Source organism: Triplophysa dalaica, chromosome 4 (genome assembly GCF_015846415.1).
Source record: "Triplophysa dalaica isolate WHDGS20190420 chromosome 4, ASM1584641v1, whole genome shotgun sequence".
Lineage (NCBI taxonomy): Eukaryota > Metazoa > Chordata > Actinopteri > Cypriniformes > Nemacheilidae > Triplophysa > Triplophysa dalaica.
The window spans coordinates 27,715,714-28,001,507 of record NC_079545.1 but is presented as its reverse complement, the minus strand read 5'-3'; the positions used below and the strand labels follow the sequence as shown (position 1 = coordinate 28,001,507).

At 39.2% G+C, this 285,794-nt stretch overlaps 23 protein-coding genes across 55 annotated transcripts in view; 11 read left to right on the top strand and 12 right to left on the bottom strand.

Annotated features, from left to right (window-relative positions):
* Positions 1-30,834, bottom strand: part of unc5ca (unc-5 netrin receptor Ca) — a 128,879-nt gene extending 98,045 nt beyond the window's left edge. Inside the window, exons 1-3 of one of the 2 annotated variants that reach the window (XM_056746507.1) lie at positions 30,736-30,834; positions 26,511-26,599; positions 19,928-20,592 (exon numbers count right to left, since the gene is read on the bottom strand). In XM_056746507.1, the coding sequence (XP_056602485.1) occupies positions 19,928-20,021 (94 nt within the window). In that variant the 5' untranslated portion in view covers positions 20,022-20,592; positions 26,511-26,599; positions 30,736-30,834. Of the gene's footprint in view, positions 1-19,927; positions 20,593-26,510; positions 26,635-30,735 lie in introns of those variants that run through there. The other variant, XM_056746508.1, reaches the window with a different exon arrangement.
* Positions 30,835-49,891: 19,057 nt separating this feature from the next.
* On the bottom strand, positions 49,892-68,457 carry stpg2 (sperm-tail PG-rich repeat containing 2). Of its 3 annotated transcripts, none has more exons than XM_056744913.1 (14): positions 68,294-68,457; positions 67,611-67,720; positions 67,387-67,524; positions 66,921-67,088; positions 65,714-65,829; positions 65,314-65,425; positions 63,554-63,652; positions 62,380-62,539; positions 61,618-61,781; positions 59,280-59,369; positions 58,121-58,289; positions 57,914-58,029; positions 57,629-57,777; positions 49,892-50,040 (listed from the first exon to the last, which is right to left on the bottom strand). In XM_056744913.1, exons 1-13 carry the CDS (start codon positions 68,388-68,390, stop codon positions 57,637-57,639), a joined length of 1,680 nt encoding a protein of 559 aa, XP_056600891.1. In that variant the 5' UTR covers positions 68,391-68,457; the 3' UTR covers positions 49,892-50,040; positions 57,629-57,636. The 3 variants fall into 3 exon arrangements, with proteins under 3 accessions (XP_056600891.1, XP_056600890.1, XP_056600892.1); XM_056744912.1 differs by lacking the exon at positions 49,892-50,040 and adding an exon at positions 54,797-55,458; XM_056744914.1 differs by lacking the exon at positions 49,892-50,040 and adding an exon at positions 54,797-55,458 and having other exon boundaries at positions 66,921-67,085.
* A 717-nt stretch (positions 68,458-69,174) lies between these two features.
* LOC130420215 (RNA-binding E3 ubiquitin-protein ligase MEX3C) lies at positions 69,175-72,992 on the top strand. Its single transcript, XM_056747391.1, has 3 exons — positions 69,175-69,262; positions 69,378-69,865; positions 70,699-72,992. The coding sequence occupies exons 2-3, from the start codon at positions 69,406-69,408 to the stop codon at positions 71,796-71,798; spliced, it is 1,560 nt and encodes a 519-aa protein (XP_056603369.1). The 5' UTR covers positions 69,175-69,262; positions 69,378-69,405; the 3' UTR covers positions 71,799-72,992.
* Positions 72,993-74,970: 1,978 nt separating this feature from the next.
* Positions 74,971-80,530, bottom strand: smad4b (SMAD family member 4b). 2 transcript variants are annotated; one of them, XM_056746685.1, is made up of 11 exons: positions 80,418-80,511; positions 79,464-79,704; positions 78,586-78,760; positions 78,436-78,465; positions 78,072-78,284; positions 77,837-77,941; positions 77,714-77,764; positions 77,354-77,537; positions 77,076-77,244; positions 76,616-76,754; positions 74,971-76,155 (listed from the first exon to the last, which is right to left on the bottom strand). In XM_056746685.1, the coding sequence occupies exons 2-11, from the start codon at positions 79,701-79,703 to the stop codon at positions 75,944-75,946; spliced, it is 1,518 nt and encodes a 505-aa protein (XP_056602663.1). In that variant the 5' UTR covers position 79,704; positions 80,418-80,511; the 3' UTR covers positions 74,971-75,943. The 2 variants fall into 2 exon arrangements, with proteins under 2 accessions (XP_056602663.1, XP_056602662.1); XM_056746684.1 differs by having other exon boundaries at positions 74,973-76,155; positions 79,464-79,814; positions 80,418-80,530.
* Positions 80,531-81,476: 946 nt separating this feature from the next.
* elac1 (elaC ribonuclease Z 1) lies at positions 81,477-83,813 on the bottom strand. Its single transcript, XM_056745339.1, has 3 exons — positions 83,585-83,813; positions 82,076-82,552; positions 81,477-82,006 (listed from the first exon to the last, which is right to left on the bottom strand). The coding sequence occupies exons 1-3, from the start codon at positions 83,739-83,741 to the stop codon at positions 81,531-81,533; spliced, it is 1,110 nt and encodes a 369-aa protein (XP_056601317.1). The 5' UTR covers positions 83,742-83,813; the 3' UTR covers positions 81,477-81,530.
* A 458-nt stretch (positions 83,814-84,271) lies between these two features.
* Positions 84,272-85,455, top strand: LOC130419009 (uncharacterized). Its single transcript, XM_056745343.1, has 2 exons — positions 84,272-84,545; positions 84,855-85,455. The coding sequence occupies exons 1-2, from the start codon at positions 84,287-84,289 to the stop codon at positions 85,259-85,261; spliced, it is 666 nt and encodes a 221-aa protein (XP_056601321.1). The 5' UTR covers positions 84,272-84,286; the 3' UTR covers positions 85,262-85,455.
* Positions 85,456-85,611: 156 nt separating this feature from the next.
* Positions 85,612-88,973, top strand: LOC130419008 (uncharacterized). Its single transcript, XM_056745342.1, has 2 exons — positions 85,612-86,435; positions 87,339-88,973. Exons 1-2 carry the CDS (start codon positions 86,291-86,293, stop codon positions 88,145-88,147), a joined length of 954 nt encoding a protein of 317 aa, XP_056601320.1. The 5' UTR covers positions 85,612-86,290; the 3' UTR covers positions 88,148-88,973.
* Positions 88,974-92,236: 3,263 nt separating this feature from the next.
* LOC130418770 (homeobox protein goosecoid-2) lies at positions 92,237-94,432 on the top strand. Its single transcript, XM_056744853.1, has 3 exons — positions 92,237-92,483; positions 93,697-93,908; positions 94,331-94,432. The coding sequence occupies exons 1-3, from the start codon at positions 92,237-92,239 to the stop codon at positions 94,430-94,432; spliced, it is 561 nt and encodes a 186-aa protein (XP_056600831.1).
* A 1,310-nt stretch (positions 94,433-95,742) lies between these two features.
* On the top strand, positions 95,743-110,078 carry ythdc2 (YTH domain containing 2). Its single transcript, XM_056745338.1, has 30 exons — positions 95,743-95,904; positions 97,080-97,242; positions 97,326-97,416; positions 97,568-97,767; positions 97,877-98,070; positions 98,208-98,374; positions 98,616-98,718; positions 98,803-98,959; positions 101,032-101,139; positions 101,216-101,361; positions 101,440-101,575; positions 101,654-101,780; positions 101,869-101,934; positions 102,020-102,195; positions 102,412-102,508; positions 102,957-103,044; positions 103,149-103,229; positions 103,780-103,862; positions 103,949-104,054; positions 105,237-105,356; positions 105,808-106,080; positions 106,155-106,281; positions 106,363-106,568; positions 106,640-106,838; positions 106,962-107,071; positions 108,174-108,466; positions 108,538-108,673; positions 108,745-108,942; positions 109,036-109,218; positions 109,580-110,078. The coding sequence occupies exons 1-30, from the start codon at positions 95,758-95,760 to the stop codon at positions 109,649-109,651; spliced, it is 4,353 nt and encodes a 1,450-aa protein (XP_056601316.1). The 5' UTR covers positions 95,743-95,757; the 3' UTR covers positions 109,652-110,078.
* A 147-nt stretch (positions 110,079-110,225) lies between these two features.
* Positions 110,226-114,072, bottom strand: LOC130419010 (vasotocin-neurophysin VT 2-like). The gene is made up of 4 exons (XM_056745344.1): positions 113,988-114,072; positions 111,360-111,501; positions 110,458-110,662; positions 110,226-110,371 (listed from the first exon to the last, which is right to left on the bottom strand). The coding sequence occupies exons 1-4, from the start codon at positions 113,993-113,995 to the stop codon at positions 110,226-110,228; spliced, it is 501 nt and encodes a 166-aa protein (XP_056601322.1). The 5' UTR covers positions 113,996-114,072.
* Positions 114,073-114,160: 88 nt separating this feature from the next.
* On the bottom strand, positions 114,161-119,793 carry LOC130419750 (PR domain zinc finger protein 12-like). The gene is made up of 5 exons (XM_056746693.1): positions 119,551-119,793; positions 117,293-117,483; positions 117,045-117,200; positions 116,601-116,712; positions 114,161-115,338 (listed from the first exon to the last, which is right to left on the bottom strand). Exons 1-5 carry the CDS (start codon positions 119,750-119,752, stop codon positions 114,914-114,916), a joined length of 1,086 nt encoding a protein of 361 aa, XP_056602671.1. The 5' UTR covers positions 119,753-119,793; the 3' UTR covers positions 114,161-114,913.
* A 4,353-nt stretch (positions 119,794-124,146) lies between these two features.
* Positions 124,147-141,575, bottom strand: fubp3 (far upstream element (FUSE) binding protein 3). Its single transcript, XM_056745965.1, has 18 exons — positions 141,417-141,575; positions 136,476-136,584; positions 133,319-133,352; positions 133,181-133,230; positions 133,021-133,092; positions 132,574-132,631; positions 132,310-132,472; positions 132,012-132,110; positions 131,709-131,810; positions 131,353-131,455; positions 129,732-129,832; positions 129,474-129,615; positions 127,571-127,731; positions 127,383-127,456; positions 127,222-127,298; positions 125,937-126,008; positions 125,731-125,855; positions 124,147-125,640 (listed from the first exon to the last, which is right to left on the bottom strand). Exons 1-18 carry the CDS (start codon positions 141,513-141,515, stop codon positions 125,632-125,634), a joined length of 1,650 nt encoding a protein of 549 aa, XP_056601943.1. The 5' UTR covers positions 141,516-141,575; the 3' UTR covers positions 124,147-125,631.
* A 12,147-nt stretch (positions 141,576-153,722) lies between these two features.
* On the bottom strand, positions 153,723-174,822 carry ass1 (argininosuccinate synthase 1). Its single transcript, XM_056745638.1, has 15 exons — positions 174,716-174,822; positions 174,058-174,182; positions 172,804-172,872; positions 172,540-172,728; positions 171,039-171,095; positions 170,890-170,964; positions 169,628-169,698; positions 169,490-169,520; positions 164,360-164,450; positions 161,073-161,157; positions 160,912-160,976; positions 157,596-157,727; positions 155,632-155,788; positions 153,975-154,040; positions 153,723-153,864 (listed from the first exon to the last, which is right to left on the bottom strand). The coding sequence occupies exons 2-15, from the start codon at positions 174,157-174,159 to the stop codon at positions 153,816-153,818; spliced, it is 1,239 nt and encodes a 412-aa protein (XP_056601616.1). The 5' UTR covers positions 174,160-174,182; positions 174,716-174,822; the 3' UTR covers positions 153,723-153,815.
* A 473-nt stretch (positions 174,823-175,295) lies between these two features.
* On the bottom strand, positions 175,296-180,996 carry surf4 (surfeit 4). Its single transcript, XM_056745639.1, has 6 exons — positions 180,830-180,996; positions 178,108-178,294; positions 177,630-177,706; positions 177,506-177,549; positions 177,132-177,318; positions 175,296-176,414 (listed from the first exon to the last, which is right to left on the bottom strand). The coding sequence occupies exons 1-6, from the start codon at positions 180,875-180,877 to the stop codon at positions 176,148-176,150; spliced, it is 810 nt and encodes a 269-aa protein (XP_056601617.1). The 5' UTR covers positions 180,878-180,996; the 3' UTR covers positions 175,296-176,147.
* A 2,239-nt stretch (positions 180,997-183,235) lies between these two features.
* Positions 183,236-186,150, bottom strand: surf2 (surfeit 2). Its single transcript, XM_056746206.1, has 6 exons — positions 185,931-186,150; positions 185,675-185,826; positions 184,649-184,752; positions 184,354-184,548; positions 184,106-184,236; positions 183,236-183,352 (listed from the first exon to the last, which is right to left on the bottom strand). The coding sequence occupies exons 1-6, from the start codon at positions 186,006-186,008 to the stop codon at positions 183,266-183,268; spliced, it is 747 nt and encodes a 248-aa protein (XP_056602184.1). The 5' UTR covers positions 186,009-186,150; the 3' UTR covers positions 183,236-183,265.
* Positions 186,151-186,339: 189 nt separating this feature from the next.
* bbln (bublin coiled coil protein) lies at positions 186,340-187,644 on the top strand. Its single transcript, XM_056746207.1, has 2 exons — positions 186,340-186,739; positions 186,897-187,644. Exons 1-2 carry the CDS (start codon positions 186,661-186,663, stop codon positions 187,130-187,132), a joined length of 315 nt encoding a protein of 104 aa, XP_056602185.1. The 5' UTR covers positions 186,340-186,660; the 3' UTR covers positions 187,133-187,644.
* Positions 187,645-188,960: 1,316 nt separating this feature from the next.
* Positions 188,961-196,802, bottom strand: ciz1a (cdkn1a interacting zinc finger protein 1a). 6 transcript variants are annotated; one of them, XM_056746199.1, is made up of 16 exons: positions 196,709-196,802; positions 194,699-194,902; positions 194,375-194,499; positions 193,997-194,163; positions 193,677-193,773; positions 193,503-193,593; positions 193,221-193,288; positions 193,041-193,117; positions 192,745-192,945; positions 192,393-192,523; positions 191,383-191,476; positions 191,092-191,205; positions 190,875-190,997; positions 190,716-190,794; positions 190,340-190,461; positions 188,961-190,255 (listed from the first exon to the last, which is right to left on the bottom strand). In XM_056746199.1, the coding sequence occupies exons 2-16, from the start codon at positions 194,854-194,856 to the stop codon at positions 189,836-189,838; spliced, it is 2,067 nt and encodes a 688-aa protein (XP_056602177.1). In that variant the 5' UTR covers positions 194,857-194,902; positions 196,709-196,802; the 3' UTR covers positions 188,961-189,835. The 6 variants fall into 6 exon arrangements, with proteins under 6 accessions (XP_056602177.1, XP_056602181.1, XP_056602178.1 ...); XM_056746203.1 differs by having other exon boundaries at positions 190,884-190,997; XM_056746200.1 differs by having other exon boundaries at positions 191,092-191,202.
* A 1,499-nt stretch (positions 196,803-198,301) lies between these two features.
* dnm1a (dynamin 1a) lies at positions 198,302-240,931 on the top strand. 8 transcript variants are annotated; one of them, XR_008906482.1, is made up of 24 exons: positions 198,302-198,632; positions 207,498-207,571; positions 207,702-207,851; positions 207,937-208,140; positions 208,785-208,883; positions 210,232-210,392; positions 210,484-210,626; positions 210,745-210,880; positions 211,962-212,029; positions 213,895-214,033; positions 218,357-218,443; positions 218,524-218,594; positions 218,682-218,733; positions 219,364-219,375; positions 219,800-219,913; positions 230,406-230,515; positions 230,626-230,737; positions 230,849-230,860; positions 231,022-231,192; positions 234,035-234,276; positions 234,426-234,623; positions 236,575-236,611; positions 239,769-239,817; positions 240,035-240,931. XR_008906482.1 is itself a non-coding variant. In XM_056745848.1 (23 exons), exons 1-22 carry the CDS (start codon positions 198,472-198,474, stop codon positions 239,776-239,778), a joined length of 2,526 nt encoding a protein of 841 aa, XP_056601826.1. In that variant the 5' UTR covers positions 198,302-198,471; the 3' UTR covers positions 239,779-239,817; positions 240,035-240,931. The 8 variants fall into 8 exon arrangements, 3 of the variants coding, with proteins under 3 accessions (XP_056601826.1, XP_056601824.1, XP_056601823.1); XR_008906484.1 differs by lacking the exon at positions 236,575-236,611 and adding an exon at positions 234,835-234,872; XR_008906483.1 differs by lacking the exon at positions 213,895-214,033 and adding an exon at positions 212,484-212,622.
* A 1,325-nt stretch (positions 240,932-242,256) lies between these two features.
* golga2 (golgin A2) lies at positions 242,257-260,514 on the bottom strand. Of its 12 annotated transcripts, none has more exons than XM_056745832.1 (28): positions 260,419-260,514; positions 257,847-257,975; positions 256,269-256,352; positions 255,641-255,775; positions 255,290-255,339; positions 255,099-255,162; positions 253,804-253,863; positions 253,030-253,110; positions 251,800-251,838; positions 251,647-251,709; positions 250,061-250,154; positions 249,879-249,985; positions 249,744-249,802; positions 249,517-249,658; positions 249,335-249,424; positions 249,078-249,185; positions 248,916-249,003; positions 248,308-248,444; positions 248,016-248,234; positions 247,824-247,937; positions 247,512-247,736; positions 247,327-247,426; positions 247,156-247,244; positions 246,910-247,072; positions 246,655-246,825; positions 245,369-245,475; positions 245,130-245,286; positions 242,257-244,495 (listed from the first exon to the last, which is right to left on the bottom strand). In XM_056745832.1, the coding sequence occupies exons 1-28, from the start codon at positions 260,464-260,466 to the stop codon at positions 244,209-244,211; spliced, it is 3,210 nt and encodes a 1,069-aa protein (XP_056601810.1). In that variant the 5' UTR covers positions 260,467-260,514; the 3' UTR covers positions 242,257-244,208. The 12 variants fall into 12 exon arrangements, with proteins under 12 accessions (XP_056601810.1, XP_056601812.1, XP_056601813.1 ...); XM_056745834.1 differs by having other exon boundaries at positions 246,655-246,822; XM_056745835.1 differs by having other exon boundaries at positions 257,856-257,975; positions 260,419-260,466.
* An 839-nt stretch (positions 260,515-261,353) lies between these two features.
* Positions 261,354-266,943, top strand: haus4 (HAUS augmin-like complex, subunit 4). Of its 2 annotated transcripts, none has more exons than XM_056745850.1 (9): positions 261,354-261,593; positions 261,690-261,829; positions 262,394-262,522; positions 262,916-263,056; positions 265,744-265,840; positions 265,918-266,063; positions 266,154-266,259; positions 266,349-266,417; positions 266,584-266,943. In XM_056745850.1, exons 1-9 carry the CDS (start codon positions 261,527-261,529, stop codon positions 266,739-266,741), a joined length of 1,053 nt encoding a protein of 350 aa, XP_056601828.1. In that variant the 5' UTR covers positions 261,354-261,526; the 3' UTR covers positions 266,742-266,943. The 2 variants fall into 2 exon arrangements, with proteins under 2 accessions (XP_056601828.1, XP_056601827.1); XM_056745849.1 differs by having other exon boundaries at positions 266,154-266,284.
* A 1,117-nt stretch (positions 266,944-268,060) lies between these two features.
* LOC130420057 (DDRGK domain-containing protein 1-like) lies at positions 268,061-275,826 on the top strand. 3 transcript variants are annotated; one of them, XM_056747131.1, is made up of 13 exons: positions 268,061-268,233; positions 269,403-269,555; positions 269,728-269,864; positions 269,947-270,048; positions 270,130-270,252; positions 270,332-270,370; positions 270,831-270,887; positions 271,077-271,125; positions 271,241-272,554; positions 273,342-273,396; positions 273,474-273,657; positions 273,742-273,903; positions 275,106-275,826. In XM_056747131.1, the coding sequence occupies exons 1-9, from the start codon at positions 268,146-268,148 to the stop codon at positions 271,396-271,398; spliced, it is 906 nt and encodes a 301-aa protein (XP_056603109.1). In that variant the 5' UTR covers positions 268,061-268,145; the 3' UTR covers positions 271,399-272,554; positions 273,342-273,396; positions 273,474-273,657; positions 273,742-273,903; positions 275,106-275,826. The 3 variants fall into 3 exon arrangements, with proteins under 3 accessions (XP_056603109.1, XP_056603107.1, XP_056603108.1); XM_056747129.1 differs by having other exon boundaries at positions 269,400-269,555; XM_056747130.1 differs by lacking the exon at positions 273,342-273,396 and having other exon boundaries at positions 269,400-269,555.
* Positions 273,480-275,395, top strand: LOC130418769 (transmembrane protein 127). Its single transcript, XM_056744852.1, has 3 exons — positions 273,480-273,657; positions 273,742-273,903; positions 275,106-275,395. The coding sequence occupies exons 1-3, from the start codon at positions 273,480-273,482 to the stop codon at positions 275,393-275,395; spliced, it is 630 nt and encodes a 209-aa protein (XP_056600830.1).
* Positions 275,827-277,653: 1,827 nt separating the features above from the next.
* LOC130419159 (leucine zipper putative tumor suppressor 3) overlaps positions 277,654-285,794 on the top strand; it is a 12,138-nt gene continuing 3,997 nt past the window's right edge. Inside the window, exons 1-6 of one of the 3 annotated variants that reach the window (XM_056745643.1) lie at positions 277,654-277,749; positions 279,897-280,517; positions 280,746-281,318; positions 282,705-283,025; positions 284,671-284,901; positions 285,349-285,794. The exon at positions 285,349-285,794 is cut by the window's right edge and continues 3,997 nt beyond it. In XM_056745643.1, coding sequence (XP_056601621.1) covers positions 279,987-280,517; positions 280,746-281,318; positions 282,705-283,025; positions 284,671-284,901; positions 285,349-285,794 — 2,102 coding nt within the window. In that variant the 5' untranslated portion in view covers positions 277,654-277,749; positions 279,897-279,986. Of the gene's footprint in view, positions 277,750-277,785; positions 278,029-278,056; positions 278,155-279,896; positions 280,518-280,745; positions 281,319-282,704; positions 283,026-284,670; positions 284,902-285,348 lie in introns of those variants that run through there. The other 2 variants (XM_056745645.1, XM_056745644.1) reach the window with 2 other exon arrangements.

Here is a 285,794-nt window from a genome sequence, read left to right as displayed (position 1 = left end):
TCAACAAAAACAACTTTTCTTTATCAAACATACTGCTCTGCTATTTTAATTTGCATAATTACTCATTATTTATTTTAAGGTTACACAGCAAAAATGTTTAAATACGTTATTGTTTCAACCTTGTGTTCCACCACAATTACCTAACAATCCTTGAAACAAGATCAACTTGAAATCCAAAGAATTTATGTCTTGATTTTACATAAATCTGAAATCGTTTTAAGAAGTTTGGGGTTTAAATGTAAAGAAAGGTGTATTTAAAGAGGTTTCCTCACCACATTGGTAAACAGCACAACATTTTGTTCGATTTCTTGAACAACGGATGGAATTACTGTAAAATACATTTTGCATTTAGGATGTTTAGATAAAGAAAATGAGGCACAAAAACACAGTAAACGACAACATGGGTTGTTCTTGTTTTTTTTTACAAATGATGTACGTATACGTTTTTTATTTATTTTTAAGTAATAATATTTTTTACTAATAATCGTACATATTTTTCACATCAAATCCGCACCTCATGAAATAGTTACAAGTTCCTGTCACACTGGGCTGAATAGTCTATCCAGCTGTTTTATTGCATTCGATTTCAACAGCACACTCAAAAGTTTGGTTCAACATCATTTCTTGTGTTGCTTTCTCATCCTTCTCAATAAACCGAGGGATACGACAACCCTTTAAAAACCCAGTCAAGAGTTTCCATTTCATCCAAGCTCACGTACAAACACCTACAGAGGTCATCGTCACAAACTAATGGCGTATCTCTATAAAATACCTCACCGGTACAGTAACGTCTCCCACCGCCGGTTCATTCATCATCTCAGCCGGCTACTTCCCCATCCTGTCAGAGGAGAACCGGGTTCAACGGTCGGGTTACCACACTCATCATGAGCCCGCTATACACCAGACACGGGTCAGACATGAGTGAAAAGCAAAATAAGCCCAGAAAGTTTTGACGGAGAGAATGTGGAGGATTCTGCACGGGCTGAGACGGGTCTGGCCTTGTTGATCTGGAGAAGGTTTTCCGGGCCGTTCTGCAGGAGAGAATGAAGGTTACACATCACAGGCCACGCAGTCTCGCCTGAGGGATTTAAGGACAAGCTGGATAACCTCTGATAACTTGTAGGAATCTGAGATCCGAGTTACCTTGAGAGGTTACAAGTCCTCGCTGCAGTGATGCTTCAGATCATTGGCACAGAAACTCTGAAAACAACTCCAAAACGTTCCTCATGAAAGCTTCGGGCCTCCTTTCATTTCCTTCGTGAGTCGGGAAGCGAACAACATCGCAGAAGGTCCCGCGGCGGACCGAAGTGGACTCGACTTTCTTAACAACACAACACAAAGTGTCAGACTCGCCGGGATGCACGATCAGCATTACAAATATCTATCAATGATTCATGGCCAACCAAAACATCTATAAATTATGGAAAGCTTATTTAATTTTTGATGAATGATTTATCGGCGCTGTAGACGGTTGGCATCTGACTCGGGCTAATCTCTGCCTTGACTTCTTACCTATTTAGTCATTCTCTGAATTATTCACGGATGTCAATTTTTGCATAATTAATCTGATTTCGTTCTAACCGATGTTACACGTGCATATAGATACAAATGAGCATGTGGAAGGCCGGAAGATGTCTCTGAAAACTTAAAAAAAATTACATTTTCTGGTTCGATTTTTGTAGCCTTGAGGAACGAGGAACACACAAACTGAATTATGTTCCATTGAAACACTTTGAATAGAAAACATTGCACCGGGATACAACAGTCTGATCTCTTTCCGTCGGAAGTTGGGATCGTTTTGACTTCCGTATTTTGACGCATTTCGAATGAGAAAAAAAACTGGGCGAGACTGTCGTTTCTCTCTGCAATTTTATTGGATGTATGAAAACAGCCGTCGCATTTTGTGCGTATCTAGTTTTATTTAGTTTGCTTTTGTAGTATTTGTTTAGTATATTTTTTGTCTTTTTTATTCTTGTTTGTTTATATCTTGTTGTTATTTTCCTTGAATTTTATTATAATTGTGAATTTCGATTACTTTTATTTTATTTTCTAATACTTGCGTAAAGCGCGGTATCTGAGGTATTTGTAAACATACATAAGAAGATCATCTACATAAAAAGTAGTTTCAGTACAAGCTGAACGATTTAGACACCGTCACAGCTAAAAAAATAAAAAATAAGCACAAATATACAAAGTAAGAGAAACTCTGCACACAAACTGAGAGACAAATGGCAATGATTTTCTGTGGTGATCCACACAGACGCTGATGTTACAGCTTAACTCGTACTAAACCCAGAACATTCGACAAAGTGAGATGTGAAGAGAATAAGGAACACAAGTAAACCTTTGAATGTGAATCTCTGAACTGCCGGCTGTCAACAAACACATCGACTCAGAGATCTGTGTCGACTCTTTTCTCTTTTGTGTAGTGTGAGCACAGGAGACGTCCTCTTTTAGTACGAGGGCCACAGGGGACTTCACATCAAAAGCACAATGTTGTGTGTTTTGTGTGTGTGGATCACAGTATAAAGAATGTGATATCCAATCGGTGCACAGCGACAAACTTAAACACAGACGCACACACTGAGATGAAAATAAATGCTTCCACACATGTGCATATGCCACGGTCAACATGCGACGTTCGTTCGGTCGGTGGTACGAAAATAGGCGTTTGCGATTAGTCCACATTTCTGTAGAAAGTGGTCACGCTACAACGTCTTGATCTTCTGTTGGTCTCACATACTCACGTGACGTGAATTCGATGGTCAGAGTTCACCAAACTTTTGGTTTTCACTTTGCTACACAGTGAAATGAGAAATACCGTCGCCCCTGCATTTCCAGGCCTACACAGTATTGTACATCACAAACTCATTCATTTGATGTCACAGGATAAATATTTACAGTAACACACAGAGATGCGAGCGCACTCTCCGAGCAGGGGTGGCCAAGAGGTGGGCTAAAGGGGATGAAGCCCCGAAAGTTTTCAGTAAAGCCCCGAAAGTTTTCTTGCCATGCCATACGAATAACTAAGGGACCGTTTACATTTTGCATCTTTTTACACGTCTACCCATGGGCAAGTTAATTCTCCGTTAAAAAATTAGAGTTTCAAAACAACGCCACTTCCCAAGTGATTTTTGGCGTAGTGAGTAAGACGTGTTACAAGTTGTACTGATGCTTCATACGAGTGCAAGATCGAATCCACCTTGTGCCAAACTCCTATTTGGTTATCTATTGTTTATAAGTTTTCTCCTACGTCAATCCGCCCAAGGATTCCCCAGGGTCCTAGTGCACGTACGTCTGTGTGCATGCCTACTTTCCAAACAACAGCACTTGGATTTTCTTAATACAAGTATTTCAAATATTAATAGTATTTGTATTTCAAATTATTGATATAGAATGTACCGCATGTTGCTTGCTCAGTTTGTTCAAAGGTATGATGCATGTAAGTCTACATGTCATAATAAACAGGAACTATGCTTCTAACCACAGCTGTAGACCTGTAGTAACAAACACGCAACTTTGCGATGCTGTTTGCGAATGATCGTTGGAACGATGGTTTCGGGAAAAACTTAAATCGTAGAACTATGCCGGAACGACAGGACTTGCGATCATAGTTGGCTAATGATGCTTTTGGGAAACGCACCCCGTCGTCCCCCATGCCTAAATCTGACACTGCACACACACACAGATGAAATGACTTCAGAACACCAGAAATACATCGCATGAATCATAGGGCCAAAGTTATGTGCTGGTACAAGGCTTGTTTCTGACGATCAGGGACAATCTGCTCACATACAGAATTCAAAATCTTTGGATTGACATAATGTCGCACATTAGAGGGTTTTTTTACAGAACAAAGTCTGATTTCACCCGTGCGGTGCAACGAATTCATCGCAGAAAATAAAGGCAAAGAAATGAAAAGATGAATTTAGCCCTAGTGCTGCAGTGTGAAGAGAGAGCTGCAGGGTGATGTCACACATGACTTTACCCAGAATGCTCAGCGACACAGAAACAACCTCTCACACACACACAATCTCACAGAGACTCTCACAGACTAAAGAGGTCTTGAGAGGGCCAGAAGCGTGAGAACCAGAGAACATTTAACCAGAGAGGAATCAAAAAAGTCAAAAGAAGGAAGAAAGAACCTCAAGAAAACTGACATCTTTATAGCTAACATAACAACACTCCTCCACACACACACACACAGGCCTGTTTCTGAGGGATGATGTCATATCTGGAATCAGTAGATGGAACAAAAACGGTTGTTGAAGAAAAGAGCATTCATACAGAAAATACAACCCCAACCCTTTCTCTTTTTCTCGTCCCTCTCTCTCTCTCTCTCTCTCTCTGTCTCTCTCTCTCTCTCCGTCTCTCTCTCAATCTCTCTCTATATCCCTCTGTCTGTCTCTCTCTCTCCGTTTTTTTACCTTTCGTCAATTTACCTTAATTCTGGTTATTACAGACAAATATCTGACTATTACAGCATTCTAAATCCATATATTGAGAAAAGCGCTAACATCATTTGAGCATCTATTTATATATTAATAACAGAATGCAGTTTAAAATATAATAATTGCTAAAGCAACTCAAAACAGAACAAGGTTAGAAGTTTTTGATACGCTTTTTAAACAAACAATATATTTATATATAATCTAAATCTGTCTTAGCACAGGAACATTTTTAGAAAAAGACAAAAATACACTGTATGGGTCAAAATGATTGATTTCTTTTATGCCAAAAATCATTAGGATATTAAGTAAAGATCATGTTCCATGAAGATATTTTGTAAAATTCCTACCTTTAATATATAAAAACTATTTTTGTGAGTGAATGGCCTCCAGTGCCCCTGAACAACTTCAAGGCCTTTTTCTCTCAGAAGATGAGTTTTAAACGGTTGTATCTCATCCAGATATTGTCCTATTCTAACAACTCATGCATCAATAGTAATCTTATGTTATTTTGAAAATTTACCCATAAGACTGGTTTTGTTGTCCAGGGTCACAAAATCGTCTTTTCTTCATTTTTCAAACATCTCTTTAATAAATATAACGACAGTCCAGGAAAACACACGGAGGGATAAATCAATAAATGAATGGAAAAGTGACATATTTGTCATGGGAAAGTGAATTTAGAAATTTGTGTTTGTCTTTTGTCATACTGGGTCTGTATTGAGATTGATCTGTCGATCTGCTGTATCAGTTTTTGGCCCTTGAAAGTGTGTGTGTGTGTGTGTGTCTATTTGTCAGCTTTCATTATTGCATTACAGCGCAAACTCATTTGTTGTGATGCCAATCGTTTAGCAAAGGTCAGAATGCTGACTGACAGTCACTCTGAACAATGTAATTTAACTAATGCTTCTGACCGTGTGTGTGTGTGTCTCTTAGTGAATTTAAAGCCAATCTATAGGTCTGATCTATCGCTCTCTCTCTCTCTTTGTATATTTCACACTGTTCAGATACTGAAGCAATTAAGACCTGACACTGCTTTTTATGTGCGCATGTCTGGCAGCGCAATAGTAAAAGTCTGAAACGGAAGTAATGCATACAAGTCTGCCGTGGAGTCATGCAGTTAATCTAGAAAAGGCACAATTAAAAACTATTCTTGCATATGCAGGTACTGCGGACACGAGAAGAGATATAAAAATAAATCTTCTGACCGGTGTCCCGCAGCAGTTTTGATTAAAAATGGAGTATCGATAGTGACGTCACTGCACGCGAGAAACCTGACAGGTCTCTGTAAACGCGGGTTTGCGTAGCCGGTATATTGAGATACATATCCGTTTATTTTGTGTGTATGTTAACGTACTAGCGGTTACATGCACAAAATAAAAAATCGGCTTAATACGAAACCTGTTTTCATGTGTTTACATGCATGGTAATAAACCTGCTACGCAGAAAATCACATTTACATTTACATGGAAGTTTGAGATTTGCCGGGTTTCTCGCGTGCAGTGGTGTCATCGTCGATAGTCTATTTAGTCATTAAAAGTGCAGAGGGAAAACAGTCAGAAGCTGTATTTTTATAGCTCTTCTAACCTTACACAGTATCATCTTATGAAGCATGATCGGAGGAAGACTGTGCATGTAAACGCACTCAATGTTTACCTCTACAATCTACATGTATCTTTCACCTCCATACTCCTCATGTGTTTCAACAATGACTTTATGTTGATCAGACACGACTGAGAACTTCATCAAATTTCCTATAAGAGCAACATCTGATGTTCACATCTCCTGCAATCCCTTTAATAATAATAATAAACATTTATTTATATTGGGGGCACGGTGGCTTAGTGGTTAGCACGTTCGCCTCACACCTCCAGGGTTGGGGGTTCGATTCCCGCTTCCGACTTGTGTGTGTGGAGTTTGCATGTTCTCCCCGTGCCTCGGGGGTTTCCTCCGGGTACTCCGGTTTCCTCCCATGGTCCAAAGACATGTATGGTAGGTTGATTGGCATCTCTGGAAAAATTGTCCGTAGGGTGTGAGTGTGTGAGTGAATGAGTGAGTGTGTGTGCCCTGCGATGGGTTGGCACTCCATCCAGGGTGTATCCTGCCTTGATGCCCGATGACTCCTGAGATAGGCGCAGGCTCCCCGTGACCCGAGGTAGTTCGGATAAGCGGTAGAAAATGGATGGATGGATGGATTTATTTATATTGCACTTTTCATACATAAAAAGATAAATATTAAAAACTGTAAAAACTGTAAAATATACAAATGACATAATATAATAATAATAATACCAAAAAAAGAAAAACATGATCTACTCTGAGAAGTTTTGATCTTCAAATCAGGAGTTGTTTCACTATTCATTTACATTCACAATGTTGCATACAATCTAGCAGACCCTGACTGTTACCTTTGTGTGCTTCTCCATTCAATATTTATTTCTATTGACTTCTGCTGTACATGCCTATTACAACTACTGATCAATTTGGATATTGTTTAATTCTTCTGCGGGCTGAACCGCTCGATGTTTATTGAGCGTCGTTCTGAACGTCTTAAAGCTGAGGCGCACCATTTCTGCAAAAGTGAAAAAAATATTTTTTCCTTTGTCCATTTTCAGTACAAATATTTAAACATTCTTAAATCAAAGAACATTAACTTGAGAAGAGAAATGACTTGTCACATTTTCTAAAAAGAAGAGTTTATGGCCTAATTTTTTTAAACATATTTGCCAATGGGAGAAAGATAGATTATACGAAAATGAATTCAAGGTTTTCATATCCTACTGGGAAATAAGGGCTGTGCAATTAATACAAAAATAACTGTAATTGTAAATATTGGCCTTCAATAATTACGAAAACAAAATCCACATAAAATATAATTTTTCCTGCAAGGATCCTCTATTTTCTTGTGGTATAAATCCACAGCCTTTACAGATGTTCAGCTGTGCTATTTCTTAACATTTTCATCAATTGAATTTACAGTTTAAAAGACATTTTTTTTCTATGTTGTTTTAAAAGTTAATGGCCTAATCGTGCTAAATAATGTGGATCTCAATATTTGCCAAAATAATTGTGATTATGATTCTGTCATAATCGAGCTGCCCAATGGCAAATCCTTTTCTTGGATTTTATTTGGTTAACAGTTTTGCATTTCTCAATCTCAAACACATTGTGATTCAAGAATCTTTTAAAAACAAGACATTTTCGCCTTAATCTTACATCATTGGTGCTAAAAAAGATCAATAGATGTTTTTCAACAATTCAGATAAAAGGCTAGTTATCTCTGTTTATAAAGAAAATCGTTTCAAATAAAATAATGTCATCACCTTTCGATGTGTTTATAAACTTCTAAGCGTCAGAAAGATGCTTTAACAAACTCCTGCTGAGCGTGACGGAGTTTGTCTGAGATTCTGACAGCACGGCAGTATTTTAAATATGGGAGCATATGATATAAGCCTCTCATGAATAAATCATGTGACAGCGAGAAGTTCATCGTCTCTCAGCTGTTCTTAGGGCTCTCTCTCTCTCTATCTCTATCTCTCTGTGTGTCACTCGCTCGTCTCTGTTGAAGAAAACATTTCTTTCACAGGCACATCTGTCTACAAACCGCTCAATAAAGTCCTTTCATTGAGTCAAACATCTCTTTAACAGAGGTTCCACGTGTCCCACGTCGACTGTTTATTGATTCTAGTATTTGTGACCCTGGTCTTAATGGTCAATTTTCCCAAAATTGAGATTTTTACATTATCTAAATGCAGAAGAAATAAGCTTTTTATTAATATATGGTTTGTTAGGATAGGACACTATCTGGCGGAACAACAACTGTTTACAAAGCTGAATTCTGAAGGTGCAAATAAAGCAAAATATTGAGAAAACTGCCTTTGAAGTTGTTCATCTGAGGCACTTAAGCAGCCCATCCACTCACAAAAATAAAGTTTTTATACATCTATGGTAGGAAATTTATCAAATATCTTCAGGGAATATGATCTTTACTTAATGTCCTAATGTTTGTGATTACTAAAAATGTTCCCTTGGTACTTAAGGTTTTGTTGTCCAGGGTCACATTTGGTCTGCCGATATAACATTTACGTTTTCATTTGAATGTGATTTCTCAAAAGTTTCCAAAAAGTCTGAGGCTGTCCTGATGTGCACCTTGTTTAAATGGAAATCAAATTGGGCTGAAAATTCACCCGTCTACATTTGGTTTATATTTACTCTTATTTATCAAAGGCTTTTCTCCAAAGTAACTTAAAACTAATGTCTAATTCTTTGTGTTTTTTGGACGCTTTGTCCTCTAAACGAAAATGTTCTGTTACTGTTTTGTGCCTTTAATGGCTGAGATCTGCAAGACTTATTTGCTCTTTGACTGTTTTTTAGTGGTGATCTAACTACTGTTTGCAGTGTAAGTCTATCACACACACACACACACACACACACAGAGTAATGGTTTTCAGCTGTTATCAGTAGCTTGTTGTGGTGTAAAGTGTCAAACTCAGATGAGGATCAGTAATGTGTTCCAGATGTCTTTTTACAGTGTGTGTGTGTGTGTGTGTGTGTGTGTGTGTGTGTCTTCATTATTCCTGCTGTGCTGACAGCACGAGGGAAACTTTATTTGAGACACGCTAAACATGCTACACATGTTAACCCCCCCATGACCGAGTAAAAGCCACATGATCTGTCCGTCCCGTCCCGACCCGTCTCTGCTCCCGTCTCCAATAAAACCTCACACACACACACAACTGTTTACCCTTCTCTTGTAGTGAGTTTCTCATATTGTGCTTTACTTTTATACAATTCCAAATCACTTCACATCTCAGCTTTCAAATCTCCGTCTCGTCTCTACACAATCCTGTGAACATTCTGCTTTATTCTATTATAATCTTTTCTTCTCTTAACTCGCTGCCTTTTATCTCTGTTCTCTTGTTGTCGTTTAATTTGATTTTAAATTGTGCTTTATCTTTTTACTCGGCTAATATGAATTAGGTTCGATTTCATCTGTGTTTTGTGTGTAGAGAGTAATAGTTTCTGTCTCTAAAGATAGACTGTGCTGCATAACTATCTCTCTTTCTCTCTCGCCCTCTCCCTCTCTCTCTCTCTCTCTCTCTCTCTCTCTCTCTCTCTCTCTCTCTCTCTTTTTTTTACTTGTCAATTTATCTTAATTCAAATTCCATAAAAAAATAACAGTATCTCAATATAATATAGCACTCCTTATACATATATATATCTGTTCATCAGTCCCTCTCTCTCTCTCTCTCTCTCCCCCCTTCTCTCTCTCTCTCTCTCACTCTGCATGTGTTTGAATCCAGTAAACATTCCTCCTGTCTTCCACCGTCAGGCAAAGAGATGACTTCATTAACACACACACACACACACACACTTTCTAAATGGCAGTGAATTTATTGCTAAACAATAATTTGTATTCCCTTGAAAGCTGCGAGTAATCTGAGAATGCACGAGTGTTTTCAGTAATATAAATTAATTTAGTTTAGATTACAAATAATCCACATTTATCCTACTCAGTGTGTGTGTGTGCGTGCATAGGTGTTTGTGCAGAGATAATAAACCAGACATGTGTGTGTGTGTGTGAATGCATGGGGAGGGTAAACCCTTTTTTGGTCCCCATGAGGAAACAAGCTTATAATCATACAGAATAAACTTTTTTGAAAATGTAAAAGAGCAGAAAGTTTTGTCTGATTGTGAGGTTTATGGGTGTGGAATATGATGTACAGATTGTACAGTATTATAACCATTATGTCTATGGAGTCTCCCCAGAAAACATGGAAACTCAACGTGTGTGTGTGTGTGTGTGTGTGTGTGTAGTGTGTATGTGTGTGTGTGTGTGTGTAGTGTGTGTAGGTGTGTAGGTGTGTGTGTGTGTGTGTGTGTGTGTAGTGTGTGTGTGTGTGTGTGTGCGTGTGTGTGTGTGTGTGTGTGTGTGTGTGTGTGCGCGTGTGTGTGTGAATGTTTGTGTAGGTGTGTGTGTTTGAGAGAGAGATAGTCTTTCATGATCGTGTGCTCTTACACACACTGAACTAAACTACACTAACAGAAACACACTTCACACTTTTATCTTTACGATTTAAGTAAACATATTCATTCTACTGAAATTCTGACTAAAATGCAATCTTTCATTTCAAATAACTTCTAATACGATTGAACAACTTTGACAAGAATTGTGAAACGCCAAATTTAAAATAGTGTATACATGTTTAGGTTTCCCTAACTTCACTTTTTTACAACAGTAAGAAATCAACAATACAAATGTAACATTTGTAAAAACTTTGCATCTTATTTTTCAGCAAGATTTCAATAAGAACGTCTTCATCCGTCTCGCTGTCTCTCATGTTAAGTGAGGGGACATAAATTCACTTGTCTTCACTCAGGAGAGGCTATTTATCAATCAATGAAACTACAGGGAAGCGATTAGTCAATATTAAGATGTGTAACGGTGAGTTCTACTTCACGGTGACATGATGCAGCGATACACATTCTTGCATGAAACACCACATTTATAAAATCTAACATTACATCATCTACACTTTTAGGAAATGAAGAATACAAATGAGATTGCTTTATAGGTATTTCTCCTAAATCGTATCATATTTCTCATTACATTGACCTTATCAGTGTTGCCACAGTTACTTTGAAAAAGTAATCTGATAACTGATTACTGATTATACCTCTAAAAAGTAATTTAGTTACTGTACAGATTACTGGATTTTAAAAGTAACTAAATTTATAACATGTTACTTTATAAATTACATTCAGCAGCTGCCGCCAACACCCCCGCTGCCTAACCCTACGTGACTTCACTCCCTGAGACGCAAGAAGAAAGCAAAATATATATATTTTTACTAAATAATAATCTACCAAAAATAGTAACGCACAGTGGCATAAATAACTTTAATCTGATTAATGGTTTGGAAAAAGTAACGCATTAGATTACTCGTTACTGAAAAATGTGGTCGGATTAGAGTAACGCGTTACCGGCATCACTGGACCTGATGATCTGATCTCTATTCTCAATGTCAACAGTTTGATCAATTTCTGCTCAACATCTGAGAAGTTCAATCAAACATTCAGATGCTGTACTGTTGGTGATAAAACAAAACCTCGAGAAACCTCAAGACAAAGACACATTGCATTTTTTCTATTCAGAGCGTTTAAAGTGATGTATCCTCTACAGCGAGTGAGGGAACACAGGTGACGTGCCAAATATTCCATTAGTCCTTTCAAAAGCAGTCGATGACAATCTCTCATCTCTCCATTAGCATACAGAACATCTCACTCGCCCCATGTGACGTCACCCCCGACACCATAAAAGTGCCAATTTAAATCTTTCACCGAAAAATGTAAAAATCTCTCATCAATTACTCACCCTAATGCCGTACAGATGTACAGTTCACAAAATATTTTTTATGCAAATGCCATCACGTTATCTTCATATGAGATCCCAAAAGTGAAATTGTGAGAGAAAAGCATTCCAAAACAAACATAACATGTCTTTAACTTCAAATCTCATTTTTTATGTATTTTGTAACGATCGCTCATGTGATCATCTGACACACACATGTGACCTTAATCGCTGAACTATTTTTAAATGGGTTCGATCTTTAAAGGAGAATATTAAACATTAAATGATTCATTATGTCATTTTTTTACGTTTTTATTGACTGTACCAATTATATATGTATAAATACGACCAACAAGAGAGAACATGGAAAGGGACAACAACAACATAAAAAGACCACAAGTAGAAAAGTATATGAATAAAGATTTGTTGTGATGACGAAAGCCTTCACAGTAATATTAGTCAAATTTACTTAACGTTTCAAAGATTTTCCAGAATATTTCAAAAGTTCGAGGTCAAGGTCAGAAGCTATTGAGGACCAGATTTCCATCCATCGCCAATAAATTCAGTGTTTCTCAAAAGTCAGTGGATTTCTCTCATAGTAATTTTCACCATCAGTGTTTCGGACAACAGCTGTGTGTGTTTGCTCCGCATGAATATAACACAACACCAGACAGCTACATTATCATCAACACAATTCTCCTGTTTAATAGGATGAATGTGACCTGTATCACAACAACTTATCAACCATATCAAGCATGCATTTGTGTCCGTTTAAATTGTCATTTTTATTGTAATTTTAGCAAAACATTGTTTGCCTCAACAACCTGTAAACCACAGAGGCTTCATTTAATTTGTGCTTATTTAATTACAACAATTACAAGTTTACATCTAAACATCTGAATCAACAAAACAGACATCAGATAATAAAACGCTTTCAGGCTGTCTATCATATCTGCTCTTCTATTAATAGTCAAAAACAGATTTTCATGTAAAAACAGTGAGCTATAGATTTCTTTGGTTCCCAACTCTTCATAAATTGTGTGTGTAGTTGACATTCTAAGATGACACATGTACGAAAGATTTAGGATGCTTTTAAGAAGTTCAAAGTTCAAGCAACTTCCTCTCACTATCTCGTTCGACTCGACAGCAAACCCTCCAGAGAAATCGACAGAGAACAGACTGTGAGAAGAGACAATCTGTGTGGAAGTCTTTCTACCTGCGCACCTGCTGTTGTTAATGAATAAACTACAGCTCCACATTTCTCTTTTAAATGCAACGATATTTTCATGATCTCCATCGAGCTCGGCCAATAAGAACATGCCTAGAGACATGCCTAGTTTACAAACCACCCGACACGTCTCTGTACACATCTTTCATTTATTCGCTCCTGTGATAAGCCCGGTTCATTCTGAAGCTGAACAGGAAGCAAACAGAAAAAAAAGTGAACTGGGAACAAACGCAAGTAATCATCACAGCCGGAAGCGAAACAGTCGTGCGGCAGATAAACCCGGACCAGAGACAGACGACATAACCGTTACATCTACATGTTTTCTTCACACAAACCCTGCGTCTGGACCCTTTCAAAGACCTCATGAAATCAAAGTCTGGGTTTGTGGCTTTTTGTCCACATCTGTTAGCTTTGATGCCATCAACACGCCAGTGAAACTTGACACAATTCAGCAGATTTATGCGTGAAACATTTACACTCGCTCCCTTTGGGGAGAATGTTTGGAATGTAAAAGCAGCTCATATAATTAATACAGCCCATCATATCGTATCAGAAACATGGAATACTGAACACTGCCTATTACATCCCTTCAGAAACATGGAATACTGCGCATTACATCCCATCGTAATACTGCCCATTACATCCCATCAGAAACACGGAATACTGCCCTATACATCACATCAGAAACACGGAATACTGCCCTTTACATCACATCAGAAACACGGAATACTGCCCATTACATCCCATCAGAAACATGGAATACTGCCCTTTACATCACATCAGAAACACGGAATACTGCCCATTACATCCCATCAGAGACACGGAATACTGCCCATTACATCCCATCAGAAACATGGAATACTGCCCTTTACATCACATCAGAAACACGGAATACTGCCCTTTACATCACATCAGAAACACGGAATACTGCCCATTACATCCCATCGGAATACTGCCCATCACATCCCATCGGAATACTGCCCATTACATCCCTTTAGAAACTAGGAATACTGCCCATTACATCCCATCATAATACTGCCCATTACATCCCATCAGAAACACGGAATACTGCCCTTTATATCCCATCGGAATACTGCCCATTACATCCCATCGGAATACTGCCCATTACATCCCATCGGAATACTGCCCATTACTGCCCATTACATCACATCGGAATACTGCCCATTACATCCCATCGGAATACTGCCCATTACATCCCTTTAGAAACTTGGAATACTGCCCATTACATCCCATCAAAAACACGGAATACTGCCCATTACATCCCATCAGAAACAAGGAATACTGCCCATTACATCCCATCAGAATACTGCCCATTACATCCAATCAGAAACAAGGAATACTGCCCATTACATCCCATCAGAAACAAGGAATACTGCCCATTACATCCCATCAGAAACAAGGAATACTGCCCATTACATCCCTTTAGAAACACGGAATACTGCCCATTACATCCCATCAGAATACTGCCCATTACATCCAATCAGAAACAAGGAATACTGCCCATTACATCCAATCAGAAACAAGGAATACTGCCCATTACATCCCATCAGAATACTGCCCATTACATCCAATCAGAAACAAGGAATACTGCCCATTACATCCCATCAGAAACAAGGAATACTGCCCATTACATCCCATCAGAAACAAGGAATACTGCCCATTACATCCCTTTAGAAACACGGAATACTGCCCATTACATCCCATCAGAATACTGCCCATTACATCCAATCAGAAACAAGGAATACTGCCCATTACATCCCATCAGAAACAAGGAATACTGCCCATTACATCCAATCAGAAACAAGGAATACTGCCCATTACATCCCATCAGAAACAAGGAATGCTGCTTAATTTGAAACTGTAACTGTATTTTAAGAGAAACATCTGCACAATTGAGAACTCTCCGGAGCACTAACATCTTTCTCTGTGTTATAAATGATCCTTCTGGGAATATGGGTTGTGTTTGGAATATACGGAATGCTATACAGTACCTAATGTATACTTTTAAATGTATCATATCAGTTTAATTTCCCTTAAAGTGTCTCTGAAGGACTAGTTTAGTAAAGTCTAGTTTTGTTACGTGAACACCACCATTCCTCTACAATACTGTAATGTGTATATGTAACCTCTCCCGAGTTTTCTAAACCCGACGCTCACATGTGAATGTAGTTCGTGATCCATCTTCTGAAATCTGTACCGAGTCCCTCTGCGCAATTACGTGAGTTTGTTCCCGCCCTCTCATGGCAGAGAGTGCTGTGATTGGCTACTGCAGCGCTCGCTCTTTAAAAGTGTTCAGGTAATATAAAGCACATCTGCAGATGTTAGCCCTTTAACTGAAGGACGTAAGTTTTTTATCGGCTATAATTATCCGCAACTTTGAATAAATGTGAGGGAACGAAGCGCGCTCTCAGCCGGAGAGAACATGTTTACATTTATCATCCGCACTAAGAATAGATTCCCGTACGCAGCACTAATGCTGACGACTGCGAATGTCCGTGATTAAAGGCCCGAGAAACATGCGTATCATGTAAAGATGCGTCTCCGTCTGCACGCTCTTCTGTTTCTGTGCTGAGCCTGTGTTTGGTTGGGCTCTCTCCACACACACTACATCTTACTGTGACACACAATACTCTCATTGTGCGAGCGGCCCACCGCGGGGATGAAGAAGCTGTTGAGTGTGACGGACCGTCTGTGTCGAGATATTTGTGTGTGTGTGTGAGAGCTCAGAGGTGATATATAACCTTCATAATCCCGGTAATTACAGCCTCACATCAACACACACTCACAGAGAGTGAGAGAGATATTTTTAAACTGTACTTCTCTATTTTTCTTTAAATCTTACAAAATTTTAAGAGATGTAATCGAAATAAATGTAATTGCATCAATTACCATTTTCATTTTATACTATTATTATTCTTATTATTTTCTTTCTGTTTGTTTACATATTTGCATAGTTTGTAAGCGTCCCAGCTCCAAATGCTTTGGAAATACAATGTAGAATGTTTGTCATGCCAATAAAGCACATAAGCCACGTATACACCATGAAAAATGGAAACGTGTTTCCTTGGCGTTTTTGAAAAGTTTCATGTACACATGACAGTGTTACGGATCCAGGAAAAGGATAAAAACGCTGTAGTATGCACTCCTGGCCAGCGGATTGCGATGTTGTTGTGTAAAGAAACAGGACGTGCTTAGGCACATACACATGCACAGTTATAAGCCAAAAAATCATTTTTTATACTGTAGGTCGTCGTATATGTGTTTAAAGTCTGCCGAATGTAAATAGTGAGACTCCGCTGGTCTTATTGGTGCAGAAAATCCACATTTTGCTGGGGAAACGTTAATACATAGTCGAGCAGAGAGAGCTCACAGTAACGCAAGCCGCCATATTGTTTTGGCTATACTTGCGCGACAGAGCACGTAATACCCATGCGCGACGTAATCGTTTTCAGAAGAACTTGCAGTTTACATGGAAAAAAGTTGCACTTTGAGACCCAGTTTCAAAAGTTTGCGTTTTCAGCCCCCTAGAACGCCTTAATTTATTTACATTTTCAGTTGAAAACGGCCTCTTAAATTCAAATAAAAAAATTGAGATAGAGAGAATACAGACATTCTCATAAGGTCAACATGGAATAATATTAACTCTATTTCCTTTCTTAATTTTCATTCCAGGTCTTATTGTGCACAATTCACATCATTAAGTAATGTAATAATATTTTGACCTCTTAAACTCCCTTTTCAGGAACATCAGACTTCAAAATATATCATTTGTAACATTCTGAGAGAAAAAATCTTTCGGAAATGTTTTAACACAACCCACTTTACTTTTATTTAAACGTTTATTTATTTATGTTTTACATTTTCTACCCTTCAACCTCTGTGATGATATTTGTGACACTTTTGGTTTGTGTTGTTGAGTATGTGTTGTGTTGTGATGTCTATCATGTGAAAGAGCCATCAAATATAACACAACGCGTTTTCTTTGACCATCTTGTTGTTCGTGACGCATGTCAGGTTTGAAACACTTTTATCAGTATAAAAGACAGGAAGAACAAAACTCAAAGTCCTCTGTATTCACAATCGCTCCTTAAAAGCCAAACGGCTCATACGGGCATTAAAAAACATGGGCTTTTTCACGAGACACTGCAGTGACACGCTGTTGCCCTGAGGTCAGGAGGTTAATGTCGCTCACGATGGACTCTGATTGGCTGTGGCTTCAGTATTATATTCTGGGCTATTACAGATAAAGAGAGGATCATGGGCCATATCCTGAGGCGAGGTCTCTATCTCCCTCTCGCTTTCTTTCGCTATTTTCTTCTGCTATAAATAAATTGAGGATGAGAAACAGAGACTCGGCGGACATTAGTTACTCTCAACATAAAAACAACAAAATTGTTTGACCAAAAACTGCCCCTTAAAATAAACTCACAAATGCAACTAGATCTATACATTTTCTGAAGAACATGTGAGTATTACTGACCTGAGCAGCACTGCACCGTAAAAAAAATATATATATATATGTTTTTTTTTTGGTTCAAATAAAAAATACTTGCATTAAAATTGTAAGTTAATTTAACTTAAAAATATTAGTTAACTCAATGAATTTCTTTCACTTTTTTTACTTTAACCAACTTTTTTTACATTGTAGGTGGGCGGCAAGTGTAACGGTTGCTAGGATGTTATAGTTGGTTACTATGGTGGAGAGAAATTGGAAACTTTTAAGAAATATTTGTTTCTCCCAGATATTTCTCCTGAGGAGAAACAATGTGTCTGTCATTAGAGTTTGAGAAGACATGTCAACGTGAGCTCAGATCTGTCTCGTCTGCAATCAAAAGTCAATATGAATTAAGATCTCAATATCCACTCAACTATTTCTCATCACATTTACCCAAATCCACATTATTTCACCTCATTGTTTGAATCTACATTCATTTTACACTTCCATACTCTCAAACTCCATCAAACAGTGAAACCTCTGAGCAATAACCATTTCCTTCAGGCAAGCGTGTCCCTCCATTAATTAAAGTGTATTTCATCTCTTCTCAATGAACGGCGATGCTTTTTTACATTCGTTCATACCGGAGTGCAAACCAATGTTCAAATTGAAAGAGTAAAAACATTTCAGTGTGCATCTCAACAGAACTCACTTTTGACCGCAGACGTTGGGTTCAGAAGAACACCTTCACACTTTTTATCACTCCAAACATACAAGACGATGTGTGAAGAGCAAGAGCGCTGTGTGAAAAACACAACCAACCTGAGAGATGTGTTTGGACAACCGAAGCGCCACATATCATCACCGAATGGAGTTGTCTTTATGTTGTGTGTGTTTTTCTGCACGTCAACCCATTTTCAGTTCACTGTTCTACAAAATGGAGTCAGGGGATTGGGTGTCAAAAAAGAGCTGACAAAACTTCCTAAAAGTCATAATATTTGACAAAAATGACTATGAAACAATATTGTTGTACGCTGGTGAATCATCAACAATTAAAACACCAAGAAAGCAAACATGGTCCATTTTCATCTTGTGTTGACACCAGATTTTCTTTTAAATCTTCTTTCTCTCGGCGTGTGTGTTTGTTTGACACACAACACAAACTCAGTGGCAGGAGAGACGGCTTTAGCTAATGGCTTTTTAATGGCCCGCTGGGTTTCTTATGTCTCTGAGCTGATGGCCACCACTTACCCTAAACACACTCGCACTCACACCGCACACAAAGCCAGTCTCTCACACTTCGTCTTGTCTTCTGAAAGTGACTCACTTCACTAACAACAATCCCGCCTCTCCACAACATGACAACTAATTCTATTACTGACTTACACAACACAACACCGACGGCTGTGGCGTTTCATAATTCAACATTAGGGCACACTTTACACACCGAATGGGGAACACACTTCTTATTGTTCTGATAGAGCCATGAGTGTGAGATCTGTGGGTGAACCTCCTGTAAACAACCCGAACGAGTGCCGTAATGAATTATGAGCGTACCAAAAACTGTACAAAGAAATGTCAAACACCGAGAAAACAGAGATTTAAAAAGGACAATTCACTCGGAAATTAAATTCTGTTTTGATGAACTCACCCTTTTTTATTTTACGTGGCCTATCGGGGATGACATTTGGGGAATGATGAATTATATTTCAGTCCGTTTGCCATATAAAGAAATCTCGCTACAGAAGACTACAGTAGAAATACAGCACATGGCTTATTTTGCATTGTGGACATTTATCAAAATATCTCCTTTTATAATGCTTGAAATGAAGACAAACGGGGTTGAAATAACCATAAACCCTTAGATGCACAGAAAGCTCCTTTGGATGAAAGCGAAATGCATTTGGCATGCAAACACATTTAGATTCATATTTAAATTGTGTTATGAAACCAAGTATGATCTCGAATTATCATCATTCCTCTTAATAAAATAAATAACTTGTGAACTTTGGCACACAGATATAGGACAGTCAGGCACACACACACGGATGCACTAATGGGAATCTCTGAGACTGTGGATTCTTTCAGTAAATCTCCGCTGGGATCAGACTCTCGGAATGCAGCGCTGCGCGTAACGCAAACTTACGCTTACACACTAAATGTCTTCTTTAACAAAACAATAACACAATACCCCGCGTGCTTTATAAATGATTTATCCAGCGTGCAAAACAATCAAAGAGTGCAGGTTGCGCACCATTTTATTATATTATTTTATCACCCCAGCACCATAAACCTTAATAAAAATAAATCATCATCAAAAAACGTATCATATTCTGCGTAAGTGATTTAAATAGCTCTTAAGGCATAGCTGCGGCTTTGCGGTCGTAAATTCTCAGGAACAGATCAGATCTCTAATTCGGGTCAGCGGTCTGTGGTGGTCTTACCTTGCGCGTAAACCATCTGCAGCCGAACCCACAGAAAGAGCACGTGCAGCACTAATCCGAATCCAAATCTCCGAGCGAGTCCGTTTTCACCCATGACTTGGTTTGGAGTTTGGAAACTCCGCGGCGCGGAATATTCGTTCAGCGGAGACGGAGGAGCTGCTGTGTCGGAGAACGGCGGACAGGCGTCGTTACGCGTCCCGTTGCTTCGCCTCCGAGCCGAGTTCTGTGTGTGTGTGTTTCCTTTGGGGGAAAGCAGAGCGAGGTCCCGGGACCGGAGGAGTCGAGCGGTAACGGAGGTGAGGAGCGATGCGTCGCCGCCCTCTAGCTCTCATCTATGCGCTCTCTCCAAGACGCACACGAGCATTGCGCGCTCGCCTCCTCTCGACTGTAGAAGTTGCTCATCGGATCAGGCACTGGTTGATGATGATCTGCTCGGGCTTGGTTTTCTCTATAGATGTGTTCAGATTCGATGGTGGTTGTGTTTTGGCATCCAGTTGTCTGCGTGTGCGCCACGAGCTCGCCGAGTATGAAGCGCGTAAGGCTCGTTTCTCGGTTTAAGCCGCATCCACCTGCCCGCCTCTGCCCTCCACCGGCTGCTTCAAACACTAGGAGCGGATTCACAGACGGATCTTCTGAAAGCATCTCTTAGCTGATTACAAGCCACTCTGCAAAAGAGAGAAAATCAAGCTATTGCAGCCTGGTTTCAAACTTTAACAGTTTAATGCAGACAGTGACTTCAGAAATAAACATTTAACATTACTTGAAGATTAAAAAGTAACACTAATTCATGTGTAATAAAGCCATGAAATTTGTGAAAAGATATTGCTCGCTTTTATGGACTGATGGCATGATCCCAGGTGATGATTTAGTTATATTTTATTACTTAATAAAAGTGTTGTTTCATCTAAAAATGATGCATTAAGTGCATCTAGGACATCTTATCCAAACTAATTCGTTTTTTTCACATCCAGGGATGAAATTAACAACGCTTTGGTTCCGGGCCTTAAGTGGGCCTCTAATGAAATGTGAATCAAATCCTATTTTGTTGTTCCTATATTTAGTTTGTCACCTTCATATTAACACAATTATACCACATCGATATAATACTTGGTCACCAATCTCAATAACTGATCACATCAGTACAGTATTCAAGGTCAAATTTATGTGACGCGATTTAGAAAAGAATCACCCAAAAAGTGTATTTTTGATACACAACGCAGTGATGTTACTGCCATCCATTTGAGTGATACACCGAAAGAGGCGCATTGGATTCCAGGTAAAAAAAACATTCTGCCAGCCAGTGGAATAAACTGATATGGCCTGTGACATCACTCCTCAAAAATTCAATACACACACACACACACACACACACACACACACTTGAACAAATACAATCTTCTGATAGCTCACTGTGTCAGTGCTATCTGTTCATTCTATTCAACATGGCCGTTACCGAGTCAGAGTCGCTGTTGTGGAGATAATTCAGTTACGGCTGTGCTTCCCTGGGTGAGATTACCATCCCGGCACCCGTAACCCCAAAAAACATCCTCCATACCCCATCACAGGTCACGCTAAAGCCAGTATGCATCACAGGATGAGTTTAGATGAGAAACGCTGTCGCTCCTGCAGTTTGTAAGATTCACTTTGGAGCAAAACTCAACGCTTGACAGGCTCGCTGTGTTCGATGATTGACATCCAGTTTTCTGTGTCTGTGTGCTGTACTGATGTGTGTGTGTGTGTGTTCTAAGACTTCGTCGTACAGTTGCATCAGTACATTTAGCTTCAATATATAAGGCTGAATTGAGTCACCTTGAAGAAAATTACCTCCATAAAATGAGTTTGTGATTGGATTCAACCCGTCACACACACACACACACACATCTATCTTCTTTGAGAAACAGACATTGAGTTAGCGATCTAGAAAGCGAGGTGGTTCTGACTCTCTCTCACCCGCCGGTCACCTCAGCACTCTTTAGGTGGTTCTGTTCATCAGTTTGACAGAACTGTCATTTTAATGAAGCGGCGAGTGGAGTCGACACCGGGGTCACCCGCACACGCTCGGATGATAATCAGACGTGTGCGACTTCACATTTTCACATGGCAGTTAAAGTGCCAATATGTTTTGCGGATGACCCGGTCTCAGACGGCTTCAGTTCGGTCTGCGGACCGGAGTAAACTTGCGTTCAGACCCCAAACTGAACTTCTGAAAGTCTTCCCAAAGAAATGATAATCTGACGGTGGATACGAGTGAAATAAAGAGTGACATCAACTGGAGAAGATACAGCTCAAGTTATCTAAGAACCCAAATATCACAGAATCATCACATGACGACGATTCCTTTCACTAAAACACCCTAGCAACCACCAAACCATCCCATAGCAACCACCGAATACTGTACAGAACAGCCCCAGCATCAGGACGTTTCACACGATCACACATATTATCCTTAGAAAATATACAATTGTCTTTAGGGATCTTCATGTAAAAAAGAGGGATAAAAGAAAGCATTTTACATTCCAAGAAATGACACACGTGATCTTTAAAATGTGAAAATGACAGAAAATATCTTCAATAAAGTTAAGAGTATAAGACAATTCAAAAACCATTCTTCTGAATTTACTATTTATATGCATGTGTTTTGGCAAAAAGATCATTTTTGTTTCATTACTAAAATATTATTTCTAATTGCATTTATTTATTTGAAAACTGGAGAAAAAGATGAAAATAACAGAATTCCGACCTAGAATACTGCAAAGAAAACAAGTTCAGATTCACTTTTAAGCAACACAACAGTAATATTTCTACATGTATTTAGAAACAGTTAGAAATCATTTTGTTTATGTGATAACCTTGATTTTGATCACAGATTTCATGTGTCTAGTCAAGCTGTCAGTCTGTTGGATGACTTTATGTCACTCCTGAGGTTTGATTCTGTTGTCAACAGACACAACACAGGAACGAGCCCAATACATCTAGAGATGATGGATACATGAACATGTGGAATGATCTCTTGATTGTTTTCGCTGTTGAATACAAGGCTCCATGTCTGAATGACGATCACAACAGACTCTCTTAAAAATGAAGATTCTTAAAGGGTTGTATATGCAGCGATGCCATAGAGCCATTTTTAGTTCTTGAATGAACATTTTCGCTTTTGCTTTTTATAGATTAAAGAAACTTTTTCCACTATAAAGATTTTTCGTGCAACGGAATGGTTCTGGGGATGATACGGATTCTTTATGGAACCATTCAACCAAAACTGGTTCTTCTAATGCATTGTTCAACACTTTTTAAAGTTTTTAAGAGTACTTTAAAAGAAAACAGTCTGCTTACTTCTTAGGGTGGATTTATGGTTGTTGTACAAGAAAAGTTCACTAAGTGCACTTTTGAGGACAAAACAATGTAAACGAAGTATAAAGTAAAAGGCTTTAAAGTGAAGTACAGCAGTAATTGTGAAGTATGTTGAAGATGCTGTTCGCTTCAGAATCTTTGGATTTAATCATCTCTCACAAACACACACACATGCACACACACGGATGCACACACACACAAACTGACACGCACACACAAATGCACACACGCATATACACACGGACGATCAAACACATGCATGGACGCACACACACGCACGCACGCACACACATGCACGCACACACACTCACATGCATACATACACACGCACATGCACACGGACGCACACACACACACACACACACACAGATGTTCACGCACACATACACATGCATATACACACACGGACGCACACATACACACAGCCCATTCACAGGGACGCACAAACAAGCACCACACACAAACACACACACTGACGCGCACATACACACACACAAAAGCACACACATGTAGAGACACACGCACTGATGCGCACACACACACGGATGCACACACACACACATACACACACATGTTTGCACAGCTATCTTTATGAGGATATACATTGACGCAATGCAATCTCTAGCCCCTTACCCTAACCATCAGAAGTGAGTACCTGACCCTAAACCTGATTATAACCTAAACCCTAAAACCAGGTCTTGACCCTCAAACAGCCCTTTAAAGGGGTCTCAGAAAGACTCTGCTGGTCTTAAACTCAAACTGATCCTCATAAAGATAGTTGTACAAGTGCACACACACGGACGCACACATGCCCACACACAGGGACGCACACACACAAACGCACATGCAAATAGAGACGCACGCACACACGCATAAGAAGGTGATAAACAGAAAACCTTGTTCTTCATCCTCATTTCTCTTCTCTTCTGCCTTTATCTTTCTCTCCATGTGCAGGAGTATTCCATTCTGAGCTCACTCATGTCGTCTTGTCAATAATGAGACGCTTCTGTTATCAACAATAACAAGCGATCACAACACCTGCTTTAAGAGCTTAATACTTTGATGCAGTTATATTGATCAATCACAGACTGATTGAAATTCAATAGGGATTTAGAGAAAAATAAGAACACAGAAGAAGAAATCATCTGGATATCACAACAGTTTCAGGAACAGAGCTGATACCTCAAACACACTCTCCTGTCATTACCATCACTTCATTTATAAACCTCATCTGAAAACACACATTCATATTCCTCCACATTCATCTTTTAAAATGTGCTCTGAGGGCAGGTTATTCCAAAATTATTATATGTGTGTGTGTGTGTTTTGTAAATGATAAATAAATTTGCCCCCGCGGTCACGGTAAGGGTCACAAAGTCAAGAACAGAATAAGTAATAAAAATCTCCATGGAAACAAGAATCCGTAACCTTGCGTTAACTTTAACACTTTTAAATTGCTCTGTTCTTCTCTCACTGTTCTCAAGCTATTTATATTTGCAACAAAGAAGCAAATGTTTGCAGCACACAAAGTTTTTTTGTTCTAAAACTTTTTGCTGTTAAGCATCTGAAGGATTTCTCATGTGAGCGTATAAACAGCATCTTCATTAGTCCTGTGTACAGAAAACACAAGGTTACGTAACAAATGAACCTGTGTATTACTGCTATCAACATCCATCCATCATCTCTCACACTTCTCTCTCTTGAGGTCAGACTGAGACACAGAAACACCGGGACACTCCTCTTACATTATTGACGTTACAGTAACTTACATTTACATTTATGTATTTGGCACCTCCATTCAGAGTGACCCACAGAGCAATCAATCAGGTTTATCAGTTTGTGTGTTCCCTGGAGATGGAGTTCATGACCTTTGTGTTACAAACGCAATGAAGCATCAGCAACTTAATGTTCCTTCTCTGAGCTCACAAGGAAAAGAGTTTATCAACAATTCTTTCAGTTACTCATTTTCATCTTGAGGATGTCCCCGACCGAAAGTTTTGTGAGATTTAGGTTCCTTTTTTGTGACTTTTTGTCCTGAAACTTTCTCTCTCTCTCTAACTCTATCAACCTCTCTCTGTCTCTCTCTCTCTCTCTCTACCTATCTCTCACTGTCTCTCTGTCTCTCTCTCTCTCTAACTCTTTCCACCTCTCATTATCCCCCACTCTACCCCTCTCTTTACCCCTCTGTAACTCTCTCTCTCTCTCCCTCTTTCCCTCTATACCTCTCTTTACCTCTTTCTCTATCCCACTCTCTCTCTCTCTCTCTCTCTCTCTCTCTTTCTCTCACATCAGGTTGTTGATTGGAAGCACATTTGGCTTTGACCTTTCTGACTTTCCTTGTGTCAAGAGAGAGAAAACTCACGGGGACCTCAAGCCTCTATCTGTCACATTCAATCGCTTCAGACACACACACACACACACGCACGCACACGCCGATATAAAGGGCAAAAGAGGAATCACAAATAAGATGTCTTTTATATCTCAATTGTTGTGTAAACGTCAAGTCAGTTGTGAATCACAGTTTTGGGGGATTCCAGAAGTAGAGTAATACTCCACACGTCCAACTATTAAATCGTCATGAAACCAGGTTTCATCAGCCATCTTTATACTGTATATTCAGGAAACTGATCACATGCTGTTCTCTCGTCCAATCAATGTCTTAATCCTCTAAATATGTAAATAAGAACATTAACACATGTTCAGTGTGAAACCATAACACCTGAACACGCAGTCTGAAACGTGAAACAAGACCATCCTGGGTCACATTAACACAAACAGGAAGGTCTCTGAAAACCTATTACACAAAAAAAAGGCACAACAGACTCTCTTCACTTGAATTTCAGAACAGATCTCTGTGATCAGACCAGCTAAGATCCTCAGAAAACTCAGACATTTCAATATGAACTCCACTCACATTCATCAAATCATCTGCCACATTCTGTATTCACTTTATATCTTTATATCTTCTAGCCCTCAAAGTTAACCAGAAACAAACTTATCAAAAGTGCTTCTTTTGTAAAAAGTGCAGATTTAAATGAGAAACGAGGATATTCTTCTGTGAATTGTCTATGGGGTATATTTTGCCATTTTGTTGTGTATTTTTTTGAGTATTAAATGAGAAACATTAGTAAAAAGCTGTGATATTAAAACTATGAATAATTGTTAACATCAGCGAGAGGTAAGATCAGTATTTCACTCCGTCTGGAGCTCTGCAACATCGCTTTATACTCACGCATTATTTTTAGTTTCATCTCGTTTCCAAGCTGAAGAGTTTCCGTGTCTGGTTTCCATGGTGACAGAATTTTGTTCCTTTGTCAGAAACTGTGCAAAAAAGGAGTTTAACTTTTCCTTTTTTCTTTTAGACATCAACAAAGAGCATGTATGAGAAGCACAGAACAAACAACAACAAACACGATTACTGTGAACATCACGACTTCATACTGTCGTCATCACGTGCACACAAACATCAAAACTGACTACAGACCTGTGAAAGAGCATTTAAAGAACACAGGCATGCACACACACACACACACACACACACATACATGGAAGAGATGCATTCATGCCAATATGTCAATGTGGTTAAATTGGATTACAGCATTTCACATCTCTGCTGTCTTCTTGTTGTGAAAGGTAAACAGAAAAAGTGCTTCAATAAATAAATAATTAAATCATTGAGTGAATATGTGCACAAAAAAACAAAACATTTCTCAATTCCCCAAACTAAAGCAGATCGTGGAGATGCTTTATGGAAGATTCATAAACATCTCATCAAAGGCCACTGCGTGTTCAGAATGGAAATCTCACATGCAGTGTCTAGAACGTCTCTCTAACATCTCAATGATTTCTCCTAGACGTCAATGAGGTTAAATGGAGAGCAAACTTTTGCATAAATCTCAGATATTTCTCCTGAGAAAATGAGTCATAAATGACACAAATGTGTCTGTGATGAGAGTTTGAGAACAGATGTCAACAATGTGTCAAACTGAGCTCAGATTTGCCTCGTCTGCAATCAAGAGACAATTTTATTGTCAATATCAACTCAAACATTTCTCATCACATTTACTCAAATCAGATGATTTCACCTCTACAATCTACATTCATATACACCTCCAGACTCTTCGATCACACTCTCATTTGATTCTCTTTTAACTTCACAATTGTGGCAGAAACATTTGAGACTGAGTTGATACTTTACTCAAAAGCAATAAACTTTTAGCAACTGGCTGAACAAACTGTTCTTTGGCATCTCAAAACAGATTTAGTGTACAAATACGTCTTCAAAATAGCGTTCTTCATCTTTAGATCATCTACTGCTTGTTTACACAAACACACACACACACACACACACAGTGAGACACACACACAGTGAGACACACACACAGTGAGACACACACACACAGTGAGACATACAGACACACACACACACACACACACAAACAAACAAACAAACAGGGAAAGACACACACACACACACACACTGTGAGACACACACACACACACACAGTGAGAGAAACACACATAGTGAGAGAGAGAGACACATAGTGAGAGAGAGACACATACACACAAACAGTGAGAGACACACACATAGTGAGAGAGAGACACACACATAGTGAGAGAAATACACACATAGTGAGAAAGAGACACATACACACACACAAACAGTGAGAGACACATACACACGCACACAAACAGTAAGAGACACAGACATAGTGAGAGACACACACATAGTGAGAGACACACACATAGTGAGAGAGAGACACATACACACAAACAGTAAGAGACACACACATAGTGAGAGAAAAACACACATAGTGAGAGAGAGACACACTCACACACAAACAGTAAGAGACACACACATAGTGAGAGACACCCACTCAGAGAGAGACACACAAATAGCGAGAGACACACAAATAGTGAGAGACACACACATAGCGAGAGACACACACATAGTGAGAGAGAGACATATACACACGCACACATAGTGAGAGACACACACTCAGAGAGAAACACACACATTGTGAGAGAGAGACACACTCACACACACAAACAGTGAGAGACACATACACACGCACAAAAACAGTAAGAGACACAGACATAGTGAGAGACACACACATAGTGAGAGACACACACATAGTGAGAGAGAGACACATACACACAAACAGTAAGAGACACACACACACGCACACATAGTGAGAGACACATACACACAAACAGTAAGAGACACACACACACGCACACATAGTGAGAGACACATACACACAAACAGTAAGAGACACACACACACGCACACATAGTGAGAGACACATACACACAAACAGTAAGAGACACACACACACACGCACACATAGTGAGAGACACATACACACAAACAGTAAGAGACACACACACACGCACACATAGTGAGAGACACATACACACAAACAGTAAGAGACACACACACACGCACACATAGTGAGAGACACATACACACAAACAGTAAGAGACACACACACACGCACACATAGTGAGAGACACATACACACGCACACATAGTGAGAGACACATACTCAGAGAGAAACACACACATAGTGAGAGAGAGACACATACACACAAACAGTAAGAGACACACACACACGCACACATAGTGAGAGACACATACACACGCACACATAGTGAGAGACACATACTCAGAGAGAAACACACACATAGTGAGAGAGAGAGACACATACACACGCACACATAGTGAGAGACACACACATAGTGAGAGAGAGAGACACATACACACGCACACATAGTGAGAGACACACACTCAGAGAGAAACACACACATAGTGAGAGAAAGACACACTCACACACAAACAGTAAGAGACACACACATAGTGAGAGAGACACACATAGTGAGAGAGAGACATATACACACGCACACATAGTGAGAGACACACACTCAGAGAGAAACACACACATTGTGAGAGAGAGACACACTCACACACACAAACAGTGAGAGACACATACACACGCACAAAAACAGTAAGAGACACAGACATAGTGAGAGAGACACATACACACAAACCGTGAGAGACACATACACACGCACACATAGTGAGAGACACACACATAGTGAGAGACACACACATAGTGAGAGAGAGAGACACATACACACGCACACATAGTGAGAGACACACACATAGTGAGAGAGAGAGACACATACACACGCACACATAGTGAGAGACACACACTCAGAGAGAAACACACACATAGTGAGAGAAAGACACACTCACACACAAACAGTAAGAGACACACACATAGTGAGAGAGACACACATAGTGAGAGAGAGACATATACACACGCACACATAGTGAGAGACACACACTCAGAGAGAAACACACACATTGTGAGAGAGAGACACACTCACACACACAAACAGTGAGAGACACATACACACGCACAAAAACAGTAAGAGACACAGAAATAGTGAGAGAGACACATACACACAAACAGTGAGAGACACATACACACGCACACATAGTGAGAGACACACACATAGTGAGAGAGAGAGACACATACACACGCACACATAGTGAGAGACACACACTCAGAGAGAGAGAGAGACACATACACACGCACACATAGTGAGAGACACACACTCAGAGAGAAACACACACATAGTGAGAGAGAGACACACACGCACACAAACAGTGTTTAGTAAAAGCACTTTACAGCACTCACACAGCGACCTTCCCCTTATCTTCACTCCTTCTGTTACTCTATTACTGTGTGTGATGGATCGAGTGACCTGCTTTCCTAAAAAGAAAAGACGTTCAGGTGAATTCTCTCACAGTCTCATCTCGCTCCCTTTCAGGGGTTTTGTGAGTTTGTTTTGAATAAATCTTCCAGCGTTTGATGCTCTCATCTGTCAGGTAACAAACACTCTTTCAGTCAAATACTGTAAACAATAAACATGATGAGAAATATGTTCTTGACATCTGAGATCAGCACTGAAGTCTAATCCAGTTGTTGAGTATTCTTCTCGCTCTCTTTCTCTCTTTCTCTGACCAGCCTATTTTTGCTTCTATTACTTTATGACTTTATGCAAATAAGTTTCTTATGAATGCCTAACCCCAGCTTCAAATGACTAACAACATTTACTCAAGGACTTCACACCAACACAAGCGTGAGGATTTCCCAATGACCCGGTTTTGCACTTTTGTTTTGATAAATGGCCCTAGAAATAAATGTAAATGTTTGAGTTATATATGTACTCTGTGTTCCTACACTGTGCCTTTCTCAAAGCAATGTTCCGTATTCATTTCACCAGCTGTTTTGTACTGCAGGAGATCATTTAAACACATGATCAGTGTCTAAAAACTAAAGAAACACTGTTGGACATTAAACTAATTTAACTGTAACTACAAGCATTACTGTAGGTTATTTATGAGCTAATTAGACACTTGGGTGATAAAATTACCTCTTAATTACCTTTACTTCCATTTAAAGTTGATTCAGTTTCACTTATGTGCATAAGACACGCAGTTTACCAGAACAGCAGGTGATGAAACACTTTACATGAAGGAGAAAATCATCCCACAGAAATCAAACCTGTAACACAAAACCAGACGTTAATCCAGCAGGAACAGTAACCAAATAACAAGCACAAATTAAAAAATGATTTAAAATTGAAAATGATTTGATTTAAAAATAACAAACAACAACAACGTGTGTATGCACGAACTAATATCACTGTAAAAAATCCAGTTACAAAAAAACTAATATTCTGCCAGTTGGGTTGACAGACAAATTCTGCAAAATATTTTTTAAATGTGAAATTACATGGTTTTTTTTATCATATTTCACTGTAAAAAATAACAGTTAAGAAATTAACTGTAATATAATTAATCTGCCATATTTTACTGTAAAAAAACAGATAAAATTAACAGAAACTTTCTGGCAAAATTTGCTTTCTTTTTCTATAATTTAAAGTTTTTTAACAGTTTTTCATTCTGTTTTTCTAGTAAATGTGATTTTTTAAACCATATTTTACTGTAAAAACTGACAAAATTAACGAAAATAAAGCAAAGAAACTTTTTTCATGTAAAAAAAATTGGGTACATTTGTTGTCTTTTTCTTTAAATTTCTTAAAATTTATTTGATCATATAAAATTTTCACTGCTGGGCCACCAGAAAAATACAGCAAAGTAACTTTTTTCACGTGAAGGTTTTTCTTCACGTAAATTTTATTCTATTATGAAAAAAAAAGAGTAAAATTCTGATAAATTGTAGTGTAGAGCAAAATGCATAGCCTTGCATTTCATCTGAATATCCATCCATCCATCCATTTTCTACCGCTTTTATCCGAACTACCTCGGGTCACAGGGAGCCTGCGCCTATCTCAGGAGTCATCGGGCATCAAGGCAGGATACACCCTGGATGGAGTGCCAACCCATCGCAGGGCACACACACTCACTCATTCACTCACGCTCATCTGAATATAATGCATATAAAAATATATATACAGTATTATCTACATTATACTGTAAACAATATATAGAAGAAATGTCATAACCTTTGAAGCCAAAAGTGTGTGTGTGCGTGTGTCAAACACATCTGAAACTCTTCGCACAACATTTAACTACATGACATGATTGATATAACAGCACACGGAGCTCGGGCAGTATGTAAATGTGCCATTCAGTAATAGGACTCAACTGCATTACGAGAGTTTACGAATGTTAAACATAAACAGACTAAATCAAAAAAGCCTTCAGCAAATGGCTGAACACATTAAGAATCCTCTTTCAAACGCCTGTGTTGATGAAGGCACATCCCCACAGAACACACTAATGAAGATTTGAAGAGGTTTCTTTATCATGTCGAGGAGTTTTATATAACAGGCTAACAAACATCATCTCTCTCTCGAGCTCAAACAGTAATGATGTCCCCTCACAGGTAAATTCCCACAGAGACACACGCGAGGACACAAAATCCTGCAGATCTTTAAACAGATGGAGAAACACTGGGACATCAGACACGCTTCCCCGTGGACCGCTGAAGAACACTGAAAGTGTGTGGCATTCATCACATCTCATGCATTATAGAGGGAGAAGAAAAACAGATGTGAGATGGTCCTACAGACCGCATGAGAACACATCGAGCTCACAGGAGACAAAGAAGAGAAGCTGATTACTTATGATAGGTGTTCTGTGACTCTTTGAGAAGTGACACCACTGAGCCAACTTATTTAAGAAAACAAAAATGTTATTTCTGTTTATTGAAATCAAATCAAATATTGGCCTAAAAATGAATGGAAAAACAAACAAAAAACAAAAATATAAATATTACCTCAGAAATAAACTGGAAGAATTTTACCACATTAAAATTTTAATAATAAATAAATTTAAGTAAAACAAATTAAAAATAAATGTATCTTAGATAGCATCATAAAAAACAATTAGTAAATAAATGAGCAAATATAATAACGTATTTGCCAAAAAGTACCTCAAATTGACATTAAACAAAACTATAATAACTCTGGACCTGGCTTGACCCGACAGTTATGACACAGAACGATCACCCCGGGTCTGTTCCACAAAAAAAGAGAAACATTTTGATTGGTTTGATTATATTTTGTAATATTTTAATTTAAAGCAACATGCCAAACAGGTCCCTGTTTGAGTTAATAATGACAGACGTTTTATTGTTGGGTTGACATCCTTCAAGTAAAATCATTTTAAAGTTGAAAAACTAAGTAACTAACTATTTGTTTAGAGCTTAAAGAAATCAGTATATTGGCCAAATATGTTATGCAGAAATTCCTTTTTTTCATCTAACTTTGGTCATCAGTTACTCACCATCGTGTCGCTTCAAACTCAAACGTGTGCTTAATCTGTGAAACACAAACATAAAGAAAGAAACTAGCACGAGATTTATGAAATTTTTCAGATGTAAAACTAGCACAAATACTGTTTGTAGGAAAGCGGTTACCCGGGACAACAGCCAATTATAACAGGTTATCTGCCATCATTCAAAAGATATTTTTACCATCAGAAGCAAGCATTCCAGAGAAAGGTGAAATAAACACATTGTTTTTTCCTATGTGACATGAAAACAACGAAATAAACTCTACAGTGAAGTCTTCAGGGCAGAAGCTCTCTGAACTGAGAGACTGGCCGATGCTCTTGACAAATCTGAGGATCAAATGCTACACTGGGTTCACACCAAACGCAAGTAAATTACAGGCAAAGTCAATGCAAAGACGCGAATAGATGCGAACTCCCGGCAAGCGGTGTAAATGATGCAAATTGGCCCGCGATATTGCCGTTATCCCACGTCATTCTCATCTTCTGCGAAAATATTTGTCAGATCCCGTCACTCACGCCAAAAATAAATAACGTTTGTATAAACGCAATTGTTTGCGTTCGGTGTGAACCCAGCATTAGATCAGCACACACACCATGTGTATTGGCCGAATACCCCGGTAAACATGGTAAATTGCAACACTATAATAACGCATACATTTAACCATTATAATTAGATTCAAACATTTTTACATCCTTGGTTAAAAACAAATAAAACCTGAAAGATCTGTCAGGATTTACTCACCCTCACCAAAATTGGCTGCGTATACTTTTACTTGACTTTATGTATACTCATTTTGTTGTTTGACTTCAGAAGTAATGTTTATGACTTTAGAAGAGTAGGAATGTAGTGCACCAGTCAGGCGGATACATTTACGAATTGTTTTTGTCATTCCTGCAGCTCAGCATCCATCATCCACCCAGTTCATGAAAAGCAGCATCTGCTGAAAGAAAAACAAAACTTTTATTTTCTAAGGCAGTGTTGATATTTGACTTCTTTTTTTAAAAGAATTGACAACGGCGCTTTATTTACAAATAGCAGCCGGCAATGTTCAAAGATAGCATTTGTGCACGAGGGCATCTTAGAGAGACAGGCTTCATTTGCAGCATAACGGAAGTCTATTTGAAATATAAACAGAGAGCATCATTGCAATAACCAATCACATATTTAAAAACCAAATAGTAATTTCTAGCTAAAAATGCATAAGAAGTTGTTGAAAATAAAAAAATTGTTACATTTATACAAAACTATGCTACAACGGGCGTTTGGGCTGCCATTAAATTTTTCCGAGCCTGATCCTTCTCGACCAATCACGTTCCTCGCATGTTGTAATGGAAACATCTCGGTCTTCGGTTAACTGTGAAAAAGGAGCATGACGTAGGGCGTGTTTTTTTCTTAAAAGTTTAACTCAGTTCAACCTCAAAAGACGCTCTGAGCTGCCGAAAAAGACGGGTCAAAGTCAAGTGTGACCACGGCCTTAGAGAACATTTCTATGAAGCCGTAATGCTCAAAAACAACCACATGTGTAAAAAACGGTAAACAACCTTAAACAATCTTGGGTCCAGCTCTCTTATGGTTTCATATCTGGGATGTTTTTGTCTCGGCTGTGAAGTTTCAGGTGAATGTTCAGGTGAGCGTTTCTGCTTCTTCAGCTCATCTGTCATGCACCGGGAAGCTTCGATGAGCGGGTTACAGGGACAGGACGGTAATAGGCTTCTGATCTTCCGGCCATGGACAACAGAAACATTTAACAGCTTCAGTGTTTCTCTCTGGGCTGGTGAGTAATTGGAAATGAGAATTACTGTCCGATTGCCTCTCGTGTGATGAGAGCGGGTCCATCTCCTGCTTTCTAATGAGAGAGCAGCTTCAGTCCTCGCACTCAGCATCACTCCTGCTGTCTTCTCGTTTCCCTCTCGATGCCATAGAAATAATTCACATGCGCATACACACAAGTCTGTTTGATCAGATGTTTTTCAAGAGATCCGTCTTTTAGAATCGAGACGGAGGCGTACCTCAAGGCTACCCACAAGTTCTGTTATATATTTATGGATATATTTATTTTATTATTGATGTGTTTCTTGTAAGAAGATGGATGTGAAAAGCCGTATCCACGGGGCCATTTCAATCACAGATACTAAGAAAGGTAAAGTCATTTCAAAGCACGCTAGATCAACAGTATTACCTGGATGTTGTCCCAAAAGAGCTGTCAGGACAAACAACTTTATGTTGAGTGATGTCAGAGCTCCCAGCATGCACTGCAGCATAAATCGTGCACTTATGGTTGTTCGGTTATTGTTTTGCCGTCTTCATGATGTTACTGTTCATTTTCTCATCATTGTTAAAGAAAGTAATGTCTGTTGGTGTTCAAAACGAAGATCACAGAGTTCACTTCGTGCAAGACTGTCGGTAAAATATGAATCACGAGTTAGCAAATATAAGAAATCCTTGACAGTCGTGTGAAATGATTGATGTTTTTTTGCATTAAATAAATAAACACATTTAAAACGGCAAAACAAGCAGTGTTCCTGAGGATGAAGACAGATGTTGAGGAAATCAGGTCACTACATCAGGTCGTCTTGATTTTCTTTAACAGCCATTCACAACAATCAACAATTTCAGCTGGAACTGTGTTAACGTCTCGGCTTACAAAAGCAAAAGTATGTGAAGTGTTATTTCACCGACATTCTGGATTTAATTGTCTCGCTGAAGAGTGAAAACGTGAACAAACATCTAAATCAAACACTTTAAAGGAATAAATAGAAGAATATAGAAGTTTCTAGCGCACAGACAACTGGAGAGGATTACAGATCTTACCCAACGCACTCACCAGAAAATGTTATCTCTGGCTCGCTTCGCTTTGACCTCCAGAGCGAGCTTGTGTTTTTATAGAAGCGGAGGAGTTTGTGTTGTTTTTCTTTATGACCCTCGCTTTCATGCAGTAAAAAGCTTCGGCAATAAAAGGTTTTCTCGCCAACAACCTTCCAGCTAACCTTGTGGACTGAAATTCTGATCGTCTTGCTATCGCCCATCACATCTGAATTATAAACAGAGATGCTGCATTGAGAGCTTTGGTCAACGTCAACGGCGCCGCCATATTGGAAAGGGCACAAGTGATATCAACAGATTTCAATGGTTTACGATCTATGTAGAGTACACAAACATTCTGTCTCCACTTGAAGAGTTCATTCACAAAAACAGATTTCTAAGTAATATCAATCAAACTGTAGTTGGGTTGTTTGGATTAAAGTCACAGTGAAATAAAAAATTACTATGAAAAAAAAAATCGTGTGCCCTCATAATCTTTAGTATAAATCTGAAATTGCACTTCAGTCCTGTAATGACTATGCATTTCATATTACGTATGTTAGACGGCTTGGGCGGAGCATCCGTTAACTCCTCCCCTTCAACTGTCATTCTGCTGCCAGTTCCATTTCAAAATGCAACGGCTGTTTTAACACATCCAATCAAATCGCAGAGCGAGACGAAAGTCATGCCCACTATTTATCTCATATGAAATTCCATCAATCGAATACAGAACTAAAAACGACTGCAACTTCTGGTTCACAGGGTCTTTAAGACCGTGTCAACGTCAGACACGACCAGCGCGCTGCTGTGTTCTAATGTGTTCTATTGTCTCTTGTCGTGACGCATCGCGCCACGTCCGGTGTAGACACAGTGTAAGTTACAATAGCTAAAAAAATACAGCTGACTGACTTAACAAAACGTTTTTACCATCAAACAATTATTTTTATTATGTCTGATTAAAAATGTTAATTTCTGAACTTCTGCTGATTTTGAAAATAAACTCTTCACTTACTTTCTCAATGTCTAAATATTATTTATTGTAACTTGCTTGATTTTATGTGTACAAGTATTTTGCTTGCACTTAACGGCAGTGACGTCTACGCAGGGTTTATGTATCAGTCAATGAGGCGTCTATGTATACCTATTCTTGGATTGGTCAAATGGCCAGCTATGGTGCGAAACCTGAGCTGTGATTGGCCAAACCTCTTAATGGTCATTTATTTTGTGTTATGTGAGGTCAGAATGGTAAAAACACAACTCATTTAATGAATCTGAGCTCTGTTTCGCCATATCTCAACCCATCATCCATTATAATCTGAGCTGTGATTGGTGGAAGCAGATTAAGTCCATTAGTGACCACTGTAATGATGTCTTTATGAGACAGATGGGAACACACATTATGTGCACATGTGTGTGTGTACTGTTGGGAACATAAACTTAATAGACACGACTTCAGTTTAATGCACAAAACGAAAGCCAAAAACAAAAAGAAACTTGTAATCGTGCTGCCCTCCCTCATGACACGTTCTGTTTGGCGCTTTGTCTATCACATCGCACAAGTGTGTGTGTTTCTGAGAGAGAGACGCTGTGGGATCTGTAATCAGACAGCAGGATGCAACCTGTTTGCATCTTCCAGATGTTTCATTAATTCTCTTATTAGCGTTAAGTCATCACAGCTGTTCAATCGCTCTCGCAAACACAGAGAACATCAACACATTCAGTAAATAAAGACATTGAAGTGATGTGACAGCACCATTACCTTTCCTGGTTTTCTCTCAGGTTTGTTTATGTGCGCGTGTCCGGCAGCGCAATACTAAAAGTCTCAAAACGGAAGTAAATAAAGCAGAAACGTCCCCTGTGTAGTAATGTAAATAATATAGAAAGGTCAATGATGTGTACTGCGGACATGAGAAGAGATATAAAAATACAGCTTCTGACCGTTTTCCCGCTGCATTTTTAATGACTAAACGGATTATCGACGGTGACGTCACTGCACGCGAGAAACCCGGCAAATCTCAAGGTCATTGCACATTAAATCGGAAATTAGCCCACGTTAAAAAAATAAATACGACCTCACGTTGTGTGTCAATCACATTTACACATTGGACATTTTCGTCTGTCATAAAAAAATTCAGACTGGGTTCGATTTTCTGCAGTTTTCTCATCCGTAGCATTATAAGAGGCGTTTTGACAATTCAGAGACAACATACAACGGAGGGCCAAATATGAAAAAACGCATAGGAAAATTTCGGACTGTATGTGTTAAGACCTTCAAACTTCCATGTAAACGCGGTTTACTGGAAGCCGTTTATTATGTTAACACGTGAAAACAGGTTTAATTTCAAACAGATTTTTGTTAGATACCCATTTATTTTTGCATGTAAACGCACTCAGTAACATTTCTTCTATAATACAGTTCACTGAGTCGGTGTTGCTCTTTCATCAGATTTGATTGAGTTCTCAGTTGTGTTTCATTTACGTCTCAGATGTTTCTTCTAAAACTGCTCGGGAGAAATAAAAAGAGAATGAAATGAGAGTGTACAGTAATAGTTGAAACACATGAAAAGTCTGGAGGTGTAAATGAATGTAGATTATAGAGGTGAAATAATGTGGATTTGAGTAAATGTGATAAGAAATGTTTGAGTTGATATTGAGATCTTAAAAAATATTGACTTAATTGCAGACGAGACAGATCTGAGCTCATGTCATTGTTGACATCTCTTTTTAATATCCGAGACACGATGAAATTTAAGCAAATGTTTCCATCCGCTGTCCATTTAATCTCACGGATGTCTTTGAGAAACAACTGAGATATTAAAGAGACAACATCTGTGTCTTTTAACATACACATATAGAACGTAAAATGTGTGTGTTTGATCACGGCTCATCCAATCAGAATTGAGAGTGTTTTCTTCTTCTGCGTGTGTTTATAGATGAGCGAGAGAGCGTGCGATTAATTTCCCTAAAACTTCCGACGCAGAAAACTTCTCGGAGGAGTCACCTTTGCCAAATACCATAAATCAAATGTGGCACTTAAATAGGAAAATTAATTATTTACTCTACAGATTGAAACACCTTGAGGAGTAATCACACAAACAGCACTTTCTTGTGAACGTCGTCATTTACGCTGGCAGCGAGCTCCACGTCTGCGGTCAGATATTTCATTCGCCTCTCAGCGTTTGGGGACCGGAGATAGCCGACGCTAATGAAGAATTCTTCTATGATACATCAGTATATACGACTATATCCCAGAGGAGAAACGCATGGCTCAGAGGTAACTCTTTTGAGACTTCTCGGTTTCAGATTTTTTTTTAAAGATCCACAGAATTTGAAAATGAATAAAGGCATAAAATCAGCTAAAGATTGTTGAAGGTTCCAGAACGTTCAGATGCTGAGAGACAGAAGACTCCATTTGTGCTCCATTTATTCTCACTGCTGACTTCATTTCTCAGTCTTTTTAGTAAAAATATCTCAAATCAAAATACAATCACAAGATAGTTAATCTTGTTTTATGAAAAAGAATGTAAGAATTAAGTTAGTTAATGGTAAAAAGCAAAATAATGATTTTTTTCTCAAGTACCTACCCAATGGACAGGTGTTTAACTTACTTAATTCTTGTATTATTTTCATAAAACAAGATCAAATATCTTCTGTCACTTTTCTTGTCAAGTACTTGTATTTTGATTTAAGGATGTTTGGATATTTGTACTACAAAACAAAGACACTTCGTAAGAACTGGAAGTGCCGGAGTGTAAAATGAACATGTTTCCATTTGTCTGAGAAGAGATGGAGAGAGTGAGAGACGTCTTGTTTTTGAAACATCAAAATGAAACATCTTATGTTTCTGAAAACATTCAAAACACAAACAGCCATGAACCTCACAGGCAGTGTTTAGTTTTATATATTCATCTTTTCCATTAAAACAATTTAACATTTCAACTCTCAACACATGCGGCGGCAGTGCGAGACGCTCCCCACTATCATGAGTTAAACAAAGACAAATCCACCGCATTAGGAAAGTCTTAGTGCCATTAAATAAAGACGAGAGCTAATCTAGTATTCATTCATAACAGAAAGAGAGAGAGAGAGAGAGAGAGAGAGAGAATTTTTGAGATGTTGATATACAGCAGATTCATGTAAAGTGTGTGCTCTGTTAGTCAGTGTAAAAGCTTTATTAATAAAGGACTCAACGTCTCTCTCTCTCGTTCTTCCTCTAAAGATCCTTTAATAATTAAAATAATATCCTTCACTCTTCAGTCGCATCGCTGATGCTAAAACGCATGAGATGACAGATATTCATGAAGAGAAACTGCACATTTCATTAATCTCTCTCACGAACACACACGACTCTACACTATAATAGTTTTGAAAAGCTTTACTTTATCAAAATAACTTTTTCAGGGTTCAACGTTCTTCAGTTCTCGCCGTAGAGGAACCAGTTTTGTTAGAAAACTTTTAGTCCAAGGTTGTTAAAAGAATCACTTGCTTTTACCTTTTCAAAGTCTGAACAACCTTCTTCCACTTCGGAGAACTTTTTGAGAAACAGAAAAGTTATGTGATGGTTGTATGCTGTAAAAAAACAAGATGGATGATGTCATAGAGGAAGAAGATTTTAGTGTTCTTTGGTTCCATGAAAAAACAAAAAACAAAATGGTGCTATATATCATTCAGTGGTTCTTCAGAGGTTCTTTGGGTTGACCCAGAGCCATTGATAAGGGAGTTCTGCCAACGGAAGTCCAGATAGTTCCAGGAAGTTATGTTTACTACTTAAATGCTTTATTTCTTTCATTTTCATATTCATTAAATGGCTTTCGTCTTTAAATTGGTTAGAAGTTTACCTCAGTTGGTCTGTTTGTTCGCAACTCCATGTTTAACTAGTAACTTCCGGTAACCATTGAGAGCCTCTATGAACCGCCATTGCTGTGAAAAAACTGTTCCATGGAGTCAACAGAGTTGACACAACTCACTCTCTCAATGGCTCTGGGTTGAAGCTCCTGGTGCTCAAAAGCGAGGTGTCTTCTGATTGCCCACTTCAGTAGTGCGTAGTGATTGGTGGAATACTGCAAGTGTGTGAGGGAAATGGAACGCCCCTTACCATATTAGGAACATAAGATTGTGTGTCGGAATCATACCTACACACAATAAAACTTTTAGAAGTTTCCATTTTTAAGAGTGTATGGAAGAGACTCAGGACAGTAGCAATGACTTCATCCACAACAGCCTAGCAACCAACAACAACTAGGATATTACACTATACTGTATATATGGAACAATACATGAGCACAACTTCTTCTGAAGCTGTCAAAATCTAGTTGTGTAAAATATGAGAAAATGTTTTCGACCCAGCAGTGCTCTTGAGAACATAATTGGCGAAAAATTGAAATGCCCCAGAAATTAACTCCATGTGAAAATAAGTCATTTCTTAGCGCTCATCTCTTATTGAACTCAGCTTTGATCACAGTAAACGTATTTTAGATATCCAGCGGGACACTCTTAAATACTTACACAGAATGATCAAATATAAGACTTGAGCTGTGGCGAGGGAACACAGAGACAGCTTCATCATTCATGATGTGTGCATTTCATATCTCTCTCTCATCTGCTGCCAGCAATGGCTGGAATCCAGCTTCCATATGTTAGATAGAGACATCAAAACATCCACTGAAGCTCAAGTGATGTTTGCTGGGAAATATGAACAGGGTTATGATTTACATTCATAAAAAATAAACTGAACTGAAGTTTGATTTCTGGCTCAAGAAACCTTTACTGGCTCTTTTTTGGGAAAAGTGTAGAATATCGTGGGTATTTCTTACAAACTACAATGGCCTACAGACAGGGGCGGATTTACCCATTAGGCAAAGGCAGGCAATCGCCTTGGGCCCCGAGCTACCAGGGGCCCCCAAAAGGCAGGGGTGGACTGAACCACAAAGCCATGTAGATCCCCATGGACTCATTAAAATAGTCGAGTTATCCCTGTTAACGTTTTACGTTATTACATCTCTACGAATGCACATGAAATGCATGACAGGTCGTAAACCACAAAATTAAAAACACGGAGCACACTTTGTAAATAGTAATCGCAGATGTGATTTTTCCCAATGTTTTTCATAAGGCAATTTATTATTTCATTATTGTCTAATAAGTGAGTATCTGAGCATCTTAAGCTTAGTTTTCCCCTGTCACTGTGCTTTGAGCAGTAAGAAAAATAAGGGTTTCAGTAAAGTAAAATGGCACATCGTTGTGGCCCCCATACATGGATTTGCCTAGGGCCCCCATATCACTACAGATAAATGGCATATGCGTAACTAAACAGAACGGATCATAGATCATTTGACACATTTGTGTTTTAATAGCGTAACAAAATAAAGCAGATGTCAAACATTAAACTCCATTAAACGCGCAACCAATTTTATGATGGACGGAAACATTTGAGAGTGGCCAAGCACATTATCCAGAACAGCGTGGCAAAATTTAGCAAAACGTTAAATGTCAAAACAACACAGCAGCACGTGTACAGAGAAACTACAAAAACTTCACAACAAAACGTATGAACTTCTGCAGATGAAGCCCTGGAGCCGAACCCCAGGACAACCACACAATCACATTACCTACACCTCGATACATAAAAATATGTGAAAATGACACACCAACATACCCTATTAAAGAAATATTAGAAGATTCTTCAGTGCCACAGAAGAACCATTCATGACTGAATGTTTTCAAACACAAAAGATTCTCTGCGGTGGAAAAACATTACTTAGATTATTAAAAAAGTGAAAAAATTGTTTTTGTTAGAATGTTGGCTGTATGGCTCTTTGGGGAACTATATTGCCGTGAAGAATCTTTATTTCTTAACATTGTACATTACTGTTATAAATGTTGGGTTCAATTCGCTAGTTGCACAAGGTGAGCTTTTGGGGTCGACAGAAAACTGTGTGGGAAGATCAGGACCCTTATTCTTAAAGCTTCTAAAAATCCTCTAAGAAAGCTCTTAATTTAGCTTAAAACTGTCTACGTAGGAGTCTAAGCTTAAAAGTGATTCAGGATCAATATGAGAGCAACTCTGAGTAAGGAAAATACAAAAACTTTGATCTTAGTGAGGAGGCGGGGCTGACCCCGTTGCTTATCTTTTGAAGACTGTGATTGGTTGGTTGGCCAAGAAGGATAAAAGAGTGCTTTTAAGTATAGGATCATTAGTTTGAAATTGCACACGTCATTTTTCCTGTTTTACCATACACACGCACACACACTACTGTATACGTGTATATATATATATATATATATATATCCTTTCTTTATTTACCATGCTGTTAATGTCAACATATTTGATATAAAATGACAAGTGACACAATAAGTGTCTGTAAGTGCTGTAATTGTTTATGTGATCACTATAGAAGGTTGTGACAGAACTCAAATGTACAGCTGCAGTTCTCCAGTTGCTAAATATGTTAATTATTTCTGACGTTATGGCATTTCTGCGCTGTCTTGGAGATGTTAGCGTGCCTCTAATAAGATCGGTCACAAACATGAACCCTCCACGATCTAATGTGTTGTGTCTTATTAACTCACTGTCATTCAATTCAATTTAATGTTATAGCGCGTTTGCATTGCATCAAAGCTGCTATACAAGAAAACCAAAATAAACCAAAGTTGAACACACAAAAACTATTTTAAAAAATCGGATAAACCTTTAAAGTATTAAGGAAATTGTCATGCATTGCAACACATTTTTTCTCACTTTTCGTGTTTCGTCCATTATCTCTTAAAAATCCTCCCCGCTACTTTGAAAATTTTGGTCCTTGAGAGCTCTTTTAAGGTTGCTTTTAAAGATGCTTTATGAATTACTTTACTTTACTCGGACTGAATAATGAACTATTCCTTTAATTCAGCTTGAATTCTACTACAAGTACATACATGTGAACGTGCAGACTTAAACCACTGAAAATACAACCTATGCAGTTCTGACACTGAGCTTGAGGTAACACATGACAAGAACACATTAAAAAGAAAGGATAAAGATAACACAGAACCCGTGAACAGAAACAACAGAAACATGTCAAGCTCCTTCTATTCAGCCTATGAAAAGAGTGAAAAATACATGAGACCTTATAATATAAAACTGTAATTCTCACCATAAACCATCTGAGTACATCTGCAACAACTTCACAATCTCTGCAGATGTTGATGTGCTGAAATAAATATTTGTATTGATGTGCTGGTGCTCGATGAGTTCAGGTCCGAACGAAGGAAATCTTTATTCTGAAACCTGCAGTAAAAGGTTATAGAGCCACATGAAGCAGACAGACGAAAACAAATGATCAGCGAAAAAACTGAGAAGAAAACCAGACAGTGAAGGCTGACGCTGGAGATCAAGTCTGACAAAATAAACAAGACAAGACAGGATCTCTCTCTGTACACTTTATATTCTCAAATACTAACATCATTCAGTATTCAGGGTCTGATTCACGTTCTTAAGAAAAATGTTAGATTATTAAAGTCACCATGAAACGGAAGTCTGGATTGATTTCTTTTCAATGTCGTGACGTGTATCCGAGTGAAACGGCTTCTGAAATAAGAATAAAGTATAGGCTTTATTTTGTCCTTTCCTTTCTGATTGGTTTGTTGTGCCTGGAGGGGAGGACTAGATGGCTTGCCATTGGACAGTCCGCTTAGTCCTTTTTTTTTTTTGCAAACGTCATGTGACGAAGAGTTGTTGTTGGGTGAGGGGAGGAGCTTAACGTTTTTGTTTAAAGAAAACAAGCGCAAATAAATGAATGATGATGTCCACGGATAAATGATTTATAATCAACACTGTGACACTGTGTAAAACACTTAGAATGTTCCTGTTTGATTGCATGGTGACTTTAAGATACATTATAGGAAGTGCGTAAGAATTTTCGTGAGTGCAATTCTCAAAAGTTTCTTAAAACGTTCGCGAATATTTTCTTAAGAGCGTCTTAATTTTGTGGTAAGAATAAAACGATATGCTTGGTTGCACTCTCTTTATCATGTGGTCATATGTTTATCTATACAATAAACTTTATGTGTGTAACAAGCACCTCATATTCTTATATAACCTTTTGTATTAGCATGTGATGTGTTAAAAGACATTTACCATCGCATTTATCTAAAATGTTAGCAAGCGATAAAAATATATATATTTTCCTTTTGTATGTAACTAGGCCTTAATATTTGTGCCCCTCTCCGTTTTCGAGGCATTTTGTCCCAGAATAATGTAAAAAGCACTCCAATTTTATTTATGAAAGCTAAGAGAGACCTTTTCATTGTTATATCCATATAAATATTCCTTAATGGCAAGTAAACGTCAAAATTATGATTCTGGCTCAATACAATACATGTCACATGTGAAAAAAACAAATACATGAATTTAACATCTGAACTTTTGAGATTTTAGACAACTGTGAGGCTTTCTTTGTTTTAAGATGATACTTCGAGAATTTGAATTCTTCTTCATATTCATCATCTTTAGAAACATTTTTAGAACATATTGCAGCGTTTATTGTAAATACTTGATAAATGTGGGTCGTTCTCTTTTTGAAAATCGTGTGCCTTTTTAGTTAAATTCTCACACTTCTGAACTGCACTTCCTTCTTGTAATGACAATCCATCTTAAATGATGTATGTTAGACGGCTTGGGCGGAGCATCTGGCAACTCCTCCCCTTCAACTGTCAGTCTGTGCCAGTTCCATTTCAAAATGCAACGGCTGTTTTTACACATCCAATCAAATCACAGAGAAAGACGAAAGCCACGGCCACTATTTTTCTCATTCGAAATACCATTTCACTCGGAAATACGTCAATATAGAGAAAGTAAAAAAGATCGCAACTTCCGGTTCACAGGGACTTTAAGACTTGTTTTTATTTTTTAATCATTTAAGAAAATTTGGCATGTGGAAGAACTTTCTTTACACTGTTTCGTGAATCCGGCTCAATGTGGTGTTGAGTGTTATTATTCTCATGCAAAGACGTCAGCCAATCACAACAGAGCATATGAAAAGCTGTAAAGCTGCCTTCACGTGCTCTCAGAAACTTGATAATTCTCACTTCAACCTGGATATAGTAACATGAATTGTATTTAGTACCATTTGACATTTAACAATCTTTTAACACTAAAAGTTTTATAATTTATAATAATAAATTATTTCCAGGTTGAAGTGGGAATTATAGATTTTCAGAGATCACGTTACACAGCCTGTTTACATGTGAGGTACACTTAACACTACTGGCTTATAAAAACGGGGAGGGGCTTCTTGATAAGCCCCTCCCTAACTTCCTGCTTTAGTTACTGTTAACACATCAGACAAATCTGTCCATTTCAATTGATTCTTTGTGTCTTAAACACTGCATATGAAAATCAATCTTACACCTTGAATGACGACGGATAAACAACATAAACTACAAACACAAACATATGCATAAACACACACAGGCGTCATGAATCACATGGTTAATAATATCTGCTCAAGATGTGTATCACAGATTGTTCAAATGCATCTCGTAAATCCTCTGATTTCTCTCTCTTTATCTCTCTCGTGTTTGCTCGGCTCAATATCTGTTTGTGTGTGTAATTTTCCAGCGTCTAATTGTGAATAATCTCTAATTGTTCCGCAGGTCTCGGTTCAGATGGAGTGAATGGAGTACCTGTATTTCATATCCACTATCCCCAAGTGTCATTTACAAGTAATTTAGCCGGCATTATTTATGCAGCGGTCATTTCACAAAGCAATCATGCGAACAGTGAAGCGATTACAGCGAGAGAGAGAGAGAGAGAGAGAGAGAAGGAGAGAAGGAGGGTTTGTGTTTGCTGTTATTATTGCTGATATTAAAACTCACTTATGTTCATTATTCAGTTCAGCAGGTTTAAAGATTGTAAAATTAATCTAATGTGCAATTACACAACAAATGCAAGTTGACGGAAACATACACACACAAACTTCACATTCAAGATTTAGTGCATTGACTTTTTGTCTATAATCCCAATGTAGGTAACTGTTATACATCATTGCAAGTCATCAGAGTTTAGTGTTAAAATATGACAAGATTTACTTAAACACAGGCAAAATACGGCACACAAACAGTGCGAGTCCATTATCAATTAGTCTGAAATATTTCAGTGATCTGTATTGATTTCATGAGCTTGTTGCAATGCATTATGGGATTTCGCTGTGTATTAAAATCTAGACCAAAATAAATCAACCTTGAATAAAAGCTGAAGTATTTTATTATTGTTATAAATACGCCACCTAATGCTTAGTTTCACCACAACTTTCTTTCTTCAGAACACAAAAGAAGGTATTTCGAAGAATGTTGATAACCAAACTTCCATTGACCATTGTGTGAGACATTTCTCAAAATATCTTCTTATGTGTTCCAGGGAAGAAGGACTTGCATACAGATTTACAAACACATGAGAGAGACGGTGACGGAATTGTTATTTAGGTGAAATACCTCTTTAAGAATCGTTACAGCGAGTCTCCGGCGCAAAGAACGTGGAAAGCCAATCCAGACACCCACAAACACAGGATGAGATATTTGCAGTGTATAATGGACTCTTGTAATTTAGCCGTGTGTCATTAACAATTCCTGCAGCCCGTATGCAGAGAGAGAGAGAGAGAGAGCGAGAGAGATAGAGATCCATCTGTAATTAAGTCAAGACATCCCACAATGCACTGGGTGAGAGCCAGACTCCAGGTTTATAGAACACCTACACAACAATAGAACGCTGACACTCAGAAAGTGAATTATACTGTGTTTACAAGGCAACATATCAGAGTACACTGAAACAGATGAGATGGGTTATAATGCGATCATGTGTTCAACATTCAACATCTAACCGCATATTTAATTGTTGTGGGACAGTATATAGTATCGAAATAATGATAATGCATACCTGAACCTTTTTATGTGACAAAAATGTCAATCTACACTGAAAAAAGGATGATGTGCCTCAGTAGATTTTACGAAAAGAAAGTATTAAAATATACTTAATATAGTTATGTTCCTGTTTTAAGAAAAACATTGAGATACAATAACGTAAAAATCTTGGGAATAAAATCTAATTTTAATTGAACAAATTGTTAAGTAAATCCAACTAAATTTCATTATATAAAACCGATTTATATTTACTTATTTACTTTGTGCTGAGACTACATAAATATTTTTTGTAGATATAACAACCTTGGCAGTGTATCTGTAGTTCTCAGCATGCTTTAGCATTAGGAGATTAACTGTCATTTATAGGGTTTTTCAGTAAAAAGAAAGACTTAGTCCTGTTTTTGTTGATTTGATCTTTGAGATTTAGGAGAGTTTTGGTATTATTTTTAAGTGTCTGAGGGAGGCACAATATTAGTCATGTACTAGTATATTATATATTATAGTAATATAAGTAGTGTGTAATTTCACTTACTAAGCAATAATGCCAGTGCAGAAACCACCAGTCTCTCTTAGAAAATAGTATATTTCAATATGAAAGTATAAGTGATTTATGAAGTACACACGCATGTGAGCAGAGTTCTTATAGTTTTGATTTTAAACATTTTAAATTTGCTTTTATTTTTAGATTTTTTTAGTTTGTATGTTCATTTTCGATAAAGTTTTAGCAATTTTTGTACTTTTGTCATTTTATAATTTATTGGCTTATTTTTAATGTTGCTGTAAAAGATTAATTGATTTTGGAATAATTGATTTTAGTTTTATTTGTATTTTAAATTAGCTTTTATTTTTAGAGTTCTGTGTTAATTGTAGTTAAAGTTTTAGCAATTTTGGTACATGCTTTTGTCATTTTATGATTTATTGGTGTATTATTAATGTTGCATAATATTTATATATATATAATGTTTTTTTTTGTTTGTTTTATCAATGTTTAAAATTAGGTTTCATATTTAGCTTTTTAGATTTTGTGTTTATTTTAATTAAAGTTTTAATTATTTTGGAATATGCGCGTGTCATTTTATAATTTATTGGTTTATTTTTAATATTGTTAAATAAGATTAATTCATTTTTATTTTAGTCTTTGTTTATTATAATAATTTTACAGCTTTAAACTTGATTTAGTTTATTGTTGAGGAAACACTTACATTTTTCCTTGAGTTAAGTTTTTCCAATCATTTTTAGGTCAATATTTTATTTGGAACGTTTTCAAGTTTTAATTTTGATTGGTGGAATACTGCAAGCATGTGAGGGAAATGTAACGCCTCTGACCATATTTGGAACATCAGGTTTCTCTTCAATTGAACTGACAGGTACACCACCTTACGTGTACATTTGGGCAGTCTTAGTCACATCAGACCACCAACTGATGTAGATTTGTGGGGGTGTGGTTACACAAGGTGTTTCAGGCAGGTCTGGGTGAGCATTCTCTTTTACATAGAATGACTCTTTTGTTCACTCATTTCAATTTTATGTGTGTAATACATGCATGGGCAACTTATAACACACCAAAGACACAGAACAACACGTGTTCGCACCATATGACCCCTTTAATCCTTTAGTTGTTTGTTATTTGCTTCAGCAAACGTCAATGTAGTGGAGCGGGTGAATAACATTTCTGCTCTTGAGCGCAGGTAAATCATGATTCACACTGAGCATGATCACTGTGCGCCGCTGGGATTGACAGATTGTGTCACTTCCTCTCTCAGCAGGAAGTGGAAGTGAGCGAGTGAACATTAATGAGGAGATACGACAGCAGATCAGGAGGTCTAGATTCAGACTGATCATCCATCTGTTCACTAAACAAACTTTTCACCTTCTCACACACACACAAGGATGTTTATACTGTACACACTGTATATTCTATCCCCTCACACAAATAAACTTAATTTGGTTTGAATCAATGAATCATCAATTTGAATCGTATCCACAACATAGTTGGTGTAGACTTTTGCCATCGTTGTGGGACATTTGGTGGAGTTTCTAAATGAAAGCGAATGTTGTAACCTTCTCTGGAGAGACGATAATGAATGTAATACGGGTGTAGACACAAACTATGTAGAGTTGTTTCCATGGCAACCAAATCCCTCGATGAAAATTCTTGCAAACGTGAGAAATGTGTAGTCATTTTCTTACCCTCGAGTTGTTCCAGACCTGCATGACTTTGACATTCTCCTGTGAAGAACAAAATATACATATTAAACTCAGATCTGTTATTTTCATTCGACAAACGTGTAAATCTCTTAAAGGAACAGTTCACCCAAAAATCTTTATTTTGTCATTGTTTACTCGCCTTCGTTCCTAATCTGTATATAAATGTATTTGTTCAGATGAACACGGAGAAAGATATTTGGAAGAATGTGAGCAACCAAATAGTTTGTGGACACCATTGACTACCATAGTAGGAACATTTACTTGTTGAACACAAAAAGAAGATATTTTGAAGAATGTAAAAAAGAAAAACAGTTCTGGGGCACTTTTGACTACAATTTATATTTTTTCTACCTTGGTAGTCAATGGTGACCAAGAACTGTTTGGTTACAAGCATTCTTCCAAATATCTACTCTGTGTTCAATCAAACAAAGAAATGTATGCAGGTTTGGAATAACTAGAGAGTGAGTCATTGCAATTGAATTGCAATGAATTAATTCTTAACTTGCTAAACATCCTTTATCCTTCAGGTGTCTTTTGTCAATCTGTGTACAGATTCACCGTCTTTTAACTTTCCAAAATATGTGGGCTCTTACATCGTTTGTCAGTCAGTCAAAGAATCCTACAGCATCAGAATCGTCACATTTAGGATTAAATCTGTATTTTAAAAATGATGCCCAAGAAGTTGAAAAAGCTACAGTCTGCATTCACATATTTTCAAGAAAAAGAAATGTATTAAAAACTTTCCTCGCACAAACTTCACTCTGTAAGAGAGAAAGGCTGAAAATACAAGAATAACAGAAAGCAGATGTTTAGCATATTTTGTCAATGCAGACGGTCTGTAAGGTTTTGATTTGATGACGGTGGACAGGTTCACAGTTTGTGTCTGGTCTCTGATAATCTGTTCTCCTGTGGTTTAAGTGCTGTTCTCCAGAGAGATCGGACCTCAGGCCAGCTGGCTGACACACGACAACCTTGATCTGTGCTGTGATAGAAAGTGAAATCTGGAGCTCATGTCAGGGTCATCATCACATCAACGCTCATAACACACACACATGTGAGCAGAGTTATTATAGTTTTGATTTTAGTTTTATTCGCATTTTAAATTAGCTTTTATTTTAGATTTTTAGTTTGTGTGTTAATTGTATTTAAAGTTTAAGCAATTTTGGAACATGCTTTTGTCATTTTATAATTTATTGGTGTATTGCTAAAGTTGCTATATAAGATTTTGTTTGCTTGTTTTATCAATGTTTAAAATTAGCTTTCATATTTAGCTTTTGTGTTTGATTATGGATGGATGGATTGATGGATGGATTGATGGTTAGATTAGTCGAGTCTGCAATCAAAAGTCAATATTATTGAGGTCACTCTTCTGTGCCATTTTCAATCATTTTCTTTTGGATAATGTAATTTTAGCTAAGGAACTTTACTCTAACATTAAAATATAAAAACATCTGTAAACACATATCACACACCGTGACCTTCAAGTATCTTGTTGTTTGAAATGTTTTCATTGTCTACTACACTATATTTCATTGCCATCACACTGTGTCTTCTGAATCTTTTCCTCACAACTTTCACACACGGCAAACAGAAGAGCCAACATTAAGCGCATTATTTGGAAAGAGCAGAAACATTGGGAGTATTTGAAGCTACTTTTCTGTATTAAGTGCAGCAACATTCAGCCTATTTCCATATCATCTCTCTCTCTCTCTCTCTCTCTCTCTCTCTCTCTCGACTCCCAGAACAACATTCAACTAAATTAAACTTCCCATCGGGGCCGTTCTCTCAAAGAGACGATGAGTTGTGATAAAACACTAATCAGACCCCTCAATAGAAGCGCTGACCCATGCCAGGTCACCGGCACATGAGAGCAGATGTGTATATGTTTTGAAAGGGTTATGAGCGTGTGAGGATCAGTGAACCTCCCGCTGGAGTCTGAGCGAGTGTGAGAGAGTGATAACACCAGACCTGCGGACGCTCTAAATGATGTTGAGCTTTAAAACTGAACATCATGGATGTGCTGCTTCATAACACATCACAGTCAAATGGTTGTTTCCAGGATTCAGTTTTGAGTCAAATTCTAAAAAGTCTGGCTACACAATGTATGATGTTATGTTATTCTAATCTCATTGAAAGCTGACACTAGACTAGGCTTTTGAAAATACAATATTGCCACAAGATAGAATATAGTCAGTTTTACTGATCAAACATCACTTTTTCTTATTTATCCACATGTTCATGTGAGGTTCAATACCATATCTGTTATCCATTAAACTAATGGACTAAACGTCTGACAGTCTCAAAAAGCATGCATACCAGTTTTATATGTTACAGTCTAAGAGGACAATCAAATCTTCAATCATACCATCTAAGTCATGCTATCATATGATACATGTAGGTTATATTTATTGTTCTAATAAAGCTGCTTTAAATCAACGAAACGTTGTAAAAAGCGTAATGTAAATACATTTGAATTAGATTAAAAGGGAATTCCAATGGATTCTGATTGTGTGTCAATGTTTCTTGTTTAGTCAGATAAACATGTTTCCATCATCCTGTTCTTCTGCATCTGTTTTATTGCATGTGTGATAGTCACAGCTACATTCTTTTACATTTAGAAAGATTTTAAAAACTTGTCACTGTCATTGGTGTCAACACTTAGACAATCCCAGAAGCCAAGATGGCCGGCGAGGCTATACTGTAAAAAAAACTGTAAGCTGAAGAAACAGAAACATACCATAAAATATTATCATTAAAATTCAGTTATTATGAAGAAAAAAAAGTTACGCTTGAATAGATTTGATTTATATTCAGAGTATTTAAAGACGTCAAGATGTCAGTGACACTGTAATGGTCTCTGGCCATATTTAAAGATTTTTTTTTATTACAGTCATTTGCCACCACTTGGAGCTTCATTAGACACCATAAAATACTTTGTTTATAGATGTTGTATATTTTTATAATATTATTGTACATTTGGTTAGATCCCAGCTGTATTTCAATGGCCCCGAACTTGTTCTCTGCACATTGAATCTGATCAGATTTGGTGTAAATATGTGTGTATAGTGTAGGCCTTATGATGCCAATGTTCACCACACGCTCAACAATCATCTTCAAACAACCAGATCTTCCTCATATTAACCCAACAAACGTGTTCCCGTTTCACATTCTGATGCTCTGGACACGGACGTTAACTCCACACGACAAACTAGTGTCTCATTAATGTCCATTTCTTATTTCTCTTTCATTCTGATACTAGCACTTGGGAGAAAGTTAGTACATAAAAGAAACATAAAGGCGAGTTTGATGAAGCCAGTAATATCCCTGTGGGCAGACGTTTGTTGACGGAGCGGCAGAAGTTCTCCGTCCTCTGTTGAAGCCTCGAGGGCCGTGGGCACGGGGCCATCCAGACCTCAGCAGAATGAACAGCTTGCCTTAATGTCTAATTAAAACATCTTAAGCACAATTAACACGTCTCACAATATGGTGTTTACCTTCTGAAGTCTTCAGCTGGCTTTCTGAAAGCCCATCGAGAAACTCTCACACATTCTCCAACTGAGAAACTCAAACGCCAACGTCCACATGAACATATGCCGAGTTACTTAAAATAATAAAAAAGCTATCAGACATATACCATTGAAATATCTAATGCTCTAAAACACGCACGCTGATTCAGAGCTTTATCACATACATTGTTACGGTATTATTGTATTGGTATTAACGCAACATTTTTATTAAATCATGGACACTTTAATGTTTTGGTCGAAACTGTTATTTTAATTAATACTAATTTTGATAAATTATATACATATATATATATATATATATATATATATATATATATGGATTAGTTGGTATATATATTTTTGGCTGTCAATTTAGAAAGATTTAAGATTAAACATTTAAAATTTGAATTGCGATAAATCGCACCCTTTTCATGTGATAAACTTCAATTAATCACACATGTATAGTGATATTAAACATGCACAATTTATTTTGATTAACATGTGTATTTTAGTGCTGTCAATCGAAAGAAAAATACTAATCCACTACATTCTAATAATTTCATCATTAACAGCATCATCTCTCTTCAATTGACAATTTCAGCCTCGACCCGCCCAGAAAAATGTGACACTGCGTTGACCCCTATTTGCTCATCTGCGTGCAGGAAAGATGCAAAATGTGAATCTGGCCTTAGCAGGTCTTGCGCTTCCTATTTTCACTACTCTTTACATTCATTTAAGACTTTAACTTGTTGAAGACTGTGCTTGCAAAAATACTAGAAAAAATGTGCTTTCTGACATAATCTTGTGTGTTTTGTTCATTCACGCACGAAAGAGAAGTAAATACCGGTGCGTCTGACAGATTCTGATGCAGACTTTTCCACCAGACGGACCGCTGTCGTGTTCAACAGTATTCCACAGCCAGAAGCCGTCAATCTATACTAGATGTGTCAATACAACCATTTCAATAGTTTAAAGCCTTTATATGAATAAGAGATTATTATGTAACGTTCGACAATGATGACAAAAACTGCATATTGCATTAATGCCATAAAAAAAAAATTACACATAACTCTTGAATTAATTGCAAGCTTTAACGGGTTAATGTTGACAGCCCTTATATTACATTATTATATATATATATATATATATATTATATATAAATAATTGTTTATTGTGTACAGATGTCTTTTACATAATGGCTATGACAGAAGTTCTGTTTTCATTTATAACAATTTAGAAACAACATTACAGAGAAAACTTTCAATTCAGACTCAGTGCCAGTAATTTTATTTTAAACATCATATTTGAAAATATTATTCTATATAAAATACATATATTTTATACATTTCATAATGTCTCTTTCCTTTGAAGATTTTCAGTTTTTCGCCACTTTCACCTCAAGGATTTAGAAACTTTAAAATAGTAGATTTAAAGTCCTGACGCTCCACAACACAAACACACAGAAAGAAAGAAAGAGAGAGAAAGAGAGAGAGCGTCCGACACAGTGATTTATCTGATTCAATTAGCTTGCAAATGTAAAACAAGTCCGTTCAATAAAGAGCTAAAACCTTCCTTTCTCTCTCTTTCTCTCAATTCCTCCCCCAGCCCGCTGCTGTCTGCTGAATAATGACACTGTGTAAATGCTTAATTAGATTAAAAGGCTGTGTAGAACCACAACGAGACCTGTGTGTGTGTGTGTGTGTGTGTGTGTGTTCAGATCTGGCTACATTAGCGTTGTGTTATTGTGGGCAGGGCTGAGAATTTATGACGCACAAAAACCCTGAAACATCAAAGGCATTAAAGAATCCTGATTTATGTGCCGTGAGCGCAGGGGGATATATCACCCATAAAGAGGTGCGTGTGTGTCGGGACCTCCCGGGAAGCGTGTGTTTAATGGGTGAAGCTTAGACCAGGCCTGTTTAGAGTCTGTGACCTGAAACACAAATCAGAACATGGAAATAAACAGTAGAGAAGAAAATATCACACGCAAGGAGGTAGTGCTGCACGACTAATCCATGTAGTCTCCCACAATTGACTGAGCATAATCGTTTTGATATTACGGTTTTTAAAGAAAGCGCTCCGATAAGGTCAAAAATCTTTGCAAAGCTTGTTTCTTATAAACTTCCACTTTACAAAAAACATTAATTAATTATTTTGCAAAACCCACAGACGAACTTGAAGGGTGACCAGTAGTAATGGTTTTATAAATAAACAAGAAATCAAAAATGTAGTTGCAAGGTTTCATTCTGAGGTCACAAAATGTTAATTTGTCTGTTGGAGTGTTTAAAGATGATTTAATGGTTTGATTAATTGATGGATGGTTGGATGAATGGATGTATGGATTGATGGATTGTTTGATGAATTGATTGATGGTTGGATGGATGGATTGATTGATGGATTGATTGATGGATTGATTGATGGATTGATTGATGGATTGATTGATGGATGGATTGATGGATTGTTTGATTAATTGATTGATGGATGGATGGATTTGAAGGATGGATAGATTTGATAGATGGATGGATGGATTGATTGATGGATGGATTGTTTGATGAATTGATTAATTGATGAATTGATTGATGGATGTATTGATTGATTGATTGATTGATTGATTGATTGATTGATTGATTGATTTCTCTTTTCCAGAGAAACAGAAACTCTCTAAATACAGTATTGTTTGGCATGGTAGGCACATTCTGTGAGGTCATGTGAAATGTACACAGGAATATTATCAAATGCATGTGGGATAGTTCAGCCAAAGAAGAAAATTGTGTCACCTGTATAAATTTCAATTAGTAACAATTGATAGTACATTATTGACGATAACAGGAAGAAATCTACTATAGTGATCAATGGTGTCCCAGAACTGTGATTTAAATAGCTTCTTTTGTGCTCAAAAGAACAAAGAAATTTATATAGATTTTGAACTTGAGTAAAAGATGACAAGCTATAATTTTGGGTCTATTTCTTCACCATTATTTTTATTTCTCTTCATTTTTGTACTGATTTTATCTTGTGTTTCGACAGCAAAAACACATTGTCTGTATAGCTGCTTTAAAAAGGAGAAAAGCGCTATACAAATAAATACAAATTAAACAGAATTATACAAACTATAAAATCCATAAATGTTTGATTTAAAATGTAATTTATGTAATATAATACATTACATTTACTAAGTGCTGAAAAACTACTTCACCACTTCAAATATTCACAATAATACTGTGTTTCATCACAACAGTCTATTGTATCTCTGATAGCCCCTCCCCTTAAAGTGATAGTTCACCAAAAATAAAAGGTCTGTTATGAATCTCACCCTCAAGTTATTTTACACCTGTATACATTTCTTCGTTCAGCTGAAAACAAAGAAAGATATTTGGAAGAATGTTAGCAACTGCACATTTCTGGGGCACCATTGAATAACATTTTAGGAAAACAAAAAAAATTGTTCGGTAGAACACGAAAGAAGATATTTTGAAGAATTTAGGGAAAAAAAACGTTCTGGGACATATCTGACAACCATTTGAATTTTCTACTATGGTAGTCAATGGTGCCCCAGAAATGTCAGTTGTTGAATTTTTCTAAATATCTTTCTTTGTGTCTAACAGAACATAGACATGTATACAGCTTTGGAACAACTTGAGTGCGAGTAATTCATTCATTTGTGGGTGAACTTTCCTTTAAATGGCCTGTAACAACGGAGCAAACTATAACTGGTGGCTTTACCTGTCAATCAGATGAACCTAATAGAGCGGTTCACAGTCAGAAGTCTTGCAACACGAAACCACAACCAATATCAGAATGACCTCTAGTTGGTTCTGAAGAAAGACCCATCTGAATATAACGTCTTTCTATCAGTCACTTCACACAACACGCCCTCATTTCTTTTCCAGGCTAAACAATGTCAACATGAGCACAAGGGTCGGCTCAGGACTGAGCAGTTTTGCGTGTCAATGAAAACCTCGGAGCACAACACGATCGATCGATCGACGCTGTCAATCGAGACAAAAGTCTCAGCTGTATCTCAGTTTATCTTTCAATCTGACACAAAGGACCGTTGATGTGTGGCACAGGAACACTCAAGACAAGACACGATCCGCACTGACCTTTGACCTCAGAGTTGTGCACCACTGTGAGCGGAAGGTTTTCTCAGAGATCTCAGTGAATGTAAAGATCTAGCGCTGGAGGTTAAAGGGTTGTGAAGTGTCACGTTGAAAGTGCCTTTCAGAACCGTGTCCTTCAAGACCGGACTCAACTGAAACACACACACACAGACACATCGAATCATTGGACGTTTTGTAACAATGTCAAAGTATTATTTTGGAAAACCATTGGTTTACTCGTGTTATGGACCTGTAGGTTTGAAGTACATTAAGATGAGTTGTATTCACCTCATACGCTCCCGGTCCAGGGCTGATGTCTTTCGAGCATTTAAAGCGATCTTCTTTTGAGCCGATCAGGGCTAACGTCGAGCTTGATTTCACGTCTGGACTGTAATGACCTGGACCTGAAAACACACATAAACATGTTATTCACAGACGACTGCAGCTCTACATGAGTCATAAACAAATGTGTGTGTTCTCCAGAACTTCGGTCACCGGGGATGTGAGGGTCGCTGTGGACGAAGGTGAGGTCTCTGGGGGCAGCAGACAGGAAGCTACTGTGTCGGTTTCTGGCGTTCTCGCTGCGCGGCTCGCTGTAGTGACGGGGGCCGTGAATCTTCTCGAATGATTCGCAGACGTTATATGAGCCCGGCGGAGGCGTATCCTGCCAACAGAGAATCCAATACATAACCACAGCATCATACACATCATTTACACAATGTGTTTATGGCAGGGATAGTGTGTGTGTTTGTGTGTGTCTGTCTGTCTGTGTGTGTCTGTCTGTGTGCGTCTGTCTGTGTGCGTCTGTCTGTGTGCGTCTGTCTGTGTGCGTCTGTCTGTGTGCGTCTGTCTGTGTGCGTCTGTCTGTCTGTCTTTGTGTGTGTGCTTCTGTTTGTGTGCGTCCATGCGTGCCTCCATCCTTCCATCAGTCTGTTTGTCTGCGGGTTTCTGTGTGTGAGTGAGTGAGTTAGTTTGTCTGTGCGTGTATCTGTCTGTGCGTGTGTGTCTGTGTGTGTGTGTGTGCGCGTCTATGTGTGTGTCTGTCTGTCTGTGTGCGTGCACACGTGTGTGTGTTCCTAAACTGTCCAGTTGTAGATGAGAGACGAGGCGCTCGAGCTCATATCATGAAATATTTGCAGCATATGCATTAGACTCGGAGTCAAACGCTCTCTTGGATATAAAATCCCACGTAAGGCCAGCGCTGTGTGCTCATATCTGAGTTGTGTAATTACTGATTTTAGATATGGACCGAATTTAATCTCAACTCTCCGTGGAGTGAAACAACACACACTTCTCAGAAAGCTGGAGCGCAGGCGGTGTTTGACTTTCAATACTGAGCTGACATCTCATTCCAGCTCATAATTTATCACAGAGTCTCATTTCAGGCCAACACGCTGATTTCCCAGAAGAAGAAAAAACATCTTTATTTCTCAAAGACTGCTCTCTGAATTTGAAACTTTTGAAACTCTAGAAAGATGTGAGACTATGTGTATTTGACAATAAATATAACTCTGAGAAGGAAGACACCTCCAATAAAAACTCTTTGTTTATTCTCATTGTTTTGGGAGAGTGAATGAAATATTGCTGATGTCATTATAGTGATTTGTGTTTCCTGTGGGATTGGAGTTAAATGTGACATCATTACGAGTCTTACTTGAGCACACAGGGACCCCGCGAGTCTTTCTGTGGCTGATTTAAAAGCAGCGCTGCTCCGTTTCTTATATAACTCCTCATATGTCTTCACCTGCAACAAATGAACCACATTACACAAGTTAAAATATTTATGTACTACAGTCCATCAAAAATCCTCGAATAAACAGTAACATTATAGTCGAGATCTTTGTGTGAAATACAAAATAAAAGCACACTCTGCATGTACTGCATACTACTATAAAAGCGGTGCGTTAAACTTTCAGACAATCAAATGTTACATAGGAACGTCTTCACAAATATTTACTGGATACGTAACATTTGTGGTCCACAGACTACATAAACTATCAAAATCAGATAAGAAATTTAAACATTATTGTGATTTTATCAGCAAAAACTTGAAAAAAGAAAAAGGTTTTCAATATATTTTTGTGATGTAAGTCAGGTGTCACAATATACCGGCATTTACAATAACCGTGATATTAAAAACCCTGATTATCAATACCTTCTTTACATAAGATAATATCATCATAATTCAAAACCCGGTTAAAATTTTGACTTAAGAGCCACAATAGTTACAAATCTTTTTAATCCCTACACTTGAATTTTAAATGTGGTTTGTTGAACAAAGAGAGAAGGGAAATGAATATGTTAAATAAATAAAATACAATAATTAATCTGTAAATTTTATTAAATTAACAAATAAAATGAATCATAGTAGAATTTGAATTATAGCATTATATGTTCATAAATAAACAGTATTTAAATAAAGATTGCGCTAATGTCATCATTACAGTGGATTTATTTAGCCAGGACTACCCTGAAGTGAAAAATCGGATATCAATAACTGCTGAATAGTTTAAATTGAGGTAAATACAATAATTAATATAAATTAAAATGAATATAGATATTATTAGATAACCAAACACAGACGGGGCCGGATGCGTGTCCAATGAAAGCATCTATATGTGTTCAGAACTTCATTTCTCCAGTCTCCTGATGATTGTCTGACATCAGATTCATTATAATCCATCACTGTGCTCATCTCTATACATTCAGAATCCACAAACTTCACTGCTTACAAGCCGATAAGTTACACGGATACACAAAGACAGCGAGTGGCGTCTCTTTCATCGGTGATATGTGTGAATCCTCGGTTACAGATGATACAATTGGTCCGAGAGGCGTTTTGGACAAATAGTGTGAAAGTTCCAAACAGCCACATCTATGAGAAACTACACCACCACGACATTCGTTGTGTGCTCATCCATCTCACTGATTCGTGAGTGGGGCGGGTAAGAAAGAAATACAACAGGAGGAACGTTCTCAAATCACATCAGCTGAGGTCAGATTGGTTCACAAAGAGGGCAAACAAGACACCCACACCTTAACAGATGAACATTTTCAAAGAGTTTACTGCAGAGATTCGCCTAAAATACCTGAAGGGAGGATGAGTTTACACTTTTCTGCAGTATCACACCAAAAATGTACCATGGTATCTGTCTAAACCAGTGGTTCTCAAATGTCTTGGTCATAAGGCTCCCTTTGTGCAGGGCAGTGGTTCTCAACAGGGGGGCCATGGCCCACAAGGGGTCTCCAGGATGACTAATAATTTAAAATGAGACAGAACGAGTATTGAAATACATTTTAAAATATAACTAAGAACAAATATATCTCTTATTATTTGTCCATTTTTTGTTAAATAAAATATTTCAGAGCTTGAAATGAAGTATAAAATTGAATACAGTTGAATACAGTGTGGGGCCTTGGAGTCAAAAAGTTCGAGAACCCCTTGTGTAGGGTTGCATCGCTTTGCGGCCCCTCAAATAAAGATTTATAATCTTGAATTTAGAATTTCAATTACACTAAAAAACATATTCAATTATACAATTCTGTAACAACAATAATTTTTCTTGGTGGTCTCAATGCTTGATTGGATGACATTTTGTACAAAATTCTATATTTCATAAATGCCACAAAATCTGTGCCCCCTGGATCTATCTTGGGGCCCCTCCAGTTTCAGAACCACTGCCCTAATCACTGTTATATCAGTTATTGGGTTACTTCTCAAAAAACTCAACAACACACTGGAAGGGGGATGCTAGGATGGTCGTTGAAAAATATTTTCACTATGGTTTCAGTGTGGTTCCCATGGTAACCGTTTGCAAGTGCAGGTTTAAGATTGCATGTTTCTGAAAATATGAATGTTAAATAACGGATTCGTGCGATTCATCGGTAAAGATGTTTGTGAACGTCTCTGTAAAGTCTCAACGAGGTCTCAAGGACAGCGTCAGATTACTGTAATTGCAGACAGTGAGGAGCCGGGTCGAGGAGCCGCTCACCTTGTAACATGCCGGTCCCGGGCTCTGCGTCTCTTCTTTACTGAGGTGGAAAAGCTGTCGTGGTGCGACACAGCCGAAGGCTCCGTTTCTTTTGCCCTTTAGATTTGCTTTCTTTAAACTCTCCTGAGCCAAACTATAGTCATACACGTTATAAGAACCGGGACCTGTCGGAGAAATACACACTCTATTTGCTCTTTCATATCTCATCTCTGTCACGTTTGTCTCGACAGATAATTAAAAAAGGACACAACTGCTTAAAGTTGACAGAGTACAAAAAACTCTTTTTTTAAATCCTTACGTTTTTATTCTATAATCTGAAAAAAGGCTTTTGCTTTGGATAAAAGCGTCTGCTAAATGAATAAACGTTAATTTTAATGAGAAAAATCTGATGTAATATGTGACTTTTGTTCTACTGAATAAGCGACGAACAGTCACATGTTAAACTTGAAAATGAAAATCATTGTGTGCTACAAACATACATGACAAAAGTCTTGTATTTATGGTGCGACTGTGTGTAATGTTGTCTGTCTTTACTCATAAATCACAAAGTGCTGTTCTTAAACCCCATGAAAATGTTTCTGTAATTTTCTTCAACACAACAAACCAAACAACTTTTTCACAACCAGCGTATTATATATCAGGCTTGCACCGCAGGCAAACCCAGGCATATTCCGACCTTCATTTAATCTATAAAACTGCATTTCAGATTCATGGAGAAGAGATGTTTTTGACACAGAATGTGACAGAAACACAAACACAAACCTGGTGTTGCGTTTACTCTGTTTTCTGGAAGGAATCGCACAGCGCTCAGGCCAAAAGGGCTTTTATTGACTGCTCTGGGTTTCTTCAGAGCGTCCAGAGCACCGCGCGGGTCATCATACGCACCTACAGGGGGCGCTTCATCTTTCACTGGACTGAACCTCTGAAAGAAAACAACAGAGGTCACTGTAAAGTCAACATAAAACAAACCTGTGAAAGCCAAATAGTTGGAGACAGTCAGAGGACCGGGACCACTGGATCCGTCTCTAATCCATCCAAATTTGAAGTCTTCTCTAGCAGAACCTTTCATTTGCTAAGATTAAAGGCATACTTCACCCAAAAATGAAAATTCTGTCATCATTTATTCACCTTTCAGGTGTTCAAAATCTGTATAAATGTCTTTGTTCTGATGAACCGAAGAGAGATATTTGGAAGAATGCTTATAACCACACAGATCTCCCCCCCGCCATTGACTCCCAAATTAGGAAAAATACAATGTTAGTCAAAAGTGCCCCAGAACTGTTTGCTGTCCTACATTCTTCAAAATATCTTCTTTTGTGTTCAACAGACCAAAAAAAACGATAAAGTATTTTCTCCTACAAATGGAGTTAATGGGGGGCAAAAGCGGTTTGGTACAAGAATTATACCAAGTTACTTTAAAAAGTACTTTATAAAGATCATTATTTTAGTTTCATTTTACACAGAGAGTAGATTTAGGAGATGATGAGAAAAGCCATTTTTGTGTTCTTCACAATTTTCCATGCACGCAATTTAAGAATTATTAAAGATATTTCAATGTGCTTTAATAATCCCGCTCTTAATAAACTTGTCTTTTGGTATTTACATTTATACGGCCCTATCTGGTACAATCTGAAAGATATGAGAATCCCAAAGTGACACGAAATGATGCTTTAAAATGACAATTTTAGGACACTTTAGTTTCAATCTTTCTTTCATTTTTAGCGTCATGCCAGGTTCAATGGCGAAGATCATGGTTTTGTTGTTAAAAAACTAAGATGTTTAAGATTTAAATATAGTAAGGTAAAAAACCTTTTACAAAATGATCAAACAAGCATATTTTTCTTTAATAATAATGTGCATTGATGAATTATGCACAATTAATCCGTATAAAGAAATTAGATTTCAGATTGATTCAGATGTAAGAATGTGTTCGTGCCTGAGCTTGAGAGAGGAATGGTGGATTTGACACTCCATGTGGATAACTGGCTCTCTCAAACTGACTCTGTATGTGGTACTGTCCTGGACCCGGGACACCCTACAGACACAAACACACAAACACACACAATAAATGCTTACAAACACAAAAAAACAAAGCTTATTCTGGTTTATTATTCTTATTCTGGTAATTCTCACAAAACCTAGCTTTTAAGATGTTAAACATGACAGTATGACATGTCATTTCAAAACCTTTACTGATGGATTAACACAATTAAAGAAAAAAATACGAAATAGGTTTTAAAAAAATGTCATTACCGTAAACATTTAAAACTGTCAATCTCACAGGATGTTTTAATAAAAAAAAGCGAAGCCATAATGCCTAAACAAGTTTTATTAATCATTCTCAATATGACATTAATGAAGTATATTTAAATAGAATATTATACATGTAAAATGTTGAAAACGACATGTATCGGTAATGAGAAGTGAAAAATTTGTGTACACAGTGTGACAAGAGAATGTTACGTTTTTAACATAAAAATATAATTTGTTAACTTGTTAGTCATTTAAGAGGTACTAAAGAATTGTGTTTCTTAACATAAAATCAAACTTAATTTAAAAATGAAGAGCTTGGTTCCAAAACGCGATAAACGCCATTTAAAAAAAATGAGTCAGCCAATCAAAGCACACCATTCCACGCATTGTAAACAGTAATGGCGTCGCTCTGAATACAGTTGGCATCCTAGTTTCCCTGTAGCCTACTTTGAGTTAAAAAAAAAAAAAAAACATTTTGACGGCATTGATGAACCTGTTCTGGTTTCTGCGATGGAGAAGAAACGTAAGCCATCAAGTCATATGTGGATTAACTCACATTGTTGTGTTTTTTCAACAGTTTCAATATGAAAAATAACTTTATATTGATTTGATGAATTTATTGCATTTTTAAAAACATTGTCATGGATTTATGGCATTTTGGGGGAATCTTTCAAAATCTAAATATGGATTTGAATTTTTTAATTAACTCCAACCTAAAGATGCTATGTGAAACTGTAAAACAGAAAATATTAGTTTACATCTTGCCACTTTCTTTGTAAAGAAAACACATTTTTACTCAAATTAATCAAAATTTTGGAACCAAACTCTTCATGAAAATGAAAATATCAGTCCTGGACACTTCTTTCTTCCACTATTTCTTCATTTTTATTATATATGAATATTATGTCAGTCCTTTCATCTAGTAGAACATCCGATTGTTTTTTAGAAAATATTTAAAATTTAATCTGTTTTAATTACACCATATCATGCACTCTGACAAATCTGGATGTGTTACGGTTATGAGAACTTCACCAGAAAAAGCAATAAAAACAAAGATAATTCATTCCTATGTCAAAATGATGTTTTGTTCAAGGTAGAGAACACGATTATCTTTATTGCGAACATTTTTTGTGTTACCGAATTGTATGTTTTATCATTCAAATATTTACTGCCATTATGTATCGGTAATCCTGCTGCAATAGCGCCCTCTACAGGATGAAGAGAGCAGACACATCCAAGCTTCATCAGCCGCCAGTCGCTTTAGTTTTATAAAGAGAGATTATTCTCTGTGTTTGTCAAGGTTTGGGGTCTGAACACTTTTCAACAAAAGATAGAAGTTTCACCCAGAGGACCACTGGTGAAATATAAAAATATATATAACGGCTATAAATTAAGTTACTATTAAAAAAAACATCTGCTGAAGATAATAAGAAAAGTGTTCACCTTCTTCTCCTCCTGTTGAGCGATCAGCTCATGATATCGAGGGAGAATCAGCTCTGGTCGACCTCTCTGTTCTCGCCTCAGATTTACATTCTCATAAAGAGCTGTGTGATCCCTGAAACACACACAAATATCCCGTAAAACACAGCTTCACATGCAGCAAATCATCAGAAAAAGTGTGGATATTTCATTTGTTTTCCCTTTAATCTGTCGTGATAAAAACTCTATCAACACCTATACAGAAAACATAAAAAATGTATAAAGATTAGATAGAACGAGGTCATCTATCTGTATATGTTTGCTGAATCTTTCTAACGACGTTTGAAACTGAAAAGTTTTTAGAAGTTTTTTAGATTTTATAATTATTAAATGGAAATATACAGTATGTGTCAATCAAACTCACTCCTGTGGTTCATATTGTCCTGGTCCAGGCACGTCTCCATCCTTCACCTGATCTCTCCGGCCCATCATTCGGCTGAAGTTCACACCTTTATACTTCTGAGATGAGAAGAGCTCCTCCTGTCATAAACGTCAGATTCACTTACAGCGGAACTAATAACGCATAATGTTCAGGTTTGATGAAAACTCTCTCTCGCCTCGATGAACAGCAGTATGAACTACATCGATACATGGAGTCCAGCCAATTTACATTACATTTAATCAATCAACAGAAGCAACGATATTACAACATCAGCAACACTGCAGAGAAGTTTAACCTGGACCAGTTTAACTGCAAGCGAGTGAGAGGGAGAAAGTGGAGAGAGAGAGATTGAGTTGAGTGAGGATGAGTGAGCATGCAAGAGAGTGAATGGGAGAGAAAATGAGAGAGAGCAAGTGAGCGAGTGAGAGGGCAGGCTAGCGAGCATAGAGAGTTAGTGAGTGAGTGAGTGAGTGAGCGAGATAGAGAGAGTGAGGGGCGGGCGAGCAAGAGACAGAGAGAGAGAGAAAATGAGAGTGAGTGAGCGGGCGGGCGAGCAGGAGAGAGAGAGAGGCCAGCACATTTATAAAGGACGTGGGAGCAGATTAAATCGGAGTCCAGCATCTGCTGCATTATTGTAAGTGAATGTTGAGATATAAAGTAAAGTCTAATTACCGAGGGTTTGGGTTTTTGACAGTCAAATGGACGAGCACCGGGCTGTGTGACTTTTTAAAATAATACAGCAATCATTACTCATGAAAATAACCCTGGGGCCGGCACTAATGATCCACAGCAACAGGATTCTGGTAATGGACACATCTGACCACTCCACACACACACACACACACACACTCAAACGTGTCTGATACACATCCATCCTGTTCTCTTCACAGTCTCAGTGAGCTGCCTCCATAGGTGGCATATAATGATGCTGTCTTCTTCAGGCCAAATTTCGTGAATCAATCGATTCATTTATTTATCTAGCACATTTAAAAACCACAGAGGCAGACCAAAGTGCTGTACAAACAATGAACAACTGACAGAAATGTACAAAACACAATCAACAAACATTAAAACAATTCTCAAAGGGTAATAAAACACTAGTGTTAGGATGTTGGCTGAGATGACAGCCGTACACACAGCCACAAGGTCTGAAATAAAGTCCCAGACATCCGTTCACACACACACTGACCGGTGCGGGACTGTAGAAGGCCGGGCCGAGGGTCTGGTCTTTGATGGGGGGATTGAATCTGTGTAGGACACCCTGAGGGTCTTCTTCGTATCCAAACGCCTGACCTGGAGAAGGTATGGATGGTGCATCAGGACTCAAAAGAAACTTCACTCCTTTAGAGAGACCCTGCTGATAAGAGTTTGCTCAGTTTAAAATAAACAAAACATGAAATAAATTGTTTGAAATGTTCAGTAATGCATATAATAGTCAAATAAGACCAAAAATGAATTAGAAATTATGATTTCATTTCAAAATTATACTTTGCCTACAGAAAATGAATTAACATTTGCTTTGTGACATTTACTTCCTGAAAATCAAAGATTTCTTCAAAGGCCAATGACGTGTTTATCAAACGTTTAACTCAATTACATTTTTATGATTCGTTTATTATAAATAAAACAAAAGCTTGATGTTAATATAGCCTCACCCTCTGGCTTTTCTCTGCATGATTAGTTCTCTTTCCTGCGGGTGAAACATCATACGCTCCTGGTCCTGGAACATCTGACACCACATCCTCAAACCGTTTGGATCGGTTATGAAGACTGTTTCCTCCCACAATACGACTCTGTATTTCAGTTTAAAGTTTACATTTACGACAGACATCACGACAAAACAGCGCGTCACACGAGTGTAGACAGAGTGATGTCATACCCTGATGATGTCACTGTTGTACTGTCCCGGGCCTGGACAGATCAGATCACTGCTGGACCTCAGGAACCCTTGATCTCTTCTGCACAGCGAGAGGAACGGGGCGTAAGAGTCTGAAGAAACACAAACACACAACCGCATGACACATTTGTCCATTTCTTTTGATTTCGAAGATTTGTAAAAAGATGTCCTTGCACATTTGGACACCATGATCATGGTTTAAACCAATAACATTCAAGTTTAGATTATAGAGCTTTTCACAGCTTCGCAGCTAACACAATAATACAGACCGTAGTTTAAAAAAAGTAGATTATATGTGTGTATGTGTTTGGGTCTGCTGCTGCCCTAACGTGCACGTGGGAAATCCAATAATTCCCACTTCAACCCTGAAGTAACATCTGGATTTATTAACATTAAAAGTTTTAAGTAACAATAAAACATTAATGTTGCTCAATAGTTAGTACCATTAAATCATTACAAGTATCTGCTAACATTAAAAGAGCACCGTTCCGTAAATTATTTCCGGGTCGAAGTGGGAATTATCGAATTTCCGAGAGCACGTGAAGGCAGCTGTAATAGTGTTTGTAATGGTAAACGTTTGCCCATTATGTCAAATGAGGGTTTCGCAAGAACTTTCGAAGAACTGTAACTTTTTAAGATGTTTTTCGTTATAAAATAAAACTTACCGACTTTACTGACGAGAGATCTGCTGATATTATAAGATCCTTGTCCAACATGGGACGTGCTGCTGTTTAATGTCAGTCTGGGAGCTCGATCATACATGTTTATTTGTTTTATTTCAGCGCAAGTAGTGTGGTTATATAACACTGTCTCATTCGGTCGATGAACAGACGCGTCTCTACGTTGCCTGGACGCCAATTACGTGCGCTAACGTGCTAACAGGTGTTCGATTTCACGAAGCGTTGCGCAGACCGATTGGCGTATGAAGTAAAAGCATCGCGAGAACACACAGATCTGTATGCTTTCGAATTGATCTCGCGGTATTTTACTGTCACACGGTGATTATTCTGCGCAGCGCTGCAGCCACGGAGACGTTTCCACGGTTACGTCGGGTCACTAAGCCCAGTTGAGTCTTCAACATAGTAGGAAAAACAAAAGTTTAGTTGACTAAACAATGCACGCGCTGAAAATGAACGGAAATACATATTACTAAAATATTTACAGAAAAAATAATCTGTAATATCGAACCATTTTGTTTTTCTGTGATGCAAAACATAAAAAGTAAAAAAAATCAGTTCGGGTTCAGGCTCTCGTATGTCATATTTATTTCTTAACCAACTTTGAATTTTGTTTAAATGGGAGATATCTTTTAATACATAACTTTTCACGTAAATTGTAAATGGACTAACTAATAGTGTAATCAAATATGTATATATGTGGTAGAAAATATAATGCATGATGGATTTGTACACCCAACAAAACAAAACTCACTTTTAGGGCTCTTTGAGGGAACTAGGCCACAGGGATGTTTACTTTAGATTTGGCCACGCCCCGCGAATGTGTTCATCCACACCGACAGGCGGCGCTGCGCAATCACATCAGCTGACACTAACCCGCGCCGAAGAACCGTAAACAAAGAGATCCAGTAGAACAGGGTCACGGAACCGCAGCGCCTGCTGCCCTAAACATCAACTGTGAGTTCAAATCAAATTAACACACACTAGCCACCACACAAACCGTTCGAGTCCACTTTAATCGTGTATCTAACAGTTCATCGGGTTGATAGTTTTGTTTGTTTTTCGCCCGCAGTGAAAGCAGGACACGTTGTTGGTCGAGCATGCCCAGTAACACGGCTCAACTCTTGGAGTCAGACGACACCGAACCGGATCTCCCGGTACCGGTACGGAATCTGAGCGGGTTGAGTCTGATGGAGGATGACAGTCTGTCAGAACCACGCGATGTTTCCCACCTGGGTGTTTTGGGTGCGGTTTTGGACCTTCAGCCATTATGTCACCCAGGATCAGACGAGGAGAACATCAACAACAACCTCATCAGACACGATTGTGATCTGGAGCAGCTGAGGATCCGGGCCGTGCCTCCAGAACTCACCGGTATGGAGGTCTCCGGGCCGGGCAGGCTCTTTCAGGACGGGCCGGCTGAGGTGGATTGGAGGATGATGATGATGCTGGACGATGGTGAGAGGTGTGCGCTCAACACCAGGAGGAAGAGTGTCAACACTACAGAGTGTGTCGTGGTTCCCACATCTGAACATGTGGCAGAGATTGTTGGACGACAGGGTGAGTTGGTTTTTCTCGTGAATGTGGCTCGTTTCATCTTTTATGCCTTCTTAAGATGTATTTTATAAGTTATTTGATTTTTTTTCCTTCCCTTTTTTCTGTAATGTGACTTGTTATTGCTTTAATGTTTACTGCAATTAAAACTGTACAGTATATATATTGTCACTCATCTTGTCTGATCTTAGAGATTCAGGTTCACACAGAAGATCTTTGTTGACATTTAACTGGTGCCTATATGTGAAAGTGTTTAGTGGTCAGACTGGGTTTAGACGGTCAGTTTGTATCTGTGTTTTCATGTGATTCCAGACTGATCCCATGATTCTTGTAGTTCCGTGTGTAGAGTAGTTCATTCCAAAGTTTTCAACGTTAAAATCTGAATTTATATTTTCTATTAAATATGGAAAGTTTTACAATAATACAACTGGATTAAATGAATTATGTTATAATATATATATACAATATTACAATCCCCGTCAGCCACACGATTATTGATTATTTTGTGTATTTTTAAATATCCAAACATATGTAGGTGATGATACATTTTGACCTCATTGAACTGCACGTGACTTGTACATCATGTATTATAATTGCTGTGCTTATCTCTAATGACAATTCTTAACTGTATGACAACATGTTGAGTAATACCAGAGCTCTTGCTGGGTGATCTCTGATGTCATGAAAACAGATTTCCAGAGAGATCCGTTACAGCAAGCGGTGGAGGAAGATGTTTTGTTATTAACCCAAGTTGACGATTTGACCCAAGAGAGCGATTGATTCGTGGCTTGGACTTTGACAACATGTTGGCTCATGTTTTGTATCTCCGCTCACTGCAGGTTGTAAGATCAAAGCTCTGAGAGCAAAGACCAACACCTACATTAAAACCCCCGTGAGAGGAGAAGAGCCGGTGTTTGTTGTGACGGGACGGAAAGAGGACGTGGCCATGGCCAAGCGTGAGATTCTGTCGGCGGCCGAGCATTTCTCGCTGATCCGGGCGTCGCGGAACAAGGTGGCGTCAGGCGTTGGGCTCAACAGCGTCCCTTGTCACCCAGGACAGACCAGCATCCAGGTGCGGGTGCCGTATCGAATGGTGGGGCTCGTGGTCGGGCCGAAAGGAGCCACCATCAAGAGGATCCAGCAGCAAACTCACACCTACATCGTCACTCCAAGCCGTGAGAAAGAGCCGGTGTTTGAGGTGACCGGCATGCCTGAGAACGTGGACCGAGCGAGGGAGGAGATCGAGGCGCACATCGCTCTGCGTACCGCCGGAAGCGTGGATTTCACAGTAGACGATGACGACTTCCACTACAATGGCACAGATGTCGGCTTTGAGTTGGGCAGCAATGGAACGTGGCTCTTCTCCAGCACCGCTTCACGCATCACTAATGCCAACTTCCAAGTCAACGGCGCCGGCTACCGCAACGACAGCTCCAGCTCACTCGGAAGCAACTCCAGCGAGTCTTTCTACAGCAGCGGCGGGATGGCGGATCTCAGCCCCGGCAGCGGTGGATGTACGTTCTGGTTCGGTGATACCCAGCTGCCCCTAGGGTCAGACGATTCTGCAGGATCCACCAATCAGCATCAGGCAGCTTGGAACGCGTTGGAACGAGGAGGTGCCAGTTTGCCATCCACGCCGCGGCTTTCTCCGTCCCTCCTCACCCGCCTGTCTCCATCCCTCCCGGAGGCGCTGGATCATCCGCTGGTTCGGTTGGTGCAGGAGAATTCCCAGAGCCTTCCCGCCTTCGGTCCGGTATTCTCCCCTTCAAGCGACAGTGTGGGCTCTGGCTCCCCGCCCAGGGCTCGCAGCTACACCAAACACAGCCAAGTCCCAGCGTGCAACCGCTGCGGCGGAGGAGACGGTGTGGCCACGCTCGTCCTGGGTGGGCAAAATCTTCTCCGTCCAGAGTGTTCCAACTCCATCCTGCATAGCACATAAAGCTCTCCGGCTACACCAAACGTCCATTGACGTTCATCGGGATAACGAGAAGTAAACTTTTTTTTTTTATATTGATAACTTCTTCTTTACGATGGGAGATGCAGGTTTAGAGAAAAAAATCAAAGTTGAGTTCATCTCAAATGTTTCTCCTTTATGTTAAGCTGCTAAAACGGCATCAACTACATGTTTTTGTTTTTTTCATTACCACAGTAAATAAATACTGTGTTTACATTTTATGTCCCTGATACCACGACAGCGTCAAAACATTTGTGCACACAAAGTTTGTTTTTCCCTCACGTGGCCGGAGGAGGGCATTCCCGATGATCTCTTCAAACATCTCCATCGTCATTACCAAACTTAAAGGATCTCTACATCAAAATCAATGGGCCACAGATCTGTCAATCGCCAAGCGCTCATCTTGTGAACACGGCCCATTACTGGAGTATGTTTGTGTGATGACCCTCATTGCCTTAACGTGAACGGGTCACTCTCAAAGTCCAACTGCTGACACGGTGTCATTGAACTCCGAGAAACCCTGAAGGCATCAGCCATCTGGAACCTGTCAAAATTAACTTTCTATTTCTTTTTGTACTGTTTTTTAGTGTTCCTGTAGTTTCTATTTCATTTCCAAATTGACACCCGTCAAGATGAAAGATTATTTGGCAAGCGGTGCACCGCTGTTTGCTTGAAGTATTAGCTTGTAGAGTATTGAAGTTAGGTACTGTAGAGCAGGAATCTGCACACCTGCATGTTTTTATTATCTCAAAGATTCCTTCAATGCCAAGGATTCAATATATATAGAGAAATATATACAGGCTGCATTTGATCTGCAATGCATATTAACATATTCTTATATTATGAACAAAACAAAAGTCCTGCATTAAACATGACCTGGAATTTTATGTTTATCGGAGGGATTTTTACCGTCACACTGCTACAATGTTTATGTTTTTGATCATTCTTTTATTACGTGTGTATCATAGACATATATAAATACACACAAACATGTGTTCATGTATGTAGGGACGTGAAGGCGTATAAGTTGTATTCTTAAAGTTTAAAATATATTTTATGATAAAGGCCTTACTGTCCTTTGGCCAAAGCACTGATATTATATATTTGCTGTAAAAAAGAATTAAGATTTTTATTTTTCTGATATTAAGAGTTCCTTAATAAATTGTTTCATTTAAAACACTCCCGAGTGATGGACTCATTTCATTCTGCGTGACTTCTGAGTTAGTTTGATTGCAACAAAACTCTATGAACCTATTCAAGAGAGAGAATCTCACGCCTCGATGCTATTTTAAAGGAATAGTTCAACCAAAAATGTGAAATGATTCTGCAAGTGTTTTCAGTTTTATGAAGTGTTAGTTTACCCCAAAATTTAAATATTCTTCCCACTGAACATGTCTCTTTCTTCAGAGGAACACAAAATGAGATATTTTGAGAAACGTCTCGGTGGTTTTGTGTTCATACAATGTTCAGTGTTGTTTGATCATCAACGTCCTTCAAAATATCTTTTGTGTTCTGCAGCAGAAAGAAACACACAGGTTTGACATGAACACATTTTCATTTTGAGTGAGCTGTCCCTTTAAGGAAAGCGTTTTAATTTGAAGAAATTATTTTGGAGAAAATTTGTACACAAATTTCTTTTTAGGGTTAAACTCCGCTTTAATTTTTAACCCAATCCTAATTAAAGAAATTTACATGAAACAAGTTTACACCTCAACGGCATTCAAAGCTAGAAAGTATCCAGTATTGTGGTAACAGTAACTAGAGTACTGTTGTGGAAAATCATAGAGTTTAAAATCTGGCAATTACACAAGCACTGATACAACTTTATACTGTAACCAAACTTTAATTACAAACCTGAAATGTTAATCGGGTTACACTGTTTTGTTTCGTAAATGACTCTCGTGTATTGTCAGTACTGGGTGCGCGGTCATGTGGAGATTCAGACTTTATTACATGATGACATGCATGTAAAGAGTTTTAACAGATACATGAAAAAATGACGGTCTGGAAAACAAGCATCACCAGAACAACCGGTTGAACAGGTCTGTCACTCACGCACAATAGCCCAATAGAAACTGTAAACAGTCTGTGTGTGCCACAACAAACACTTTAAATGGTACTATAGCACACCGTTGTTAAATGACCTCATTATGGTGCATTTAGCAAATGGAATCTGGGTAGCTTGGTTATTAGAAACAGGTTTTTGTGTCAACATATCAGCAGTCTGAGCAAATTGATAATCAGGTTAATTCAACGCATTGGAGAAGAAATGTCAATTGGGAGCATTGCATTGTGGGATAGAGTGATCATTTCCACGTGTTCTGATTCACGCTGCACACTTTGGGTATTCCATGCAGAAAATCGCAAACACACTGCAATAAGTACAGTGTGCTATTCCATGCGATTAGATTTAATACTGTTTTTAGTGTATAGATTTAATAATGTTTTTAGTGTTGTACGATCTGATGATATTACAATTCGCTCCATCTCCATGACAACACGAACAAACATCACTAATGTATAAGAAATGCAAACAAGAGTCACACAAAGATAACAGTAACAGAAAAACATGTTGGGTTAGTCAAACAACCAGTTGAGACACGTTTGTGATAACATGTATTGGGTTTTAAAGGGGTAATATGGCAGAACACGTGTTGATCTGTGTCTTTGATGTGTTATAAGTTGCTCATGTATGTATTAGACATGTAAAATTGCAGAAATTCAAGTGTGTGAACAAAAGAGTCATTCTATCTAAAAGCGAATGCTCACCCAGACCTGCCTGAAGCGCCTCGTGTAACCACACCCCCACAAATCTACATCAGTTGGTGGTCTGATTTGACTTAGCCCATCCAAATCTATACGCAAGTAAGGTGGTGTACCTGTCAGTACAATTGAAGAGGAACCTGATGTTCCAAATATGGTAAGAGTCGTTTTTGCTTTCCGTCACACGCTTGCAGTATTCCACCAATCACTACACACTGGTGAACTGGCCAATCAGAGCACACCTTGCTTTATAGAGCGTTGAGCTTTGTTAAAAATCCACACGTTTCAGAGAGGCGGAGCAAAGAGGAGATAGAAACATGTACGGTATGTGGAAAATACAGCGTTTTTCAACATTAAATCGTGTATACACATCTTAAACAAACCATAATATTCGTTTCAGTCAATCATATGACCCCTTTAAAAATCATTTTTCGTTGAAATGAATAGCAGAGTTCAACCCACAACTATAACAAAGATGCAGAAGAACATTATGGTTGAGATCACATCAGAGCGAATCCTTTCCAGCTCATGAACGATAGAACATTGACAGCCAATCAACTTCCATTTTGATTAAACATCATGTTATTGTCATTGGGATGGATGCTAGAATAATTGTTGTTTTTGAATGTGAACGGGTGTTTATTCAGTAATACAGATGGTTACAGAGACCCCACTGTGTTGGGATTCTACATCAAAGACGTTATACTTTCGGGAGCTTCTTAAGAATTCATATTTCCTTTTGTGCTAACAGCGCTCGCCATTAATATTGTATGAAGGTCCATCTGTCTGATCTCTGAGAGAATCAGCACAAGAAACAAAGAATAGATTGATGATATTGAGTCAAAGCCCTTATGCAGTCATAAAGTACAAGCATACAATACATCTTGATACAAACAAGTGAACATTAGCTTTACAAAAATAAAGTAAAAGAGAAAAACACAAAGAACAACATTCTGATCAAGTACACAATGCAAAGAATTTCTGTGTATAAATTGCCCCATTACTTCCATAATACATCTCACAAAATGATTTACAGTTTGCCAAAATTCACTGACCTTGTGTTACATGATTGAAAGCCGATTAAGAGAAGTGACATCACTATTACAACATGTGTGCAGCCACTGTATGTTAAGACAAAACTTGATGAAATGCAATATAAAAGTCTTTAAAGATTTATCAAACACAAAAGTCTTAAGTGTTTAAAGTCTCATTTCGCAGTGGTTTGAGGAACAGTCCTGTCTGATGAAACAGGATTAGTGTTTTTGTATTGCTGGTTTTAACAGTGTGACGCTTATAAAGAGGCGTGACAAATCTGTCGTGGGTGGGGTCAGAGGTCATAACTAATGAAAGTTATAAAGGTTTCAGCATCAGTCCAGAGGTTGAGGGTCAGCTATGGGCATGGTGTGCAGAACCTCATCCAGGAGCTGGAGAGCCCGATGCAGATGAATCTCGATCCAGCACGGCGTCTCTTTGATGCCCTGGCGGGGGTAATCCGGACCCCAGCCCTTCACGAAACTCATGCGTAGGATGCAGAGACGCCGCAGGTCGTCCACACCGATGCCCGCCGCAGCAGACAGACCTGAGGGACAGACGAACGGGATTGTGTGAACATCACAGAAAGACCCTTTTTATCATACAATGACCGGTGTTGGGCAAGTTACTCTGATAAGTAATTAAAAACTAGTTACTAATTACATATATAAGATTACTGTTAAAGTTACTCTCTCCAAAAAGTTTCAGCATATATCAACCTTGATGCGTTAGTGATTTAAGGATAGACATGAAACGGCTCTTTTAATTCATTCAAATAAATCATATGAAACTACGTAAAGTAGTTTTATTAACTGACCAAATTATACAAATATGAGACTTTGAATTTTGATGTCAATTCCACTATTCCACTAAACACGCAAAGTATTTAGTTTAATTACATGAGAAGTAACTTAAAAAAATTGAGTAATCCCTTACTTCCTTTTTCAGAGAAAAGTCATTAAATAAAAGTGACTAATTATTGGGTGTTACTAGTTACTGAGACTCACTGATAGCAGGAGCGATGCCACCCACTGATCCTGGACCCAGAATATTCCCTGCCACCGCAGCCGCCTGCGCAGCCACCGCAGCCTGAGCCGTGTTTGCCTGCTGCTGCATCTGCCGATGACACTGACGCAAATCAAACACCTGCAGACAAAGAACACACATGTCAGGTTTGATTTCTGACAAGCAATTGTGCTGCTTCCATATTCAAGGAACGATATTTATGGAACGATAAGACAATTTTTGGTTTAAAATGCAACATATATTTATAGAAGTGATGTTATTTTAACCTTTTTCTTTAGTAGGATATTTTATCTAATGCTCACGTATTCATACATTTGAAATTTGAATGAATTGGAACTATATTTTCTAGCAAATTTATAGAATTTACACAAAGTGTGTCCAAAAAACCTGTTTCACAGTATTTTCTAAATAAAAATATGATTAAAACAGTGTTTGCGTTACCTTTATGTAGGCACTGGGGTAAATTTTATGTACAGCGTCACCCGGAGCTCGTCCGGCCTCACGGTCCAAATAATAACTCTGAACAAACACAGCATGACCACTGAGACAGCGAACCCACACGTCCCCCTCGCCCTTACACTCCAGCTCAACCCCTTTACCGATATGAAGCCTTCCAGAGAAAGAGAGAGAGAGAGAGAGGTGAAGATTTTAGTTCTAATCGAAAGGGACATTTTATTTGAGTCAACAGAATGACATGTTCCTCTTAAATATATTCCTGCCTGGCTCTCTCAATGGCCTCCGTGCGGTGAACATTGCTCAGTTGGCCGAGACAGAAACGATCTCCACCCGATGGGTCCACGTAACCGTCCACCGTCACAACGGGACAGTTGGAGGGCACTTTAAACATCTCGCCCACCTGGATGTCCATCTCGAAATACGCAATAGAGCACCAGTAATCCGGAGCTGAGAGACACATGCCGAGCATAAGCATGACAGAACTGTAACGTACCGCAATATTAACTGTGTGAACGCATGCGTGCCAACCCCAAAAAACACTGCGCAGACACGCTGCGCTTTAACATCCATCATCTCACAGCGTGCAGTTCAGTTTAGTGTGTGAATCGTGACCCAACCCTCACCTGGGTGGCTGGATACGGGTGGTTGGAACGCCAGCTCATTATGAACCGACCCTGAAAAAGAGAGACGTCCAGTTGAAATGACAGCGGGCAGTGATGTCGGAGTGACAGATAACGGCGACTCACAGTACTGGCCCGTGTGAGGCAGAGGTGGGTGATGTTGTAGGTGGCCGTTCTGATGCGGGATGCTGGGAGGGAAACTGCTCCCTCTGGGCCATGAGCTGGGAGCATCTAACACAAACACACGTTCAAATATGAAACATTCACACAAAATTCATCTAACAAACTGAAACTATATCACAGAAGAAATAAATAGAATGTAACCACATACTTTGTACAAAGATGGAAAATCATGACTTACTAGGTGGGCCGGCAGCCATACTGGTGAAAGCCAAGGTGGAGGCGGAGCTTGCCGAGTCAGGTGGAGGCAGGAGGGCGGGGCTGTTGAAAGCGTCAGTCAGGGCATTTGGGGCAGCCGCGTGCTGGATGGTTTGAATGCCGTGTCCTCCACTAGCAGCAGAAAGCGAGGACTGACCCTCAAATTCATCCTTTACGATGAGCTCTCCACTCGGCCCTACGTGAACACACGCAGCGTGACGTATTCATCTACCAATCGACTGAAATCACGTGATTTATGCAAAAGAAAGACACTGGGGAGCGATACGAGGGACATAAAGTACTAAAATATCAATTAAGTTACTAAAGAACACGTGGGATGTACTCACCCGGTCCTCCCAGAGATAGCACGGATAGATCTGAAGATGTGAAAGAAGTTGGACTGTTCAGTTAAGTGAAACAGCCATGATATATCCCATCATCTAAATTCATCTTAGTTTTGTGCAGGATGATGCAGATAAAGACATGAAAGGGTTTACCGATGCTGGGAGACACGACCCTCTCGTAGTGGTACGGGTTCACACACACGTTGTCACACTTCAGGTCGAAGGCAAACTGACAGTATTTCACATGCTTGAGTTCATTCTTGTGCAGGTCCGGCCATCGCCACAGTCGCGCGTATATGACGTGAGGAAATCCTTTACGACCAGCAACCTAAAAAAACATATTTACACATAAACACGATAACAATAAAGTAGAGTGTCTGTTTGTGAGTTTGCAGTGGATTGTGGGTAATCATATCTCCTGATACATCACAGCACACAGGCTGAAAGTCAAGTTCACACTCCATGTACTCAATAACATCAACACTTCTATTTCAATTAACGTTTGTTTTCTATTAATTACTGTAATCTTAATTACATGAATCTCTGGTGATTACATAAAGGTGTTAACATGATGTCATTTTGTTATGTTATGTAACTCAACGTCATCATCAAACAATAATAACCCACAAAAATAGTTTTTAGTTTTATTCATATTTTAAATTGGCTTTTATTTTTCGCTTTTAAGTTTAAATGTTAATTTTAGTTAAAGTCTTGGCAATTTTGGTATATGCTCACGTCATTAAATAATTTATTTGTTGATTTTTTATGTTGCTATGTAAGAAATATTTATTTTCGTTTTTGTTTTTTTAAATTATTTTAGGAAACATTTTAAATATTCATTTAGTTTAGATTTTCCCAATAATATTTAGCCAAATTGTTTTAATATTTGATTTTCAATGAACCGTTTTGACTAAAAAAATACTTAAACACACACTTTTTTGTCCTCGTTCCTCGTTCGTGAGACGTTTTACAAGAATCAGGTTCGGTTTAACTTCAATACACGAGTGAAGTCATGTTCTTTTGACACATACCTGCAGTCTACCGTCCAGCGTGCGCTGTATGGTCACACATTTACTAGGGTGAGCTCCATTTGTAGTGATGGCAGAGATCAGCGAGTCTAACTCGTCTTTCTTCTCTTTCAGCTTCTTCACTAAACTCTCGATGGCTCTTTTGGCAAAGGACTCGCTCTCTACTCCCTGCCGGTGACACATGAGGCTGTGAACGATGCTCAAACACGCATCATTACTGGTAGGTGTGCTGGAGACGGACATTCTGCCGGAACACAGACAACCACAGGTGAGAAGAAACAAATCGATGTCCTTTAAACCTCTTTCTCAGCTTCAGCCTTTACTCCTGTATAACCAGACGTGCACCACACCGGCCTAAAACAAACAGAGGGGAAGAGATCATTTACATTTTTCTTACTTTAATTTGATCTAACATTTATTTTTTGCAGCTCAGGAGAGAATTGCAAGGTCATGGGTTTGAGTCCCAACGAACATGTAGGATAAAAGCATCTGCCAAACGCACAAATGTTAACAAATGTAGATGTGTACTGCACAGATGCAAATAAAGTTAAATTTGACAGACAGATCAATTTAAGTATTTTTTACAAAGACAAATTTCACGTGATTCATATGTTGAATTAGCATTTTGTTTTTTTGGCAAAGACAAAGTAATGATGGACGCACATACCAACCCAATGAACTCATCCTGAGCTATAAATACATTAGATACACACTGAGAGGACATTATATGAGTCATAATCGTTATAAAACGCAGTGAAATATCATAAGTTACCGAACAATAATAAATCACATTTCACTCTGTGACGATACACTGACTTCACCGTGAGGCTAACGGGCTAGCGGCTAACTCACACACACGTTCACATAACGTACGAATAAAGCGTTTATATTAGTACTATAGTAAGGAAATGAATGATAAAAAAGAGTAAAAACAAAGATAAGAAAGGAAACACTCACGGTTCATGGTCCAAAGGCAACGGGCCGCTTCTTTGCGTAAACGTAACGTTAGTGACGAACTTGTCGCCAGAGAGACGCCAGTCTGGATGCGCGATTAGGCCCCGCCCACACATGCTGCTCGTGAGCTGAAAGGCTGATTTACAGAGATACATGCTAACAAAAAAACATTTTGGACATTCTTACGCATTTTTATGTCAGTTTTTCCTAGCTGAAAGAAACAATAGAAGCCAGCAGATAAATTCAAATGAATGTCATGGTTATATAGTGTGAATTGGTTTTAATGGAAACTGTATTGGTGGTGTGGGTTGTTCTTGTAATGTGTCGAGTTCTGTTATCTAGTGGGAACCAATACAACTTAAATCCTCCTAAAAAAAACTCAAAACGCACTACATAAAGAAGTTTTTGATGTTAAAGTCCCAGTGAAATAAAAAAATTACAATACCAAATATTTTTCATGAAATATTGCAGCGTTTCTGTAAATAGTTTATTAATGTGGTCATTCTCTTTTCAAAATTCTAGTGCCGTCATAATCTTGAGTTAAAATCTGAAAATGCACTTCCTTCCTGTAAAGACGATCCATCTTACGTTAGACGGCTTGGGCGGGGCATCCGTTAACTCCTCCCCTTCAACTGTCAATCTGCTGCCAGTTCTATTTCAAAATGCACCTGCTATTTTATACATCCAATCAAATCGCAGAGAAAGACGCAGGTCGCGCCCACATTTTTTCTCTTTAGAAATTCCATTTCACGTGGAAATGCGTCAAAATACGATAGTAAACCCGATCGCAACATCCGGATCAAGTGGACTTTTAAACGGCTGATAGTTTATAATTGTAGTTGTAATAGAAACCGCTAGAATTCGTATTTTTAATACAAGTACACTTTTGTGGTAAGTTACAATCTCCCAACCCCTACTAAGCACATGAAAGTTATTTTGCTGAATGTTGTTTCTTTTGTCAGTCAGACCGTTGTTGGTTCTTAACATAAACGAGCTGCATTGGTCAACCGCTGTTCAAAAGTCATTCATTTCCATTCAACTCTGAATCAATACTCCATAACGTGCTGAAATTGAATTTATTACAAAACACCATATTAAAACATGACTATAAACGTCCTACAAATTCTTTTTCAGTGCTATAGGCAGCGTGAGAAAGTCTTCGGCCAGAACGACCTGTGTCCCCGACCCCTGCAGCACGCGCTCCGCCTGGCACCTGAGCTCCGTTACGTCATCCTCTCCGTCCCGACGCAGCGCTTCAGGTTTGTAGCGTTGACTGAAGTGATGAAGCACCAGGGTTCGAGCCCCGCAGGCCAGCGCCACCCCAGCAGCCATGCCAGGCGTACTGTGCCCATGTTCAACGGCCTTATCGCGCTGCCCGTCCTCCAGCGTGGCCTCGTGCACCAACACGTCGGCTCCCTGACACGCCCTTTTAAACCCCTCCCCCAACGGCGCGCTGCAGTCCCCAAACACGCAAACTTTGCGGCCCTTGAGAGGCGGCTCCAGCACCTCACCGGCGGTCAAAATGCGCCCATTCTCGAGCGTGACGGATTCTCCGTTCTTCAGACGTCCATAGAGAGGTCCCGGCTTTAAACCTGCAAGAGGTAAAGTTTAGCTCAAATCTTCTTATTAAGGAAAAACATTTGGACCTCTGAATGAGTTACCTAGTTCTTTCAGAAGGTCAGTGTTGAGGCGTCCTGGACGTTCTTTCTCGTCCACCGAGAACCCGAACGACGAAACTCTGTGACATAACCTGAAGGCCTTCACCACAAACTGTTTGTCGTCGATGAGGTTATAACAGTCAGTGTCGGGGTCCAGCTGTATGGTTCTGCCAGGCTGCTCCTGCGGGTGAAGCGCGTCACCGCTCGTGGTCAGCGCGGCACTGAGACGTCCCTCCTCGGGACACTGGTCATCTGATGTCTCAAGCTCATGAACAGCGTATGGGAACAGCAGCTGAGAGCTCGACAGCGTCAACGCCACACGCAAGAAGAGCCTTAACCCTCGCGGGCCGTAAATGTCCACGCAGGACGCAGGTGGATCCGGTTGAGGGTTCGAGTTCAGACTGATGGTGCACAGCAATCCAGGAAGACCAAAGACATGATCGCCATGGAGATGAGATATGAAGACTTTGTTGATTTTGCCTAGTGAGAGAAGAACGTTTGAAAGAGTGAAAAGCCATAAAACCATAAAACACGACAAAAAACTAAATGATTAGACATTGTGACTCATTTTTTATTTTCACAATTTTAACAAATTAATGTCAGTCCGTGTACCTTCGGATAATTCATTTATTTGTATTTGTTTTCAAAACGGAAAAACAAATATACCGTTATATTCCACCTTTTTCATGAGCATAAAAAAATCATTCCAAAGCACATCATTCCAAAAAGCGGCTCCTGGTGACATGTTGACGTTTCGCGAAGTGACACGCTCAATATTTTCATATTTCATTTTTTTATAATATTAGCCATACTGTACAGCCAGACGCTGGTGTGTAACCCGCCACTAAATACTACAAAAAGAAGATGGCTGCACAATATGGCTTATATTATTAAGAATGACACTCAGTTTTATGAAAATATCAAACGATTCGCTTCACGATACGTCAACATGTCACCAGGAGCTGCTTTTTGGAATGATGTGCTTTAGGAACTCTTTGACAGGTGGACCCCATATGCTGCCATTATAAGAGCAGTGAGGGCTCCGGATTTACCAAACAATCTTCTTTATGGTTCAACTCAAGAAAAAATGTCACATACATCTCGGATGGCCTGAGGATGAGTAAATAAATGGCAAATTGTAGTTTTTGGCTGAACTATTCCTTAAAAGTATTTTTATGAAAAGCGCGTTTTTGTCTAAGTTCAGCCGCTGCCTCTGGCGACCAGTGGTGGTATTGCACATAAGGGTATCTTTAGCACTAGAACCCCTTTAGGATTTTGTCATCTTCATCTTTGTCTTTTATTCACACATATTGAAAGATGAATTCAAGACTTTCAATGCATGTTGTGTAGTTGTGGTTTAGCAGCTTTGAGAAGAATTTAAGTTTTGGCATACATGAACAAGCTTATTGAGTCCAGACTACTCGATGTTAGTTGTATTTACTCTACCTGATAATGAATCATGAATGAAATGTTAATCTATCTAAACAAACTCTGTAAGACAGAACAACTAACTTGCTTTGAGTTGACTTCTCATGAACTGAGTCTGTGTTCCCTCTCCGCAGTCAAACAGCCAGTTTTCACCTTCAGTTCTTAAAACTAGCGCGGACGCGCCGCGATGAGGAGACGGGTACGCGCTCCCGCTCCCGAGGAAGGTGATATCCATAGACATGATGCTCTTTACGAGTGTGTTGAGAAATAAACCGCTATTCAGCTCTGTCTACACTCACACTTCCGTGTTTGACGTGACATTGCGTCACATTACTGCCTACCGTGTCTCATTAGCTGGATGCGCACTGCATAGTATTTACTATATAGTACATGCTGCGTCTAGTTATCATCGCAAAAGGCAAAGGAGAGGGACGGCGACCTCTTCTCGCGCTGATGTTTATTATTTAACATTTACTATATTATAATAACTATAATATACTAATACTAAATAAGCCGTAGGAAACTGATAAACAGTAGTAAACGCGTCTCATTTAATACTATAAGGTTCAAAACGACATCTTAAAAGGTTTTATATTAATTAGTGGGCTGTAAAAATCATTACCGTCACAACTACCGTCACATAAATACTAATCCGCTAAAAACATGGTGCAAAAATCACAGCAATGTTTTATTGTGTTTACATTCATACTTGTTTGTAACAAATCAGAGTTCACATTCAGGACATTTTGTCAAAAAGTTGAAATTTACAGTTGAAGACCATCATAAATGAGTTCCTCTGTATGCGTCCAAGAACGCAGGAGACGCCCCCGCAGGTCGCTCATTTCTGACGCGTCTGTGCCGTTCCGGAAGCGCGACCCGATGGACGCGTCTTGCGGCACCTCTACAAATTCAATGGCAGACACGGAGGATTTTTTTCAAGCCGTGTGCTCGTACCCGTTCCTTTATAACGTGTCTCTGCATCACTACCGCAGATCCGAGCGGAGGAAAGCGTGGCGCGAGGTCGCCGCGTCCATCGGTCTCTCTGGTAAGTGCGTCAAAATAACGCGCGCCTTTGCGCTCGAGATGCGATGCTTGTTGATTTGTTTTCCAACCTGTAAACATCTTGCTCTTGACTTGGTCCCTGGTGAGAAGAGTTGAATCACCATAGAGATCCTAACGGGTTTAATGGTTATGATGGGATTTGTGTGAATGGAATCTATAATGGTCTCTGTGGTTCTGATATGTGTTAGGTTCTGGACTGGAAGGAACCAATAGAAAGGGTAAACATACGATTCAAAATGGTGTTTGGAATGGAAACCAGTATAATTTCAGATTTCTCCCTTTTCATCAACAGTGGTAGAATGCAATCTAAGGAATGAAGAGGGGGGGCGTTGCCTGCATTACTGGGCGCACAGAGAAATCTCGTTCCTGGACTCTCGCATGAGAAAGAGAAAGCGTCACAGTGAAGCAGAAGCTCTAGAGGATCTGTGTGATAGGAGCAGAACCTGTCAGAACTCGACTGAGGGGCAAGACCCCGGAACTCTGCTCGCAGCATCAGCATCACACGCCAATGGGACGATGGAGGAAAAAGAGATTGTGAGGAGCTGCGATAAAGCAGTGCTTGACAGAGCTCTAGATGAAGACGAGTTGTTTCTCTTGAGTTATGTACCTGCCCTGAAACGACTGAAGCCACAGAAGAGAGCCGCCGTTAAAATGAAGATCCAGCAGCTCATGTTTGATGCTGAATTCAAAGATGAGTGAACTGTTGCGTGAGACTGTTTCATTTGACCTTTTCAGATAAAACCGGGGAGTACATTTAAAGTTGAGATATTTTACTGAACTATCTCGGTTGAGATATTTTACTGAACATTGCCCCATTCTCACCCCCGTCCCCTACAATATTTTTTTGCATGTTTTTGAACAAAATTATTTAAAAGATGCTTTATGTATGTATATAATAAAACCATTAATGTATCAGAAGTAGTGTAAAGACATTTCAAAGCCACAACTTTGAGTTCTGTTTGTGTTGTTCTCAGAATGGCTAAGTTTTGGTTAGTTCTTTATGGTTGCATAAATGTGTTTCACAACATTAATTGTTTTAGTGCAACTTTATGTCACAACTTTATATGCATTTACCGGTTATGTTTATTTGCTAGTTTTGTTACAGGTAACATTTTGTGCATATGAACAGAAAAGAGACGAGCAGACCGATTTACAGTTGTTTTTAAAGAAGTTGAAACAAGAAAAACTGAGAAATGGTTTGTTTGTGTGCTCCAGAATTGACATGCACTCACATTATTCCTGTGTTACTAATATATTTTAGAAAGTGTTTTTATGTTGTTTTTGAAATATATGACTTTGACTGAGAGCTCAAAATAGATGTGAAGTTCTTCAGAAGTGTTTGAAAAGCATCTCAGGGTGAGACGTCAAGACGGATAAAATAACAAGAGACCAAGTGTAAAACACTGACTATAAAGAATTGTAAAATACTTTTGATTCATTTGGAATTGATGAAAATATATATTTAAAATCCTCAAGTATAATCATTTAATTTCCGTTTATTTGTCAGTTCGTCGACGGATATACCAGCGTCAAGACATTTTGACTGACGCTTGTGCTTTCTATTCAAGACGCGACGCTACCTCCAGTCCCGCCTTTCGCGACATTCTATTGGTTAAAATTGCCGCCATGACGTTGCGCTCGTGCTGAAGAGACGCGAGTCGCGCGCTTTTGACGCGCCCGTGTGATTCCGGCAGTGCGTTCCGCTCGACGCGTCTCAGCAGCGACTCGATGAACTCAATGGCCATGGTGGAGAAATTAATCCAAAGCGTGCACGCGTTCCCGGTGCTGTATAACGTGTCGTTTCACGATTACCGGAGCTCAGAGAGGAGGGCGAAAGCGTGGCGGGAGGTCGCCGCCTCCGTCGGGCTCTCCGGTCAGTGCGTCAACATTACGCGCGTTCGGATGCGAAGCGTTTGTCTTGAAAACAGTTACTTAAATACACTTTGATCCACTTGATGCTTTGAATTCGAGATTATGAAGCTTTTGTTGTGCTAAAGGGGAACTAAAACGCACCAGGTTGCAGAATGAACTGTCTGTAGTGTATTATAATGGAGACAAATGTGTGATTAATGGCAGCGTTTAGTCTGACGCGTTGCTCGCAGTGTGGATGTGACGCGTTTTTGTTTGCTGTTAGACATTGAGTATCGTGCACAATAACTGTTAAACACGAATTAAGATTTACATTAGCGTTTCTGATGTTAAAGGTTCAGTCATTTTATTTTAAACGGTATGTGTTTGGTTATACGACAGACCGACTGACTAATCCTAAAGTGTGAGATTATTTTGGAATCGCAAGAATGACTATCATTGGATATCACGGAAAGGGGATTTTCCCCGATTTTATTCTTTGAGTCATGTATAACTTTAATTGTATATTGCTGGAATAACACTTGATTTAAGTTTTAAGATACTGAAATATTGAGAAATTAATAATAATCGACCAATTCGGAACAATGTGGATTTTGTTTTGTGATTGAAAAAAGATGCTACAACATGTTATTTCTTATACTGCTAGATGTTTTTGTAATCGCAGTGTAAGGAAAAGCACTCAAACTGAATAACCATCCAAATTAGAAAAGCAAGCTTTTGCATTAAAAATTTATCGACTTTGTGTATCCACCAAAGTTGGTGCAACACTTATATATTCCATACTTTATTAAGAAATTAAATATCAACGCAATTTGCAGGCAAAAGTAAATTTCCTGAATGAAGAAATGAATCTTTATGGATTTTTTTGTCACTATTTAGAATTGATTTGAAATCTTTTTCCATGCAGTGGTGGAATGCAAAAGAAGATGGAAGACCATAAGGGACAGGTACATCAGAGAGAGGCGACTGTGCAAACTCGGAAAGGAACAAGGTGGCCGTCGCCTGCACTTTTGGCCTCACAGAGAAGCCCTCTCCTTTCTGGATGCTCACATCAGAAAGAGAAAGCGTCACAATGACGTGGAAGGTCCAGAGGAGCTGGACGAGGGCGCCGGAAGCGGTCAGGACTCACACGATGAGTCGCTCGACGAGTCCAGCGGTGGCGATTCAAAGCCTCTCGAGTCGAGTCTGAAAAAATTAAAGGCTGCCGATTCAAAGTCCGAAGGGCAAAGGCGAAGCAAACTGAAGTCAGAGGACACGAAGGATTTTATGTTAAATATCCCGGAGACAAAGCCTTTGATGTCTCCTCAGCTCAAACCCAATATTACAGCTCAGTTAAATCCACTGTCACAGTTGCCCCTGTCTATTGTGACCCAGCTCGCCCCCATCAAACAGGTCCCGCAGATGACCCAACTCGTCCCTTTGGTCACCGGTCTGCCTCCCGGGCTGAATGTCTCGCAAGCTTCGGCTTCACCTTCACAGCAAATCCCCATCAAAACGAACACTGCTCCCACTCTGCTCGCACCAAACATCAACGGAAAGATGGCAGAAAAAGAGCCCGCCTCCCAAAAACCAGTGCTTGACAGAGCTCTAGACGAAGACGAGCTGTTTCTCTTGAGTTACGTACCTGCCCTGAAACGACTGACGCCACAGAAGAGAGCTGCCGTTAAAATGAAAATCCAGCAGCTCATGTTTGATGCTGAATTCAAAGATGAGTGAACACTTGTTTCAGAAAGTCGGGCAGTTTTTCACTTTCCCATCAAATAGGAAAAGGTTTATCTTCTTAAAATGCTTCTCCTCGTCTTTTATAATGAAATTGTTCATGAAATGCTTTATTTCTGTATATATTTGAATGCAGCAACTACAGTATTTGGTGCGTTTAAGTGCTTGTCGTGGTTTTGTTTAATTCTTTATTGGTTAACAAACCCCATTTTGTAAAAAAATGCGAAATGTCTTTACGCAAACAGCCGCTTCATGCATTTATATCAGTTTTTGACAAAGCGTGGATGTACAATACTGCTGAAAAGTAAAAGGCAAAAACAAAACTGAACAAAGTAGTACTGTTATCTTTTATTAAGAAACATTGTTGATTCTTAAAAACAGTTTCACAATGTTTCATTAAAGAGATTTCACCCCCAAAATTACTTTTAATTAATGTATACATTATACATTATTTATATTAATGTACAAATTACTTTGTTCTGATGAACACAGAGAAAGATATTCGCAAAAATGTTTTAAATTTTCTGTATGAGCCGATAGCCTTATGGTTAGTGGTCTGACATACGGTGCTGTAGGGCACCGGGTGACCCGAGTTCGAGTCCTGACTCCTGTACTCTCCTTATCCCACCCACCTCGTTTCCTGTCCTCTCACTGTTACTGTCCAAATAAAGGCAAAAACGGCCAAAATAAATCTTTAAAAATGTTTGAAAATTTCAGCTTGGAACATCATTGACTGCCATGATAAGAAAAATTAAAGGTGCCCCAGAACTGTTCTCCTAAGATCTTCAAAATATATCATTTTGTGTTCAACAAAAGATACAATATTTTTGATGATGTCCCAGAACGAAAAATTGCTCGCATTCTTACAAATATCTTTCTTAGTGTTTAAAAGAACAAAGAAATGTATACAGATTTGAAACAACCTGAGGGTGATTAAACAAAGACAGAATTTTCATTTTTGGGAGAACTGTCCCTTTAATGAACCCATACTCTATAAAATACTGCGTTGTTTCAATGGTTATGTGAAAAATGCATAAATCCATTACATATTCATTTAGCATATTGATTAATTTGATTCAAAGTGACTTAGAAATGAGAGAGCTAAATATTATGTCCACATTTGGATCCAATATAGGTTTATTTTAACCCAACTGTTGGGTTCGTATCATTCCTTTAAAGTGAATTATTCACCTTCTCGTTTGGTTATTAGAATAAAAATCAACAAAGCAGGAACTATTTGTCTAGACCTCAAACCCAGTCATTAAAAACACATTTAAAATTTAGCTCTTTTGAAGTTTATTTGTTATTATTAGATTTTCCGTCCATGTTGTTTAACACAGAAAAATAAAATCATACAATGGTTTTGTCATCTGCATCAGAGCACAAACTTGAAGAAGAAGATATGTGTAAAAAACTGTTTAAATGCTTTTCTGTTCGTTCAGAAAGATTTCAATAAAGCGTTACAGTTGTATGGTATCAGTGGTCGACGATAGAAATACAGTCATGACATTGAAATTGAGTTTAAATCTATTTCATCTGTAAAGCTCTTATCGGTTTAAAAGCAGCTTTCAGTGTATAAAACATGAAACAATGTTATTTTGATATTTTAAAGTGATAGTTCACCAAAAGGTTAGCCATTTTTAGTTCTGTGACATCATCCACTACCATAGTAGTAAGAAAAATATTGTATATTTTGTGGTTCTGTTGAATACAAAGTGAAATATTTTGAAGAATTTAGGAACACAAAGAGTTCTGGGCAGTGTTGGGTAAGTCACTCTGAAAATGTAATTAATTACTAGTTACAAGTTACATGATTAATTAGATTAATCTACAAATTACTCTCTCCAAAAAGTATTTAATTTCTTATTACTAATTACTATATCCTATATCAACCTTGATTATAGTTGATTCAAGATAGACATGAGACACTTTTTACTTGTTAATTGTGTTTCTGGCAATTTAATTAAATCCACTGTATTTTCTTATAACATAATCACAGGTTGCCAGAAACAAAATTATCAGGTAAAAAGTGTACAATTTGTAAAATAAAAATAGAAACACAAAAATGAACAAAAGCGATGACATTCTTAGGCCACAATTGTTACAGTACAACATCAAAGGCCAAACTGTCCTCCAAAGAGTGGTCAGGGCCAAAATTAATTAATTCACATAAATAATAATTACATAAATTATTCTTATTAACTGACCAAAATATACAAATATGAGAAGGATACCTAAATATAGCTGCAAGCAGCAATCATCGGGTTCGAGCAGTTTAAGGCATCTAATGCACATTTGCCATCTCCGACTAGGCTCGGGAATCGCACCATGACATATCCACAATGGATAAAAACTCTCCCAAACCAAGAAAAATGACAGATATGGTCAGTAACGGTTAATACAGACTACGCATGCTTACACTCATTTTTCAAAAACAGGTGTAAACTGATAATACATAAGGGACGAGTGAAATTAACCAATTCTCATGTCTCTACAATGTTCTGTTGCAGAGATATAGATCTTGCTAAATGGTTGCTAAGCTAACCTGTTTGGTTGCTATGGGCGTGGAATAGCACCTGCCAATTGACAACACACTAAGCCACAAGTGAAACGAACCGAGCCTTTGTGTCTCTACGATGTTCTTCTGCAGAGATATAGGCCTTGCTAAACCATCAGAATTAACTCATTAAATTACAGAAAAAATAAGAGTAATTCCTAACTTTACTTTTTTAAGGGAAAAGTAATTAAATTACAGTAACTAATTACTTAGTAACTAGTGACACCCAACACCGGTTCTGGGGCACCTTTGACTACCATTAAATTTGTCCTACTATGGCATCAAATAATGCCACAGAATTGAAAATTGCCAACATTCTTCCGAATATATTTTTATATATAATATTTTTATATAAAAATAATAATTCAAAATATATATATATTTTTATTTAAACAGGTATAAAATGACATGAGGGTGACAGAAATGATGACAGAATTTAAATTTTTGGGTGAAATATCACTTATTAAAAATAATTGTGTGAAAGAATGAAAGTGATCAAAGAGAAGTTAAGAATGCACAGTGTATTGTGTAAAAGAGCCATTTTTTTGACGAAAAGAAATATCAGATGATTTAAATGCATTTTCATGATCTATCAGCGATCACGCCACTTAAAACCATAATCTTAATAAAACCCAAGCGATACCGGCAAACCCGACGGACGCTGTTTATTTCTATCTGCTTTTATCCTCCGTATCTGTGTGGCTTTAGACAGATTTTGAAAATCCATTAATTCCTTGATGAAAAACATTTATATAGACTAGTATGATTACAGGGGATTTGTCGAGAGTGAATAGAGCGTGTACAATAGCTTCGCCTCTTGGTGACTTTTTGTCAAAAATGAGACGTGAATGTGTGCCCGGATGATAAGACAGTGTCAGGACATCGCTTAACACGGGCTTGAAATAACGATATAAGGATCATAAATTACATCTGGAACTCTCGATGCATTGCAAATCAGATTCAGTCAACGGTCACCGACACAATTTCTCAGCATTCTGGAGGGACTTGGTCTTAAAATTCATGAAGCATTTGCATTATAATTTTGTATTCCTGCAACCTCCAACATGGATTTTATTTTGCTCATGGTAAAATGTCATGGAGGTACACTCAATAAATAAAAGCAGTGATTTAGATTAATCTCATGTAAATGCTCAAGGCAATGATAATGCTCCTAGACGACCCAGTCCAATCCCATAATGCCGCCAATTGATCTTTTAGTACAACAATGAGGATTTCAGGGTCTCTGTACATCTCATTTGATACAGTGAAATCTGATTTTCTGTCAGCCAAAGCCAGATTACCCGAATCTCCTGTTCTCACTAACACCTTCACAAAACTGCCCAGATTAGCTGGGATTTTTTCTGCCACTTTTTTTCTCCGCTTGGCCTCTATATGGGGATTATGTTCTGTCTCCTTCCGTTTAATCTATTTGGTAAATGGGGGTTTGACACGCACACGCAGAGAAATCTTTCTCTATATGAAGGTGTTCACCTCGCATTCGGCTCAAATGCAACAACAAAACTGGCAGCATGGACTCCGGCGTGTACACGGACAAGAAAGGCTTTACTTTCACCATCGACAGCATTCTAAGCGGTGCCTTTGAGAACACAGAGAGAAGCAAGATTCCCAGTCTGGAGAACGCTTACGTCTCAACTCTTGAAGCACATGGAGAGAAATCTGCAATGAATCATGAATCAGTGAATCAAATGGACGGCCGAACGTGCATGAACTGCTGCTGTTGTTCACACTGTGGAGAGATTCTGCACACCGCTGCCAGTAAGTCTCCTATATTCAATCTGTACTTTTTAATGTGTCTTCCTTGAGGATCAAACCCACAACCTTCTAACACAATACTCTACCACTGAGCTACAATTACTCGAAATTGTGTCTAGAAGAGATTTTAATATTATCTTTAAGTCTTCACATTTGCTCAAAGTAAGACCTTGAACATTTCTCATCAAATCCTTCTGACATGAAATGATCAGAAATGTTGAATGGCAACTCATTTTAAAACGGTGTCTATTTCTGGAAATCAGCGAAACCTACTTAATGGAAAAATTGCTCTCCGTGTGTGTGCACTTACTTTTAGTTTTGTCTATTTTCATGTTTTTAAAAGGATGGTTCAACCAAAAATTATCATTCTGTTCTCGTTTACTCGCCCTCTAATTGTTCCAAATCTGTATAAATATCTTTGTTCTGCTGAACACTGAGAGAGATATTTGGAAGAATGTGAGCAACTTCAGATCTGGGACACCATTGAGTCAAAGGTGGCCAAGGACTTTTGTCTTTCTGTGACAAAAAAATACATTATTTTTTTCCACTATGGTATGGATGACGACCCAGAACTGAAAGTTGCTCACATTCTTCCAAATATCTCTCTCTGTGTTCAGCAGAGCAAGACATTTACACAGATTTGGAATAACTTGAGGGTGAGTAAATGATGACAGAATTTTAATTTTAAGGTTGAACTGTCCCTTTAAAGAATACGATTTTGTACACGTTCATTTTTTTATTTTTGTTAAATAAAAACATTTTATATGGCATGTAATTAAACAAAATATAGCACATATATAAAGGCAGCTCTTTATTATCCTTACAAAACGTGTGTGTGTTTGTGCATGCGTGTCTGTGCGTGTTCGCGTGTGTGTATGTCTGTATCAGTGTGTGTGCGTGCGTGTGTGTTTGTGTGTGAGGGAAGGAAGGGTAAACCCTACGGTATGGGGACAAAATCCCCACATAGATGGCCATTTCCAAAATCCTTGTCCGTGTGGGAATTTTTTTGGTCCCCATGAGGAAACAAGCATATAAATCATACAGAATTAACTTCTTTGACAATCTAAAAGAGCAGAAAGTGTTGAGTGATTGTTAGGGGTAGGGAATATGATAAAAAGTTTGTACACTATAAAAACCATTCTGTCTATGTGTTGTCCCCATAAAACATGGAAACCCAACATTTGTGTGTGTCTGTGTATGTGTGTCTATCCTTCAGGTTGTCATGTTGTTTGGAGTAAGAGGATTCTGACAGAAACAGGCTCACCTGGAGACAGTCATATTCAGAGGAGAGTTCGTCGCCATCGAACCATCTTCACAGAAGACCAGCTGGACGCTCTGGAGGAACTCTTCAGACAGAACCAGTACCCAGACATCAACACCCGAGAGCAGCTGGCTGAACAGACACACCTGCGAGAGGAGAGAGTGGAGGTGACTTCCAACAATCATCATCAAGACCGTCAATCCACTCGAATCCAGATGTTCTCTTTGACATTTCCAGAATTCATCAGATATAATCAGTAGTTAAGTGCCCTCGAAAGCAAGTAATCCATGTGACGTTTATGTAATATTCCAAGTAATATGATGTCATTGTGTGGCAAACATGCCCAAATGTAAAGTTGTTGTTTACGAATAATCATCAACTTGTCTCAAAACACTTATGCGTTCAAGATCTGGGTCATTTTTGGCTGAACTCTTCCTTAACTCAGTTTTATTGCTCATATTTTAAGCATCATATTTTTCTTTTTCATTTTAATATGTTGGTTTTTAGATGAGTTGATTCAAACAGTACTGACACAGTGTTTGTGTTGTTTACTGTACTGCATTTACTATGATTGTTTTGTTTACTTCAGGTGTGGTTTAAGAACCGAAGGGCCAAATGGAGACGACAGAAGCGGCTTCCGTTCAGCATACGCACACAAGGCGACTGGAAAAATGTCCTTCATAGTGACTGAGATGAACATCTTGATGTCTGATGGGACACCTACACTGTAATACCTGTACATAGCAGAACCCTCTTTATTGAAATTACAATACTTTATTGACACTTGTAATTCTAGTAAATCTGAGACTATTTAAATGTCTATAATAAAGGAAGTTTTGTCTGTTAGTGCATTTAATAAAGAAATTGATGTTGAACAATAGAGACTTCTACTTTTTGAGATTTCTTGTTAGTGCCTGTGATCTTGACTATATTTGTGAGTTTTAGTGCAATTCTAAGCTATTTTAACAATAAAATCCAACATCTTTCTGAATGTTTTAATGTTTTATTAAATAAACAATTGTTATATCTATAAAGCGTGTAGGCCAACATAAAATCATTGAATCTCATGAAAGTTTGATTCATTCTGAGAGTTGAAAGTACGATTGTGTTTACAATATTTCATTCTGCTATCAGCATGATTTTGACATATGCAATGAGTGAAATTGATCCAAAATTAAATATTTATTTAGATGAACAGTTTATAAAATGTACAAATATGTAAATGTTTCAGGAAAGAGAAAACAGAAAATAAAACATGGTTCTTGAAACAAGTTATTCAATAGTGTATAAGAGATCCCTGGGTTTCAAACGTGTGACCCTCGTTAAAGCAATCGATCTATCAAGTGAAATGCAATTCAAGCGTTGTGGACGTGACATTTTGCGTTAAGGATTTAAGATTATATATGTATACATTGTATACCGAACATTTGTTTATATTTTACTAAATCATTGTTGATAAAGTTTAAACATCAGAAAATTATCAGTCTATGCTCAAATTTATAATTAAAAAAAGGGAAATGCGTTATGGATGTGACAAAAAAGAACACGTTTCTTGGGAGACGAAAAACTTTGTAGGATTTCTGTGAATTAAAATGAACAAACCTAAGCAATACCCAACAAATGGAGAAGAGATGCATCTTTGTAAAAAATCAAATAGTAACTTTATTTTACTTTTCATGTGCCCACTTATGAGGAGTGTACCGTTATGGAGGTGACAATCCTGAAAACGTCATTACATGACTATGAAAAATCCTTCACGAAAAGTAAAACAAATGCGTTACTGTAAGTGTGGTGATGGGAATGTAAGTGTGACCTCGCATGTGTGTTTGAACGAGCAAATGTAAATGTGCTGTTATTATAGTAAAAACTTTGGTGAGAAGTTTACTCTGTCATGGTAAATTGACATTATGATTTGCGTTAAATACCGTCAAACACAGCGCTGATCTTGATGTCAGACAGTGGGACGCTCCTCACGACGCTAAAACAGTTTGTTAGATCTATGCCGCGCAGTCGCGCATGCGCATTGCGCAGAAAGAGCCGCTGAGTGAGCGCACCGCGGTTTCGTTTCAGGACAGACAGGCAAACATCCGTCATAGAAGAACATACTTTAATTCCTCATTATCATCTCCTTCATCGTCTGGTATCCTTACAGACCTCAAACAAGTAAGATTTTACCTGAGGGAACGAATAAAACTGATGCTGTAAATAAACGGTGTCCGATGCTAACAATGCTCGTTCGACTCAACGAGTCGCACCTCAGATTTCTGTCACAAAACACAACTTTAATGATCGTTTATATTAAAACACTGAATATTTCTGACCATGTGATTGTCTAAGCGGGTGTCAGTCGTGTGTGTGTTTGAGGTTTGAGTCAATTTTGTTTAGCTGCAGGGCTAACATCACTCGTTATATTTCGGTGATTACAAATTGTGCCCCAACTTGTGTATGGATTGACTTGCTTATAGAACAGACTTGACCGGTTCTCGCCATGAATAAAGCGTTAAGAATGGATAAAACAAACAAACTTTATATCTCAGTTATTCATCTAATGTGTTTGAAGCCAGTTCCTGACCCCTTTTGAAAAAAAACTCCATCTGCTTGGTTAGGTATGTATTGATGCTGGTTCAACCAGCTGTGGACAAGTACAAACCAGCATCCAAACATACCAAACCAACACGTGCTGGGTAAGGTATGATTTGATGCTGTTTTGACTAGCTGTGTGGACCAGCACATGACCAGCTTAAACCAGCATGTGCTGGGTAAGGTATGTTTTGATGCTGGTTTGTGCTGGTTTAAGGTGGTCATGTGCTGGTCCTTAGTTGGTCACAGCAGCATCAAAACATACCAAACCAGCACATGCTGGTTTAAGGTGGTCATGTGCTGGTCCACAGCTAGTCAAAACAGCATCAAATCATACCTTACCCAGCACGTGTTGGTTTGGTATGTTTGGATGCTGGTTTGTGCTGGTCCTTAGCTGGTCGAACCAGCATCAATACATACCTTACCCAGTACATACTGGTTTTGATGCTGGTTTAAGGTGGTCATACCAGCAGATGCTGATAGGTATGTTTTGATGCTGTTTTGACTAGCTGTGGACCAGCACATGACCACCGCAAACCAGCATCAAAACCAGCATGTGCTGGGTAAGGTATGTTTTGATGCTGGTTTGAGCATCAGCTAACTTGCCAAGTATCCGCACATGACCAGCATATGCTGTTTATTTCAACAGGGCCTGTCACCATAATTTTACAACAAAGATGTAATTAATAGACGTATATAGATACATTACTTTGAGATTTTTTTGTTCAAAATAATTGACTGTATATTCTTCCATACAGAGTGAAATGTCCCGGGCCAGTGCAACCCCGAAATCAAAGGCAACTGCATCCAAACACACAAGTTCTCTGAAAGCCAAAGGGTTTAAGGACATCAGGATTGATGAAGAGGTTAAAATCGCTGTCAATATCTCGCTGGAGAGGTTCCAGAACAGCGAGGAGAAAGGTTCGGAAATACGCCACCGAAGTGTTGAACACTTTCTCTCTCATCCTCCTTTGATTTGACTCCAATTTGTTTTTGTCATTCAGAGATGGATTTTCCTTCTTCGCTCACGAACACTGAGAGAGCTTTCATACATCGGCTCGCTCAATCCCTGGGTTACATTTCCAAAAGCAGAGGGTACGCTGAAGACGTCGCACTTGAAATATTGCAAACGCACTCAAACCCAAAGTTGAACATCCTTAGATCTAGAACGTTTGTGGGCTGTTCTTTGGCTCTGGTCAGGTTGCAGAACCCTGCACTAGTCTAAAAAAAGTTATGTCTTTTGCAGAAAAGGCTCCGGTCGATATCTCACAGTGAGGAAGAAAGACGGCACGGAGATGGCTCGCTCTGTCATGACGTGTGACCTCACTCACAACTCCAAACACGTGGTGCGGAACCTTCTGCAGAGGTTTCCCATCACCGGTAAAGAGCGCACGGAACTGCTGCCACGGACAGAGAGAGCCGTCTTCACGTCTCGAGACAGCGCCGGTGAGTCTCTATCGTGTGCAGCCAATCCCGTGATGAGTCGCACGTGTCTCGATTTTGTCATCGTGTGTCCTGCTTGGTGTCAGTTGTACGGTTGATCTCTTTCCTCCAGACAGTAAGAACAGAACCAGCGGTCGACTGAGCCACGGGATTTCTCAGGTTCCTCAGAAGCGCAGTCCGTCTGAGCTTGACGGTTTTCGGAGAGTGCTGCCTGTGTATGAACGGCAGGAGGAGATCGTGCAGACCATCAAAGGGAACCAGGTTGTGCTGGTCTTGGGTGAGACGGGGTCAGGTAAAACCACACAGGTGAGAACTGCTTCTTCAGTCTTCAGTTGTTGTCTCTTGAATAAAACTATATATAGTTCACTATAAAGTATGTCACGTGACAGAAGTGGGTCTGTGTTGACCTAACATGACCTCGGTTGTGTGTGTTTGTGTGTCAGATCCCACAGTTTCTCCTGGACGACAGCAGCTGGAACGGGATTCCTTGTCGGATCTTTTGCACTCAGCCAAGGAGACTGGCGACCATCGCAGTAGCGGAGCGCGTGGCGGCTGAGCGCGGAGAGAAGATCGGACAGACCGTCGGCTATCAGATCCGTCTGGAGAGCAGGTGCTGCATTAAAGCTAATGCTGAATCACCCGCTGATATTTGAGATGATTAGCATCACCCTGTTAGACCGTTGGACTTGTCATATTAGGAACACTTGTTTGTGAAAGTGTTTTCAGTTTTCTGCCGCATTGTGTCAGCAGCGTCAATGGGTTTGATTCCCAGGAAAGAATACACTGTGGTTTTTGAGAGAAGTTTGGGATCTTATAATTATGCTTGTGTTTTTTGTTTTGTTGGTATCCAGAGTTTCTCCAAAGACCCTTCTGACGTTCTGCACCAGTGGAGTGTTGCTGAGAACGCTGATGGCCGGAGACGACGCCTTGTCCACCGTCACTCACGTCATCGTGGTGAGAGTTTCTCTGGATCATGGGCAGCATTTAAAGACATTTCGTTAAATCATCATGAGGAGAACCGTTGTTTCTTCCCCGTAGGATGAAGTACACGAGCGTGACGGCCTGACCGATTTCTTGCTCACTAAGCTGAAGGATGTTCTTCATAAGATGCCCTCGTTGAAACTCATTCTGTCCAGTGCCACTCTGGACGTCAGCCTGTTCGCCAGATACTTCAAAGCGTGTCCTGTTGTTTACAGTAAGTCATATGAAATATCTTATGCTGGGTATACACCAAACGCAATTTAATCAATATGTGCGTCACTCATGTGAAAATAACAAACTTTTCCCACGAGTAATAAAGAGCTTTGGACCCGATTGTTTGCGTTTGGTGGGAACACAGTATTATGCTGGTTACACACAAAACACGTATTAAACGACTTGAATTATCAATTACATTCAAAGTCAATGCAAAGACACGAATAGGCTTCGAACCCACGGCAGGCGATGTGAATCGGGCATCGCGATTGCTGCAAACGCGCTTCAAACACGTCTTCCACTTCAGTTGAAGTTTCTTTTAAAAGCTCATTGGCACATACTATTTGATGGGTCCGGACGCGTGATGTTTTTCGCCTCATTCGCGTAAATATAACGAACTTTTTCCACAAGTTAGGAGCGGGCGATTACTAGAAAAGTAACCTCAATCGACATTCAGGACCTTTAATCAACCTCATTTTCCCATGCTGGTTTTTTTGATTACTTTCCCTTTAACATCCATATCAACAGGTGCCGCTACCTCACATTTTTCTCATCAGAGCAGAAGAGACTTAAATACTGCACTATTTTTGGGTGTACACATACTCTATATGTAAGACGGTATTAGTAACTGTAAGTGGTCCGCTTTTATGTGCGTACACTCACAAGAACAACAAAACTTTGTGATTTTGTAAAATAAGGAAAATTCACACATGCAGACCAGGGTTTTACAGTTAAAAAAAATTCTAGTTTTAATTTTTATTTAGTTATATAATTTGTCTTTTTATTAAGTTCAGTTTTAGTTCTTTTAGTGGTGCATAAATTGTTTTGATTTCGTTTTCATTTTTTAAAAATCATTACTTTTTAGTTTTAGTATTGTTTGACTCTAAAGCGTAATTTCATTGTAAAAATGTACCTACACCTTGTCAAATCTGTAAATGTTAAAAATATTATTACAAAAAAGTTTGTTGACTTCTTGAGCATCACTGAACGTTTGTATGTTTAGTCATTGTTGTGTATTAGTCTCATGATTGTTCTCATTTTGAAAAAGATTGACAAATTGTGTATATAACTGGACACACATACATCTAAAATGCAACAAACTTACTGATGAAATTAGTAATATTTTTATTACCGTTTTAAACAAAACACAAATACGTCATGTGAACTTCTTAAATTCTTACCCTTTAGTAAAGTCCCACAAATGCTGCCATCACTTCTGATCATCATGCACTTATTGTTGTTTGAAGCAGAATCTGATTTAAAAAAAATCTAAAATTGGGCTCTGCCTCTTCCTTACTACTACCTTCGCCATCTCTGCCAGTGCCATTGCTTCGCTACTTGACCGGTCAGAAGTTAATAGTCGTCTACCACCTACGGGTCATTAATAATCCAGCAATAACTGCTTATAACAGGAATCACTCCGTGTTCAACTGAAGATTTGACACAATTTAAAATATGAAAACGCAAGTTTTGTTTTACTACATTTAATTTATTTTTCGTTGGTTTTGTAGGTGCACATTTTAGTTACAGTGTAGCGTTGTTTTTTTACTTTCCTTTTTATTTTATTTCAGTTAACGAAAATGTTTTTTCACTAATAGTTTCAGTTTTTATGAAGCCTGATGCAGACAGAGGATTTGCTGATTTGTGATGCGTTTGTTCTCCTGTCTTCAGCTGCAGCAAAGGCAATGTTTCCAAAACATAACACAAAGATGTGTATTGTTCGAAATGCCAATAAATAACCAAAAAAAGTTTGTACTTCTTCTGATTATTTTAAAATAATATAATATAAGAAATGTTAAATTAGAAAAAAATATGTTAACAGTTCAAACAGACTACAGTGAACTACAGAAAAAAACTCTAAATAAACAGAAACTAAATAACCGTTCTATAATAGAAATCATGAGAAAATGTTCAATTAATAGAGATTTAGATTTAAGGCCGAATCGTACAGCCCTACCGCGAGTAATAAAGAACACAGACCGTGATTGTTTCGCGATTGGTGTGAACACAGCATTAAGAAAGAACGCTTGTATCGTATGTTGACGTTAATGTGTGTTTTTGTTGCGTTTGAAGTCAAAGGTTGTCCTTTTGATGTCAAGCAGCTGTTCCTAGAAGACATCCTGAGGACGACAGGCTACAAGAACAAAGAAATGACGAAATACTCCAAGGATGTGCAGAAAGGTAACATGAATGAATGAACGCTTGAAGTTGAGCTATGTTGTGAGCTGTTGTGTCACTCAGTCTGATGTTTGTACAGAGGCGAGACAGCAGACGTCTTTGACGGAGTGGTGCGACGCCCGTCAGACACCCGTCAGACAGCGCGAGAGAGAAAAGACGCCCGCGTGCGTTCTGCAGGAGAACGACCTCCTGGATGATGGAGGAGACGGCGTCTTCAGCCAGATGGTATTCTAACACAAACCCGCAGAGATATCAAGAGACTCATGTTTGGTTTCTTATTGTTTTTCTAACATCTGTGTTCAGAACGAGAAGGACGCAGCGACGCTTGAGCCCTGGCTGCTCAAGGAGATGGACGCCTCCATCTCCAACATTTTCTTGAAGGAAGACTCTGATGCCTTCGTTCAGCTCTTCAATCTGATCCTGAACGAGAACATCAGCGGTATTGAGCGCCTTCACATTGTGATGTTTCTCTGAAGGTCGATGATCATTGTGTTGAGCGTTGGTTGTGTTCTCTCAGTGGATTACAGACACAGCGAGACCAGCGCCACACCTCTGATGGCGGCGGCAGGGAGAGGATTTCTCAGTCAGATGGAGCAGCTCTTGAGTATGGGTGCCAACGTCAACGTCAAAGCCTCCAACGGCTGGTGAGAGCGTCAATCGACACATTTTGTTTTGCGAAAGTGTATGTTCTCCAGACGTGCGTTGCGGACGGTGTGTTTGTCTTTATTTCAGGACGGCTCTTGATTGGGCCAAACACTTCGGTCAACCAGAGGCCGTAGATCTCCTGGAGTCTCACATGTGAGCGCTGCGTCTGTGTCTCTAAAAACACGCCGTGATTTGAGAATCTGCCTGGCGATTAAGATCTTCTCGTGTGTTTGTACAGATGGTGTGTTGAAGCGGGTCAGCAGGACGAGTCGTCTCTGGTTCAGAGCGCGTGTGATCTGAGTTCTGAAGACCAGGAGCTGCTCAAAGCGTATCATCACAGCTTTGACGACGAGCGGGTCGATCTGGACCTCATCTTACATCTGCTCTTCAACATCTGCCAGAGTTCAGACGAGGGTCAGACCATCACACGTTACAGTCATGTGTTACGGAATATAGAGGCTGCGAGAGCGCTCTTCAGATGAGAACAAATCAGAGACGTGTCTCACGATTATTAATGATGTCATGTGATGGTCATCCACTGTAACCTCCGGTTTTTGTTCTGTGGCGCAAATGTGTACACTGTCATGTGGTTTCAGTAGTGTCTGTGCTCAAGTTGTCTTTTATTCGCAGGTGCGGTGTTGATATTTCTGCCAGGCTATGATGAGATTGTCTCTCTGCGAGATCGGATCGTCTACGATGATAAAAGATTTACAGACCTCCAGCAAAAGTATGTGAATTTCAGCATTCGTAGTTGATGTTTACTTAAAGGGACGGTTCACGCAAATAGAAATCCTGTCATCGTTTACATGCCCTCGGAGTTCCAAACATGTTCAGATTTCTTTGTTATGCTAAACACAATTGAAGATATTTCAAAGAATGCCGGTAACCAAAAAGACCTCCTCCCCATTGACTCCCATAGTGTTTATTTTCCCTACTATTGCAGGAAATAGGGGATGAGATCTGTTTGGTTTCTGACATTCTTCAAATTATCTTACTTTGTGTTGAGCGAAAAAAGACATCTTGAGGGTGTGTAAATGGTGACAGAATTTTCATTTTTGGGTGAACTGTCCCTTTACTTAGCCGAAGTAACTACATCCTAAATTATTTTATATGTCATTTTGTATATAAAGTGATAGAATATCGCATGAGAGCAATGTAAATGTAAATGTTCGCAGGTTGCAGGTGTTTATTCTGCACTCCAGCATGCAAACATCAGACCAGAAGAAAGTTCTGAAGAACACTCCTAAAGGCGTTCGCAAAATAGTGCGTACCTCTCTCCTCTCTCTCTTTTCACAAAGCTCGCACAATCCTCCCTGTGATGTTCTTATAGTTTACCCTATACAGACATCTCTCTGTCCTCCTTCTAGATTCTGTCCACTAACATCGCAGAGACCAGCATCACAGTCAATGACGTGGTTTTTGTCATTGACTCTGGGAAAGTGAAAGAGGTTTGTCACTCTTGCCCACATTTACGCCGTGTTCACACTTAACTTCTTTTTTTGGAGTTGCTAGTGTCTGTTTTACATTATAGTCCTATGGAGTAAACAGTGTTTTTAAAAACAGTCCTGAGTGCTTTTTTAAACCCCAGCGTCTTTTTCTGCATCTCAGAGCGTCTTTTGAGGTCGAAAAAAAGATCGGCCCTACGTCAAGCACCTTTTTCACTGCAAACCAATGATAGAGACCTGTCTTTTCTGTAACAACATGCGAGGTCTGTGATTGGTCGAAAAAGGTTCAAGCTAAATATGTCATTGGTTATTGCATAAACGCTCTCTTGTTCATAATTCAAATAAACCGTTACGCTGGCTGTCTCTCTAAGCTGCCTTTGTGCACAAATGCTATCTTTGAACATTTCTGGCTGCTATTTGTAAACACAATGTTTTTACAAAAAATGCGCCATTGTCAACTTTATCTTGTCAAAAATGAAGTAAAGTGTGAACACGGCCTAGTTCTCATTTCGTGTCAAACGATTTCTTGCCACGACTGTGTGTTTCTCTACAGAAAACCTATGATGCTCTCAATAATGTCACCATGCTGAAGATGGTTTGGATATCGAAGGCAAGTGCATTGCAGAGAAAGGGCAGGTCGGTCATCTTATACAAACATTTCTATATTTTAGTATTTAGTTGAATATTACAGGTTTTGTTGTAACAGGTTGTTTGTTGTGTAGAGCGGGTCGCTGTAGACCAGGAATCTGTTTTCAACTCTTCAGTCGTCTGAGGTTCAAGAACATGCTGGAACATCAGATTCCTCAACTGCTCCGCATGCCACTGCAGGTACACAGACACTCACTGGAGATGTGACTGTGAGGACATTTTCCCACCAGTTATTAGACGAGTAAAAACACCAGTAGTGTAGGTGAGACTGGGGGTTTGGGGTGGTCGAAGATGCGGCCATGTGCATGACACAGTTTACTTTCAGTTTTAAATTAGCGACAATTCTGGAATGGCAAATGAGTGAATTAATGTTGGGTTCAATATCTTAAAAAATAAAGGAATACGAAACAAAAACTTTTATGATAAATAAATAAGATCTAATAAGAAAGGAATAAGAAACGATTTTTATTTATTTTAAATAATAAAAAAATACAAAACCAAAAACGTTTATGTGAAATAAAATAAATAAGAAAAGGAAGACGAAAAGAAAAAAGTTTGTTAAATAAATAAATAATTTGAGGAAGGAATACAAAACGAAAAGGTTCAATGTTAAATAAATAAAAAATAATTTATTATGAAAGGAATACGCAACAAAAAATGTGTATGTTAAATAAATAAATAATAAAGGAATATGAAAAGAAAAACGTTGTTGTTAAATGAATAAGAAAGGAATACATAACAATTTTTTTATGTTAAATAAAAAAAATAGATACAAATAAGAAAAATGTTAATGTAAAATAAATAGGATATAATATATTTTTTATGTTAAATAAATGAATAAGAAACAAATAAGAAAGGAATACGAAACAATGTTAAATAAATGGCAAAGCAACGCTTTTTTAAATTAGGACAAAAAGAAAATTAAAACTGATCTTGCTCATGATAACAATGCTTACATGTTCTTTGCCAGATAAACCTCCACCATCTTCTTGTCAGCACTTCACTCTTCTCACATGATGAATACAATCTGACTCCTTCTTCTGATCTTTGCTGCAACACTTGTTGCGCTTCACTGAATACAGCAGACGCATTCAGACGCGCAGATGTAGTTTTGTCTTTAACTTAACAAAGTGATTTATTACTATAAAAATGCAAAATGACGGTAGGGTGGAAAGTGATGTAATCGGTAGGTGGGTGGAAAGCGTCTATCACTGTCGTAACAAGCCTAACACACACACACACACACTTACTGATGTTTTCCAGTATGTGCAGTTTCACATTCAGGCAAATGTGGTCATCAGGTATTTCATGCACACAGAAAGTTCACATTAAGGTGAAGTGTTTGTTCTGTCTGTGTTTCAGGAGCTCTGTCTGCACACTAAACTTCTGGCTCCCGTCTCCTGCTCCATCGCTGAGTTCCTGTCTAAAGCCCCTGAACCGCCACACCTGCATGCTGTTAAAAACGCTGTACAGATGCTGAAGGTCAGACGCTCATTTAACCACGGCACTGAACCAGGGACGCTTTCCAAACTCTTCTGTCTGTCCTAACGTTCTCACGCAAATGGTCAAATCATTGCAATGCGGATAAAGTTTATATTAGTAGCAAAATATCGAGAGGGGTCTGTCTGCAGCCGATGGGGCGAGTGGAGGTCCACTCTCAAACAGGAAATACTTCACCTCCACTCAATAATAAAGAAGGGGCAAAATGGCGTCGCTGAGCTCTCTGGATTTCAGAATTAGGTGACGTATATCCGCTCGGGCTTCGAGTGGAGGTGACGTATTTCCATTTTTGAGTGGAGCTCCACTCGCCCCATCGGCTACAGTCAGCCCCTATTGAAAATCTCTGTAGCAAAATTTGATTCAGTCCAACAGGAGCATCGTCTGAGTTTCTGTCCATCACGTTTGATCTCCGTTCTCGTCTTCTTCACCACAGACCATCGATGCCATGGACCCCTGGGAGAACCTGACCGAGCTGGGCTGTCACCTCGCCGACCTGCCCGTCGAGCCTCATCTGGGGAAGATGGTGCTGTGCGCTGTTGTTCTGAAGTGCTTGGATCCCATCCTCACCATCGCGTGCACGCTGGCTCACAGAGAGCCGTTTGTGTTGCCCTCGCAGGCCTCTCAGAAGCGGATGGCCATGCTGTGCCGCAAACGCTTCTCCGCCAACACCTTCAGCGATCACATGGCTCTCCTCCGAGCGTTTCAGGTGAGCTTCAAAGGCCTGACGGACAGTTAAGGGAGGTGCTGATCGATTGATGTAATGCTCTTCTGGTGAAACAGGCTTGGCAGAAGGCTCGCAGCGATGGCTGGGAACGATCTTTCTGTGAGAAGAACTTCCTCTCGCAGGCCACCATGGAGATCATCGTGGGGATGAGGACCCAGCTCCTGGGACAGCTGAGAGCTACAGGTGATGTGGCTTTTATCCATTCCATCTAAACCTTGATCTGTGTCGTGCGCTCGCTTCACCCTGCTTCCTTGGCTCACACAGGTTTCGTCCGAGCGCGAGGAGGCGGAGACATTCGAGATGTCAATCTGAACTCTGAGAACTGGGCCGTGGTGAAGGCCGCGCTGGTCGCCGGGATGTATCCCAACCTCATCAACGTGAACCGCGACAACCACACCCTCATGGGCTCCAAAGAGAAGAAGGTCCGGTTGCACCCCACCTCCATCCTGAGTCAGCCCCAGTACAAGAAGGTCGGTGAGCCACCAAACCCTCTCCCGTTCTGTGTCACGTCTGTATTGAACACTTCTTCTGCCGAACTCAGATTCCTCCAGCCAACGGGCAGACCGCAGCGGTGGAGTCCCTGCCCACCGATTGGCTGATTTATGACGAGATGACACGAGCTCACAGGATCGCCAGCGTCAGGTGCTGCTCGGGCGTCACGCCGCTGACCGTGGCGTTATTTGGAGGATGTGCGAAACTCCCGAGCTCGGCGATGCAGGAGTCCACAGCTCACAGAGGAGGTACATCACTGCATAACTGTGAAATCTGGAGATGCTCCGCGTACTTTGTTTATATTGTTTATTTGGTATGATATGAAGTATTGAGCCGTCTGTGGTTCACTGTAAACGTGTGGTATTGGGCAGGCGCGGACGGTGTGAATGAGAGCAGCGACAGTGAGATGGAGGATCGGTCGGGTTCACATCAGTCTCACATTAAGATTGACGACTGGCTGAACTTTAGTCTGGATCAGGAGGTAAGAGAGCAGCGCTCGTCTCGCTCGCAGACACTCAAATCCTCAGGTTTCATTCTCAAACAGAGACGTTCAGACCTTTTCTGTCTCCGTCATTCTATATCACTGTGCTGCCTTCGTGTAGCAATGAAACGTTTCGAGTACGAACGCATCAATTCAATCAGAACTATACAATGTACTTTTACAGAATGAGTTGAGGCAAATTAGAAACGAACGAGTGGCATTTTATTATTCCTCAAATGCCGCACATTTCTTTGCGAAACAAATATTTATTTTGTGTCAAATAACAAAACCGAATTGCAATTTTAAAACAATTTCAAAATCACATTAAAAAACAAATGATATAGAAGTCTCTGATATAAACAAAAACACGGCTGTCTGTGCTTTTCCTGACTTATATCCTGAAAATATCTGAATATCAACGTTTACCAAGTTTGCAGTAACCACAGCGTCCCCTGCTGTTCAAAGCATGTACTGTGATTCAAATAACATCCTCAATCCTCACATATTATAATCGATTTTCAACCAGCTCCCATTGAATCATTGTTAGTGTTGAGCAAGTTACTCTAAAAAAGTAATGAATTACTAGTTACTAATTACATATTCAATAGTGTAATTAGATTACTGTATAAATTACTCTCTCCAAAAAGTATTTATTTTACTTACTACTAATTACTTTCTATATCCTATATCAACCTTGATTAGAAATGATTCAAGACATGAAACAACTCTTTTAATTCATTCAAATAAATAATATTAAACTACATAAAGTAGTATTATTAACTGATTTAAGTATTACAAATGTAATGAGAATTATACATAAAAACACAGATTTTAATGTTCGACTTGAATTTTGATGTGAATTCCACTATTGCGCACAAATATTACACACAGTATTATTATAGTATAATAATTATTTATTTTAATGACATCAGAAGGAACGGTAATTACATTACAGAAAAAAAGTAATCCCTTACCTTTAAAAGTAATTAAATTACAGTAACTAATTACACCAACACTGATCATAACATCCCCCACTCAAGGTCATACATAACCTACCGTCTCTCTCACACTAACGCTTCCATCTCCTCTCATCTCGTGTAAGACGGCTGATCTGGTGTTCGGACTCAGACAGCGCTGGCAGAGTTTATTTTTAAGGAGAATCCGAGCGCCGACCAAAGCCGGTTCTCAGCTTGACGAGGCCACCGTCCACACGCTGGTGTCAGTGCTTTCGGCTGAAGAACAGGCGAGCGGTCTCCAGCAGCCCACCGGTATCGGACAGAGACCTCGACCCATGAACTCAGATGACACGCCGCAGAGCTCGTGCTGGAGGAGCGCAGGCCGCAGGAGCACGACTGACCTGCAGCAGGAAGCCGAGGAGCCGAGCAGTCCGGACAGGCAAGTGAGCTCTCATCGCCGATGCGAGGTCAGGTGACGCCGGCGTGACGCCCCTGTGTTTTGTTTTTCAGATTGCCTTGTTCGACTTCTTACGTTTTGCAGCCCAAGACCCACAGAGAGAAAAGCGTTCATCATTCGAAGCGTCAGGGAGAGGAAGTCTTGCCCTTTAAGAGCGCTAACAGCCCCACGTCTCTATCCACCCTGAAGGTATCCGCTCACGTACATGTGACACGTGTAAGTTTTTCGGTGATAAAAGCTCAGATTTTGATGTGATGTAGGGCTCGTCGCCCAGACAGACGCGAGCATCGGTGAGATACTTCATCTTAAAGAGCAGCAACACGAAGAACATCGAGCTGTCTCAGCAGAGAGGCATCTGGTCCACCACACCGAACAGCGAGCAGAAACTGAACCGAGCCTTTCTAGAGAGCAGCGCCGTCTTCCTCGTCTTCTCCGTGCAGGGGTCCGGACACTTCCAGGTGCCGTTTCACGCTCACGATTTTACCCCTAGTGTTATTTGGGGGGTTGGCACAAGTAAAGTAGTTCTCTGTGGTATTTGTGTCGTGCGACAGGGTTACGCCCGCATGACGTCAGAGATCAGCGGTGAGAGATGTCTGGACTGGGGTTCGGCCGGTTTGGGGGGCGTGTTCGGCGTGGAGTGGGTGCGTAAAGAGATTCTCCCCTTTCAGCACACGCAGCAGCTTTTGAACCCGTGGAACGACAACAAGAGAGTTCAGATCAGCCGGGACGGTCAGGTGAGGGTCAGGGTAGAGAAATGCTCGGGCTGGGTCTCCAAAGTCGCCCCCTATTCCCAACAATACTTCACTAATATAGTCCTCTTTGAGGAGCAGGTGAGTGAACGATAGATGGCTAGCAGCTAGCCGTGAGTGCACATCAGTTGTACCCTTGTTATTATGATGCATCATGGGATTTAATGAGTGCATTTAATAATGACCACTGTGAATTCGGACACCACTAAAAATGGACAAATGCACTCAAATAGTGCACTATGATAGGGTCTAGGGGGCTGTTTCGGACAGTGTTTCCACTCTTGTCTTTGTGTACTCGTGATGACACGTGTTTGTGTACTTCAGAGGAGTGTTGTGTTTGTTACAGGAGCTGGAGTCTCAGACTGGACGTCTACTGCTGGAGCTGTGGGACAAAATGTGCGACACGTGGACCTCATGAACATCTGAGATGAAAATGTTTTATTCGAATCCTTCAGCCGACCCTTATTTCAATTGCTGTGCAAACGTTTTTGTCGTCTATGATGGCTTTGCACAAACGTAGCGCCTTGTTCCAGTTCATGCGTTGATTGTATTTTTAATGTGATTTCAGTTGATCAGCTTTTTATTTCATCTGTGTTTGAAACGGTCCTTTAACGAATCATTCAGTCTGTTCAGTCTAACCGACCGTGAAACAATGAAATGTCATAACACTCCGATCTGTGATTAATATCAGCACTTTGTGTCATACTTGAAAACGTTTTTGCACGTTAGCGCCGTTCTTTAATCCATTTGGTGTTTTCTATCCGTTGAGTTTTAATGAATGTTCATCATTTCATTTCTCAGATGTGATGCAAATGAGCACTTTGCAATAAATATGTTCTCTGATGCGTTCTTTGTCTTCGAGTCAAACCAACACAACAGGCATTTGTGCAGTATTTGTTTGTTTATTATTTCTTACAGTATTTACACCCCTCAGGGTTTGAACGGGTCAGCGTTACACATTGTCGAGGTTCCCACCAGGATGCGTCGGGAGTTCAGAGGCGATTCTGTTTCTTGTTGCTCAGGTGCAGGAGGTGCATCAGAAACTCTCCAGGTGACGCTCCCAGGAAACCCGCGCTCTGCTCCGACCGGTCGCCACTCTTACGGTCCTCAGAACAGCTTGGGTCGAACATGCAGCCGTCTGGTGATGAAAAGCATCCACGAATCAGCACTAAGATAAGCATCACTGACACTGAAACACACATCAAACCCATTCACTCATCTGACCCGCGTCGCAGCAGAGACCCGGTGCCGCGCAGCGCCCCTCATCAGAGCCGCAGGGTTTCCCCGGAACTTCACACGGAGACGGGAGGTAGTCCTCCTCCTGACAGCGCAGCGTCTGCGGAGACGCCATGAGACAGCCGATCTCCTCACCGCAGCAGAGACTGGGGCCAAAACAATGGCCCTGATCACCGGGACCACATGTCATGCACTACAAACACAAGATAGCAGTAAACCGTCACACACTACACTGAAAGTCACTGCAACACAGAGAATAACAGTCTCTTATTAACAATGAGATTCAGTGGAGAGCAAATTAAGAGTTTGGATCCAAATTGAGATCATTCAAGATTTAAAAATCATGTTTTTTTATTGTGCATTCCAATTATTTTCAATCAAGCTGCAGTCGATTTGTTTTGATTTAAGCCGTAATAACTTAAAAAGTACAGCTTACTTACACAATAAAGACATAACATAATAAAAACATGATTTTCAATAAATGTTAAAAACCAAGTTATTTCATTTTAGAACCAAACTCTTCAAATGAAAACTTTTGCTTAAATCTCGTGTGCGTCTCAGATATTTCTCCTGAAAACGAGTCTCACAAATGTGTCTGTCATTAGAGTTTTGAAGAGATTGTCAACGATGTGTCAAACCGATCTCAGATTTGACTCAAAAGTGGATAATATTGAAGATCTCAATATCAACTCAAACATGTCTCATCACATTTACTCAAATCCAGATGATCCTATCCGTCGTACGTTTCTGTTTTTATTTCTCATAAGCACTTTTAGGAGAAACATATGAGAGCATTGACACTTCATCAAATCTCATGAGCTATACGAAAGAGCAACACATGAGCAATAACGTTTTCCTCTGTGAGTTTAAGACAGGACGGTTTGACATACCTGTCTGGAGACGGTGTCCAGCGAGCGTTTTCCTCCTCTTGGGCAGTTCTGGATGTAACACGTGGAGGCGAGAGACAGAAGTCCAGCGACACACAGCAGAAGAAGAGCAGATTCAGTCATCATGACTCTGATGCTGTCAAACCTTCAGTACATCACACACACAAACGCTCGGAGCTTTATATTAACACATCACGCGTCATCACACCTCATTACAATGACAAACAATCCCCTGAGGATGCTTCATCATAGACACACCATACTGCACATTTTCACTCTGACAATCATGTCTTTTTCTTACAATTAAAATGTTTTTATTTCTTTAATCCTGTTTCTAATCAGATTTAGTAAAAATCACACCCTTAAAGAATAAGTGCAAAAATTGATATTTTAGTATTTTTCCAATACTAAACCTTCGTAATTCAAGGTTCATTTTCTTGAGAAGCACAATGACAAGATATTAAGTCTTGTTTTCTGGAAAAGAGCAAAATTGTGCATGTTAAGTTAAAAATAAGTTGAAAATAAGTTGATTTTTCTTGCGCCATTGACAGACATTTTGATCTTGTTTTAAGCATAAACTCCATTTTTCAAAAGGAAGACGAAGTCATTTTGCTTTTCAAGTAAATTGATCAATTTGTTCTGGAAAGCAAGACAAATTTAATTTTGCAGTAGATCTGATAAAAAGGGTTCCTCAAGGGTTTGATGGAGATCTTTCTTAAAGTCAAAGGAACTTATCGTCTGATTGTCTTTACTCTTGAATGAGTGGTCTATTTTTTCACATAGTCTGACATATCGTCTTCTAAATTTGCACGTTTGAAGTGATCCAAGTTCAGTTTTGGTGTGCACAAATATAATGACTGAAAGTGAAGCTGATCTTTCTACACATGATCATAGACCAGGGGTTTTCAAACTTTATGATGCCAAGGACCCTTAAATATGAGTTACTTTTTGTGACTCATATTTATATCAATCTATATATTAAAAAAAAGATAAATAGTTAATAGGATGTTATTAAGACAACAACTTGTTTCTAATCCTAAACAATTAAACTCCGAGTCCGAAAAAAAAGAAACTAGTGAGACAAACTCACTAGAAAGATTAAAAAAACACATTTCTGGAAACAATCTAAACCAAAACTGCAGATAAAAAATGTGAACTTTTATCATTTTTTGCTTAATCTTTTTTCCTAGAAAATTTCTGGGGAACCCCTTGCAACCTTCTGGAGGCCCACTGGGGGTCCCTGGACCCTAGTTTGAACCCCCTGTCATAGACATCTACTTTAAATAGTTAAATACGGGCTATATTTCATGTGTAAAAGTATGTTTAGAATCAGGAACAAGGATTAGTTCACTTCAAAATAAGCCCCCATTGACTTACCATAGTAGGAATAAAAATGACTATGTAAAGTCAATGGGGCTTATTTTAAAGTGAACTTCTCATTTAATGATGTGGTGTTAGTGAAGATTTGATGTGTTTATGTGTGTGTCCAGAGGTTATTTACCGTCAGAACTCATCTAATGGTTCTGAATATTCAGAGTTTGTTACTAAACATGTCATCATTATGCACAGAAGAGATGTAACGTGACAGGGCACAGAGTTCAACTGCTTAAAAGAGCAGGAAGTGTCAATGTCACAATTGAAGTGTTTTGCGTTTATTTATATGATTTCATTACATTTAGGACTGTTTTACTGCAACTCTCCAAAACGTTTAATATTCATATATCAGCACTCCACATGAATGTCAAAGCACGATTAAAAACTCATGAATAGAATTAGAAAAGAAATGAGCAACAAAACGGCTCGATTACAGACACTAATAGTCTAAATTGAGACGTTGCTGAAGAAACACAATGTCCTTCTGTATGACGTCAGCAAACACATATGATATAAAAATATAACATCAAAACAAAACTACAATTTCAAACAAGTTGTGGTTAAAATTCTGCACTTGTTTTCATTTTAAGGTTTAGAACAAGTTAACGTCACACATGCCCACACCTGAGCAACATCTTAAGGCATTTTGATATTCACTTTTTGACGTCATGTAGCCTATTTTAAAAAGTTACAAAAGAGATGCTCAACAAACAATAAAAAAAGAAGGTGCAACCAAAAATCAACAGTTTACTGAGTAGAAAAACTGGACATCATTTCATCAGTTATAAAAATACAATCAATGTTGGACTACTATAAATAAAAGAGATTTTTTGCCACGAGTGAGGGACCACATTCGTACACCGAAAAATCGCGAGTTTTAAAAAAGGTCAAATTAACTCTCACAGTGTATATATGAAGTACACTTTGAGATTTTGGTGCACCAATGATACAGTTGAATTGAGAAAATGTTCTGTAGGTTACTATTACAACTAAATATCCTGTTTTGTTATTCAGAGAGTTTACTTGAGCCTCGTAATACTAAATACCACCAGTAGGCCTATATATGAAGATATGAGATAACACACATTTTTTTATTGTGCATTCCAATTTAAATCTATCGAACTGCAGTTGGTTTGTTTTGATTTAAGCCATAATTACTTCAAATATAATACTGCTAACTTATCATAAAAAACATGAATCTCTTCATAGGTTTGAGTGTCGGAAACTTAATAAATCACTGCAGTACCACTCACTCACCACAGCATCACTTGTTTCTTAACTGCATGTCGAACTGAGACCGGCAGATGGCGCCATTTCACTCACAAACAAAACACAGCAGCACAACCTGCCAACTTGAATCTTTTATTTACAATAGATAAAAATTCAAACTTATTTACATTTTATCAACACTGACACGTGCATGTGTTTGAGTCAGAGCTACTGTAGCACACGTTCACAGTAACGCATATAACACGATGGCATCACTGTGTCACAATAAACCAAAGAACAAATGAACATCATATACAAACATCTCTGATAGATTTATACTCGTGACGTGCAGCTCATCAAACTTTACGCCTGAATCCACGATTGTGATAATTTGCGATTCTCTGAAATACAATAAACCCAAATTTCTTTTAATGGGACGAGTTAACATAATGATTGACAGTTTAAGATGGGCTTAGATGTTAAGGCATTTTGTGAGGCTGTTCGTCACTTGTTGTCCATGTGATTCGAATATCAAGAGTTTTTTCACAGATCCAAGCGAACAAATCGCAGTGATTCTTATTGCTGGTAAAATCGCGCTGAAATCAGACGATCTCATCCCTGCTGAAACAAACAGTAGAAAGCATCACAGAAATTCTAATGGATTTAATATAGTTATAATGGGAATTGTTTCGGGTTTAATGGAAACTATAATGGTCTCCGTGGACCGCTGCTGGTAATGTGTTGTGTTTATTGGTGTAATGGGAACCAACAGAACACCATTAACATTTACTGGAATAAGACCAAGAACACAGGAACTGCGAACTGGTTTTACAGCCATTTGAGATGGAAACCATTCAAAGATTGTATTGTTTTCAGCAGGGTGCTGTGTGCCGCGTTTCTGGGGTTAAAGTGCACTTGCCTTTGTGTGTGTGTGTGTGTGTGTGTGTGTGTTCGAGTTCATCTCATCCTGCGTCTCAGAGCACCATGGTGGGGATGTGACGCATGAGCGCAGGGTGAGACACGGGTGTCATTTGGGGCGGTGGAGGTGACGGCTGCCCGCTCTCAGACTTTGCGCCGGTCGGTCGGTGTCTGGCGCTCTTCTGGTGCGCGCGCAGGCCCGCCAGCTGCGAGTACGCGCTCTGGCAGACGTAACACTTGTAGGGTCGCTCGCCGGTGTGGAGGCGCACGTGGTTGCGCAGTGTGGATGACTGACTGAAGCGACGATTGCAGAAACGGCAGACGAAAGGTTTGTCCAGGGTGTGAATGCGCATGTGCGAGCGCAGGTTACTGCGCGAGTTGAAGCCGCGGTGGCAGATGACGCAGCGCATGCGTGATGAAGAGGAGGAGGAGGAGGAGGTCAGGGATGAAGGTGCAGCTGGATCACACACATGTGAGTCGTCTGTGGAGGAGAATAAAGTCGAGGTTAGACTTTTGGTATTTCACACAGTTTGTCAGAGCGCGGTCTCCATAAACGAGCCCTATCCCATAATGATGGAAAAAGAGTTGTGCAATCACTTGACTTTATTATGATATAAATAAATAGGAGGTTTTTGTTTATAGGCTGATTACACGTCTCTATATAATTATGTTTTTAATGTATGTACTATTGATGTGATACATAAATGCTTTTCAATTCTATTTTATTATTTTTTTTCCTTTGCATCAGGTTATTTTAATTCTTACAACTCTCTTAAGAGATATTTGAAAATGATTTGGAAAGTCTAGTTTGGACACCTTCTACGAATAAACAGTAATTAAATAAATTAATGTAATTCATTAATTAAGGTTCTAATAAAACGAAAATAAACCAGAATGGGTTATGAGTACGAGTCTATGTATGAGTCTTATAAGTCTGTGTATGTACGTTTATATAGGCTAAATATAGTCTTTTTTTTACTAATAATATTGAACGCAAACTTTTAAGAAGGGGAACCGAAAATATACAATGAGAAATAAAAACAATAAACTTAATTTAAAAAAATGGTTTGCACGTGGAAAAGTGCAAATGATTCACATACCATGACTTGTAAAAGGAAAACTTGGAAAACTGTTCAGAAAAAAATGCAGTTTATCTATAAATATTTTCTTATTTCTCATTGTGTAGGTCTATTTTTGCTCATTTCTTCTTTAATTGGCACAAAATATCTCTATTGGTAAAGTCACTTCAACTTTATTTATATAGCGCTTTTTCCATTGTTACAAAGCATCTGCACATGAAACATTTAGACTATAAGCAAAACATTTAATGTTATACAAGTAAAAACAAAAAGGGGGGAAAACACAGAAGACAGACACCCACACACCGGTCCAAACACACCCAAATACAAAACACGGACTCAGAACTGCACACATATAAAGCATAGTGTCAGTGGCGCAAAGGTCAAGGGTCAAATTGGATAAAATCGTCTGCTGAATGCAAACAAAAAGGTTTGAATTTCATATGATCAATAAGCGTGAGTTCTTTATTTTGATTCAGTGGATGTGAACAGCAGAGGGCGCTCGTGTATCTCACAGATAACAATCTCTCCGCATTCTTTCCTCAAAAGTCTTCACCTCTGGCCAATTCAACGATAAATCTCACCCGAGGAAAGCGTCGTGAGATTATCCCTGAAGTGCCCTGATTTTTATCAGCTTTACATTTAAGCTCCCTCTCACACATACCGGTTCTCTTTCTGTGTTGTTCCTCTTCTGCGCTCGGCACACCAGGAATGCCCAGGAAGGTATTGTGAGAGTTTCCGTACCAAACGAGCAACTCCTGATCCGGTGGAATGGTCTGTAAGAGTAAACAGAAATGTTCTGTATAGCAATTTTTGTAGGCTACATTTAAATGTACATGCAGCCTAAATCTGCAAACTTTTCTTCGTCATGCGTCAATATCAGTATGATCCTGATGGACACCATCACCTGACAATCTTTAAATTTGAATCAAAAACAAGTGATCAACACCACAGTCAAGTTAAACTTTGACCTTTGATATACGAAATGTGAAGAATCAAACCTATTGATGCTCAATTTTACGCAGCAGCTCAATCTGGTTTTTAGCACATCCCCAATCCATATGAGACGCGCAGTGAGATTGCAACATGTTTAGAGGAGGTGTTGTACCTCAAGAGCTTTGTAGAAGATGCTGGTGCCGATCTGAACCACCTCCAGGTTTTGTTCCTGCTCATTTCTGGCACATTTGATGTAAGTCATCCAGCTGCGCTGTTCCTCCTGACTCGCATCGACGAAACACCGGACGGTCCCGTTCTCATTGAACACCTAACCACACACACACACAATCAAGAGCATTAAAGATCATTATTGTGCCGGATGATGAATGCAGAATAATGAGGTTCTGTTCACACACACACCTCCCACATGAGGTTATTGTTCTTGTGCAGATCCACGTGCTCAGGGGGGATGACCCTCCCGGTGAACGGGCCCATCTCTGTTCCTGCTTTGATCCACGTCTTAGAGAAAATCCCCAGACCTTCTCCAGGGACTGAACTCTGAGCGATGATGACCTCACTGGGCAGCACCAGACTGGACAGTTTCTGCACCTCTGCAGGGGACCAACACCACGAATATCAATTATTTCTGCTTTTTTTGTTCAATTTAAAGAGATTGTTTTCCAATTTAGGTTACAATATAAAATTGGATTATTACTGCGAACAATAACATTGTTACAATAATTGCAATGCAATATGTAACATACATTTGATGAAATGTTGTTTGTTATTATTATAATCAACCCACAGCCACTATACCGAGATTTTCTTTAGTAAAAAAAAACACGCAGTGCTGTAAATAATTTCTTATATTTATTAAATTATTGTTAAATAAAAATTCAATATTTGCATGATACCTACGCGTTACGCACTGCAATGGGAACACACTTTTTTTTAAATCTCGCAACACTAAAGTTCTTCACCGTTAAAGGTTTTTAATGGTAAGAATGAGCAGTAGAAATTGGAAATGCAGCTTTCCTGTAGCTCATTGGTAAGAGCATAGTGTTAACAACGCAAGGTTGTGGGTTCGATCCCAGGGGATTGCAAATACCTATGTTAAATGTATAGGATAAAGCAATGTAAGTCGCTTTGGATAAAAGCGTCTGCCAAATGCCTAAATGTAAATTGTTAGGGAACGAAATAAAAGACTTCGGTTTTTTATCGCTTGTCAGAGCTTTATGAAGTGAAAATGAAGTGTTTTATTATTTTCGTCACGAAATATGAGCTCGTGGTAAAAGGATTAAAAGGCGTGAAATGTCGGGGAGGGAAACTGAAAAAAGCGCATTCACGTCCCATTGAAAGCCACTCGCAGCATTTAATGTCCGAATCAAAGACGTGTGAATTGGTCAAAAACAAAATGCAGAAGAAAAGAGGTGAAATCCTCCATTCTTCCTGCCGAAGAGCGATATTCATGATTCTCCAGCGACTAATTCCAAATTCATTATCCTTTCAGGAACTTTGTTGCAATAAATGTGCGCTGAATGAAGCCGTGGCTTGTTTAAAAGCACCGGGAACCTCGCAAACAAAACTGGAAAGACGATTATAGATGGTTGACATGCATTGAATGGGGACAGAATGAAAGCTTCACGGTGTGTTAATGGAGAGAAACAGAGATGCCAAGAGTGGAAAAGAGACCGTCCGGAGATTCCTGAATGCGCAATGGAGCTCCGAGAAGCGCAGGCTTTTCTTTGCCTTTCTCGGGTCAAGCACAAAGTTAACCAAATGAATTTAAAACCCTCCTGCATTGAGCCCACGGCAGTTACACGCCTAACAAACCCTGTAAATGCGTCTTTCAGCGCATTAAACGGGTTAAATGGGCCAAAAGAAAAGAGACAAAGTGGGAAAGGCTCCAGGAGAGAGCAGGGTGGCTCGAGATCTTGGGAAGAATTTTCTTCCCAAACGCCGACAGAGTTTATTCCCTCTGACAGCAGAGATTACCGAAGATGAGACTTTCCTTCATTTCATCTTTCTCTTTTCTTTCCCTCTGTTTTGCATGTACAATAACGCGTAAATGGAGGGTCACGCTTTTCTCCTCCATTCAGTGCTCGCAAGTGAGTTTCTCAATCCTGACGGTTCCCAGGACACACAAATAATGCCACGAACCCCGCAGTCCAAATGACTTGCTATTTATTTATTAGTTTTTAACGAATAAAAAGGCACATCCCCACATACACGGGTCATTTTATTCTATATGTAACGAAATCAAATCTTCCCGACGTACCAAAAAATACAAATTGATGTCATTGTGTTAATTTTTTATTATTAATATTATTGCCCAAACATCAGATTGTCATAATATCAATACCAATAATAAAATAAGAGCATCAGTCGCTATAATTAAATCGTCCCGATATCGAATATTTCTAGGGCTAACATTGCAACTAAACTTCACATAAATTAAATCATGTTTTTCTATGTTGATAAAGTTTGATTAATAGAATGAAGAATACAGCGCTTTTTCAAACATTACTATAAATACATAAATGAATATCCATACATTTTATTCAGCATTTGTTTATAGCTCACTTTTAGAGTCATATTCCGCAATCGGTTTCTTTGCAAATATAGTTTGTAAGAGTGCAATAAAACAGGAGCCTGAGCGTGAGAAGTTTGTGTCTTACCTCCAGTGAAGGACTGAGCCAGAACTTCAGCAGTGAAAGCCGTTTTTGGACTCAGACTCTGTTTGTCCTCACAGAGATGTTCTCCGAGCACATTTCTCCACCTGCCGTACAGAAAGCTGTGCAGGATGTCAGAGGTGATGATCTCGCACAGTTGAGATCTGAATCTGGACTTCAGCGCCTCAGCGGGAAGAACCGAACCCATGTCTGCTAAAGCACAGCCACCCCGAAAGATTCAGAGCTGGAAGTGTTCAGGTCTCTGTGGATCACCTCCACTTATATCAGCCTGTGGCTCCAGCTCTCTCTAATTAGTTATTGATGACCCCCCCCCCCCCCATACACACACCCCTCCACTGCTATACACTTGTTTCCTTTGAGGAAAAATCTCTTTCTGGAGCCACCCCTCTTAAAGACGCACGCACGAACGCGCGCACAGACACGAACGCGCGCACACACTCACACTGAGACTTTCACTGTGTGTGTTTGCAGAGATGGAGGAGAGACATACAGAGACTGTAGGGGTGAAGCAGAGAGAGAGATAATCTGACATAAGTGGTTGGACACCTGTATAGAGCCTATTAACAAATTACAGCTTACAATTATTTTCACACTTTTAAGCAGCTGCCAATACAGACCGAACATCTCTCGTGACATATAATTATTCTACATTTCACTCGCCTTCATTCACTGCTTTACTTGTTCATTATAACAAAAAGAGATGTAATGATAGACTTAAAATGGGCAACAAAACATGACGTGAAATTAACAAACAAAAATAACAGTGTTATTTAAGTATACGCCAATTTACAAAGAATGCCGAAATGTGTATTTGTGTCTATTGTAGCTGGAGAATCAATGACGTGTAATGAAGGCAGATTTAAGATCAAAATTGATCCTTTTCTGATTTTTAATATTGGCAAATAAAATTTGTACTTTAACGTGATTAAATTAAATATCTAGTAGCCAAAACAAGAATAAAGCCTTTTTTGCTGGAGATCACAGATGTAAGTAAAACGAAACCGAGTTCATTATAGAATAAAATTCTATTAATATCTTAAAAAAAACGTATTAAGTGTATATGCAGTGTTGGAGTAACTAGTTACTAAGTAATTAGTTACTGTAATTTAATAACTTTTCCGTTGGAAAAAGTAAAGTAATGGATTACTCTATAATTCTGTAAGTTAATTAGTTACTTCTGATGTAATTCAACTCAATACTGTGTGTGATATCTGTGTGTGCAATAGTGGAAATGACATCAAAACTCAAAGTCTGACTTTAAAATCCACTTTAATGTATAATTCTCACATTTGTAATACTTTGGTCAATAAATAAGAGTACTTTATGTAGTTTTATAGTATTTATTTGAATCATAAATTAAAAGAGCCGTTTCAATTGTCTATCCTTGAATAACTGCAAGGTTGTTGTAAGTAATTAGTAATAAGTCATTAAATATTTTTCGGGGTGACTCATTTGTACAGTAATCTAATTATAATGTTGAATATGTCATTAGTAACTAGTAATTAATTACTTTTTCAGAGTAACTCACCCCAAAATGATTTATGTATTCAAACCAATAAAAATACAGCTGATATGAATGTTTACGCATGTGTAGGTGAATAGTTTATCATGATTATTATTGATAATTAAATGTTTTCTTCAGTTGTAATGTGTGAATGTGACTCTGGCATTACGACAGCACACAGAAATCACACAAGATTGTATTTCAGTGTGTATGACAGTCATTGAAAAGAAACAGAAGAACATGAAGAAGTGAACGTCTGTGAGCTGCCGTCAGGGGGAGATCTCAGTCTGAACACCCATCTCACACACACACACACACACACAAACACATGACCACTACACACACATGACCACCAAACATACACGTTCACATCTGAGTAAAGTTTAAAATACAGTTCATAATGATATTATAACAAATACACCAAATTAAAAAAATGTGCTATGGGATTTATATAACATTTATAGTCTTGAGTAAAGCTATCAACTGTGTGTGAATATTGTTGTTGAGGATTTCCTGAACAACCAAAAGGTACAGAGGCTGTGTTGTGTACTTATCTGAGCAAGTGACTCCTCTCTCTGTGGATGCCCTGAGGATAGATCTGAGGAAATCTCATCTGTGTTTAAAAATCCATTTAGACCATTTACTGCCCACAAAACCACCTCTCTCTCTCTCTCACTCTCTCTCTCTCTCTCTCTCTCTCACTCTCTGTCTCTCTCTCTCTCTCTCTCTCTCTATCTCTCTGTCTCTCTCTCTCAAATGCACACCATCACACTCTCACACACACACAGTATTAAGACTCAAACATTATCTGCCATTCAAAATCAAAGATATAGATAGCTAATATATTGTGTAAGGATTCTTTAGATATACATTAACAGATAAAACTGGTTATTGATTTAAATTAAATTATAAATAATTAATAATTCTACTCAATTTTCCAGAAAAAAAGTCCACATATACATTTTTAAAATACAGGCCTATGCACACAGATGATAAAGAGAGTTACCATGCATATCTGTAACTTGGTAAAAAGAAACCAAAATCCGTTCCTGAGCAAGTATCAACTCCTCCTTATCCCGATTCACAACGGTATGACTTTAATAGTGATTAACAACTTAAAGATGGGGTACCATTCTATTTTATGCATTCTGATTTCTTTACGCTGAACGTGCTGGTTTTTCTTGCTTAACATGGTCAACTTGTTAAAAAACGAGTTGGACGTATGACGTAGTATTTCTGTGCTCGATACACTCCAACTTGTTTCGGAAAGTTTTTTTTATAATCAGTATTCCTGCTTCGTAACAGGGCGTCTATTCCTTTTATTGCCCATTCTACCAGAAAAGCACACCGAGCGATAGACCACGCGCTAGTGAGAGAAAGAGCACGCCCACACGTCACGCCCATCAACGCCGCTTCAACTCGGCTGACGGAAGTTTAGCCGTGTTTGTTTGCTCACTGCATTTGGATGATGGATGTTATATAAACTGCATATAACGCTGGATTTTGAGATGGTTTTAAACTGATAGATGGAGCCGTCCCAGCGCGAAAAGATGCCTGAACTAAGTCATTTGTCTGTGATTTGTTGGCAATCGGCGTGTACGTGCATAATGTAAACAACACGAAGGGATAATGCGATGATGTATGGTGTGTTCATGCTGTTACATTATGCCGGGCCTCACCACAATCTGGCCGATTTCTCTACATCCTACAATCAAGTCCCAACGATCTTAAACGGCTCTAAAGATTTTCCTATCAGATTTTCGTGTGGTGTAGTGTGTGTTAAGAGTGAATGAACCTGATGAGAAGAACATCGGAGCCGCATTTTGAATATTTACGATCGGAAATCCTGATGTGTGGGGGGAACCTCGTGGACAAACGCACAAGAATGCTGTTGATTGTCACGTGGAACGACACTATACCTAATCAGAAAGGCAGCTGACAGAAGTATAACAACAGCGGTCATGACTTCAAACAAACACTGTTCTTTATTCTGAAAATTTTCTGTCAAAAGCATAACAAACACCATCATCGCAATTACGAATACTTTTTATAAAAAAAGCTATGTGCAAGTGTCTGGATGCTTTAAGGTGGAACAGAACACATAGGTACAGTGGAGCTAGTATAATCTCAGGTAATAACGTCAGCAGCTATTTTTAACAAAACAGTATTAATATTCTTTTCTACTTACTGTGAAGACATAAATTCAGCAATATTTGAGTTACAATACAATTATATCTACTGCTGTGCCACCATAAATGCTTTAGACGACGCTGCTTGAGCTGTTTCTCAACGATAAATAATATATTTTAAATCACATAAAAAGTTATATGTACAAATTTGTTTACATTGAACACGTCATATATAATAACATACAGTGAAATAAAAAACATTCTGAAATCTGAGAGAATTTGAATTCAGTCAAAAATCTGTTGATGTGGCGCACATGATTAAAAAAAATTTTCACCTCATGTTTATGGTCTCAGTTTAAAACTCTTTAGATTAAAAAAAAACTTTTGGTGCGGCCCCAGCTTCAATAGTTTCGCACCACCTGCCCGCCTCCAGCAGCTCGTCTTTTTCTGTAAATAATCGTACAGCTGTATCGGTCTTTTATAGATTTGATCAAACTAAACCCTCTTTGAAGATACAGAGTATGCAAAAGTATTTAATAGGCACTCAAGATTAATATGAGACTGGCAGAAACCCCAGTTTTAAGCTTTTGGGTACCATGTGCTGACAAGTCACTTGCAATTTTCCATTTTACCAGAGATGGTGCCAGAGAGTCGAACTTTGCAGATCGCAGCTTTAATTTAACATTTTGTCAATCTAGCTCTTTGTAAATGAATTACATTTTACCACTTTTAACTTGCGGGCCATTTGTTTAAGACGTCAAAATTTATAAAGTGCTGTAGGAAAAAAATATTTCTATACACCCGAAACTATACAGGAGCAAAACAAGCGCAGTCACAGAAGTTGCCGTCCAAAAAGAAGAAGCGTTCAGTGTCGATATTCGAAACAGGAATCACAAAAGACATGAAACCAAAAGGCAATCCAAAGCAAAGGAAAACACAAAAAATGTGTCATCTTTTGATATTTTTAATACACGAGTTACCTGTACACATGAGGAAGAAAAGAAAACACTAAAATTAAACATTTTGAAATTATAATATCCCTTTTCATTAAGCAATGAAGTTAATACTAGTTCAATTTGTAACTAATCAATCATACATATATTAGATCACACAGAGTAGAAAGAAACAAAAATCATCATTAAAAAGTTACTGGATGGGGACCGTACAGACGTCCACAGTGTGTACTGCTCGGGGCTTCAGAGAAACTGCTGCGTGGTACCAAATAAGACAGAACGTTGATCTTTGAATACTTATAAAAAACTACGATTAATACACAGGTAGGCTCTCACGGGCTTAGCAGTCTCGAACGCTTGAAAGTTTAAAGAACATACATAAAACCTCTCTCATCTGACAGCAAGATGCAACATCTAATTTCAAATGACACATTCACAATCTTTGACAAATTTCAGTATATGAAAACAGAAAACAGGGACAGTTTTCCTGCAAGATGAGGGACAAAAAAGTCTTTGATTTAATTATATATATATATTTTTTAAATAAAGTATTTAGTCAAGTCTCTGAGCATACATACATAGTTTTACAAGACAGCGAAAAAAATCTCACAATCTCACAACACGAGCAAGACCACGACCGATCGACCCCCCCCCGAACCCCCCCGGCGTCAAATCACTGTAATAAAAAATTATCCATACGTCTAAAAAAAATACCTCTAAGATCTACAAAGTTGTCAAAATATTAGAGAAGACCGTCTTTGTTTCAAAAAAACTGAAATAAGATATTGCACCTTTGTTTTGAAGCAGAGTACAATAAAACGACAACCGAAAAAAAGAGAACACGAGGAATTACATCAGGAACCGACTGCCAACGTCGCACGTCGCTTTTATATTTCGCGTAACAAAAGAATATATTTTCTGTAACAAAAACATCATCACAGTTTTATATCACTGAATTAAAATGCGCTGTGTAAAAGAAAAAGAAAACACATTTTGTACACATTCTTAAAACATCTCATGACAAAACCAAACCATAACGTAGTCGAGACTGCTAAGCCCACAATCGGTTTATTGCAACAGGACTAGAAAAATAAGAGATTATATTGCGCGATCGATGATGAAATGTCACAACTCCCGGGTTCGTTTTGACAATAATCATTGAATTAAAAAGGAAGTATATAGAAAACAAACCCGACTCTGAAACGATCCAAAAAAGATCCCGGAAATTGCCCATTCAAATAATGGTGTACACAAGTATTTAGTAACAATTTTACGTCCTGATTTAGAAATAGCTCTCTCTCGCTTTATTTTTTATTTTTTTTTAAATCATATAAGTCATTCTACAGCTAGTGTTTCTCACTAAGAAAAAAAGTAAAAGTCTTCAAGGCGTTGCAAATCTAGAAACCTCTGTTACAAAAGGTCTGTATCCTCCTCGCGGCGATTCAAAAATCTTCAACTAAAGGACCTGTAGTCGTTCGATTTAATGATCCTACGGGACAGAGGAAAAGCATCATTTCATGTGTCATCCAGCAATAAAGTCACGCTTCAGGCGTGTGTCATGACGTGTGTGCGTGTTTACCGGGAGGCCGGGAGCCTGCGTCTGTCCCTGGTTGTAATACGCCCCCTGCTGTCTGTAGTACTCGGCCCAGGCGGCGGTGTAGTCCGGTTGAGAGCTCTGCTGAGATCCAGGACCGGCCCCTTGAGCTGAACACACAGAAACGAGGCAGATGAGAGTCATGTCGAGAGATTTGGGGGCGGAGAAAGTGAGAGCGGATGTGTTCTTACTCTGTTTCTTGTAAAACTCCTCCCAGGCTTTGCTGTAATCCGGACCGCTGCTCTGGGCCTGGCTCTGTTGACCTGCAAAGAACACCAGGAACGTCACAAAAAAGTCCTAAAACAACAAGTCATTACCTGGGATTCTGTTTGACATCTGGCATTTTCACCAGCGGCCTGTGAAGGTCCGTTTGGGTCCAGTCGAACAACAAAAACTCATTTGGTGACGTCCATGAAGCTGGTCTGAACACGCTGCAAATTAGACACGTTTTGGGCAAAACGTAGAAAATGACCACGACATACGGCCGAACAGAACTGCAAACCGGTTGACGTTGCAGTCCAATACTTGTGGATGGTGTACTGGATTCAGTCTGACTACATTCAGAATGACCTTTGAACTGTTGGTCAATGACGGAGAAACGTTTGGAGCTTCATGTAACGTTTTTCCATGTGGACCTGGGGGTTTATTCATTAGTATTTGATACTGTATGCTTACATTTATCGATTTAGCAAAGAATCTTTTATTATATTTGATTAATGCACTGTTGCGTCACTAAACTCCACCCTCTCGCTGCGAGTTGTGGGTAATATCCGCCTTTAAGTGTCCATGTATTCACACTTCGAATTTTCACCGGAAACAGTAGGCCATCCGGGTACTTTGCGAATACTCATTTCAGCATACTACAATTTGGGACACTTATTCCATTTTCGAATACTATTTAGGACGGATAGTATGCGAACCGGGACACAGCAACAGTCCCTCGGATTTCGCTTTTACTGCCGTAGAAACCATGAGAACACATATATTACGTATATATTTTCATGAATATTTTTAACCGTTTTTAGATAATCTGACTAAATAGTAATACAATTTTCTCGCCTACTGAGGTTTCAGACAAACTATTCGTGACTTGGACTCATTTTCGCCCGCTATATAGTATGGAGGTAGGCAATTTCGGACGCAGGGATGGTCTTCAGGATCTGAACCCATCTCAACACTTCTATAGCATGATGCACTCCTAAACCCAAACGCAAAGCATCATGGGCCGCCAAATCGAAAACCGCTGCATCCCATCCTCACACATACCCTGATGATGTGCGTACATCAAAAAACTACGTATTCTCCTTCACTAGGAAAACACTTGCCTAGCTTTTTAAAATACTGTTCCCAAGCATTGGAGTAGTCCATCTGACCAGTCTCCATTGTGACCTGAATTCACCAAAATCAAGTCAAACTGAAGAGAAACATCAGTCTTTAGGAGAAAGACAGCCGAGCGTACGAAGACAAGTTACTTACTGGGGTCCTGCTGGCCCTGAGGCTGCCACGTCTGGTATGGGGTACCCCATCCTCCAGTCATGAATGTCTGAGGACCGCTGAAACACACAACACAACAGCATCATCTAACAAACGCATTCACCACAAACGAGAACCAAATAGAGGAGGTGTTTGACGCTCACTTCTGATGAGGAGTGGCTGGTCCTTGGGTGAAAGGACTGAGTCCAAAACTGCTGTTTCCTCCCATTCCAGTGGCCTACATCAACAGGTGAACAAACACAAACCATCAGAAAACAAACAAACATGAAGAGCCAGATGGTTTAGTTGTGGCAAAGAGAGAGAGAGTGGATTATTTATGTCGATCACTCACCCCAATCTTCTCGTCTATCAGTTGTCTGGCCATCTCCATCTGCTGAGGAGATCCCCGGATGGAGAAGACACGGACGTTGGGGTCAGTGTTGGGAGGAGGATTTCTCTGAAGCTCCACATGAGCTCCGGACTGCTGGTTGATGTTCTTGATGGTTTCACCACCTGAGGAGATACAAAAATATAAAGTAAAAAAATCGTCTAAAAGTATTTTTTTCACACATCCTGGTGAGGGAAGCTGGGTTGTGTGTCTGAACATCAATCGCACATGTGAAACGTTTTGGGTGACATGACTTCAGTTGACCTGGGCTGAAAATGCTCATCTAAAACTCCGCCTCTGTCTAACTCAGTTTGAAGAGCCGATTGACTGAAGCCGAGCCATTAAACTATTGTCAAACAAATGAAAGTCCGGCCTTAATGAAGCCATTATGAACTCCAAGGACCCTCGAGGAGACGGCTCAATTCAGACTACCCCTCCCGAAACACCTGCTCAATGTTTGGCTTTTTTCTTTAGGAAGGTCCATCACACCAAGAAGAACAATTACTATGAGCTTTCAGACCAGCTGAAGATTAAGTTTTTTTTGGCTTGAATGCTACAGTTTAACTTTTTTAATGTACAAGCCCTAAAGGGAGCGAAACAATATTATTATTCTGTATTATAATAGTTGCACCATCGAGCATTCATTGCTATTCTGTTGGCAAGAACGAATTTTAAAACTTTGTCTTTCTAGTTTTCCTCCTTTTTCACGACAGTATGCATCTCTATTAACCTCATTTGTGGCCTCTTTGATCATTGCACTAAATGTTAAATCCACTATTTATAAAAACAGAATTCACATGACACGACATAACATTAATTTAAAATTAAACATTTATGCTTTACAACAGTGGTCACCAACCCTGCTCCTGGAGATCTACCGTCCGGAAGATTTTAGCTCTAACCCCAATCAAACACACCTGAACTATCTAATCAAGGCATTCAGGTTTGCTTAATAATTAGAGACAGGTGTGCTGAAGTAGGGTTGGAGCTACAGTCTGCAGGAAGGTAGATTTCCAGGAGCAGGGTTGGTGACCACTGCTTTACAATGTTCTTTAAAGTCCCCGTGAAGCGGAAGTTGCCTTCGTTTTCACTTCCGTATTTTGACACATATCCGAATGAATTGAAATTTCGAATGAGAAAAATTGTGGGTGTGGCTTTCGTCTTTCTCTGCGATTTGATTGGATGTGGAAAAACAGCTGTTGCATTTTGAAATGGAACTGGCAGCAGACTAGCAGATGATGGGGAGGAGTTAACGGATGCTCTGCCCAAGCCGTCTAACATACGTCGTTTAAGATGGATCGTCACTTTAGGGCGGAAGTGCATTTTCAGATTTTAACTGAAGATTATGAGGCCTCAAGGAATTTTAAAAAGAGAACGACCCACATTGATTTACAATAAACACTGAAAGATTTCATGAAAATATAGGAATTATCATTTTTGATTTCACTGGGACTTTAAAGGCTCAATGTTATACAATCCAACATAAAATACTTAGTATTAACTAATGATGGGGTCATTTATTCTTAAATCTTGCATTTAAACGCAGAAGGTGAACATCAGAGCCAATGGCTGTAAAGATATGAATCACCAGACATGCAAAAGCAAAGTGACAGAAGGCAGAAGAGAAAGCTGTACGCTTCATTGGAATGCATTTAAAAGAGAATCAGGGGTGAAAAAGCTACACTTACCTACACTACTTTTACATACAGAATAGAAATGTAAATAACAAAAGTGTGCTTCAAATTAACACCAAAACTCACATAAGACCGCACATAATCATGAGCATCAAATCAAAAACATTGAGTCTGGAATGTGTTCGTTATGTTGAGATGTTTCTGATGAAATTTAAGATTGATCAGGTTCTGACCTTTTCCGATAACAAGTCCACATTTATCAGCAGGTATTGTGTAGGTGACCTCCTGTAAACCTCCAGGTGTGCCCATGCTCCAATCCCCACGACCTCTGCCACGACCTCTCGACCCCAGCTGACCTCCAAAACCATCTCGCTCCTGAAGAGAGCAAACATCCCACACAATTCCTCTTCACGTGCTCTCTGTTCAATACACACCAAACTATGAAACAAAAAAGCTTTCACGTGTCGTGTGTATGAAGGATGCGTGTGTACCTGTGCTGTGTGGACCAGCTCATTGATGAGGTGAACGGCGTGCTGACATCGTTCAGGCTGACCCATCACCTGAGCCATTCGCTCCGGACTGATCCCATCATCTGAAACACACAACACACACAAAACACTGAAATATGACGCAAACGTAACAACTTTTATTTTATTCAATGACTCTTACATTTAAGAATAGAATCAATACAATACAAGAATTTCAAACTGAACTACATCAGTCAAACATATATTTCATAAAATATAACAAACAAAATAAAAACGTTTATTTCAAATAATATCTGTTTGATCTAATAGATATGATCTATATATCATAATATATTTTTAATATATTTAATGTCTATTTACACTCTAATGTGAAGTACATGTTTTCTTAACCCAAAAGCTTGTTCACACCGGGACAATAATCGTGCGCACTTAACGCGTTTTTCAACGTTCGTACCAAACAATTTTCGCTGTCGATGAGCTAACATAGATGACGCTTAATGAAAAACACAAACACTCCCGTACACAACATGGCGCTGCGCAAGATATAATCTTGACTCCATGCATGTCGCCAAAGACCTTTTTAAAGGAAAGTATGCAACCATTAGGCAAAAAAACGTAACGGCTAATTCTAACGCCCTGGCTTCAGTGGAACGCAGGAAAGGAGACCGGATGCTAGTTTTTCGAATGGATGTCAATGTGTTTTGTTAGCCGTTACTGGTTCTCCAATTGGAAGCATTACAGACCCTCCCATCTCTATAATAAGAGAATCTCTGATGTCACTTCCTCTTTGTCGTTGGCATCAATTAATGCTCAACCGTTTTGTGCTTGAGCGCCATCTAGTCGTATTTTACTGTAGCTTCAGCAGCTCCAGGCACGTAAACTAAAGCACCAATCTCATAGATCGGAATGTTTTTAACGCGGCACTTCAAACCAAAAGTAAAACGAGCCCAAAGCATATTAAATAAAATGACGCTTTTACTCATGCAGGTTTGCGCTTCGGTGTGCACACTCACATTGACGTGAAAAAAATCTCTTTGTTTAGTCATGAGGCGTTAAATCTGAGCGATAAGTGTGCACTATTATCGTCCAGGTGTGGACAAGCATTTAATTAAACTTTCTCGAAACCAAGTTCACACAAGCAAAATGTCTTCAGCCAGCTTTAAATAGATTAAATTTACCAAATCTTTAAATTTAAATTTAATTTGTTTTATTGAAAGTAAACCAAATCAAAGCATTCAAGGTTTTTAACTCTTTTCATCGTGAAAAACTATGCGTCACTTTTTCTATATGATCAAACACTGATTTTCAGTTCATGTGTCATTTATATTAAAAGCAAACATACTCAAATATAAACTTACAGACGTGCAATTTAATTTATTATGATCAAATTCAAACTATAATTCTGCAAACTACGATTCTTAAATCAAATGAGGGATTACTTTAGAAAGTGAATGTGTAAACACACGTGACGTAAGAGTAGATGAATCGCTCTAATCTGCTTAATACTTCACTCATCTCCGTTTTAAGAGATTTGTGTGATGTGAGAGTGTCCCAACATGACCTGACTGAACCAACATGCCGACTAGTACAGAAATGCACCACAACCATTTAGAAAGCTTCTGACCTGGTTTGAACTGGATCCTGACACCAGCATCATTCTGGATCTTCTTAATCATCTCTCCATTTCTGCCAATGACGATGCCCACCGCGAACCTGGGCACGGCCACCTGTGTGCGGACACAAACACGCTTAAATAATCATCACAAACCCGGACGCTTTCGCTTTCTGCACAAGTCTCATTTTATAGTTAATGTCGTGCCGATCTGTGAAGACATTCTCTAAGGATTTGACATTCAAAGTGATCATTCAAGACTTTTTTTGGAAGGACAGAGCTGATGAGGCGTAAACGTTCTAGATATTATTTTACAATACGAAAAAAAAAAGGGTTTAGCTTGAATCTAGAAATGTTGGCGGTCTTACATCGATGCTGCTGCCCATCCGGGAGCCGAAGTCGCTGCGTCCTCCTCTGAAATCCGCTTGATCTTTTTCCCTGATAATCTCCACGACCAGCTCACGCGCTTGCTGCGGAAAATAAACACGAGAAATATCACAGTTACAGAAACTATCAAATCTGTTTACATCAGCGGAGAAAAAACAAGTCAAGAGGTCTGCGATGACCAATATAAAGAATTCAAAGCAAGTTAACATTGTAAAGAACGTTGTTAATAATCCTCTTGTAAGAGGACTGAAGTGAAGGGGAGATGAAGTTGCGTTTGACCAGACCTGAACTTTATACGGATCTCCGGTGATTCTCAAGGGTTTGTCAGATCCATTGGGCGTCGGGTCGTCCTGAATCATGATCATTTTTACTCCTGTCCTCTCCTGGAACACAAAAACCCGTTCACAGTCAACTTTGAAATCGTCTTGAGTTTCATCTACATTCAGCACAACATCAGCTCAACCAATCGTATGAGTTTAGGGGCGGCCCTATCGTTCCCTGACCAACTGCAGACAAGCATGGATAACAACGATTTGTCCCAATTGTTACAGTCCAGAAGTCCGGTCGTGATGTGAAACTGACCTGCAGATGTTTAATGGTGTCTCCTCCCTTTCCGATGACCAGACCGACTTTGCTGGCAGGGATCAAGATCTCCTGAACAGCGCTGTTCCCGTCCATCTGGCTGTGGAACCCCGGTCCGTTTCGACACCGGTCCACGATCTGCCCCAGTAATCTCTTGGCCTGCCTGATGGGGCAAAGACAGCAAGATGAAGAAAGCAGAAACAAGGAGAACAGACGTCGAAGCGCGAAAGTACTTGATTGGTTTAAAGGCAGGTGGATTCTTACTCGATACTCTCTGGAGTTCCGGTGAGGGTGCAGGGTCGGTCCATCATTCCTCCGCTCTCTGTGGGCGACACGACAAACAACTGAAAACTACTTCTAAAGCCAAGAAAATAACAAGCACACAAACAAACACAAGAAAACGACCAGAAATGTTCGTTGGGTCGTGTTCCAAACTGCGAATGTTTCAATTTTTATTTTTCCAACAAAGAAACGAAACACACTTGACACCCTAGTGTGTTGAAATCGAAACTCATAAATATCACAGCATTTGTTTTTCCTCAATTATAACAGCAATATTCACAATGAAACGAAAAAAAAATTGTATTGCTTGTTTTTTTTAAGAAGGAATTACGACAATAATGTGATTTTTGTCTCTAAAAATACAAAATGAAGTTAGTGTCAAAAATCTAAATGGTTCAATGGAGACTTGGGAGTTAAACTGGAACATACCAGAAGCGATCTGGATCTTACAGTTGGACTCAAGCTGGATTCTGGTGATCTGTTCTCCTCCACGTCCGATAACTGTCAGAAAACATTCAAGAGTCTTAACACCACAGCGAGTGTCTTACAATCAGACGAACACAACATTCATCAAGTCATCTGTACTTACTGAATCCCACCATCTTATCAGGCACTTTATACTCCTCTGTTATTATAGCCCTAAACCAAGACAGAAGAACACAGAAATTAAAACAACACGTATGAGCTGGAATGCAAAAATGAGTTTTACATTAATAATGACACTCACCTTTGATGTCCCATTGCTCCAAGCTGGTTGGCCACTAAAACGCACAAGAGAAAAAACGTGTTTGTACAAATAATACAACGCTACTATTATTAGCATCGCATTCGTAAAGCATTACACATAAATAAGATCCAATTTTATTTTTGACTAATATTTTAAGTTTGTACAGATACGAGGATTGTACGGCTTTATCTCCTACACAAACTCTTGCATCACGGTCCCATAAATGAGCCTTCCAACGTGAAACCTTTCTTCATTTGAGTACAATTCCCTTTTAAAAATGTTTTGTAATTCTGTTATTTTTTATATCGATTGTGTTTCGTGTGTTTGCAGTGCACCAAAATGGTTAAAGACGATATAGTTTATTGAACACAACACAAAAATCGTGGTCTTTATGTCTGTCTATGTCCATCCATCAATAAGGAGGACTGCTGATATTTACTTCGTGAAATGCCCTTCTACATTCCATTTACGACCCTGCATGTGGTTGACCAATCAGATCATAGTAGGCTGACAGAACGGAGGGGATTAGACGGATGAATTGCCAAACGAATCATTTGAGAGTTAGTCAAGATCTTGGGTAATAATAACTGCCTATTATTAGAAAATGAACGCGTTTTTCTGTAATTTGCGTAAACTTGTTGTTGACTTACAGTCAAAATTAACATCTATCACGCCATACGTTTTTAGTTCACATTTTGTAAATGTTATGTTTATTTTGGGCAGAATATCGGCGGATAGAAATCATTGTATAGAAGTGGAGTGTTTATTGCATGCTGTCGTAATGGCACATGTGTAAATGTTCAGAAATAAAGCTTCATAACTTGAAGAACATATGAATAGTTCCAAAACGAGAACGTCGCATCCAGATGGAAATAGATCAACTGTTTCCATCTCTGCTGCGCACGCACGGCAGGTTTTCGAAGAGAGAAAGAGGCGCGGCTTGCGGTTTCTGCACGGTTTTAGGCGCGAAATGTGAATCGGACCATATACAGGCTGGATTTATCTTTATTTAGGATGTGTTCAGACTTGACTTTTTCGAAACTGCCAGCGTCCTATTTCACATTAAAATCCTGTGGAGTAATCCGTGTTTTCAAAAAACGTACAGAACGCTTTTTTTAAACATCAGTGTCTTTTTTTGCAGCTCAGGGCGTCTCTGTTTGTTGAAAAAAGTTCAACTTTTCTGGGAAAAAAAAACACTCTACGTCAAGCTCCTTTTCACAGCTAACCAATGACAAGCAAGTAGTGTTTCGTTACCATAATAAAATTCAAGGGAGGTGATGGTCGAGAAGGATCAAGCTCGAAAAAATAAAATGCCGGCCGAAACGCCGGTTGGGGCAGAGTTTTGTATAAATGATAAATCGAGAAATTAGTAACTCCCTATAATAACTCCCTATTTATTTAATAGAACGTTCGGGCAAACCAACTTCAGTGTGACCCTTTTTAACACCGCACGCATCTGCGGCACGTTACGGCTCTGACGAGGTTCTGTTCCATAGTCAATGCAGTGCCAATGTACACCAGGAGCGTCTCAAACGCAAAGCAGCTGAATTCGCAAGACCACGTGATTTTGAAAGTTGGCTAAATGGTTATGTTTGTTGGTAAATTGTTGGTTTTCATCGCTATGAGTCACGGTTTGTTCGCTAACGAGGGTTTTGCTACATTTAAAATAAAAATAAATAAATACAGTTGAACAATGTTTGTCAGTGATCATCAAATACACATCAGTCATGGTTTGGTTAAAAGTGGAACCATTTCAAGTTGCAGGAGACTTCTGAACTTTTCTATGTTTATCGGTCTAATATTGGTGTGTTGTATCATGGGTCAGCGTTTGGTGGACTCTTTGCATTCACACAAACAGGTTTCACTTCCTGAAAGACGTGTAATGTCAGCTCAAGGCCTGTTGTGTTTCTCCAGAGGATACATTCTGAAGTTTGTCAGCGCTTTAACCAGCCGATGATCAGAAATATGAATCAAAGCTCAGTGTGACTGACTTCACAGGATCCTGACGCTCACGTTACACTCGACCTGTCAACCGTGTTACTCAGTGAACGAACACCATCAGCTGACACCAACCAAAACACGCACGCACACACACATACGGTGATGTGTTGTAACACAAGTGCACTATGACCTGGACAACACCGAGTGAAAACTGCTAGAGTTCAAAGACGTATTTAAACAACATGTATTTACTGTAATTTTAGCCTTTAAAGCAACACAACACATCTCGACTACAACGGTATAAAGTGCACCGACATTCAATAAAGAGTTAAACGTATTTGATTAATTCGAATAAATTTAGTAGGTCATAAGTCAAACCGTTGCTGTTTCGGGCTGTGCATCAATAGTTCACCCAAAAATGAACATTTCTGTGGTTGTGTGATATTCTGTCATAAGAAATGAGGACAAACGAGGTTATCAACGTGTTGCCATATTTATCCTGCGCATGGTGTTTGCACAACCGTATTTAAACAGCAGGAAAATAACAAATATTAACCATATATGCTGTATAAATTTGTAAAGATCTAAATCTTTAAGGCGGATATTTACTTCTGTGGCAACGCGCAGTTTTTGTTTATAATCGTGCGTCGTTGTCCGCGTTGACAGCCAATGGCCACTAGGAGTCAGTGCCCAAAGGCGTATTGCTCGTGTCACCAAGACAAGAGCGGAAGAAGAAGCGGTTGGTCGTGTACGCTGTTTGAGGAGCATTTAGCAGTGATAGCAGCAAGGAAACAATCAGTTTTGCAGAGTTGTTAAATACAGCAAAACAGGAAATTTATTTAGATAATTAATTCGGAAATGCGTATAACTAAACTTGACGCTCTGGCGGAGATTTTTGACAAGAAGATTGGCAACTGACACACGAACACCAGACAAGTGTTCAATTTCGCACATATTTGTTTGCATTTTGGTTTTGACTCCAATAAATTCCCTCAAACTATGAATTTAACCGATTGAGTAATTTTAATTATTTTAGTGATGGACGTTCTGTTGAGAAATATGTATATGAAGTGACAAATATATATATGAAAAAAAACTGTGTTTATTACATTATATTTTAATATAAAAAACAAGTCCTTGGGACTCTGAATGGTGAGCTGTGCTGAAGAAAGGATTTATGTTACAACAAACTGTTTCAAATGAAATGAAGACTTACCTCCCTCATCCAGGGAGCATTTGTGGCCGCCATAGCCGTAGAGAGAAGCTTCGACCCCTGGAGCTGTGCTGTTCAGATGAGACATCTGCTCGCCCCCCATTTTAGCAATCTGTAAGACGAGAGAAACCACTGAATGAAACGTGCAAAAGACATTTTACATGAAATTTCAGCATCAACACTTCTGCATGCGAGAGGACAACATTGAAACAGATCCGCTGTTAAATTCAAGCGAGAGAGAGAGATAGAGGCGCTGGTCTCCACCTCATCCCTTCAGCTAAAGCCTCTTTCTTGGGAATGTTGGGAAGGAATGCCAGCTATGTGACTGCACAGATAAGCTAGCGCCCCAAGGGAAAGCGACCGGCAAAACGCAGGAGCAGTTGGAGGAATTCGACCGAACAACTGGTCACTTGTTGCCCACATTGAGGAGGACGAGCGAGAGTTCACAGAAACAAATCCATGTTTTTCTAAACCTCGAGGAAAACCCCATTGTGAGGATTGTTTACAACGCTAAGTGCGAACACTGGGCGGTTTGTGAATTCGTTAGCTGCACAAGATGCGCCAGTGAGCTTTTTGGACGACAGAGTTGGAAGAGCCATTTCCGGTCGTATATCACTGTATGGGAAAAGGACAAATTCGGGCCGGCAAATATGGGTGTTTTTAGGATTTAAATAATAGTAAGTAGTATATAAGCGACATGGTGAAGGATCCTCTTTCTATTGCTGCACACTTTGTTCCGCCAAAACAACTCAATATTGTTATATGACCGGAAATGAAGTACGCAAACTCTTGCGTCACAAAAGCTGAAAGACACCATCTTGTGCAACTAGACCATTACCCATGATGCAAAAGTCATGTCAACATATCGCAATGTACTTTGAGAATTTATTGTAAACCATCAAAAAGTTGAATATAGTCCGAGTGTTACGTAGATGCCATCAAGATCCAGTGTGTAATTTTTTGGAGGATCTATAATAAACATAACTTCCAAAGTGTATAAAAAGCTTATGTTATAAAGTTTGTTTTTATTATCTTCGTATGAGCTAATTCTATCTACATACACTGCAGGTCCCTTTACATGGAGTTGTTTTTACAGTAGCCCTAAACGGACAAAGCACGTTTTGTAAATACGTCTTCTCATTCAGCAAAGAAGTGAAAAACGTGACGACATCTTAGTCCTGTGTCAGCCACTATAGCGCTTCGAAAGGGAGGGGAGGAGTGAGCCGTTGGTTGCAATTCTCCACCTCACCACTAGATGCTGCTTAATTCCACACACAGGACAATTCAATCGAATGGTATGAACTTTAAGCTTTATCCCACCGCATTATTTAGCAATCTATGCCACTTTTTTTCTAAGCATGCGTTGCATATATAGTGTTGGGCGATATTCTCTAAAGTCAGATCGTTCTATCGCCACCCTGTGGATCCTTGATACACGATAGTATTGAATTGAGGGGCGGGACAATTTACACATTTATCTATAACAAGTTGGATTTGTGGACAAGAACATAAGCTTACGTTTCTATAAAATGCTCATGTGTGACTGACTCCAATTAGCATTCTAGCGTGTAAGTTCAGTGCAGTGGACAACATTGTTACTTCCCACCGCAGCATTTTAAACGAGAGAAAGTTAACTCTTGCTGTAAGTCAATATCATTAATCCCAATGCGTCATTCATGTTATTATTATTTGATTGTCAAACAGGAACAACTCGTGTGCTGGTTTTAAACCCTTAAGCGCATAGCAATTCCTGCCAGGAAAAGCCAGAGCCCCGCACGCATCACAAGCGCGGAAATCTCAAACCCTGCGCATTCAACAGTCTCACGGGAATTTCTGTCTCACACAAACTGTAATGAGTTAATTTTTGTTTACTGACACTAATTCCCCCCCCTTTTTCTTTACAGTCAACACAACTTTTAATCAAATGTATTTTAACACGCAATTTCTTTTATATGTATAAATATATATCAACACAATATTCATACATACTTTACATGGTGGCACATTTGTGTGAATTCCTATTTCCTACGATTTGTTGTTAAGATTTGACTTTTCCCCTGATACGTTAGGTCTGGGGCGGGGTTAGAGAAGCCATTTATCGTTGTTTTGCGAAAGTCGCGCTTACTAGTCACTGACAAGAAAATGGGGATGTCCACTTCTTTGGAGGATCTACAGACATAAATGCCATAAAATATACATAATGTCTTAAGGTGTAGAAAGAGCTTAAATTTTTATTACTTAGAATGAACTCTTTCTATCTACATACACCGCGGGTTCCCCCTGCATATAATTTGCCATGTTCTGTCAGCCGTCATAGTGATTTGAACGGGAGGGGTGGAGTGAGTTAGATTTCGTGTCTTACATTACAAACTCTCTCTGGCTTGAGAAAAAGCCCAATGCTAGGTTCACACCAAATGTGAACAATCTATATTACTTACAGGAAAAAGAACGATATTTTTCGCATCAGTAACGGGATTTAACAAATACTTTAAACCTTCACGGAAGATGAGATAAGAGCATGTTTGCTGCAATCTGGCCGCCCGATTTGCGTCATTCGCACCGCCTGCCACGAGTTCGCACCTATACGTGTCTTTGCATTGAATTTCTATGTAATTTACTTGCGAAAAACTCCTTCGTTCGTGTTTGGTGTGAACCCAGAGTAACCCCGCGTCGCTCCATCTGGTGTGGACAAATGTAAAATTGTAATGCGTTCTATTGTCTCTTGTTGCGTCACGCCACCTCACAGTGTAACCTGCGTGCATTGTAAGCTCTCTTGGATGAAGAAATGCGAAATGCACGTTTGTAATATTAATTTGCAACATATATTGGCGCAAAGCCAAAAGGAATCAGCTATCGCCGATAGGTCCGAGTATCGTCGATACACGATAGTATCATCAATCGGAACAACTCTAGCAGGTATGCGTGTTACAACGAGCGGGTGAAGACCGTTTACTTTTACGACTATAAAAGTAAAAGCAAAAACCCCGGAAGTTCAATCCACCAATCAATGACAGATCTATTATGACAGATAATTTGTTTTCCTCAGCAGAGTTGATACGAGCAAAATCCTCAGAGCGTCCGTCTCACATTTAAACAAGGGTTGAGCCGCAGAGAAAAACTCAGCACAGGTGTGTGTGTGTGTGTGTGTGTGTGTGAGTGTGTATGCGTACAAGGCCATGAGCTCAGATAAAGATTTGACATGTTACGAAATGGAGGCCGTTGCCCAAACAGCTGTGCGTTGAACATGTGAGAGCAAGTAGCTCTTTGTTTAAAAGTACGGTCATTTAAAATAACTTTCTTTGTGTCAAAAACACTGATATAAACAGACAATGTGAGAACATTCAGCAGCTGAAGACCAGCCATTACAGTTTTAATAAACAGACTATTTGTATTCTTTAAAAAACTATAGTATTTTGGAAAAAGTAACAAGGGGATGAAAGAACAAGATTCTCTGTTAAAATTCTCTAAATTTTACATCAACGTGATTTCTGGCCGCAGGAAATTACCGATTGATTAGAAGTGAATCTAACAAAAAAGTAGAATTATTCCAAAATAAAGTTGTATTAAAATAAGATTGTTGTAAATGTGAATTTTCACAATTCACAAATTCATACTTTATAACTTTTAAACTTGATTGGTGAATATTCACGTTAATGTGATACGTCTTATCTTACGGAGACATATTTAACATGCAAAGTCGGTCGCTCTCGTCCGGTTTTTCGTGTTTTGCAAACGACAACTTCATGATGAAATCTGACATGAACCATGTCAGCTGTGTGTTACTAAGGTGTACACGCTCCTCTCCCACAACATTCTGAATGATTTTCACTTTATATTCTTAACCCAAAAAATAAAATACCCCAAAAAACTTGTTTAAATACGTTTACCACATTTAATCTAAAGTACAACTCCTGATAGTGCTCATGTACTAGATTTAACCCTTACTGTACTAACCCCTATGCCTCAAACCAACAGCCGGATCACTACACCTGCACTAGTATATACTGTATATAACTTCAGTGTTAATATATGTGAATGTTACTATAGAAAATATATGTACTACAAATATAACACGTGTTCAGCACGTGTATTACATAACTCCAACGTTCCTGTATATGTGTCGGTATAGAGAATATATGCGTTGAATGTACAAGTGTTCCTCATATATAACTTCAATACTGTAAATGTGACTTTAGAAAATATACGTAACGTTACTTAAAGTACAACAATTGCTCATTTCAGCATTTGCGCCAAATATAACTTCAACGTTACTGTGTAGTTTAGTTTAGAGAATATAAGCACTACCAGAACACGTGTTCACTTTAACATAGCTATATGTTACAATAAAGAATAGAAGTTCAGGAAGTACTACAAATAAAAAATGTTTTTATCTTGAACACACACTCATACACAAACACATAAACAAACAAACAAACAAACAAACACACACACTCAGGGTTTAAGTTCTTCATTGCCCCGAGCACATGATCAGCTCACTACACAAGTGTGTGTGTGTGTGTGTTTTAACACAACTGTCACAAACTTTACAATGCACGTTTTTAGACTCCACGAGACACAAGACGACGACGCGCCGACTACATCGCGGACGCGTTGCTTATCTTCGCGTGTTTGTAAAGTTTTAAAGGTTTGTGCAAGACAACAACAACAGGTTGCAGTAGTTAGTTCCTGTTGTTTTTTGTAGTTTCTGAATCAAACGACGGCAGAAAAGTTGTTGTCAGCGCCGTCGACACGTCGCGCGCGATTGCCGCGTTGCGTTTAGACGGTTGTGGCCTTAATCTGTGCGTTAGTGTGTGTACGCGTGTGTGTGCTGGAGTTTCTAAGCTCCTGTAGCCGAAGCTAACAGGCTACACACACTTACACGCTCGAAACAAACGCTTATTAAACATATAAAGGACGCTATCACGCGCTCATTCGCGCACGCACCTGTCGCGCGCGGTGGAACGGGTCCGTGAATCCGTCCGCCTTCATCCCGGGCTGTGCCACAGAGGCCTGTCCCTGCACCAGCTCCGCCATCATCATCATCACACACTTACACACACGGACACACACACGCACATAAACACACACGCAGCGCACACTACCGACCCCGGAACAGGAAACGCAGGCGCACGTCTCGCGAGACTGAAGAGACTCGGCGAGATTTCAAACACGTGCTTCCTAGCTGGAGGAGATTTCAGCTTTCCTGAATGAATTTATCACTAAACTGCGGCAGATTTGATTTAATTGTGCTTCTTTGATCTTCTTGTGTATATTTGGCTTTTATATTGACTTTTTCTCTTCCTAGAGATTTTTGCAATTGACTGTTATTTATATTCATTATAATTTTAATTCAGACATTATTCATTAATTTTTCCTGTAAATCATTAACAGTACAAAGAATGATCTTTGTACATGAAATGTTCCACATAAATGAACCTGCCTTAAAAACCTGTCATAATATTAAATTGTGTAATTTACTGGGAAGTTAACTCTTGAGAGTTATTAGGGTTATTTTATACATTTTAAACATTTGACAATTATCATATTGTTCATTAATGTCCTTAAGGTAAATAAATAGTTAAACACACAAATATTTTTATATATATTAGTTATTTGTAGGCATATATATTTGAGTTAGGATACATTAGTGTGAATACGACAAAAATATTGTCGCTATGGGCTATTGTCCGAATTTGGTTCGAATACAGAGTAGAATTATAATTTTAAGTATATTATCTATTTCTAATGAACCTGTATCACAATCCAAAAGAAGATAATGTTGTCAATTATATCAGTAAACTTGATAAACGACTTAAAGATAAACAATGAGACCCTACACCAAAAAAAGTTTGATAGGCTTTCCTGTAGCTCAGTGGTAAGAGCGCAAGGTTGTGGGTTCGATCCCAGGGGATTGCAAATACCTATGTAAAATGTAAAGGATAAAGCAATGTAAGTCGCTTTGGATAAAAGCATCTGCTAAATGTAAATGTATATCTAAGAGTAACCGAAAAAAAAGTTCAATTGTTTCTAATCTTTCTCACTGGTGTAAACGCTTCTTTAAATTTAGCAAGAAAGTCATTACAAGGATAATATCTGTAAATTATAAGTGAGTTTCTTTGATTTTATTTGGGATTACGGAGTACGAAAAAATGTAATGATTCTACCTAAAGAGTTTTGGAATCTACGGCATTGTGCATTGCATTCTGGGCAGTCGGAGACACACTCAGCAGCGTACAATGACAGCAAATAGAGTTAAAAACGACTGTATTTACATTCAAATTGATAAGACCTGCCTGCACTTGCTTACAATAAATGGACTAATATTCAAATCTCTTGTTCATTCAAAGGAGCGCTCCCTTATGGACCGGACTGATAGCAAAGAGCCATATCACAAATGACATTTCTAAACGTATTCTGTACAATTCTCATGGTGTGAGCACTAATTTATTCAAGCGGATCGGAAATGATGAATCTGTAATAATAAATATGACAAAGCCACATTTGACCAAGTTTCACGTTCACCATTGTATTGTTTCTAAGCCTCAAAGCGGAAAACTGCTCATTTTCAGATCCCTTTTCCCCTCCGGTCATGAGAGCAGATATGGCAGTTCATTATACAGCTAGCATTCTATGTTCTAATGTGCTTTTAACTGTATATTATGTATATAAACACTGAAATCATTGCCATTCTTTATATGGTTTGATTAAATATATTTACATGTGTTTAATTAAATAACCAATACATACTGTTAAAATGTCAATAAGTATAACTGTCAGTCTTAACTCTTTTCTTTGTCTAGACTATTACCATGACATATTTATATGCTAGTGTACGCATTAGTGAACCAACATCAATTTTAATGAATGCAAGAGTGACCACAGGAGTGTTATATTAATAACAACAACAACAACGTTTATTTATTGAGCACATTTAAACACATTATAAATAGATCCAAAGTGCTGTACAGAGTACAAATCAGATGTACACACTAAAAATAATAATTACAGCTTAGATTTTGAAATATCCAATTAAGGACCAGACCTCACATGATAGGGAAGACCATTCCAAAGCTGTGGACCAGCCACAGAAAAGGCCCGATCACCCTTTGATTTATTGTGAAGGGATGCTAAGACAGGGGAGATATGGTCCCTCTTTTACGACCCGGTCAAACAACTTGATTTCATGATAATGAAGACTGAGGGAGGCCAAAATAAAGAGGAGTTGCAATAATCCACGCTTACAAAAGCATGAATCACAACTTCTAAATCTTTCTTCAACTTTGCAATAGACCTTAAATGGAAAAAGTTTCCTCTTAAAACAGCAGTTATCTGTTAATCAAAAAATAGGGAAGAGTCAAATATCACTAAAAGGTTTTTTTTTGCTTGTGTACATTTTTTGAAAGAGGACCTAACTGGGGTTCTAGAGCAGGAGAAGAATTTGCTGGACAACCTAGAATTAAAAGCATTGTTTTATCCTCATTTAGTTGCAAACAATTATTTGCCATCCATCTCTTGATATCATACACATCACTTGAATCGGTGGTCTCAAACCTTACTTGAAGGTAAAATTAGGAACCTCTGCATAACAGTGGTATTAAATGTTGTTTCTTTGAAAAATAAGGGCCAACAATAAAAGGAAAACAATAAAGGTCCCATAATGGATCCCTGGGGAACACCACGAATGATGATGAAACGTTCCTTATATTTACAGATTCAGTCCTGTTCTTGAGGTAAGAATGAAAGCATTGCAATACACTGCCTTTGACACCTACCATACATTCTAGTCATTAAATTACAATGTTATGGTTAATGGTATCAAATCCAGCTCTCAGGTCCAACCAAACCAGCACAACACAAGCCAAAGCAAGCAAAACATCATTTGTAACCCTTTACAGAGCTGACTCAGTGCTATAATGATCTAAAAGATAGTTTGGTAGATAGTTGCTGCACATTTCCGGATCAAGTTGAGTTTTCTTCAACAGAGGTTACACAATTACGTGTTGAAAACTAGCTGGAACAACACCTTTGGCTAAAGAGCTGTTAACTTTACCTGTTACCATAAGAGTAATGGTATACAAACATCTTTAAAAAGACGAGCCAGGATCATTTCCAACTTAGAACTTCAAGAACACTTGTTGTTCATTCCTATTTCAGTCTTACATTTTTACTAAAAGAATGTTGATGTTGCTGCTGATGTGATGTGTGTTGGTTGGTTGTTCTACGCATAGGAAATGTCTCGTGTCATTTTTCACCTCAGTGTGATACTGTTGATATCCATCAGTTGTGTTGAGCTCCTTCAGAACATGTGGAACATCTGGCAGAAACATCTGCGCTGGTAGACAATAAAATTGCCATCAATTTTAGAGCTGCTTATGCAAATTGGTTCTGTCGGCTGAATGTTTGTGACATGGAGTATGAATCTCAGGTATTTCTCACACTCTGACAGGAACGCATCTTTGGAAAGTACATTTAAAATGGGAAAAACACGGGATTGCACACTTAAATAAAGATGCTATGAAAGCTTCTTCACAGCAATGCTGTAGAAGAACACATTTTAGTTCCCCAAAGAAACCAAACCATCTTGTGATAACCATTTCTTTCTTCTGAAAAAAACTGAAGAATGTTTTTCCACTACGAAGAACATTTGTGAAACAGCGGGATTCTTTGGATGTGAAAGTTTTTTGTTGAGATGTTATAGGTGAACATTCAAATACTTAAGAGAACAAAACATGCAATTTGTATTTTATAAAACCTATGCAATATCACTACAACATTTGTTTAACGCGCTTTTAAAACTTCTACAATTTCAAACAATTAAAAATTCAATCACAAACATTAATGATAGTCCGTCTTGTCTTGTTTTCTTCATTGTATTCTTTCTTATTTCACAGCGATCTACCAACTGAAAAATGAAGAAGGCCAAAAGATACATTTACCCTGACATCCATTTCACTGGATGTGATCTGATGTGCAGATGGAGGACAGAAACACATGCATAGGTGAAATGTGCACATGAAATCTGAATCTGCATCTGAAGCGGCTGTGAACGGCTCAAGGGCTGAAAGTGTATCAGTAATTGTTCTGTCTCCTGCAAGCAGTTATAACACAGAGATGATCGAATGTCCACAGACTTCTGCAGGATCTGCTGATTTCATTCTTCATGAATAATCATTTGCTTTCCACAGGCGTGAGATTCACAGAGAACATGTGTGTGTGTGTGTCAACAGGATAATAATACAAACTTAGCATCAGAAGTTAGTGTCAGGTTTCAGACAGCTGCCTGAACACGAACGCAGAATTATCTTTAGTTTCCTGGAGAGTTTGAACAAAACACATGTGAAAAATAAGAAGGGTTGATATTAGTGTAAATAATATTACTGAACATAACTAAAAGAAATGCAAAGAATAAAAGAATCCATAATGTATTAATTTTATTTACTAGAGATCAAATGAGAACATAACTTGACTGAGCATGCAAATGACAAAAGCGAGAGCGACTCTTTTATCTTTTACATTTCTGTACCGGGAGGACACGTTGTAACGTTTTAATCTTATTTTGGTCACACGCATTCAAACCTAAACTTAAAAAAAAATATTTATTCAAGGTATAAAACACAATTACCGGGGAGAGAACGGACATCACAAATACTCTGCAAAGCCATGAAGATCAATAAAACATACATCAACAGTTTTTATTTATTTTTTGAAAAAAAAGAAAAGTAATTAATTAAAATACAGTTAAACAAATTTAAAGAAATCTTACAACAGACTCAAGAATGTTACATGTTTTAGAAACCTTTGAATTTAAATGTTTTGACGTAGACTTAAATGAAGTGAACAGAGACATTATATTAGAGGAGAAAATTCTAAAAATGGGATAACAATGTATGGTTCTGGCTTTGTGTGGATGAAATTTTCCAAGAAGACAAAGCAAGAAAACTGTGTTCAAACTCACTGTCCTTGGACTGAAAATATGTGAAATATCTTCGGACGGCCGTTGCATTTCCAGTCAGAAGCATTAGCATGCGTATGAATTGAAGTCAATGGAACAAATAGTCAAGAGTGACAGGGGCCTTAGTCTCATCTGCGTCTCAGATACTTCTTCTGAGAAAAAGAGTCACAACCTGACAAATGTGTCTGTCATTAGAGTTTGAGAAGAGATGTCAACAATGTGTCAAACCCAGCTCAGATTTCTCAAGTCTCCATCTCAAGATCTCAAACATTTCTCATCTAAGTGTACACAAATCCAGATTATTTCACCCCTACAATCTATTCATTTTACCCCTCCAGACTCTTTGTGTGTTTCATCAAAACAAATGAAACACAACTGAGATCTCCATCACATCTCCTGAGCTATGAAAGAGGAACATTGGAGAATATCATTTTCCTCTGAATGAATTAAAGTGGCTCTAAAATTAGCCATCATTTTCTTGGTTTCAATTTACACACAAAAATGGACTCTGGAAACTTCTTTATGTGAAAAAGAACGCGGTAAAGAAAGCAAACATCTGATTAAAACCAAACATCCGAAGTTTTGTGATGATCGGGCTCAACTTCGCAGAAAGAGCCGTATGCTTTTAGCAGGACTGGAGGTTCAGAACTAAACCGTGTCATAATCACAGTTTTGTGCTTGAAACCGCCGGACGATTCCTCTCGGTACAGACACTCTCAGCGACTCAATTACAGTGAGACCCTGCAGTGAAAATGACAGATGTTTTGGCTTGTTTCGGTGTTTGACGGCTTGACCCGGCTCTAGTGTTCCTCTGATTTTTCTCTTTCTGTGGCTCGGCTCTTACTCTTCACCTGCTGGAGGTGTGTGTTTGTCATTGTATTGGTGACGGCGAGATAATAACAGGTAAATGCTGTTGTTTGAGCACTTCTCCCAGCATGCTCTGAGAGGGACAGACTTCTGTTGTCAGTGTCGTCCCGTGATTATAGCCAATGTGGGTGGATCGGGACGGGCGATGAAAGCCTTCTGAGCAAATGCAAGACAAACAACATGATTTTAAAACATATGCACACACGCTTTCTGCCCTAAAAGCCTCCTGGGAAACATCCGACTGCGAGAGATGCGTCTGCGGTGGATTGTTTTCATGCTGTATGATACATTGTGACAGAGATTGTTAATCGTTAAATTTGAATAATGTCTCGTGACCATCGAACAAGATTTGATAAAAAACATTTTCGACTTTAATCGAAAACCGCTATTAATGGCTATAGAAGGACGATTTGTTTTAGTTGCAATGTGCATAGAATTTGGACATAGATTAAAGATCCTCTACATTTTCAACTTGAACTCTCACCCAGTTTCGATTTTTTTGCCGTTTAAAAAAAATCTAAATTTCGAAAAATTCACTCTTAAGACTAGGTTTTGTTGTCACATATTGCAAACAACATCAAGAAAATTATGAATGTGCTTTCCAGTCAAATAAATAATGAATAAATACATTTATTAAGCATTTATAGCATTTACAAGCGAGTAAAAACGGCTATTTAGCAACTATTTGGTTTTTGGTTAGAATTCCTCTTTTTAGTCATGCAGTTATATCAGCTACATAATGCATTTGTAAATGAAATATTAATCATTAATGAACACATAAATAAATGCTTCATAAAGGGTGCCTAAATGTATAGTGTTAACGGTTATTTTGTTGACTGGACTTAGATTCTCAAGTTTTTGGCCAAAATGCATCAGAACAAAACAATGTTTCTGAACAAACTATATTAAAAGGGTTTGAAAGTTCCCAAGAACTTGTTGAATTCTGTGTTTCTTATTTGTTTTTCTTTTAAAGTGTTTAAGTTCTTGCCGGCTTAATTTATGCTTGAATATTATTGTGCCTGATAGTTATCTGTTGTGTTTAGAGTTTGTTCAATGAATGATAGTTTTTGATTGTTACCATATTTGAGGTTTGTGTATTCAATGTTGAGCTGTAAGTGCATGACACAACAGCACAACCGGTATAAATGCACTCAACACAACGTGATACACAGATATTTGATCAACGTTTTGGCTTGTTTGAGGGAGAAAACATGTCCAGTTGTAGTAAAATACAAATTTGTTTATTTTTAAACAATCAATCTATTCCCTTTTTATGTTCAGCCAACAACAAATATTTAGTTCAGTTGTTTATTAGGTAAATTAGACAATGTTGTGACAACTAATGACTTTAACATACATTTGTAAGTTGGGTGAACTTTAGCCTCTGTCTGTTGAGTTAACTCAAACACGTGCTCGTGATATTATTTTAAGTTGACTCGGCTATTGTTTTACAGCAAAATGAACAAATGAAAGACATTCGAGTGTTTTAAATATGGAATTGAGGTTATCGATGATAAAGAACATTTAGAGACAGCGTGACACCCGCTCAAACCAAGCGGCCTTCTGATCCTCTCGCGTCTATTACAGAAAACGAATCGAAAAACATCTCGAGCGAGTCGAAAAGAGGCCAGAGACCTCCGGAGAGACAATCACTGAGAGAAAATAAATATATTGATTGAGACGAACAAGACCAACCCTGGAGATCAACTCTGATGTGAGAGTTTCATCTCTGTGACAGCAAAACAATCTGAGGAAACGTCACGAGCCGGTTTCAATACGGCGCCGTCACAGCATCAGATTTTCACTATTTGGAAACATCTCCAAGTCAAGATTTCCTTTAGAAATACACAGAAACAGAATGCGTGGGCCGGGTTTGAGAATGTCTGAAAGCACTTTAGAGAGATCTTTTCAGAGAAAGCCCAAGAAAACTGTAAGCGGTCTACAGAAGGGCCTCTGTCTCTGCTTCAGTTGGGTAAAGTAGCGCGTGTGTTCTGATAAAAAGCTATCGATCGAGCGCACGGCTCCACAGGGTTCGTGTGAAAGCCCATTCACGGCTACAGCTCAAGTAACATGAGATCGGGGGTCTCAATCGGTCATTAACCCCCCTCGGATGGGCAACATTAAGCAGGAGGCAAAATATTTCTATTTTTCCATCAATATTTTATCACGTGCAAAGCCGGAAACAAAGAGCGAGCAGCTTTGAAGGTAATGGCCCCCCATCTGTTTTTATAGATCGGAGAGGGGGGCGGCTTTTGCCCTCTGACAGGAACAGACGTCTGAAGACACAACAGCGCTTGAAAACACAGGAATCAAATGTCAAACAAATAATACGGTGGAAACTCGTCCGTTTCCAGTAACAACGCGTGCGGAATAATGGGAAATGCGCCATTACGACTCCACAAGACTTTCGTTTATTAAACAGTGACATTACCAAAGACAATTTCCACTCTCGTCCTTAAAGAATCTGAGAGTTTGAAGTGAGATGGTTTGAAGTCGCTAAGGTTTCTAGACGGTTGCTGAAGGCGGTCGCACACCTGCCCAAGATGCATCGATGTGGTGTCCTTCAATGCATATTCATTTCTCTGGTTTTAATGTTTGAAAGGGGAAACACGTGATCTTTATAAAGTCTTGATGAAGTATAAGACACCCTTTCATACTTCTGCATAAAAGTGTGAGTCCCTAATGCGAGTGACTGATCGGCGTGTAAACCCAAACGTCCTTAAACAGCCTTTTAAACCAGTCTAATGATGGTTTCCGTGTGTAATAAATCGTGTTGTGAGATTATGACCTCATATCCACCCCAGAGCCATTAGTCTGTAGATCTAACCCTCCAGAGCATCTTAACTCCTTCACATCACAGACAACCTTCAGAACACATTCTAGTCCTTTAGCAATTTATCACAAATCCATTTTTTTGTTGTTGTATTGATCTGTGTTCAATCAGAGATTTTGCACACGATAACTTTCCTCTCGCTTTACGTGTCAAACTCACATTTCATGTAATTGTCCACAGACCTTCATCGCAACAGGCTCTCCGTGGGCTCCAGGGGAGCTGGGTCAGTTTTGGGTTACTATAATTGGCCTTAATAAACCCCCTGCAGTCATTGTTCTACGGCTTTTGGGACGTCCAACATGTAGAACAAAGATCGGCGAGCCGAGCGGCCAGAGAGACACAGGTGAGCAGGAGACAGGTGAGTCCATGATTGACATGAAGCCTTTCAGTCTGCCATGCCCAAAAACAAAAAAAAGTCATGCTTTTACATTTATTAACAATCAGATTTATAATAACTATCAAGCTGGACGATAAAATATTGATGGAAACTGTAAAACAGCTTTGCTGAAATAAAAAAAGTTGGCAATGACAATTTCATCCCCAACCAAGAGCAAAGACGTACTTTGTATATAATGCAAACTTACATCACATGACAAAAGTTTGAAGTTATAGCTGCACTCAGATACATTATACTGCAAATTATGAAATTCGGACTATGACATTTTTCCTTGTTTTTAGAATTTTTGTCTAGTTTTTAGGGAAAATACCTAAAACTTCCTAAATCAATATACAATTACTTGACAAGAAAAGTGACCTAAGATAGTTAGTCCCGTTTTAGTAAAGGAATGTAAGAATTAAGTTAGTTTAAGAAAAAAACAAGCAAGAAATCTGTCCGTGGGGTGAGAAAAAGAAACTTTATTTACCATAAGCTTCCTTAATTCTTATTTCATGAAACAAGACCAAATATCTTAGGTCACTTTTCTAGTCAAGTACTTGTATTTTGATTTTTTATTTTGTTTTATTTTATACCTTTATTTTGTACTACAAAACAAGACAAAGACACCCTGCACATGCGGAATTCGTTTGGACGGTGCTGCGAAAATGGGCGCGAACAATCAGTCACTACAGTTGATCAAGTACATACACGCACATTCACATTAAATCACACGCTTCACTGTTTAAACTTTACCATCCGCTCCTGTTTCTATTGCCTCCGCATACCAAGCCGCTTCTCTTTTATTTGGTATTTGTAATCTTTTAAAGTTGTGTTGTACCGAACGTGATGAAGCGACACTGCTACAATGAGGGATTCCTTCATTTTGGATTTTTTGGTACAGAGAGGTCAGGCTATGACGTTTCAATCTTCTATTGGTCTCACACACTCACGGGGGGCGAACTCGCAGGTCAGAGTTCAGCAAACTTGAACTTTGCTACGCAGCGAAATATTTCCGGACGGACTTGAGTTTCCAGTATGTCGCATTCGTATGCGTATCAATGGAAGTCAATGGAGGGAAAATTCAAGTGTGACCACGGCTTTAGTAAGACAGTATATGTCTTGTAGCAGCAGTGTATGCCATCACGATTTTCCCTGCTTATAACGGTCCTCTGTTAACTGAGATCGATCACCAAATACGACAAAAATTGACCAAATCAGTTACAACAAATGAAACTTCCTAAATCACAACTAATAATCTCTCCCTATTCTTCATTAACATTTCCTCAGTAACTTTTAATTAAAGTCAGTGAGTGCAGCTGTGACACGTCAGAGGAGATCTGGCCCTCCCGCCTGAGTCTGGTTCCTCCAGATGTTGTTTTTATCCATTTATTCATCACTGGAGTTTGGGTTCCTCACCACTGGGCCGTGCTGATATTAGATATTATGGATTATTTACTAGAATGATCTTGCTTGTTCTATAAACACCATGCACTGTTCTTTCGTTCTGTGTTTTTCTTATTTTCTCCTGGATCAAGGCACATAGTGAATATATCTCTGAATAATATATAAATAATATAATAATAAAATTGAATTGAACAATTTCTGAAGGAGCACCCTTAGAAGTGGAAGGTCACCGTGGTCATTTTTTGAGAAGGGGAAATGACCTAAGCGCAGAGCAATAATGAGGCATTTTTTTTTTTTTGACAAACGACAGAAGTGAGCTCAAGCTGTGACAGAGGTGCTCTTTGTTTGATCTTGACTGACGGACAGCAGAATAAAGCCATTAGGGTTGGTTTTCAATGGCAACTCTTAAACTCTCATGTCTTCCCATTGTGTCTCAAAGTCCCTGAAGGCGGAGGTTAATGAGACGTAATTGAGGGAAGGTCACGGGTCATTAATTCACCTGAACGGGTCGGGATGCTGTCATACCTCTGCTAACAGGTACAGGCGGATGGAACTGTCTGAGCAACATGAGACCCGGAAACCATCAGACACGACCCCCTCTCGTTCACGACATCCTTCAGATCCTCCTGACCATGCATTCAGTGTCTCACGGTAAACTAAATCTGTCATATCTCAATTATGTATCGTAGAGATCAACGAGATTAAATGAAGAGGAACTTGCTCAAATCTCTCATCTGCGTCCCAGATATTACTCCAGAGGACAAATGTGGGTGTCATTAGAGTTTGAGAAGAGCTCAGATTTGTCTCGTCTGCGAGTCAATGTTGTTAAAGATCTTAATATGACCTCAATTCTTATCAAATCCAGATTAGTTTCCCCCACAATCTACATTCATTTACACCTCCATACTCATCATGTGTAAACACATTTAGTTTTATTTCTCCGTAAGAATTTTAAGGGAAAAAAAGCTAATCACAACTGAGATCTCGAGAACTAAAAAAGCATCAAGTTTAATAGTGAGCGGCGGACATCTTGGAAATAAAAATTAATTAATAAATAAAGAGATGCATTCTGGTTTATCCATTACAAGTCGAGTGCATTGCATTATGGGACACAGCCGGACAAATTCAATGAGAGCAGTGTGCCTATAGGGCTCGTCTCCGGTCTCCTTCGGCCTGAATGGATAATTCAACAGTAGCTTCATCTCTGCAGAAGAAATGTCAAAATTGTAGCAGGCGCGAGCGATCGCCAGGCAATTTGTCCCCGTGCATGCGCGCGGTTGTAAATAAGGGGCCCGTGTGGTAATTGGAGGCCCGGATCGAGTCGCCCGCGGTGTAATTGAGCAGCGGTGGCGGGGGGTTCTGCTCGGGATGAAAGAGCAGACGCGTCCCCTGCCGTTTATTTCAAACAGCGGGGGGGTTCCCGGTTCCATCTACTCCAGCCGGCCCCTCGCTCACGCCGCCGTCCGGGAACGCTCAGCGACGGCCGCGGGAAATGGAAGAGGTGCAGAAAGACGCAACTCGAGAGGAAAAAAGCGCAGAAAAAAAAGAGCAGTAAATGGCTTTTGTGAGGAAGAGAAAACATGGTTTGAGATCACAGATGTCACACAGTGATGGTGTGACGGCTGATATAAAAAGCTGCTCGTTGGAGAAAACTTTCGTGACTGTAAACCGGTGAAAAAATATTAAGATGCGAGTATCAATCCCTAGAATGCAAAGGTCACGGGTTCTGATGGCTTGAAGTCACTTTGGATAAACGCACCAACCAAACTCATACAGCTAAATGTAAGGCCATCCATTTGAAAGATCAACAGACACTGCTTGTAACTTTCTGTGTTTTTATTCATTTGTAGGCGAGCGACGTCACGGATAAACATAACAGCTTGATCACGATTGAAATGCTTCAAAACAAACTCAGAGCTTCTGGTGAGCGGCTCGCTGAAGACGGTTGTGTTCTCGAAGCCTGAAACACACGAGATAAACAGTAAAAAAAACGACAGAAGTGTAAATGTTGAATGAAACACATAAACACGCTCTTTCGAATCCCATCCATTCTGTGGAGGTGTCACTCACCGGACCGCATTGATCTTAATGAAGCCGGACGCGTCACACGGGTCATAATCTCCCTGCACGTCCATACTGTCCGGAAACACAAAGAAATACTTTGAATCACTTATCAAACGTAGAACAATAAAAATAAATGTAAAATAAAATAATATCCGGAGAAAATGAAATAACAGTATTTATATAAATATATATTATATAATATATACTGTATATTATTATTATATGAAATATATAAATAATATTTAAAAAATAAAGCTCATATTTGTAAGGTTTAAATGAATAGTTCACCTTCGAAATAAAATAAATCTGTAATTTTGGAAGAATGTCGGTAACCAAAAAACTTTGGTCCCTTTAACCTCAATTCTATGGACACAAAACCAATGCAAGTCATTGAGGTTCAGTGCTGTTTGATTATCAACACTCTTCAAAATATCTTCTTTTTGTGTTCTGCGGAAGGAAGAAACTCAAACAGGTTTGACATGAAAAGAGGGCGAGTACATAATGACAATCTTTATAATGAATGTGAACTATTCCTTAAACGTATATACTATACTGTTGTTATATTTTTATGGAAATTATACAATTACAACTTTTATGGATTTATGTATTATTTAAATCACTTTTTTATTTTGCAATTAAAATGTAATATGATGGCACATTAATATGTTTGTCTTTAACTTTCCAATGACTTTTATAGCGAACCCATTTACGTATAATATATATCATTAGACATTAGATTAGATTAAAGTTAGATTTGTATCCTGATACTGAGTATTATAACCCAATATCTACACTTTAGGAGGCGGAACAATCATTTACTGGAAGAATCACTCCATGACTTTTCATCTTCTTCACTACTTCATAAAACAAGATGGCTTGTTAAAAAAAGAGAAAATAAAAACTGAATTGAACTCTTTAGTTCTGGTCGGTCAGAAATGTAAATCAATTATTATCAATAATAACAACAATGTTTAATGTTCTCTGGATGACCGGAAAACTCATCCACACCGACCACCTAGACAGGATTTTGTCAAACATCTTTTATGTCCCTAGACTTTCCCGACTGGACTGTCAGCTTTCTTCACCGGACACTTTCCCTAGAAGCTTCTCTGTCCCCTCGAGCCAGAATGAGGGGACGAGGAAAGAGTTCGACCTTTCAACCGCACGCCTCCACGCTTAACCGGCATGAAACGCGCGACTTCCCCCCAAACGCGGCCGACAGGGCCATTAGCGGTGCTCGGGCATATGGACCGGCGCTCCGGTCAGCGATGAGATGAGCTGAGCTGCCCTGAGGGGTCAAACCTGAATGAGCTCACTGTTCACACAGACACACGATGTCCATCTCAACGTCCATTTACACAAGGTGTGAGGTCAGTGCCTTACAAAAAAACACATTGTGCTGATGGTACGGTGGTAAAGTGATGGTGTCCGGTGGCAATACCATTATACAATGATACATATATGTTTCGTAGCATTTAAACAGGACCGTTGACCGAAGAATGATCAGAAAACTAAACTTTTCGTGATTTTCAGTGTAAATAAAAACAGTTTGTCTATTTCTAATTCATCTTTGTCTTGACATATCATGTATAGCTTATGTAAGACGTCTTCATTTGGTGTTTTTTGGTTTGTCCAGGATGAGGATGTGCACGTTGCGTCTCACCTGACAAGCTCTTCGTTGTAGAGAGATTTGGGCGACTCGCGGCCGAGGATGTACACGTGACCCTTAAACACCGAGAGCTGCACACGGCCCTCGACGTTCTCCTGTGATTTCTGGATACAGTGACGGACAAACTCACACTCCGGGCTGTACCAGAACCCTGTGTCAACAGAGAGAGAGACACACACACCAAACACTGAGCACTCTGTTGCTTTTATTCAAAGTATGCATTCTATTTTACATACATGTCTTGTGCTACACACATGAATTTTAGCTTTAAGACCGAACTTTTGTTACAAAATAAGCTTTATCTAGAAAACAGAATATCACCGAGAGCTTTTGCACAGACATTTAAAGTTTAACGGGTCAAAAGTTTAAACCACATTGGGTAAGGCAGCAAAACAAATCAGTTTAGTTTCGAAATTGTGATCGTATCAGGCTGTGTGTTACACCGCTCCTCATCTCCTATATATAGTGCGCTATGTTGGTTGTCCGCCTTTTGTAGTGGTGTCCAAAACCTTTATTCCCTAAATTTGTTTATTTTTTTACCCACAATGCACTCTGATTTTGAGTGTACATTTGACTCGCTCACTCACTATCTCCCATGATACAACACGCGACGAGCGCTTGATTGTTTTGTTCTAGTCGACAACAATTGATTTTCGTGTTTTTGAGAATAAACAGATCAAATTAATGTTGTAGACAGTGGTGCTTTATTTATTTTAAAAAACATATATTAAAAGTAATAAACGTTAAAAGGACTTTACCATTTTATTAAGCAATCCATGAAGCCACAAGATAACAGTTATGTCGAATGTCCGCGACCGTGCTGTCAAAAGCAGGTTATATTACATCAGTGTCTGAAATCTTATCATTTTCATTCACTTCTTGTTCACCCTAAAATTAAAGAATTACATTTGAAGATTTTATGTGATATCTATCCATCTGGAGAGTTTCTAAAGATTATATTTAATCTTGAAACGATTAATTGTAATTTTTGTAATTTATTACCAGAAAATACAGAACAGATTTTCTTAAACTGCAAATATTCTAGAAATGTCGATTATGGTTAAAGGAGAAAAAAGAGGTTGAAGTGAGTCTTTCTTTTATGGATATTAAGTATGGAAACTATGAAGAAGATTGTAAAAAATAAATAAAAGGATTTTATTCGCAAATGTAGGTTTTTTAAATCATCAATGAATTTAAATCAGAAGGAATATATATGTGTAAAAGAAAAATATTAATATGAATAAAAATGTATAAATGAATCAATAAAAAGTAATGATATCAAGTACAAATGAAAGCGGAAGTGCTTCTGGACCGGTGTTCAGTGGTCTATAGATTCAAGCGTAACTTTAGCTCAAAAGTGCGTTAGCGGCACAAAGGTCACGGGTTTGAATCCCCGTAATCACAAAAACTGATCAAATGTACAGTCACTGTGGATAAAGCCTCTGCGAAACTCACAAATGCGAGATTCTATACTAAACTCGATCCGCAAGTGAATTTGTTGATACAGAAAACGCTCATCTCTGAAAACATACTGTGTGTGCGTGTGTGTGTGATGTATTGAGACGGACCACAGGTGTGTGATGTAGTCGCTCTGTGGGACGTGACTGAAGCAGGTCTCTGTGGCTTTCATTTCTCAGTGTAAAATTCAAATGAGTTTAATCTGAGCCGCAGACCCTCACCGTCTGACACCACCCCTCGCTGTCCGACACCACCCCTCGCTCTCACGTGCCGCTTTAATTGCAGTGCTTCAGTAATCAGCTGCTAATGGCCCAAATCCTATTATAACAGAGGAGGAGCGAAGAGAGACCTGCTGCTCACTACACACACACACACCTGAGAGACGACAGACAACACATCAGACGGAGAGAGACAGAGGCTGAGAGAAAGACAGCTTGACAGACAGGACAGGAGTGAGACAGATGTGATGTTGTGTTTGTCAGCTCTGGTTCTGTGTGTACCGTTATAAATGAGCTCGGAGAAGTTGATGCTGAGGCTCTGTTTGATTTTGCGGACCTCCCGGTCCATGGTAAAGGTCTCGATGTCCAGATGAGCGTGATGCAGGATTGTTCCTCCAGGCGTCTCGTAGATACCTGACCGGGAGAATAAATAAACCTTCACTGACAGATCATACAGAGAGATGATGACCCACAGCGGCGCTTTACACCCCTGAAGACAATCCGGCTAGTTCTTTGACCCCAAAATGTGAATGGGAGTCCTCATTTGGCTGACAGACACACTGACACAACAATAATCTTCTGTCAGGGTCACAGCAGCCTGCAATTTACACCCTTCACACGTGTGTGTGACATGAACACATAAAGGGTCACAGACAACCAAAGGTTTCATGACAAAGAGTCGAGAACAGACCAAAAGAATCCTGATTCACATCCGTCAGAAACGTCACGTCACTCAAACTGCTCCAATCACACACATTCACATCACTGATTGTCACACACACACACACACACACAAAATGAAAACACACACTGAGAGACACACACACACACAATGAAAACACACAATGAGAGACACACACACACACACACACAATAAAAACACACACTGAGGGACACACACACGTACACACACAATGAAGACACACACTCAATGAAAACACACAAACAAACACATACATACACTCAATGAAAACACACAAACAAACACATACATACACTCAATGAAAAAACAAACATACACACTCAATGAAAACACACACACACACACACACAATGAAAACACACACTGAGAGACACACACACACACACACACAATAAAAACACACACTGAGGGACACAAACTGACACATGTACACACACAATGAAGACACACACTCAATGAAAACACACAAATAAACACACACACACACACACACACACACAATGAAAACACACAAACACAATAAAAAACAGCAACAATTTCTTCCAGAAAATCTACAGAAAATGTTTGTGTTCTCATAGTGTTTGGTGTAAAACAATCTCCGTCTCCTCAGGGCAGAACTCGGTCCAAACACCTAAATGGTCAAAGCTCATCCCCTAAACACGGCTTAGCAAATCATTCATCTCTTAAATCCTGAAAAGTGGGAATCTGATCCACGAAGAGTCTGTGGGCTTTACTGGAGGAGATTTAAAGACTCAAGCGCTCTGATAAAACTCATCTTCAGCTTCACAATCTCAGGAGATGAAAGTAAGGGCAGTTTAGATTATAAAGACAAAAGATCCGTCATTTACATTCACTCACCTTTAAACAGTTCAGATGTGTATGTGTGTGTGTTTGTGTGTTATCATTAGCATTCCACACTGTTGTCTGTGCAGAAGCGTCTCAGGTAGGACCGTGGCTTAATGCGGGTTTAACACATCAAAACAAACACACACTTCATTAACTAAAACATATTTGTTTTTTAAATACTAATACTAAATTGTAGTCTGTTTTTGTCTTTCTTCCTGTAAAGCTGCTTTGAAACAATGCAACATTGTAAAATGCGCTGTATAAATCAAATTTAATTGAATAAACACTGTCACCTGATTTAAAGATCTTAAAGTGATAGTTGACCCCAAAATGAGAATTCTTTCATCATCTACTCATCCTCACGTAATGCCAAACCTGAACGAGTTTCTCTCTTCTTCATAACACAAAAGAAGATATTTGGAAGAATGTTGATAATCTCACAAATTGACTCCCGTTGTATGAACACAGCCACGTTTCTCAAAATATCTTCTTTTGTGTTCCAATGAAGAGAGACTCGCAGACAGATTTACAACCACATAAGAGATAAGAAATGATGAGAGAATTTTCGAGTGTTGGTTGAACTTCCCCTTTAATAAACCACATGAGCGGATAGAGCTCTGATGTCTATAAGATGTTCAAATAATAACATTAATATTATTTGTATATTCCACAAGACAATTCATTGTTTTCACACCTTTGGGTCTTATTGTGAAGAGTTGTTTTTCCATTTTTTTGTGCGTTTACTTTTCTTTTTCCTATCGTTATTCTATGTGTAAACTGAAGAGCACAACAGTAAGTACGATTGCATTATTAATCACAAATAAATACATGGGACTACAGGCAAAATGACTAATTGATGTGATAACTGACTAATTGACAGATTGTATTATCAGTCAACAATGCCAGAACATGCAATTATTATTTTTTATTAAGATAATAATCTGCAGAATAGTTAAAACGCTCAAATTCATTTTTTTTTTATAATTTTTTTTTTTAAATAAACTTGTTTCATTAAATAATCTGTTAAATGAATACATGAATTAAATAACTAATAAACCTTAGAAATAAACAGCAACGTAGGGATGAAATACAGAAATAATTTAAAGATTTCAGACTAATCTGCTCTCAGACATGTTCAGAACGGCCGGCAGTTTTGCGATGCGTTTTTGTTGTTGTGTCAAACACCTGTCAACAAGCATTTCAAATCACTGCATCCGTGACGTGAGAATAAACCGCACGCACACACAGAACCCGAGTTGACTTCATTCTGTTAGACCGTGTCAAATAAACACAGGCTGTCAGAGGCCGAGAACGCAGTGTCTTTATTGAACGTCCTAAACGTTGACTTCCAAATTCTCCTCAGAAGTCTGATCTGCTGTGAACCGTCGGGGTAAAAAAACAGCGTTCCGTATTTTCCAATTCCTACCTGCCACTCCGCCGTGAAGTCGGAGACAGAAAGAAAAGTCTATTTGCCAATCACTGCGTTGTGGGGGGCATGCTGTCACAGCTCAGAGCGCCGGAGAAAACAGGGTCCCGAACCCGAGCCGAGACCCGCTGAGAGACACTTTTAAAGCACAATTCAAATACAAAAAGACGTTGAATTTGTGACACAAAGAGCACGAGAGGTTTCTGTTCAGAAAATGTTTGAAAGGAGGTTAAAAAAAATCAGTACATTTTTAACTTTTCTGTGATTTGGAGAAACTGAAATAGACCGTTAATTTTTTTTTTCTTGTAAAATTACAGTAAAAGGAGTACAACGAAATGTATTAAATAGTTTTCCCCATTTTTCTTGTAAATTTGCTTGTAAACATAACAATTTTGTAAAAAAAAAACAGTAAAATTCCGTAAAATAATGGGGGTTATTTCACAAACTGTAAATGCGCACCAGACATCCAGACAGACATTTCAAACATAACTGTGATCATTATTATTAAGTAAAGCCGACAATAACTGCATCCAAACACTCCGCCCCTCGTCTGCCATTGGTCAGATAAACAGATCAGATCAAGCTTTAAATGACATCTTGATTCTCTGATTGAAATCTCTCACCTCTTGACTTCATTCCGATGAATCGATTCTCCACAATGTCAATTCTGCCCACGCCGTGTTTGGCACTGTGACACAAGAGAACACGTCAGTCATTTATAAACAAATAAAAGACAAAATATTCATCCGTCGCAGCAAAGATGCTCAGAGCGGGTTGTGCTCACCCGATCTCATTGAGGTAACTAAAGATCTCCAGCGAGGTGTGTTTGGATTTTCCTTCTTTGACATGAGTCACTTTGACCGGCACTCCTAAAAGTTTAAAAATACACTTATTTCAGAAAGAGTTCAATTAAAATGGAAATTAAATTATGCATAATTTCAGGTTTTAGTTCATAATTATAAAACTGCAAAGTGAATCAAGTCCATAATAAAAGAAAGATGCACGGATAAACAAGTTCATTTATAATCTAAAATCAAAATGTTTGATGAGAATCTCCAAAACAGATTTTGACTAAATATGTAGATGGACAGAAAGATTTTTTTGGGGTCCACTGCATATCTAACACTAAAGAAGTCGGATAAAATCTTCTGCTCCGCTGTCCGCGTAAATATATTTAAGTCTCATAAATAAATCAGTGTCAATAGTCGACTTATTCCGAGCGTGAAATGAGGAGCTCAGAGGTCAGAGGTGGAGGATGTGAATGGATCGGGCGGAGGGGGAGATTGTGGGGTTAGAGGAAAGAAAAGGCCGGAGAGACTTTTGAAGGGGAAAGAAAAGACTCAGATGGGCGTCTCTATCCACACACGGGTCTCATTAGCATTTAGCATGCTCACAGTTGCCAATCATCACACGAACGCCCGCTTCCCTGTCGCCCATTCATACTGTTACATGTAAAGCTATGACGTGTGAAAGTCCTTGAGAGTGATGTGAAAATGCAAAATTCAAAAAGCAGTATATATCACAAACTATATTCACGCGAGCTTCGTGTGAGAAAAAGAGAGAAATCTTTCCCTCGACTGCAACTCTCAAATCAAACATTTTACTTGTTACAGCATGATTTTTCATTCCCGCGTAAAGGAAAATGTTGAGATGTTGCTCTTTATTTTCTCAGGAGATTTAATTGTGATTCATTCACAAGTATCAACTTTGCTCAGAGAAAATAAACACTAAAAAAGTAAGATCAAGTGTAACTGAATGTATAGTTTATCAAGGTCAAATAATCTTGATTTGAAGCAGACGTGACAAATCCGAGCTCAGTTTGACACATTTGTTGACATCTCTTCTCAATCTCTAATGGCAGACGCACAAAAGTGACTTTTAGACTGATTTTTCTTTAACTCTTTCCCTTCCATTGATGAGTTATCTCGTCATTTAAAATACAATTGCACTGCCAAAGACGAGTGGCAATCTGTGTTTGTACTGTTGTACAGCAGGTGACATTTTTGGAAAGAACGTTTATATTGAATCTGTTTTTGTGGTAAATATTGAATCTGTTTTTAATAAAAAAAAATATATAATCTGGGCGGATTCTTTGAGAATAAAAGCAAATTATCTCAGCTGTTTAATCAAAACGATGCATTTTTGAAGAAACCTACCCTCATTTAAGAGGTGATAAAAAAGGAACAAATGAAAATAGAAGAATACGGTTTCTTTGGTTTAAAAGCAGAGACTCTGTTAGTTCATTTGATATATTAATCGTCCATATATTCTTTACAAAAAATGTGCTGTGAGCCCTCACATTCTAGTGAAAATGTTCAAAAATGCTTTCTCTGAGTGGCAACTTTTTTTAAAAAGCCTGGATGGGAAAGAGGTAACATGGATGGATTCTGAGACTATCTTGGGCATTTGGACTGACACGTAAGTGAGTAAATAATGGCAGAATATTCAGAACTACTCCTCTGACAAATATTTTCAGACAAGATGTTTTTGTCAGACCGATCGTTCCCATATCCAAAGACCCGGGTTCACAGGACACTCAAAAAAGCAGAGGCCCTATCAGCCAACAAAGCCCCGGCGCCCTTCAGATAGTTAATAATTAGATTAAAAGTTCAACTAAATTAAACACTCCGTGAACACCGACTCTCTCTTCTCCACATTCTCTCTCTCTCAACGTGTCTCGGTCTATCCGTGTGGAGCGCATTCACTCACTCTGTCCCTTTTTTGCCTTAGAAAAGCAACAATGGCACAGAAGACACAGTTGTAGGAAAAATTACTTCTTTACATTTTTCCTCTCGCTCTCTCGTTCGCCTTTTGAGGGTTCAGGAGAGCCTGGTTAAAATGACAAGAGGGAAAAGGTTTAAATTCTTTTTTTTATCAATGAGAAACTTCTGTGAAAGTGCGGAGAGAAAAGAGGGGACAGAATAAAAAGATGGAGCAGTTCTTTACAGGAGGGGGGCTGACGGAGGGGGGGGTCTATTGTGAGAATGGCTAAACCAGCTTTTCTCATGCACACTAGATAGACGTGTTCAAATATCTATGAATACTGATGGCCCATCAAACAGGATCATAGCGCACAATAACAACGCTGTCTGATAGAATCACATTACCCACACAACCATTGAAATTTTGATGCCTGAAATATGGGAAACATTCTTGATGGATCAAACCAAAGACAACTTTAAAACTTTAACAATCATTCCCAGGTTGGATGCACGAAGAGTGTGAGTGTGTGTGTAACGGATCAGATGGATGTGATAATCATCAGAAGTGTGAATAAATCTGGCTGTGATGTAAAACGTCCCAAAATATGGAAAATGTGGATTGCTGAATATTACACATAATGCATAATAGTTTACGTTTGTTATATCTAACTGTCTCCCTTTAAAGGACATGAGATTTCTTTATTTGTTCAGATGTATTTAGGGACAGAACTAGGGGACTCACTCAACACATTAATGCATTATCACGAGGACTTTACATGTCATGGCTTTATGCTGGGTGAAGATCTATCCCCCGAAACTGTTTTGTATCTTTATATGTGCAATAAAAATAGTTGAGTTTGTTTATTTGTTGGCTTGTTCATTTAGCTATTTAAACTATGTTGAAAGCAGGGATGTTCTCATAATGAATACCTGAATACACTACATCAGTGGTTCTCAAACTGGTGGGGCCCCAAGATAGATCCGTGGGGTGCAACAGATTTTGTGGCATTTTTGAAATACAGAAACGAATAAAACATTTTATGCAATCAGACATTAGACAAATAAGCCCCCCAACCCAAAAGAATTGATGTTTCAGCATTGTATCCCTGAACATTAAATTAAATGTTTAATAAAAAAATGTAATTATAAGATCATCAAATCTTTATTTGGGAGGACACAAAGCCATGCAACCTACACAAAGGAGGTCTTCCAACAAAAATGTTTGAGAACCACTACTCTTAATACATTATCAGGACTTTAAAATCTTGTGATGTAGGTCAGTCCAGTACACACAGGCGCAGGCACACATACGTGTTCTCACTCACTCACTCACTCACTCACTCACTCACTCAAGCACACATACACACACCTTTGTTGAACTCAATCTCCAGCAGGTCTGGCTCGTTGGGTGAATCTTCTGGGCTCTTTGTCATTTGATACAGATCTGAAGGCGGATGATTCTGACAAACATCACAATAAAACAATGTTTTGTACTTGGAGAACAGATTGTATGAACACATATAACATCAGAACAAGTGAATGTATCAGATGATACACACACAAACTTAGGCTTCTATACATTATGGGGACTTTCCATAGACGTAACGATTTTTATACTGGACAAACTATATACTATATTGCCTTGCCCAAACCCAACACCCCAAACCTAACCATCACAGGAAACTTTCTGCACTTTTTCATTTTAAAATAAACAACATTTGGTGTGTTTAAAAATCCATGTGAACTGTGGGGACCATCCATCGACTTTTACTATCATTATGGTGACATTTGGACCCTACAATTGTACAAAAACAAGTACACACACACGTAGACGAGTAACCTTCGAAAAGCATCAAGCTTCTAAATAAAACAACAACAATCAATGAGGTTTACTACTCTGTTAAGCTTCGTGTTTGATCTGTTGCCCTTCATAATGAGAGAGAGAGAGAGAGACAGAGACAGAGAGAGAGAGAAAGAAAGAGAGAGTGACGCGGAGAGTGAGAGAGAGAGAGACAGAGAAATAGAGAGTGAGACAGAGAGAGAGAGTGAGAGACAGAGAGAAATAAAGAGAGACTGAGAGAGAGAGAGAGAGAGAGAGAGAGAGAGAGAGAGAGTGAGAGTGATGGGGAGAGAGAGTGATAGAGAGAGTGAGAGAGAGAAAGAAAGAGAGAGATGGGGAGAGTGAGAGACAGAGAGTGAGAGAGAGAGTGATGGGGAGAGAGAGAGAGTGATGGGGAGAGAAAGAGAGTGATGGGGAGAGACAGAGAGTGATGGGGAGAGTGAGAGACAGAGTGATGGGGAGAGAGAGAGAGTGAGAGAGACTGAGAGAGAGAGAGTGATGGGGAGAGACAGAGAGTGATGGGGAGAGTGAGAGACAGAGAGTGATGGGGAGAGAGAGAGAGTGAGAGAGACTGAGAGAGAGAGTGATGGGGACAGAAAGAGAGTGATGGGGAGAGAAAGAGAGTGATGGGGAGAGTGAGAGAGAGAGTGATGGGGAGAGAGTGAGAGAGAGATGGGGAGAGAGAGTGATGGGGAGAGAGAGAGAGTGATGGGGAGAGAAAGAGAGTGATGGGGAGAGAGAGTGATGGGGAGAGTGAGAGACAGAGTGATGGGGAGAGAGAGAGAGTGAGAGAGACTGAGAGAGAGAGAGTGATGGGGAGAGAAAGAGAGTGATGGGGAGAGAGAGTGATGGGGAGAGTGAGAGACAGAGTGATGGGGAGAGAGAGAGAGTGAGAGAGACTGAGAGAGAGAGAGTGATGGGGAGAGACAGAGAGTGATGGGGAGAGTGAGAGACAGAGAGTGATGGGGAGAGAGAGAAAGTGAGAGAGACTGAGAGAGAGAGTGATGGGGACAGAAAGAGAGTGATGGGGAGAGAAAGAGAGTGATGGGGAGAGTGAGAGAGAGAGTGATGGGGAGAGAGTGAGAGAGAGAGTGATGGGGAGAGAAAGAGAGTGATGGGGAGAGAGAGTGATGGGGAGAGTGAGAGAGAGAGTGATGGGGAGAGAGAGTGATGGGGAGAGTGAGAGAGAGAGTGATGGGGAGAGAGAGTGATGGGGAGAGTGAGAGAGAGTGATAGTGAGATTTGTTTACACTGATGTGTCTTTATAAAAACATATACACCTTTTCTTTGTATCTTTTCTTTTAAACTGTATTTGAGTACAAATTTTTGATTTAATGTTTCTTTGCTTTGGAAAAACCCTTTGAGAATTAAAACTGTACATGTTAACAGACACACAAACGTTAAACAGCTCAATATAGAAATGGAGAGGAATAATTTAAAAGCAAAAATTACATTATTTTTGCACACCCCAAAAAAAACTTTGAGAATTTTACATTCATAGAACATGAGAAAGAGTAAACAGAACATTTTTAAAAGTCCTCACACAGGAGTGAAATGTGCTTGGTGAAGTCGGTCAGTTCGTTCTGCCCGCTGCACGTTTGTGTGTGTGTGTTTTAAGAGGGATGGTGAGAGGGGGGAGTTGTCAGTCAGACGGCCGGACCCCTGCCAATTACCTGAGATTACAGTTAGATGACAGTCCGTGCGTCCTGAGCTGAGACAAATTGCAGGGGAACTATGCAAAATAACCACCGGGTGCATTTAAATGGAAAGCTTTACCAGACAAACATCATCATCTGATAACTAATCTCTGTCGCTCTTTACCGCCGTGTCGCTTTAACTAAACGCCATCACAACACATTCCCCATTTTCTGCTTCACTTCGATCCGTCCCGGCCTAAAACTACCAGACGTGTGCCGACATGGCACTAAAAGCCATTTGAACATCTGTCTCGAAGGATGAAATTAACGGGTAGAAATCGGAAACGCCGTTTCTTCAGCAAGTCAGAATGCTTTGAAGTGTCGTATCAAGAACTCAAAACGCGTCCGTTAAAAGCGTGAGGGATTCGGAGCCATCGGATCGTTGAAATTCGAGCAGAATCGTGCTCCGATTTCTGATGGGAACGTTCACCGAGCGACAAAAGATTTGAGAATCAGGTGAAGTTCGCCTCTTCATGTCGGTTGCTCCGGGACCGGCGTTGATATAATGTGATGGGATCGATGAATTTCAATTCTAAACCCCCGCTGGTGGATCTGATCTTACCCCGTAACCCTGAAAGAGAAGCAAAAGTAGAAATAATCCACACACAGAGAGAGAGAGAGAGAGAGAGAGAGTGAGAGACAGAGCGCATTTGTGGCAAATGGCCCGTGAACGGCACCATCATGTCGCCGGTACGCAGCGCGATGTGGCTTTATTCACCTCTCTGTATATTGTTGTCCTGCGAGGCAGATGAGCAGCCATGCTGAAAGCCACACGCTGCATGAACTTAGAGCAAGTAAATCTCTCTCTTTCCACATGTTAGCTGCCTCATTTGCTTTCAATCAGAGCCCCGAGCCGGAGGAGGAGGATGAAGAAAGAAGATGTCAGATAGTGGAAAGAATGAAGTGAGGAGATGAAGTAACAGAGCGATTCCTGACCACTGGATTGGAAGTGACACTTAAATCACCGTCTCCTGGAACTGAAGCGCTAACTTGTTGGTAAATTGAAAAGAGAAAAATAGGAATCTGTAAACACGAGAGGATCCTTTGCTTTTCAAATCCACGACGAATGTTTGAATTCGAACTCTTTCAAATGACCGAAACTACAAACTAGGTATGTGACGACAACAAAAAAATGACATAAAATGGGCGATATATCGAGAATAGTTGTCAGGGTATATTGTACGATCACGTTTTTTTTTACCTTTAACATCTGAAGAACCTTTCTGTTTCACAAAAGGTTCTTTGTGGCGAAAAAATGTTATTTCAGATTATAAGAAATCAAGAAAGAGATGACATAAAAACGGGCAATATAAACTACATATTGCGGGATATCGCCGGGTCGCAGCTTTTGGCACGAGTTCTTAAATAAAAAGGTGCTTCAAAAGGTTCTTTAATGCTGAACCTTTAACATCTGAAGAACCTTTCTGTTTCACGAAAGGTTCTTTGTGGCAAAACAAAAGTTTTTCCAGATTATATTAAAGTAAGAAAGAGATGCTTCTTTGAGGAACCTTTGACTGAATGGTTCTTTGTGGAACCCAAAAATGCTTCATCCATGCCATCGCTGTTAACAACCTTTTAAGCACTTTTATTGTTAAGCTTCAATAAAAAAACTCAACATCAAGTTTGGCAGCTCGCGAAAAAATCTTTGAATATCTAAATAATGAAAACCAATGTAAACCGTTTCAACCCAATAAAAAAAAACAATCCTAAAGAACCTTTTCAACCAATCTATAGGCTGTTGTGTTTTAATCAATTTGATAAATCGTAAACTATTAGTTTTTTATACATATCGTGTTGATGGTAATTTCTTTATTTGTGTCAGAAGTTCTACAAAATCGATGTCAAAGAAGCGAGTGTGTATTTTGTGCACAATATCAATAAGGTGCGTTATTGAATATCTCACATGTAGAAACGCACACTAATATTTGCATTCAAGCAATACATCCGACACGCATCAGTCCTAGAAACAATCGGACAGATTTCATTTCCCTTCAGGCAGAAAGCCGCTCATCTTCTCGAAGCCTCGGCCTCTCCAAAGATTTCTTTGTGTTTACCAAACAACCGGTTCACATCTCTGCACCAGAACTGCACCAATGATCAACCACAGAACAGCAAAAGACGTTTGACTCACACAATTTAAACAAATAAAACCACAAAGACAGACGAGTGAAGAGAAGACGAGGTGAGAAAGCTGAAGGATCAAATCTGATATGTATAAATTCTGCTCAGACTGAGGGAAGGCAGTCCTCCTGCATTTCAAAGGTGATATAAGAAGCTCATCGTCTCTCTCCAGTCCACAGAAATGAAAGGACACAGTGAACGTGACAGACTCTTTTGTATGAGACTGTTAACGGTAACATGACAGCGTCACGGTGAACCGGCTCCCCTCCCACGTCGAAGCCCGGGGCCAACAATGCTCTCGGCCGAAGAGCCGGGCACCCCGGAGGCCCAGCTGGATCGCACTCGCACCATCTCGCTCCCATGAAATCCCAGATTACCCCGAACCACTTGGGTGACAGTTCAGTGTTTGTGTGTCCTCTGCTCTTCCACAAGAGACCATGAAACCTGAGTTGAAAGAGATGGGCGGCTGTGTCTCAGGGCCCGACCCGAGAGAAAGAGGTCACATGAACCATTCAGGATTTTCATTCGGGAGTTATTAACGTTATAAACAGACTTTGGAAATAAACTAAGGACCTTTTTCTGATACCTCAGCTCCGAATTCTGTGTGAATACCTTGATGTTACTATAGTACTTGGACAGACAAAATGAAAACACATGAGCAAAGAATTTCAGAAATACGAGACTGCAGGTGTGGCATTGCGATAGAAGTGGAAAGGTTGAAAAATCGTTAAAATTATTTAAAATGAAAAAAATAGTTTCACCTGATTAAACTCGTATTATGTTTTTAAACAGCATTAAAGATCCTGTAAGTACAGAAGATCGCGAGCAGGTGGTCTCTTACCTTCGGATTCTCCAGAATTCCAGACTCGTAGCTGTTGATAAAACACACTTCATACTTTAGTCTTACGTGCAGACCGGCAGGTGAAGCTTTCAGAAGTGTAAAGATGGTTTTGTGGATGTGTTGTAGGGTCGTCCTCACCTGATGTGCATGAGATTTGCATCCATGCTCCAAGGAGCCTTCGGCGTGACGGGTACAGGAATGCCATGTTTCTGAGAGAAGTAAACAAAACCAAAGATTTACCTACAAGGTTTAAAGCTAATGGTTTACTAAGATTTGATCAACATTTCGAAATAATAGTTAACTCATGAAAACGTTTTAGAAATAACACAAATGTAACATTGGAATTTATGCTTTGACTAACCAACAGTGTTTTACTTTTGATCGTTTTTGCACAATTAGCCAAAAAATTCAGCATTTTTAAATAAACAATAAAACATTTAGTTTGATCAAAAATCTTTGATCTTATTTTATCATAAAGACTGTTGGCTGGTTCCCACAATGCTATCAAAGATTTCTGCCGACCTTGTGGAGACATATGAAGAGTTTGGTTCCAGAATGAGATATTAAAAATCATGTTTTTATTGTTTTAGTTAGCTGTATTTTTTTATGGCTTAAATCAAAACAAACCAAGTGCGGTTTGATTTATATTCATTTGAATGCACAATAAAAAAACATGATTTTTAACAATTTTTAAAAACAGTGTTTTCATTTGGAGGCAAACTCTTCACATTTTAAACGACATAAAAATATATGTGAGTAAATGTCTGGAGTGAAACTCAAAACATTAAGTGTATACAATTTTTTCTCGTTTATCTTTATTTTACTTTTCCAAAGTCTTCCGATTATACAAATTTTAATTTTCTAAATTGTGTATTTTTCATTTATTTTAAAAAATATTCTTTTTTGGTTATTCCAAAATTAAATAATTTTAGTGTACCATGCATTTTACTATATAGCCCATCATATTATTCCTAGTCATTATAGTACATGACAAATAAACACAGAGCAATAAAACATCTAAGCTGGAAGAATCGAGCTCAGATGTTCATTGGCTTGTGATGAGCGTCCTCTGCTGGTCAACAGTCATCCACATGTCATTAGATTGAAAGAAGAGGCAAGTTTGGAAAAATTAATTAAATAAAAATATTATTGCTGTGAATCAAGTTTCCAATAAAGCCACATACAGACAAACATTTAACTCGGAGCATAAAGTCTCGTCCGCTTTCTTTGGACATGCATCCTGGTGACGGGTTTGATTAGCATAATACAAGAAAAACAGAAACTAAGTGAAGAACGCATAAAAATCCAGAGAACCCAGTTAAACGACCCAAAATGTGAAACAACTGTGATCTAAACTGAAGATATTTGGACTCGGATCTCATGATTATTGACTGCCACACCTCAGCATACTCCATCAGATCCTTTCTGCCACAGAAACGGTTGTAGAATTGTGGAATCCTCCACGGGGCGATGATCTGACAATAAGAGAAAATAATAAGAAACTTCTACAGTGAATAGAAGCTGATGAACCCTGAAAAACACAACTTACCTTCACTTCAGGGTACAAAGCGTAACATGTCAGTTCAAATCGAATCTGATCATTTCCCTGGTAAAACAAGAAAAAATGATTGTTATTGTTTTCTCGTGTATGAGGTTTTTCGTAAACTACATGGGATTTCAAAGAATTAAGATTTTTCAGAAGAAATTGAAACAAACATGGGCGTTACTGCAACTATGGGCAGTGACATTTTCGATTTATGTCAATAAATGTCACAAAAAAGATACTAAATCATTAATGTGATTTAAAATAAAACGATGAAGCATTTATAGGTCCAAACGCCATTATGTCCCACAACTCTGGTCACAATGTTAAATATTTGTGACCTTAGACAACAAAACCAGTCTTATGGGTCAATTTCTCGAATAAAGCTGAATAAATACGCTTTCTATTGATATACGAGATGCTAGAATGAGACCCTATCTGGCTGAGATACAATCATTTAAAACTCAGGAATCTGAGAGTGCAAAAAACAACTATGAAGTTGTTCATCATGGGCACTGTGGCAGGCCATTCACTTACAAAAATAAAGTTTCTATATATTTAAGGTAGGATATTTACTAAATATCTTCATGGAAGAGGATATGTACTTAATATCCTAATGATTTTTGGCATAAAATAAAAATCTATAATTTTGAACCAAACAATGTATTTTTGTCTTTTACTAAAAATGTTCCTGTGCTACTTAAGGTTTTGTGACATTTGAAATAAATTAATTTAATTACAATTCATCATTATTTCAAAAAGAATTGTTTAGTATACATTTTAATTTACAGCATCTTCATTTTTTGTATTATTTACTGATCATTGTTATGACTTTTTCAAGTAAATGTGCCTGTCCCACACTTTTGAGTCCTTACCGCATCACTGAAAAAGGGCTTTTATTAAGACATTTTAGCAAGCATCATTATATATGGTGTATCCTTCCCATACACCATAGCAATTCTGTACTTTGAACTACATTTTAAAAATAAATGTGTATTATCGTTTAATTCATATAAGATTCAAAACCAATGTAGGAGACCTTGATAGCTCCCAGTTAGCGGCGATAGCAAAAATGACTTTTCCGCAACATGTCTTTACCGCAGCACATTTTCAATGTTTACAGTATTTTTAATTACAAATATTAAAATCTTAATGTCTCCATCCAATTTTGTTGACCGTTTTGTATGTAATACACACTTAAGGGGTAGATTTTTGTAGTCAAGAGTGCCTGTAGTTGCAGAAACACCCATATATGGAATTATACCACAGACAGCATCTGATGCTTTAAGAAAACCTCAGTCAAATCTCAAGACAGCTGCTGTCATCTAGTGGTCAAAGTTGAACAAACAGAGTCAGAACTGAACACTGCCATTAGCCTTTGCATGACTCTTTCTTCTGCTCATGTGGACAGTAATGCTGTGTACATCTTGACTCCGACATCTTCTGTTTTTTCTCCCGTCTTGTGTTTAGACCCTAAAGCAGGTTATAACATTCATGACGTCTGCACCTTTCCAGTGGCCCCGTGGGAAACATACTGAGCCTCCTCCTGTTGGGCGATCCGAACCTGTCGTCGGGCGATGCACGGCCGGGCGACAGATGTGCCCAGCAGGTAGCGGTCCTCATATACGGCGTTGGCCTGCACAGACGGCCAGATGAACTCCTCCACAAATTCAGAACGCAGGTCCTCAATGTAAACCTGAAACACACAGAAACGTATCAAATAATGCACTCAATGAGTGTCAGTCAACGGTCGGGGTTTGTTGGCGGTCACCTTCTTGGCACCAAGTTTCTCAGCTTTCTCGCGGGCAGCGTCAAAGTCCTCGTCCTGTCCGATGTTGGCCTGCAACGTAAAATAAGCAATTTGTGCAGAACATGGTCAGAGGTCAAAGAAAGACGATTGTGTAGGTCAGCTGATGGATTTCTGCGTGTTGTATTTACAAAGGGATCATGATATTCCTCTGGTGGTTTTTTATTATAATGGTTTCAAATTATGTTTCTTAACACACACGCAACTACTCTACACTAAACACACAGAGTAAATCTGTCACGTATATAACTCCCCTTTTGAGTTAAACTGCACACATGAACACAAACGAGGAACAGAATACAAATCAGTTTATTACATAACAAACTCTTCACACTTTGCCAGATTTAAGAGAGCCCACGCACATACACGTCAGTGCTTGTCCTTTGTCCATGAAACAAATTTGTTCATCTAGATAATCAAACAAACACAACCGACAAACTTCACACAAACACGCACTTACACGCCTCTGAAGTGTTTGTCATGTCGCAGCTTGACAGCATGTGTTGTCACATTCACAAAAACTGATTTATTAATATGAAATTCCTAGATAGAGGAGCAGAATCTAGATAGTATCCTGACGGTACAATCACCAGATAATCAGTAAAACATATGTTAGTTTAACAATATGTTTTGTTATGATGTAACGTGTGTTAGTCTTACAGTGTTAGGATCAATCAAACAAGACGTCTACCTGCTTAACTTCATCTATAACTACTATCTAATTCTCTCTCTCTCTTTCTCCATTTCTACCTCTGGTCCATTTCTTTTGTGTTTTCTCATTTTAGCTTGAGTATGAGCATTACACGTGTTTTTCTCTCTTTCAGCGTGCGGTTTGTATCGCTGTCGAGAGCAGAGAATGATTCACGCATGACTTCAGAAGTCAGACAGGAGGAAAAAGCGCTTGGTGAGCAAGTTTATTCAAACCTATGTGAATGTGTCTGAGTCTGACATGTGAAAAGATTAACTTCAGGAAACATTATCCTAAAGAAAAACACAGATTTTCCATTAAACAACGAGTTCATGTTATAGGTTAAGATTATTCATGAATCATATGACAACGGTTAAACAAAACCAGTATGTTAGATATTACTAGTATTACCTGTTATACCCGACTTTAATTGTGGTTCTCAGAAGGAACTGATGTAAGCAATTGTTATATCTGTTAAGACAACTACATGATTTGGTAATTATAGCGAAACAAAAGAATAGGTAAATTACCAGGTAAGCGATGACATCATAACCCTGTTCCTTGAGCCATACCAGGATACAAGAAGTGTCCAGACCACCGCTGTACGCCAAGACCACCGTGCCCTTTGACATCTCTGGCACTTAAAGGACTTTTGCTAAAAACACATTAAGTATGATCAGCTCCAATGGTCTGACATCATATGAAAAACACAAGATTGAAATTGAAAGCTGGAAATTAAGAGAGCATTAAGGTATTGTGAAAGAACACTTTGATAACAAAAATTACATTTTTCATTTTAAAAGGTGTTTACCAGTTTGGTACCCATGTGTTTTGTCCTTTTTTTGCAGATTAATAACCATGTGTATAACTACTTAATTTAAAACTGTAAATTGATGGTTACTATAGTTCTACTTAAAATATTATGGTTAAACTGTGGTTACTGAAGATAGACAATAGTTAAATTGTGATTCCTATACATTCACTAAATTATGGTTAAACTTTGGTCACCGTAGAAAAGTTACAGCTTAAAACATCTTTTCTTTCATTTCTTCTGATGTAGACAACAATCTGTTTGTAAAACTAGTTTCCCCTGCAAAAGCTGCGAGTTTAATGTACACAAATGCCAATGGCAAAAATGTAATTTTAAATAATGTAATTCATGTAAGAAATACAGAAGCTGAAACTCACCAGGAAATAAAAGATTAATTTCTGATCACACGCTTCTCGAGCAAGTCTGTTCGCTTTTTAACGCGCTAATGCGTTTCACTCCGCAGGAGCGCACATGCACGCAGCCCCGCCCCTCCAGGACAAATGAGCCAATCAGATCTCCCTCTGTTCAGCAGAGGAACCAATCAGCAACGTAGTACCTTAACCGCAATGGATGGGCTTGTGTGAAAAGACATCTGTTGTTTTCACTAGTAGATGACGCATCCGACCATCCAGACACGTCGACGCGTCCGCCATCTTGGAACGGTCAACTTTTCTGCTGTTGCTGGAAGGAAAATCAAAGCAGTTGCTTTGAATTCCTGAAGATATTAAATACCATTTTTCTCGTGATGCACGTGTGTTGCTCTCCGTCCAGCTTTATACCATCCATGTGTCATTTTTGACCTTTGTCTCAAGTCACATAAAGTCTCTTAGTTTATTCGCATTTCAGCATTTATATTAAATTAAATAGGTATTTCAAGAGACAAGAACAGCTTTTGTTCGCATGTTTGTTTTGCTTTTTATTTCTCCGCCATGAAAACAAAAATACAATATAAACGTCTGAAAAATCAATATCATGACTTTTTTATTCAACAGAAAACACTGAGCATGAGACCACATCAGGTTGAAGAAAAGAACTCTCGTCCTTTCGGCCTGTAGGTTTGAAAAAAAAAAAAGATGAAATTTCACTTACGCTCCACATTTACTGCCGTGACCCAAGACGACGGACTAACTCGAGTCAAAGCTCGAGATGTGCACAGTACAAAGTCCAAATGAGGGTTCTGGTGCTCGACAGAACTGGCGTATAAATGAGGCTCTCAATGACGTCATCGCTTTCTTTTTCAAAGCAGATTCTGAAGAGATGTCGGCGAACAGAACCATTAACGTTATGAAGAGCTTGTTCCCAAACCCAGGCTCTAGAACGATGACAAGAAATAGGTCCCGCAGGAAGAACACACTGAAAACTTGCTGAGGGTGACGAAAGAGTACCAAAGAGAAGGTGTGACCATAGTCTCTGTCCACAAAAGAGGTTTGTTAGGCAGACAACCAGACGGTCGCTTTCACAGTCAATCCATTTCATTTCACATGGATTACTTACATATATATTCTATAGCACAAATAAACTCCCTGTTATACAGGAGCCACATCCCACCGGGCATTCTGCGTCGCCATTAAGAACGTGACTGAAATGATACAAAATGATTCTGAACTCATGGACCATTTCTTTCATGCGTATCGCATCTTCGTAATTCACTGCAACATAGGGGCACATAAATAGGAAAATAAAATTCCAGTATTTAACATTGCGCTTTAAAACCGGACAACAGTAAGGGGACGTGGATGAACACGGGAACTCTGCGTTTTGCTGAGCTACTAAAGCGTGAGAGTTCTTGAGTCCCGGGCACTGAAGCTTTTACCACTCCTTCTTCTTCTCATCCATAGAGACGCCGCCCGGGCCGAGAGCGACCACCAGCAGCAGGCCACCGATGACTGACGTGGTCTGAAAGAAGTCGTACTTCAGGAAGTCGTGCATGGGTTTGTAAGCGGCCACCGTCCAGAAGGCGTTGAAGTAGACGTTGATGGCCAGGAGCCACACCACGAGCGTGAGAGCCGCCAGTTTGGTTTTAAAGCCGATGGCCACGAGGATGATGAGGGCCATGCCCACGATGTCCTGGAGAATCTGGACAACAGAGAATAATAGCCAAGTTGTCGAATATCTGTGATGCAATATTTGTTTATTTTTCATTGATAAAAATAAATACTTTAAAAGAATAAGAACATCAATTTCTTTAGCAGAATAATGTAATGGCAAGGTTGTGATTGAAGTCCGGCATTAGAGACAAGGATAATAAATTCATCTGTTTGAAGCGGTTAATAATTAACACTTTGCATATATTCGCGTGCCGAATTTTCTGAATTTGTAACGTTTTGAAATGGTTTTACTGCTAAATCATACCAGGCTATATACAGGTACTGTTGCATTCTCTGTGTTTTTAAGAAGTTATAAATAAATAAATTAAGCACTGCTGCAAAATTCAGAATCTGCCATTGCGGATTTATAAATATTTGATATATTCTGCTATTTTTATTTATATACATGTCTTAATATATTTAGCCATCTTTCCTCATAAGGGAACAGAATGCCTTGCCGTCTTTACTACCAAAAATGAAATGAATTGTGAAAGGTCCTGATTCTCTCACATCCGTTGCTACGGAGCTGAGAGGGATGCTTTGTCGTCAAGGCAACAGTTCACGATCAGTCGAGTTCAACTCGCTGCTCAAACGCTACACAATTTATCAAGTAAACCTGTTTTTTTAGAATCTCGGACACACTATGCCGACAACATCTGCTCTGACACAACGTGCCGTAACGCACAGGAGACCGAGGAGAACTTACAGAGAAGAAGCTGGAATCAAAGTGTAGCAGCGTCATGAACATCAACACCAGCAGAACTCGACCGCCCAGCTGCATGTACTGTTTGGGGGAGCTCTCGCCCATAGAGGGCACGCCAGCGAACATACTCTTCCCCTCGGACCGGGACTCGGCCAGCAGCAGCAACAGACCTCCACCCAGAGCCAGATTTCTACAAAGAGAGAACACACCGCGATTATATTGTTGTTGGTTAAAATAATGAAATTGAATGGATAGCGAAGGAAAAGCAGTTGAAGTGCAGTTTCAACTCATCACATCCTGCATTTCATTGAGATGTAATCTAGACAAAGTTTTAGTAGTCCGAACAAGATCAAACATAAGAACTCCTGTGAACTCACCTCATGAGAAACTTGACATCCCACAGAATGCTGTAGGCAACAGTCTGAGGAAATAAACAGGTTGTGTCGTGTATGTTACAGATGAGAAGACTGAAGTATTACAAAACACAAGCTCATGGCTCACCTGTAACGCAATTATACCAAATAACCCAAAGCAGGCGTACTGTACAAAAGTTCTGCTGAGGACCAGCACACATCCGCCTGCGGGAAAAAAAACATTCAACGTTCACTGAAGAACTCGGATTATATCCGATGTCACTACATGAGGATTCATCAAAACATCCACAATGTTTTGGCAAAAAGTGAAGACTTGCTTTTTTACAGAAAGCTACTTTAAGAGAACAGAGGGCAATGTAAATATAAGGCTTTTCCTAAAAAAAGTCATATGTGACCTTGGACAACTAAACCAGTCTTAAGCAGCACGGGAATATTTGTGGCAACATCGCTCAAAATTGTTGAGTCGTCTTTTATGCCTAAAATCATAAGGATATGAACTAAAGATCACATTCCGTAAAGTGACTGTTATCAAAGCGTATATTTGGGTCAAGACACAGAGCGATGATGGAGAGTCTCCAAAATTAAAATAAACGTGTGCGTGTTACCGATCTGTCCGATGAGGTTGAGCAGCACAAAGCAGGTGGCGAGGAAATATCCACAGCTCCACGTGCCCTCGATGTAGTCTCTCTGCTCGCTCCACTGGAACCACATGCGTATGCCATCCTCCAGAAACGTGCTGATGAGACACAGACGCGCCAGGTGAGGAAGATACTGTTTAGTGACCCGCAAGAACTGCAAGAAAAACAAGACATGATTGACACAGCTGTCAATCAAATGACATCACGTTTACCCACTCAAACCATTACAGACAGAAACAACTGGTTCCAGTCTGTTCTTCTCTCCTAAACATGCAACACTATTTAACTTCAGCCAGTTTTTGTTTTGTTTGGGTCTGATTTGTGCTTTCTATGGTGTTATTGGTCTGTTATGAACAGTCAGAGGACGTTCAGAAGAACCTTCATGTTGTGAAACACAAGCGCTGTGAACTCGGGATATACTACACTACAGCTCAGTGTGGCCAAAATAACCCACAGCTAGACCTTCCACATCAGCACTCTCCAGAAGACAACAACCAATCAGAGATCAGACACATGAGAGTGACTTTCCCGACGGCCAATCCAAGCTCATTTTACAGCAATGACCCAATGAGACAAGTGCTAATGTGCTTTCTGCAAGATGCAGTCAACAGGTTTATTTCTGATGTATGGTTGGGCTGTCCGACAAAATACAATTACAAAACTTACTTTCTTGTTTAATGCTATGTCCGGTTATATTTCCATGGCTTTGTTATTCAAAAATAAAACAAAGAATGTTTATGATTAATTTATTTCAAAAAATCTAATTTGGCTGTTTTTGGTTAAAGTGGTCATAAGGCGCGAAAACATTTTTTTCTGTGTCTTTGGTGTGTTATAAGTTGCCCATGCATCTATTAGATGTATTAAAGTGTGGGAACAAAAGATGCATTCTATCTAAAAGCGGATAATCAGGACTACAACATAACGACTCTTCAGTCGTTTTTTGTGCTTTTATTATTCATATACATAAACACACTTCAATCCATGTTAATATCATTTTTGTTATTATTGCTGTGGTTACTTTTGTTATGATAATTTAGACATTTAGTGTATGTGTGTATTGTATATACTCTTTTTGGTAAAGCTGCTATGTTTTATCTGAAAGATTGTATCTCAAATACACTAAATAAAACATGGAGAAAAAGAAATAAATAAAAGAGAATGCTCACCCAGACCTGCCTGAAACACCTCGTGTAACCACACCCCCACAAATCTACGTCAGTTGGTGGTCTGATGTGACCAAGACCGCCCAAATGTATACACAAGTAAGGTGGTGAACCTGTCCGTACAATTGAAGAGGAACCTGATGTTCCAAATATGGTCAGAGGCATTACATTTCCCTCACAAGCTTGCAGTATTCCACCAATCACTACACACTGGTGACCTGACCAATCAGAGCACACCTTGCTTTTCAGAGCCATGAGCTTTGTAAAAAAAAGCGTTTAAGAGAGGTGGAGCAAAGAGGAGATACAAACATGCACATTGGATTACATCTATAACCAACTATAATATTAGTTTTAGCAGTGTCATATGACCCCTTTAATAATCTGTTGGCATTCATTCATAAGGACCTACCAGAAGAAACATAAGTGAACAGAAAAGGATAAACTCATTCTTGAACTGACCAATTGCCGACCGATCTAAAAAGGGGGTGTAAACATCTATTATTGAACCACTCATGCAGTGTGTACACTAGATAGTCGGTACTACTGCTTATACAGTAACACAAATATCTGACATTCATCCCGAGACAAGCCATTGCATACCCTAAAGAACAAGTGCATGCCTATATATATCTGAACGTGTGACTGCTGTGCATTAAAAGCACAAACAAAAAAAGACCGACAATATTCAGTATTCGTATTCATGTCATATTCGCAGATTTCTAGTGTGAAACAAAAGACTCTTTGGAGCTATTATAATCCATCTGTTTTGTAAGAGATTTGATGAGGTCATTGCGCAAACCATCACCAAGCATTTCTCAATCCGTCTCCTACTTTGAGTAAAGACCCTGAAAATGCAAAACTGTTCAGATCAGACTCAAGAACTGTTAATCATCAGATACTTCTGGGCAAGTTTAATAGGAAAGTAACTTTTCGGATCTAGAGGATCTTGTTTATTTCAATAAAAAATGTATATTCAGTTGATAATCCACCTCATGTAATATTACAGTGTGCAAAACGTGAAGTCGATTCCAGTGTGTTTGTGAGGACCGACATGTGTTCTTATCCACTTTTACAAGTTTTAATTTACAAACATTTAACAAACAAAAACCGACCGATTATGCAGTTGTCACTTTAAAACATAAACAACACATGTACGCAATACAATATTGAAACAAGCAAACATGAAGCTCTGATCACACTGACATATGTTCTCCATTACACACAAACACTATATCGTGTTTAGAATATCGCGATACGCATTTGATAACAGTCACTTATATTAAGTGTTTCAGTGCAGATACAGAATTGTTTTACTATAGTGAAAGTGAAGTAACCGTGATTTTTTGGTAACGTTAAATTTGATTATGATTTGCATCAGAATGGTTAGTTTTAAAACAGGTGTCGTGGTCACTACGGTTACTGTAACGTTAGTAAGACTCTGGTACATTGTTTTTAAGTTACTACAGATAACACAGTTAGGGGTTAATGTGGTGAAATCATCGTAAATGTGCGTTAATGTGCGTCACCTGGTCTGCCACGTCCTCGGCCGCGCTTATCATATCCTCCTGCCCCATCGCGCGCTGTTATAACGATATAACTGAAAGAACACAAAAATAAATATAGATATAAACAAACACTCAGAGGTATCGCTGCCTGTCGAGGCCTCCACCGTCCCACAATGCAGCGCGGTGAAACCAAAGTCCCGCCCCCCGCGCTCCCTTTGCCACGTGTACTCACAGAGCACGCGCACAGTGTGTATACCATAGACGGTATTTATGCACCCGGTCTTTATTTTTATATTCCAAAGATGTTTTGTAATGCCATGATGTTTTGTACACAAATGATTGTTCAATAAAAATATATATTTAATGAAGTCTGAAAGAGTTTTCGGAGGCCTGGTGGTGGTGACGTTGATATCGAGCGACGGTGGAGTCTGTTTATAGCGTCGTGTTAGCTTTTACTTATGCCGATTGTGCTTCAAAAGTAAAACACGTTGTGTTAGTATGTAAAGATGTGTCATAACAGTTGTTGATCACAGAGCTTATTTTTTGCGATCTTGTTAAAGTTTATGAGAAAAATGCAAAGGCTTTCGGTCGAGGGAACCACCGCGGCACTTACTTCCGGGTTAGCCTACAAAAATACGATATCCCAAAGATTTCGCTTCTCTAAATTATACATTTAAAATGAATTGGCTAAAACAGTATTTTATAAGCCATAAAACAGTATTTTATGAGCTGGTTTCTGTCCCATATATTGTGTCCTATTGGAACCAGCAACTTGAAGATATTATATGTAAAACGTATGGACTCTGCCATCTAAATATTTAGTAACCAACAAGGTAAAGGAATATCTTGTAAATTACTTCATCTGTTTTGCAAATCCTACCAAGCTTTATTAAAAAAGAATGTTTCCAGAGATTAACTCACTATTTTAATTTTGTGACGCTGAAGAAGAATCAATTATTTATTATTTTTTTATCATAAGCTTCTTTATTCTGGAATGATTTCAGTATCTCTGCTACAGCATTTTTTCTTTTTTATAGAAATGTATTTTATTTGGTCGTCATAGATTTGACAAGAATGTTAAAGAAAAAATATTTTTTTGATTAACCTCTTTATTCTACTTGGTAAATTCTTTTTCGGTCCTCGATATTCTCAATGTCTCCAGCAACCCAAAAGTCCTCAAAACGGTAACGTTGTGTCATTCACATTTTTTCATTATTTTGTAGTATTTTTGTTTACCTCTGGCATTGTATTTGTTGCACAAATTAATATCGATCATCTTATTTGGACTTGATCATTAATAGCTCCTGTGCGGTTGGACATCAGAATTTGTTGCTGCAAAGCGGGTAGATGGAAGCAGACAGCAGAGATGATGAGTTTGAGGGAGGTCAGATCTTTGACATTAGAGGAAAATGTCTCGGCAAAACCTTTGACGATTCTGTAAAATTGAATTTTTGCTTAGAAAAACACTTGTGTTCTGTACTTTCAGAAATTTAAGATAACTGAGTTGTCCTATAATAGGCAGTACAGTTTAATGCAGTATAGTTGGTTAAAAAAATTAAACAACTTTGTTTGGAATATTGTTTTAAAATAAGTTTTTTTTAAGATAAAATATGCTCTTTATATTAGTTGGAGCCATAAAATTACTGTTTTTGTAGTGCAATGTGTTGCATACTTCATGCAGGTTTTTAAGAAAAAAGTAATAGAAAATGTCATGTGGCCTGTGCCCCAGTAGAGCTTTAGGTCCAGCAATGCCCCTGCGCGCCGAACAATTTAAACCGAAATAGTCAAATTGTTTATTAGACTGTCTTGCAGTCCTGATGAAGGAAGCAAAGGTCAGGATCAGACCCGTCAATTGATATGTTGTTACAGAGAAATTGTGCTTGTAAATGTTTCTGACAGGTTTTAGGAAACTTATATTTATCCTCCATATACAGCCAGTTTGCCAAGTTTAGATTTTTTGTAAATTTAGGAGAAATGTTGTCAAAACATCACGCATACCGTAAAGATCACAATATTTTTTCTGCTCAGAATAACACAATGCGTTTTATAACCTTCCAGACCAGAGGTGGTAGATCACACACAGAAAAGACTAAAAAGACTGGACTACAAATAATTTCCTGTTGCAGAATTCTGACTCGACTCAAGTCGTCTGTAAGGCAACAACTTACAGAAATAAGATGTTACAAATGTGTCAAGATCACAGTTACATCTGTTTATTACAGCGGCGCTTACAATAAACAGACATCGAGCCACATTTATCGTCCCAGACAAGATCAGTAGAGAGAAAACACACGTATCTACTGCTCTTGGGATTCTACTTGGAGTCGCTAAATCTGAAAAAAATCTCAAAAATATTCATTTTGCAGTTAAAAGCTTGTTTCACATCATCAAATCTCTTTACTCAAACTAACAATGAGACAGGGAACAGACTTTTGCAACAAGATCGAAAATTTATTATCATTTTCCATTAACTTTGCCGACACACCTAAAACCTTTTATTCTTTTGTTCTTCGTAAATTTCTTGGTAGATGCACCAGACTGCACCTGGAAAGAAAACAACAGGACAATTACATTTTCAGATTTTTTTTTCAGGAATATTTGTATACATGTCCGTGTACAAATGCATCTCAAAATATACAATTTATTTTAAACATATCTGTATGTTTGCCCGTTAGTATATTTTCATGGCTACCGGTGGACAGCACAGGTCTCAAAAACAGTCAAGATGAGAATCAGCTTGTTTCTAACACATTCGAGTTTATTCGTTTGTGGTTGCCAAGCAAAGCAGCCTGCACAATAAAAGGGACAGTTCACCCAAAAATGCTAATTCTGTCATCATGTACTCCCCCCTCAGGTTGTTGCAAACCTGTATAAATTTCTGCTAAACACAAATTAAGATATTTGGAAGAATGTCAGTAACCAAACAGATCAATTTACTAACAGATTTGGAACAACCTGAGGGAGAGTAAATCGTGAATAAATTTTCATTTCTTGGTGAACATCAAATAAAACTGATATGCATTCAAATTCAACTCATCCAATCACAATTCAGAAAAACACTGGTTCTTTAGATTTACAGAAACAAAGCAAAAAAGTGATATAAACCATGACTTAAAACTACTTGTATGATAATTGAAGACCCTTGTTATATTATCTGAGTGCGTAAAGACGCATTCTAAGATAGAAGGGAGGTTAATGACAGTCATATTTCATGAAGGGCTCTGAAATCAAAAGCTAAAGACAACAGCAATCAACAGATACTCAGAAGCATCCCACTATAAGAGAACAGTGACTGACCTTTTTGCGTTTCGGCATCCGGTTCTCTACTTCCATTTCAGTAACTTCATCATCATCAGTCTTGAAATCATCTTCCTCAGCAATTTTCATACCCTCTTCATCATCTGCTGGCTTTAAAGTAAACAAAGTGGCTGCACAGAACAAGGACACACAAACACAACACATTGATATAATTTCTCATGGTAGTGTGATAATTCCATTTATGCAGCTCCACAACTCCAAATCAATGAAATCAGAGCATCACTGACATGGATAAAGGTCTGACATGCTGTCTTCTGAATCATTCTTCTCCTCTTCACTTAAGCTCGGATCGCATATTCCACTGTCCTCCTTCCTCTTCACTCTATTATCACTCGCGGTCACGTCATCATGCTCTTTGGGTCTCTTTTTCTGTCGGAGACGCGCCGGGACAAACTCCACACCCTGCCGAACACACTCCTTATCTGAAACAAGAACACACAACATGATGCTAGGACATCTGGCAAGACACAGATGACTTTGTTGTCTTGAAATAGGGTTGGTTACTTCAGATTTATATCTTACATTCCCCTAAAGCTTTCTTGTATTTTTGCCCACTGACGTGGCGGAGAACATGCTGCGGCACACGATTGATGTGACGTAAGGTGAGCTTGCAGAAGAGATGATTGCTGAGAAAAAAAAAGGATGAACGTGTTAGTGAGCAGATCTAAAAAAAACGAGTGGCGAAAAGCCCACTTCTTCACGGTCACCTAAATAGTGCACAATAAAGTTTCGTTCCAAAATGAGATAATTCTTGTGGTTTAAATTTTTTCAAAAATCATGTTTTTTTTATTGAGCATTACAATTAATATCAATCAAACGACCGTGATTTAAGCCATAATAAAAAAAGTGAGTTCTCACTTTGGATCCAAACCTATTCATTTATCTAATTAAGTCTGGCCAGATGGTTCACGTTAGTTATGGCTCATTTGTCAAACTGAAATACGGCACATAAGCTGAACCCAAGGCATTGTGGGCAGTGTTGGGTGTAACTAGTTACTAAGTAATTAGTTACTGTAATTTAATTACTTTCCCCTTGAAAGGTATAGTAAGGGATTGCTCTCATTTTTCTGTAATTGAATTACAGTTACTTCTGATGTAATTAAACTAAATACTTTGTGTAATATATGTGTGTGCAATAATGGAACTGACATTAAAAGTCTATCTATAAAATCTGTGCTTTAATGCTTTATTCTCACATTTGTAATACTTTGGTCAGTTAATAAAACTACTTTATGTAGTTTACTTTATAAAGTAATAAAACTACTTTATGTAGTTTTATAGTATTTATTTGAATGAATTAAAAGAGCCGTTTCATGTCTATCCTTGAAAAATATCACAGTTGATGTAGGATATAGAAAGTGATAAGTATTAAATGCTTTTTGGAGAGAGTCATTTGTACAGTAATCTAAATAAACTTTTGAATATGTTACTAGTAATTCATTACTTTTTCAGAGTAACTTGCCCAACACTGATTGTGGGACACATCACTTCATGTATTTAATAAACTCTAAGAGATTCAGTTGTGTTTTATTAGTAGGTTGTACTTACGGTTGTTTAGTGCTGCTGACTATATGAGGCTCATACTGACTGTAGTCGAACTGTGCTTCTGCGGACAGCTGCTTATATTTCTTTCCTGAGGTGAAATGCTGCAGTTCATCGAGGCTGCAGGGAAACTCGTGGCCGTTCAGTGTGCATATGATCTGAGAAGATATAGACACGCTGACATTCTCACTTCACATGACACCAAACTCACTCACTTACTCACAGACTACACAGTAAACGAGCATGTGTTTGAACTATTTACCTTCTTGGAGTCATTGAGCTGAAGGAAAGGATGAGTCTGTAGAAATGTTCTCAACTCCTCTGATAAACCTTCCATCATAGCAGAACTAAATTATCAAAACATTTAATGTGAAAAAAGACATAAACGCACAATGTTATCGTCAAAACAATTTAATAAACAGCGGCGCATGGTACAGACAGAATACGCTTCGACGTCATAAATAACGCGCCGCTGACGGCGACACGAAAGACCTTAAACTGGAAAAAATAGCGCTTGACGCAACGCCTGAAGGAAACTAAATAACGACCAATTAAACATCCATCACTAATGGACACGTCCTTTATTATTTATTATACTAAATATTAATAATCATTATTAAATATTTCGAGGTGAGACTTCGACAGTCTATGAGTGTACATTCTGATCAGGCGGATTTTGTTAGACAGCTCTTATCAGTCAGCTGTTGGTCATCTGATCATGTGCGGCTCGCTCATGTTATGTATTAATTGAATACATAATAAAGAAATTAAATTAATTAGATTGCGTTTAATACACACACACACACACACACACACACACATATATATATATATATATATATATATATATATATGTTTATATAGTGTTCATAACGTTCGCTCGATTCGTGCGGTTGTCGAGACATTAGGAGATCTAACAGAGGATTATTTTACTCGAGCCCATCTATTATTAGTTTATATTGAACAAGTATCTTAAGTCTGTGTTGTGCGTGATGTCTGGACCAAACGGAGATCCCCATATTTCAGCTGACGATGGAATAATCGATGATGAAGACGAATTCAATGATGAAGGTAATCACACCATTTTGCTTTATAATAGTAAAATAGTAAATATTACAATGTTGTAATACATATATATACTTACAATGTACTTTACTTTGTCTATAAATGGCATCTATATTACACAATATTTCAAATATGACCAATAATTTTGTGTTTTTAAATACAGAATATGGAGCAATCAATTCCATGTTGGATCAGATCAACTCCTGCCTGGATGATATGGAGGAGAGGAATGATGCACTGAATGGCAAACTGCACGAGCTGCTTGAGTCTAACAGACAAGCCAGACGAGAGTTTAGAGGACAGCTTCATGATGCAGAAGAAGATCAGCAGGAGCAACCTCCTCATCCTCCTCCACCCACTGAGGATTTAAAATCCAGAGACTCGCACAATGAAAACTAAATGATTCCATCCTTTTGTTTTATCTCCCTGTCTGTTTTCTGTTGCTGTTTCAGAATCATTCAACAGTGCAACCAGATGTAAGTCACATAGACGGGAAGTGAATTCCTCATGTAGAGTGATATTTGCATGTAGAGAATATATTTTATTTCTGTTGTAATGGTCTAAAATGCATTGTTTTAATTATATGTATATTAAGCCACTAGACTTTGTTGCAATACAGTGATTATATTTGTTCAAAGGTAAAGTGCAGAAAGCCTTGTTAACTTAGTGTAAAATCACTATAACACTCCAACTCAAAGCGCTTACAGAACAGCAGCGCAATACCATAAGAGACTGTGATGTTCAATAAACAGCTCATGTATTAATAATATTATTTTTAAATCTACATATATATATACAAAATATAGTTAATTTACTGTAGACTGCTTGTGGTTGGCAAGCACCGAGAATTAAGTGCAGTTGCATTTTATTTATGTATGTAGCATTGTGTAAATAAACCAAAGCCCTTTTAATCTGCAAATATTTTAATAGAAATTAAAACGAGTCAAATGCACACAAACGAAAAACACAAATCTCTTAGTTGCTATAAAACAATCGCTTGTCCAGTTCAGCTGATGAACAAATACATTTTACTTTTTTTAATGCATTTGGCAGACGCTTTTATCCAAAGCGACTTACATTGCATGTAACTATACATTTGTGTTTGAGGCTGTGTAATTCCTGGGCTCGATCCTATGACCTTGGCATTTCCAGCGCCATGTTCTAACCACTAAGGTACAGGAAAGCTTATTTTACAGGTCCAAATACAAGATACTATGCACACAACGTCCTTTTGGTAGTTTGAATGAATAAGTACGCCCACCATGGCTGCTGGTGTGTTTGACAGACTGACGGATCAACATGTTGTACTGGCCTGCGTCTCTCTCTGTATAACACATCAGGAACGATGAGGAAACACGATGTCCAAAGCAGGTCTAAAACCCAAACCTGCACGCCAGACCTGCAGGAAACAGCATGGTCTGGATCTTCATGCAGATGTAAAACAATGCTCTTCCATCAAAACAATTATTGCGATAGAAAAGCTTGACATCTGAATTAAGAGTATAAGTATCACACAATCATCATCTTGAACATGAAACGAAAAGAAAATGGTCTCGGTTTTAAAGGTGAATCTCACAAAACTGGTCAGGAACACTGTTCAAATATCGCACTTAAATGACTTTATGCGAAAAACTATTTATTACTGATTTTGGGTGTGAAATATGTATTTGATGGATTCTGCTCTAAAGGTCAGATCACAGCGCCTGATAGTGCCCTCAGTACTATCTTCCATTTGCTACATAATTCAGTTGGTCTGAAATCACTTACTGATTTCCTACCAGCTGTTCTCAGAAGTCAAGAGTTCTTCCAGTGTAGACAGTGAGGTGCTTCTAAAAGAATACATTTTATATAAATAAAAGTAACAACATTCCTACCATTATGAATCTGAAAGCCTCTCATGGAGACCAGTATAAAGCGGTTCCTGTTTTAGTGACAAGAGATGTGACAATCATCTGAGCCATCAGGGCATAACACACATTAAATTACAGACTAACATCAGATCACATGTCCAGATCACATGTCACACAATCATTCAAGAAAGAATGAAAATGAAACCGGGGCCACTGTTTTAGCACGGTGAGATTATTTACATCACAAATAAGTGCAGAACGCGTGTGGGGGCTTGGGTTTGTTGCTTTCATTACTCTCAATGATGATTCATCTAAATGATTGTTTTAACTAAACTGAGATCAGAACATCTATCAAGTGAAGTCAGTGTGGGAAAATCTCAAATACTCCATCATTTTAATGTGACAAACTGTAACATATGATCCCAGATCAATATTCCCACACTTGTAATGAATGCTGGGAATTAACATTTGAGATCCAAAGTGCACATCATGACTGCTTGTTGCATTTGTGGTGAACACAAAGACGGTCTCGACACCCTGAAAACAGTCAAATTCTCAAGAAAAATGGATCCAGTATCAGAACTTACGGTCCTGCCCATCTGTCACGAATGGTGAGATTTATCACGGCAGTCCCAATGTGTTCAGCAGACTCCCGTCTCAACTCTGTTCAACAGCCATAAAACATGTTAATGCTGGTTTTATTATCCTTCTGTTAAACTAAACCAGGCAGAGACCCGAAGCTTCTCCATTCAGAAGTCTTTTAAAGAGATTTATTACAACTCACACAACAGTTTCTGTGCGCTGATTCACGTGTGGGGCTTTACAAATATCAAAAGAAGACAAAAATCACCTCTCACAAACATATCGTTTCGCTTCAGAAGACATTTATAAACCCACTGGAGTCACCTGGATGGATGAAGGATGTGTGGTTGAACTGCTTAGCTGGATTCAAATCTACAATCACACTTCCACGTTTCAATAAAACATTTCTGCTACATTCTATGTCACTACAAACGCTTTCACATTTCACTCCGGCATTCAAAAGGAACAAAATAAAAAACACGGATAAAGACTCGCACACCCTGCATTTGCGCCGAGGTTCTTAATACAAACAGGTTTAGTGGCACAAACCCTTCCAGACATGCTGCCAACGGAGGCCTGTTTTCACTGCAGTCCTGTGCTAAAGTGGTTCCTCTCCCAGGATGAATAGCAGCTCCGATCATCTCCTCTCCCCTGAACCGCAACGTCAGTCTCAACGCCGCTTTCCTCCTCGTCCTCGCCTCTTCCCCGCACCACGACCTCTGCCCCTGCCGGCCTTCTCCTCCGGGAGCCTCTCGTCCTCCTTCTCTTCCTCCTGCTCTCCTGTGCCGGGCTCTTCCCCTGCGATGGCTTCTGATTGGCCGGGAGGAGCGGAGAGTGTTTGTGAGAGGACTTCCTCCGGCTCCTGCTGCTGGTTTGGGGATGACGGCGGATGGTCCTGATGTTCGCTCAGGCTGCTGGTGCTCAGTCTGTTAATGCCGATGAGGGGATGAATTGTTTGGAGGGGTGACATCGGGATGAGGGACTGGGGTGAGGTAAACAGAGGTTCAATGGTTTTATCTGGACCAATGAGGTCTGCTGGTGGTTCTGAGGTCGAAGCCGATTCTTCGTGTTTCTTCGAGGCTTTATATTTCTGCAGACAAGGACACAAATGACACGACGAACAACAGCAGAGGACTTTCAACTGTTTTCTTACATTATTAAATCTTCAATGTACCTTGAGGTTGTGAAAGTGTTTGGGGGTCTTGCAGTGCGCGTGTCGAGCAGAAGATTCAAAGTGATAGAAATGATTACAGAGACGACAGAGGAAACCGGCCACGGGTACCACGAAACTAGACCCTGTGAGAGACATTATCACACACACAACATCATACATCCATTCATGGACAGTCGTGTTTAAGAAAGTAGAAAGCACTAAATCAAGAAGCCTTATTATTACTTTCCAGTTATGATGTTTATCTAGTATCCTCCTAATCTATACTTTCAGTATGTATGATGTCGTAAAAATTAACTAGAATGCTGAAAAAAAATCTACTTAAAACCATCTGAAACTGAAGGACACATGACCTCTGATAATCTCAACTATTACCCACCATACACAATATCAGCGTCAAACTCCTCGTTCTCTGTCAGATCTTCCAGCGTGACCTCCATCTGCGCAGACAGACCCTCCTACAAGAGAGAGACAGAGAGAGAGAGAGTCACCAACGAATTAACACATCAATACACACACTGCAACAGAAGAGACGCACATGTTTTACCTTCCCGTCGTCATCCTCCTCCCTCTCGTTGTCGCTGATGTCATCATCCTCCTCGCCCAATACTATCTCAGCGTTCAGCTCCTCCACACCGTCCTTACCAGAATCCCTCCACAACTGCAACGTTATTGTGGTTTAATGTGTTTCCAGCCCTGATCAAATCATTTCTAAAGCAGAACGCATACATGTGAAGATGAAGAAGAGAGTTCACCTGTTCGACTCGTTGCTTGTGTTCTTTAGTCTTCATGTGTTTCACAAACTCTCTTGCTGTGGTGAAGTCCTGTTTACAGACGGTGCAGCTGGAGGTAGACGAGCGACTACACTGCTTTACGAACACAAAACACACGCAGACATTCTGTATTAAATGATTCAACAACACAAACTACACTGGAGACAAATGAAAACAGCGTTTATTTAATATATAATGTATATGAAGGCATACGATACGACCCTGTTAAATCCAGTAAATGATCAGGGAATCCATCTAATCTGGATCGCTCACCTTGTGCTCTCTGGTTTTGCGGTGCTCCATCACATTGGAGGTGAAGTGAGTCTGGCAGGTGGAACACCATCTCTGCAGGCCTGGTCTCTTCTCTCTTTTAGTATAAAACAGTGCAAAAAAAGCTGTTAAAGGAGTAGTTCGCCTTCAAAATACAAATCCTGTCATCACTAACATGCCAGACTTTCTTTCTTCTTCAGAAAACAAAAGAAGATATTTCGAAGAGCTTCACTTCTATCGTATTGACAGAAGTGAATGAGGGGTGTTAACAACATTCTTCAAAATATATTTTTTGTGTTCTGCGGAAGAAAGAAAGTCATACAGGTTTGAAAAGACAAGAGGACGAGTAAATGATGACAGACTTTTCATATTAAAGGTGAACTGCTACTTGAAGAGTTAACTAAGAGCTAAGTTTTATGTACAGAAATTTTATTTGTCATGGAATCAAAACACAATCGCATTTCAAAAACATGTTTTAAATTAGCTGGAAAATTACATCTTTATATAAATAAATTGTTCATAATTTCTCACGCAAAAATAACTAAAAACTCTAAAAAGTCTTTCCTATAATGGTACAAAACAATGGACTGACTTATGGTGGGTTTAAAAGTATTTTGGTTTTTAATTTATAAATGATATTTTGTTTACCGATTCAGTTAAACCTCTGTGACATTGCATACAGGCCTCTTTTATTTTTAAGGCAGGACATTTACTGTACATGTATGCTGTACCATATTAGTTAAGTTTGGCTTAAGACTAGTGCCAGATGAAATATTTGAGCTGTCTTAACTGAAAATAAATTGCCCTGAGATATCGTAAAATATGTAAGACGTGCCATTGTATTGTCTCAAGATGCACAGCAGTGAAGTTTTTATTATTTTATTACTTTTAAATATCCATTTTTAACTGAGGCTTAGTCTTGACTTAAGCTAAGCCTTGTATGTGAAACCAAACCATAAATAGGAAACGGTGTCTCAGCGCTATGAAGTGTCTGGTTTGGGTCAGAAACTCACCCGTCTTTACGAGTCCCCTGTAAGGACTCCTGGACTCGTGGTAGCAGCGTCACGAGACACGCGTTACTCATGTGCTGGATCTCCATCATCTTCTGCTGGTGACTCAGTCCGTTCATATGGCCCTGGAAATTCTGGAAATACAAGACACACAATATTGCCTCCTGTTTCAACTGAACTTTCTGATTATGAAACTCAAACATGCAATCCAAAGGGAATTACAGTTACAAACGGAAGAAAGAAAAATCACAAATGAGATTTAATACAATCTTGTTTGTAAATGAAAGCTACATCAGATCTAGCTTTGTGATTAACAGGCATCACAATTGTGTAGACAGTGTTGAGAGGAACATGCCTGCTGGTTATGACAAGTGATGTTGCAAATATAGCAGAAGAACTTGTTGGAGGTCTCTTGCGTTGCGTCTCTGATCTCCTCTGGACCTCTGGCTGAGACTGTGGGTACATCACTGGCGGTACTTAAGCCCGTGGCGTCATCTTCAACATCTCTGTTCTGCTTCTCTCCATCATGATTTGACGGTTTGGTGCATTCCATCTGCTGCAAATACAATATTGAAAAGGTAAGAGCCACTTTGCATGCAAGACAACAGTAAATTTTCCCCAGTAACATCTTCAGTATTATTTCTAACTAACCGTGGCCACTTGACTCTGTTCATGTGCTTCAGCGGCCACCGGCTCCTCCACGCTCCCTCCCTCCTGCAGCGTGCACTCTGAAACACAACGGACACGTTCACACTCGCATTCTGTGTTTATTACAGCAAAATTCTACATTACTGTAAACCTGTCGGCCACAACAGCTCAAATCTTCTTTACCTTCAGGATCTGGACTCTTATATTCAGCGCTCTTTACTGATTCTTCCCTGGCCACGGGCTCCTCAGACCTGCACAGGGACGGACAGCACATGATCACATTTACACATCTATCCAAAGTGACTTACAGTAAAGACATCTGTTTAATCACTTTGGGTTCCCTGAGAAACCGGAACAAATGATGAACAAACTCACAACGCATTTTACTTTGAATAACGTGAAACAAGTTAATCAAGGAAGTGGAACAAATATTCATTTCAACACGGTTTATTCACTGACTCGTACCCTTCTGTTCTCTGTTTTTTGGCCTCTGGCTCTTCAGGCTGATCTGAAGTGGATGGACATCCCGGATCGGCTACACCTGCTGCATCATCCACTGAATCAAACAGAACAGAATTCATAAACACTGATTTCTATGCAGAAACGTCACAGATGTAGTGAGCTGATATCTCTACACACCTCTGCTGCCGCTGGCTTCTGATTGGCTGTCGCTGCTCCCCATAGGTTTCTGCTCGATCTCTCTCTTTCTGTCTGGTTGACGTGACTGAAAATCCTGCTGAAATTGTGTTAGAAAGACGGTGTTAGATCAAATACGTCATAGCGTCACGAACCCCACTGAGAGCAGTGAGAGCCCCCAATGCGGCGCAACATCACAATAAAGAGATTGCACATTAATTGCCCAACTATTTTATCCAGAAATTCTTTAAATGGACTCCAGTTACTCAGGAGGCAGATGAGAATGGAGCTTTATTAATTTGTTAAACAGTCATTATACTCACATTGTTGAAGTAACGTGCGTGTGGGCTGAAATGTCGCGGGTATCCCATATGTGGAGTTTTGATGGCCACTCCCATTGGAACAGGCCCGAGGAGAGACGCTCTGGATCCAGGAGCAAAGAACTGTGGGAACTGCTGTCCACCCATGGCAAATCCACGCATGCCACTGGCTTGAGAGAGGAGAAAATCCCCATTACAAATCAGCATTATTCACCACAGCAACAAGAAGATGCTGGAGGTTAATTCAAAACGCCTTATTTTCATTCATGTAACATTTTTTATTTTCTTTAGACAGAGAGAATCTTTCAAACAGGAACATCCAGGTGTGAACAACTCTTTAGACTTGACTTTATGTTCTATGCATGTGACACCTGCTGTTACCCTGTATCTGTTGCATCAGCAGAGCCCCTTGTAGCATGGGATTGTGTCCCATGATGTTTTGAGTCGCCGAACAGAGGTTTACCATATGGGCAGAAGGTGGTGCTCCGGTGGGCACACCCATAGGCCTGTATCATAAAAAACAAAGCCATGCATTAGATTCTCAGCAACAGACGGGCTGTTGAAAATGTACAATAAGATGAGACAAATAATTACACAAATTTGCGATTTAACAAACAGTCAATCTTTCATAAAATTAGAACCACTGGTGCTTTCTTAGAAACCAGAATTGTTCGATTCCCCAAGATTCCTGCTGCAGCATCTTACCGTGCGGTCTGATGGTGATGGCTCATGTGATGGCCAGGTGGAGGCTGAGGTGGTGGAGGGGGTGGTGGCGGCGGAGGGGCCGTCTGCTGCTGAAACAGCTGTTGCAGCTGACGCAGATGCTGATGAAACTGCTGCTGTTGCTGATGAGGGTTAAACATGCTGACGTCTGACTGTCGATATAAACCGCCGCATAGACTTCAGAAACTGAGAAGTGAAGGGAAAAGAAAAAATGTATACTATCTTTAATATTTAGGGATAAAGGCTAGGGATTAGGTCTGTGCAATATATAGAAAAATCGCAAATGTGCATATCGCAATATAAATATTGCAATGGTTTGCAATAAATGAGCTAATTAATTCTTCAAAAAGTTATGTATGGTCAAAGTTTTAGGTTGATTTGAATAGTAGTATCTATCTGGCAAGCGGATGTTAGTTGGGATATACGTGCAAGCGAACAGGAACTCTGACGCAAATCAATCAACAATACACGTCGCAAAGCTTTCATAGCGAGCAAAGATGAGCCATCCCGAGACATCCACAGCTGCTGCTGGAGATTTAGTGCCAAAACGAAGAAGGACCTCAAAGATATCGCAGTACTTTTCAGCAATCTTTCAGAAGTTGTAGTGATGCTTTCTTTTTCTTAAAATAATGTGAAACATATGCTGGTTATATATATTTATAATTATATCTTAATACAATTTTATGATTTTAGAAAAATAAATATCGTATCGCATTATTAAGCATGCTATCGCATATCGCATTTTCCCTCAATATCGCACAGCCCTACTAGGGATGCATCGATATGTACATTTTGGCTGATAACCAATAATTCTTCAACATTAGAAGCCGATCTACAGCAAATTCCCTTAGACTGAGAAACAAGGCAAAAAGTGGGAAACTGCTTTTGTTTGAAACATTGACTGCAGAAAACTGGCTAACCATTAGTTCTCTTTTTTCCCCTGCAAATCCTCAACCAAGCCTTTTTCTGTGAAGATATTTTTTATTTAAAAAACAAATTATAAATGTTCTTCTTGAGCGACCCAGGTAATTGTTCTTAATAGCCACGAGTCTAACATGTCTCAAACCAGAAAGCATTCTGACAGCAGTCTGATTCAAACCATATTCAAACAATAATTTACACATTCATAAATATTGTATAATATATTACATACGGTTCCTTCATAAGCAATGTTTTGCTAACAGCTGTAACTGACTGATCACGACAGAAAGTAATGTGCTGTACTGTTTCTGTTAACAGTGTGCCGCCAAAGAAGTAAACCAAGGGAAATGATTTAAGATTTTTCATCGGCTACAATATATTGGCCCTAAATGTCATTACTGGCCGATACCGATAACATTAAAATGACTATTTATCGGCCAATAACAGTATGGCCGATAATTAAGCGTGCATCCCTAATAAATGATCTGTTTTAAAGCATCTGTTATGAATAATAGCAAACACTTTATAACATTTTTTTACTAAAATGGACGACCAAGGATGAATATTAACAACTCATTTGTTTCTTGTGCAATGATTTAAGTAAACCTTATGGGAAAAAACATATTGCTACAGACGTGTAGAAAATATGATGGTCCCCAGTCAAACATGAATCATTCATTTAACTCTATTCGAGAGCAAGTGCATAAAACAAACCCATCCATCACTTACTAAACAACAGCCAGATTACAACATCTGGTCATTTGCATCAGAATCTAAATGAAAAGACAAAAACAAACAGCCTAACGTTGTCTCAAGACCTCGCTGTCTAAATAGACAACATAATAAAGAGCAGCCTGGGTCCCTGACTGCAGCCGATGTCAACAAATTCTATCTATATGGGCGACTCATCAGACTTTGACAACCAGTCATAATCCCTTTATGTGCTGTGCTATGTGCTAACTGCTAGCTGTCATAACACACGACAACACCAGCTGCATCCGTCACATTTTTTTTTTATGTTCACATTTGCAAGTGCCGTGTCGACGTGTTTGTGGTGTAAACTGTACTCACGAACTGTAATCCCGGTGTGATGAGTTTAAAAGAAGAGAAAACAGGCAGCCTGTTGAAACAACTCTTGTCATTAGCGTCTGCGCTAACACTCACTCGCCGGTAGCAACAGCGGCAGTACGAGAGAGACAGTGACACAGCGCTTACCACAGCGCCCCCACAGGACTGGAGGATATGCTATAGAACAGACTACTGCGTGATCTCTTAGCTACATTGCAATTTCAAGTTTGTTACCAATAGAACTTTGGGTAAAATAGTATAACCTATATAAACAGTTCTATTCGTTTATTAATTCATTAATTCAAAGGTTATGGGTCCAATTCACATGAAGCATAAATGTAAAAAATAAACAAATGTACATGCATTTCTATATGTGTTTGTATGATGTTACTTAGTACACAAATATTATATAAATAAAAAAATATTGTTAAGTCATAGACTATTCCTAAATTTTGGATCTAGATCCACATTTTGTAAATCAGGGAGAATGTAAGTGATTTTCTTTTAGGTTCTAAGTTAGTGAGACACATATTTGCATCTTTACTTTCAAAAAGGAGCATTTTCAAATCAATTGATTTAGGAGTGTCTTAAAACGTAAACAAATAAATTAACAAGCAATTAGAGCAACAAGCTGCACTACCACAGACATTTAAGCACCATGGACAGGTCACATAAATAAACGTATTACAAAATAAAACACTGATATTTTTTAAAGGTATTAAAATAAAATTAGAAAATAAATCAAATATATATGTAACTAAATTGTTTGATTTCCCTTAAATGACTAAATATTTCCCTCACAAAAAAAATCCTTTAATAATTCGAATTTTAACAAATTACAAGTAAAAAGCTGTGACAAGTGAGTGCTTGTTAGTATTAATGTTAGTATTAATGTTAGTATTATTAACGTTAGAAAATAATCAAAAGGACTCCAGTTTAATTTTTATGAAGTTATTTTAGCATATGTTCTGCAACCTTTGACAGAGGCACTGTTTTTATACTTCTATAAAACCAATCTTTAATCATTAATTGTGCTCGGTATAACTATTAAACCAATGTTATATTTATTAGTCTTCTATGGTTAAACGGGATACTTCACCCAAAAAATGAAGACTCTGTCATCATTTCGAGTTGTTCCAAATCTGTAAACATGTCTTTGTTCTGATGAACACAGAGAAAGATATTTGAAAGAATGCCTCTAACCGGACAGATTTTTCCCCCCATTGACTGCCATAGTAGGAACAATTACTTTTTGTTCTTTTGAACACAAAAGAAGATAGTTTGAAGAATGTAGGACAGAAAACAGTTCTGGGGCACTCTTGACTACCATTTTTTCCTGCTATGGTAGTCAATTGGGGGCAAAATCTGTCCGGTTAGAAGCATTCTTTCAAATATCTTTCTCTGTGTTCATCAGAACAAAAATGGAACCATTAGAACCATTAAAAGACCAAAAGAGGTACTACTTGCAGCATTTGGACTTGGAAACTGCGCCAGCTAGTGCCACAAAAACAGCTCTGCAATATCTGTATGTGTGTGAGAAAGAGAGAGAGGGGGGTAGGGAGGTGGTGGAGAGAGAGAGAGAGAGAGAGAGAGAGAGCGAAAAGCAGCTCATCATCTCAGAGGGACTGCAGAGACACACAGAGCCTCAGAACAATCGATGCAGAAATAAAGCACCACAAAGGCGCAGCATCACCTGAACGTCTCGCGCAGGGTGATCGGGACCGTGTTTTTTCCGGGAAGAGCTCGAGCAGGTGCGGATCGTCAGGATGGGGAACCGCGGGATGGAGGATCTGATTCCTCTGGTGAATCGCATGCAGGACGCGTTCTCGGCCATCGGTCAGAACTCGAATCTCGACCTGCCGCAGATCGCCGTGGTGGGCGGACAGAGCGCCGGCAAGAGCTCCGTGCTCGAGAACTTCGTGGGAAAGTGAGTCGTTTATTGGTGACGTTTGCGTGTTTTTGTCGTATTCGCAAATACATACAATATCTACATCGATATTTTAAATAATTGCTTATGTAGAAAGAAGAAAAATCAAATATAGGCCTATAAGTACAATATATAAAATATGGCGACTGCATAGACTATATGGATCTATATTCTGTATATTCTATCAAATATATTCAAATTCCTCAATCGTGCCTGCAGGTATACTCGATATCTAATAAACAGGCCTATGTAGCCGATTTATGCAAATGAAACAGAAAATATATAAGTAGAAAATACAATGTTGCAAATGATTCATGATGAATTATTTTGATGTCTTTTATATTGTACCCCTAGAGTAATTCTCCATTAGCCTTCAAAGGTCACTCTGGGGATCCTAGATAACCTTTAGATGTTATTGAGTCACGATGAACATCCTCAGCATCTCTTCCTGTGTTCAGAGCAGCTCTTTGTAAATCTTGTTATGTAATGCATCTAATATTCTTCTAAAGGTGTAGTGATTCTTCAGCGTTCACTGGTGGTGATGTGTCTCTGTGTCACTGGCGTCTTTATACTGCTGATAGATTGGCAAGGTCATAAAGCTTTTAAACAGATGAAAATACAGTAACCTTCAGCAGTTCTGTGCTCGTGATGGGAAGTCAAAGGCGGATGCTGCGATGTGCTTTCGCTGCTTGTGCGGCACATGATGGGCCTCCAGGATTGTTTACTGGAACCTGCCTGTAATGACAGCTGACAAGCAACACAGAAACCGCCTTCCAATTGTTTGCCGTCTTTTCCGTTTCAGAATTTAAGTTAAAGAAAAGTAAAAGTAAAAACATAGGTTCTTGAGAAAGGAAAAGGAACAAAATGGTTTCTTTTAAGTACCTTTTTCCGAACCTCTCATTCCATCTTCATTTTTAGAGACTGCAGAAAATAGACTTATGCTTTTCCATACAGTGTTGTTGTAAAATATGGACATTTTCTTGGCTCACCAACGGTTGGGTTCGTCCAGATTTGGAACATGTAGCATTTCTGAGTGTAATGGCAGTCTTGTCCCTAGTAAAAAAGTATTCCTGGTAACACTATTCAGCATTAGTGTATCATACATACATACATGATGACATGTGGCCCGACGTGACCTTACAGGAGGACTTATCTACCGATCTTCTGCACACGGCTTGTTTTTCTCTGCGAGCCGGGAAGGTTTTTGTCTGTTTATTGTTTGTTGCACATGTGTCTCTGAGGAGATGCTGTTCTTCTGTCAGCGTATCTGAACGACTCCATCGCATGCTGCGTGATTCAGCAAGTGTCGCTCCTGATTTGGGCCGTGTGCAGCATGCTGATAGGTTAGAAGAAAACATAACAGCGTCCCTTATCTTAACTAGCCACACATTATTCAAGCCTGGAGCAAGTTATCAAACGAGCGATGATGATAATATAACATCTCTGATCAAATGTGCTGTTGTTCCTGATGAGGGACTCATTTTTGTTCCCGTGTTGTTCCAAATCTGCTCAGATGAACCTCATCATTATCTCTGATTTCCGTCTGCTTGAGTGGCTGTTATTCTGAAGCGCAATTATTATCTTGAGAAACTAATAATTATTTGTCTATTTAAAGAACGCGTGCTATTTATGTGCTTGCTTAAAGTACCAGTGAAATCTAAAATAACAATTCCTATTTTTCATGAAATACTGCAGCGTTTATTGTAAATAGTTGGTCAGTGTTGGTCGTTCTCTTTTTAAAATTCGCCCTCATAATCTTCAGGTCAAATCTGAAAATGCACTTCCGCCCTGTAGTGACGATCCATCTTAAATGAAGTATGTTAGACGGCTTGGGCAGAGCATCCGTTAACTCCTCCCCTTCAGCTGTCAGTCTGCTCCGTGTTCCATTTCATGAATGCAACGGCTGTTTTACACGTCCAATCAAATTGCAGGGAGAGACGAAAGCCACGGCCACTAATTTTCCTCATTCGAAATTCCATTCACTCGGAAATGCGTCAAAATACTGAAGTACAAACGATTGCAACTTCCGGTGCACGGGGACTTTAAAGCCGGGGTGTGTCATTAAAGCATCACCCAATGAAATGCAAAAATAATGATGGTTTTCAAACAAATTATATATATAGCGCAACATCTAGTGGATGTTTCTGCGCTGTAGATGAGTTCATTTGTGTTCTCAGACATACAATCATTCAGGGCGTTGGGATCTTTTGGCCTTTATTAAGCGGCTTCACGTTGATCTGTTGTGCTTTTATTAGAACACTCACAATCTACTGACACCAAAGCCATTAACCACACTGTACAAAGTGATACCCCTGTTGAAAAACCAGCATATGCTGGTTTGGTATGTTTTGTTGCTGGTTTGTGCTGGTCCTTAGGTGTCCATTTGCTGGTCCATTTGCTGGTCCAGCATTGTCAAACCAGCATCAAAACATACCTAACCCAGCATATGCTGTTTTTTTCAACTGGGACAGTATGTGCACTAAAGCGTTTACACACAAGCTGGTTTTAGTGGTGTGATGTCCTCACTTGTTCAACAGCATGAAGGTTACTCTCTAGTCCTCTTGTTTCAGCCTACAATGGATTGTTTTACGTTCATGACCTTGTGTAACCTGTGGTCTGATGTGTCCTGTGGATCTTCATCTGTATATTGAGATCCTGAAAAGACGTCAGCTGTATTTCAGTGCAAGATGAGAGAGAATGCAAATGTGAACAGAACGCACGAAAATCACATGGGTCTCATATTTAAAGTGGAAAGATTTAAACTCAAATGCTCATGAAAAGAAAGATTAAAATATTTTGTTGTAAGGAACCTTAAAAGATGAATTTTCTATGTAGTATAATGAAGATGTTTGGTGAGTGACAGCACATGTGTCAGTGATGAAGGGACACTGTGTTCTTCATCTTCATTTACAAGCTTCAGGGTGTTTGTTCGGCTTCTGAACGCGTACACAATTTTCCTGTCAAGCCGTAATGAAGTTCTCTGACAGATGACGGATGATATACTCTAGCGGGGCGTGTGGATGGATCAATGTGACTTGTGAATTATTCTCGACCCAATGAGTCCATTTTAAAAACACAAATGTTGTGGTTTGTCTGAGAGCTTCAAACACACGTGTGGTAATTCACGGCAACATGACTAGACTGGATTTAGGTAAAGATTTTAAAGACAGAATCTGCATCAAAGTTGGATTAAATTGAACCTCAGTCTGCTGAGAACTGAAGGCTGAACGTCTCTTCTTCTCTTTAACTAAAATCTATTTGTATCTGTTAGATACATTCATGATATCCGGTCTTAAAGGGACAGTCCACCCTAAAATGAAACGATGTAATGATTTACTCACTCTGAAGCTCTACATTTCTTTCACAAAGAAAGATATGAAAATTTTGCTTCCAAAATGAGATAACTTTAAAAAAATCTATCAATCAAACTGCGGTTGGTTTGTTTTGATTTAAGCCATAATAAATGCAAATACAGCTAACTAACACAATAAAACAAAATAAAAACATAATAGCAAACATGTTTATTTAAATGTTAAAAAAATGGAGTTATCTCATTTTTGCATCAAAGTCTTTATATTTAGACGGATGTTAGCAACTGAGATTTCTGGGGTAGTCAAAAACTGGTAGTCAATGGTGCTCGATAACTGTTTGCTTTCCTGCATTCTTCAAAGTATATGCTTTTGTGTTTCCAAATATCTTTCTTTGTGTTTAACAAAACAAAGACATTTATAGAGTTTGAAACGACTTAAGGATGAGTAATTCATGACAGAATTGTCATTTTGGCGTGGACTATCCCTTTAAAGTATGACGATAATCTTCATGTGAGGTTGTGAATGAAGCCGGTCAGATGTGATGTTTCAGCACCACGGACAGCTCCCACAGGACCTCTCTGCGAATGAATCATTCCCAGAATTCCTTGCAGGAGACGTTTGGTGTTTTAAGCCGAACAAAGTTAAAAACTAGCTCAATATGATCAAACAGATGGAGCTGTCTATTTCTAGAAAGGTTGACAATACTTTATGAAAGCAGTTTTCTGCCATTGTCAAATATGTAAGTGTGGCCACATTTCTACACTTTCTACACAAAAATATATTCAAAATAAAATGATTTGTGCTAAAAGCACTCTTAGCAAAGCTTCTTAAGATTGCCAACTAACTAACTGTGAATCTGTGAGTTACATTATAAACTAGAGATGTATGAAGGATTATGTTTTTAAATGATGATATGACTCATCTTCTGTTCCCAGCCTGTTTAATCGCCCCGTGAGAACAGAGAATCGCTCAGTCTCAAACTCATTTTCTCTCACACTCAACATTAAGCATCATTAACCGTTCGGTGCCATACGGCGGACACACAGACATCTCTGTCAATGAGTGATCAAATACATTTTTTAAAAAGCACGTTAAATCATGCCCCACTAAAGGTCCACACAGAAACTCTCGTTCAGAACTTTCCGCTCTTTGTATGCCTGTGAATTTTTTAATACTGCAACATGTGAACACATTATTAAATCAGGGATGCCTTCTCTTAGGAGCTCGTTGCGTCTGCTTGTCTTGTGGTTGTGAATTTGAGCCGGGCTCAGGGATTAACGCTAATCTGTTGGTCCGTTTGCTTGGTCTGGAGAGCTTTAATCTGACGGTGTTTGGGTGAGCTGCCCGCACAGTCACTTCATATATATCAGAATTACGTTGTATGGAATACTTGATGCAATGATGTCTGAAATTATTTGCGTGTCGCGTCGCAAACATCAATGCATGTTGAAATGGGGATTATATGTGCTTGCAAATATTCAGGTGCAGTGTGTGTGTGTGTGCTTTCATGTCGTCCTTCTTCTGCAGTAGGGACGATTCTCAACCATGGTTGTCATTGAAGACACACACGCACAAACACACACATAATGGGAGCAGGTGGTGGTGTGTAGGGGGTGATTTAACCAGTCCAACCTGCAGGTCTATAAAGCGACAGCTCTGTGTTTTTCTGTGTTTGCTGCCATGTGCATGCGCGTGTGTGTGAAAGTGCATGCAGTGGGGGAGGAGGCGGAGTTCGGGGATTAGATAGAGAGGGTGGGTCCATCCGGCCAGTCCGTCATCTCAGCTGCCTGCAGACGCAGGAGGATGGGCGAGAGAGAGAGAGAGAGTCACATGTTTTCTCTTCCTCTATGCTGCGGGGGTTTGACACATGCGCTGGCGTGTGTTCAGCTTCAGCTGGTACTGTACTGTAGGGTGTTGCTGTGCGCCGGGGCTGCTGGGATGTGTGAATCTCATGAGATTTAATGCAGTCACACTAAAATAAAATACATTTTATTGAATTACAATTTTAATTGATATTATTTGTATGACAATTAAGTAAACACCCTCACACACAAATTACTCTAAAACAGTCATGAAAAATCTAAGACTATCCATACAATTCTGATTTGTGTAGTTCTTACATGCAAAATGTATATTTTGTATTATATGGGTATAGCATTTCAATATATTAGGATTATCATGCAATTACGGTAAACCACAGACAATTGGGCAAGAAGAAAATGATTGAAAGTGTTAAATTAATCCAGTTTTAGGAAAATGTCCTTCACCCTAACATGAGCTTTATTTTATCCATGCATAAATAAAGAGCTCTTTTCCAAAACGCTATAAATCAATTTTAATAGTTTTCATGAAATTGACATTTTTTTACCTAGACCCTTACATTTTGTTAATATTCAATTTATCCTGTTAAAATGGTCTGTTGGCTCAGTCTGAACATGTTAAACAATGATTGTTAAATGAAACAACAATATTGTTGATTATAAATTCAAATTTTATCTTTATTTTTTTCAAAACGCTACAAATCCATCCTTTTTTTCAAAAAAATGTTGGTTTATTTCTTTTTAAAAAAAACAAAAAAACAAGATAACATGAAACATATGACATCAGGGACTCATACTATAAATTAATATAAATCAAATAAATGCAAATGCATGAAATAAATAACAGCCAAATAAAATAAATAGTAACAAACTAAATAGTAAAATAAAATAAATATTTTCAATTTCATGTTTCAATATTTTCCACCACATACAACAAATCATTTAGAAATTACACATAAAAATACCACTAACGTGCAAATTCTGATTTGTCGAGAGGACATATCGCATTTAGGCTAAAAACAGGTTCGGGATTTATATCGTTTTGGAAAGAAACTGCATCTTGCAGTACATTTTAAACAAGGAAATGTAGCGATTTGGCATGAAACATTGATGGAGCAGTGAATAGGTTTAGTACACAGCAAAATGGCATGACAAACTATTTTTTTTAATTTGGCACTTAATGCATTTTGGAAATGATCTCTAAATAATAATAATCATTTTGGAGTGTAAAAAATGTTCTTTGATGGATTCTTTAATGTTACAGAATCATATCAGACATATCTGGGAAATTCCAGGGATATTGATGTGACATAAAAATGCTCAGAGAATGAATTTGTTACAATTATATTGAAGCATCTGTTTATATTTTACTGAACCCTTTTTGATAGAGTCTAAACATCAAAAAATGTTAGTCTATGAAAAAAAATATATTTAAAAAAGGGAAATAAACATGCGAAATGTGACAAAAAAATAGGTGTTTTTTGGGAGACGATAAACTTTTTAGGATTTCTGTAAAATAAAATGCACAATTCTGAAGCAATAATACCCAATGAATGGAGAAGTGATGTCTCTGTATAGAACATCAAATAGTTACTCTATTTTCATGTGTCCATTTATGAGGAATATGTAGCACTATGAATGTGACAATCCTGAAAATCGCTCTTACCTGACTATGAAAAATCATGCAGTAAAAATAAAACAAATGCTTTACAGATGTGAAGAGAGATCTCACATGGGGATTTCAACCACCAAATGTTCAAATCCGTGCTGTTACCAGAGAAAGAAAACGCTGGTTACATTTTTCATGGTAAGGTTGACATTTTTACGGAATTGCCCATCTGTTACTTACATGCATCTGGTTAAGGAGACATGGGACATGATGAGACATTTAGTTATGTGCTATCGGATCAATATTGAACGTTTCCTGTTGAGGGGTAGGAGATAGATTGGGCTAGTCCAAATGTTCCTCCATATGGCATTTTTATGTTTGTCAAACAAAGTTGCAGGTAAAGCATCTATCCAGATCAGAGAGATCTCTTCTGGACAATCTGCTCATAGATTAGATTCAACTTTATTGTCATTACACATATACAGGTACAGTGTAACGAAATGTAGTTTAGGTCTAACCAGAAGTGCAATTAGCAAGTGCAGGATATACAGTGTTGATAAATACAGAATACAATATTAGGAAATAGATGAAGAGTCAAGAGATTAATTGATCAGCTTCTGCAGTATGTACACAACATTCTTACTCAACACTTAGTATTATAGTAAGTAGCAGGGCCTGTGTTATTGATATCTGAATGCAAAAATAAAAAATCATTTCATCATTTTAACACTGAATCAAGAGTGCACACTATCATTCTTTTTGTGCCAATAATTTTTATTTGATCTTTATTTGGGTAATTCAAGAGAGTACACATACATAGCAAATAAATAGTATTGCATATCTGCATGTCTTTACAACATATAGGGGGTAATAAGGGCATATATATTATATAGCACATTTCATGCAGAATGGTAATTCATTGCTTTACATAAAAATAATTAAAATAATCATCTAAAATAATCACAACAATAAATCAAGGAATTTAAAAAACCCCAAAAATAATGATTTTGATTTAAAGTTAATTACACTGATTATACATGAAATACAGCCGGTTCGGACAAGGCAAAGTGCTCATTCAATAAATGCACAGCTAAAAGTTTTGAGTCTGTTAAGAGCGAACCCTTGGTATATCTAACTGACTTGATCCTAATGATCTAAGTGGTCTATATTTGGTGAGCATATCTGCGATCTATTTCGTTCCTTGGCCATTTGTGATTTATAAATGAGTATCAGTGCTTTGAAATCAATGCTAAAAGTAACTTGAAGCCAGTGTAGGGATCTAAGGACAGGTGTAATATGCTCAGATTTTGACTTCTCATGACTTCAGTTTTCTCCTTATTTAACTGAAGAAACTTTTGGCACATCCAACTGTTACCTTCATCAATGCATTGGCTAAGGGAGTCAATGGGGATGTAGTCATTTGGCCATAAGGCTAGGTGAATCTGGGTGTCATCTGCATAGCTGTGATATGCAATATGGTTCTTTTTCATTTTTTGACTCAATGGGAGCATATACAGGCTGAACAAGAGTGGCGCAAGAATTGAGCCTTGTGGGACGCCGCTTGTCATTGACGTCCACTTGGACTTATGCTCTCCTATACTCACATAATCAACACATGCTCTTTTACATTTAAACTATACTCTGGACTTCTTAAATTATTAGCCTTTTTTTAACTCACTCTCATTATAAAAACAAACAAATAAGCTAACGATATAAAATTTTGATTATAAAGTAAGGAAAACACCATTTAAAAATTAGTGTCAGTTTTTCTGAATTTACTATTAAAAGGCTTTTGTGAGGTAAAATGAGCATTGTTGTTTTATTCTATGAATAACTAACAACATTTCTACCAAATTCAAATAAAAATGTTGTTTAGATTTGCATTTATTTGCTGAAAATTAAAATTCTTTCACGTTGCTGTTGGATGACGTTTTGTCACTACCGATGTTTGGTTTTATTGAAATTCAACAAACACTGGACTGAAATGAACACAATACATCTAGAAATGATGATTACATGAAAATTTTGAATGGGTCTTAATTTTTTACAAAACCGTATATATGACAGAGCCGCATGACCTGGGATTCACCTGCTCTAACATCCTCACCTGTCTTCTGTTGTACAGGGATTTCCTCCCGCGGGGTTCTGGGATCGTCACCCGTCGTCCTCTGGTTCTACAGCTCATCAACTGTCCCACAGGTGAGTCAGGTCTCCTGGTTACAGCAGGTCAAACACATGCTACAGAATAAAAACAGACGTTAACCGTAGTGCTGTGATGTGGTGTGCCTTGGTTTTCTCTCCTATAACATCTGTCCTCATGTCATCTCAGAATATGCAGAGTTCCTTCATTGCAAAGGGAAGAAGTTCACAGATTTCGATGAGGTGCGGCAAGAAATCGAGGCGGAGACGGATCGCGCCACGGGCCAGAATAAAGGCATCTCGCCTGTGCCCATAAACCTACGGGTGTGCTCTCCAAACGGTCTGATTATCTCTCTCGCTCTAGCATCTTTTTCATATTGATTTATTTGACATTAATATTTGTCATGTCTTTTTTTTTGTTGCAGTGCTGAATCTGACGTTGGTGGATTTGCCAGGAATGACCAAAGTTCCAGTGGGCGATCAGCCGGCGGACATCGAGCAACAGATCAAAGAAATGCTCATGCAGTTTGTGACTAAAGACAACTGCCTTCTGCTGGCCGTCTCACCAGCCAACTCTGATCTGGCCAACTCTGACGCCCTGAAGATTGCCAAAGAAGTCGACCCGCAGGGTACGTGTGTGTGATCTTGACGATAGTTCACCCAAAACTGAAAATTCTGTCATCATTCATGAACCTCTTGTCAAATAAAACCTGTATGCCTTTCTATTTTCCGCAGAACACAAAAGAAGATATTGTGAAGAAGTTGGTGACCGAACATCAGTGTCACCATTTCACTTCTATTGTATTGACTCAAAACCAACGGGTGCCACTGATGTTTGGTCACCAACAAATCTTCAATTGTGTTCTGCAGAAGATAGACAGGTTTGAAATGACTTCAGTGAATAAATGATGACAGAATTTTCATTTTTGGTTGAACTATCACTTTAAGAAAATGATGACATATATGCTAATTTTTGGCGATATAACAGAATATTTGAAGATGTTTCTTTTCCTCAAACAACAAGTCCAGTTTTAAAACACTGGAGAAAGATCCTTTCTGTAACCAGATGGTGTAGTTATGAGATCTGCCAGCAGGGGCGCACTGGGCCATGTTTAAACCAAACCGTGAAACCTGTTGAATCCATTGAATGCTTTTCAATGACATATTTTGGTATTTTAGAAAAACAAGAACTAGACTTCATTTTTTATCTTCTAGTTTCAGAAAAGATCTCGATAACGCTTTTTCGTGTGTTCATGATGTTGTGTGTGTGCAGGTTTGCGTACTATTGGTGTGATCACCAAGCTTGATCTGATGGATGAAGGCACAGACGCTCGCGACATTTTGGAAAACAAGCTTCTGCCGCTACGGAGAGGTGAGACATCAGAACCCAACAGCTGAACTTTTCTCCTTATGATGAGAAATAATGGAGCTGGCGCATCGGCTCACTGTCTCATTGTGGTGCTCATGTAGCCAATAAAGGTCCGAATTTGGCATTCAATGCCTTTCCATCGAGCCAAACTATATCAGGATCAAGAGTCCATCCAGAATACCCTTGCAATGCAATGTGAACTTTTAAATCTTTTGATTTCTAATGTAACTGTAGTAAAATGACATGAACTATATTTACTACGGTAAGAGGTGCTGATGTTACAAATGCGGTGAATGTTTCCAATCAAAAGCCAACGGCAACACGACATGACTTGTGTCAAGATCACCAAACCTCACTGTTTCCCTCTAGTGGAAGAACGTGTTTCTCACATCTGCTGGCGTGTTGAGAAAAAGAGAAACTCGGAGAGAGAGAGAGAGAGAGAGAGGAAAAATCATTGTCTCGATTTCAATGACACATCTGGAAAAAGCATTGGTGTCTTTCTTTGCTCAGCAATAAAGTATATTTATGGGAAACTCTTGGGCGGTGAGAGACGGTTTTTCCGCTCAGAGCTCACGTCCTCACGAGAGGTTTTCCCATCAAACCGGTCCTCACCTTTTCCTCCGCCACGTTCTGCTCATGTGCGAAACCGCAGGAATGCTTCAGAACGATCTCGACCTTCAAACGCTTGAGAGAACTTCACCAGAGTTTAACCTTCTCTTTCTCTCTCATCAGCTCCATTCACCCCTTTACCATCAGAAAGAAAAAACCCTGAGATAAGATCTCTCTCTCCCAGACATTAATGAGATTGAATAGTGCAAATTGCAACTTTTAAAGTCCCCGGGAACCGGAAGCTGCGATTGTTTTTACTTCCGTATCTTAAAACATTTCCGAGGAATTTCAAAGGAGGAAATGAGTGGGCGTGGCTTGTGTTTTTCACCGCAAATTTATTGAATTTAATAAAACAGCTGTTGCGTTGATTTTGAAATGAAGCTGGGAGCAGACTTACAGTCGAAGGGGTGGAGTTAACGGAGGCTCCGCCCAAGCCGTCTGATTTACATCATTGGGTAGTGCACTTTCAGATTTTTACTGGAGATTATGAGGACACATGGATTTAAAAAAGAAAATTACACACATTGATAAGCTATTTACTTTAAACGCTGCAAAATTTCATGAAAAAAAACTTTTTATTTCACTGGCACTTTAAGTCTCGTCTGCATCTTGGATATTTCTCCAGAGGAAAAATTAGAGTTTCAGAAGAGATGTCAACAAGGAGCTCAGATTTGTGAAGTCAAAAGTCAATATTATTGAAGATCTCAATATGAACTCAAAGATTTTGTGTGTGTAACCGAAGGTTACATCGGTGTGGTGAACCGCAGTCAGAAAGACATTGACGGGAAGAAGGACATCCACGCTGCCATGGCGGCCGAGCGGAAGTTTTTTCTCTCTCATCCCGGTTACAGACACCTGGCCGATCGCATGGGGACGCCGTACCTGCAGAAAACACTCAATCAGGTCAGATGATCACAACTGGACATTTGGGAATGAAACGTTAGATCTCGTGTCTGGTCATAAGAGCGATCCTTAATCTTTCTCTCTGCCGCAGCAACTGACCAATCACATTCGAGACACGCTGCCCGGCCTGCGCGCTAAACTCCAGAGCCAGCTGCTGTCCATCGAGAAAGAAGTGGAAGAGTACAAGAACTTCCGTCCAGATGATCCGTCCCGCAAGACCAAAGCCCTGCTGCAGTCAGTGACACACACACACATCGGACACGTCTGATCTACATTCTCATTTACAATAAACATGTTTAGGATTAGATGAGCTCTTTTAAGGGTCTGAGTGTTGAGTGTTTGTGTGTTTCAGGATGGTGCAGCAGTTCTCTGTGGACTTTGATAAGCGTATCGAGGGTTCTGGAGATCAGATCGACACGTATGAGCTGTCTGGAGGAGCCCGAATCAATCGCATCTTCCATGAGCGCTTCCCCTTCGAGCTGGTGAAGGTACGTGAGAAGTCCACACACACCTCAGTGATCTGTGAAAACACACATTCATGTGATGATGTCACAGGCGGATGAGATTAGTGCGTTTCAGCCTCTGTGCCTCAGAAAGGCCAATCTCTGTTAGTCTTGAGCCACAGGACATAGAGACCCTTCAAGTGTCTGGACACTCGTGTTTTCTCTGTCTCTGTCTCTCTCTCTGTCTCTCTCTCTGTCTCTCTCTCTGTCTCTTTCTCTCTCTCTCTCTCTCTCTCTCTCTCTCTCTCTCTCTCTCTCTCTCTCTCTCTCTCTCTCTCTCTCTCTCTCTCTCTCTCTCTGTCTCTCTCTCTTTCTCTCTCTCTCTCTCTGTCGCTCTCTCACTCTCTCTGTCTCTCTCTCTTTCTCTCTCTCTCTCTGTCTCTCTCTCTCTTTCCCTCTCTCTCTCTCTCTTCTCTCTCTCTCTCTGTCTCTCTCTCTCTTTCTATCTCTCTTCTCGCTCTCGCTCTCAATCATTCAGTGGTTGTAGCTGGTGAGTCACGCAGCAGGACTGCAGCTCCTCTGGGCCTGAGTGCAGCTTTTATGAGGAAAACATTCCGCTTGGCCTGGAAAAAAACAACACACACTCGCGCAGACAAAATACAAGCACCTGCACACACAAAACACATACACAAGCACACAGATACAAAACACATGCACACAAGCACGCACACACAAAACAGAAGCACACACACATACACAGAACACGAGCACACAAAACACACAGACACACGCACACACACAAAACACACACACAAAACACAAGAACCAGCGCACACACAAAATACACACACAAGCATTAGCACACATGCAAAACACAAGCACACACAGATCACACACAGAACAACACTTTTATAATTATTACAAAGTCACAAGTCATGTTCGTTCCAAAATATGTCAAATGTAATGATCCTCAGGTTTAAGTTTCTTCGTGCCAAATATTTCCTTCTGAGTTTGAAGTGGAAGATGAACCGGGGCATGTTGTCACAAGCGTCATGAGATTCTCCAGTGATGTCTTTTTTATTTTGATGTCATTCTTATATTGTACTTGTGTGTTCTCTCTCTTCAGATGGAGTTCGATGAGAAGGAGCTGCGTAAGGAGATCAGCTACGCCATCAAGAACATTCACGGCATCAGGCACGTTGGTCCTTCACTTCCGTCCTCGTCTCCGTCTGCTATTTCGTGTCCTGCTTGTTTGTCTGGGGTCAGAGCTCATCCGACGCATCTCACATCTGATCAGAAACCAATCTGACTCCAGAACGTTCTACAGAGAAACAAGAGGAGGTTTGATGATCAGATATGAGAGTGTTGGTGAGATGACCGTCTGTCTGTCCTCGCGCTTCTGTCCGTCTTTCAAGCTCCTCCTGACCGTACTGATGACCCCTGGTCCTCTTTCGTTACCTGTAGATTTACTCGATCGAAAAATCCGAGCAGTATTCATCTAGTGCATCAATCTTAACAAGTGCAACAGAATATATGGTCACAAAAAAAGATTAACACATTTTCTTCCGCCCAATCTTTCTTCTCTGTTGCTGCTCTGTCGTCCTTGGCCGGTCCGTTCTCTCTCTCTCTCTCTGTGTCTGACGGACAGGACGGGCCTCTTCACGCCGGACATGGCCTTTGAAACCATTGTGAAAAGGCTGATCAACAAGATTAAAGAGCCGTGCCAGAAATGTGTGGACATGGTGATTTGTGAGCTAGTCAATACTGTTAGGCAGTGTACCAAGAAGGTAAAAGCTGGTGAACGGTTACAAACCCAAACTATCACTGTTAGCAACCTCTGAGCTGAACGCCAGGGGGTTTGTGGGTGTCCAGCGATGTGCGTGTGCCTGCCGCTTTGGACTGACGGGTTCTGGCTGGTGTGGCGGCATTTGCTTGCTGTGAGGACGGGTTCTGGATGCTGAGGTTTCACTGCACAGTTACCGTAGTCCATGGCAACGAGACCTCAGCATCCAAACTCTCCAGCTGTAGAGACGGAGGTTTTGGGGGACGGCAGCAGTGAATGTTGTCTGGACATCTGGGTGTCCACAGAGGAGCACTTTAATTGGTCATCACAGCCTCAGATGTCTCTCCTGAGCTACTGAGTATTTATCCTAGACATCCATGAGATGAGATGGAGAGCAAAGGGAAACTTTTGCCTCAGTCTCATCTGCGTCTCAGAGATTCCTCCTATGGATGTGTCAAATGTTTCTGTCATTAGAGTTTGAGATGTCAAGAATGTGTCAAACTGAGCTCAGATTTGTCAAGTCGGCAATCAAAAATCTATATTAATGAAGATCACAATATGAACTCAAACATGTCTCATCAAATTTAAATAAATGAACCAAATAATTAATTATACACCTTCATACTTGTCATGATTTTTAATTTAATTTAATAATTTAATTTAAATTAATTTCATGTTTTCATTTAAAACATATATATATATATATATATATATATTATATTTAATTGTATTATTTTATTTAATAAATTAATTCATTCATTCATTCATTCATTTTCATTCAATTTAATTTGTTTTGTTTTGTTTCATTTTATTGAATTATTTCATTTCATTAATTATTTTATTTCATTTTTGATTTTATTCTTATTTTATTGTATTTTGAGTTGTTTTATTTTATTTTATTGAGCTTTTAGTTTATCTAAACAGGATACTATAGTTCAGAATTTGAAGAGAAATGATAAAGTTCATATAGAGAAATTTGAGAGTTCTGTGAGCAAACCAAGAGAGATGACAAACATTCACGCTGCTTTAGTTTGTCCAGAAGTCTCTGTCTCAAAGCCAATTGGCTGATGGACAGGTGACGAGTCGATGTCTCTCTGGGTTAGAGGGTCTTCGGCTCAGATCCGCTGTTGAACGGCTTGAGATGAAACTGAATGTCTTACTTTTTCTTTCCTCTGTGCTGTTTGTTTGGGTCTCCTGACATCCTTCCTCTCTTCCGTGTCCTCTCTCTCTCTCTCTCTCTCTCTCTCTTTCTTTCTCTCCATGAATTCCTCTGCAGGACGGGCCTGTTCACCCCTGATCTGGCCTTTGAGGCCATAGTGAAAAAGCAGATGCAAAAGCTAAACGGACCGTGCCTGAAATGTATAGATATGGTCGTGAGCGAACTCACCTCCACCATTCACAAATGTAGTGAGAAGGTAACGCGAGTCCCTGTGTGTCCGCGTCTATCTCACGTGTACGGATAGACCGATGGCTGGACTTTAACACTCAAGTGTAAACTGTTTTACATTGGTGAAGTTCTGCTTTCATTAAGTGGTGATAGTTCAAATCAAAAATGAAAATCTGTCATGGTTTACTCACCCTCCCATCATTCCTCTTTCTGATCTTCGCTTTTCCCTCTTTCTCTTGTCGTTCCAAGTTTGACTTTTTGTCTTCTGCGGAATACAAGAGCAGGTTACTTTTACACTATGAACAATGGAACTTTATTAACGTTAATTCCTCTAAAACCTTATCTAGTCATAACTCACTTATAAGAAAAATATATATAAAAAATGTAATTCATCACATAATTTTTACCATGTACGGTACAATTTACTTTACGATAACGTTATTGCCATATAAGTATAAAACAGGTTTTAAAAAGTATGAAAAATGGTAAAGAAAAATATTTAAATTTAAGTATGTGGAAAAAATTGTGTAATTATTTTAAGTATAAGATTAAAGACAAGATTTTTTTTTCCTGTTGCTTAGAAGAACATGAGAATGACAATTTTCATTTTTGGCTGAAACATTGTTTTAAAGCAAAAACAAAACTCATCATTTATTCATCTTCATGTCATTTTATGACCTTCAGCAGAACACAACAGAAGATATGGACCTTTTTCACGTTTCCGGGTTTCTCATGAGCGGAAGTCGTCATAATCCAATAAACGGTGGCCGTAAATGGGGGAAAAAATTTGAGTTCTCACTGGCTCAAACAGGAAAAGAAAAACCCAACGATGGTGTTTCTCACTGTAAAAAATGACACAGATATTTACTTTACAAAAATTATGGTAACAATAATGCACTAAATATTTTCAAGTACTTTAAAGCTTATTTTTAACGCAATATTCCATAAATAAATCAGGTAAAATTACCTAAATTATTTAAGCACGTAACATTATAAACTTTAAAAAATCAAGAAGAAATACTCAGCTCTCCCATGACCTGAGCACAAGCACCGCTCTTCTGAACGATGGTAACCACGAAACTCAAAAATACAAAAAGAATCTCTTCTAAATCTTAAAGACAACTGAACAATAAACACTTTCAACTCTTTCATTTTATTGTAAAGCACATAAAAAGGCACTTTTTCACAAAAAATACTCTTCTAAAGCTTTTACATACAAAGCATGCAGGGAACTGGTCTAAAATAAATGAACTAAATTAATTAATGAAGTCTCACCACAAAATAATTAAGTGAAGATCCTATATACAAGTACAAGTACGTTGAACATGATAAAATGCGTTGAAATCACTCAATAATTTTGAAATCCAAGATTTTTCTATAATTTTAATTTAAATTTAGGTTGAAAAGAAGATTGTATTAATTAAAGTTTACTCAATTCACTTCCTGAAATCTACTACAACCCAGAATCATTTTTACAGTGCTGCTTTCAAAAAAAATAGAGAGAGTATGATGGCGGAAGTCAAAAGCGAGAATGATGTCAAATTCACAGTGGCTTCTAGACGCTGTATAAGAACTATATAGTCGTATTGTTATTTTATGCAAAGGTAATATAATACAAAGTATAGTGTTATAAATGTACATACAATAAAAAAATGAAAATCAAAAAAACACGATGACCGTTTAACGCGTCATCACAGACATGTTAAAACAGGCAATTTTGAACACACATTTTTTTCTCAAAATATCTTCTTTTGTGTTTCATTAAAGAAACAGTCACCAACAGATTAACAAACAAATGAGAGGAATAAATGATGAAAGAATTTAGATTTTTGTCCAAACTGGCCCTTTAAGACGTAGACAGATGAAGTTTCCCACTCCTTCAGTGATCAGATTTAGTTCTGGTTCAAGGTCCCGAGTCAGTTTCTCTCTTTATTTTCTTTCTTTCTTTCTATCTGTCTTTTCATTCTGATTAATCACTGTGGTTATCTGTTTTGGCCGTGCTGCTTGTGTGCTGCATTGCATTGTGGGGATTGTGTTGGTGACGTTAAGCCAAATACATGAGAGGTCGTATAGTCAAGTATTATTAAAAAGGCCTCTTACAAATACTGGTGAAATGAAAACATTCATACGTGAAATTCATTCACGTGCTTTACTGAAAAGCCTCTACACAAAACGAAAAGTGTGAGTAATGCTAAATATACTTTCAGTAATTCATATGAATGAATGAATCACAAAGACCCATCAGTGTATGTCTCCGGGTTTTTTAATAATTACATCTGCATGTGTCTATGACATCACTTCCTGTAAAGTTTAAAGGTTTGCTTGACGTTCGTCTCGTCTAGTGTAGTTGAGGACACATTGAAGACAGCTGGGTTGTATTCTCAGACTCCATCACAGAAATGACGTGAAGTCAAAAAACATCCTACATAAAATGATTGATATCATTAGAAAAATGATTGATTTTGCTAGATTTAAAATTTGTGTAGAGAATGTGACCAACATTAGTCCAGCAACGATCGGTCTATCCATACCATTCAGTTAGTCTTCATCTTAATTTCATAAAACAAATATATGTTTATAGACGTTTTTCCGATAATCCCAATTTATTTTGATGTATACCAAAGCATGCTCTTTTCTGCAAAGTCTGTGTTGCTGTTAAATTGTATTCGTGTTTAATGTCGTTTTTCTGTCTGATCTCTTTAGTTTTACCGTCTGAATTCCCGTCATTGTGACTCGTCTCTTCTGTTTGACATCCATGAAATAATAATGACTAATTAACTGATGATTCAGACTGGACCACCTTCTTAACCCAGAAGACTGACAGTCACAACAGACATACACACCTCTCTCTCTCTCTCTCTCCTCACTTTATCATCTATAACCCAGTCCAGCATCATTAGAACTATTCTGTCTTTTGTGGATTTATATTTAAGATGCCAGAAGACAGTTAGAGAAATGCTCTCATGATGTTCCAACTGCTTGCTTTTCAGTGAAGCTCAAAATGAGAAATATTGAAGAATCCTTTCCGTACAATGAAATTGATCACATCTTTCTATATCTCGAAGAATTACAAAAACACATACAATTCTTAACAAATATAGCATCCAGTCTTCATAATAAAATCTTCTGTTTACTCTTTAGGAAATCATAAAGACGCGCGCACGACTTCCGGTTAATTTCCGGGTTGTGTTTGGCTATTTGTATTTAATTTATGTTAATATTAATTAATTTTTATCATTTTATTGTATTATAATTGTATTAAATAAACGAATTGTTTAATTTTGATGTATGTTCATTTTATTAAATAAACAATTCGTTGAATGGGTCCTGTAGTTTTGACGCATTTATAGAAACCGTGTGGCACACGGACATCTAGCGGTTGAGCTTTGTATCGCAGTCTAAGTTCTAAATATCAGAGAGAAAAGTTTAGCCATCTAACGGTTCTTCACGGTTTCTTTTGATCGTTATCAGAAATAATCTACAGACTCTTTATTGTTTGTGAACGAGTACCGGGAGTTCAGTTGGAGTCACAAAAGCGCGCATGCGCAGTAACGTTTGCTCATGTGGTTAAGATGAAACCGTCTGTAGGCCTACTGTGGTTGTACTGATCACTTCTGATTCTCAAAGATTCTCAAGAAAATCTTTTTTGGGGAAAAAAACCTTTGTTTAAAATGTCATGAGGGAAAGTAAAAAGGTTTATATAAATCCACACAAGGACTTTCAAGCGCTCCTGTCATCCCATCTCATCTCTTCTGCTTCTGTTCTCACTTTACTCTCATTCATCTTGATTTCAGTGCATGTGCACGTAGCTCTTCTAGAAGTCTCATTTCCGCCCTGAATATTTTCTCATGTACTTCATCACCGTCTGTTTTTGATTCATAATAATCCACACTTGTGTTCTTGTGAATTTTAAATTGTGTGATTGTTAACGGCTACAAGTTCCAATGCATCAGCAGTTATGTATATGATATAAAACCACATTGCTCTGCATTACAAATAAAGTTGATAGATTTAAAATAGAAGTACCACTGGAATACATAAAGAGCTTTAGCGTTTAGCGATATGAAACACCTTTTCCCATCATCCAGTCAATATAACAGGTCATAATAACATGTTTATGGGGCAGTCGTGGCCTGATGGTCAGACCCAAACGTAGCCGGTTCAATTCAGTTTCAATGGAGTACATTCTCCACGGTGATGCATTGACATTTACAGCCATGTCTCATGTGGAACAATAACTCGCTCATTATTTAAGACGGTAAACGATGTCAATCGATTCTGTTGTGTGTGTTTTTGCGAGTTATGTGTGTTGTAAATCGTACCCACAAATCCGTGTGTGGTTGTGTCACAGCTGGCCCAGTATCCCATGCTGAGAGAAGAGATGGAGAGGATCGTCACGCTACACATCCGGGATCGTGACAGTCGCACTAAAGATCAGGCGAGTCGAGTCGCTGTTGTGTCACGTCTGTGTTGATCTTCTCACACGAGTCTACAACGACTGATTTGATTTGGTTTCAGGTGTTGCTGTTGATTGAAATCGAGCTGGCCTACATGAACACAAACCATGAAGACTTCATCGGATTTGCCAAGTTAGTCTCAACTGTCATTAACAAATGCATCAGTATAACACATAAGTTGCAGAAAACATATGACATGATGCGATGTGTTTTATTCAGTGCTCAGCAGAGGAGTAGTCAGACGAATAAGAAGAAGGCGGCTGGTAATCAGGTGACATGCAACATTATATTTGAGATAAACGGAGACATGACAATCTCACATGCATGTGTGTCAAGTCTGTTTTCCTCATGCGTGTTTCTTATTCTTTATCTTCTTCACGCCCTTATCAACTGATCCAGGGACAGGTTTGTTGTTTTGCTTCTCCTGATATACAAGCTTTAGAGGAAACTGATCTACTGAATGTTGTAGGATCAAAACAAAAGAATTATTTGAACATTTCATTTGCCATCTTTTAATATCACACAGTTTCTGAATGAGAGTGTAAATAAAAGCAAAACATTTATTTTTCAATTGAATATATAGTGACATAAGGATTATGTAAAGATATTAATATATATGAAGAATATAAAGTTTTTTTTCCTGCCGCAAATGTTTTTCTGCGGATGAAGCTTGACTTGTGTTGAACGTGGAACGGAGAGATTCTTTGTGACTGATTTAGGAACAGTGTGTCATTTCACATCAGTTGTTAAGGGCCGTTGGTGTATGTGTGTGTGTTTTCTCATCTAAACTATATTATTATTATGATAGTTTTATTAGCTAGTCTTTGTCAATAATTATATTTTGATTTTTCTTTCCTTATATCTATGTGTTTCACTTCTGTTTTTCCCTCGGGCGTCACAGGATGAAATCATGGTGAGTATATTGTGATTAGTTTGTTTTAGATTGCGGCATTCTTGACAAGCGCATCGTGGTGCAAAAATGTGCATTTGTTAAAAAAAGATTGTAATATACAAACGTAGACTTAACGTTCATTTACACCAAAGACAAATTTAAGAGAATAGCGGTGTGACAATAATAACAATATGAATGGAATCACGTTTAGAGCAATTCCTTTATAACTGATAAACAACAAAACATTGACAGCTTAACAAAATCAATCTCAATTTAAACGTCTCACACATAAAAAAAGAGAAACCGCAGAGTACATGTTTGGAATGTGTGGATGCGTTTATAGTTATTGTTCCTGGTGTACACAGACTATTAGGTCTGTAATTGGATTAAGAAAAGAAACGTTTATGCACAAAATACAATAATATCTGAATTGTGTGTGTTTCAGGTGATCAGAAAGGGTTGGCTGACCATTAACAACATTGGCATCATGAAGGGCGGTGCTAAAGAGTACTGGTTTGTCATGACAGCCGAATCTCTGTCCTGGTACAAAGATGATGAGGTGAGATGTTTATGCACACAACAACCTAACACGTTTGTTTAGACGTTGACCGGCACACATACTAGCAGCACAATGAGCTCATTCTGTTCCTCAAAACCTCACCACCGCAAAAGCCCATCATTCACTTCAAAGTTAAAGCAACAGCCTCTCGGTTTATATTGGAGAAGTGCCTCGAAACGTCCCGCCCGCTTCACCCGGACGCCGTCGTGGCTGCCGTGCAGCAGTCATCGCTCTCTTCAGCTTTAACGCTCAAGACTTTCATGTGGATGATTTTCCCCAGACAGAAAAGAAATGATCTATTCTGGCTCTTTTTAGCTGACTTGACAGTCTTTTTCCCTGGCGTGTTTTTGTCTGGAATATTTTCCAGCGATGTGAGGTTTGACTGTTATAGACACTCGTGTGATTCGCTCCTGTTGGTGAATCTGATGTTGTTCCACACGTACATGCATGCGCACACACTCACAAACACGCACACGTATGCACACATGTACACACACACTCAGACATTTGAAGAGAAAAAGTAAAACAGTTGCACAGGATGACACAGATCATCACGTTACAAGCTCAGATCACAATCTGAATATTAAAGAACAAACAGGTTAAACATTCACTGAACAATTACATCTTGCAAAGTGGCCCTATGGTTCATTTCTCCAACACGTGCCACTTAATGGAAAGTCATTTAATAATTTTTTTATACAAATATTATAAACATTCAACAGGAAAATATGTTTATAAAAATGTTGCACTTTGCCTTGTTGCCTGGCAACCACATGCAGCCTCCAGAGAACTGTTACTTGTTGCAAAAATTGTTTATTGGAGTTACCAATGTAACAGTTTTTTATATATTTAAATAACAAAAAATTATACACTTCCTTCCTGTAGTGACGATCAATCTTAAATGATGTATGTTAGACGGCTTGGGTGGAGCATCCGTCAACTCCTCCCCTTCACCTGTCAGTCTGCTGCCAGTTTCATTTCAAAATGCAACGGCGGTTTTTATACATCCAATCAAATCGGAGAGAACGACGAAAGCCCCACCCATTAATTTCTCATTTGAAATTCCATTTTACCTGGAAACGCGTCAAAATATGGAAGTGAAAACGATCGCAGTTCCGGTTTTGTTGCAATGCATTCTGGGATGGAGGGAGACTTTGATGAACAGGATACCTGGAAAACAGAAATTATTCATTGTTGAATTGTTGTGTGTTTTAACTCATTTTGATTTCACGTCGGCCTCCGTGCAGTCAGCACGCTAGGGTAGTAAAGCTGGCACACACATGTGCATACCAGAATCTGACCTGTCACACACACTCGTCCAGCACGCCTGCTCCTCATAAAACCATTGATTTTCACATTGTGTGTGTGTGTGTGTGTGTGTGTTAGATGGGCTTCTTTAACTAGAAGCATGTGGGGAAGAGACGGAGAGAGGGATGTTGTGGCTCACTTTCATCTGTCCATGAACAAAGTCTCCTTCACTTTACACACACACACACCCACTCGCGCTCGTGTATTTATTTTTTCCTCGTGTGATGTCAGTTCCCAGCACTCAGAGCCCCAAAACTAACACAGTTCGACTTTTCAGAACCTGCTTTAATGAGTGTGTCTAAACATGAGCCGTGTGTGTTTCCTCTGCAAACACACACACACACACACACACAGAGGTCTGGTGGCTGAGGTCGAGACCCTCGCTCTGATTTAGAAAACTCATCGCTCTCTGTCTAAATGATAAACAGAAGCCCCGGTGTCATCCATCACATCTCTTCCTGTTTGACTCTCAGCACACATACGTTTCATCATCACGCTTACGGAGACTTTCAGCGACTTCTCAAAAGATCCTCTGAGATATGTGTCCGTACTTTGGAGTTCAATGTTGTTTGGTTTCCAATGTTCTTCAAAAAATCTTCCTTTGTGTTCTGCAGAAGAAAGAAAGTCACACGGGTTTGACGTGACGCGAAGCAAAAATGATAAGCTGCATAAGATCTTACATTTACTTCATACTTTATTCTGGATTGGTATTTACAAATCAAACAAGAGGAATGTGGCTGTGAGTTTGACTGTTGTGGGTGTTCGCGGTCGCTGGTGAATTCTGATTGGTTGATGGTTTACAGTTGCTCCTCCTTTACTGTGAGTCTGTGAGATTTATGCATCTCTCTTCATTCAGTTTTAAGAGTCATTCATGTTGAAGGTTTTTTTGTGTAGTTTGTGCCGGTAGATAATGATTCATATTGTTGATCTGTGTGCTGCACATCTTTAGGACGCTACTGAATAAATTTACATTTGAGTTCGTTGTTGGATGAGCTAAAGAAGATCTCTCATGAGGGTTTTGGAGGAACGAGCATCACTGGTCATACTGGATCTGTTTTACACTGTCACACAGTCAGTCTGTGAGTCCAGAGATTTAGTGATGAGTCTCACAATCTAACAGAATGAGTGAAAAACACCACCACCCACCATCACCAGTTACTCTCTCCCCCTCTCTCCCTCTCTCTCTCTCTCTCTCTCTCTCTCTCTCTCGCTGGCTCTCTCTCTTTCTCTCACTCCCTTGTTTTCTCTCTCTCTCTCTCTCTCTCTCTCTCTCTCTCTCTCTCTCTCTCCCTCGCTCTCCGTATCTCTCTCCCTCTCTCACTCGGTCTCTCTCCCTCGCACTCTCTCTCTCGCTGGCTCTCTCTCTTTCTCTCACTCCCTTGTTCTCTCTCTCTTTCTCTCACTCCCTTGTTCTCGCTCTCTCTCTTTCTCTGCTCAACTTCTGCATATTCGCAGTTTCCCCACAAAGCAAATGAGACAAAGCAGAGAAATGTTCTCAGCTACCTAAACAGAGACTGATAGTAATATAGACAGTCATTTTCTTATTTCATAAAAGATTTTAAAAAATCCATGTGAACATCCCCATGCACACTAAGTAAAACATCTGTCAGATTTAGCTGACTTCAAAAGTTATTGAGTAGGTGGACACGCACGTCCGCACACACATACGTCTGGTTTATTATCTCTGTGGGGGCAGTCCATATATAATTTATACTGTACAAACTGTATATTTTCTCCCTTAAACTTAAAGATCATAGAAAACTTTTGCATTTTTAGATTTAAATAAAGTATCGTTCTGGATGATTTATAAGCTTTTGTGCCGGTGAGGACCTCAAACGGTGACACTAGTCCTCATGAGTCAGTGTGTATTCAGGTTCAGGTCCCCACTGAGATAAAAACAAGACCACACACACACAAACACACACACTACTCTGCTGCTATTTCAGTGTATGTCCATATAACACACTGTCTCCTGAAATATACGCAATACACACACACAGACACACATGCATGCACAGACACACACTCACGAACACACACACACACTTCCCGCCTATAAAACTGACAGGTATTATAACTTCTCAGTAAATCTCTCGAATAACCATGTGTGTGTGTGTGTGTTTGTGTGTGTGTGTGTGTGTGTGTGTGCGTTGTGCAGGAAAAGCCTCGTACGAGGAAACATTTTGATCCAGGAAAGTCTAAAGTGGAAACATGTTCATCTGGTTTTGATTTGTCTGGATGTTTGAGCGTTTCGAGCGTGTGAAAGACGAGCTTCATCATCCAGACAAAACCCCTCAGTTTGTCTCACTTTATCTCCATTAATCTCTTTCTCTCTCGCTGTCGCTCAGATTTTAATCCGATCCATGTGTCTTTTCAGCTCATCGCACCAATTCTGTCTCATTATTGTCTGAGCTGTTTCTCATGTAAATACAAAACCTGCATTCTGACAAGTTTAGAAGACATCTCTACCATGACTCATTACCACAATACTAAAGTTCTCAATATGAACTCAAAGAATATCTTTATAATAGCTCGATATACGGTATACTGTACGTATATCATCAGTCCAAACATTTGTGTATAATTTGATTCAGGAACTATTTTAGTTTTTTTATTGAATAATTCATTAAAAAAAACGAAATAAGTCAATCGCATTCAAAGAGTTCTGTATTGTGTAGTTGAAATAAAAAGACACTCATCACATCTTGCATCATCATGTATACTTTATTCAAATAAAACATCATTCACATTCTGCTTTTTATCGTCATGTATGTACTGAACCTCTCGTGATGTCAAGCTGATGAGTCCCGCTCAGCCTAACCAATGTGCAGACTACTGTACAAACGATAAATCCTGAACAGGTAGTCTGAACACTGGGCAGACGGGGCGGGTGAAATGACCACACGCGCCCGCGGTCACGGGACGTCTCATAAATAAACACCCGGTGAAACTGATGACCTCTGTAAACTTACCACACGTGTGGCAGCGGTAGACGGCCGTGACTGATCGCTCATGTAGTGATGAAGTCTGAAACAAAATCAAAGTATGACGGTGAGAGAGTGACATCTTCCTGTTTCCTGCAATGCGTTCACTGTGGTTTTGCGTCAACCCTAAAAACCTCTGCTGCATCTGCTGTCACACGCTTGACACCACTCACAATCGAAAATTTCACTCGTCCGCATTCGCCCACATTCCACAACAAATTCTCAATTCTAACGTTATGCCGCATTTATTCAATTTAGCACATCAAATTACATTTATTTGATTTGAATGTAAATCTAAATGCCGAACCATAAGACTCAAAACTCATACTGCACCTTGCACTTCTCCCTGAATTCTCCTGAATGCATCTACAGGACCTCAGTGAGACACAGACAGCGGCAGAAGAGGTGGCCCGCGAAGGTCTCCAAATGAAAAGCTTTTGACTTTTCCCCTGCACGGATCTCAGTGCGCTCCACATCCAGCTTCCAGTAGTTTACATCCCGAGTGATGGATTGGAAAAACCCGCTTTTCCCAAAATGCGCTTGGTCATGAGGACGGAGGCGATCTGGACGCGGCGACTCGCAGGCTTGACGTGGCAGCGCTGTTAACCAACTCAACTAGTGAAAGAGTGAAAGAGCAGAAGGAGGCGGGACTCTGCCCCCGTTCCTCCCCGTCTGCATTTCTGTTATTTTTTTCCTGCTCTTTTCGGGGGGGGCGGGGGCGACAGGAAGTGGATGGGCAAAGGTCAACAGGAAGTAAAGCGCATTAATTCGCCACATGTGTGCATGTGTCACTTCTTTTAGGCGAGGGGGGTGGAAGCGCGGGACGAGAGCATGGCTAGCAGGATTGGCGGCGATTGGAAAATGCGAGTGTGACCGTTACGGGGGGAGACGAGCGTGTCAGCTTTTAGCGCGTGTGGGAGTGAGCTTTGCGACTCCGCATGGCTTTGTAGCGCTGCAGGAATGTCGGAGTTTCTTGGCAAGACGGCGGGCTTGTAATAACTCCAGATGTGCGGGCCTGTGGTGGCTCTCAGCATGCTGGCGTGTTTTTTCTTCTCAAGGCGATTTCCTTTCCCTGTCCGGCTCGAATAAAGAGGCCTTTATGCTCTCGCCCCCCTCCGTGTATACGTTGGGTAACTGGGTCGAAATGAGGACCAGATTTTGTGGGGAATAACTGAAGGAAGGAAAGACCCATCGAAGATCAACTGTACAGCGTCGCCAACTCATGACAGGACCGTCCCGAACAAACACTTCATCTGCGTTAGTTAAGCGAATGGCGCTTGAAATGTTCGGTTCTAGTTCCTCTTTGTGTCTAGTCTCGCGTGCTGTTGAATTCTGGGTAATGTGTCTGAGTCATGGGTGAGCACGGTGGGTTTTTTGGCCAAGCTTTGGGTGGCGACTGTGTTTGCTTTGGCTACAGTTTCTCGACTCAGAACGCCTCCGTGGGGAGATGGATCAGCAGTCTTGCAAAGACAAATACACCAAATAACACAGAACAATGTGCCTGAATCTTTATAAGGAAAAATGTAATTAAAAGGAGATTTATATGCATATTAAATATACATTTCAACAAAATCATATTCAATGTAATGAAACAAATGAATACATTTAACGTTCATTGCAAAAATACATAATGCACACAAATACAAGGAACATGTTATTTAATTAGACCGGCCTATTGCTAATAATACTCGAGACAAAAGAAAATCAAACAATGGGAATATAAAAAGTTTAGTTAGTTCAGAAATGAAAAAGTACAGGACGTACTTGCCAAACTCATAAGATTTCTGTTGAACTCAATGTAGGAATTACCTTTCGATACAAGTATGCAGTATGTTCAGAAAACATCAAAAAGATATGTTTTATTCTTACCTCTGTAAGTATATCTGAAATCTTCTTTGGGTTTCCACGGCTGAACTCTGAGAGAAGAGAAACAGTTGATGTTAAGATTGTTTTAAGCATCATGACACGTGTGAATGTCTGGATTTTTAGGGCTGAACGGGGGACTGAACGTCTTCTGTTCATCTACGTGTGAGGTTGTTTGAGAGCAGACTTCAAAGCAGCGCGCTGAGGGTTAATGCACTAAACATGTGTCTGTTGATGTGTTACGTTTTCACTTTACTTCTTTTTACTGCTGGACCAAAGATAGACCATTTGAGCTCAGGATGAGCGAAGGAGCTCAGAAAAATACAACACACACACAGAGTTGTGTTGCACTGCAGATGAATTCTGTGCTAAATGCAAACAAAACGATATCAACTGACGATATCAGTCAATGTATTTATAAAGATCATTAAAAAGTCTTCTTTAAATATATCTGTGTTGTAGCCATTTGTGTAGAGTTTTTCTTCTAGTGGTTTGACTGCAGTTGAACTTCTTTTCTTTAATAATACGCTCAGCTTTCTCCGGCACTCAGAACCTCCGCTGCGTGCCAGCTCTTAGATTGTGATGTTTTTTTTTCTACTTTTGAGAATGAATTAAAGACAGAAAGAAAAGGAAAAACTGTGTTTGAAAATTGTCGTTGGCCTCTGCTGACGGCGCAGTCATTCTGGTAATGAGGGGTTAGAACGCCGTTATTGCTCCCATATGTCTCCCAGCGTCTCGCTGGCCTTTGATGTGAACCCAACACACCAGTGCTGCTCACTCCTACACACACACACAGAGAGAGAGAGAAAGAACGAGAGAGAGAGAGAGAGAGAGAGAGAGAGATGGATTGAGAGAGAGACAAAGATAGAGAGAGACACAGAAAGAGAGATGGATTGAGAGAGAGAGAGAGAGAGAGAGAGAGAGAGAGAGAGAGAGAGGAATGGATGGATGGATGGAGAGAGAGAGAGAGAGAGAGAGAAGGATTGAGAGAGAGAGATGGATTGGGAGAGAGAGAGGAATGGATGGATTGAGAGAGAGAGAGAGAGAGAGAGAGACAGAGAGAGAGAGAGAGAGAGAGACAGAGAGAGAGAGAGAGAGCGAGAGTGAGAGAGAGAGAGAGAGACAGAGAGAGAGAGAGAGAGAGAGAGAGAGAGAGAGACAGAGAGAGAGAGAGAGACAGAGAGAGAGAGAAATGGATTGAGAGAGAGAGAGAGAGAGAACAAGAGAAACACACACACACATATATATACACACACACACACACACACACAGAAAGGGAGAGAGAGAGAGAGAGACAGAGAGAGAGAGAGAGAGAGAGAGAGAGAGACAGAGAGAGAGAGAGAGAGAGAGAGAGACAGAGAGAGAGAGAGAGAGAGAGAGAGAGAGAGAGAGAGAGAGAGAGAAACACACACATATACAGTATACGCACACACACACAGAAACATGCACAAAAACACACACAGACTCACACAGAGAAAGGGAGAGAGAGAGCAAGAGAAACACACACACAGATATACACACTGAAAGGGAGAGAGAGAGAACTAGAGAAACAGACACACACACATATATACACACAAGCACAAACAGAAACATGCACAAACACAAATAGAGAAACACACATTGAAGCATAAGGTTTTATTCTGTATTTCTGTGTTTAGTTGTATTTCTTCATTCATTATCACGTCTGCTTTTGTTTTATTCAACAGCTCATGTCTGTTCTTACAGCATATTCATACATGCGTGTGCATGTGCGAGCGTTCACATGCCTCTCAATAGATATTTGTGTTGAGATTATCACAGCAGGCTCACAGTCAGCCGTGTGAAGTGTGTTTGTGAATCCACTCTCAACTTCCTTCACTTTTACAACCGCGTCTGCATGAGTCACACCAAAAACATGACGTCATGTGCATTGGATTTTTCACAAATTTGCGTCTTTTCGTGACTTTCTATGTGATTGTACGCGCGTGTTTGGTGTGAACTCGCCATTATTGTTTGTCATCTTTTTCCAGGTCAAATGAACGAAATGGTTGACCGTGATCACTCTGGGAGATCCGGACGAGACCTCATGAGAACATACAGAGAATCATTCTTTATGTGTGGCGGGGGTTAGAGGTCAGAGGTCAGGCCTGATATACACTGCTGTCTGACTTCTCACCCCCTGATAACTTCCATGCATGTGTGTGCGTGTTGGTTTTATTTTGAGAATAAACACAATAACCTCTAAGTGACCGTCTCTTTAAATATCTATTTTCAGATTCAAAAAAACATAAACGTACAACTTTTTCTTTTTTTGTGACTTTTCCCAGTCATAAGTTTAACCCGAAATTGATACCTTAAAGTCTACAGTGTGTCACGATATCGCGCTAGCGTGATAAGACAAGACAACCAATCATAAGCCGTCTCTGTGCTTACCTCATTAATATTCATGAAGTTTGCTGCATCACAGAAATGTTCACGCACTTCATTAAGTTTCATGTCGGCGTGTTGGTTTCCGTGTTCTTTAAAAACCCAATGAATTGGTTTCATGAGCGCAATTTTCCTTCCACACGAAACTGGCAGGCACATGTGAACACTGCGTCGCCAAATCAGATCGTCAGAATTAACCCAAACTTTCAGACGTCCAAGTGCAACACTTTTACTGGTCTGCCTGAAAAAAAACAAAGATCTTCAAATCCTCTGTGCTTATTTTAGAAGTGCGCTATAGAAACTTTGGAGTCATGGCATGACATGGCATCAAACTTACAGAAAATAAGTATACATCAAGTTTATTTTATTAAGTACACTTAGGATCAAGTATATTTTAAGGTATACTTTATGTAAGAATTACACTAATATCAATGCACTAGTATACTTATACAACTTAAAGTGTAACAGTAGTAAATGTTGAGTTTACAACTACGTCTCTCATTTGCAACAATACTACAATACTGATTATTACTAGTTCAATACTAGCAGTAACACACTTATAAAAGGATGAAATGACGCTTTGAAGTATACTCAAGTTCTCTTGAAGTGAATTGAACATCACACTCGAGTAGTTTTCAAACCTTATGAATGATCAGACGGATAATATTCTGCCTCACATGATCCTTCACTCTCAGTCTCGCCTCTTCTCTCTCAAATCTGGCTGAGCAAAAGGAAAAGTGTGAGTCATGATGTGTGCATGTGTTGCTACGGTTTCATCAATGATGTCATCCCGCGCGCTCCATAGCAAATGCATCTGATGATGAACACCTGAGCAATAGGACACACTTTACACACGGCCAACAAAAGTCACAAACTCAAAGGGAGAGTTGAACCGGCAGGGCTCGTGGTCTCTGCCGCCGGAGGCATGGCTGGTTCTTTTTCCGTCTCGCTGCAGATGCTTTGGGTTGGATGATGTTGGGTTTTTACGGGCGTGGTGCTCGCTCGTGCGGTGGGGGAATACCGGGCCGTGCCCGCTGGGCTCCGGGCCCCTGACGGCCGGCCAGATGGCTGTGGCGCACCAGCCGGGCTGCATTCTGCGTGGCCCGCCCGCCCTGACGGTTTATTTTAGGTCCGTCGGCCCTAATGAGTTCCAGCCGTGTGTGGTGGAGTAAAACCTCTCGCCTACAGTTATATGCAGCACACACACACACACACTCATTTAAAAAGTCACTTTTATGAAACGAGGACCTAGAAACCTGAGCAGACACAAAACAACAAACTGAAAACCACAGCAGACCTTAGCAACCGCGTAGCAACACTATAACTGTGTAAAGATCTGTAAAGATCTCTGTTTAATTTTTATTTCCCTTTGCTTTTGACGTCTTGTGGTTTCATATGAATGACTGAACGGTTCCAGATCAGACCTCATAAAAAAAAAAGAATCAGACATGAAGCATCAGACTCACAATCACAACATCAAACTGAATTAATTATTCAAAGAAGCTTTATTGGCATGATAAACACATTTTTACAAAGCCAAAGCACAGGAAAATCTGTATCTCTCTCTCTCTCTCTCTCTCTCTCCCTCCCTCTCTGTCTCTTACTTTCTCTCTCTCTCTCTCTCTCTCTCTCTCTCTCTCTCTCTCTCTCTCCCCCTCTCTCTCTGCCCCCCATCTCTCTCACTCTCTCTCTTTAAATTAATATATTCATTTATTTTGTGAAATATAGAAATTGTAATTAAATGTTGACCTCTCTCTCTCTCTCTCTCTCTCTCTTTCTCTGTCAATTTTAATTCGAAGTACTTCTTTAACATGATTCCGTTTAGTAACAATATTGCCAACGCACAAAACACGTAATGCTGTCTTTTTCTCTCCCTCTCTATTCTCTGTCTCTCTCTCTCGTTCTCCCTCTCTCTTTGTCGTCCTCTACAGGAGAAAGAGAAGAAGTACATGCTGCAGGTGGACAATCTGAAGTTCAGAGATGTTGAAAAGGGTTTCATGTCCAGCAAACACATCTTTGCTCTGTTCAACACCGAGCAGAGGTCAGAAAAATTCACAACACCAAAGAAATGGACTTTAAAGCGTCTTATTTAGACGGTTACATCAGTCCGGAGTGAATTCAGATTTGAACACATGCCATGCACATTAACAGGAACGTGTATAAGGATTACCGGCAGCTGGAGTTGGCGTGTGAGAGTCAGGAGGAGGTGGACGGATGGAAGGCTTCGTTCCTGCGTGCCGGCGTCTATCCCGAGCGTGTTGTGGTGCGTGTTCATCTGCGTGATCTTTAACAGAAACATTCAGTCGTGTGATGTTAATAACAGCATTTTTTGTTCTCTCTTCTCTCTCTGTCAATCCCTGTTATGTCACACTAGGAGAAGGAGAAGGTACTAGCTGACGTGTGATTCACTTTTGCTCAGTTTTCATTTCTCCTGGTGTCCTGGAGCTTGACGTTAAGGTTTCTGTGTGTGTTTGTGTATATGTGTGTGTGTGTGTGTGTGTGTTTGTATGTTTGTGTGTGTGTATGCGTGTGTGTGTGTGTGTGTAGAGTGATGGCGGTGAGGAGAACGGTTCAGACAATTTCATGCACTCCATGGACCCTCAGCTGGAGAGGCAGGTGGAGACCATCCGTAACCTGGTGGACTCCTACATGGCCATCGTCAACAAAACCGTACGAGACCTGGTGCCCAAGACCATCATGCATCTGATGATCAACAATGTAAGCAAAAAAAGATGACAAAAAAATCAGTGATGTAGTTTGCCGTCTGGCATTACTATATTTTCTAGGTCTTTCAAACGATTAATCGTGATTAATCGCATCCAAATCGCATTTATATTTGCCAATAATAAAGATTTATGTTAATGGTGATTAATATGAATATTTTTCTTAAATACAGTTGTGTTCAAAATTATTCAACCCCCACTGAAATTGATTGTTTTGGTCGGTTTGACATTGATTATGATCATTCAGTCATCCTGCTTACAATTAAATCAAAGAGGCACGTGTAGGTCAGACAAATATAACATAACATTTATAATGAAATAACCACAAATGTCTTTTCTGAGCTCACATCATTATCAGTTTTATTCAACCCCTAAGTGACATTCAATCTTAGTACTTAGTACAACATCCTTTTACAGTTATAACAGCTTTTAAACGTGAAGCATAGCTTGACACAAGTGTCTTGCAGCGATCTACGGGTATCTTCGCCCATTCATCATGGGCAAAAGCCTCCAGTTGAGTCACATTCTTAGGCTTGCGCACTCCAACTGCTTTCTTTAAGTCCCACCAGAGGTTCTCAATCGGATTTAAGTCTGGTGACTGCGATGGCCACTTCAAAATGTTCCAGCCTTTAATCTGCAACCATGCTCTAGTGGACTTGGAGGTATGCTTGGAATTATTGTCCTGTTGAAAGGTCCAACGTCTTCCAAGCCTCAGGTTTGTGACGGACTGCATCACATTGTCATCCAATATCTCCTGGTACTGAAGAGAATTCATGGTACCTTGCACACGCTGAAGCTTCCCAGTACCTGCAGAAGCAAAACAGCCCCAAAGCATGATTGACCCCCCGCCATGCTTCACAGTAGGCAAGGTGTTCTTTTCTTCATAGGCCTTGTTCTTCCTCCAGCGTTGATCCATGGGCCCAAACAGTTCTAATTTTGTTTCATCAGTCCACAGAACACTATCCCAAAACTTCTGTGGTTTGTCCACATGACTTTTGGCATACTGCAGTCGACTCTTCTTATTCTTTGGGGACAGCAAGGGGGTGCGCCTGGGAGTTCTGGCATGGAGGCCTTCATTACGCAGGGTGCGCCGTATTGTCTGAGCAGAAACTTCTGTACCCACATCTGACAAATCTTTTCTCAGTTCCTCAGCAGTCACACGGGGACTTTTCTCCACTCTAGAAGGAGCTGAGTATCACAGTCATTTTAAAGCTGCCTAATTGGTGCTTATTAGGCTTTATTGCTGCTCCCTGATATCCACAGGTGTTTTCAATACCTGATTGAAAACACTTCATTGAACCTCTGTTCTTCAGAGTGGTAGTCTTTAAGGGGTTGAATAATTATGTCAATGAAGAATTCACAAAAGAAACATTTACTACTGTATTACAAAACTAATTGATGTCATTTTAGTTGCATATGGTTCTTTAAGAAGTCCTTGTAGGATTTCATTCTGAATACAATTACAAATGTACACTAAATTCCCTAAAACCATTTACAGCATTGGGGGTTGAATAATTTTGAACACAACTGTAAATGCGTATTTTTGTAGTTATACAACTTTTATTCTGGACACGAAGAAATTTTATTCGTTTGACAGCCCTGATTTGAACCTTCCTGCATTTTCAGTGCTTACTAAAAAATAATCTGATTCCTTTTTTTTCCCTCAGACATTTTTTTCTTTTCATATGTTTTTTATTTATATATTTTCCAAAGAAACAGAAAAAAACAAGAGCATCCAACATACAGAATATAGAGTTTCCAAAAATAAATTAATAATAATAATAATAATAATAAATAAAGAAAGAATGGCCCTCAGACATTTTTATTTAAGTGTTCTTACCTATTTCAATTTTTTTTCTAAAATAGAACCTTTTTTAAATAAATGTGATTTACTGGGGTTAATATTAAGCATATGTACTGTCTAGACAGTTTTATCGGTCGCACACGCACACGCCTGGCCTGAACTTAACTTCTGGTGTGTGTTTGTTGATCGGTCTGGCTAATGACTAATAGTATAAGTATTTTTATTTAATTTAATTTATAGTCAAATTCATTTAAATTATTATTACATTTTATTGTATAGTAATTGTATTAAACTTATTGTATATTAACTTAACAATTGGTTGAATGGGTCACATTAGTTTGTCGCATTTAAGTTTAGCAAAGTAACGTTTTTTCTACTTGTAACCCGAAATAAAGTTGGTTAGACATACTTTTAAGTTAAGTTGTAGCTAACGTGATTCGCTTGTTATTTCTTTTGCTTGTTATTAGAAATATACAAAAGGGACTCGATTCTTTGTGGATGTGTAACGTTTTGGCCACAAAAGTGTGCATGCGGTGTAACGTTTGTTTATGTTGTTTGAAACGTCTATATGTTGCTTGTATTTGGGATAAAGTAAATATTTTAGTTTAGTTTAGTAATGTCGTCCACACACGCCTAGTCCAAAGTTAACTTCCTGTCTGTGTTTGGTTTTAATATTTATTTAACTATTTATTTGATATTTAATTCACATTCATATTTATTTACATTTAATTGTAAATTTAATTAAATAAACTTATGCATAATATTCACCCCAGTAAATCAGATTTATTTAAAATAGGTTAGAACATGTAAATAAAAATGTCTGAGTGATAAAAAGTGAATCAGATAATATTTATAGTAAAGATTAAAATTAGGGCGATTTAAATTTAATTTAATTTAATAAAAACTACTCAACAGTCACTGATTCTTCGAGCAGGTCTACCAGAAGTTAAGTTTGTCCCACATATCCTTTGTTTATGTTGTTGCCGATATCCATATTTTTTAAGGCTGTATTAAGTGTTTTTTCTCCGTCCAGACGAAAGAGTTCATCAACGCCGAGCTGTTGGCTCAGTTGTACTCGTGCGGAGATCAAAACACGCTCATGGAGGAGTCGGCAGAACAGGCTCAGCGTCGAGATGAAATGCTGCGGATGTACTTTGCTCTGAAAGAAGCGCTGAACATCATCGGTGACATCAGCACCTCCACCATCTCCACTGCGCAGCCTCCGCCGGTGGACGACTCCTGGCTCCAGGTGCAGCGCTCCGGCTCGGGGGGACGGTATAATCTCTCAACCTTTTTCTATATTAAATACAAACATATCTGTGCGAATTTACAGTGAACATGAATCCCGTTCATAGGTGAACACAGCTCCACCTACTGTTCAAGTCTTCAGAATAATTCACTCTCTTAATATGTTCTTCCATAAGCTCACCAGCCACCAGTCCCACCCCTCAGAGACGGGCTCCTCCGCCGGCACGCCCAGGTTCTCGCGGCTCCGCCCCGGGCCCTCCAGCTGCGGGTGGGCCACCGCTTCCATCACGCCCAGGGTCGTCCCCGGACCCATTCGGTGGGGCTCCCCCTCAGGTCCCCTCCCGGCCTAACCGCGCCCCGCCGAGCGTGCCCAGGTGAGACTTTAAAGCCGATGATAGAAATACATTTGTCCGTGATATAATATCTATATATTATTTAGAATGTAAATGTGCAGCGCGACCCCGCAACATCATTTTGCTGCATTTTTTAAACACGCGCCATAGCTTTAATTCACCTGCTAGGGAATGACATACTGTAGATAAACTGCTTTAAGGTGTCTAACGCGTCACGTCTGTTTGCCGTCAGTCGGGGACTGTGAACTCCTCACCTGTGCAGTGGTGTGGGTGAGTTAACCGGTCAACACATTAACGTATCAATGATAAGAAGCCACTGAGAGACAATGTTGATCACCTCACACTTTTGTTATCGTTCAGACGTTCATCCATCAAGCTGTATATAACTGCGAGAGTCTCACCTGCTTCACACTCCGACATGTGTTCAAAACAGCTTTCATGCACCACGACACAGTGACATCACAACGCAGGACTTTTTTATGAGGCGGCTATTCATATAATTTGTACGATCTTTTACATATCTTCGTATCTGATTTAGGGTTGAAACTTCATCGGCGTTCTGCAAGTTCCTCTGAAGAAATAATTGATTAGTAGTTACTAGTTAAGTGTTAAATATTGTTATTAGATTACTGTCCAAGTTACTGTCTTCAAAGTATTTCATTACTTATTACTAATTACCATCATATATCAACTTTGAATAGTGATTCAAGGATAGACATGAAACTATTTTTATCCGTTCATGTAAATAATATAAAACTATGTAAGTAGTATTATTAACTGATCAAAGTATTACAAATGTGAGAATTATACATTAAAGCACGGATTTTAAAGTAAAACTTTGATGTCAATTCCAGTGTTGCGCACACATATATTACACACAGTATTTATTTAAATTACATTAGAAGTAACTAATTAAATTACAGAAAAAATAGGAGTAATCCCTTACTTTACTTTTTCCAAGGGAGAAGTAATTAAATTAAAGTAACTTATTACTAACAAACACTGTACTTTATTACTGAGTTTTCTAATAATCGCATGAATTAAATAAGCCACCTCATATAATAGTCATGAACTCATGTGAGATGAGACTGAAAGAGGAGAGATGACAGGAACAAACTTTAAGGCTACGGTTTTAGACTCCTCGTGTTTGCCGCTGAAGCTTTTTCGTGTTTTAGCTTGCGATGTGAGTTTTCATTCTGTCACTGACACACTCCCTCACGACACACACCTTTCATGTAAACCCTATGGCTTAATCCAAACTGTGTGTCTTTGATTTACGGGCTGAACTACAAAACCTCCGTCCTTTAGCAAAACTACATTTCACTTTCCAGGAACTCGATCGTCCCTCGTTAATGTTTGACTCAACACTGACGATTTAACACAAGAGCTCTTAAAGGGACAGTTCACAGAAAAAATGAAATTCTGTCATCGTTTACTCTCCCTCAGAAAGATAGATAGACCTTCAGGAGATATTTGGAAGAATGTCAGTAGCCAAACAGATCTCATCCCCCAGTTACTGCCATAGTAGGGAATTTAAATACTGTGGGAGTCAATGGGGGATGAGATCTGTTTGGTAACTGACATTCTTCCAAATATCTTCCTTTGTGTTTAGCAGAACAATGAAATAGGTTTGGAACAATATGAAGTTGAGTAAACGATGACAGAGTTTTTCTCTAAATGTCATGTCATTTAAAATCATCGTGAGCTCATTTGGATTATATTCTGAATATAGTTTTGAGTTTTCTGAAGTCAAACGATAATGTTTAAAGGAACAAACCCAAATCGAAATCTTATCGATTCTGATGTGAAGTGTCTTCACAGTTTCTTTCACGTCGCGGAGGTTTTGGACTTCAGAATGCGTTCAGCTTAGATCGGAGAGATGTTAACATGTTAACTGCGTGTCTTGCACATGCTTCCCTCCTCCCGTCACGCCGCCTCGACCCCTCCTGCTGATAATCGTTATTTTTCACAGAATTACAATCAGTGACCAGTGAGGACTTGTGCTTCTGGTATGTGTTCGCTTCTCAGCATCATCATCTCCTGCACGGCCCGCTGTCAGTGAGACCCTCAGAGACACAAAATCAACATCTGTTGCTTCCTTTTCTTTAAAGAGACACATTAGAAATATTCACTGGGCTGCAATATTTTTGACATCAGACAGCACGAAACTAAAGTTTGTGTTTGATTCCCAAAAATCAAAAAATGTGTAACGTAATTGAATATTTTTCTTCACTCTAAAATGTTTTTTTCTTAAAGGATATTTAGACGTTTCGTATACTTTATTCCAGATGCAAGATAGTTGAGAAGCAGAATGAGACCAACTTATAATGTCTTGTTTTCTATAAAAAATCTACTTAAATTAAGAGGGGAAGAATCTGCATATGGGGTATTAAAAAAAGATCATTAGTTTGACCTTTTTAATAATTAGTACTTAATTCAGGTTTATTTTTCTTACTCCACTGACCGGAATTTTTCTTGGTTTCTGAAAAATAGGAACAACGTTAAGTGAATTTATGCTTCAACCAGAACCATATACATTGCACACCATAATTTCCAAAATGTGAAAGTTGCTGATATCTTTTGTTAAAGCCTTATGTACAGACTAGTGCTGTCGAACGATTAATTCCATCCAAAATAAAAGTTTTTGTTTACATAATATATGTCTGTGTACTGTGCATATTAATTTGTATTTATAAGCACATACACAAACTGTGTATATATAGTAAATATTTTTATATATTTATCTATATTTACCAATAATTGAAATTATGACAAAACCAGAGTTTTTATAGTTTTGATTTTAGTTTTATCCATATTTTAAATTATATTTATTTTTAGATTTTTAGTTCCTGTGTTAATTTTAGTTAAAGTTTTGCTTTATATTTATTTTTGATGTTTTCATTTGATAATTTATTGGTTTATTTTTTATGTTGCTATAAGATGAATTATTTTTTATTTTAGTTTTACTTTAGTTTTTGTTTACTATTATAATTTTAGTGCTTAAAACTTATTTCTTGTTATTTTTTAGGCAACATTTCAATTAAACTTAATTCAATTTTTATTTTTGAGGCAACATTTTAATTTGTTCTTTAGATACATTTTCTAATAATTTTTTGATCAATATTTGATTTGATTTCAATGAACATTAACATTTAACCTCAAACTAAAATAACCTTAAACCTGTATTAGTTTTAATATTTTTCTTAAATATAAGAGATGTGTATGTGTTTATAAATAGAAAAATTATATTCAAGTACACAGACATTTGTTAAAGTATATTAAGTAAACACAAACTTTTTGGATGCAATTAATCGTTTGACAGCCCTAGTACAGACAGACCATACCGATACATGGAAAGAGATGTTGACAGTACACACACACTAGAGAAAAGCTCCTGTCACTCATCTTTTAGACAGACAGCAGCATCTCTCTCTCTGAGGGTCTCTGGGACAGACGTCAGATTCTCTAAAACACTGCATGAGCTCTCAGTATGTGATGAATGTTCCTGGGTTTAATGCATCTTAAGCTCTGTGAGCATCTGTAATAAATGACATTAAAGCCCATAAAACAAGTGTGTGGGGTAGTGAGGTTCTGTCCTGAAAATAAAACCTCAACACATCTCTAGAGTTACATCTGTTTGTATTCGACAAACTCCTGCTACCAGAGAATTTATAGCTCAGATAACATGAAGAATTAAAAAGCTTTAACTAAGATATCTTACGTCTGCCCCATAGACTTGTGTAAAGTATAAGTGCTTTAATGGAACTATGAGTGTTGCTTGTTTTTATCACTGGAGAGTTTATGATATAAACTGTGAAAATCAACAGTATGTCACAGATGTCGTATGTCAAACTTAATTTGTATTGAACCCAGAACATTCTTGTAAACAGCCGTTCAAAACTTCAGACAGTCAGTCGAATCTTTAAGCAGTTTGCAGAACGGCTCGTAGAAGGAGAAATTGTCAAAGCGTGCCCGACTGGAGGTCTCAGATCAGATTCTGTACCCTGCGTGCACTGTTAAAAACCCCCTGTAATTATCGTGCCTTTTTTACAGATTTCCTGCTTAAAAAAAATATATATATATTCTGTAATTTTACAGCGATTTTTTTTCTTTTATGGTATAGATTATTTTTTCTGGATTTTTTTTACAGCGTGTGTTATAAATCAGTATCATTATATTTGTTTGTACAACATCTGATCTCGTTGTATCTCATTATCATGTTCACATCATTATTTATGACCGCTCACACTGAAACACACGCGAGAAACATTCACACAAACACACACATCTGTGACCTTTAGGGTGAAGCTGATCAGCGGGGTCAAAGGTCAGATGGATTCCTTCCGTCTGCACATTGTCGTCTCATGGCATTTCATTCATTCATTCATGAGTTCTGTCTCTGTTTACTGTGTGTTTTTATGCAATGATTAAATATTTCAATTTAAGTAAAATCACACAAAGCCAAAAATAAGAAAAAAAAGAGTTAACCAAATATGAATCTCCAATTCATTTAAGTCTTTGACCCATCTGCATGTTGAATAATAAGAGTGAACACCATTTAGAAGATGACGGAGTTGTGAATGTGTGTGTGTCTCACTCATCTTCCTCTGTCTGTGTTTCCATGGCAGCCGACGACCCCCGGCCTCACCTACCCGACCCAACAGACCCACAGACTCCTCCTTCTTAGACTATTAAGCCCCTCCCACATGCGACAGACAGCTGGACAGACACGCCCATAACACGCTGAAACTCCTCCCCTCCCTGCAGACTTCATTTAAACACACACATGCAGAATGCCGCTGTACAGTTCAGACTCTAAATAGCACAATCTGATCATTATTTCTACAGATTCTCAAATAAAAAAAGTTTTCTACAGTGATTTTACCACAAGAACACTTGACCACGGTAAAACACCTCCAAACTGGGTTTCTTGTCTGGTTACTCATTGATAAAACATATGGATCACATATTGAACCGACAGGAGGTGCTGACAATTGCTCTGATTTCTGTTGCCTGATTTATTTTCATCGTCACGGTTTGTTTTTCTGATGCATTATCTCTGTCAAGCGTCTTCAGATAACTGCATCGGAATGAGTTCAGTTGTATTTCTCTACATTATTTTGGGGCTCTTCTTTTCTGTTTGTTTTATATGTGTGTCGGCTGAAGTGCTCCTTGAGGTCACGGGCCAGAAGACCACACTCGACTCCCCTGAAGGGTAATAAACTTTCCTGGAGTTACACCACTATTCATCTACTGACACACATCATGTATATCATCCAATGATGATCCTTGATTTTCCTCACGTATACAGTACACAGGAGAGTGCGTTTTGTCTTCTGGACTCGGGTCATTTAGAGTTGTCTGCTGAGGTTTGGCTTGTGTTTAACACTTATGCTTGTGTCTTGTTTTCTTTTTCTGCTTTCTCGGCTCAGTCGGCCGAACAATGGCAGCACTTCTCGCCCCGAGAGCCCCATAACCTCCTCATAACACCTCCTCGTCCCTTCTCCACTTTCTTCTTCTTCTTTTTCACCCTGCAAAACAAACCCATCATCACAAGAGAAACCAGGATCAGAGAGATGGAGGCCTTTTAAAGCATCTTCTCATGACGTCAGACAGGTGGCGGTGAGACGTCTCTCTTTGGTTGAACCCTCCTCCAGCTTCGAGTTCATCAAGATGTCACAGCTCTCTTTACGGCTCATTTTAAAGCGACAAACCACAACATGAGATGGTTTCTAGCGCAATATAGAAGTAGTGATAAAAATCCTTATTGTCCAAAACATGATGATTATGTGATCTGTTCACCTTGAGAAATCAAACATCCGTTCAGTAAATCAAAGAGGCTGGAATGAATTATAGAGTGCAATATATTTTCAGATCAGACATGTTTACGTCACGTGTTTCCAAGTTTAAAAGATATTCATGCTGTTTGGGGTGAACAGACGATCTGAAGTTTTGTGTGTTTACAGAAATTGTTCGTTTCATTTCATAGAAAGCTAATAGACTAATGCTCGAGACTGTCGAGACACTGCGATCAGAATGAGACACGCTTATCACACACTATAAACTGCTTACAGTTAAAGTATACAAAGAAACAGCTCGTACAACATAAACAAGCGTTTATGTTTACGTCCGGTACACATTCAAAAACAATATGAGCGCCTGTAGATTATTTCTGATAGTTATCAAAAGAAACCGAGAAGAACCGCTGCGTGTCTCGCCAACATTTTTAATTTAAACTACCACACCGGGGTTACCATACGGTTTGTTTAAATGCGTCAAACTACTGGACCCATACGAATTGTTTATAAAAAGTTACATAAAACAAAATTTAACAAACCGTTTATTTAATGTAATCATGTTATTAGACACAGACCTGAAGTTAAATGCCGCCCCCGGTGCGTGCGTCCGTTTAAACACATAATATAGGTTTTCTATGAAGCCCGTTGCATTATAAAGGTATTCATGAAGTTTCATAAAATGTTATGTTCTTGTTTTAAGTACAGTTACAAAGGTTACTGTATATACAGTTTATTCCTTAAAGGGTCTAAAATATAAAATAAAAGTATTTTGAGACAACGGTCAACTTTTGTGTGTGTGGATAATGCATCAAAGCCATGCATTGACATTTTGCAAAATATATAATATAATTTAAAGGGAGAGTTCACCCCAAAAAAATTCAATTAAAACCTGTTTTCACTCTCATGTGATTCAAAACCGCTCTGTTCATACAATAGCATTCGATGTTGTTTGGTTATCAATGTTCTACAACATATATTCTTTTGTATTCTGCAGATGAATGAAACTCATAAGGGTCAGTAATGACAAAGGTGAATAAATGAAAAAATAAAACATTTGGGTGAGCTGTCCCTTTAAGAACGAACAGGAGTAAATGTCACGGCTGGTCTATGCAGAGAAATCAGTGGTTTGTTCAGATGTTGTTTTGTAATGAAAGTGTCACGTGACCCTTCACACCAGTGTACTGTATTGTTGTTTGTTGTTTGAGAAAACAAAGCAAATTTTATTCTGAATCTGCAGTGGACCCTGAGTCTTAGCAAAACCTATCAACCAGAAAATAATCAACGTTATTTATCATGTACATTATCTTCAATGTTGTGTATCTTTGTGATGCATTTATGCAAGTTGTGCTTTCACTGTTTAGAGACTAGCGTGTAGATCACATGTATGAGTATTGAATATTAAATTATTATGGTTAAGTTATTTATTAAAAGCGTATAATGATGTGCAAAAAGGGGGTGTATTGATGTAAACCGGCCTTCTTTCTGTGATTGGGCAGAGAGTTGTGTAACGGCTGACAGAATGTGTGTATGTGTGTAACAGTGTGTCCTGCTCTGGGATCAGTTTGACTGTGTCTTTATTAAAGTTAAGTGTACCCAATGTCTCCCGTGTCATCTTTACATCTGGATTGGGTCTAAACTTGATATTACACAGAGGAAAATGCTCATGTTTCTCAGTTTGGTCCGTTTTGGAAATCAATGTAAAATATTTAAATAATACAAATATATAATAATAATAATAATAACAACTGGGAATTATTTTCTATGGTAGACTCGCAGCAAAGCTGCTAAAAGCATTCACATATAAAGAACCTTAGACCTGAAACACAGCAAAAGTGAAACACCTCCCAGACATGAACAACTTTTGCTCAATCAAGTTTATTTTGGAAGAAAATTATCATTCTGCCGAAACTAGCCATCATTCCTTCATCGTGTACATGAAACGAGATTAGTGTCATTATTCCAAATAAATAGAATTGGCATTGAAGTAAGCTTTAGTATGAAATCACACCACATCTCATCTCTCGCTCTTCTTCTCTTCACACTAGATTTATTCTTTATCTTCAGCGGGTAAATGTGAGCGTCCCCAAACCAATATACAGTATGATACACAGTTACACTATTTACACATCCGTAACATTTCTGCGAATCAAAAGAAGCATCTCGCTTTAATAATCTCTGATTAACGTCCTACGTCCAAAAATAATCACTGTAAAATCTATTCGAAAGAAAAAGTAGATGAAAAAGCAGATACAAGTGTCGTTTACGCTGGACATTCGCTGCTCAAAAATCACACACGTGAAAGTGCTCGAGTGCACCTGCTCCAGACGGTACAGTAACACATAGACGTACTGCCTCGACACACACACAAAGTATTGAGATGTCAACTCATTTCTGTTCTTCTGCTTTAACATGTGTTCCAGTTATACCAACATATATGATAACAAACTATCACTAAGTTTTCTGAAAATCTTCAGGTGAATAGAAATAAACAAAACAAGCGTGGAACACTACGAAGCCCACATGGATTATAATGCATCATAAATGGTTTTCATAAGCATCATAGATTCAAATACTCATTCGAATTTGTGTCGATAATTGAGACCACAGCAGTCACACCAAATCCTTATAATAAATAACTGACTGTTTAAAAGTATGACATTACAACATTATAAATATTACACACGATATGACATGAAACCAGCGTTGTTTGTTTTTCTATTGAAGTAGAACTATGAAAATGATTTTGCGTTTCGGTTGTGGTCACAATTATCGTACGTTTCTAATGCATTATATCTGCGTTCTTCATAGGATGCGTTTCTCACTCTGTAAATACCCAGAGTTCTGTGCCCGTTCCCGATGGCCGTTTTCTCTCTGTGAATGAAGACGTATCTCACGACCGCTGTATACAAACACGACTCTCGCAGACCTGTGCGCTCGTTTCTCATTCGCTCATCAACATCTGTTCAGTATTCTTCATTTGTTCTACAAAACAACGCACGGCTGACATCGTGGAGTCAACAACAAACAGCCTTCATCCCGTCACGCGTCTCCGAAGGTCTGGATCTGACGGGTCACGAGTCTCTGGAATAACACAAAGTGCTCGGTGTGTTTATGGGGGAAAACAAGATAACAATCTTTCAATGAACTCCCTCGGTGTTAAAAGTAAACAGCCATCAGAGTAAAACAAACTCAAGAGATGGTGCCGTCCTCTCAACATTATGATTTTATATCTAACGAATGCCTTTGAGAAGTTTGGTTTTGTCGTCCACAACCCCGTTTCACACTAGACTGCTGTGTGTGATGCAGAATCCACATAACTTTCCGTTCAAACTGTACTTCAGATCTAGCTTCAGATTCTAGTTTTGGATCACCTTCACAATACTTTGCCCTACTTGCCGTATGTTTGTCTAAACAATGCTTTCTTGAATCAAACCCCACTCCTCAAAGCGACTTCATAGAAAACCCTTGTTATTGTGCAATCCGTTGACCCGCCCTACTTTAGTATCTAAAGAGTGTCTCATGTTAAGCAAAAAAAAAATCTGCATCGTCCAGATGAAAACATCCATGACCTAAACTGTATCCCTCTAATACACCTCTCGACGAAATTAACAACTGGAGAAGAGACGACAGGAGCAGAACGCAGACATCCATCCAACCCGAGATTCACAGAAGTCCAGAGATTTCTCTCATTCAGCCCGAGAAACAGAAGAAAGGCCAAAAAATGCTTGTCGGCGTCATCTCGCGTCGAACGGAACGACAGTCTCAGATTAAGAATGAGAGAGATGCAGGAAACTGTGACTGAAGGATTTTAGACAACCAAGATCTTGACCTCATCCTGTTCGTCGGGCCGGTAGAAGAACGGGATGCACGGGTTTTCTCCCAGGAAGGACACGGGTTTGGCCTGAGGATTCTGGATTTCTTGCAAGAGCTGCATGATCTGACGGGCCGTGCCGTCCTCTTTGGGCCTCAGAGACGGGCCGGCAGCGAGCTCATGTGCAGATCTGGGCCTCTCAGAACTCTGGGAATGAATCTCAGGATCCATGCTGGACTGGGGTACTACAGACGCATCGACCGCTGAGCTTATGTCCAGAATCGCTGTGTGGAATGAGATTAGACAAATATTAGTAAATAAAACTCACAGAAACTAGAAGGCTTGTACACACCGGGCGCGTTTTTCAAGACGTTTTCGATGTTCTTACCCAAGCAATTTTCACTGGCGATGAGCCGAGTGAACATACAAATTATCTCGCTGACAGATGGTGCCTAATGAAGCACAGAAACACCCCGGTACAAAAGGTGGCGCTGCCCAACTTTATGGATGTTTCTCAATTCCTCAAGAACAGACTTGTGTTCACATGGAGACCGGTCTGGTGTTTTGTAAGTTGGGGTGCACACTCACATTGGCACCCATTGTTTATTCACAAGATGTTAAACGTCAGCGATTACCATCCCGGTGTGCACAAGCCTTGAGACAGACTTCTATACCATTCTACACTTAGTATATACGCCAAATATTTAAACAATAAAAAAAGAAGAAATGGAATTATTTCATAAGCTAATTTACGGCAAATAAAACCTTATTTTACTCATTTATTCTTCATTTACTTTTAAGGATAAAGCTGTACCAGTTAAAATGAGTGGCGTGTTATCAGATTTAGCGCCTCGGAATAAGCAACTGAGCAATCAGAAATGAATCTGAATCAGACCTCTATGAATGACAGTGTTGTACCTGGACTATCCACAGCATTGAGCTGGCGTCTCTCAGCGGGCTCTTCTTCAGACAGCATGAGGTCGGGGTTACCGATGGCACTCATGTATCTGCTGTACCACTCGTTTCTTTCCCCCACCAAACGCATGACCAGGTCCTGCAGCTCGGCTAACTTGGTCTACAACACACGTCACATCATCAGCAACATCACACAGCAGACCACACATACAGTATATTTCTTACACAATCATCGCAGGTACCTTCATCTCCTCCTTGTCTTTGGCCAGTATGTTGATGTATTGCTCTTTTTCAAAGTGTTTCTGTTTCATGATGGCTCTCTGGTTCTGATACAGTGCAATGTATTCACCTAACAGATCAAACAGGTAGCTATGAGAAACAGCGGTCGACCCAAACTGGTTTAATGAATGACCGGTAAAAGACAAAAAATCATCAGATGCAAAAACATTTGGGCCTTAGGGCGGTCACGATTATGAAATTTTGCGGTAAATGAAATTTTAATTAATGGTCTGTTTTTGGTCTTTGGCGATTACTTGGCTGTTTTCAGCGGGTTGTGACGATTAATTGTCTGTAGTTGTTTTTTCTTCTGTGATCGATTGTCTGTTTTTTGGGGGGTGCTGTGGTGATTAATTGATTTTAGCGATTATGACGATTAATTGTCTGTTTTGGGTCTTTGTCGGCAATGATAATTAATTGTCTGTTTTTTTGGGGGGGCTTTGAAGATTATGACAGGTAATTGTCCGTTTTTGGGCTTTTGCGATTAATTGCCAGTGGTTACTTTGCCGATTATGTCGATTATTGTCTGTTTTGGGGGGGGGGTTGACGATTAATTGTCTGTTTTAGTGCTATGACATTTAATTCTCATACATTGTTATTTGACTTTTAAATTACTGATCTTGATATAACACTTTTTTTTCTAGGAATGACATAGGAAAAAATAGGTTCATCATATATTTAAGGTGTAGGCTTTAAAGTGTCAATATTACAACTTGTAAATTGAGTAAATTGATCAGGGGTGAATTCAAGCCATCATTTAAATGCTATCAGTCATAGAATAGCTTCTAGCTTCTAGCTTCTAGTTCTAGTTCTAGTCTGTTTTTTTCTCACCTTCAAGATTACAAGCAAATTTTACTTTACACTTTTTAAAGTGATGGTGTTGTGGTGTTGTGGTGGTGCAATTTTTGTAGTATTAGCATAATTTAGTCACAATATATACACTCAAATATGCAATAAGCATGCACTATAGCACCCCCTTGTGTCTTCTATAGAGATGTGCAATAATTGCAATGATCTGAAACCATTACGCGATGAGGTTAGATAAATCACGATGAGACGATAGTTTATTAATCGTGACTGCCCTATTTGAGCACATTGAAATCCACCTAAATATATTCAGAACCAATGGCCATCTCAAAATCACGGATGGGGTTTAACACATCCAACATCTTACAGTTCAGTTAGTATCATGGTTGTGTTTATGGTACCCAGTAAGAAATATTTTGGCACTAGATGCCATCCGTGTTCTCACCGATAGTGTCCGTTTCTCCTGAGAGCTGAATGCAGCGGTGTTCCAGCTCCTCTAATCTCTCCCTCAGATCCACCTTCTCCTGCATGAGAGTCGTGAAACGATGCTGGAGTTTCTCCATAGCATCCCGCTGAACCTCATGGACCTCCACAGGAACACCACTGGAGCTCTCTGCTGAAACACAGACACACGCCGCTCACAAAACTACATCTTCACTTCCTGAAGGAAACAACAGCTGGGTTAGTTCAGAAGTGTAACCTGTGTCTGTGTGAGTGTCGTGATGATGATGATAGTGCTCATGGTTCATAGTCGCCAACTGTTGCCGGGTGGCGTGATGAAGTCTCCGCTCCTCTTCAAACCTGCGTCTCATCTCATCTCGCTCATCCTCCAGACGTGACAGAGCAGAATGCACAAACTCCTCCTAAACACAGCAGAGCAAGAATTCACTCACTGAAGACAAAATGAATGTGAAAGCAATTCAGTCTTTTATTTTGACCAACTCACCATCTCGTCTCTGCTCTCGAAGTCTTCGGGGATGACAATCTGAGACTTCATGAAGCTGTCTGCAGGTGAAGGACTTTCCAATCCATCTCCTTCAAAATCAAACAGCCTATTTAGCAGTTTGTTCACAACAGAAGCGTGGAGATCTGTGGAGCGCTTAGGAGTCAGACTTACCCTGATCTCTACTCGACTGGCTCATCGAGGAGCTGTTCAAGAGCTCCTGAACTTCAGTCTTCAACTCTTCGTTGTCTCTGACCAGCTGATTTAACTTCTCCTGTGGAAAGAAGCAGGCGGGGGATTTGAGCATGCAAAGGTTGAAATAAGAATCGGATGTATTTCCCGTCATGCCTGGCAGTTACCTGCGCCTGCTGCAGCTGCATGTGACTCTGTTCCAGCTGAACTTTGCCCTCCACCTCATCGTGCTGCAGTCGGTCCATCATCTGCGCCTGCTGCAGGAACTGCTTGTGTAAATGTTCACGCTCCGCCACCAGCTGCTGGTAACCGGCCGTGTACTGCTGCAGATGGCTCAGGTACTGATCTCTCTGTTCCTGTATGGACACCCTCTCCTTCGACTTCTCGAGCAGCTGATTGGACGAGGCACGGAAATTAGGATTAAACAATTACTATGGAAGAGTATTAAATGAAAATCTAGTATGGTCATGTCAACAAACCTGTTCTTTGGCGTTGTGAAGATCTTCCTGCAGTTGACCCATCTTACGAGCGATCTCCTTCTTAATGTGATTCTCTGACTGCAGAGCGTTGGTCAGCTCCATGTTTTCATTGGTCTGGAGAAAGAAAACACTCACACGTCAGCCAATCAGATGAGACGAGGTGACCGTCATCTTTCCCAGGAAGATGCTCACCAGCTTGACGAAGCCGTTCTGAAGCTCGGCCAGCTGATCTTTCAGGTCTCTGTTCTGGGCCAGCGCTCGGCTGATGGTGGCCTTGTCACTCTGGGCGTCCTCTAAAATGCGCAGTCGATCATGCGCGTCTTCAGCTGTGCGCTCTGTCTGTCTCTCCAGCTCCTCCAGCCTCAGCTCCTGTTCCTGCACCAGTCGACTGAGCTGCTCATTGTCCCGCACCTGCGTCACACATGGCAACGGTTATACACGCATGTACAAGTGGGGAAAAATGCTGCTTATGTGTGGCGGTTACCTGTGCTTGATACTGTAAACTGAGAGAATCCCGTTCCTGCTGAAGACTGCGGATGGATTCCTGAAGGGCCAGTTCACTTTCTGAGGGTCCTGTGATCTGTGACAAGGCCTGGGACTCCTGCTCTTTGTTCATCAGAGCTGCAGACAGAAATGACATCAAAAGTATTAAATAACCTTCAAATGAAAGTGTAACGAACAATGCAGGTAGTGCGTGTGTATAAAGCTTGTGGTATGCTTCCTTTTTTACACTCGCTTACAGCCGAACGCACAACCTTTCAAAGTATACTTCCTTCGACTCGTAATGTGTTCCGGAAACACTTCCTGTTAGTAGAAAACCGTGTACTATTCCATTTGGGACAATACTATTCTAAAATTCATACACTAGACTGTTGAGTGCATAGTTTAAGTGCATAGTATGTCATTTGGGACACAAGTAGTGTATTTTAGGATGCCTTGAATCCACGCCCACAGGGCACTGTTGCCACCTTGTGGTTGAACTTATTAATGCAAGAAATTGGTTTAACGCAAGGTAACAAAAACAAAAATGCTAAATTTGCATTAAGTGCACTGTACGTTGTCCCTCGCGCACACTTCAAAGGGGAAGCATACCTGCAGCGTTCTCCAGATCTGAGATCTTGTCCTGCAGTTCAATAATTTCAGCAGCTGTGGCGTCCCTTTCCTCAGACATCAGCCGTACCTACACAACACAACACAATGTTCAGCATCATTAACTCTCTCCAGGAGGGTGTGAGTGTGTGTGTGTATATGTACCTGAGATAGAAGTTGTTCTGTCTTGTCTTTCCACACTCGCCCCTCCTCCTGTATCTGAAGAGCGTACTGGTCTCTCTCCATCCTCAGCTGACCTACCGACTCCATCAGCTAAACAAAAACACACATTAATCATTCTGTGCCAAAACCTAGCGAGCTACGTCACTTCTGGTCTTCATTTCACTAGCACCTGTGAAGGTGTGTTGAATATTCAAGTCATAAAATGTGTTTAAACAGATGTCAACATCAAACACACACACCTGAGCCATGTGCTGCTCTAACTGGTGTTTCTCCTCCAGTAGAAGCTGAACCTGCTGTTGTTCTGACGGAGGTCCAGACTGACTGGAGAACTTCACACCCAGAAGAAGAAACACAGAAGTTTACATCACAGGAAACAGAAGGCGAGTATTGCGTGTTGCGGGCGTGTCTGCTGTGTCCTCACCTGCTGCAGCATGCTGTCGGCCATCTCCAAGCGCTTGCCGAGCTCGTGGAGTTCATGCTTCGCGGCTTTGTTCTCATTCACAGTCAGTTTGAGCTGCTCGGAGAGTTCAGAGCTCTGCTGTCTGGACTCTTCACTCACTTTACTGAGAAACCCAAAGAGAACATCAAACATCTGCAGCTACCGCAACAAACACACAGTGCTGGTGAGAGAAATAAAAGTGGACATACTTCAATCTGAGGATTTCTACTCGCAGACTGTCTCTCTCCCTCTCAAGCTCTTTATTGTGCTGCAGGAAACAAAACACACACGTTTTTTGTAACGCAAGCTGTGTCCGTGTGTCAAATTAAACCGTGATGCGGTACCTTCTCAAACTGTTTCTGTTGTGTAGAGACTGTTGATAATGTTCTCTCCAACTCCGATACTCGCCGTTTATTGGCCTGCAGACGCGAGCTCAGATCCTCTGCCTCGGCTGCACAAAACACAAACACACTAGCTCAAACATTTGTGTACACGGGTAATATTACACACACACACACACACACACCTGTCTTCTGTCGTGCCGCCTGCTGTGTGTAAGACAGCGCTGTCTGGAGCTCAGATTTCTCAGACACAAGAATGCCGATAGTTTGGATGTGAACCTGAAAATTAACATACAACACGTTACTCAACGTCACAATTGTACATTTAAGACTGACACACAAAAGCTTATAACATTTATTTCTCATATATGTAACTCGTTTCATGAATATCACATGACTCTTTTTGGATGTATTTAAACTAAACCCACAAGATTTAAAGTGTAAATCTGGAATGTCATTTAATTCAAAATGAGTGAAAATAAGCATAATCATTAACTACAAAAACAAAGGTTAAATCTGTTGTCAGCCCAAGTTTATGTGAATTCGTATAAATTATTTTAGTAATCGAGTATTCTACTGATTATTCCATCAATTAATCGGTTATTCGGATAATAAATACTTTTTCTTTATAAAAGAGCAATACTAAATATACGAGAGAAATTAAGACAGGTCTCTTAAAATGAACAACTAATTTGCTTCCTTTTTAAAAACAATAAATTTTTATTGCTGAAATTGGATACATTAATATCTGTGAAAAGTTAACCCATTTAATACACTACATTGCCATATTACATTTAAAATGCCATATAATACAAATGAATAATTCAGAAATATTATTAAAATAGAAAGAATAATTTCAAAGGTAAACAACTAACTTCATCTTGATGCATTTAGTTTATCTGAATTAGTTTTATTTTATTTTCACTTACTATTAAAAAGTAGTAGATTTGTCCACATAAAATATCTAGTTAACCTTTTATTTTGGCAGTTTTTCAGAATATGCTTATTTTTTAGTATGTCCGTTTCTTCACTCAAACAATAAGATGTTCGTATATTAACTCTCAGAGCAACTCAGGAGATGAAGTTCATGTGTTCATGTCCTCATAAAGCGCAGACAAATTCATGAGCGTCACGCGTGTAGCATGTTAAATTGTGCAGTTCATTCACTCAGACACACAGAACAGACAGATGGCAGGTGTAAATAACAGGATTTTTCATCCATTAGTCTAGTTTTATGGACTCAATGCAGCCGGAAAACAAGTTTCACTCGCAAAACAGACTAAAACTCTAGCATAGCAGTTCACCATTTCAATAGGCTATCACTTATTTATCACCATGAGACATACATGTGAGTGCGTGAACAGACTAAAGTGCCTGTGTCTCACTGTGAATGCGTGAAACTTGAGAGCCAAGTTACATGTATAGAGTTTAGCAGGCTGTGCGTTAGTAATAACGGTCCGTGGGGAAACGCAGTGCTTCCTGTGTACTGAAGTTAAATGTATTAAAAATGTATTTGAATTACTTGAGTAACTCGACGAATCGTTTCAGCCCTATTTCACATATGAAATTAAATCTTTACGATATTTGCCTAACATTTTGTTTCAAACCTTTGTGTAGTATTATGAACTAAAACAGGAAGTCATTTCGGAGCAGTGTTGATAACGACATCTGAAGTAGTCTCTAGGTAAATCATTTGATCAAATCATTTCAAATCATCAAGAAGGTGATCATAAGAACCATTTGTTCATGAATCAGAGCGCAACACGCTCACCTGCAGCTGTTCACGTATGGCTCCCTGCTCCTTAGAAAACTTCTGCTCAAATTCTTTCCTCTCCTGAACAGAAAACACATCACACAAAAAGCTCAATCCTTCTTTTAATCAAATGATCAGTTTAACATTAAACCGCATGTGTGGGCTCTGTACCTTCTGCAGCTGGTCAGAAAGATCTTGAGACTGTTTCGTCTAAAAACACAAACAAACATATTAATATGAGCAACATCTGAATCAAATGATGATTTTTTTAGAAACAGTGAGAATAGAAGATACTGCAGTCAAACGTTTGACTGGGTTTGCGTTATGCATCCACTAGATGGAGCTGTGCTAAAGGGAATGTCAACAAAACAGTCAGATAAAGTCAAACTTTATTAAGCGTTCCGACAACTCTGTTCACTCTCATGGTAACGTTGTTCAAACGTTGATGTGCATATTAACAATATCTCCCAGCCTTGCTCACTCTTCTCCCAAACGTGGAGGGGAACTTTTCCCTAATTCAGTAAACACGTAGTAAAAGAAACAGTCTGATACCACTAAATCAAACGTTAGTGCATAACTCAACATTGTTCAGTTACGGATAACACATAAAGCTCACTTTTTCAGTTCATTCCCCGTCCACGAATCCCTCGAATTCTTCTTCTTCAGTGTCCAGATATATGGATAAGTGCCTTGATCCATATATAAGGCGCTCAGGATTATAGTGCGGAAAATACTGCACATTATAAAGGTTTATGTTTTAAATATCTTCGAATGAGCTTTTTCCATCTACATACACCGCGGGTCCCCATACACGGAATTCTCCATCTTGTTTCTACAGTAGCCCTAAACGGTCAACTGCTCTAAAGAGTGTGTTTCGTAAATTCGTAATCTCCTTCGGCAAAGAAGCAAAAACTGCGGACATCTAAGTTCTGTGTGAGCCAGCGGAGTGCTTCGAAAGGGAAAGGTAAGCGGAGTGAGCCATTTGTTGCAATTCGCAAATTCACCACTAGATGCCGCTATAATCTACACATTGCTCCTTTAAATAACTCATGCTTGCAAAACTTTAATTTTTGTTATTTTGTTATTAGTTGGTTAGAATGCAAGTCACATGCACAACAAAAGTGAGTCAACAATCAGATTAGAGTAAACAAGTCACATTTGCGCCAAGATACGCACATATGTGAATGTGTGTGTTAATAGTGATGATGTACGTGAGCATTTAGAGGATGTTCTTGTTTGTCAACAGAGATTTATTCTAATTACTGGTTTGAGCATCAAGTGCTACATTTTAACATGCTATACCGACTAAATTCAAGAACACGTCCTCCTTAGACAACACAGCATGTTAGAGACACACAGCCACACACATACAGTGACAGACAGTCTAACAGACACTCTTACCAGTGTCTCGAGATTGGTTGCGAGCTGGGCGTTTGTTAGCGCGCTGGAGTCCAGAGCAGCTGCCAGCTCTTGGTTGCGAGTCTAACGTGCCGGCATGCACAGAGAGAGGGAGAGAGAACAGAATGAAGAACAAGCTGAGGTGAGGGGTGTGTGACGGCACACAGAGGTGTGATACCAAATATAAATCAGTGAGGGATATAAAACATTTATTTTTCAGTGTGGAAATATATAATTGATCTCTTTAAAAGACCAGAAAAGTTTAGCTGATGTTTTTTGGTAATGTCTGTCGGCCTTTGCCCTCTGGACAAACAACAAATATTGAAAAAAGTTATCCTGCTCAGGAAATTCTAGTGACAGTGAAGCAGGATGTTTGTTCAGTGTGGCAGGAGATCATGTGTGCACTACATCACACTTCCTGTCGGACTCACTAATGTAAACAAGAGAGATAGTGTGCGTTTCACAACTACATAACCTACTTGAGCAGATAAGAGGGATTCGTCCACATTTCGCTCCGTAAACTCTAAAGGAATTCTGGGATTTAATAGCGTAATCAAGTCTGACATCGTTATGTAAGACACAGACTGCTGGCCTCTCCCACTGCTACGACTTTAGAAACTTACACAAACACTTGAATAAGATTATCGCACATAAGAGAGATTACTCAAGTAAATATAACCCTCCCGACTACATGTCATCACATTAAACAACACGATCTGCCAGACGCTGTGTTTCAATGTGTTTAGTGGACATATGATTCCAGGTAAATGAACACACCTCCATTTCTTTCTCACTGACGGTCGGTGGTCCGCTGTCCCCATTGATGTATGTTGATGACTTAATTGCAGACAGGAGAACAAGAAAAGGTCATATAACATATAAATAATGTTCATTTGATATCGAAACAACAGTTGGATTTATGGATACTTTAAAGTTCTTAACTGACATTTATTTCTGTTATTTGCAAGCATTGTAAAAGAACGAAACTCTACGTCTTGTAACTTCAAAGAAAGTTTCTTCCAAAATGTATGCGATTAGATTTGTGGCATTTAAAAGGAGGTACAGGAGTACTGCATTTTATTCAAGATTTCTCAAAATGTCATTCTCACATACAGTGAAATACAAAAGTTTACACACCGCTTGCAGAATCTGGAAAAAGCTGAAACTTCTCGAAAATAAAAGTTTTAATTTAGTCCTGCCCTGAGCAAGTTATTTCACTAAAGAAATGTTAACAAAAAGTTCACACTAAAGAATAATAACAGAATTTATCAAAAAAGATAATCAAGAGACTCATACACAACTATTACAATAGATAGAAACATTCAGTGCTGCTCACAAAGTCAACACCATTCATTCAAAGTCAGGAGGGTGTAAACCTCTGAAAATGGTTTTAATGAAAAATATATATATATAATTTCCTGAAAAACATGTATATATTTTTAATGTTCTGAAGGACATTAGTAAATACAAAAATAAGATGTATAAATGAAACGATAACAATTTACACCGAAACCATTTTCAGAGGTTTTACACCCTCCTGACTTCAAATGAATGGTGTTGACTTTGTGGGCAGCACTGAATGTTTTTATCTATTGTAATAGTTGTGTTTGAGTCTCTTGATTGTCCTCAATTTATAAAGATGAATCTCAACATCATACAGTTCTGCTGGACATGATTCAAATATCCAGAAAAGCAGAAAAAGCAAAGATTGTGGAGGACCTGGGTGATTGTTTTGAAGATCAGTGGACAGTATAATGACTCGTGACAAACAAGAAACCCTTAAACAACTATGACTAAACATAAAAACTCTCATTGATTGTTTAGGTAACAGCAGTATTAAGAATCAGGGGCGTCTTAACTTTTGACTTGAGCTATTTTTAGAAATTCTGCTATTATTCTTTAGTTTGAACTTTAGTTAAAATAACTTGCTCAGGGCAGATCTAAATAAATAAAAAAACTTCATTTTCAAAAATCCTCTTATTTTTTAAAAAGTTTCAGCTTTTTCCAGAACTTCTGCACACCACTGTAGATGCTACATGAGCTGTGAATGAGCAGATAGACAGGAGACTGACCTCAGACAGAAGTCCATTGAGCTGATGGGAAAGCTGTCTCAAGCTTTCTGTGGACGACAGCGGCCTGCAATCACATCCATGCACACGTCAACATTACATAACGCTTTCATAGATTATACAGAATTAAAATACAGACCATTCTCAGACTTTAAAATGTTAGTTTTGGTTTTATTTGATGTGTTCTGACTCACCTGTTGTCTTCCATTGAGCGTTCATCGGCGTTCGCATCTGCTGTGTGATTCTGATGAAACAAAAACACAAAGGTGACACAAAAACAGACAAGACCGGAGAGAGTGTGATGTGGAAAGTGACATAAACCTGACTACGCAACGCTCTAAATGAAGTGAGATACACGAATCACGACAGCAGAACTCATGTGAAGTGTTTAAATGAACATCACCTGCGTATTAAAACCTGAACAGCTCAGACCTACACAGCATTATTCACAGTATTTTAAACTCTAGTGGCAATGCAGAGTAATGCTGTGTAAGCAGGAAGTTCGATCGTTTTTATAACACACACATTAAGACATGCAGACAGACCTGCAGAGCCGCATTATCAGCGACACACTCAGTGTTAATAGCATAAGCGAGGTTAGAGACAGCCGAGTCTCGGTCAGGTTCTGCGCCGGGCTCCTCCAGCTCCTGCGAGACCCGGTTTCCCAAATCCACACGGTCCTGAGACAACACAGCGACAAACACACACTCACGTGTCAGTGGATGAACTCACAGTTAGTATACACACAATCAAATACATTCGTGATGCACACTTTTGTTCATATAGAGTGATTCAAGTTTTCAGTTTCCCGCAGCACGACTTTAACGTTACGTATGAGAGATGAAGTCAACATGAAACAGCGCTCACAATCCATTTTATTTCTGTAACCTAACATATTTCTGAGTAAAGCAGGATATTAAACGATGAAAACCAGCAGATAACGGGAATCCACCCGGAACTAAAGCTTAACGTGAACAAGTTATTACAAAGCATTTGGCCACCTGGCTGTGCACACAGAATAAAGAAAGTAAATAGGCGGTTTTGATTTCATGTTGACCTCAATCTCATCATGCAGCAAGACCTTCAAACGGAACCAAACTCTGTGCCGGTTCAGAATAACCTCCTGTGATCATGTGACTGCATGCAGGAGCACAGAGGACAGGAGCTGCTCACCTGACTGCGCTTGACAAATGGAGGTTGAGACACTCCATTAGTCAGATTAAGATCAGACACCACAACTTTGAGAATATTCTTAATCTACACGGGGAAGGAGAAGCAGAGCATGAAAGAAAAGGAATAAGTGAGAGTGACAAGCGAAAAGGAGACAGATAACGCAAGGTGAAGGGTTAGTTGTGCAGAGGTACTACCTACTTGTGCAAAAGATGCAACTAAACAGATTCTCTATACATATTCCATAACCTTAAAAATCACAGACAGCCCCGTACAAACAAGATTTCAGTGTAAAGCTGCTTAAAGGTGGGGTAACAAGCCAATTCTTTACGCTGTTAAACGAGTTGGCTTCTCAAGCTTAAGGCCCGATTCACATTTTGCATCTTTTCCGTGCGTATATTCGCTATTTTAAATGTAGACTCACGCCTAGGGATGGGTACCGAGAACCAGTACTTTTTTGGACCGGTACATAATTGGGTCGATACCAGAGTATCAATAAGCTTTATGACAAACTATACCGTTATCAATTCTTGCGGTGTTATATCTCTGTGTATTTGGGTGTTAAATGGCGAAATAGGTGGTCATTTTCCATCCCTGAATATTGGGCAAAGTTTGCTCGACATTTGAGTGATATCGAGGGCCATACGATTTCCGCAATGTATTTGTAATCTGCTTGTTTTGCGTGTTTATGAGTGAAAGAGTGGCATGGTTGCGCTTGTGGAGCTTTCTGTTGTGTGCTTGTGCTGTATGTCCCCACCTCCAGCAATTCGTCTTTTTCCGGAAATAATCGTACAGCTTTATCACGTTTTATAAATTCCTTCAAAATAAATAATCTTAGAAGATACGACGTATGCAATACTACTGTATAGATACTCAAGATTAATATGAGATTGGCAGAATCTGCGTGGTGTTACCTCCATCTTTAAGTTCAATATCCAAGACCTGTTTGAAAACCAGTAGCAGCACAGAGACGACAATACATATGGCAACAGGAAATGACAATAAACAAGGTTTTCTTTTGTCTTCCTTTGTGTTTTTCATGTATGTTCTAACAAACACATGATGAATAGTTTAAAAGACTTCAATGTCAGACAACGTCAACCCCACTGGTTGCCAAAAAAACTCAACTAAACTATGACATCCAGAAATCATAATAAATTGGACTTGTATGGTTAAAATCTCATTTATTGTATCAATTTGTACACAAATTGTTACTTGTTAAAGCTCAACTGTTTAACCCTGTTACCAGCAAAAACAAATGAAGCTTGAATGTATTTAGGGTTGCTGATTTAGACTTACAGCTCTCACTGTTCTCATTCTGCCATCTTTGTTTCTAATTTGTGTTTGTCAATCAATGCTTAAAACTATATTCAGACATAAACTTCAAAACAGAGTTGAATTTAAAACACAGACAGTCTATTTAGTCTAAAATCTGAGGTTCAACAGTGGACAAACACTGTCGTTTCTGAATCAAAATCGTTTATGCATTTTCTTTCACAGCCTATGAGTTACAAATAAAACATTCAGAAGCTTATATTCAGTCTTGTGCCCCAAAATAACTGATGATGGGTTGAACTGCACCTGACTCACATTGTCCGGCGACCGTCTGTCAGCTGGGGTGTCCGGCTGGTCGACCCCTTTCCCTTTCCTCTTCTTCTTTGGTCCAGCACTTCCAGTGGATGGAGTACTCTTCTGCTGAAACTCCTTCAGCTGCGGAAAGACACAGAGTAAAGCTGAAATACAGTTCTAACAATGTCAACTTTTGTTTGAGTTTCAGCAACACGTAGGTTCAACAGTGGACAAACATCCAGCAGATGTCAATGGAGGAAAAGCAAACAATTTACAATAAAAACAAAAAAACTAACAGAATACAGAATTATATCTTTACAGCAAAAACAACAGAGATTTAAATGATATACTGATGTTAATGTTCTCTAACATTGGTACCGCATCTTATAGCATAAACTTCACTAAGGTGAAACTGCATTGTAACAGAAAACAAATGACCATAGCAAATCTCATTTCTTTAAACAGAACTCTAGAACACATTTTAGGAAGTTCTTAAAATTAGATATGGTGAAATATGTATAAGGCCCTATATTAACAATCAAAGCGCATGGTCTAAAGCGCCGGGCAAGTGAGCTTGGGGGGTGTCAGAATCCACTTCTGCTAGTTTAACGAAAGGGGAAAATGGTCGGGGCGTCAGGGTTGTACCTATTCTCTTAATGAGTTATGAGTGTGTTTTGGCCAAAACATGCAGTAAACCAATCAGAGTCTCATCTCACATTCCCTTTAAGAGCCAGTTGCGCTCGCGCCTTGGCGGATTCACATTTACACGGTGGACTTCCCAAGAGCAAACACTGGACAACGCATCTGCTCTTGCGCGAGGTTAAAGCTGGATTTTTATCTTTATGTCCACAATAATAATCTTTTGTGTTGTAATGCATTTATTTACAATATGTGGAATTTTTGTTTGTTTGTTTTTAGAGTGCTTCAGCGTGTCCCTCTATGTTTAATAAGCAGAGTGTACGTGCGCTGTGAACCCGCCTATAAGTGCATATAATTAACATTAAATAACTAAAAAAATATTGCATTGTTGACTTAAGACTAGGTTTCAGTTGGTCAATGGCGCAGTATATTTCAGTTGCCTCTCAACATATCAATGCGCCAAAAACGCGCCGGAACACACCTCGCTTCTCAGACCAGCACACCCATGGGCGCAAATTCCAAGTAATTGGGCACTTAGTGTTGAAAACGAAGACAAAACTATTGTATCACAGTGAGTGTAATAGGAGACCATGTCCACAAGTCATGTGATAATAATCAAAAATCTGCTTTATTCAGACACGTTGTTTTAAACTGTGGTTTGAATAGACGATATATTATTCACTGTTGGACGTGATGAGGTATGATTCAAGACAAGTACACTGTATATTCTGTCCTTGAACATCCCATGTCCTAATGCTGTAAATGGAGAACCCACTTTCAGGCCAGATCCTCTATAAACATTCAGAGCATGCGATGCTGTTTTCTTCAGCTGTCAGAACAGCCGGGTCTTAATCAGCAGTCATAAGACACAGCCCTTGCCGTCTCATCACTCAAATACCTACATTTATCTTTCAGTAAGTCTTGACATTCCTGAACACACCAACACACAGAGTGTAAAAAAACAATGACAAGGATTCAAAGCCTACCGTGCACAGCCAACCTGTCTAGACAGTATTTCGGCCTTCCATGAGCTCCCTATATATTGAGCCACCTAGCAAGACAGGGTTTGGGGAATCAAGTAAACGCCTTACTAGACACCTTGATGGTGATGATAGCAAGATTCCTACCAAGTGAACACCTGGTAGGTATGTACCTGCATACCTATACTAGCAGCCTAGATGGCGTTTTAGGAATCTGAAGAGATTATTAGCTTGACAGCACTTGTAGGCATCAATATTTATCATGCTGCCTACACAGACAAAAAAGTTATCTACTGTCAAATGTACAAACTTAAACTCAAAGTAAAAGACCACCGTGAGGGGTCTTGGAACAAACAGGCCATATTAATACATGCTTACATGTTAAGTTCATAAAGTCAATGAAGCAGCTGTTAGTGCTGTCACTCTCTGCCCTTTAACTAGTGAGGAAGCTAACGCTGATCAGCTTATTTTCAATCAAAAAATGAACTACAACAACAAATAAAACAGGTTAATATATAATTTTACACTGCTACGCGCTGTTTAAAGTCATTTTTAACTTAGCGAAACTGATGCCAATACACAGAGGCTAACAACATTAGCATGCTAAGCTAAACTGTCACCCGTTAACTCACACAGGCTAATAACATCAGATCACATTTCTGACACGGTTTTATGGTTTAAAACAAAACTGACAGATGAGACTAGCAAGACAGATTCTAGTTATTTACAAGACAACGTTTGGTTTCACTGAGACGTGCAGGCGCAGCTTAATCCCCGAGCTTTCCTGACAGCCGCGACCGGACATGGAGTGCTGGCAGCCGGATGGGCGCTCGCGGTGAGGCCGGTAGACGTGGAACGCCACCGTGACAGATTTAACGCGCGCGCACAAGCGTCTTTAATTAACAACAAATAATTGTTAAAGAAACAACGAGCGTGATTATTAAAATAAATGTGCGTAAAAGTACCTTTTTCTTGGCTGCAGCGAGTTTTATTTGCCTGCTCTGGTCAGCCATCGTCTCGCGCAGCTGAGGGATCGGCACCACGTCATCAGATGAACTGAATCCGCGTGTGGGCGCAGGCGCTAGTGCGCAGGTTTTGGTCGAATATTTGCTGAATATTTTGACAGTTTTAGTAAAATGTGCAAAAACCTCGCTCTTTAATGGACATAAATAATAAATAAATACAGGTCAGTTACTCATTCGGTACACAGGGTTGATCAAAACCCCTTTAATCAAAAAAATGTATTAGAATTACAATCAGAAAGAGCTTTTTTGCCAAGAGTGCTTGCACACACACATACACATTTTGTATTTGAAGCTTCCAGTGTATGCATCCAAATTAGAATAATAAAAAATTATAATATAGAGACAATTTTACAGAAGTATATTTTGTGAATATACACATTTACAGTCGTTTTATGTACACATGTGCAAGATGTAATAAAATGTGCAGAAATGTACGGGAGATATGCATAAACAAATAAATCAATGTGCACAGGAAATATTATTACAATAAATAATAATGCAAACTAGTATTTCATATATTGTTAATTCTTTTATTTATATATTTTTATTCACAAATGCACAAATGCAAATCTTTGGGTAAAGAGCTTCTATTTTATTTTTTTTGGTTGACTTTAATGCCTATGCTTTGTCCTCAGTGGGTATAAAAAAGCAAAAAAAATCATTTAAAAGTAAAATATAGCTCTGTTATGTTATCATATTTTTTTCCTTGTATGATTATGATTTTTGTGACGTCTAACTCTCTACACTGTTCTCAATAGTTTTGCACATGTTTTATTTGTTTATTGGCATTAATAAATAAAGAATGGAGCCTGTGATGCAGCTACTTCCTGCACTTCCGGGACTGCCCAACACATCCAATCAGATCAACCCAAATACCGCGCACGCGCAGCTGATCGATCGAGCGTCCTGGCGGTAAAAAACGAAAACGGGAACGTCAACAATGTAACGAACGTCGTGGAAATTAGTAAATAAATTCGGCAGTTGCTTAATTGAACAATACTGAAACGTCAAACGTTAATGCTTCTTTTGACAACGTTTAGTTTCCGCGATGTCACATAGAAGAGATTCAGTGCTCGTCTCATCTCTGGGTAAAGGAGACAGTTTACATCAAGAAGGTTTGGATTTTCCGTGTTATTTCTTTACGTCATTCATCACTACGCCATCACTGTGCTTTACTGTGTCTCTTCACATCATCTGTGTTGTGCCGGTAGTTTTAGCATCATTCCCTCTGTGTCAGACGACAGAAGAGGATTTGATCCAGAACCCTCTGCTCTGTAAGTTACTGGCCACACTGTCCCAGCATGTGGACCCAACTGGACTCACACAGCAGCTGCGGAAAGATCTGGAGAAGGTCAGACTTCAATTAAATATCTACATTCACCCTTTAAAGGCAGGGTGGGTGATCCTGTCCAGAAAAAAAATGTCATAAAATCTCTTTACATCCTGATAGCATTTAAGAAGTATAGTGTTCCAGTGTTTTTTTTGCGCCTGATTGCAATTCTTACAAAATAACATTACGATACATGTCACTAGAACTTTGCTAAAACAACCAGAAACATCTTTTACATTAAGTGCCTGCTATGCTAGTAAGTATATGAGGCTATAGGTAGTGAAATCTAACAAATCTCGTTCTTATTGTTTTAGTTAGCTTAAGTATCAACTAGCATAGCATCGAACTACGAGGTTACTTAGCGCTAAAAAAGTTTGTTCGCAATATTTAACAAAGTAAATACACTTGTTTACGCTTTTATACGTGTTTCAAATTTTGTCAATGAGGTGAGAATTTCTTATTATTGATCGACATTTTAGTTTAAATCATCATGTGTATGTTTTAATGCTGTATGAGGGATCCTTCCTATGTGCAGTTCAGTATAATCTAATGTATTCGGTTAAACTGAGTTTATAAACCCTGCAGGCGGAGCGTGAGTTACACACTCAGAGGTTGGGCTGGCTCCGTGTGGAGAGCGTTCATCGGGTTCTGCAGGAGATCCTTCAGGAGAATCACTTCAGCAGAACCTCCAGCACTTCAGCAGACGAGGAGAAGGTGAGATGAACCACAGAGACTGACCTTTGCTTTCAGAAACATTTTGTTAAAATGTACAAGTGTTTGATAGCACATCCCTGCTCCTGCAACAATAATGTTTAGGAGCAAATGTCTTGAATGCTTTTGTTGTGATAGCCAAAACATTTCTGCAATGTTAAGTTATATTTTACGTCAAATAAAACATTATTGAGGATGTTAATTGCTCAAGAGAACAAATTTCTCGAGTATAGAAGACTATGATCATTCACAGCAACACACAGCACATTATTTCGACAGTGTGTACTTTGAAGGTTTGTTGTGTAAGAAGCTTTAATTCTGAAATCTAGAATAAAAGAATACTTTATTCATGAATTTAGATTCCTGCTTCCTTGTGTTTGTTTGTATATGTCGCAGTTCTACAGCACATTGGAACAGTGTGTGTTGGTTGCGCAGTGTGTCAGACTGTTGGACAGCAGCTCTGATGTGAGTGAAGATCACGCTGCTCTTCTGGGACTTTCTGCGGAGAGACTGACAAGACATCTGCCTGATGAACAGGTACATCACATCACAGACTATTAAGGTTTCGAACCTTGTTTTTTTGCTATTATAAAGGTGCTAAAAATATTCCCACCATGACCATCAGAAATTCAGATTTGATAAAAGTTTTGGTTTTGTTGAGCTTTGCTGAAAGCATCTGTGATTTATGAATCACGTAGGACGTACACGGGTAATGTACAAGCAGTGTTGCGTGTAACTAGTTACTAAGTAATTAGTTACTGTAATGAATTACTTTCCCCTTGAAAAGGAAATTAAGGGATAGCTCTTATTTTTCCTGTAATTTAATTACAGTTATTTCTGATCTCATTAAACTAGGGCTGTCAATTGATTAATCGCATCCAGAATAAAAGTTTGTGTTTACATAAAATATATTTCTGAAATGTGCATATAAATTTTGTATTTATAAGAGCAGAATAATATACACATACTTGTCTGGATATTTAGGAAATTTTTAAATGTATTAATTTATAATTGAAATTCTATATAAACTAGTGGTGGGCATAGATTATTTTTTTTAATCTAGATTAATCTAGATTAATTCCAAAATTAATCTAGATTAAAATGGCTCATTTGAATTCTGCCGAAGGCATTCAGAATATGTGTGCTACCCAAATAATGACTAAAAGTAAGTCTTTGAGAACGGGTTTCTCAAGCCAGGTGGCGCATAAGACCAGGGGCTCATCTCCTGTTTCCAAAATGCATCACAAACTGCTTGAGAAAGCTGTTCTACTATGATAATTGGTGATGAAAATTAAATTATGTTCAATAAGATGAACTTGTGTTTACTTCCGCAATAGCTAAGGGATGATTTGCGTTCAGGTGGTACTTGAGACTGGAAGAGCTCCTACAGTACATTTACATTTAGTCATTTAGCAGACGCTTTTATCCAAAGCGACTTACAAAGAGTGAGGGAGCAACAAGCGATATGTCATACAGGAGCCATAATACATTAGATCTCAATACAAAGTTACTGATTTTAACTAAAGCTAGACCACTACCTGTTGAGAGAAAGTGTTTTTTTTAAACCAATTCCGCATTGCACAAGGTGCAAACAACCTTAGTCTTGTCGATGTTTCTATTGGGAAGCTTCTTAAAAATTAATATTCCCTGAAACAAACCCGGCGGCTTCATAGCTGCATCCATGTTAGCACGTCACGTTTGATGCGGTAATTTCACAGTAACGTTATGTTGTGTTCAGACCAAACGCGAATGGCGTGTCAAGCGTGAGTGATTTAAATGTAATGCAAAGAGCCAATAGACCTACTTGCTGCGCGAATCGCGCGAATGAAGCCCTGGTTATGAGATGATGAGGCGGCTTCTGCTTCCGCGAATGACGCGAATCACGCGAGTTGAAAAATCTCGTTCTCGCCCCGTACAGTGCAGTTAAGCTGGTATACATCCGCGCTAAAATATCAAGGTGAAAGTCATCATAGCTTGCGTAGTATAGACCCAGCTCCCAACCCAACTTTGAGAATAGATTAACGGCGACATTTTTTTTATCGCGCGATAAGAGTCTCACTGCGTTAACGCCGTTAACGGCCCACCACTAATATAAACGTTTATTAATTGTTATGTTTTATATTTTTCTTAAATATATGCATTTATGTCTATGTGTTCATAAATAAAAAATTAATATGCACAGTACACCGACATATATTAAACACAAACTTTTATTCTGTTTGTGATTAATCATTTCACAGCCCTAAATTAAACTCAATACTGTGTGTAATATTTGTGTGTGCAATAGAGAAATTGACATAAAAATTCAAAGTCTAACTTTAAAATCCGTGCTTTAATGTATCCTAATCACATTTGTAATACTTGGGTCAGTTAATAATACTTATAATGTAGTTTTATATGATTTATTTGAATGAATTAAAATAGCCGTTTCATGTCTATCCTTGAATCACTGAACTAATATAGGTTGATATAGGACATAGAAAGTAATGACTAAAAAGTAATGAAATATGTTTTGGAGATAGTCATTTGTACAGTAATCTAAATTGTGAGAATCTGGATTTTGTCCTGTCCTCCACAAATATTGCATCTGTGTTTAATAAAAAGTTCATATATCATATGTATTCATTTGTATTCATTCCTATTAATATTAGCTTCTATTCATATAAGATGTGCCTTACTTTCTTGTTGTTTATCCTCGGTGAAAGTTGTATCATGTCTTATACTGTCTTATGTTGATATAAGTATCTGTTGTTCTCCATCTCAAGGTTCCTAATGATATCTAGGGACAATTGTTTTGTTATTGTAATATTAAATATGTAATCATATCTGATTGTTCAGGAGGAAAGACTAAACAGAAAGTCTGGTGATTTTCCACTGTTTTGGTGGTTTTATATGACACCTCCTGATCAAGCTTAGAAGTATTAGTCCTTAATACAATAAACTTTGGACTCTGATTGAACAAGCTCTTGTGTCTGTGTCAAACTTTGTCTCCAGGCCTGAAACTCTGTTTTTTCCGTCGACTAGACTCATCAACCGTAGAATATTGTTAGACAAGGGGACATAAGAAGTTTACATTCTTTCAGTATGTAATTAGTAACTAGTTCCTGGTTACTTTTTCAGAGTAACTTGCCCAACACTGCGTATAACATAATGTCACGCATGAGGTTGTGTTGAATCCGGAACATTGTGCATCAAAGGCCTTTGATTGATATTTCTGCATTCAGGAGGTCTTACAAATGAAGCACAGGCTGCCATCCGAACTGCTGAAATATCTAAAGAAGAAGGCGGGCGACATACTGTCATACTACCAGCCTGACTGGGGTAAACACATCTTTCTACACCTCACTCTACTCTGATTTTGACAGAGAGACTAAAGATGCTTTTTATTTGCGTTTCAGAGAATGAAAGCGAAGGTCTCTGGAATGTGAAGCTTTCTAAACTTCCTGAGCTGTTGGACAGTGAACAGAAGAAAGCAAAGAGCCTCAGCGAGAAGAACAGCGAGAACATCACGTTACTCCAGCGACAGACTCACGCGTACCTCTCTGTCAGTTCATCGTCTGTGTGAATGTGCGGAGGTGTGTCCGATGTTGGTGCTATATTCATGTTGACTCGTGGTTTGTGTTTTCTTTGACAGGAGCTGCTGAAATGTATGAAGATCCTGCAGTGTCTCATTCTGGATCTCCGGCTGAAAGCTCAGAAAGATCTGGACAGAAAAAAGATTGAGTACTTTGAAGCCAAATGTGAGATCGGTTTGCAGAAGATAAGGTACGACCGTCGTTGCTCGTTTTTTAATGAAGGTATTTCTGTAACGATGAGTTTTCGTTTTCAGGGCAGAGATGCTCGAAGTTCAACTTGACACCTACACGAGAGACAAGATCGCAGCTCATAAAAGAATTACGTGAGTCACGTCAGCTTGTATCTTCATATGGACTGCTCTCTGATATCTTGCCTTTTGTTGATTTAGTCATTTAAATAATGATTACCTATGGAAGAGCAGGAGGACATGTACACACTGGTTCGGTAGTTTTGCAATAAAAGCCGTTATGATTCATTATTGTGTTTAGAGAGAAACTCAAGGCAGAGCAGAAATCTTCAGAGATGGAGAAGCAGGCGGTGGAGTCCAAGCTTGCGTCCTTTGAGATCTATGGGAAGGATTTTGAGGCTCTGGCTGAGGAATACTCCAGACTCCAGCAGGAGATCGCCACCAAATCCTGGGCACTGAAAGAATTTGCTATATAAATGCAAAAAATCTGAATTTCCTTAACCCTTCAGATATTAAATGTGTTTGACTGTGGAATCCTTCTGTTGTTTCCCTGAAAAATGTTAGTGTTTCATTTCCCAGTTCTTGGTTCGTTTTTAATTGAATGATTGTCAGTTTCTGTATAAAGGTATTTCATTCAAATAAAATTGTTCTTGAAATTTTATTTATTTTTTTACAAGCTTAAATCAGCAAGTACATTTTTCTACCTTTGAAAACATATTTGAATGTAATATAATACTTTTTATATATAATTACTGTTTTTTTTATTTGTAATTATTCTTGAAAATACAAGTACTTAAGTACCATTCAGTCACAAAAAAACACGCATACACATAATACATAAAACAAATCTTCAATCGTTTTTAATTATATCAGTTTTAAAATAAAGTAATGGAATATAAATATTTGCCTTCTTAAAATGATTAGTTGTATTCCTCGTTTGACATTAATTGATTTTGATGTATCTGCTGAGGTTTTTTGTGATAGTAATAATAATATCATATTACAAGAAATTATTGCCAGTTTTTGTTGCATTTCACTTTTTGGCTAACCAAAGCTGACCCAAATCTCAACCAAACAAGGCAAGCCTAACTCAAGTCAGTATGTAGCTAAATGAATGCTTAGCTTTTTATTTCTTCTGGCTGACCATACTCGCGGCAAAAATCTTTTAGATTGTAAATCTTATTATAGTATATTATCATTGTGTTGAATTCATTGTGTGTGCAAGCACACTTGGCAATAAAGCTCTTCTGATTCTGAAAAACGAGCGTAACGCTGTTTGACCCAAGACTGAGAAAGAATATGCCAGAATGAAGCCAGAAGGGCCCAATTTAAAGGGATATTTGTACACATTTATTTTGTTTTGATAATCTCAAAGATATTTAGAAGAAAGCTTATAAAAGATATTGCCCCCCATTGACTCCCATAGTAGGACAACTACAATGGTAGTCAAAAGTGCTCTAGAACTGTATGGTGTAGTACATTCTTCAAAATATCTTATTTTGTGTTCAACATACCAACTGATGATAAAGGGATTTTGACCCCCACTATGGGAGTCAATGGTGGGTGAGAACTGTTTGGTTTCAAGCATTCTTCCAAATATCTTTCTCTGTGTTCATCAGAATAAAGACATTTAGACACATTTGCAACAACTCGAAGGTGAGTAAATGATGACAGCATTTTAATTTTGGGGTGAACCGTCTGCCTCTAAAGTCTGACTTATTGTTAGTGATTATATACTCCAGTCCTGCAGGTGGCGCATGTGGCCCGGAAGTTAAACACGCAAATACAACGTCAACTTCCACAGAGACTAATGTAACAGTCATCGGATTTTTACTGTTTAATGTATTATTTTTATCGATTAAAATGGATGTAGTTATTTATATACTATCTGCGAGTATTCTGCTCATTCTCATACTTTTTGCTGTGAAGCTTCGTGCGCGTGTTGAGACAGGTGAGTCGAATAATTGACTTTAATCTCTTGACAGATGCTACACATAGATGTATGACAGATGCTCACGATATCTGACAATAAAGAAACATTTGACCATTTAGAGAATAAATAACAGCAAATGCAATCTTGCCAAGTCTAGTAATGTACTGAATAATAACGAGACAAAGGTCTCTGAAGCTTTTATAACAACATTAAACTCTGATACCAATGTGACGTCTGTCAATACTTTAAGTGGAATATTTCTTCAGATGTAAACCTGTCATGTGCATTAGACGTTAATATTCAACATTAAAATCTCTTTTCTAATATTTTGCATGAGGAACACTTCTTTTAAAGAAACAGTTCACCCAAAAACGAAAGTTCTGTCGTCATTTAACGTTACTCACCCACTGATGAACAAGAGAAAGATATTTGGAAGAATGGTTGAAACCGAACAGTTCTTGGCCACCATTGACTACCATAGTTGTAAAACTAGCTTTATACATTTCTTTGTTCTGTTGAACACAAAAGTAGATATTTTACATTTACATTTAGGCATTTGGCAGACGCTGTTATCCAAAGCGACTTACATTGCTTTATGCTATACATTTTACATAGGTATTTGCAATCCCCTGGGACGAACCCACAACCTTGCGTTGTTACCGCAATGCTCTTACCACTGAGCTACAGAAAAGCTCAGAAGAATATTTTGAAGAATGTAGGACATCATCAGTTCTGGAACTCTTTTGACTTCCATTGTGAATTCCTACTAGTTACATTTTACAAGCATTCTTTCAAATATCTTTCTCTGTGTTCATCTGAAAAAAATACATTAATAAAGATTTGGAACAAGGTTGAAAGAATTTTTGTTTTGTGTGAACTGTCTCTTTAAGATTAAGGTTTTCTTAATATAATATCAAAGTGCATCCTTGCGACAAAACCATACCAAGAGATATTAAAAGTTCCAGATTTCTTAATTTCTTATATTTGCTATCTGGATGTGGTTGTGAGATTTAGTCTAAATGTGCCCGTCTGTTCAAACCCCACATTGGTTGGTTGATTTACTAAACTCAACAATGCACACGATTTAACTGAACCGAACATGTGGGAATGAACTTAAGGTTGGACGGGTGACATGTAAAGCACACGTGTAGTGTTGTTGAAACCGTTGTTGTGTTTCTCAACAGCAGATCGTGAACACGCTCAGAATGTGGTGGCTAGAGCCGTGGCGCGTCCACAGGCGGCGGTGGAGGAACGGGCAGCAGGGATGCCCCGTCGCCGTAGAAACCTCCACAGCAGAGTGACTGCACAGCAACGGATACAGCAAAACACACCAGACGACGGTATTACCCATCAGTAATGATGAAGGTCACAAGACAGATCGCGAGAGCCTCAAAATGTTTTCAAATAAATAAAGTGTTTCTTTAAGACACAACCAGTTCCTGATGACATTCATTTTGTGGCCGAGTTCATTACAGAACGCATTTCTAACCGAACTCAATGAACTCTTCTCAGAGGTCGATCCTGTAGAAGCAGATGAGATCGAAGAGGACAGACATCCGTCTGACGAACGTCCTCAAGCCGCTGGTAAAGTTGGAGCGAAGAAACAGAGGAAGCTGGAGGAGAAACAGGCTCGGAAAGCTCAGAGAGAGGTCCTGATCCCGCTGCGCTGACCCATCTCGCGTTCAGCTGAACTTAGCTTACTCGCGTGATGTTTGTGTGTTTGTGTTACAGGCAGAAATGGAAGAACGAGAGGAGAGGAAGAAAATGCAGGAGCTCAGAGACCAAGAGAGACAGAAAGAGGACGAGAACGAGCGACTCCAGGAGCAGAAACAGGTCTCCATTAATAAGACACAACGCCTCATGGCATAAGTGAGAAAACATATTGGTGAGATAATCCCCCGTGCTTCTTTACAGGATGAGGAGTTGCGGCAAGCCAAAGAGGAGCAGGAGAGGAGAGAAGAGGAGGAGTATCAGAGACTGAAGGAGGCGTTTGTGATTGAGGAGCAGGGAGAGTCAGAGGAGCTCACAGAGCAGGAGGTGTGTGTCTGTCCATGTGCTCTCCGCTGAAGGAAACCCAATCAAATTGACAGTGTTTGTATGTTTGTTTACATTTCAGTCTCGTAACCTTTTGCAAGAGTTCATCGATTATATCAAGGTAACAGATCACGTCTTACCTTCGCTTAAGCTTTCATTATTGTTGGACAGAAAACATCACAGACAAAGTGAAGACACGTCAGCTTTAAACAGTTCATCCAAAAATAAAAGTTCTGTTACTCACCCTCTCCTCATTTCCATCCTTTATGACTTTCTTTCTTCCGCAGCACACACACAAAATATATTTTGAAGTATGTTGGTAAGCAAACAGCACTGGACCCCGTTCACTTCTATTGAACGGGCACATTCTTCAAATTATCTTCTTTTGTGTTCTGTGGAAGAAAGTCATACAGGTTTGAAATGACGAGCCGGTGAGTAAAGGGTGAGACAGAAATTTAATTTTTGGGTGAACTATCACTTTAACACACTTTCTGGTCACTTCTTATTGATTGTTATCACGGTGTAATGTTTTATGGGTTCACACAAGCAAGTTAAATGTTCATTCCGTCTGTCCTGTACAGAGATCTAAAGTGGTTTTGTTGGAGGATTTGGCGTCTCACTTTGGGATGCGCACACAGGTCAGTACCGACGTCAAATCTGTTAACATCATGTGCTGCTCCTATTTCATCCCACAGAGAAATTGAGCGTTATTTTAGAAACGTTGAGACGTTGTGATGCTCTCATTGTCATGTAGAGATGATCATATGTTATCAAAATGTATTTATGTATTCCCCTTTAATTCGTGCTGATAAAACGTCTGTGTTTAGGATGCTATTGCCAGACTGCAGGATTTGATGGCACAAGGTTCTCTCACAGGTGTGTATTTATTTTGTGCATCTTGTCATTCTCGCCCAAAACTCAAAATACAATTCACACAGTGACGGTTCTCAATGTAATCTCTCTGTCTCTCTCTCTCTCTCTCTCTCTCCAGGGGTGATTGATGACAGAGGAAAGTTTATTTTCATCACCCCGGAGGAGCTCAACGCTGTGGCTGACTTTATCAGACAGAGAGGACGAGTGTCTATCACAGAACTGGCCCGAGCCAGTAACACCCTCATCAACCTGAACCCTGACATCCAGAGCCAATAACCACACAGACTGAATTTAAATAAACACATAGATGTAAATAAAGTGACGGAAATTATGTTTGTGAGCACACAAGCTTCTGTCGTTTTATAATCTCGTTCCACTGGTATTTTTAGTTTTGCTGTATTTCTTTCTAGTACACACAGATTTCATACACGCCCTCTGCTTAATGTGCTGTCATTAATCATTTAAAGACCATTATGTAGGACCTAATTAATATTCATAAGTTGATCTATTTCTATCTTGTGATTTTATAGGCAAGCACGTACACCGCTACAACATAAACCTTCACAATAATAACCTTTTTATGTATACAATCCTGTTTAATTCAAAATCACAAAACAAAGCACAATACTTTTTGATATAACTAACATTTAAACAGGCGACCTGAAAAAATGTTTGTCAACTTTAATTGTTTGAAAATGATTGTGTCAAGCATCTTGCAAATAGGTCTACATTGAAAAGCATGTGACAGACATAATAATTGTATGCGGGGGGGGGGGGGTCGGCTTGTGACACCAATTTCCTGTTTTATCCGGAAGTCCACCTTATTCTGTTCGTGTGTTCGTCACATGATCATGTTCAGTGGGAGGTGAGATGGTCCTGCTCCGCCCTCTGCTGGTGTTTGGTCACAACATCTCCGCAAGAAACACAAGATTATCAGATAAGGTGTTTAATAAATGAGCTTTGACTTGTTAATCTTAAATAGGACACTGTTGGCTACAGAGTTCAGTCGTGCTGTTTGAAAAGAAAACAGGATCTGTTTCCGCATGACAGTCAGTAGTGTGTGAATGTGTCCTCCAGGGGGCGCTGTGTTCTCCAGCTTCATCGCATTTCCTCTATTCTGCTCATTCAGGACAAACAAACACACACGGGCTGCTGCTCTCAGTTCGCTTGCTCTGGAGAACCCGTGCACCTGTAAACTTTCAGCTGGTCTGAATCGGTTCTCATGTGGTTCGAACCGGTGGTTTTCGTTCTGTCTTCTGGTTCACAATGAGAGAGAAGCGCGACGACACAGGGCGGATCACGACATTTGTTTATTGTCTTTAATGTTTGTGGATGTGTGAAATGATGGCAGTGATATAATGCGAATGATCTCGTGGATCTGTCCATCGTGTATCCGTGTGTGCGCGCACGCGGGACTCTTTGATCTGTGCAGGTGAGAAACAATGTATCATCTTCCTCGTGTGACGTCACCGCCCGTGTTGATCATTTGATACCGAGCTTACAATATCTTCAGATTACTTCGAATGTGTTTTTGTTATACGTTATGTAGTGTATGCAAAGTTGTGTTTCATTATTGTTATCTCTGAATTCGTTAAATAATAATAAATAAATACAAACCTATCCTACAATATCACTGTATGAGATTGTGATTTGATGCAGGGGTTGTTATTGTTATTATTAAATGCTTTAGATTAATTGTTAATGACATCTTGCTGTGTGTTATTGTAAGGCAGACAGGGGCAAGTTGTCACATCGGGCAGTCGTCACAATTATTGGCTTTGTGTCTTAGGTTTGAAATCAAACTAAACTTAAATGTAAACATCTTCTTAGTGATTTTTTCCTTTCATTTGAGGAGATTGAATGAACAATACAGTAAATGAAGTTAATAGGGTATATTAACATATTCTTGTTTCAGGAGTTATTTTATAAATCAAGGTTGAGCGATGCTTTTGTGAATCTGTTTTGCGTTATTTATAATTTGCTGTTTATTTAATAGTCCAGCAGTAATGAATCATTATATAAATATATAATAATGCTGTGACACCCGCTTTCAACTCAAGATTTTAAGATTAGAATCTATACAGAAATCCTCTTTAGACCCAATTTGACAAACATGTACTGGATTATAATGTGTGACATCGTGCCCTAGTCTGTCATACATTGATGCATTTTACCGATGTACGTGTCTGGACAGTAAAATTGCTGATGTTTCATTGCAGTTAAAGTGGACCCACGAAAGCTCACGTGCGAACCTGCCTGAACTCTGTTTAATAAGTGAGAAGCATTTTTCTGCGAGGATTATTGTTTTTTCATCTTTGGCAGTCTTTTAACTGTGTGTCTGTTCTTCTCAGATCAGAATGACGCTGGCATTGAGCCCTGCGGCCGTGTGTCAGTGCTTCACACTTGTGTCGCTGTGCACATCTATCGCAGACCCCAACTGGATCCAGATCAAAAACTCTTCTCAAGCAAACGGCCAGCAGCTCATCTATGGCGTGGCTTTCACTATACACGCCTATCAGAATCGCACGGACACAGGTTTGAGCTTCTGTTTATGTCTGCAGTAAAATCTCAACTACAGTTCTGTGTCATGTGTCTGACTTGGTTCCGGGGTCTGTTCAGGGCCGCTGGGTGGGCTCAACGGATGGGGAATGTGGCTGCTGTACGTGCTGGCGTGTCTCTGCTACAGCGCCGTCCTGCTCTCCAGTTTATCTTTCCTGCTGGACTTCCTCGGCAGAGCTGTCAGTCACTCACGAGTGGTGACATCCCTGTATATATTAACAGGTGACGTAACAAACTGAAGTACACAAGAGCACATGCGTATTAATCAAGTAACCAATAGACTGTAACGCTGGGTTCACACCAAACGTGATTTAAGCGTTTTGCGCAAGTAAACTGTAATACACTTCATTAAAAGGGAAGGAAGGAGTCGGGAACCGGAAGACATTTAATCATTTAATAAATTAATATAACAGCCGGCGGCCCCTCACGGACGACCGCCGGCGAACAAAACATAAATATAAATACAAATACAAACATAACACATGTTCGGGCCCGGTCCTCTCTCCTCGACGGTCCGGTCGCTCGTTCCTTTTATATGCTCCCTATCTCCTACGTGATTCGAGCCCGGTGTGCGCACAGCTGGCGCTAATTCACAATTACTCACCGGACTCGAACCACGGTCTCGCCCCGCCTACTCTACTACATAAACTACAAACAATATCAATGCAAAGATGCTTATAGATGCAAGCTGCGAATGAAGCAAATCGGGCTGTGTGATTGCCACAAACCTGAAAATAACGAACTTTTCCTGTGAGTAATGCTGGGTTCACACAAACGCAAAAGAATGAGAAAAAAAAGTGATGAGATCTAAAAAATATTTTCAGCCTTTGCGGAAGATGATATTGAGGCACGTTCGCATCTGTACACGTCTTTGCATTGACTTTGTATGTAATTTACTCTCGCAAAACGCTTAATTCGCGTTTGGTTTGAACCCAGTGTAATGCGAACAATCTCATTCAACATTCTTTATTACTCAAGGGAAAAGTTTGTTATTTTCACATGAGTGATGTGAGCGGACGAATATTTTCAACTTGCGCGGAAGAGGAGATTGCCTTCACAACAATCACACCGCCCGATTCGCGTCTATTCGCATCATTGCATTGAGTTTGTATGTAATTTACTCATGCAAAACACTTAATCGCTGTTTGGTGTGAACCCCCTATAATAAATAGCGTGAAATGCCATTGTTGTGTTTGGTGTGAACCCAGCATAAGAGTTAGAATCTGTATTTTTTTATTTATTTTTTTGCCTGAATTGTATGAATACAATTTGACATTTCTTTGTAAAATCATTATCTCTTTTATGATACACACTGTACAAAAACACACACCAACCATCTCATAAACAGTTTAATACACTCTTTGTACTGACGGGTCCGAAGACTCTGACTTTATTAATGTTCGTTTTCTTCTCCCGTTCTGCAGTGTTGGACTGTCTGGCGGTTCTGGGTGTGTGTGTAACCTGTCTGTTCGTTATTAAACACAACCTGCAGCGAGCGAAACACTCACGGTCGGACCGAACAGAAATAAACCCGTCCGAGCTGCTAGTGTCTCCGGGAGAGAGTCTGTACTTTGAGCTGCTGGGTTTGATCTTCTCGGTGATGGCCTGTGCTTTTGCCCTGAAGGGTCGAGAGGAGCCCATCGCACCACGTGATTACCTGAGTGTGGAATCTGAGGACAGTGAGACGGAGCCTTTGATTGGTGGAGCTGAGTGAATGGATGGAAGACGTTCACTTGATATGATCTGAAACTATTGCACAATAAGACTCGAGAGCAATGATACTGAGAGTCTCCGGTTCTTCATCAGGAACATAAGGATCTTTCTGACACTGTTGGACAGAGTTGAGAATATTAGAATTTGTTCATTTCCAGTTCATGAGGTAGAATGTGAATTGAAGCACTGAATGTTGTATTGCAGGTGAAACTGAATTGAAGAATTTTACTCAAGGTTAATGCACTTAACAAAGAAAATGAATTAAATCTAAGAACAAATTAGAAATATACACCTGCTTATCTTAATGTTGAAGATTTTATATGTAAAGCTTCTTCTGTTCTTCTGTTTGCTGGTAAATTACAGCATTTGAAGTCTTTTACACTTTGCTCTATATAATGTATGCTAAATTATTAAATGAAGTATGTAAAAATATACAGTGCGTTTTTCTTCATATTTTAATGTTACGTGGGAATTTATTGATGATTAATGGAAAATCAAAAAGTGCATTTTATTACAAGTAGTCATGGTGTAATAGTTTAACAAATTTAACCAAGTTACATTTAATACTGTGTATCATCTTCTAACAATGTAAACCAAACAATGGCAAGAAATTCTCTTTTTAAGTTTCCCCACACTTTTTACTCTTTCTGATCTGATGTTTATAACAGCTTGTTGATGAAGGTGGAATCATGGGACGATGAGCTCTGTGCTTTCATTTCACAGTTCTCTCTCATTAGACTCCATCCAGCCCTTCTCTCTCTCCATCAGCGCTGCTTCGCCACCTGTTGTCACATGACACCCGCCCGAGCTCCAGTTGGATAGAGACCATCGCCATAGTAACCTTGAGAAGTTGTTGATGTCACTGGTGAATTTGTGAATGGGGAGAGAGAGCAAACACCCAGAGATGGAGGATAAAGATCTAACAATAGATGGTGACGTTTATTCTGTGTAGTCAGTTGTATGAGCTGTCGTTTTTACTGATGTTGTTGGTCTAGTGTTTGTGTTATAACCACGATTACTACATCTGAGAATGACGGTGTGATGCACACACAAAGATCGTGGATGATGTGGGACAAACGTTCAGCCTGAGGATGTGTGCCATGTCACACCATGTTCTCACTTGTACTGATGTATGTGTCATGAATGGATCCTCTCCGATGGCTCGCTCTCACATGGCTGCGTTAAAAGCAATGTATCGATTCTAAATGAAGTTATACTGTATTTCCACACAAAGAGAACGTTATATTAACTTCATTTAGTTTGTATTATATTACTGTAGTGTTCCTCATTAAACCACCCTTGAAACAATGTTAGGGTGTCAGATATTGATCGATGGATGGAAGGAAGGAGTGATAGAAGAGAAAGAAAGAAAGATGGATGGAAGGAAGAATGGATGGATAGAAGACAGGAAGGAAGGAAGTAAAGAAAGAAAGAAGGAAGGAAAGATGGATGGATGGAAGGAAAGATGGAAGGAAGGAAGGAATGGAAGGAAGGAGGGAAGGAAGAAATGGAAGAATTGGAAGGAAATGAAACAGAGATAGAAGAGATAGATAGCAAGAAAGAAAGAAGCATGGATTTATGGAAGGAATGAATGGAAGGAATGGATGGATGGATGGAAGGAAGGAAGGAAGGAAGGAAAGATGGATGGAATGGATGGAAGGAATGGAAGGAAGGAAGGAAGGAAGGAAGGAAGGATGGATGGATGGAATGAATGAATGGAAGGGATGGAAGGGATGGATGGAAGGAAGGAAGGAAAGATGGATGGATGGATGGATGGATGGATGGATGGATGGAATGGATGGAAGGAATGGAAGGAATGGAAGGAATGAAGGAAGGAGGGAAGGAAGAATTGGAAGGAAAGGAAAGAGAGATAGAAGAGATAGATAGCAAGAAAGAAAGAAAGAAAGAAGGATGGATTTATGGAAGGAATGAATGGAAGGGATGGAAGGAATGGATGGATGGATGGAAGGAAGGAAGGAAGGAAGGAGAGATGGATGGATGGATGGATGGATGGAAGGAAAGAAGGAAGGAAGGGAATGGAATGGAAGGAAGGAGAGATAGAAGAGATAGATAGCAAGAAAGAAAGAAAGAAGGATGGATTTATGGATGGATGGAAGGAAGGAAAAAAGAAAGAAAACTGCACTCAGAACAGAATGGGCGGAGCTGATAGTGTCCAAAAGGGGCGGGGCTGAGGTGGGTGTGTCTCTCAGCTGATGCACCCCTCTCTCTCTCTCTCTCTCCCCCCGCCATCACTTCATATCTGGCGCGGGCGGAAGCGCATCGCGTCTTTTCACACGTTCATTTACGCAGAGGCTCATCCCGACGCACGCAGCGATAGACGGATCAAATGAGACAGTGAGTATCTGTGGAGTAACGGAGTATCATCCGCGTCCGCCGCACCGCGACGCGCCTTTGAACTCGTCGCGACACTGCCGTGAGAGGTTCGATGCGCTTACGCTTGTTATCGCTCCGCGAGATGAGAGGGTGATGCTGATGCTGATGGAGGGATGCGGATGCGGCGGTCCGGGAGGCTGCTCGCATCCTTGTGCATGAGCGGTAACGCGCATTATGTAATGGCCACAGCGACGAAAAGCGCACGGATGGATCCATCTCTGGTGTTATTGGTGTAGTCAGGTGAACGCCGTCTCTCCATTGTGCGGCTGCTGCTGTCCCTGCATCGCTGCTGTGTCCATTGCGTTTGCTCTTCAGTGGAGGCATAAAGTATTTTTATGTCCTGTGTTTGCTGAACGCATTTGTCGGGTTAGTTGCAGCGCGAGGCCTGCGTTTCTTTTAAACGCTGCGTTCATTCATGGCGTTAAGGGCTCATCATGTCTTGTTGCGCCTTCTTCTTGTGAAGATGCTCTTTTAAAACATTTATTGAGCTGTTGTGATTCTGATGTCATATGTTAATGTCGGGGTGTTGTGGACAGGCCTCTAGATCTTATTTTAACTGACAGGCTTGAGTTTCTCTTTATTATCATCGCGTTGTCGTTGCGTTTTTAATGTGCGAGTGCATTACAGCAGGGGTCGATGATGCGTGTGTGTCATGCGCATGTTTACAAATGTACGTGCATTTTTCTTTATCCTCAGACGTGTGTGTGTGTGTGTGTGTGTGAATCACTTCTAGCATTTCACGTTATATTTGTGCCATCTTTATTGTATAGAATAAGGAGAAACACATTATATCTCGTCTTGCATTATTGACAGCGTCAATGTTTCAGCTCTCTGTTGATGAAGGAAAGATATCAGATGTGATGCATTTGTCATCCTGACAGTCAATGGCATCACACACACAGTCTATAGTGAGATGTGTGTGTAGGGTTTGAATGTACGAAGCATGTGAGCGATGATGTAATGCTGTGCGAGTGTGGTGCACGTGCCCGCGGCGCGCTGCTGGACGGCTCGCGCTACTGCAGCCCAGCTAGTGCTGCTGCATGAATGCATTGAGCTCTGTAAATATGAATCCACAGAGTAAACATTCTGCACCATTATCATAAATTGACATTTCACATTTTTTAGGTTAAATTTGGACTTGGTTATATTTAAACAGCGGCAAACTCAAATGAAGCATGGATTTGCTACAGTAACCACAGTTTATTTGTAGGAAAATACTAATGGTGATCATTTTCTTTCTACTGACACCACAATCTAACTTTTAACTGTTGTGTAAATATCTCAATGATTTCACCTAGACATCAATGAGATTAAATGGACAACAAATTATAAATTAAAACGAGTCCCGTCTAAGATATTTCTCCCGAGATAAAGAATGTGTCGTCATTAGAGTTTGAGAAGAGATGTCAACCATGTTTCAAACTGAGCTCAGATCTGTCAAGTCTGTATTCAAAAGTCAATATTATTGAAGGTCTCAATATCAACTCAAACATTTCTCATCACATTTATCCAAATCCAGATTATTTTACCTCTACAATCTACATTCATATACACCTCCAGACTCTTCACGTGTTTACACAATTACACTCTCATTTGATTGTCTTTTTTCTTCTAAAGATCAGAAGTTGGTACTTAAGCACATAACTTCATCAAATGAAAGAGCAACATCTGAGCAATAACATGTTCCTCTCTCTTTGTAGGAAACTGAACTTCAGTCATATTTCAATGATCTTTAGGTAATGTTTAACTTCATAGATAAACACAGATATCATTTTATCCAGGGTGCGGCTGAAACAGACTGTTTCTTCATGCTTTTTCATTCCTTGACTGGAGTTGGGAAATCAAGTTCTTGTAGAGTTTTGAGAGATCTGATCTATGTTCAACTCAACTTTGCTTTTTATGATTCTCAAGAGATACAAGTGTGTTGATTATTTACAAAAGTATAAAAGTAGTATTTTTTTCCTCTTGGACTGTAATTCTATTTGAATCCTTGTGGAAACTTCTTGTATCTTAGCATGTTTAGCTCTGTTGTGGGAACATTATGTTTGACGTTTTGGTGTCGCAGTGATGTATGTGTGTATTAACCCGTGTGTGTGTTTCTGTTCCAGTGTGTGTGTGCGCGGCTCGGTTCAGGTACACTTCATGCCCGCGAGTGCTGCCGTGGAGGGTGGCGGAGTGAAGCCCTCGAGGCTCCTGGCATGGGCAGTGTAGGAAGCGGGGCCTCCAGTCAACGCCCCATCACCATGCGCAGCGTGGGCACCCGTACCACCCCTAACGGCCCTCTGACGGCCCCGCCTCCTCCCAACTCAGCCCGTCGCCGACTGGACGACCGCAGTTTCAGCGCCGACCGCATCCCTGGACCCAGCACCAAGGCCAAGGGCGTCTCCGCCAATGAGCGTAGCTACAACGCAGAGAGGGATTACCACGGCAACGCTCGCGGTCACTCGGATGCAGAACGCCCTGTGGCTCTCAACGCGAACCGACAACAAACAGTCAACGGAGAGAGGCTGGTGTCCAACTCTGCGTTCTTCAACGGCGGGGCGCGGAGAGAGGGCCACAGGAGAGGAGAGAGTCTGGACCTTTGTGGTAACAACATCGTGCTCACCGCCAACGAGAAAAATGTCAGCCATCAGCCTCCAGCACAGCACAAAGACAAGAGCAAAGCCAAACCTTATCATCAAAACCCACCAAACATTCTGCCCGTCTCCGGAAAACTGGAGCATGCACAGGTGCAATCTGAAGATCATCCAAGAGAGTTTCTTCTGAAGAACACAAAAGATGATATTCTCAAGAGCCAAACCACGTCAAATTTCATTGACTTCTGTAAAACCACGGAGACGTTTCTCCAAATATCTTCTTTTGTGTTCCACTGAAGAACGAGTCACAGGTTCACAACAGCATGAATTTTTGTCTTGATTTTATGTCACGGCTCAGAAGTTCTGCTTTTATCTCCACAGACGAATGATTCTCTGGTGCGCCCGTCAGCCTTCAAACCCGTGGTGCCCAAGAACTTTCACTCCATGCAGAATCTGGTGTGTCCCCTTCAGACCAGCTCGGGCACAAGCGGGGGTCCGGGCAGCAGCGGGAGCGGAGGGAGCGGAGGAGAGAAGAGCGTGCAAAACCCGTCCGGAGGGCAGTGGGATCAGGACAGTCCCAGCAGTCGGGGAACGCATGCGGGAGCGGGCAGAGCCGGTCAGGGCAGTCTGTCAGATTCTGGGAGGAACTCTCTCACCAGTCTGCCCACATACACAGGGTCGGGGTACGGCCCGCCTCCCGCGCTCGGACCCCTTAGTGCCTCCACCAGCCACATCAACAGGCTGGGCACCATCGCCCTGGACAAACTGGATAAGCCTGGATACCAGAATGGCATCAGCGCCTCTGATAGCGGCCGTTCTTCTTCTGGCAAGAGTTCATCGTCCTATCAGCGTCTGAGTCACTTGAGCGACGCTCCCGGACCCCTGCGACCCTCGCCGTCCTCAGATGATCTCATTCAGGACCTGGAGGACCGGCTATGGGAGAGAGAACAAGAGGTGAGTGAGTGAACTGAGAAACCTTGCAGGCTATTGTTTGTTATCATGGTTCACAACAAAAAGTCATTTTCTTGTTTTCCAATATAACCAGTGGTGGAAGTGACCGAGATTCACCTCTTGTTGGATACATTTTTAAACCCTAGAAGCAAAAATGCCATTTTATTTATGTCTGAAATGTGTATATCGTTCGGAGGCCATTACATGGATAAAAGATGGAAATCCTGAAGTGTCACCGTTTGAATTTTCTTTTCCCTTGCTTCCCCCCATTTCCAACCCTGAATACAACTGTCTAAACATCCGTAAAACAAGATTTTTACTGGAAAAGCAAACATGCACAAGAATTTTATCTCGAGATTTCAGAAAAATGTAACAAAAAGTTTGTCAAATAATCTTGATTTAAGCGAAAACATCACACAATTCAGATCTTGTGTCATTTTGCTTCTTAAAGTGACAGTCCACCCAAAAATTAAAAAATCATTTACTCACCCTCTTGTCTTGAGCTTCTTTCTTCCGCAGAATACAAAAGAAGATATTTTGAAGAATGTTGTTAACTGGACCCTATTCACTTGCATTGCTTTCCTGTGGATTGCACATAGTCTGAATTTTTTTTTTATAGTACAACGCAATGAAAGTCGCTTTTGGATAAAAGTGTCTGCCAAATGTGTACAATAGAAGTGAATGGGGTCCAGTGCTGTTCGGTTACAAACTTTCTTTAAAATATCTTTTTTTTTTCTGATGAAGAAAAAAAACTCAAGACAGGAGGGTGAATAAATGATGACAGAATTTTCATTTTTGGGTGAACTATCACTTCAAGTAAATACATTTATGGGTGGTTTCCCGTACTGGATTCTAAAATAATAGTTAGATCTGTCTAAACTGAAAACAGTTTGCGCTGGCACATCTTAAAATAAAATGTTTGCAAAAACTACTTATAACTCTTGTTTTACCAAAACCTAGTCCTGGTTTAATTTAATTCCTGACCGGGAAACCGACCCTTAGTGTTATAGCATTGTGGAAATTAGATTTTTGTTATTAAAACGAGTGTATTTTTAACTGTATGCATAAAATATTGCATAAAATTGCATATGCATAAAATATATGGTAGTGAAGTTAATATAAAAAACATTGTTTGTTTATTTGGATCTGTAGATAATGCAATGAACTAATAACTTTATTAAGTGTGCCAGTAAAACCAGTTCAAAAATGATCACCAAGAACTGGGAAATGTTCTTTATCACCTTAAAAAATATTCTCTGTTTTAGGCGGTGCAATGGATTTGTAAGACAATAAGTCGAGCGTGTTGTGTGTCAATACATTGCACAACAAGGATTCAGGCGAGCAGCACTTGTGTAGCGTGTGATCCAGGACTAAATCTCCTCCTCACAGGTGATCCACATGCGACGCAATCTGGACCAGAGCGAAGCGGCAATCGTGCAGGTGTTCGAGGAGAAGCAGCACGTGTGGGAGCGTGAGATGGAGGAGTTGAGGCAGAACTACGCCGGGCGACTGCAGCAGGTGACCCGACGGGCTCAGCGCACGCAGCAGGCCCTGCAGGCGCAGATCAGCCGTCTGCAGCAGGACAAACGCAGACTGCAGGAGGAAATGACGCTGCTGCTCGCTCAGAGAGAAGAGCTGGAGAAGAAGTGCTTGGATTTCAGGAAGGAGCAGGCCGACATTCTGCCCAGACTCGAGGAAACCAAGTGGGAGGTGAGAGACAGCGTATGGCACAAGGTTCACATACCGGACCATAAGAAACTGAGAGTGACAAACAATTAGTGTCACTTGTTTCGCAGGATCTTAAAAACCTTTCGATGTTAAATTGTTCGCTTAAATATTTGATTTATAGCTATGTGATTTTTTTTTAATTGTGGTAATATATTAATGTCTTGCATAATAAAACAACAATTTATTTAATTAAAAGTTTTGACTGAATAATGAAGAAAAATGTTCCAGTAAGAGCTCAGATGTGAACTCTTTCAATAGTGTTTAAAAATCATCTCAGGATGAGATCTCATGAAGCCACTTGAGAAAATGATTTGACACCAGGGAATTGAGAACATTTCTTTATATTCCAAACAAAGAACGTAGATGATGAAATGATGAAAAAGGTTTTCATTTATTTTGAATTAAAAACCATTGCACATTGAGCCAGAAATTTGCGTCTAAAATTTCAGCTCGTTAAAAAATAAATAGGACCTGACGTTGTGTCAATGACATTTACACGCTGCCTCTGATATTTTCGTCCGTCATGAAAAAAATCAGATTTGGTTTGATTTTTTTTGCGTTTTTCGCATCCGTACCAAGATTTTTCAGAGGCGTTTTGACAATTCAGAGATACTGAACAAACGAGCGCGAAATATGAAAAAATGCACATGAAAATCTCGGACTGTACATATTTAGAACTAAATGTACTTAATTCTTTAGTCAAGTCATAAGTTAAACTTGTATTATTTCATAGATGAGTTAACCCTCATTGTAAAATGTGGAAATAAACATTAATCAGTGAGTAAATGACTCTAAACTAAACAAGATATTTAAAAAACCAACATCTGCATTCAGTGTGTCAGGTTTTGCATCTTCCATTAAAAAAAATTTTAAATCATTTTTTTAACTATTTTAAATACATGTAAAACATTGTTTATACCAGAGTTGGGTAAGTTACTTAAAAAGTAATGAATTACTCGTTACTAATGACATATTCAATAGTGTAATTAGATTACTGTACAAATGACTCTCTCCAAAACGTATTTAGTAACTTATTACTAATTACTTTCTATATTCTATATCAACCTTTATTAGTTCAGTGATTTAAGGATAGACATGAAACGGCTCTTTTAATTTATTCAAATAAATCATATAAAACTACATAAATTGTTCTAATTAACTGAGCAAAGTATACAAATGTGAGAAAGACACATTAAAGCACGTTTCAAAGTTAGACGTATAATTTTGTTGTCGTTTCCACTATTGAATATATCACACAGTCTTTAGTTCAATTACATCAGAAGTAATTGTAATGAAATTGAAAAAGTGAGAGTAATCCCTTACTTTACTTTTTCTAGGGAAAGGTAGTTAAATTACAGTTACTAATTACTTAGTAACTATTTAAAACCAACACTGGTTAATACATGTTAAAATTAATTTGTTTTGTTTGCAATATTTGAGGTCTGAAAACATTGCATCGTTTTTTGTGTTATTTCGACAAGGTTTTGTTTAAACTAGTGTTAACACAAATAAAAAACTTTATTTTTGTTTTCACCCAAACAGATACCTCTAAATCTTTTAATTTGCCGATCTGTATACACAATGTGTGTGTAATGTCAGCGGTGTGTGTGTGTGTGTACTGGTCCAGGTGTGTCAGAAGGCGGGTGAGATCTCTCTGCTGAAGCAGCAGTTGAGAGAGAGTCAGGGTGAGGTGACCCAGCGGGCGGGTGAGATGGTGGCCCTCAGAGGACAGCTGAAAGATCTCAATGCTCAACTGAGACAGAGAGAAGAAGCCGAGATCAGCCTGAAAGAGTCTTTCTGCACCAAAACCCTGGAGCTGGAGCGCTGCGAGGCAGAACTACAGACCATGCTGGCTGAGGTACACAAACGAATTGTTTTATATGCAAATGTTATCACGTTACCTTCTTGTCCGGGTCAACGTGGAGAAGCTTCAATAAGGAAAAGCTTTCATCATTGAAGTCAAAGAGTATCTTTTGAAGTCAAAGTTTGTGAGAGAAAACTAAAGGTAAAATGTATTAAAAGTAAAAAAACGAGAAATTCAAATATGGGTGAACATCAATAAGTTCAAAGCTCATTATTTTACAATTAGACATGTGATTTGAAGTTACTGATTGTTCAGCTGTCTATTTTTTTGCAGGCAGTGCAAAAATGCTGCTCATTTTGTTTCCAGACCGAAGTGCTTGATCTGTACAAAGTGTATTCTTGTGTCAATGTGGTGCTAACAAACTCCCAAACTTAAGGGGGCAATAGAGATTCCTTTAATTCCTCTTATTTCTCTCTCCCTCTGCTTCGTTTATTCCTGCAGGTGACGGTTCTGAGGGACAAACTGAGTGTGTTTGAGTCGGAGGTCACGCGTCTGAAAAAAGCTCTGGGTGAGCTCAGCAGCGGTGGTCGGGCCGCTGATCCCAGCCTGGGTGAAATGGGCCAAATGGTCACCTCCCGTAGCCGAGAGCGTCTTCTCTCCCCCCTGAGCCCTCCTGAAACCCCTGCGTCGCTCCCCGCCCTGCCGGCTCCAGACCCGCTTCTCACCATGCAGAGTGACGACTCCAAAGTCCAGCGGCAGGAGTCGGGCGACCTGCGGCGGCAGCTGGATCGTCTGCAGAGTGATCTGCGCGTGGAGCGACAGCAGCGGGAGCGTCAGGCTCTCACCTTCTCCCAGGAGCGGCAAACCTGGCAGGACGAAAAGGAGCGCGTGCTCAAATACCAGGCGCAGCTGCAGCTTAGTTACGTGGAGATGCTGCAGAAGAATCA

Excerpts from the sequence above, each read along its gene's own strand:
- stpg2 (XM_056744913.1), bottom strand. The coding sequence starts at position 68,390 with ATGTATGATCGAGCTCCCAGACTGACATTAAACAGCAGCACGTCCCAT. Across the intron at positions 65,830-66,920 it reads CCTTCTACAGTCCCGCACCG|GAGGAGCTCTTCTCATCTCA; the intron begins GTCAGTGTGTGT and ends CGTTTATGACAG. Across the intron at positions 57,778-57,913 it reads CTGGACCGGGAGCGTATGAG|TTGAGTCCGGTCTTGAAGGA; the intron begins GTGAATACAACT and ends TGTGTGTTTCAG.
- LOC130420215 (XM_056747391.1), top strand. The coding sequence starts at position 69,406 with ATGCCCAGTAACACGGCTCAACTCTTGGAGTCAGACGACACCGAACCG. Across the intron at positions 69,866-70,698 it reads AGAGATTGTTGGACGACAGG|GTTGTAAGATCAAAGCTCTG; the intron begins GTGAGTTGGTTT and ends CGCTCACTGCAG.
- smad4b (XM_056746684.1), bottom strand. The coding sequence starts at position 79,703 with ATGTCCGTCTCCAGCACACCTACCAGTAATGATGCGTGTTTGAGCATC. Across the intron at positions 77,765-77,836 it reads GCCTCACACGGGCCAGTACT|GGTCGGTTCATAATGAGCTG; the intron begins GTGAGTCGCCGT and ends TCTCTTTTTCAG. Across the intron at positions 77,538-77,713 it reads ACCCGTATCCAGCCACCCAG|CTCCGGATTACTGGTGCTCT; the intron begins GTGAGGGTTGGG and ends TGTGTCTCTCAG.
- elac1 (XM_056745339.1), bottom strand. The coding sequence starts at position 83,741 with ATGTCTATGGATATCACCTTCCTCGGGAGCGGGAGCGCGTACCCGTCT. Across the intron at positions 82,553-83,584 it reads GAGAAGTCAACTCAAAGCAA|GCAAAATCAACAAAGTCTTC; the intron begins GTTAGTTGTTCT and ends TTCTCTCACTAG. Across the intron at positions 82,007-82,075 it reads TGACCTTCTGAAAGAACTAG|GTTTAAAGCCGGGACCTCTC; the intron begins GTAACTCATTCA and ends TACCTCTTGCAG.
- LOC130419009 (XM_056745343.1), top strand. The coding sequence starts at position 84,287 with ATGAGTTCCTCTGTATGCGTCCAAGAACGCAGGAGACGCCCCCGCAGG. Across the intron at positions 84,546-84,854 it reads CGCGTCCATCGGTCTCTCTG|TGGTAGAATGCAATCTAAGG; the intron begins GTAAGTGCGTCA and ends TTTCATCAACAG.
- LOC130419008 (XM_056745342.1), top strand. The coding sequence starts at position 86,291 with ATGAACTCAATGGCCATGGTGGAGAAATTAATCCAAAGCGTGCACGCG. Across the intron at positions 86,436-87,338 it reads CGCCTCCGTCGGGCTCTCCG|TGGTGGAATGCAAAAGAAGA; the intron begins GTCAGTGCGTCA and ends TTTTCCATGCAG.
- LOC130418770 (XM_056744853.1), top strand. The coding sequence starts at position 92,237 with ATGGACTCCGGCGTGTACACGGACAAGAAAGGCTTTACTTTCACCATC. Across the intron at positions 92,484-93,696 it reads GATTCTGCACACCGCTGCCA|GTTGTCATGTTGTTTGGAGT; the intron begins GTAAGTCTCCTA and ends TCTATCCTTCAG. Across the intron at positions 93,909-94,330 it reads TGCGAGAGGAGAGAGTGGAG|GTGTGGTTTAAGAACCGAAG; the intron begins GTGACTTCCAAC and ends TGTTTACTTCAG.
- ythdc2 (XM_056745338.1), top strand. The coding sequence starts at position 95,758 with ATGCGCATTGCGCAGAAAGAGCCGCTGAGTGAGCGCACCGCGGTTTCG. Across the intron at positions 102,196-102,411 it reads CTGCCAGAGTTCAGACGAGG|GTGCGGTGTTGATATTTCTG; the intron begins GTCAGACCATCA and ends TTTTATTCGCAG. Across the intron at positions 106,839-106,961 it reads GTCCACAGCTCACAGAGGAG|GCGCGGACGGTGTGAATGAG; the intron begins GTACATCACTGC and ends GGTATTGGGCAG.
- LOC130419010 (XM_056745344.1), bottom strand. Across the intron at positions 110,663-111,359 it reads TGGACACCGTCTCCAGACAG|TGCATGACATGTGGTCCCGG; the intron begins GTATGTCAAACC and ends TTGTGTTTGTAG. Across the intron at positions 110,372-110,457 it reads GGGTCTCTGCTGCGACGCGG|ACGGCTGCATGTTCGACCCA; the intron begins GTCAGATGAGTG and ends TTTCATCACCAG.
- LOC130419750 (XM_056746693.1), bottom strand. The coding sequence starts at position 119,752 with ATGGGTTCGGTTCTTCCCGCTGAGGCGCTGAAGTCCAGATTCAGATCT. Across the intron at positions 117,201-117,292 it reads ACAATAACCTCATGTGGGAG|GTGTTCAATGAGAACGGGAC; the intron begins GTGTGTGTGTGA and ends GTGTGTGGTTAG. Across the intron at positions 116,713-117,044 it reads TCTTCTACAAAGCTCTTGAG|ACCATTCCACCGGATCAGGA; the intron begins GTACAACACCTC and ends TTACTCTTACAG.
- fubp3 (XM_056745965.1), bottom strand. The coding sequence starts at position 141,515 with ATGATGATGATGGCGGAGCTGGTGCAGGGACAGGCCTCTGTGGCACAG. Across the intron at positions 136,585-141,416 it reads CGTTCCACCGCGCGCGACAG|ATTGCTAAAATGGGGGGCGA; the intron begins GTGCGTGCGCGA and ends CTCGTCTTACAG. Across the intron at positions 127,732-129,473 it reads TGGACTTGTTATCGGAAAAG|GTGGTGAAACCATCAAGAAC; the intron begins GTCAGAACCTGA and ends GTATCTCCTCAG.
- ass1 (XM_056745638.1), bottom strand. The coding sequence starts at position 174,159 with ATGTCAAAGGGCACGGTGGTCTTGGCGTACAGCGGTGGTCTGGACACT. Across the intron at positions 169,521-169,627 it reads GCAAATCTCATGCACATCAG|CTACGAGTCTGGAATTCTGG; the intron begins GTGAGGACGACC and ends TTTTATCAACAG. Across the intron at positions 161,158-164,359 it reads GGAGATTGAGTTCAACAAAG|GAGTGCCGGTCAAAGTGACT; the intron begins GTGTGTGTATGT and ends TTAAACTTTTAG.
- surf4 (XM_056745639.1), bottom strand. The coding sequence starts at position 180,877 with ATGGGGCAGGAGGATATGATAAGCGCGGCCGAGGACGTGGCAGACCAG. Across the intron at positions 178,295-180,829 it reads CCGAGGACGTGGCAGACCAG|TTCTTGCGGGTCACTAAACA; the intron begins GTGACGCACATT and ends TTTTTCTTGCAG. Across the intron at positions 177,550-177,629 it reads TTGGTATAATTGCGTTACAG|ACTGTTGCCTACAGCATTCT; the intron begins GTGAGCCATGAG and ends TTATTTCCTCAG.
- surf2 (XM_056746206.1), bottom strand. The coding sequence starts at position 186,008 with ATGATGGAAGGTTTATCAGAGGAGTTGAGAACATTTCTACAGACTCAT. Across the intron at positions 185,827-185,930 it reads AGCTCAATGACTCCAAGAAG|ATCATATGCACACTGAACGG; the intron begins GTAAATAGTTCA and ends ATATCTTCTCAG. Across the intron at positions 184,753-185,674 it reads GTCAGCAGCACTAAACAACC|CAATCATCTCTTCTGCAAGC; the intron begins GTAAGTACAACC and ends TTTTTTTCTCAG.
- bbln (XM_056746207.1), top strand. The coding sequence starts at position 186,661 with ATGTCTGGACCAAACGGAGATCCCCATATTTCAGCTGACGATGGAATA. Across the intron at positions 186,740-186,896 it reads AGACGAATTCAATGATGAAG|AATATGGAGCAATCAATTCC; the intron begins GTAATCACACCA and ends TTTTAAATACAG.
- ciz1a (XM_056746199.1), bottom strand. The coding sequence starts at position 194,856 with ATGTTTAACCCTCATCAGCAACAGCAGCAGTTTCATCAGCATCTGCGT. Across the intron at positions 193,594-193,676 it reads AGAAGCCAGCGGCAGCAGAG|TGGATGATGCAGCAGGTGTA; the intron begins GTGTGTAGAGAT and ends TGTTTGATTCAG. Across the intron at positions 191,477-192,392 it reads CAGGGGACTCGTAAAGACGG|AGAGAAGAGACCAGGCCTGC; the intron begins GTGAGTTTCTGA and ends TTATACTAAAAG.
- dnm1a (XM_056745845.1), top strand. The coding sequence starts at position 198,472 with ATGGGGAACCGCGGGATGGAGGATCTGATTCCTCTGGTGAATCGCATG. Across the intron at positions 230,516-230,625 it reads CTGTTCAACACCGAGCAGAG|GAACGTGTATAAGGATTACC; the intron begins GTCAGAAAAATT and ends GCACATTAACAG. Across the intron at positions 234,624-240,034 it reads GCCCCGCCGAGCGTGCCCAG|TCGGCCGAACAATGGCAGCA; the intron begins GTGAGACTTTAA and ends TTCTCGGCTCAG.
- golga2 (XM_056745832.1), bottom strand. The coding sequence starts at position 260,466 with ATGGCTGACCAGAGCAGGCAAATAAAACTCGCTGCAGCCAAGAAAAAG. Across the intron at positions 247,737-247,823 it reads TTCACAACGCCAAAGAACAG|CTGCTCGAGAAGTCGAAGGA; the intron begins GTTTGTTGACAT and ends TCGTCCAATCAG. Across the intron at positions 244,496-245,129 it reads CAATGCTGTGGATAGTCCAG|CGATTCTGGACATAAGCTCA; the intron begins GTACAACACTGT and ends CATTCCACACAG.
- haus4 (XM_056745849.1), top strand. The coding sequence starts at position 261,527 with ATGTCACATAGAAGAGATTCAGTGCTCGTCTCATCTCTGGGTAAAGGA. Across the intron at positions 261,594-261,689 it reads AGACAGTTTACATCAAGAAG|TTTTAGCATCATTCCCTCTG; the intron begins GTTTGGATTTTC and ends TTGTGCCGGTAG. Across the intron at positions 266,064-266,153 it reads AGACTCACGCGTACCTCTCT|GAGCTGCTGAAATGTATGAA; the intron begins GTCAGTTCATCG and ends TTTCTTTGACAG.
- LOC130420057 (XM_056747130.1), top strand. The coding sequence starts at position 268,146 with ATGGATGTAGTTATTTATATACTATCTGCGAGTATTCTGCTCATTCTC. Across the intron at positions 270,888-271,076 it reads ACTTTGGGATGCGCACACAG|GATGCTATTGCCAGACTGCA; the intron begins GTCAGTACCGAC and ends GTCTGTGTTTAG. Across the intron at positions 271,126-271,240 it reads GGCACAAGGTTCTCTCACAG|GGGTGATTGATGACAGAGGA; the intron begins GTGTGTATTTAT and ends CTCTCTCTCCAG.
- LOC130418769 (XM_056744852.1), top strand. The coding sequence starts at position 273,480 with ATGACGCTGGCATTGAGCCCTGCGGCCGTGTGTCAGTGCTTCACACTT. Across the intron at positions 273,658-273,741 it reads TCAGAATCGCACGGACACAG|GGCCGCTGGGTGGGCTCAAC; the intron begins GTTTGAGCTTCT and ends GGGTCTGTTCAG. Across the intron at positions 273,904-275,105 it reads ATCCCTGTATATATTAACAG|TGTTGGACTGTCTGGCGGTT; the intron begins GTGACGTAACAA and ends CCCGTTCTGCAG.